The 288,358-nt window shown below is 43.8% G+C and overlaps 1 protein-coding gene and 2 pseudogenes across 1 annotated transcript; 1 reads left to right on the top strand and 2 right to left on the bottom strand.

The window, feature by feature from the left end:
• Positions 1-88,376: 88,376 nt before the first annotated feature.
• Positions 88,377-206,587, bottom strand: LOC126252616 (testis-specific serine/threonine-protein kinase 1-like). Its single transcript, XM_049953518.1, has 5 exons — positions 206,285-206,587; positions 157,784-158,035; positions 145,529-145,831; positions 88,533-88,679; positions 88,377-88,484 (listed from the first exon to the last, which is right to left on the bottom strand). Exons 1-5 carry the CDS (start codon positions 206,585-206,587, stop codon positions 88,377-88,379), a joined length of 1,113 nt encoding a protein of 370 aa, XP_049809475.1.
• LOC126253921 (5S ribosomal RNA) lies at positions 128,521-128,638 on the bottom strand (annotated as a pseudogene).
• On the top strand, positions 133,923-134,040 carry LOC126254301 (5S ribosomal RNA; annotated as a pseudogene).
• Positions 206,588-288,358: the final 81,771 nt, after the last annotated feature.

Raw genomic sequence — 288,358 nt, forward strand, 5'->3', positions numbered from 1 at the left:
TTGTGCACCAAGTACATTGCAACCCCGTTCACATACGCACCTTCCATCCGAGAACAAGTAATGGAGTCCCTGCAACGTTCCGTGTCATCCCACACCGTTGGTCAGAGACCAGCCGCAGTTGGACTAGGGAATTACTGTGGCATGCGTAGGCTGCCATTAGCATCAGAACAAACATGTCAGCATCTAGAGTGATGAATGGCGCCGCATTTTCAGCGATGAACTGCAGCCTGCAAGCCGGGCGGTGTGGCCGTGCGGTTCTAGGCGCTTCAGTCTGGAACCGCGTGACCGCTACGGTCGCAGGTTCGAATCCTGCCTCGGGCATGGATGTATGTGGTGTCCTTAGGTTAGTTAGGTTTAAGTAGTTCTAAGTTCTAGGGGACTGATGACCACAGACGTTAAGTCCCATAGTGCTCAGAGCTATTTGAACCATTTTTTTTGCATCCTGCACTGCCCCAGACGACCATCCTCGCCGAGTATGGTGGCGACCTGGGGAGAGGGCCTGTTCTTCCAATGTTTTGCTGAGGCACAGCTGTGTTACTCCTGACATCGTGGTGTGGGTAGCCATTGGTTATGACTTCAGGTCACAGCTGGTGGTGACTGAAAGAATTCTGTCTGGGTAGCAGTATGTCACGGGCATCCTGCGTCCCTGTATGTTACTTCTGGTGCGACAGTATCATAGTGCCAATTTTCAGCAGATTGATACTCATCCACAGATTTCACGTGTCTCTGTGAACTGTCTGCGTTGAGATACTCCCATAACCAACAAGATCCCCAGACCTGTCTCCGATAGGACACGTGTGGGACCAGCTCAGATGTCACCAGTTGTGGACCAGCTTGCCTCAGGAGAAGATACATTGCCTTTATGACTCCCTTCCCAAACGAATCAGTGCATGCTGTAGCTGGGGGAATGCATCAGCCTCATAAGCGTCAACACCTTTGTAAATTTGATTCGATTTTGCAACCACTGAAATGACACCAACTCTCAACCCGTGCAGTTTCGTTTCCTCCACCCCTTCTGGGTGCTCAACTTTTTTTGTCAGTCAGTATACACTCATCAGCCAGAACATTATGACCGCCGACCTACCATCAATATGAACCAGTCCAGGCACCAGCAGCGTCACCAGGCGAGGAATGACTGCTAGTCAGACACTTGCACGGTGTGTGTAGTATCAGCGAGCGCTCTGTGCGTGTGTAGAATGGCGAAGGTGCGCTTTCTATCTGAGTTTGACCGAGGGCAGATTGTAATGACCCGGAGGCTTGGAAAGAGTATTTCGGTAATTTCACGACTTGTTGGGTGTTTGAGTATCTTCAACACATGGTGAGATCAACACATCCAGACGTCATGGGATTGGGCGGCGACCCCTTATTACGGATGTCAGACGTTGTAGGCTAGACAGATATATAACACAAGACAGACGGCGACCTGCGACGGAACTAAAACCAGACTTTATTGCGTACAGGGTTCAAGTGTGCCTGAACACACAATGCACCGAACACTTCTAACGATCAGCCTCCACAGCCGACGACCGATGCATGTGCCAATGTTAACACCACGACATCGGCAACTACGACCATCAGTACTAGACGTTGGGGCAGTGGCAGACTGTTGCATGGTCTGCTTAATCCCGATACCTTCTTCACCATGCCGATGCGAGGGCGCGAATCCGTCGTCTTCCAGGGGAACAGTTCCTTGACACCTGTACTGCAGGACGGAGAAAAGATGGGGTCGGCTCCATTATGCTCTGGGGAACATCCATGCGTCCAGTGCAGCTCGTGCAAGGCAGCATCTACAACTACATCTACATGGATACTCTACAAATGACATTCAAGTGCCTGGCAGAGGGTTCATCGAGCCACCTTCACAATTCTCTATTATTCCAATCTCGTATAGCGCGCGGAAAGAATGAACACCTATATCTTTCCGTTCGACCCCTGGTTTCCCTTATTTTGTAGTGGTGATCGTTCCTCCCTATGTAGGTCGGTGTCAACAAAATATTTCCTCATTCGGAGGAGAAAGTTGGTGATTGGAATTTCGTGAGAAGATTCCGTCGCAACGAAAAATGTCTTTCTTTTAATGATTTCCAGCCGAAATTCTGTATCATTTCTGTGACACTCTCTCCCACATTTCGCGTTAATACAAAACATACTGCCTTTCTTTGAACGTTTTCGATGTACTCCGTCAGTCCTACCTGGTAAGGATCCCACACCGTGCAGCAGTATTCTAAAAGAAGACGGACAAGCGTAATGTAGGCATTCTCCTTAGTAGGTGTGTTACATTTTCTAAGGGTCCTGCCAATAAAACGCAGTCTTTGGTTAGCCTTCCCCACAACATTTGCTATGTGTTCCTTCAAATTTAAGTTGTTCGTAATTGTAATACCTAGGTATTTAGTTGAATTTACGGCTTTTAGATTAGACTGATTTATAGTGTAACCGAAGTTTAACGAGTTCCTTTTAGCACTCATGTGGATGCCCTCACACTTTTCGTTATTTAGGGTCAACTGCCACTTTTCGCACTATTCAGATATCTTTTCCAAATCGATTTGCAATTCATTTTGGTCTTCTGATGACTTTATTAGTCGATAAACGACAGCGTCATCAGCAAACAACCGAAGACGCCTGCTCAGATTGTCTCCAACATCGTTTATATAGATAAGGAACAGCAAAGGGCCTATAACTCCCTTGGGGAACGCCAGAAATCACTTCTGCTTTACTCGAGGACTTTCCGTCAATCAATTCCTCTGGCAGGAAATCACAAATCCCGTCACATAACTGAGACGATATTCCATAAGCATGCAATTTCACTACGAGCCGCTTGTGTGGTACAGTGTCGAAAGCCTTCCGGAAATGCAGAAATACGGAATCGATCTGAAATCCCTTGTCAATAGCACTCAACACTTCATGTGAATAAAGAGCTACTTGTGTTTCACAGGAACGATGTTTTCTAGACCCATGTTGACTGTGTGACAATAGACCGTTTTCTTCGAGATAATTCATAATGTTCGAACACAATATGTGTTCTAAAATCCTGCTGCATATCGCCGTTAACCATGACAGGTAAAGAGTACCGTACACTGGTTGCAGACCATGTGCACCCGTTCATGAGTATCATGTTTCTCGACGGCAGTGACATTTTTCAACAAGATAATGTGCCACGTCACAGGGTCATGAGTGTGATGGAGTGGGCCGGCCGGTGTAGCCGTGCGGTTCTAGGCGCTACAGTCTGGAGCCGAGCGACCGCTACGGTGGCAGTTTCGAATCCTGCCTCGGGCATGGGTGTGTGTGATGTCCTTAGGTTAGTTATGTTTAATTAGTTCTAAGTTCTAGGTGACTGATGACCTCAGAAGTTAAGTCGCATTGTGCTCAGAGCCATTTGAACTGCGATGGAGTGGTTCGAGGAACACAATGTTGAGTTCCAATTGTTGTGCTCGGCACCCAACTCGCCAGATCTGAACCCGATCGAACACATCTCGGGTGTGATTGAATGTGGCGTAAGAGCTCATCGGCCCCCTCTGCAGAATTTACAGGAATTAGGTGACTTCCGTGCGTAGGCATGGTAGCAACTCCCTCCAGCGATCTACCAAGGCTTCCATGCCACGACACGTCGCCGCTGTTATCCGTGCCAAAAGTGGACATACCGGCTATTGCGTAGGTGGTCTTAATGTTCTGGCTGAGCAGTGTGTATTACTATACCGCTTTTACAAGTATGTTTAGCCTTTATCGGAGACAATACTCTGAGGATATTGTGTTCAGGAGAAGATCATTAATTTTAAAATTTGAATATTAGTTGATCTTGCTTTATTAATACCGTCGCCAGTTTAATTTTTTTTTAAATGTTGGTAACAGTGCACAGTGCACAGGCCTTTGGGTGGTCTGAGCTTGCTTGGTGCCATTTAGGAGTCTAATATAGCTTTTGTCGTAACTACTTCCATTCATGTTCTCTTATTGAATACGGGGCGTGTTCAATAAGATTTGATAAAAGTACCCCTTTTACTCTAGAGAATGTATCCATAATCAATAAAACCAGTGGCAGATGCTACAGTGTATCTTCTGCTTTTTTCTGTTAGTCTTGCGCAGTGGATATGCAGTCTGACCACTATCTGCCCCTGTGGAAGTCATGTTCAGAGTTTTTTCAGCCTCTGCTATCGCGTGAACTGGTCGTTGCATAGCTCTGGAATATACGCTGCATGCTGTTCACGCAGTATGCTTGTGGCCTTGTGGTTAGCAGTTTCCATTTTTTCACCCCCTTTAGATATCAGACACCCTGTTATATTCATCACAGGTGTAAGAAACTCTGAAACTGACTTCGAAATTTTTCAAAAGCATACTTAGGCAGCTTAGAATTTATATAATAACAGCCTTGCGTTCATCTCTTTCTTAATATCGACATAGCTGCATGTAACTCCTCACCTGTCGTTGGACCTACATAAATATGTATGTCTGTTGTTTTATCTATTTCCGTTACGTCTCCTTTATTATGAGTCCAAACGTATGTGAAACACCTGTAGCTACTAACTTTTCGGAATGGGTTTAAGGACGATATTTAACGTCTGTTGTAACCGAAATGTACACTACTGGCCATTAAAATTGCTACACCAAGAAGAAATGCAGATGATAAACAGGTATTAATTGGACGAATATATTATACTAGAACTGACATGTGATTAAATTTTCATGCAGTTTGGGTACATAGATCCTGAGAAATCAGTACCCAGAACAACCACCTCTGGCCGTAATAACGGCCTTGATACGCTTGGGCATTGAGTCAAACAGAGCTTGGATGGCGTGTACAGGTACAGCTGCCCATGCAGCTGCAACACGATACCTCAGTTCATCAAGGGTATTGACTGGCGAATTGTGACGAGCCAGTTGCTCGGCCACCATTGACCAGACATTTTCAATTGGTGAGAGATCTGGAGAATGTGCTGGCCAGGGCAGCAGTAGAACATTTTCTGTATCCAGAAAGGCCCGTACAGGACCTGCAAAATGCGGTCGTGCATCATCCTGCTGAAATGTAAGGTTTTGCAGGGATTGAACGAAGGGTAGAGCCACGGGTCGTAACACATCTGAAATGTAACGTCCACTGTTCAAAGTGCCGTGAATGCGACCAAGTGGTGACCGAGACGTGTAACCAATGGCACCACATACCATCATTCCATCACACTGGGTGATACGCCAGCATGGCGATGACGAATACACGCTTGCAATGTGCGTTCACCGCGATGTTGCCAAACACGGCTGTGACCATCATGATGCTGTAAACAGAACCTGGATTCATCCGAAAAAATGACGTTTTGCCATTCCTGGACCCAGGTTCGTCGTTGAGTACTCCATCGCAGGCGCTCCTGTCTGTGATGCAGCGTCAAGGGTAACCGCAGCCATGGTCTCCGAACTGATGGTCCATGATATTGCAAACGTCGTCTAACTGTTCGTGCAGATGGTTATTGTCTTCCAAACGTCCACATCTGTTGACTCAGGGATCGAGACGTGGCTGCACGATCCGTTACAGCCATTCGGATAAGATGCCTGTCATCTCGACTGCTAGTCATACGAGGCCGTTGGGATCCAGCACGGCGTTCCGTATTACCCTCCTGAACCCACAGATTCCATATTCTGCTAACACTCATTGGATCTCGACGAACGCGAGCAACAATGTCGCGATACGATAAACCGCAATGGCGATAGGCTACAATCGGACCTTTATCAAAGTCGGAAACGTGATGGTACGTATTTCTCCTCCTTACAAGAGGCATCACAACAACGTTTCACCAGGCAACGCCGGTCAGATGCTGTTTGTGTATGAGATTGGAAACTTTCCTCATGTCAGCACGTTGTAGGTGTCCCCACCGGCGCCAACCTTGTGTGAATGCTCTGAAAAGCTAATCATTTGCATATTACAGCATGTTCTTCCTGTCGTTTAAATTTCGCGTCTGTAGCGCCTCATCTTCGTGGTGTAGCAATTTTAATGGCCAGTAGTGTATAGTAAATGTAAGTGTGGTTTGTTCGCGCGTATCCCTGTAGCCCTGCAACCATATGAGGGTTGCATGGCATGAGTTGCGCTCCGTCCCTCATCCACGAGCAAGGTTTGAATTCGAATATATGGGTGTCAAAAGAAGGCCTTCCACCAAGTGAGGTTGCTAAGACAGGCCACCCCAAATATATCCGCAATGAATTAATATATCGAGATGTGATTTTCACCAGGTAATAGCGGACAATACGGCGAATTTCCTGACGTTCGCGAGAAATGTTCATCGTTTATATTCCAGAACTCGAAACCAGAACAGCTGTTAGCATGAGTGACATAATTGTAGATATCTTAGGTGTTGCGAAACAACTCAAATCACTTGACAATGGCAAGTTTTCCGATCCAGATGGTATACCAGTCAGGTTCCTTTCAGAGTATGCAGTCCGCAGCTCGTGGTCTCGGGGTTGCGTTCTCGCTTCTCGAGCACGGGGTCCCGGGTTCGATTCCTGGCGGGGTCAGGGATTTTCACCTGCCTCGACATGACTGGGTGCTTGTGATGTCCTGATCATTTCATCATCATTGAGGAAAGTGGTGGAATTGGGCTGAGCAAAAGCTGGGAAAGTGTACGGGCGGTGATATCCGCGCAGTTGAGCGCCCCACAAAGCAAACATCCTCATCATCGTCATCACCATCAGAGTATGCAGACACAACTGCGCCTTTCTTAGCAATCGTATACAACCGCTCACTTGACGAAAGATCTGTTTCTAAAGACTAAAAAGTAGCACAGGTCACACCAATATTCAAGAAGGGAAATAGGAGTAACCCATTGAACTACAGACCCATATCACTGACCTGAATTTGCAGTAGGATTTTGGAGCATATACTGTACTCGACCATTATGAATCACCTTGAAGAAAATGACTTATTGATACATAACGAACACGGATTCAGAAAATATCGTTCTTGTGCAACACAGCTAGCTCTTTATTCCCATGATGTAATGAGTGCTGTCGAAAAGGGAACTCAGATCGATTCCATATTCCTAGAATTCCAGAAGGCTTTTGATACCGTTCCTCACAAGCGACTATTAATCAAATTTCGTGTATGTGTAGTATCGTCTCAGTTGTGTGACAGGATTCGTGATTTCCTCTCAGACAGGTCATAGTTCGTAGTGATCGACGGTAAATCATCGAGTAGAACAGAAGTGATATCTGGCGTTCCGCAAGGTAGTGTTATAGGCCCTGTGCTGTTCCTGATTTACATAAATGATCTAGGTGATAATCTGAGCAGCCCCTTTAGATTGTTTGCAGATGACGCTGTAATTTACCGTCTAGTAAAATCATCAGATGATCAGTTCCAATTACAAAATGATCTAGAGAGAATTTCTGTATGGCGCGAAAAGTGGCAATTAGCACTAAACAAAGAAAAGTGCGAGGTCTTTCACATCGGTACTAAAAGAAATCCGATAAATTTTGGGTGTACGATAAATCGCCCAAGTCTAAGGGCTGTCAATTCGACTAAATACCTAGGAATTACAATTACGAGCAACTTAAATTGGAAAGACCACATAGATAATATTGTGGGGAAGGCGAAACAAAGAATGCGCTTTATTGGCAGAACACTTAGAAGATGCGACAAACCCACTAAAGAGCTAGCCTACATTACACTTGTCCGTCCTCTGCTGGAATATTGCTGCGCGGTATGGGATCCTTACCAGGTAGGATTGACGGAGGACAACGAAAAAGTGCAAAGAAGGGCAGCTCGTTTCGTGTTATCGCGCAATAGGAGTGAGACAGTCACTGATATGATACGCGAGATGAGGTGTCAGTCACTGAAACAAAGGCGGTTTTCTTTGTGGCGAGATCTATTTACGAAATTTCAATCACCAACTTTCTCTTCCGAATGCGTAAATATTTTGTTGACACCCACCTACGTACGGAGAAATGATCATCATAATAAAATAAGAGAAGTCATAGCTCGAACGGAAAGATTTAGGTGTTCCTTTTTCTCACGTGCCATTCGAGAGTGGAATGGTAGAGAAGTAGTATGAAAATGGTTCGATGAACCCTCTGCCAGGCACGTAAGTGTGAATTGCAGAGTAACCATGTAGATGTAGATGTAGATGTATAGTCGCCGAATGATGACGTCGACTTTTTTTTTTTTGGTGGGCTTATATACTTTTTTCTGTGGCATTTGACAGGAGTTTCTAAGAGAACTCCAACGACATAACATGTATGGGACTTGATCTAATAGTATTAAGATAACAACGCCGCATACCACTGTCCCGCCATCAGGAGAAGAGGTTCTACAAACGTCTGCCGTCTGCTCTGTTGTACCAAATATAAGCAAACACGTAACTCAGGTACGGTTCATGTGTTTGTTATTATGTTGTCATAATAAGCGCTCAAAATGTTGACCTTGAGTATCGTTACACGCTGTGCAATCATTCTGGGGAAACAGTACTGCACGTTGGATTTCGTCTGTAATCAACAGCATGACAGGTCCGTGTTATTATGTATTTCATGCCTTCGTAAGTTGTCAGTTTTTCCTAATAGAAGTCTCTTGTTTTAATTTTCGTCGCAGATAAAAGTATAGAAGTTTCGAGTTTTGTGAGAGTGCAGACCATTTTATGTTTCCGGAATGACCGTTCCAATGAAAAATGTTCAAATGTGTGTGAAATCTTATGGGACTTAACTGCTAAAGTCATCGGTCCTAAGCTTACGCACTACTTAACCTAAATTATCCTAAGGACAAATACACACACCCATCCCCGAGGGAGGACTCGAACCTCCACCGGGACCAGCAGCACAGTCCATGACTGCAGCGCCTTAGACCGTTTTTTTTTTTTTTGCACTTTGTTCGTTGTTAATAATGAATAATGAGCGTATGTCATTAGTGGCCGGGAGATCCCTGGCGGGGCGGTTCTGCCGCCGCTCCACAAGTTCTTTAACGCCACTACGGCGACTTGCGAGTGAATGAGGATGAAATGATGATGAAAGACACACAACACCCAGTCATCTCGCGGCAAAGAAAATCCCTGACCCCGCCGGGAATCGAACCCGGGACCCCGTGCGCAGGCAGCCAGAACGCTCCCGCACGACCACGAGCCGCGGACTGGTCGTCGTTGATCGCTGTGTTTGGTCGTTGCGGACGTCACATAACATCCGTTCAAGTTCGTTGTTGATCCTTTCACTCAGTTTTTTTTTATTACAGAGGTCAACCAGCTCTCCGACCGAACACGCTGAGCTACCGTGCCGGCGTTCGGTTAATCCCGCGTGGCACCGTTCCAATACTCTCTAAATGCTCTCTTAATAGGGTCTGTCAGTACATGTGCGGAATGGGGAGGGGGGGGTGGAGCATCCTTCAAGCTGGTACCACACTGATTCCCTTATGTCATGTGCGATATCACCTAGTAACTGCGGCAGCAGCTTATCTAAGGAACTCGAGATACTTGAGTGTATTTAGATTCGCGTCAATAAAACAGGGCCCAATGATGCGGATGTTATCCACCTCTTTTAAGTCAGCTTGGATTTTCAACTGAAGATTAGTACATATTGTGAAGATTGACTTTTCCGTGGTTTGCAAGCAATGTTCGTTTGGTTGATCTCTCTCGTACTTCCAGGATTCATCTTAGTAACATCTGTATTGTGTGTTACTTTGATAAAATGTTAGTTTCATTTATTTCATAGGTTGCTATTCTTTTTTCTTGGTGTATTTCATTCTCTACGCTTCGGGTTCTGAAACGTTTTTTTATAATGTTTGCAAAGATAGACGATGAGTGCTTCTCACAATCTGAATGCTCTTCAGTATTCGGGCGCACAGGTGCCTAATTGTTTGGCCACATTCACCACAAACGATTCACTTTTTCGACTGTCGTATACGCTGTGCATGTCTCAATAGCTTTACGAGCAAATTATCTGATTGTTGCAACAGCAGAACACTGAATGGCGGACTTCTGCTATACAGGTAAACACAAGCATCGGACCTGAGTTGTGTGTTGGCTTAGTTTTGGCATAATGGGGCAGACATTTGTGGAACCTCTTCTCCTGACGGCGGGTCAGTCAGTGGTTTGCGGCGCTGTTATCTTGATACTATTTGATCAAGTCCCATGCATGTTGCGTCGTTGAAGTTCTCTTGGAAGCGTATTTTAAAAAGTATACAGGTCCATTAGAAAAAAAAGTCGTCGTAATTCGGCGACTATAAATTATAAAAATTACTTGTGAACCTGTTATACTTTTGTTTCATACTGCCTCCTTCCAAAATATGGAAAGCAAAAAGCTTGCGGCAGAGAAAGTGTGTTCACAATGTCGAAGACAAACTAGTGTTCCTAGCTCTTAACGTGTGCATTTTAGAGCCAATGTTTACTAAACGTTTTTTTCTAGTTTTGGTCCATATTAACACCTCTGAAAGTTTGTCGCTGGAGTTCTGATTCACCCTGTATACAGGGTGTCCCAGCTATCTTGTCCACCCAAAATATCTCTGGAAAAATAACAGCTATTGGAAAACGACTTTCACCAGTATCAATGTAGGGCTGGGGCCCATGAATGTAAATATTTGGAAACATTCTAAAACGAAAGCATATGTGTTTTTAAACACAAACTTATGTTTTTTTAAATGGACCTCCTATATTTTTTCTTCAGCAATCCATAGCATGACAAAGCACATACACAATGGCGTTGATTGCATCGCAATATTCCCATTACATCCCGAGATATTGAGACGCGAAGTTGACGCTTGAAACACCCGACATGCGCTGCTAGCGCACGTCCTGAGGCTCAGGCGTGAACCCCAAGCTGCCCGTAATCGCGATGTGATTGACATGTGTAATCACACCTTCATACTTATCAAGAGGATGGCAGCAGACCGTATTATTCGTTTCGGACCATCGCGATTACGGGCAGCATGGGGTTCACGCCTGAGCCTCAGGACGTGCGCTAGCAGCGCATGTCGGGTGTTTCAAGCGTCAACTTCGCGTCTCAATATCTCGGGATGTAATGGGAATATTGCGATGCAATCAACGCCATTGTGTATGTGCTTTGTCATGCTATGGATTGCTGAAGAAAAAATATAGGAGGTCCATTTAAAAAAACATAAGTTTGTGTTAAAAAACACATATGCTTTCGTTTTAGAATGTTTCCAAATATTTACATTCATGGGCCCCATCCCTACATTGATACCGGTGAAAGTCGTTTTCCAATAGCTGTTATTGTTCCAGAGATATTTTGGGTGGACAAGATAGCTGGGACACCCTGTATAGTGTGAACCCGAATTCCACACCGAGCGAGGTGGCGCAGTGGTTAGCACACTGGACTCGCATTCGGGAGGACGACGGTTCAATCCCGTCTCCAGCCATCCTGATTTAGGTTTTCCGTGATTTCCCTAAATCGTTTCAGGCAAATGCCGGGATGGTTCCTTTGAAAAGGGCACGGCCGATTTCCTTCCCCATCTTTCCCTCACCCGAGCTTGCGCTCCGTCTCTAATGACCTCGTTGTCAACGGGACGTTAAAAAACACTAACCACCACCACCGAATTTCACCGAAATCGTTTCAGACGTTGTATTGTGGTCTTCTTTTGAAAACCAATTTATCTGCTAAGATCGCTACGCTAACACTGTTACTGGATTACCTCTTTTGGCAATATGTGTTTCCATCCTCAGACGTTCTTCAGGGATACGTTCTGAGTACTTTGGTATAGGTTATCCATCGTCTCGGGGGTTTCGTTAGACAGATTTCGCATGTTTCTTGCTCCATTTAGCTTGGATTCTGTATTGCCCTGAAAATAGTGCGCAACAGTATAAACGGCGTCTGCCTCCATAGTTCAGTGAGTGGGGTGGCGGGTAATAATCAAATGGTCATTACTTCGTTATGAAAACACTCTCAAATTGTTTGTGCGTGTTTTCCACGTACCTTCGCGCTGTACAAGCGCCTGAAAAATATTTTTGCGGTTAGCTAGGAAGCGATGGAAGACATATTTACCATAATTTGCAGTCTGGAAGTTCGCATTACTCATTTGCCGGCTGAATGTTCCTACTTTTTATTAATTCCCAGCGGGATCAGGAACTATGACTATAAATAAAAGTATTTAGTTTTAACTGGTTGACACATTATACAAAAATTCACACACACAAAATAATGTTCCTAGTATTGTAACTAATGTCTCTATCGGACACAGTATTATTAAGGGTTCAGTGGCGAACTCTACGGGGAAGTTTAAAATGGTTTATCGCCCTCACTTGCAACCACCAAGAGTTAATTGCTCCCCTCAAAAGTGGAAAATAATCTCGCCACTTGCCACGCGATTTTGTCACCGAGATGGGCTGCACACAAAAATTTACTTCCGTGAAATCTAAGCGGTCCGCGACGGTGAGCAGCCCTTGCTATTTCACTTCCTAATTTTAGCGAAAACACATTCAAGTCTCCCCAGCTCTGACGTCATCCGAAGCACAATCCACGCGGGCATTTGACTGACGCGGACAGTTTCATATCTCGGTGCGAAGTGTGTGCTGCCATTTCCTCTCTGGCTGTGCTTATACAGCGCGCTGCAACATCTAAAGGGAGCTCTTTCTCGGACACATATTAATTAATAGCTCTGTCGTTTAACAATATGCAATATTCTTAATTTTTATGTAAATAGAGTGAAGTTTGCTTTAGTCACTGAAAACGTTTAGCCTCGACTGCATTTAAACGTTGCCGGCTAGAATTTTTAGAACGAAACTGACAATAGAACATGACCTTTGAACTGCCTCTTTAAGATTCCTCTAGTTCATAGTTATCTACAGTACATTCTTGAAACTTGGTACAGAGGTATTATTTTATGAAAGTAATCGAGTGCTGTAAATAGAAATTTTATTGCAAATATGATACGTAATCTACCATGAAGAAGGACGTTTTCGTTCCAAATTGGGTTTTTAGTAAATAACTTGAAAACTAATAGATGTAGCTCAGTTGTGCCACATATTTAACGTTTTTGCATGAAACTGAGGCTACATAAGAATTTTCAGTTTTCTGACTCTAATATTTGGCTGCTTCAGTTTTTCGTAGAAACGCTAATTTTAACCAAAATATTGCTCCCATCAAGTGAGACTTGTAACATTTGACTGCAACATACATTTGCACTTTCTGAACACTTTTTAGCTTTCTAGATTCATTATTTAGCACCACTAATTTTTTCTTAAAATAGTGTATTTAGTGAAACTTATTCGTTGATCTTCCTGAAACCTTACACTGTGAACATTAATATACTGAAGCGTACGCCGACGAAGTTTGGAAAAGTTATTTTAATTTTTAATATCACTCTTAAATTATGGTGCAGGCCTTTCTACAGAATGACAGTTACTGAACAGTATGAAAAATACGTAAATTAGTTAAAGACTAGGGCGTGCACACATTTTATTCAACATGTAAACGTCACTACAGATATTCGGATTTAGGTTATGACATGTGCGATATGCCTGCCATCATAGGCGATGATGTGACGCAGACGAATAGCAAAATTCTGCATGACCTGTTGAAGTGTCGGGATATTGATGCTGTCGATGACATACTAAATGGCTGTTTTCAGCTCAGCAACGGTTCTGGGATTACTGCTGTACATCTTGTCTTTAATATATCTCTACAAAAAGGAGTCGCATGTGTTCAGATCCGGAGAATATGGCGGCCAATCGAGGCCCATGCCAGTGGCCTCTGGGTACCCCAGAGCCAGGATGCTATCCCCAAAGTGCTCCTCCAGGATATCAAATACTCTCCTGCATCGATGGGACCGAGCTCCGTCTTGCATGAAGCACATCTTGTCGAAATCAGGGTCACTTTGGATACTGGGGATGAAATCATCTTCCAAAAGCTTCAGGTGCCGTCAAGGAATATTGCACCGATTATTCCGTGACTCGACAATGCATACCACGCAGTCACCTGTTGACTTCTCGATAGCGAAATGCGGATTCTCAGTCCTCCAAATGCGACAATTTTACTTATTGACGAAGCCATCCAAACGAGCGTGGGCTTCGTCGCTAAACCAGATCATACTAATTCCCATCATGCCCTCCGGTCGACCGAGCAGTTTGAACGTAATAACGCAAACCGTTCAAAAGTTATGACGATTTCATTGCATATAGTGCAATAATTGTCACCTTGTATATTAAGCACAGGCGCGTTTTTATGACGTGGCGCTCGTAATAATGAACTGGGGTAATCTCTGGCACACTCACTCGTCTGTGTACTCTCGCAATGAGTCAATGCTTGTTTTACCTCAAGTGCGGAGGGCTGGGGTTCGTTTCCTGGTACTGCCAGGCAGTGTTCCTTGCTGAGAGGACTGGAGTGGAGTGCATTCACATGGGGTACCTTTTACCACGAACGCTCCAAACCGCACGAAACCATGCTTAGAATAACACTAGATCATAAAAAGCGTGGTCTCTCTCATGCCATGCAAAATTCAAATGGCTCTAAGCACTAAGGGACTTAATATCTCAGATCATCAGTCCCCTAAGCACTAAGGGACTTAATATCTCAGATCATCAGTCCCCTAGACTTAGAATTACTTAAACCTAACTAACCTAAGGACATCACACACACCCATGCCCGAGGCAGGATTCGAACCTGTGACAGTAGCATCAGCGCTGTTCCAGACTGAAGCGCCTAGAACCTCTCGGCCACACGGCCGACATTTCCATGCAAATCACTCTATTCTACCGCAAGTGAGATATGAATAGAGAGAAACAAAGTAATAATGTATTAGTACTATAGGAGGGAAATTATACGTAATTCGAGGAAATCAGTGTATTACCACATCTTCAGTCGACTGTACCAAAAATCCTCTGCTTAAAGTAATTACAGTTGTGCAAAGCACACAAATCCTTCGCACCTGATAGTGTTTATATTAGTCCTCATAGTGCAGATGCGGGATTTCGATGAAGTGTTTAAGACAAACTGGAAGAGAACAATGTGCACAGCTTACTAAAGGCACGCTTTCAAAATCACTTTCGCATTCAAGCGGTCCTGTACCAAAAGCCACACTAATTACATTTTCAAATGATGATATGGGTATGTCAATGGCATAACCTGCCTTTCGCCAAGCATACTGCAACATAGGCCTATACTTGGGTGCAGGAAGTTTATTGTAAATCACAGAGTGAAGTTTGAAGGTGAAATAAAGAACATGTATCTTCACTTGTAGTTTGGCACATTGTAGTCCTACTCAATGAGCAGTCCTTCGGTGATATAGAGCTCATATTGCCGAAAGAAGTAAACATTAAGGGGCTGGCAATATTTTGTTGTTTTCGAGGCAATATTTTCAGCATAAAATCTTTGTTTGGAAAACATGCATCTACAAGGGTAAGTTCTGTATAGCCTATAAAATCAGCAGTCCCTCTGATACAGAGCTTATATTTCCGAAAGAAGTAAACGTCAAGGAGTTGGCAATATTTTGTTGTTTTAGATGGCAATATTTTGAGCATAACACCTAGAAAGGAACGATCTGTATGACTTAACCAGGAATCACACAACAACAGGCTCTTTTCACGTGTTGCGTGATTGCCAACGACTGACGTTTCATGTTATCTTTAGTCATTTTTCCACTTCTGCTTGGCTCCATATGAATGTTTCGTGGATGGGTAGTTTCAAGTTTCTTTGAAACATTTGGGCCAAAGTGCCCTGTGCCTCTTGAAAACAGATGTAAAACTTATTTGTTAGTCTGCCTGTCACTGATAAAGTCACATCACTTGTGTAGCTGTGGGTAGATGTATGTTCAGAGTGTAGTACACTAGCTGTAGTTTTATCTCATGTGTGAGACAGTGTTGATGATGAAGACATTTCATACTGGAGCTGACTCTGGTCACTGTTCCAAACACTTCCTTTCTCCAGATCCTGCTCTATCGGAAAGTTGTTGACTTCCTCTACAAACTGTTGTGCCTTCTGACGTATCTTGTATGTCCTCACGTGTGAGAAATGTAGTAATATACCTGGATGGAATGCCGTATTCAGCCTTAAGATTGTCGATAAAAGAAATCTAAGCTTTGAAATTGTCTAATCCAACCACTTTAGATGCTTCTAGTGCCCACATTTTCAGATGCCAATAGCTGAACTGTAAATCCATAGGACCTGCTGTATCAAATTGCGATATTACATGTTCTTTTATAGTTAATAATTGAGACGGTCTGTTTCCTTTGGAATGAGCTCCTGCCTGCCTTTTACTGGACACATAATTTGGAATTAACCTGCAATTTGATTTACTTTTAATGCACTTGCAGCGCCACATTAGTTTGCTATAGGAACTGAAGCAAAGATTGTAATAGTCTTCATAAACATACTTTAGTACATCTTCATCAATACGTTCTAACACACTGGTCCTCGGCATGCATCTCGTGGTCGTGCGGTAGCGTTCTCGCTTCCCACGCCCGGGTTCGATTCCCGGCGGGGTCAGGGATTTTCTCTGCCTCGTGATGGCTGGGTGTTGTGTGCTGTCCTTAGGTTAGTTAGGTTTAAGTAGTTCTAAGTTCTAGGGGACTGATGACCATAGATGTTAAGTCCCATAGTGCTCAGAGCCATTTTTTGAACACTGGTCCTCGCCTGTTTGGGTGTAAATAGTTCGTGTACTCACTTTGACTGAACTGTTCCTGTTGCTCTGGAGATGAACATCGTGTTACCACTTGAACAGTCACCTTTAGGTTCAGGTTCTTCCTGTCCGTCAAAATAAGTGCATCTACGTAGCATAACGTTGTGTATTTCTGTGTCATCCCATTGTATTTCAGAATTATTATGTAATATAATATATCTGTTAACTCTCTATCCTCGACCCAAATTCATTTCCATATTCAGCAAGTCCCAACTTTGTTCCTAATATGTGAACCACGTTCGTAGGATCAATTCTCTTCATGATATCACTGTACACAGTTTGCACAGAAACCCTCATTCGAACTATCCAAGAGACATATACGTACTGCAACTATTCCGTTCATGCAACTCGAGCACTTGCTACAACATGCCACTGTCTGATGGCGCTAGCGGAGAAGTACGGAGTTTTGCATTGAAATGACACGGACCACTGTTGTTTTTATGCTCAAGGTCAAAAGTGTCACTTGTCAGCCTGGTGATGCCATTTGAGAAGCTGTGGGTTCATTGATGCAGTAGATGAGTGGCAAAACACTATGCTGAGCTGTTCACACACCAATGGCAACCTCATCACAATACTTCTGCGGATGTTTTTTTTGCATTAGTCTGTGTTTTGTGTTGCACGTTTCTGTTATTCTGTATCACACGCTCCTTCTCTGTTATGAATGTATATTCACAACGATGTTTGAACCGGTTGCTATCACATTGCGGTGGTCACCAGGACGTCATCTGTCTCTTTCGCATCAGTATACATTTCCAGAAAATAATTCGTTATTTATCTATAATTTTCTAGAGTTTTTCTGAATATTCTTAAATCCTAACGAATGTTTTTGAATTATGTGAAAGATTCTCGAATATTCTAAAATACTCCATAGTGTTCTAGATTATTCCGGAGTGTGTAAGATACACCTTATTTGCGGACAACAGCGCAGTTTATTTTATTTCCAGTTTTGCTATTTCACACAGATGACGTGAATGAATCAGCGCTCCTGTACCTAAGGTGGGAGCAGTAGGTTCCCACGCTGGCTAGCAGAGGCAGTTGACCACCTGGCGCACTCAGAACCAGTGGAATGGGGTGACGCTGCAGAAATCGCTCATGACGATAGAAAAGAGATACGTAGGGAAGGTGCATTTATTCTGCCGCGAATCAATTAATCGTTATTAATAAATATTTGCCAACAAAAGTTACCTTTTGCCACTCAGACTTTAGGAGGATCCTACAGGTCATAAATATTATGTTTCAGTAATTTTACAATGCCAGGAATCGTTGATATTTTTAAAGATACGATTAACGTTGGCATTACCGAAGTTGTACGATCTTAAACGAACTATACCAGTTGTATGTCGTCGGCAGTCGTCGATAGAATGCCCTTCGATCTAGTCATGCGGTAGACCCTGCTCTCGTACCGTTAATAGTTAGCTTGTAACCAGTTTGTTCAAGTTCATTTTACGGTGTTTCTTAAATAAGCGCACCATAATGGCGTCCCGTGTAAAAATCATTTGCACGAAAAAACTTCTTCCCGGCACATTACGTAGAACATAGACAGTAGTACTGCACTTTCAGAATCCGATGGCGCTGCTACGGCTCTGCAATGGGACATAAAAGTACGAGGACATCTTCACATAACAGGTAGGAAGAATTTCTACGCGGCGGCTCACTAAATCAGTTGAAGGACAAACTGACTTAATTATCGCAGAACTCGGGCGGAAAAGCGTGGCAAGTTATACTATACGCCCTTTACACCACCATCTACGGACTCACCGGCTAAACTGAGACATTTCTGGAGGTTTAGCACGAGTGGGGGATTGTTGCAAGTGCCGTTGAATGTTCTAGAGAGTTCTTAAAGTTTTAGAATATTGTTAAATGTTTAAGAAAGTTACAGAGTTTCGTTTACCGTCCTCAAATATTTACGAATGTTTTGGAATTATCTCGAATGTGTTGGAATGTTCTCGGTTTCTATAAACAAATTAATACATGATTGAGGGAGTACTTTATTTTAAATTAGGGTATTACTGAATACTTAATAGAATTATAGGGAGTACTTGAGAGTATTTTTGAGCATTAGAGCTAATTTTTGAACGTGGTATCGTAGCATTTTTATAATTTTTTGAATTTTTTTACGATGTTTTCGAACGTTCGCGAGTAATATAGAATATTATGAGAAGACAAATAAAAATAAATATCAAGTGAAGTGGGTCTTTTGAGCTAATAGATAATAAAAATTGAGCCTAGTTGCTAATTGGCTCACACTCGTAAATGCTGACCAGTCTGCTGCCACTGAAAACATGTTTGCTCACACACCAGTTTCATTGCGTTCACAGCAATTACCTTACATTCGTGAGTAAGGACTTATAATGGAAGGAACGGAAGACATCAGAAGAGAACGAACGTGGAAGTACGCGGCGATTACGGACGCTGTATTACTGTTTCCTGATATCAGAATCATCGGTACGTTAGTTTCAATCCAGGTAACGTAATTTGTAGTCGCTACGCATAATATTGTGATATTTAGATAGGTCTAAAAGAAAAAATGTTGCGGATATCTGAATTTTTAAGGAAGCATCGTGCACATCGTGATGGTACACGTATCACTGAGTTGGCCGTTCCAGCCTTTCTTAACCTTGTTCTAAAACTTACACGAATGTCGGTAACAGACGACTTTCGCTGACTGCGCACTGCTAGTCGGGGGAAAACTGTGAAGCAGTACTCAACAACTACGATCAATATCAGCTGACGAAAGGCTACCACTTAAGCCCAAGTCACGCAGACTAACATATTACCCTGTAAGTTAACTTGTTCTACGAGAACGCAGGCTTTTTTGGTGAATTATCGGCCGAGTCGTGACAGCGTTTCGGCCAATTTTCTATGCGTTCTCTGCAGGCGAACTTATCTGGGCTCGCGTGACGGTTCCAGGGCAAGCGCCGTTCATTACTGTATGTTTTCGCGTGACATGTGACACGCTAGCTTGCACCTCGTTGCGTGTGTACTAAGGCCCACGAGATCGATGTGTCATCATGGGAAATTCTACCACGTCACGGGTGAGCGACGGGGCTCACGTCCACATACGACGTCACAGGCATGCGTGAAGGCTGACGCCTCATATCAAACCTGTTTGATCTTCGATACCATATTGCAATGTCTGAATTGTTCAGAAATATGATGGATGTTCTTTCAGAGTGCTGCGAATACAGTGGTGGTGAAATATGTGAGCTGCATTCGCAATTGTGATTCGGGACAATCATCAACTATATAATGGAGTGACGACAATGAAAACTTGTGGCTGATCGGGACTAGAGCCCGGATTTCCTGCTTACCGTGAGTGGGCGCCTGATCGTTAAGCTATCCGAACACGTCTCAGGACCAAACACGTCAAAGGAACATTTCAACGTACTTGTGGACGACACACACAAGGCAATATGGTATTTATTCGCCGAGACCGGGCAAGCGACTTTGTATTAATATCTCCCATGTACGGGAATATACATAACGGGTGTACGAATACAGATTGTAGACACATGGCTGACGACATATGGAACTTTATGTCTGGCCGGGAGGCATACTCGAATAGCCTAATGGGAACGTGGCCGCTCGCAATAATTGGTAAATCTGGATTCGAGTTCCGGTCCCACACAAATAACCCTATCTGAATAATCCAGTCTGAGTATCATAGTTTTTAAATGTCGTCATTCCAGTATACAGTTGATTGATGTCAAGATTCGCAGCTGCGAATACATTTCATGTGTTTGATCTTCAGTCACGAGTGTGCTTCCGCCATGTCGACAGCGGGATCGGGTGTCAAAATTACAAGATAATGAAACGTAGCAGTTTCTGGAATTGTATACAGCTAGCATGAAACATTACTGGGAGAAATTCGAGAATGGCAGCGCCAGGAATTTGCAACGGCCCTTGTTCTTTCATTAAAATCAATATCACGCGGAAAAGTTAGTCAAACTATCTTTGTTGTTAGAACTGTGCAAAAATTTTAACTAATTAAATATTTTTTTGTGTTCATTTAGTCGGCTGGTAACGTTTCTCTTAGGTACGAAACGTGGTACCTGTAATCTATCCCTGCTTTTCCACAGTATCGACCCACCTACTCAGTGCAACGGTTACAGCGTGTCTGAACTGCGACGTAAGTTGACATTAACGCAATCAATACCCGAAGACAAAATGACACACTGAAGTATTGCCGTTAATTCATTGGATCACTTCCTACCTGCCTAATTCATTGTATCTCTTCCTACCTGTCTAGTCTGCTAGTCTGCTTCAACATCAACGCCGTTTCTGGCAGTGCACTATACACAGCCTGAGACAGACGCAAGTACTTCCTATTAGACACTCCACCTGACAGTTTTATAAATTTGAAAGAACTATGGTAATTCTGGATTAGAAAGCAAAACCTGGTTGAAGGTATAGGTTGACTATTACGTAAAAGATGACAGCAGCCGTTCACTTTTTACAGTGTTATATATTTATTTAAATAGCGCCGTTACCGGTTTCGAACATTACAGTTCATTTTCAGACGTCTAATTCACGTCAAGAGACATTTTACATTAGCCTTCACTTTTTGTTTTCGCAAATGATGAAATTTCCTTGGGGTGCTGATGCCCTACAACCAAAAACAGGTATGAGACGATGTCCTTTTAACTGTAATTGTGCCTCAAAACGATTTTAAATGATGTTTTAGATTATGTGTATCCATATACATCAAAAAGTAAATCATACAGTCTTCGCTGCTGCATGATCACAAGCAGTCAGCACTAGAACCTAATGGCGCAGATTTTTCAACGTAGGTAACCAAAACCTCTCCACTTTAATAGGTTGCTTACATCAGTCCTATATTTTGTACAGCGCCACGGGATCAGAATGTCAGTTTTCGACAAAATAGCACTGACTGAACGGAATTGTTATGTTTTGCATCAAACTTGAGAAAGCAGAAACACTTCATTTACTTGATAAGTTAAAGTTGTTTGAGCCTAAATTACATAAAAGGACTCGGATGGCAAGGAAGTATATAGCGTGTGAGACACATCGTACTTTTAACTTTGTGTATTTGGAATTAAACTGATCTTCACCCCGTTACAAAACTTGGAAAATGGAAATTTGTGGTAAGGTCTTATGGGACCAACCGCTAAAGTCATCGGTGTCTAAGCTTACGCACTACTTAATCTACCTTAAACTAACTTACGTTTTGACAACACACACCCATGCCCGAAGGAGGACTCGAACCTCCGACCGGGGCAGCCGCGCGGACCGTGACATGACGCCCTGCCCTAGACCGCGCGACTACCCCGCTACCCCGCGCGGCACGAAATTTGCTTGTGGTGGTCGACAACAGTGATTAATTCTCTCAGTTCGAGAGTGGTCGGACATGTTGCTTCATACCGTACAGATCAAAGACCATTTGAACGTCCTTCTGTCCATCAGCCTTTTTAAGTGCAGTTATTATTCCAACAGCTGTACGCATTGCAGAACACCTATCCGAGGCTAATCACCATAATCTCGAGCAGAAACTATCCACATTTTAACTGCCAGGAAATTTACTATCGCATCAAGCAAAATACAACACCGCTACGTTTTTACCAGAGGCTAACCAAGTTGAGACTATACTCTTTTTAACAATTATATCTTCCTTGAAATCCTTGGCACAAAATGCTACTACGAGGAATACCATTTTAAGTACAAAAGCTACAAAAAAAGTAGCGTTACAATAATCATAAATAAATTGAAGCAGAGTTAGAAAAATAAGAAGACATTTGATAGAACAAATAAATATCTGTATTAGCTGTAAATCTGTTGGCGGTATAGTTACGTTGCAAATTTCGCAGGTATCATGCATGAATTTGCTAACTGCATTTTTTTGGGAACTGAAATAAAACTTCCACATATTCGAAAGACAAACCTGTGAATAAATAGCGTAAAATCACTTGAAGTTCGGATTTTCCATTACTGCCCGTCTGATACTGTAACATTTAAAAATCAGTAGCGAAAGGAATTCCAGAGGATACTCAAGCTGGCCTTCAGACACTCGTAATAATTTCTTGAAATCATCTGGGTACGTTTTACTGACAACGTTAACTTCAAATGGTTCAAATGGCTCTGAGCACTATGGGACTTAACGTCTATGGTCATCAGTCTCCTAGAACTTAGAACTACTTAAACCTAAGTAACCTAAGGACAGCACACAACACCCAGCCATCACGAGGCAGAGAAAATCCCTGACCCCGCCGGGAATCGAACCCGGGAACCCGGGCGTGGGAAGCGAGAACGCTACCGCACGACCACGCACAACGTTAACTACATTATATTGTCCTGTATCCCATAAACGAGCGGAAAGCACTTCCTAAATGTCGTTTCTTCCGTTTTGTTTTTGGTTCAACAATCTGGTTTATTTTCTGCGCCAAAGTGACGTATGGTACGGGTCGTGATTGAACCCAGCTTTAGCCTTTTCGACTGCGGGAGTTTTACCGGTGCTCTTATTTTTGTAAGTGTCCTTGAGCGCTGTGTATGACGGCCAATCAAAAGTCCTGTCCCTGTCTGGGGTCATAACCTGAGACCGAAACCATGGTAGAAAGACGCTTGGATGGAACATAACTTCGCAGTGCCCTTTCATTACCACGAGTGGCTCCACAGTGGAGAGAAGAAAGCATTGTCCACTTAATTGATGCAGACAGGGAAGAGACGTGCCTATATTCTTCAACAATTCCTGTTTTCTACGCCAAACACTTGCAAGCAGAAAACTCTGGCAACAGTTTCGAGTTTTATGTAAATTGTGAGGTTAAAGACGTCGCCAAATAGGTCTTCTATAGTAATAACGCCGCGTTATTTGTTGCAGTCATTGTTAATATTCTTAGCAAATCACATTATAATGAAAAGTGGTACTGATAAAAACGACGCTTTAAATGAAGTAATAAGTTTCATTCGAATGCTAATCTCTGATTAAATGAAGCTTTCAATACCGCTTATCCAGTCCTCAACGAAACTGTCATCTTTCAATCTAAGCTATCACCACAGCTAGGATCTTGTATTGACATTTGTCGACTTCATCGAATCACAACTTCAGAACCAAACTGCCATCTTTGAAATTAACCTAGTCCTCGGGCTACGTTACAGATCCCTCTTGTCACCACAACTTAAACTCCAAAATATAATAAACACTCATTGATCTGTTCTTCTACTGTTTGCACATGTAATACTTCTGTTCACTTCCTGTTTGCACATGTAATACTTCAAATACAACAGCATCATTTCGTCATGGGACAAAGCCGACATCTGGTATCGGTCAGTTCAGTTGATCCCTAATCTTAATTCTCCACTAAGCATAGAGCGTTTCTGCTCTTTATCCTTGCTCTTGACCATGCTTTATACTCTGCAAGCCGCTTACGGTGAGTGGCACGTGATGTTTCTGATACAACTATCCTCTCCCCCTTCGCTCATCCTTCGCAAATAGCGCATGTGAAGAATAACAGTCGATAAATCTCCCTATTAGCTTTCGTTCTTTTTTTTTTTTTTTTCGCGATACGTCTGAGGGAGGAAGCAATAAGCTGCCAAATCTCTTGTGTTATCGAACGTGGTAAGGGACTCAAAAATGAACAATACTCTCTAATCGCTCCAACAAGTGAACAAGTGTTTGTTTTTTAACTTGGCTTTGGCTTCGCTTTAATCTTAGACGAATGTTTCTTTGCTTTCGTCGCAACTTTCTTTGACGGTAGGCTGTATGACCGACGACCAGCAGAGCAGGAGCGAGCAGATGCGGATGCGAAGCAAGCCAGCCGAATGTTTCCATCCCGTACTTATTGGCAATTGGAACCAGCATATACATGTATAGAAAGAGAGAGCAGCAATTTTCTAAGTTTTATCAACCAGAAGGTGATTTAGTGTACTGCTCAGACATTCCCAGTCTGATGAATGAGTCTGGTATTGAATACAAAAAGAAAGACTGGAGGCTGTTTATTGATTCATCCAAATTAGTTTAAAGGCTTTTTTATTACACAATGGTAACGTGTATGCATCTATACCTGTTGGACATTCTGTACATATGAAAGAAAGCTATGAAAACCTAAAAATAGTGCTAAATAAAACAGGCTATTCTGCTCATGGTTGGATGATATGCGGCGATCTAAAAGTAACATTCATGCTCCTTGGTCAGCAAGGTGGCTTTACCAAATTTCCATGTTTCTTGTGCGAATGGGACAGTAGGGCTAGGGATCAAGACTGGTGCAGAGAGAACTGGCTGTGAGGGAGTCTTTAAAACCTGGTGAGAAGAACATTCTATGCAAAAACCTTGTAGATTCAAAAAGCCTACTCCTACCACCTCTACATACAAAGTTAGGCCTAATGAAACAGGTTGTAAAGGCTTTGCCTAAAGATGGACCATGCTTTAAGTATCTCTCCCAAACGTATCCACAACTTTCAAAAGCTAAACTAAAAGAAGGCGTCTTTGTCGGACCTGACATTAGAAAATTGATATTTGATGTTAACTTTGAATCCAAAATGACCTTAAATGAGAAAGAAGCAAAGGTATCATTCAAGCAAGTCGTTACAAAGTTCTTAAGACATGAAAAAGACTCAGAATATGTTTTTGCTATAGCTACAATGTTAAGGAAGTTTATAACTTAAGGATGATTCATGAGCCTGAAAGTTCACTTTTTGAACAGTCAACATGATTACTTCCTGGACAATATGGGAGATGTTAGTGACGAGCAGGAGAGCGTTTTCACCAGGACATTAAAGTGATGGAAAAACGCTACCAAGGCCGCTGGAACACCAACATGATGGGGGACTACTGTTAGTCACTTCACCGAGAAGTTCAGCAAGCGACTCATCGTAGAAAAAGCTACCCAAGAAGCTTGAAAGAAAAACGAGAAAGAAAATACAAACCAATTCCAGCTGACAAGTGAAACCTCTGTTAACACATATAATTGTTTTAAGTAGCTTACTGTAAATACAAACCATGCTTATGTTGTAACAAAGCGTTTCATCTATTTCCCTGTTAACTCTATAGCATAGGATTTTTATGCTATATAATAAAAAGTATATTGCTCGAAAACTATGGGCGATACAAAAAAACTAAGGCTAGATTTGGATTCAGCTCATAAAAATCTATAAAAATCAGCTATCAAAGTAAAAAAGTTCTCAAAAAATTTTTTCGTTGGCCTGTGTTATCGGTCAATCTATGTGCGTGTAACACAGCATAAAACGTATCCGTATGATCGTGCCTGACTGGACTGGTCACAACTTCACTTCCGCTCCACGTGAAACGAAATCCTGCGACTCTAGCAAACGCGGAAGAATACATGGTGCAATGTTTATATCAGGTTTGTTCTTATGATGAAACAGTATAGACGACAGCTACGGTATTTGTTTCGCGAGCACGGGCGTCAACAGAGAAGCTAACTCTTTCAGCCTAATTGCTGAAACGTTCTCCAGAAGTGTCGGCTGATCGCTTCTCTGCCTCACACGATGAACAGCTTATCGAGTGGTGTGCGAACAGAGTATTTTGCTGAACATGGCTGACGCCTAGTGGAAAGGCAAAATAAAAAAGGAACTACTCTGGGCAGAAATAGGAAGAAAAATGAATAAAACGAGTAAGCAGAAATGTACTTTATTATGTCCAATGTAATACGTTTGCAAATGTATTTGTACTGATTCTTTAGCCATAGTTATAACGAGCTGGATGTTGTTGCTATTGTGGTCAGTACTGTAAAAGACGATTAAAATTCGGGACATTGAAATAATGACTGAATCCAATTCCAACACTGAATCCTTCAGTTTTGACATAACCGCCGATACCTACCGAAGCTACCCCCATGTCGTCCTTGCTCAGTTCATTAATTACTGATAAGTCTGCGTTATAAGGCAATGGGCAATGAGATTCCTCCACATCGTCGAGCAGATGTTTTCTTACTAAAATGTTATACGTTCCTCCTACATAACGTAAGAACATTTGTGTGACTGCTTTGCGCTTCCTGAGCACCCTTACTAGAAGAGGAGTGCTGAAATTAACAGCTTGTTAGACAGAGCACTGCGCTGTATTTTCGACCTTCGCCGTCTCCGCTACTGCATTCGAGCACCTAACAAAGTGTCCCTTACAGCGCGCTGGAAGTCGCGTCGCGCCGCTGAACCACACAGTACCGTTCTCGTCTAGGGGAAACTGTAGCACCCACCGACTTCTAACAAACTGCAAAAAATAAATTCTGCCCATACCTAAACATTTTCTCGCTTTCACCCCCCCACGCAAAAAGGGAAGGGAAAAAGTTTGTCGCTCAGTACAATTCGGATGCTGATTTTGTAAATGTTCCGCGTCACACGCTAAATTTTAGGTTATTACTTCACTGTTGCTGACTCTATTGGCCAGAAAGCTTCCACACGTTATCGACATATACTACTGAAGGCCACTGCAAAATTATGTTGTACGACACAAAGTTTAGGAGATATGGCGTAAAAAAAAAATCGTTTCTTACAAGCTTAAATATTTCTCGATTTCAATAGTACAAAGTTTTCATTGAATTAAAAAAAGGGTCAAAAGGTAAATCTTGTATCACTCTACCATCTAGAGTTGCCAAATTGTAAAACACACCACTACCATTTTTTACGCTCTGGCGCGCATCGCCCCTCTCCTAGGAAAATGTTTCACGCAGCATCCTGCGGCATCGGACAGCGGAAGACGCAAGCGTGTTTCGTAGCAGGCGTCGATAAATTTCCGCACCTACGAAAACAGCTGTACACCTACAACTGCACTGCGCAGTCGTCCTGATTGTGTGTGGTGGCAGGTATTTCATCTGCTGTGGTCAGTCCTGCTACTCTTGCACTCACTTTCTATGCAGCGAGCGAATGGTGCGCGGGAAGAATGATACTCGTAAGGCTACGTATCAGCAGGAATGTCTCTAATGTTAATCTCTACGGCCTCTTCCAAAGAACTTTGTAGGAGAAAGCAATTTGTGCGTTGGAATTCCATTGCATCTACTTCTATAGGATGTCTCACAATTCTTATTACAGGCTCCTTGGGGTTGTAGAGAGGACTTGGTAAGGTTGTGATGAAGATACTGATGTATTCTATGCCTTCACCTGCAACCGCAGCTACCAGCAATACAGGAATGGTTTGCAGGTTGCTCGCGCTCCATATCTGCAGGAGACACTCCCTCGGTAAACACAGACGGCAGCAGCACGGCAGCTACGGCGTATCGACCACAAAAAAAAGGTCAACTTGGGTTGGGAGCAAAACGTGCCTGTCTGTTTTTAAGTGGAACTAAAGCCGATCTGACAGTTACACAAACTGGAAAGGCGGCTTCGACGTTGGCTTCTGGAATGGCGTATGGCGACGTGGGAGGATATCTACATCTACATTTATACTCCGCAAGCCACCGAACGGTGTGTGGCGGAGGGCACTTTACGTGCCACTGTCATTACCTCTCTTTTCTGTTCCAGTCGCGTATGGTTCGCGGGAAGAACGACTGTCTGGAAGCCTCCGTGCGCGCTCGAATCTCTAATTTTACATTCGTGATCTCCTCGGGAGGTATAAGTAGGGGGAAGCAATATATTCGATACCTCATACAGAAACGCACCCTCTCGATACCTGGACAGCAAGCTACACCGCGATGCAGAGCGCCTCTCTTGCAGAGTCTGCGACTTGAGTTTGCTAAACATCTCCGTAACGCTATCACGGTTACCAAATAACCCTGTGACGAAAGGCGCCGCTCTTCTTTGGATCTTCTCTATCTCCTCCGTCAACCCGATCTGGTACGTATCCCACTCTAATGAGCAATACTCAAGTATAGGCCGAACGAGTGTTTTGTAAGCCACCTCCCTTGTTGATGGATTACATTTTCTAAGCACTCTCCCAATGAATCTCAACCTGGTACCCGCCTTACCAACAATTAATTTTATATGATCATTCCACTTCAAATCGTTCCTCACGCATACTCCCAGATATTTTACAGAAGAAACTGCTACCAGTGTTTGTTCCGCTATCATATAATCATACAATAAAGGATCCTTCTTTCTATGTATTCGCAATACATTACATTTGTCTATGTTAAGGGTCAGTTGCCATTCCCTGCACCAAGTGCCTATCCGCTGCAGATCTTCCCGCATTTCGCTGCAATTTTCTTATGCTGCAACTTCTCTGTACACTACAGCATCATCCGCGAAAAGCTGCATGGAACTTCCGACACTATCTACTAGGTCATTTATATATATTGTGAAAAGAAATGGTGCCATAACACTCCCCTGTGGCACGCCAGAATTTACCTTAACGTCTGTAGACGTCTCTCCATTGATAAGGACAAGATGTCTTCCTTCGTCCTTCAGACCAAAAAACAGTGGGAGTTGATCAAGAATTTATGGGCCGAACTCAGTCCTAAGTGACTGCTCCAGAACCACCAAGTGCTTACAGACGACCCTGTCACTATGGCGGAAACGTTTGGTACAGCCTTTGAACAACAGACGATGCTCTTGCAGGACCCGTTGGCTGTTGCACAGAGGGAGTGTGAACCTATGTCTTCCAGCTCGTCTACAGCGTCATCAGGGCGGGCGATCGTCTGCAACCGCGTTTAACGACGCCCAGCGAAGTGAGGACGATTGTCAGAAAACTGAATGGCAAAGAGGCACCCGGTGTGGAAAAGGTTAGGGTAGTCCCGATGCCCAGCCATGGAAGAATTTGACGCTTGCTGCTGACTATCGACTTCTCAGGCTCCTTAGCGGCTTAGGCAAAACGTTTGAGAGGGTCATACTCGCCCGCATTTTGCTGCAAAATGCACGATTACAGTGGAGTGGTATGGGTTCAACGTAAGCTGTCTGCAGCGTTACAACTTACACGCTTTGCGGAAATAGTGATACGGAACTTGAATCCGACTAAACCCACTCCTGCAGACTTTTTGAATATCGATAATGCCTACGACGCCGGCCGGAGTGGCCGTGCGGTTCTAGGCGCTACAGTCTGGAACCGAGCAACCGCTACGGTCGCAGGTTCGAATCCTGCCTCGGGCATGGATGTGTGTGATGTCCTTAGGTTAGTTAGGTTTAATTAGTTCTAAGTTCTAGACGACTGATGACCTCAGAAGTTAAGTCGCGTAGTGCTCAGAGCCATGCCTACGACAAAATTTGGAGGGTGCAACGGATCCACATACTACATGGGAATATGTTAATTGCTGACTGTTACGTAAAGCTTATTGCTAGTTTGTTATGGACAGGAAGATAGTTGCCACTGTAGAAGCTGCCTGAGGGTTCTGCGTTGTCCTCAATCCTATTTAACGTCTACGTGAGTGACATGCCGACTGTTGAAGTAGTCCAGATAGCTCAATTTGCTGATGACGCAGCTCTTGTCTCCAGCGGACAACATGTACAGGCCAATATCAGACGCTCAACTGGACGCCACTGCTAATAAGGTGCAACTTAATCCGGCAAAGACGGCGGCTATCTACGAGTGTAATCCCAAAAGTAAGATTTCCTATTTTTTTATAAGTACATAGACCTGTTTAATTCTACAGTGGTTTACATCAGTTTACAGCTTGAACATTTAGCTATTTTTCGACATAATCACCATTTCTGTCGATGCATTTTTGTAGACGCTGTGGCAGTTTTTGTATGCCCATGTCATACCAGCTCGCCGCCATGCTGTTCAGAAAGTTACGATCCTCTTCTTTCACCTCGTCGTCGGAGCTGAATCGCTTTCCGGCCAAATGTTCTTTTAACTTAGGGAACAGGTGATAGTCCCTGGGCGCCAAGTCAGGACTATAGGGTGGGTTGGGTGATTATGTTTCACTGAAACTGTTGCAGGAGAGCAACAGTTTGCCGAGCGATGTGTGGGCGAGCGTTGTCATGGAGAATGTGGACGCCCTTGCTCAACATTCCTCTTCTCCGGTTCTGAATTGCCCGTTTCAGATTTTTCAGAGTCTCACAGTAACCGTTAGCGTTAATTGTGGTCCCAGCGATTCAGCTCCGACGACGAGGTGAAAGAAGAGGTTCATAACTTTCTAAACAGCATGGCGGCGAGCTGGTATGACATGGACATACAAAAACTGCCACAGCGTCTACAAAAAGGCATCGACAGAAATGGTGATTATGTCGAAAAATAGCTAAATGTTCAAGTTGTATACTGATGTAAACCATTGCAGAAATAAACAGGCCTATTTACTTATAAAAAATAGGAGACCTTACTTTTGGGATTACCCTCGTATTTTAGTGACAAACGGCCTTCACTTCCAGCCAATTTGATGTTACGTGTGCAAATTATCTCCTGGAATCCGACGGTGAAGTATCTGGGGATCATTTTGGGTAAACAGTTCGCTATAGCAGGCAGAAATCTACTAATAGCAGTATTGCTGGCTCCTGTTTTGATCAGAACTGAGGTATAATCTTCCTACACGTCGGTCGAGGGCCTGAAGATGGCGCAGTAAATCGCCGAAACTGGAAGCCAAAGAAAATGAGTTTGGAAACTTGACGGCTGAAAGGTTTTCATTTGACGTCCTGTAATGAACAGCCGAGCCCCGCAACCATATCTGAGAAGATGGACGTACAGAAACAGCTTTCTCTCCGTGAACACACAGAAGTACTTCGGAATAAGGCGTATGGCTTGATCAAACAACTCGTCCCATTTTTTTACGAATGCTGAATTAAGCACCACAGTGAAACTACGGCTGTAGAAAGCAACCGCACTCTCCACGGCCCCATGGTTTCGGGGGTTGGGCAGCGCAAGTCAATTGGGCCACCTGCATCTTCTGCACGAGAACGCCGTTCGGTGGATACTGAGCGCCAGTTGGTACACTCGCACTGTCAGCCTATGTGCAGAAATCGGTATAGATACGATTATGGAAGCAGTACGTAAACGGACGACGAAATCGCGTCATAAGATTGATGTCCTGCGAGACTCCATACGTAACATATAAATTCTAGGCCGGACTGTTCTTCTTCCATGCCACGTTCCTTGGTACAATAGCAATTTGACGTCATTCCAGCGCTCGAAGATATTTTGCGGCCCGACGTATCGACAGTAGTAAGTTGACCCTCCAAGTGTATTAAAAAGTGATTCCCTGCATCTCCTCATCTTACTCTTTGAAGTCGGAGTAGCCATCGACGTGGCACTTACGGCTCGCGCTTACAGGACAACACCGTCCGAGTGGGAAGCACTACTTTGCCTCCTCGAGTTACATGCCACCCAAACGTCGAGCAGATACCACTCTGCCGGGCGCATATTTAGCACGGTGCCCAGTCGCTCTCCGAGTGTTCACTGCGAGGAGCCGCTGCAGGCAGTTCTGTAGCAGAGCAGTCACCGGGATGTGCACTTCGTGGTTCCAGCACCAGCTCACTTTGGAGGCTGCCACACCGCACCCACTAATACCAGCCAAACATCGTCCACGAAACTTCGTTACAACACCTTTTTCCCCAAAACTGGCCTGTAACTAATATAAAATGAGACATAAGAAGACTAGTCATATCAGAACAATCAATCACCACTGACTAATGAGATACATGGTGAGGTGACAAAAGTTTTGGGACAGCGATATGCACATACAGGGTGAGTCACCTAACGTTACCGCTGGATATATTTCGTAAACCACATCAAATACTGACGAACCGATTCCACAGACCGAACGTGAGGAGAGGGGCTAGTGTAATTGGTTAATACAAACCATAAAAAATGCACGGAAGTATGTTTTTTAACACAAACCAACGTTTTTTTTTAAATGGAACCCCGTTAGTTTTGTTAGAACATCTGGACATATAAAAAAATACGTAATCAGTGCCGTTTGTTGCATTGTAAAATGTTAATTACATCCGGAGGTATTGTAACCTAAAGTTGACGCTTGAGTACCACTCCTCCGCTGTTCGATCGTGTGTATCGGAGAGCACCGAATTACGTAGGGATCCAAAGGGAACGGTGATGGACCTTAGGTACAGAAGAGACTGGAACAGCACATTACGTCCGCATGCTAACACCTTTTTATTGGTCTTTTTCACTGACGCACATGTACATTACCATGATGGGTGAGGTACACGTACACACGTGGTTTCCGTTTTCAATTAGGGAGTGGAATAGAGTGTGTCCCGACATGTCAGGTCAATAGATGTTCAATGTGGTGGCCATCATTTGCTGCACACAATTGCAATCTCTGGCGTAATGAATGTCGTACACGCCGCAGTACATCTGGTGTAATGTCGCCGCAGGCTGCCACAATACGTTGTTTCATATCCTCTGGGGTTGTAGGCACATCACGGTACACATTCTCCTTTAACGTACCCCACAGAAAGAAGTCCAGAAGGTGTAAGATCAGGAGAACGGGCTGGCCAATTTATGCGTCCTCCACGTCCTATGAAACGCCCGTCGAACGTGTACCTCACTCCTCATGGTAATGTACATGTGCGTCAGTGAAAAAGACCAATAAAAAGGTGTTAGCATGTGGACGTAATGTGCTGTTCCAGTCTCTTCTGTACCTAAGGTCCATCACCGTTCCCTTTGGATACCTACGTAATTCGGTGCTCTCCGATACACACGATCGAACAGCGGAGGAGTGGTACTCAAGCGTCAACTTTAGGTTACAATATCTCCGGATGTAATTTACATTTTACAATGCAACAAACGGCACTGATTACGTATTTGTTTATATGTTTAGATGCGCTAACAAAACTAACGGGGTTCAATTTAAAAAAACGTAGGTTTGTGTTAAAAAACATACTTCCATGCATTTTTTTTATGGTCTGTATTAACCAATTAACCTAGCCCCTCTCCTCACGTTCGGTCTGTGGAATCGATTCGTCAGTATTTGGTGTGGTTTATGAAATATATCCAGCGGTAATGTTAGGTGACTCACCCTGTATACAGATGACAGTACTGTCACGTACACAGGGTATAAAGGGGCAGTGCATTGACGTCGCTGTCACTCCAACTTTTAAACAACATATTAACAGTCAATAAATAAAATTATATAGTCTGGTTATACATTCAATGAATAGGTAGGACATAATCAGTTACAGGATTAGTGCGATTAATGTATGGAAGTAAGGCAAATTCCCACTGTTCTCGACATAAAGCATCAAGTAAGGCTAGGTACAAATACGCGAGGCATTATTTGGTTATCGTAGTATGTTATCAAACAAATCAAAGTAGGCTTCATGATTTTTCGCTTTGTAAATCTCCAACTCCTCCATCAAGTCAAGAGCGCGACCCTGCTCTGCCCAGTGTAGAATACTCATACAACTCTCGATATTGCCAGACTATATAATTTTATTTATTGACTATTAATATGTTGTTTAAAAGTTTCCTTTGGGAGATATATCACGTTGTATGTAAAGCCCTCTAGTGGTTAAGTTCTTAAGATCGGTGCACGCCTAAATAACATCCTGGCGGCAGACCCAACAGAGGGCGCTGATCATTGATCTGTCCTTTTTTTCAGCTGTCATATAGACATTTTATCATTCATAGGCAATTTATAGGTTGCTACAGTCAGTGTAATACGTATATTAATTGTTGACCGTAAATTCACCATAAAAAGGATCGGCCCTATTTTATTCATATATTTCCTTTTAATAATATTATATGGGTAACTGTATTCGTTTTTTAATGTATCACAATTTAGTTTCTATGATAGTTATCAATTTTAAAATTACATAATGTGTTTTTATCAGATTATGTTTTTTGCGTAAATGATGACTACATCGAAGCCGACAGTAGCGACATCTAGGGATGATGTAGGCAAACAGATTTCTGGTAGCTACTGTACTTCAGTAGCCAGTTGCAATAAGGACTGTGTGGACGATGCGGCCTATTCTACACCTTATTTTAGATCTATATGACGATGATATGCTGATTATATTTATATGTTTTGACGATGCCATTATGGCCTTATCACTTTAGGACATGGTGTAAAAAAGGGTACGTTTTACCGTATTTTCTGTACATCTCCCTGGTTGTATGATAGTATACTGTGATACGTATTGCTATATTATGTTGAAAGACACACTTCTCACTAGGTGTATATATTTGTATATTATACACTCCTGGAAATTGAAATAAGAACACCGTGAATTCATTGTCCCAGGAAGGGGAAACTTTATTGACACATTCCTGGGGTCAGATACATCACATGATCACACTGACAGAACCACAGGCACATAGACACAGGCAACAGAGCATGCACAATGTCGGCACTAGTACAGTGTATATCCACCTTTCACAGCAATGCAGGCTGCTATTCTCCCATGGAGACGATCGTAGAGATGCTGGATGTAGTCCTGTGGAACGGCTTGCCATGCCATTTCCACCTGGCGCCTCAGTTGGACCAGCGTTCGTGCTGGACGTGCAGACCGCGTGAGACGACGCTTCATCCAGTCCCAAACATGCTCAATGGGGGACAGATCCGGAGATCTTGCTGGCCAGGGTAGTTGACTTACACCTTCTAGAGCACGTTGGGTGGCACGGGATACATGCGGACGTGCATTGTCCTGTTGGAACAGCGAGTTCCCTTGCCGGTCTAGGAATGGTAGAACGATGGGTTCGATGACGGTTTGGATGTACCGTGCACTATTCAGTGTCCCCTCGACGATCACCAGTGGTGTACGGCCAGTGTAGGAGATCGCTCCCCACACCATGATGCCGGGTGTTGGCCCTGTGTGCCTCGGTCGTATGCAGTCCTGATTGTGGCGCTCACCTGCACGGCGCCAAACACGCATACGACCATCATTGGCACCAAGGCAGAAGCGACTCTCATCGCTGAAGACGACACGTCTCCATTCGTCCCTCCATTCACGCCTGTCGCGACACCACTGGAGGCGGGCTGCACGATGTTGGGGCGTGAGCGGAAGACGGCCTAACGGTGTGCGGGACCGTAGCCCAGCTTCATGGAGACGGTTGCGAATGGTCCTCGCCGATACCCCAGGAGCAACAGTGTCCCTAATTTGCTGGGAAGTGGCGGTGCGGTCCCCTACGGCACTGCGTAGGATCCTACGGTCGTGGCGTGCATCCGTGCGTCGCTGCGGTCCGGTCCCAGGTCGACGGGCACGTGCACCTTCCGCCGACCACTGGCGACAACATCGATGTACTGTGGAGACCTCACGCCCCACGTGTTGAGCAATTCGGCGGTACGTCCACCCGGCCTCCCGCATGCCCACTATACGCCCTCGCTCAAAGTCCGTCAACTGCACATACGGTTCACGTCCACGCTGTCGCGGCATGCTACCAGTGTTAAAGACTGCGATGGAGCTCCGTATGCCACGGCAAACTGGCTGACACTGACGGCGGCGGTGCACAAATGCTGCGCAGCTAGCGCCATTCGACGGCCAACACCGCGGTTCCTGGTGTGTCCGCTGTGCCGTGCGTGTGATCATTGCTTGTACAGCCCTCTCGCAGTGTCCGGAGCAAGTATGGTGGGTCTGACACACCGGTGTCAATGTGTTCTTTTTTCCATTTCCAGGAGTGTAGATCTGAGGATGGTCATTACGGACTGAAACCGGTCATCGTCCAAAGAAATCATATTGTGTTCAAAGACTGGAATAAAAAACATTATTCATGGACTTTATGTTCCCAAACAACGATGCACCATGCTCCGGGCCACAGTTGTTTGCGATTAGTTTGAAGAACATTCTGGACAGTTCGAGTGAATAATATAGCCACCCAGATCGCCCAACATGAATCCCATCGAATATTTATGGGACGTAACTGAGACGTCAGTTCGTGCACAAAATCCTGCACCGGCAAAATGTTTGCAATTATAGGTAGCTATACAGGCAGCATGGCTCAATATTTTTGCAGGAGACTTCCAATGACTTGCTGAGTTCTTGCCACATCGAGTTGCTGCACTACGCTGGCCAAAAAGAGGTCCGACACATTATTACGAGGTATCCCATGACTTTTGTCACCTCAGTGTGTATCAGTGCTTCCGTCTGCCAGTAACTAATCAATTTAATTTTCATTCTTATACTTCTTTGCATGGTTCAGTCTACGTAAGAGGCCACTAGGTATCTAGGCCGACAGGAGAGACCCACCCCGGACGAGTTCCTGAAAGGACCACCATGAGCCAAGCAGGTCTGTGTCACTTGGCCAACCAGCTTTCCTCTGAGGACATGCCGCAGGGCACCAGTCACAGATGCAACAGTAACGTCTGCAAATGACACACCCACAGATACTGTTTTACGACTCGTCAGTGAAAAAGAGGAGAAATGCTGGTTTTAACAAAGCCTGGAGCAAACCTTACAAAACAGGGCTTTCTTCAAAATGCTCCCCCGTAGGAGATAAAGATCGAAATGTGGAGTGAGAACCCATAGTCAAGTCTCTTTTGTGAGTGTGAGATGCCGGCGAACTGTGGCACTGCAAAAAACGAACGTTTAAAACAATGTATGAGGGATCAGGACTGACTAACGTAAATGGCTCTGAGCATTATGGGACTCAACTTCTGAGGTCATTAAGCCCTAGAACTTAGAACTAGTTAAACCTAACTAACCTAAGGACATCACACACATCCATGCCCGAGGCAGGATTCGAACCTGCGACCGTAGCGGTCTCGCGGTTCCAGACTGCAGCGCCTAGAACCGCACGGCCACTTCGGCCGGCGACTAACGTAAATAAACTAGGAGCCAGAAAGAGCTGTGCTGTCGATGATCCACCTCATTTCCATAGAAAAAAACAAAGAGAGCGGAACGCAGTTTTTGAGCTACAGATGTTAGGAATGTTTCACTGGTTAACCGTCTGAAATCGGAGACAGAGATCTTTTTACTGGTCGACGGTTAGAATATTCGTAGCGTAGCCAATCAAAAACGACGAAATGAACGAAAAAGCGAAAAACGGAATCTTCCTTTTTGAAAGCAGACAGAACGAAACCACTTGTCTCAACCTTTCACTGCTAGATGTCTTCACCAGCGTTCACAGCCGGTTAGTAGCCTCTCCGAGGCAACCACGTGCCTCTCCGAGCAGGTAAGCTGGGGGATTTGGAAATGTTTAGGGCTGAGTTGCGCTTAACCGCAGATGCAGCTTATTGGTCTGACCACTGCCTGATTCTTTAGCCACTTCATCCTCCACATGCAGGTAAACATGGTCAAATCTAGCCTAGGCAGCGAGAGGAACGTAGGAACTGTCAGTTCATTACTACTGCGTTAGGCTAATTTTCAAGCTTCACTCTGAAGAGTTGCTTGGAGATCTTTACGATCAATATACTTTCAATTCCGGCCACAGGTACAAACGAATACCCCTCTGCAGCGCTACATGTCTTTCAATACTTGCATTTTAGCAATCATGGTACGACTTCGAAAATATTATTTTATACTGAGACCCAGTTATTAGAATCAGGTCCCCAATCACAAACCCAAAATTTCCAAGTTAATAGTTGGAAACTACCAAAGTTTGTCAGATTACCTAATGCTTACTTTGATATAAGAAACTGAATTAATTGCGATTCTTGTTCAATTACTTAGCTAGAGATTTTCTCATGCATTATTTTGGAGGGGCTACGATTTATTGATGCCAGATTAAAAGGGTCACTTTTTCGCAACTTTAAGTCAAAGAACCACACGTCATCTAGCAACTTCACCTCCTCGAACTTGTTTTCCAGTCGAATTGTGCTCCAAGACTGGTATTCTTGCGTGGAACTTAGACTATCAACTGTGCTTGGTATTTGCCGTCACTATACTACGGAAATGACTTTGATTTTGACACACTTCCTGAATAGGAGCCAGTAGTAACTGAACGTAAGACATATTATTCCTATCGTAAAGTAGCTGATTGACTGCTATCATCATGATTCCTTCTGTGAAACTTATACACTTATCAGCCAAAACACTGTGACCACCGATCTACTGTCGATATAAACCCGTCCAGGCGATAGCAGCGTCACCTGGAGAGTACACAGCTACACTGTACAGCTACACTGTTGATGACAAACAGCTGGAGACAGCGTCTGCCGAAAATATCTAGGCGTAACTATCCAGAGCGACCTTAAGTGGAATGACCATGTAAAACAGATAGTGGGAAAGCAGACACAAGACTCAGATTCACTGGAAGAATCTTAAGGAAACTTAGAGTCAACATGGAAAAAGGAGGAGTTGCCACTTATATAAAAACTGGATACACAGTCAAAAATATTGAAACAAATAGTTTTTGTCTAGATCAGATCCTTGAAGCATGTGCTTTTCAGTTGCTACTGCAATATACTTCTATAGTAATTGTAACAATCTACAGATCCCCTCAAGGTAACTTTCATCTATTCATGAAAAATCTAGAGACATTATTGGGCTACCTGTCAGACAAAAAGAAGCAGTTAGTTGTTTGTGGTGATTTTAATGTAGATTTCTTACAAGATACGGATAGGAAAAATGAGCTAGACTCTTTGTTTGGTTGTTTCAATCTAGTATCTGTTGTAAATTTTCCAACTCGTGTGCAGCCGGATAGTAGGTCACTTATCGATAATATTTTCATAGACAGTGCTCAGGCAGAAACAATGTGTACCCAGTTGTTAATAGGCTATCTGATCATGATGCAGAGTTAATGGAAATAACACATTTAGCACCTTATAGGCTTCAGGCAGGTTCATACAAGGCAGGAAGGCTTATTGATGCGAACAGGGTACAGAATTTTAAGAGCAGTGAAGAAGAGGTAGAATGGGATGAAGTATACACAGAAAATGATGCTGATGCCAAATTCTATTTATTCCACCGTAGATTTGTCTCAATATTTGAGAGTTGGTTTCCTGAAATGTTACCTAAAAAAGCCATTACGAAGTCAAGTAAGCCATGGATTACTAAGGGAATTAAGATTCCTGTAAGAGGAAGAGGGGAATATGAGGACAGGCCAGAATAAGTCAGGATCCGACGTTACTTGCTTACTACAAAAGATACTGTAATATTTTAAGGAAAGTCGTTAAGAAGTCGAGAAGTTTATTTGTTCTGACAGAAATAAATAATGCGGATAATAAGATTAAAACTGTATGGAATATTGTCAAATGGGAGATGGGGCAGCCTGACAGTGCACAGCATACCATAGCAATAAAGCTAAATGATGTAGTTGTGAGTGATAATTCACAAGTTGCAAGTATTTTTAACAATCACTTTCTGAATGTAGCAGCAAAAATAGAGTTAAAGGGTTGAGTTGAAGCAAAAAATATGTTAAAAATGTCATTCTCCAGGACTTTAGGCGTATAGAAATAGCAGCAACATTCCCCACTGAAATCAAGGGAATTATAAATATACTGAAAAACAAGAGCTCATGTGGTGTTAATGGAGTCTCTAACAGAATTTTAAAGTGTTGTTCTAATTTAATAAGTGGAGTCTTTAGTGATATATGTAACGCATTGCTGGCTCAGGGAATTTTTCTAGACAGATTGAAATACGCAATTGTCAAACCCCTTCATAAGAAAGGGGACAAGAGTGACTTAAATAATTATAGATCAATCTCATTTCTGACTTCAGTTTCTAAAATATTTGAAAAAGTTATGTATTCAAGAGTAGTCTCACATTTAAGTGAAAATAATTTACTCAGCATGTCAGTGTTTGGATTCCGGAAGGGTAACTCGACTGAGAATGCTATTTACACATTTACCCACCAAATAGTAGAAGCCCTAAATAACAAATTATCGCCAGTTGGTATGTTTTGTGATCTTTCCAAGGCATTTGACTGTGTGGAATATGTCACACTCTGAGAAAAACTTAGGTTTTATGGAATTGAAGGCTATACATACAGCTTGTTTGAATCATACTTAACGAACAGAAAGCAAAAAGTTGTGCTGAATAACACAAATAGTGTTGGGAGGGTAGTAAATTCTAGTGAATGGGGAGTTATCACAAAGGGAGTCCCACAGGGTTCAATTTTGGGTCCTCTGCTGTTCCTTATTCATGTGAATGACTTCTCACTTTACGTTCAGCAAGCAGAACTAGTACTTTTTGCAGATGACACAAGTGTTACAATAAACCCCATTCCAGAAAAAGTAGCTGAAGATATTCTTAAGGATGCCTTTCAAAGAATTATTAAGTGGTTCTCAGAAAATGAACTCTCCCATAATTTTGAAAAAAACTCACTACATCCAGTTCTGTACACCAAATAGAGTCATACCAACAATTGATGTAACATATGAACAGGGCTCAGTTAACTGGGTAGATTTCTCCAAATTATTGGGTGTTCACGTTGATGACAACTTGAACTGGAAGAAACATATTATTGAGCTTCTTAAACAATTAAGTTCAGCTTCTTTCTCTCTTCGTATTATCGCTAGTCTTGGTAATAAACAGATCAGCCTCCTAACGTACATTGCATATTTCCACTCAATAATGTCTTACGGAATAGTTTTCTGGGGTAACTCACCACTTAGACATAAAGTATTGATGGCACAAAAGAGAGCAGTGAGACTAATTAGTGGTGTTCACGCAAGAACGTCATGTAGGCTCCTATTCAAGGTTTTAGGTATTTTAACTGCACCATCAGAGTACATATATCCGCTAATGAAATTCGTTATAAATAATCCATCTCAATTAGCGAAGAACAGTGATGTTCATACGTACAACACTAGAGGGGAACATGACCTTTCCTATCCGTTATTGAAGCTGTCAGTTGCTCAAAAAAAAGTACATTACTCAGCAACATAAAGTGTTTGGCAGGTAGCAGATCAAGTTTTAAATCTAGCTTAAAATCATTTCTTTTGGACCAACTCCTTCTATTCCATGGACGAGTTTCTGTTTCAGAACTGGTAAAAAAATTTCTTACCTCTAAATGTAGTTACATGTGTAGAACTAAAAATTTCAGTAACATTAATATTAGCACTACTCATGTGTGTATATATATCTTGTAATCTGGAATTTTTCCACATCATATCGATAAAATAATCGTGAAAATGATCTAGGGAACATGACATATCTAAACCAAACTAAACTAAATTAAACTAACTCATCCACGAAAGAAGTGGCTTATAAAGCGCTTGTTCGCCCGATTCTTGAGTATTGTTCATCTATCTGGGATCCCTACCAGGTAGGGCTGATTGAGGAGATAGAGAAGATTCAAAGAAGAGCGGCGCGTTTCGTCACTGGATAGTTTAGCTGGCGAGAGAGCGTTACGGAGATGCTAAACAACTCCACTGGCAGACGTTACAAGAGAGACGTTGTGCATCACGGAGAGATTTACTATTGAAATTTCGGGACAGCACTTTTCAGGAGGAGTCAATAATATATATCTTTCCCCACATACATCTAGCGTATTGACCACGAAGAGAAAATTCGAGGAATTAGAGCCAATACAGAGGCTTACGGACAATCATTCTTCCCACGCACTATTCGCGCGTAGAACAGGGTTGGAGGGATCAGATAGTAGTAGCGAAAGTACCCTCCGCCACACAACATTAGGTGGCTTGCGGAGTATGATGTAGATGTGGATGTAATAAGTGGTAGTCAGACACACATACGGTCCATTTACTATCAGTACTCCCTGGGCTGGGCAGACTGCTAAACAGGAGAGACGGCGAACTGTGGCCGAACTAACGTCAGACTTATATTCTGGGCAGAGTAGAAGTGTGTCTGGGCACACAGTGCACCGAACACTCGAAGCGATGGGCCTCCGCAGCCGATCACCCGTGCATGTGTCTATTAAACACTGCGACATCGGCAACTACGACTGAAACGCAGAGCGATGCATGGTCTGATGGACACCGATACCTTCATCACCATACCGACGAGAGGGTACGAATTCGTCGTCTTCCATGAGAACGGCTCCTTGACACCCTTTCTGCGGGATGGCGACAAACTGGTGGCGACTCCATTATGCTCTTGCTAACATTCACGTGGGCAGCCATGGGTCCAGTGGAGCTCGTGCAAAGCACCATGACGGCCAAGGAGTATCGTACACTGTTTGCAGACCACGTACACCCCCTCATGATGGTCATGCTTCCTGACAGCAGTGACATTATTCAACAAGGTAATGCGCCACATCACAAGGACGGGAGAGCGATGGAATGGTTCGAGGAACACAGTGGTGAGTTCCAGTTATCTGCTGCGCCCCTAGCTCTCCAGATCTGCAGCCGATCGAAAACATCTGGGATGTAACTGAACGTGGCGCCAGAGCTTTATCGCTCCTCACCCCGGAATTTATGGGAATTACTGGCTTGTGTAAGCAGATGTGGTGCCAGTTCCCTCCAGCGACATACCAAGTCCTCATTGCTTCCATTGCACGCAACAGCAATAGAGAGTTTCTTAAACCTTGTCAATGAACAAGAGTGGCAGGATGTTTATGGTGCCAATAACGTAAATGACAAATATAATGCTTTCCTTAACACATTTCTCGTGCTCTTTGAGAGTTGCTTTCTATTAGAACGGGGTACTAGCAGTAAAAGGCAGCCAGGGTGGCTGTCTAGTGGGAATAAGGATATGATGTAGAGTAAAATGGTAGTAGTAGTTGTCTTCAGTCCTGAGACTGGTTTGATGAAGCTCTCCATGCTACCCTATCCTGTGCAAGCTTATTCATCTCCCAGTACTTATTGCAACCTACATCCTTCTGAATCTGCTTAGTGTATTCATCTCTTGGTCTCTCTCTACGATTTTTACCCTCCACGCTGCCCTCCAATGCTAAATTTGTGATCCCTTGATGCCTTAGAACATGTCCTACCAACCGGTCCCTTCTTCTTGTCAAGTTATGCCACAAACTCCTCTTCTCCCCAATTCTATTCAATACCTCCTCATTAGTTATGTGATCTACCCATCTAATCTTCAGCATTCTTCTGTAGCACCACATTTCGAAAGCTTCTATTCTCTTCTTGTCCGAACTACACTCCTGGAAATGGAAAAAAGAACACATTGACACCGGTGTGTCAGACCCACCATACTTGCTCCGGACACTGCGAGAGGGCTGTACAAGCAATGATCACACGCACGGCACAGCGGACACACCAGGAACCGCGGTGTTGGCCGTCGAATGGCGCTAGCTGCGCAGCATTTGTGCACCGCCGCCGTCAGTGTCAGCCAGTTTGCCGTGGCATACGGAGCTCCATCGCAGTCTTTAACACTGGTAGCATGCCGCGACAGCATGGACGTGAACCGTATGTGCAGTTGACGGACTTTGAGCGAGGGCGTATAGTGGGCATGCGGGAGGCCGGGTGGACGTACCGCCGAATTGCTCAACACGTGGGGCGTGAGGTCTCCACAGTACATCGATGTTGTCGCCAGTGGTCGGCAGAAGGTGGATGTGCCCGTCGACCTGGGACCGGACCGCAGCGACGCACGGATGCACGCCAAGACCGTAGGATCCTACGCAGTGCCGTAGGGGACCGCACCGCCACTTCCCAGCAAATTAGGGACACTGTTGCTCCTGGGGTATCGGCGAGGACCATTCGCAACCGTCTCCATGAAGCTGGGCTACGGTCCCGCACACCGTTAGGCCGTCTTCCGCTCACGCCCCAACATCGTGCAGCCCGCCTCCAGTGGTGTCGCGACAGGCGTGAATGGAGGGACGAATGGAGACGTGTCGTCTTCAGCGATGAGAGTCGCTTCTGCCTTGGTGCCAATGATGGTCGTATGCGTGTTTGGCGCCGTGCAGGTGAGCGCCACAATCAGGACTGCATACGACCGAGGCACACAGGGCCAACACCCGGCATCATGGTGTGGGGAGCGATCTCCTACACTGGCCGTACACCACTGGTGATCGTCGAGGGGACACTGAATAGTGCACGGTACATCCAAACCGTCATCGAACCCATCGTTCTACCATTCCTAGACCGGCAAGGGAACTTGCTGTTCCAACAGGACAATGCACGTCCGCATGTATCCCGTGCCACCCAACGTGCTCTAGAAGGTGTAAGTCAACTACCCTGGCCAGCAAGATCTCCGGATCTGTCCCCCATTGAGCATGTTTGGGACTGGATGAAGCGTCGTCTCACGCGGTCTGCACGTCCAGCACGAACGCTGGTCCAACTGAGGCGCCAGGTGGAAATGGCATGGCAAGCCGTTCCACAGGACTACATCCAGCATCTCTACGATCGTCTCCATGGGAGAATAGCAGCCTGCATTGCTGCGAAAGGTGGATATACACTGTACTAGTGCCGACATTGTGCATGCTCTGTTGCCTGTGTCTATGTGCCAGTGGTTCTGTCAGTGTGATCATGTGATGTATCTGACCCCAGGAATGTGTCAATAAAATTTCCTCTTCCTGGGACAATGAATTCACGGTGTTCTTATTTCAATTTCCAGGAGTGTATTTATCGTCCATGTTTCACTTCCATACAAGGCTACACTGCATACAAATACTTTCAGAAACGACTTCCTGACACTTAAATCTATACTCGATGTTAACAAATTTGTCTTCTTCAGGAACGCTTTCCTTGCCATTGCCAGTCTCCATTTTATATCCTCTCTACTTCGACCGTCATCAGTTATTTTGCTCCCCAAATAGCAAAACTCCTTTACTACTTTAAGTGTCTCATTTCTTAATCTAATTCTCTCAGCATCACCCGACTTAATTCGACTTCTAGTATGATAAAAAAATTATTACTATTAAATATATCTCAATTCTTTCAATTTAAATCTGTATTTCATACTAGAATGCCGTGTTCCCAGTTTGGCACAGCTTTGCCACAGGACACACGAAAGCGGTCGAAGACGTCCGTCTTCTGGTCGGCTCCTGATCGTTGTCAGAAGGAGGCTAGTTTTTGATTACGCAAAGACTTCTATTATTTGGAAAAGAACAACCCGGATTTCTTTAAGTAATCAGTATGAATTTTATAATTACCTAAGAGACCTTTAACAATGAATAGTAAAAAAAAATGCATTTGCAAATGAAATCATTAATAAATGGGGCAGCTATGAGTTGTATAGAAGACAAGGAGCGGCCTTCTGTCTACGACCAGGATGCCGCAGTATTCTCTGCTGTAGTAAAGGCTGTTTGACATTTCTAAAAATAATATGGCATGGAGGTTAAAAAAGTTTAAAGGAAAAGAATAGACTAAGAAATCTGGTAAACACTAAATATATTCTAATAATTCTCACAAGCAATTAGAGCTACTTTATAAACAGCATAACTTACATAAGTAATTTTCTAACTCTGTCGTGCGATCAGATTTCAGCCTGTCCTGTACTAGCTCCTATGTTCACGTATTTTGTCACAAATTACAGTCATTATTTTCCTCCTTCGTTAAAGACAATTTTTGCACTTTTCAACACCTCCGATAACAATAACTTGCCGATTTACAGTTTCGAACATAAATTACTTGAATGTTATTAATTAATAGTGTTGTCTGCACGCTGGAAAGACCGCTCACTTTTTTAGCTTAAAGTCGACCTTCTTCTACGTTTTCACATTACAAGCAGAAGTACATTAAAATCTGAAGATCTACAAAAGTTTTTTTTTTTACTGTCATCTTTTATTTAGATCGAAGCGGAACGACAGTTCAGCTTCTGTTAAAATGTTTCTTTGACTGCGCAATCGATGTATTAGCGTCCGCGCTAGATGCGCAACTTTGCAGTTACGTTAATTATATAAAACAAATGTCTTTCAAAGAATAGGTCTCATCTCATAAGTTGATCATTCAAAATAAAGATAGGTGAATGCCTTTCCAAGGGTACTCAAAGCTTTCATAGGACGGAAATACCAATAATATTACAGACTGCATTCCATTATCCTCGTTTTGCTTTTGTTGATGTTCATCTTATATCCTCCTTTCAAGACACTGTCCATTCCGTTCAGCTGCTCTTCCAAGTCCTTTGCTGTCTCTCACAGAATTACAATGTCGTCGGCGAACCTCAACATTTTTATTTCTTCTCAGCCGGCCGAAGTGGCCGTGCGGTTAAAGGCGCTGCAGTCTGGAACCGCCAGACCGCTACGGTCGCAGGTTCGAATCCTGCCTCGGGCATGGATGTTTGTGATGTCCTTAGGTTAGTTCGGTTTAACTAGTTCTAAGTTCTAGGGGACTAATGACCTCAGCAGTTGAGTCCCATAGTGCTCAGAGCCATTTCTTCTCCATTGACTTTAATACCTACTCCGAATTTTTCTTTTGTTTCCTTTACTGCTTGCTCAATATACAGACTGAATAACATCGGGGACAGGCTACAACCCTGTCTCACTCCCTACTCAACCGCTGCTTCTCTTTCATGGCCCTCGACTCTTATAACTGCCATCTGGTTTCTGTACAAATTGTAAATAGCCTTTCGCTCCCTGTATTTTACCCCTGCCACCTTTAGAATTTGAAAGAGAGTATTCCAGTCAACATTGTCAAAAGCTTTCTCTAAGTCTACAAATGCTAGAAACGTAGGTTTGCCCTTCCTTAATCTATTTTCTAAGATAAGTCGTAGAGTCAGTATTGCCTCACGTGTTCCAACATTTCTGTGTAATCCAAACTGATCTTCCCCGAGGTCGGCTTCTACCAGTTTTTCCATTCGTCTGTAAAGAATTCGCGTTAGTGTTTTGCAGCTGTGACTTATTAAACTGATAGTTCGGTAATTTTCACATCTGTCAACACCTGCTTTCTTTTGGATTGGAATTATTACATTCTTCTTGAAGTCTGAGGGTATTTCGCCTGTCTCATAGATCTTGCTCACCAGATGGTAGAGTTTTGTCAGGACTGGCTCTTCCAAGGCCGTCAGTAGTTCCAATGGAATGTTTTCTACTCCCGGGGCCTTGTTTCGACTCAGGTCTTTCAGTGCTCTGTCAAACTCTTCACGCAGTATCGTATCTCCCATTTCATCTTCATCTACATCCTCTTTCATTTCCATAATATTGTCCTCACGTACATTGCCCTTGTATAGACCCTCTATATACACCTTTCATCTTTCTGCTTTCCCTTCTTTGCTTAGAACTGGGTTTCCATCTGAGCTCTTGATATTCATACAAGTGGCTCTCTTTTCTCCAATGGTCTCTTTAATTTTCCTGTAGGCAGTATGTATCTTACCCCTAGTGAGATAAGCCTCTACATCCTTACATTTGTCCTCTAGCCATCCCTGCTTAGCCATTTTGCATTTCCTGTCGATCTCATTTTTGAGACGTTTGTATTCCCTTTTGCCTGCTTCATTTACTGCGTTTTTATATTTTCTCCTTTCTTCAATTAAATTCAATATTTCTTCTGTTACCCAAGGATTTCTACTAGCCCTCGTCTTTTTACCTACTTGATCCTCTGCTGCCTTCACTACTTCATCCCTCAGAGCTACCCATTCTTCTTCTACTGTATTTCTTTCCCCCATTCCTGTCAATTGTTCCCTTATGCTCTCCCTGAAACTCTGTACAACCTCTGGTTTAGTCAGTTTATCCAGGTCCCATCTCCTTAAATTCCCACCTTTTTGCAGTTTCTATAGTTTTAATCTACAGTTCATAACCAATAGATTGTGGTCAGAGTCCACATCTGCCCCTGGAAATGTCTTACAATTTAACACCTGGTTCCTAAATCTCTGTCTTGCCATTATATAACCTATCTGATACCTTCTAGTATCTCCAGGATTCTTCCATGTATACAACCTTCTTTTATGATTTTTGAACCAAGTATTAGCTATGATTAAGTTATGCTCTGTGCAAAATTCTACCAGACGGCTTCCTCTTTCATATCTCTCCCCCAATCCATATTCACCCACTATGTTTCATTCTCTCCCTTTTCCTACTCTCGAATTCCAGTCACCCATGACTATTAAATTTTCGTCTCCTTTCACTACCTGAATAATTTCTTTTATCTCATCATACATTTCATCAATTTCTTCATCATCTGCAGAGCTAGTTGGCATATAAACTTGTACTACTGTAGTAGGCATGGGCTTCGTGTCTATCTTGGCCACAATAATGCGTTCACTATGCTGTTTGTAGTAGCTTACCCGCACTCCTATTTTTTTATTCATTATTAAACCGACTTCTGCATTACCCTTATTTGATTTTGTATTTATAATCCTGTATTCGCCTGACCAAAAGTCTTGTTCCTCCTGCCACTGAACTTCACTAATTCCCACTATATCTAACTTTAACCTATCCATTTCCCTTTTTAAATTTTCTAACCTACCTGCCCGATTAAGGGATCTGAAATTCCACGCTCCGATCCGTAGAACGCCAGTTTTCTTTCTCCTGATAACGACGTCCTCTTGAGTAGTCCCCGCCCGGAGATCCGAATGGGGGACTGTTTTACCTCCGGAATATTTTACCCAAGAGGACTCCATCATCATTTAACCATACAGTAAAGCTGCATGCCCTCGGGAAAAATTACGGCTGTAGTTTCCCCTTGCTTTCAGCCGTTCGCAGTACCAGCACAGCAAGGCCGTTTTGGTGAGTGTTACAAGGCCAGATCCGTCAATCATCCAGACTGTTGCCCCTGAAACTACTGAAAAGGCTGCTGCCCCTCTACAGGAACCACACGTTTGTCTGGGCTCTCAACAGATACCCCTCCGTTGTGGTTGCACCTACGGTACAGCCATCTGTATCGCTGAGGCGCGCAAGCCTCCCCACCAACGGCAAGGTCCATGGTTCATGGGGGTAGTTATAGCAAAACGTTAGAAGTAGTCAGAATCAAGTTAAAGTAGCCCATTGCAAACAGTACTGTAAGGTGCTTAAAAATGTTATTAGGAAGGCAAACAGTGTGTGGTATGCAAATAGAATAGCTAATTGACTGGATAAAATTAAAACCATATGCTCACTTGTGATGGAAGTGTGTGGTCAGCAGCACAAGGTCGACGATATAAAGTCAGTTCGTAGGAAAAATATTTCTGTTACTGATAAATCAGATATATGTAGAGTATTTAACAATCATTTTCTGAGCATTGTTGGTGAATTAAATAAAAAATTAGTTTCTACAATGAATCATATAACTCTCTTGGCAAATGTCTTTCCGAGACCTATGTCTGAAATGTTCCTCTGTGATACAGACAATGGGGAGATTGAGTCAATAATTAAATCACTGAAGACTAGGAACTTTCATAGACATGATGGAGTGCCTAGCAGAATATTAAAGTAATGTGCTGCACATGTTAGCCCTGTATTTAGCCATATTTGTAATTTTTCCTTTAGGAACGGTCAGTTTCCTCAACGATTAAAGTGCTCAGTAGTAAAGCCGCTGTATAAAAGGGATAATGTAGACAATTTTAGACCTATTTCTGTGCCATCAGTGTGTGCTAAAGTTATTGAAAAGGCTGTGTATGTAATGATAATTGATCATTTTATATCACACGATTTGCTATCAAATGTACAGTTCGGCTTTAGAAGTGGTTTAACAACTGAAAATGCTATATTCTCTTTTCTCTGTGAAGTACTGGATGGGTTAAACAAAGGGTTTCGGACGCTACGCATACTTTTTGATTTAATTAAGGCGTTTGATTGTGTTGATCACAAAATATTTCCCCAGAAGTTGAACCATTACGGAATACAGGAAGTAGCTCACAATTGGTTCACCTCTTACTTTAGCAACATCCACGGGGTTGGGAATGGTCGTGATGTGGGGTTTGAATGGAGTACAGTTAAGTGGGGGGTGCCCCAGGGATCACTGATGGGCCACTCCTGTTCCTTATTTATATATATGTTATGCCCTATAGTATTACGGGTAATACAAAAATATTTCTGTTTGCTGATGACACTAGCTTGGTAGTAAAGAATGTTGTGTGCAATATTGCCTCGATTTCAAATAGTGCAGTTCATGATATAAGTTCATGGCTTGTAGAAAATAAACTAACACTAAATCACAGTAAGACTCAGTTTTTACAGTTTCAAACACACAGTTCAACAAAACCTGACGTTTTAATTTCACAGGTGTTCAGATAGTAAACTGTCGTGGAAAGCCCACGCTCAGGATCTTGTCCGAAGACTTAATGCTGCCATTATTAGACGAAAATTAGTCTGCTTTGCTTATATTTATTCGCTTATGTCGTATAGTATTATATTTTCGGGTAACTCTTCCCATTATAAAAGGATATTTATGGCTCAGAAACGGGCGGTTTGGCAATAAGTGGTGTAAGTTCACAAACCTCTTGTCGATCCCTGTTCAGGAGTCTGGGTATTTTGTCATTGGCCTCTCAATATATGTATTCCTTACTGTCATTTCGTGTTAACAATATTAGCTTATTACCAAAAAAATAGGTTAAATTGGCTCTGAGCACTATGGGTTCAAATGGTTCAAATGGCTCTGAGCACTATGGGACTAAACATCTATGGTCATCAGTCCCCTAGAACTTAGAACTACTTAAACCTAACTAACCTAAGGACATCACACAACACCCAGCCATCACGAGGCAGAGAAAATCCCTGAACCCGCCGGGAATCGAACCCGGGAACCGGAGCGTAGAGGCGAGAACGCTACCGCACGACCACGAGATGTGGGCAGCACTATGGGACTTAACATCTGAGGTCATCAGTCCCCTTGAACTTAGAACTACTTAAAGCTAACTAACCTAAGGACATGACACACATCCATGCCCGAGGCAGGATTAGAACCAGCGACTGTAGCGGTCGCGCGGTTCCAGACTGAAGCACCTAGAACCGCTCGGCCACAACTGCCGCCTTTTAGGTTGTAATTTCATTTACTGACACGTTCTATGACCTTGGAGATTTGCTCCTCAATTTGGTCCTACGGAACTTGACGTGTAAATAAAATAAATAATAAAAAAATAATACGCCGGCGCTGTTTTCTGTGCCAAACGTGGACATACCGGCTGTTAGGTAGGTGGCCATAAGTTTCTGACTGATAAGTGTAGTTTTTCAAGCACTTTCATCATATTTATTATTTATCAGCCATTAGTCCAGTCGGTACACTAAGTCAACGCTGAACATGTTTCCTTGCTTTTTAACATTTGTTCATGGAGTGAAAGTGAATACTAATTGACTACAACCTGGGAGAATCAGTTACTGAGTGTGTACTGCCACGTAGAACACATTAGAAACAATGACTAAAAGTGCACTGTATGGTCATAAAATTAGGTTTTAGGGCTGGATCACTTTCAGATCTCCCACTTCACAGCGGAGGAAATGAGCTCTGACCTCTGTGCTCTATAGTAGCCCATGGCATGGGCAATGTTTTGGGTACTCGTGGCCTGGTTCTCTTCTGCGTGACGAAGGACCTACTCTTCAAACCAGAGAGTGTGGCACGACCGTTTAGTACCACAGTCTGCCCTTCTGCGATTGTTGTGAACGTACCACTTTCTCTCAGCTGTTGATGTTATTGACGAAAATGGTGGGTGACGTCGTAAGCAAACACAACAGGGACTGACGACAGCGCTCTGTTCACCGGCGCCAACGAGATATAAGGTTTCTGCAACTAACTTGTGACGCCACTCTATTAGTCTCAAGTCCTACGAGAGAGGCAGGCAGCAGCATGTAATCACAAAGGTAGGCCTGTGCTCACTCGCTCGCTCAGCTCAGCAGACAAAATGCATTTCTAAACCTACTAACTCGCAGCTGGGCGTGTATGTATTAACGAGAAATCTATCTTCTACTGGAACCTGCTATTATGAAGTCTTACTGATTAACAGTACTACAACAAAATTTAATTTAAGATCAATACTCGATATAAATGGTATAATGGCTTGTTTATAGCATTTAGTCCCTTCTGCTTAGCAGTCCTCATTTCGTACATGAAGTGGGGCCTTACGCAACTGATAACCATTTTGGCATGGTTTTAATTTTATTGTACCTCAGTAGAAATTATAACTAGGCCTATGGACTTCCGAACATTGTGAGACTAATAACAGTAAGACTCCATAATAGCGGATTCCAGTAAAAGTTCCACTTCTCGTTTGTACGTTCACACCTACTTACGAGTTAACAGATGTAGAAATGTAGTTTGTCTGCTGAGTTGAGCAGCATGTCTATCTCGTGGGCCTCAAGTGGGCTTGTCCACCACACTTCAGGAACGTTCGTGCAGGCCCCACGGGAAATCAGTATTTAATTGGAAGGTACCCACTAAATATCTAAATTTTGTTGTGTACTTTCGAGTACTCACATGCATGTAAATGTGTCATTAAGAACACTATTAAACTCCTCTGAAATAGTTACTCGCTCCCCACCGGAGATGGCTGCTGGCACTCGTAAGATCTGCAGTGTCATCTGCTGTGACATGCGCACCAGGCCTGTCTTTCTAGTGGGTCTCATCTGTTCAGTTTGTGAGCGTACCTTGAAGTGGGAGATTTGAAAGTAATCCGGTTTTCAAAATTATTTTACATCGAAACGGTGCATTTTCAGACTTAGATTCTTTATCAAAACTTTATTTGTTAAGTCCCTTCTACGGCCTACAGAGACCTGTAATAAGAATTGTGAAATGTCCTGCATGATAGTAGTGGGACAAGGGGGCACCACCCCAAAGTAGGTCACCCCAAGGGCCGCTGTCACTCCAAGGGCCGGCGTCAATCCAATCCAATCCAATATGGCGGCCGTGACCTCAGATGATGATGCGAATGACGTCATTCAAGATGGTGGGAAGATAGATCAGTTGGGCTACCTCCAATAAACTAAGTCACCCATCCAGCGAACTTGTGACAAGTTTGAAATTTGGCGGGAAGATAGGTCAATTGAGCTACCTAAGAAAATGGTGGGAAAGAAAAGGCAGTTGGACTACCTCCACTAACCTAAGTCACATCGTCCTAGGAACTAAGAAAATGACGCAAAGAAACGGTACTCAGGCTACCTCCACTAACCAAAGTCACCTCTTCCTTGGAACTGGACATAAGTCCTTATTTAAACAATTACAAGCAGTACCACCATCAATTTTGTTAGCCATCCTCTTGGAATATTTTGTTTAGCAGAACTGGTATGGTGTCGCCCCCACTAGAGGCTGCTCATTTAATTCGAATACACTTTCTATAAATTTGTTTAAATTTCTTTTAATTTTCTAAAGGTTTATATATTTGTTTAAATTTATTATATACCTACAGAATTAGCGTTGTGTTACCACCACAAGAGGTTGAGATATCGATAGCCGTATTACATGCACTGGACATAAGTCTTTATTTAAACAATTACAAATGGTTCAAATGGCTCTGAGCACTAAGGGACTTAACTACTGTGGTCATCAGTCCCCTAGAACTTAGAACTACTTAAACCTAACTAACCTAAGGACATCACACAACACATCCATGCCCGAGGCAGGATTCGAACCTGCGACCGTAGCAATTACAAACAGTACCGCCATCAAGTGTGTTCGCCATCCTCCTCGAATTTCGAATTTTTTGCTCTAATAGCTTACATTCAATTCGAATATAATTTTACAAATTTCTTTAAATTTGTTTAAATTTCTTTAAATGTCTGTAAATTTGTTTAAATTTATCTACCTACAGCATTAGTTTCGTGTTTGGTTAGTGGAGGTAGCCTGAGTACCGTTTCTTTGCCCCCGTTTTCTTAGTTCCTAGGACGATTTGACTTAGGTTAGTGGAGGTAGTCCAACTGCCCTTTCTTTCTCACCATTTTCTTAGATAGCTCAATTGACCCCCCGGATATAACGCACGCGGGTCCACACTCGAACACTAACTCTGCTCTACTGTGGGTCCTGGGGGCCATCTGCGACGCATATATAGACATACAGAAAACAGAGCAAACGTTCTCCAAATGTCTGGGTAACTGGATACAGTCGACTACTGTGCTATACTACGGCTCCAGATCAGTGCATTTAGGCTAGCTGTTGGCAGCTATACTAAATTTAAAACCAATTCTAGAAGACAGAACGAGGGATTATTACACGATCGCATGGATAGAACTCCAATAAAATAGATAGAATTGCGAAAAGTGATAGGGAATAGGTATAAACTGACCGATTATAAATGCCGCGAAATTGAGCGAGTACTTGCATATCTTCTGGTTGGTGCAGAGCAATTTGTACGTGGAATCAATTATGCTGCAGCAAGAGGAATGCGACAAAACGTCGACATGGAATCGAAGTGAAGCAGTCAATTTTGCCCGTTGAGGCAGCATTCTACTGTATGTCTATTGAGGTCTCAGTGATACACGCGAGTTGACTACTGTATTTGACGCTTTTCAGGAAGATAGAGAACCATTCGTCTATAAACTTTAAATGGATCTGCGGTCGCATGACACAGCATGTATTCGACTCGCATACAGCCACGTGTTATGTATATGATTTAAAGCACTGTCTACTTGCGATCGTTAACTACAAACCTCTCCTGCATCAGATGACTTCCATCTCGTGTGTGATGAAACGTGACACATTCCTCTAAACGAACTATGATTTATGTGATGTACTCCCCCTCCCCCCCCCCCCCCGTCGCCCCCCCCCCCCCCCTGTCGCATTTTGGCTGTAAGATCGAGACTTCAGCTTCATAACTAAGTTAGCGATAGGTGCTTGTGAGGTAGTGAAACCCCCTGTGTATACATTTCCCTGACAGATGTGGTGTTTACAGAATTAGTGGTAGAATAACTTGTAATTTTCGCACGTCGGGCGCTGCTGCTATGTGTTTCTCTGTTTCCTTGTAAGAGGCTTTCCCCGTTAGTAACGGTCATTTTATATGTAGGGTTGATGCACGCATAGTGTAATTTCTGAACCGTGGTCAGATGTGAACAGTGATCGCTAACATCACTGGAAAGCTATATTGTGCTCGAATCACACAGAGCAAACGTTTTAAGAAAATAGTTTTATCGTTTTACGGTTTGATAACGTAGTTTACCCTAGAGAAACTGGGAACAAGGATGTATGTCATGCGCTTGAAATATATTCCTTACATTGGAATATTAACAGGGCTACGTTCCATACGAGTGATAAGTTGGAAACTTAAGCGATCTAACATTATAGACTGTTTTAAGCGAGGAACGTTGTAGCCTTAGGATTGCGTGTGTTTATTTTCTCTCTCTTAACAATACCTTCCAGCTACTGATCCTAGACTCTGGAATAATAGTTTAAAATTGTTGACTTGGTTGATTTACGTAAAAATATCTCGAACTCCATCCGTCTGAAGCTCCATCGTGCATAAAAAAGCACCCTTTTCTAGTTCTTCTTTTTAACGGTCTGCTATTAGATGACAACACTTTCAAATCTATTACTATACATCGATAAGGACTGCTAACCTCCTCGACATGGACAAATCCCGAGAAATCTTGTACACTTGGATGGGCTAGGACTCAGCGAGCTCCATCCATTCACGAGACGTGAAATGTAGTGGACTACTTCTGGTCGGTTGCAGATTAAATAGGTACCGGTGCCGCAGGGCGTGTTGGTTGATGAAGTTTGAGGGAGGTCTTTCAGTCTCTAATTTTAGCATAAGACTGTGCGAATGCTCTGTGACTCCCATCAGCATAGACAAAGATCGTTAGGTGTTAGAAATATTTAGAGCACTGTCTAATATACTTCGATGATGTATGTGTGGTGTCACCGCCAGACACCACACTTGCTAGGTGGTAGCCTTTAAATCGGCCGCGGTCCATTAGTATACGCCGGACCCGCGTGTCGCCACTGTCAGTAATTGCAGACCGAGCGCCACCACACGGCAGGTCTAGAGAGACGTCCTGGCACTCGCCCCAGTTGTACAGACGACTTTGCCAGAAGGGGATCACTGACAAATACGCTCTCATTTGCCGAGACGATAGTTAGCATAGCCTTCAGCTACATTTGCTACGACCTAGCAAGGCGCCGTATTCAATTGATATTGAGATTCTATTACTGTATCATCAAGAGCGATGTTCTACAAATGTGGATTAAAGTTAAGTATTCCAGAAGCTACGTACTTTTCTTTATAGCATTCATTACGTATCCTGTTTCAGACCTCACGCCAGCCTGCGTGAGTTTAAGCGCGTGCCTTTCGGCTTCCTCTATTTGTGTCTAGGCTGTCTTGTCTAGACACAATAGTATGTGTTCGAGAAGTAACAATGAATGGATGGACTGCACAGTCATCTATCCAGATTAGAAAAGTGGAGAAGGGGTGGTTTAGCTATGATACTGAAATTGGGAAACATGCTCTCACATCACTGGTTGGAGTTGAAATTAATTTAGAATTGGTAAAATTGTTCATATAATCAATTGTAATGCTTATTATTTCAGTAGATCGGTGGTGTCTTTCCCGTTCACTTGCACGTTGTTGATTACCACATAATGATTGACTGACAACACTTGTTCGAGTTGGGGAAACAGTTTTGTTGAGGGGCGACACCTGCCAGGGGATTTTAGCACCGAAACAGTGATCGCGTACGAGACTGCGATACGAAGAATCAGTCGAAACGTAACGCATAGCAATCAGATTCGGACTGTAGTTTGGAAACCCATGCGAACATGATAAAGCTATTCTAATTTCGTTATTTTGTAAGTGAATTTTATTTAAAATTCATCGAGTGTGTGTTATAGTAACAGCAGTGAAAAATTTATTTACACCGTCTGAAGTCTAGAGGTGTCCCAATTTACCTATCTCCCCTCCAAAATTCAAACTTCCCGCAAATGGAGGGTTGGCAGGGAGGCGCAGCGCTCTCCCGTGGTCTTGGGTTGTGGTACTCACGTCATCAGCTGACGTCAATTGTGTCACTGCATGAGGTCTAGTTTTCTGTGAGAGGCTGTGTTAATGTCAATTTAGAACTTGACACAGACCTCGAAGTCATGGTGGGGAAAAATAAAATGTTTGACAGTGTACAAAGCGTGTTAGAGCAGAAAAATTAATCTTTCAAACAACGACACAGAGTCACAGGGTGCGTCTCTTGCTACTTATTGCGTAGTCATCAGGATACGATGATTGTCCTATGGTACTGAGTTGTGCAGTTGATCAAAACATGTATATTTAATAGGATCGTCGTATGTGCTCGATGACTGCACGCATGCAGTATTTAGTTTTCGATATATGATAGGAGAGGGATGCGGTGAAAATCTTATCGAGTTGTGTATTGGATGAAGTTAGTGGAGATTTTATAGTTGGTGATATTTCTCTGTTGGATGCTACAGAATAAAGAATATAGATGTGAATGGACGTGGATCTGTAGTACTTGTATGTAGTTTGGGAGGGCACACCGCAGTACAATAGAAAAAATCATTGTTCTTCTGGCAGTTCCGGTTTCCATCGAATGGTTAAAACACTGTCCTGTCTGAGTAACGCAGCTTAGCCTGTTTCTACATGGGTTGCAGAATGTGGTAGATATATTTTCCCCCGACTCCTACTCAGTTACGATTTAAATTGGAACGATCAGATTCGTAAAGCTGGAGAAATGGCTGCAGTTGCATGGGGGCTAACTAAAATGAGGTTGGGATTTTACTGTAGCAGATCGACTCGAGAAAGGTGAGTCTTTTCGAGATATGAGAGTGCTAGAAATATGATTCATTAGTGGCTGTAATAAAGGATCCTATTCAGGTATGTCCTTGAATGGGAGGACTTGATTCAAAATCGGGTACTGCATTTCTAGCGGATAGCGTATCACTAGAGATCTGAAAAGCTAGTGTACATTTCTTACGACATCATCCAGTGTTTGCTATCCTTCTCAATCAATCATCGCCTGTAGCCCAGTCGTTATATCACGGAACCTCTGGCATGGAATACAGAGAGAGAATGCTTTACAAATACTGGATAAATATATAGCCGCAGTGGTTTGAGGGGTTGAAAATACCGGTTCCCTTAGCAGAATAATTTTCTAAATTGGGAGCATCTGATTTGTAAAGTATGTGCTTGTGTTCTGAGATGTGTGTAAAGGATATGACTATGTCCAGTGGTAAGGAAGGCTTGGATTTGATGTGGAATACTGTGATAGCAAAGGGGAGAGTATGTCAAGTGATAAGAATGGTAAAGATATTTCTATTTCCAGAGCCGTAAGCAGTGTGTATTTCGGATACTTAGCTCATTGACGAATGTCATTCAATTGTAAGTATAGCGATCAAATATATATGTGCTCGACTTGGTTGGATGATTCTGTCCATGTGGGATCTGTGGTGGGGATGATTCAAGTTTCCCGCTGACAGTGGGAGGCCATCCAATCGGAGAGGGCTGTTGCAATGCGCACATGTATTTGACTTAACTGTGTAGTCGTCTAAACGACTGTATAGGAAACTAATACTTAATATGTATTAGACAGCTTTCGTGATGAAGTGGGAATTTGACAAGGTTGAATATGGATGCGTGTTTGCGCTGGGTCATTATTCTGTCATCTTGTTAATTGTTTAATCGAGTGCTTCTTCGCATTTGACTTCTCTGTTTAGTTGACAGGGGGTCGATTGTGGAGTGTGCATCTAGCATGTGGGCTTTCGCGGCGAGGCGTTTCCGGGAGGCAGGTGCCGTGAGACTGTTAGCGTAGTAGCTCGATCGCGTAGTTTGTGATTGCATGTGGATGAGAAGGCAGTCTTTTCGGACGAGGATCTCCCACTGGCTGCGGTTAGGGTGATTTTTTAGTAGGCGTCAAACAGGGATAGATGGTACATGCTTGGAGCTAATAGACTTTTTTGAACTCATCTGAGTCGAACAGCAGGATCTAATAATGTTTTTCTCCTAGCTTGTAGGTGTAGTGTAGAGTTTGAGAGTTTCTGTCGCTGTTTTGAGTGGTATAATTTTTTCCCCAAACAGGGTAAAACGATTTGTCAGTTTTTTGCGTAGTATTGCGGTTCTTGTGCTGTGCTATGCATATAGTTAGTTGTGTAGTTAAAGCATGATAAGGTGAGTTGTATAATTAGTTTTTGCGACTTTAAGTCGTCCTTATGCAGCGCTATGCATATAGTTGTATAATTAGGACCGATTTTTGTGATGAATTATGTAATTAGGATGGATATTTAGGTCAGTTTCGGCATCTGGAGAGTTTCCAGGTGTTAGGCTTTCCAGCCAGTAGAATCAGGGTACGAGTGGTTTTACTTGCACTGAATGTTCGTGCATTGAATTATTTTCAGGTGTTTAAACGTTGTGAGCATCTTCAGAATGCGAGTCTAGTGTGCTAGCCATTGCGCGACCTCGTAATGTAAGAGTTGTTTGCGTCTCTGCACAGCAGCGTAATGCATTATTTAGGAGTACTTACGAGATCTGTAAACTGTATATTGTGACTCCAAGCATGTTAGGGTGAGTGTTTTGCATCAGCGTAGTAAATAAATTAGATGAAACTCGTAGCTAATTAAATTGTCCAAAAAATAAAGTAAGTACACTCCATCCTCTCTCCAGCAGCCCAGAACATGCTGATTCGTTTTTCACACCCATCTTCCCTCCCTCCATACCGCCGGCAGGGTGAGTGCTTTGAATCAGCGTAATAAACTGGGTGACATACGTCTCTCGATGTATGTAGGAAATGTGGTTGGATGAACTTGAAAAGTCGTGAAACTAGGTAGTTGAAAGCGTAGCGAACCCCTTTTCTTCCCTATGTAAAGCTTTGTGAGAATGTTTGTGTGTCCACCATACCTCAGTGGGTGCCGGACGCAGGTGGGCGATAGAAAGTGAAAATGTTTGTGCCCGGCTGCCACCAACGGGTGTGAGAGTAGGCTAGTAGAGTGTTGTTCGTAGTACCAGCGCGTGACAACATGACATATCGCGAAGCACAGCCTCTTGTGATGGTAATACGAAACTATTGATGCAGATAATAAATTATATTGGAATTGAATGTAAACTCTTAGAGCAAAAAATTCGAAATTCGAGGAGGATGGCGAGCGCACTTGATGGTGGTACTGTTTGTAATAGTTTAAATAAAGACTTATGTCCAGTTCCTAGGAGGAGGTGGGTTAGGTTAGTGGAGGTATCCCAACTGCCTTTTCTTTCATGCCATTTTTCCTAGATAGCCCAAGTCATGCCATTTTTCCTAGGTAGCCCAATTGACCTAAAAAAATGGTTTAAATGGCTTTGAGCACTAGAACTTAGAACTACTTAAACCTAACTGAGGACATCACACCCATCCATGCCCGAGGCAGGATTCGAACCTGCGACCGTAGCAGTCGCGCGGTTCCGGATTGAAGCGCCTAGAACCGCTGCCGGCCCAATTGACCTATCCCCCCCCCTCCCCCACCAAAATTCAAACGTCCGGCCAGTTCCTAGGACTATGTGACTTAGGTTAGTGGAGGTAGTCCAACTGCCCTTTCTTTCCCTCCATTTTCTTAGGTAACTCAATTGACCTATCTTCCCTCCAAAAATTCAAACTTCTCACGACTTCGTAGGACGAGGTGACTTAGGTTACTGGAGGTTGCCCAATTGACCTATCTTCCCGCCAAAAGTCGCAATTTTGGACAACGGCCACACTTGAAGGTGGTAGTGGTTCTAATTGCTTAAATAAAGACTTGTGTCCAGAGCTGAATGAGTGCACGTAATACAGCTATCGATATCTCAGCCTCTTCTGGTTGTAACATGAAACTAATATTGCAGGTAGATAATAAATTTAAACAAACTTATAGACATTTAAAGAAATTTAAACAAATTTAAAGAAATTTATAAAGAAATTATATTCGAATTTAATGTAAGCTATTACAACAAAAAATTCGACATTCGAGGAGGATGGCGAACACACTTACGACGTGTTCCGGAGGTTACAATGGTGATCACTGACACTTCACCCACATTTGTCCTGCAGCCTGCAGCCATTCTCTGCAGACCACTACTTAGTGAACTGCAGTGAGGACAAGCTGTTTTGACCCTTGTTAGGGTTACTTCCCATTCCATTTGTGTGTGGACCACAGGAAAAAAAGAATTGTTTAAATGCCTCTGTGGGTGCTGTAATTAGTGTAAACTTGTCTTCCCGGTTGCTATGGCAGCCATACGTAGCGGGCTGAAGTGCATTCCTATGCTCCGCTCATGATAATGGTCATCGAAACTTATGTGTGTTGTGACATCGATGTCAGGCTAGCTACAAGAGAAAGTCACGTGATATGCAGGTTATTAGTTAGTTCCATACTACACGGATAATTTGCACGATGAAGTGCAATGACGTGGAACGAGTGATTTTGTATACACATCACCAGTTATTTTGCAAATAGGGCTTGATCCTGATCATTTACAAGTTTCCTTGAAAAAAAAAAATGGTCTCAATTCTTCGCAGTCTTATGCTCCCTGTTGCGGGAATACAAGTAATGTTGCGATGATTAGGTGATGAATATAGCAGAGTAAGACGTGAGGATGTAGACAGTGTGACACACGGCAGTTTAGGTCTGTCTGGGGAGCGTGCACAAATAGCCAAAGTGCCTCAGGTGACCGCCTACGATAAGCGGGAAAAATGAGTTTGGCCAGCCGCTGTGGCCGAACGGTTCTAGGCACTACAGTCTGGAACTGCGCGACCGCTACGGTCGCAGGTTCGAATCCTGCCTCGGGCATGGATGTGTGTATGTCCTTCGGTTAGTTAGGTTTAAGTAGTTCTAAGTTCTAGGGGACTGATGACCTTAAAAGTTAAGTCCCATGGTGTTCAGAGCCATTTGAACCAAATGGGTTTGTGTCCTGGTCTCGCACAAATTTTCGTACTTCGCTAATGTGTAGTACATTTGTATTGATACAGCCTATGGGATGAAATTCGCAATCAGAGAATATACTTCGAAGTACTTCGTACAGTTGTGGACCGTCAACAATGTATATTCTGAGAAATGCAAGTAAGAAATACAGATGTGAGTTAATAATTTCCATCCAGCTTCTTTTACGCATTACAATGATGTAAATGCTTTTACGAACCAGAAGGAGTTGTCAAGGAAAAACTTTTTCAGTTTGTTTTCGAATTTTACTTTGCTGTCTGTCACTCATTTTGTGTCACAAGGTAAGTAATTAAAAATTTTGGTTGCAGCATCGAGCACACCTTTTTGTGCTAAAGGCAAACTTAATGTGCCATAGTGAATGCCTTTTTTTATTCTGGTAATTGTATACATTATTGTTCCTTTTGAACGGCAAACTTAATGAGGGAATCAATATACTTTGAAGCAGCGGTCAGAATGCCTAACTCCTTAAGGGGAGACGGAAGCCAAGTGGGCTTCAAAAATTCGATTTTTAGATTCCAGCATATTTGAAATGCCTGGTCTTTCCTGCGTGAAACAGTTTTTGTTTTATATAAATACGACAGATTTTTCGTGAAATATGATGGTTTTCCTGACGCTCTGTGCAATCTGGCATTTAAACGCCACGCTTTCCTTTTTGCGCCATGCAGAGGTAATGCACAGCATTTAATTAAAGGATATGAAATTGAACCCATATTTAGAGACCTTTGTAAAGACACCTTGTTGACGAAATGACTTTAAGGGAAAACCCAAAATTTAAATGAATGTGTCAATTCTGTCATTTGGAACCGGTTACCAAAAACTGTATTTGTTCGGCTCACAACACTCAAATTTGGTGTTTATGATGCTAGTTTATGCTTCAATGTTGGTGTAATTAGAAAACTGGATGTTTTGGACTTATTGGGCATAAAATCTAGTGGAAATACTGCAAAATCCTTGGTGATAATAGGTAAAGAGAGAATCCGCAAAGCAGATATTGCTAATTTAAAATGCATAATAGAAACCAGACAGAAAAGAAGAGAGACCAAGAGAAGAAAAGATCAGTATGATTCAGATGATGCTCAGCATGGTGCAGGAAAATATTAGTGCAAAGTAATTCTCATCAATAACTATACTAGAACTGCAATATTAAACTTTAAATTAATTTTTCTCAAAACTACATTTTTTTTACTTTCAGGTACCATTATTTAATAAACTAATGATGTTAGAAACATGAAATTTGGTGCAGATGGTAATACGTTATTACAAGTAAATGGAGAACCACCAAACAATCAGAAACTGTTTTATAATAATTAATGTATAGAAAAAGTTAAACTTTACTACTGAAAGAATGAAATTATTTTTTCTTCAAAACCGTAAGAGGTGTTATATTCATTTTACTTGTAATGGATCAAATGGCTCTGAGCACTATGGGACTTAACATCTATGGTCATCAGTCCCCTAGAACGTAGAACTACTTAAACCTAACTAACATAAGGACATCACACAACACCCAGTCATCACGAGGCAGAGAAATCCCTGACCCCGCCAGGAATCGAACCCGGGAACCAGGGCGCGGGAAGCGAGAACGCTACCGCACGACCACGAGCTGCGGACCATTTTACTTGCAAATTGAAGCATATATGTTATTTACATGCAGTAAAAATGTCACTGTTTTATCACTTATAGTTCTTTTGAAAAGTGTGCCTATTCAAAGGGTAAACTAGCATTGGCAGAAAAGGGATAAAAATTGCCTTCTGCCTCCCCTTAAGCAGATATCTACATGATGATAGATGGTGAGCACCACATATTATTCATACAGTACGATTCCGAGCAATCAATACTTTCATTCTTAAAGATGAGCGCCCCCCCCCCCTCCAAACATTATTCCAAATTACATTATTGAATGGAAATACGTAAAATATGTCTACTTACTGATTTGTCGTGCCCTAAAACTTGCAATGATTCTAAGTGCTAATGTGGCTGAACTAAGATGTTTTAGAAATTTCAAAATGTGCTTCTTCCATTTTAAATTCTCATCAATATGGACATACAAAATGTTTGAACTTTCCACCTTATTTATTATTTCTTCACTATGTGTTACACTTGTCATTGGTGTAGTACCTCTGTATGTGCGGAACTAAATATGTTGTGCGTTTTTGAAATTGAGGATGAGACGATTCACATAAACCAGTCAATGAACATTTAATGAAACTGTTTACCATTTCTTCTGTCGCTGTATGTGTGATTGGATTGATTACTATACTAGGATCACTTGAAAAATGACCCATTCTGCTTGTTATATATTAAGTGTAAGATCGTTTACATATATGACAATAGTGGACCTAATATTCAACCCTGCATAAGCCCATACGAGATTACTCCCCAGTCACAACAATGTCCGCTGACTCCGTTTGTTGAATTATTGACTTCAGCTTTTTACATGTTTTAGGTTAGATATGACATCCATTGGATGGCTATAGCATCATTCCATAACACCTCACTTTAACTAGGAGAGTTTTGTGATTCACACGGTCAAATGCCTTAGATAGGTCGCAGAAAATATCATCAGCGCTATTTTGTTATTTAATGCTTACAAAATTTGACGAGTGAACGTGTAAAAGGCATTCTCAGTAGAGCAACACTTTTGAACTCGAAACAGTCATATACTGAGCACAATGTTGTTGCTCAGGTGAGGTACTTGTAGAATACAACTACTTAAACCTAACTAACCTAAGGACATTACACAGATCCATGCCCGAGGTAGGATTCGAACCTGCGACCGTAGTGGTCGCGCGGTTCCAGACTGAAGCACCTACAACCGCTCGGCCACCGCGGCCGGCAACGCAGACTCGACACGATGGGGAAATCCCCATTATATAAAAAACATTTTGAGACCTTAATGCTCTATCTCTCTCCCTCGTCTTGCGGCGGACTGCATAAGTGTGTGGAAATAAGCGAGGGCATTGAGAGCTTTGTTTTCTGCGAAGTGAGGACGATACGCTTCATGTACTGTGGCGACAGATAGCAAAGCAGTAGTTATTCCTGTGGGAATTTTTGTTGGCAAAGAAATTGTGCACATCGCTCCAACCCATAGCGAGTGTGCAATAGCCATTATTTTGACTAGGGAAAGATTAATATTCTACGGAATGCAGGAAAGTTGCAACTGAGTGAATTCAGTTAAGGCCAGAGTAGGGAATTAGCATTTCAGATCGAGCGCGAAGACAACGCCATTGCAGGTTCAAAAATGTTTCAAATGGCTCTGAGCACTATGGGATTCAACTTCTGAGGTCATCAATCCCCTAGAACTTAGAACTACTTAAACCTAACTAACCTAAGGACATGACACCCATCCATGCCCGAGGCAGGATTCGAACCTGCGACCGTAGCGCATTTGCATGTGTAGAGGTAACGATGTTAATAATCGTCATTTCAATATGTACAGGAGTTAAATATTTTGTTATTGAGTGTTGATAGTAATTGAACATGATTGTTGTTTATCACTTGACCCCTGAAAGCAACAGTTGATAGATTATATGTAGAATAAAAAGGGAGTAGGTGTTTTGTCTTGCTAGCATAGACCCCAAACTTTCACTTTTATTAGTTCATGCATTCTAGGTACGTGACAGCAGCTCTTCTTATGATGTTTGTTACAATCCGTACCTGATATTACCTGCCTTACTGTTTGACACCCTGGGCTCGAGAAGACAGTTCAGATATTTTGTCCATATTGAGCGCCAAGTGGTAAGCTAAACTTGCACACATTAGTATACTCACTGTGCAGATAGAAAGGTCGGACGTATGACAACACAGTGCGGCAATAAACGCTCACATCCCTCTGCAAGAGAGACGACATACACTGAGGAGACAAAAGTCATGGGCTAATGATACGCGCGCACTCGCGCTCGCGCGCGCGCGCGCGCACACACACACACACACATACAGGTGGCGGTAGTATAGCGTTCACAACGTATAAAAGTGAAGTGCATTGGCGGAGCAGTCATTTCTACTCAGGGGATTCATGTGAAACATTTTGGCTGTGATTACGGCCTCTAGAGGCATGGGACGTTTCATTTCGGAAATCGTTAGGGAATTCAATATTCTGAGATCCACAGTGTCAAGAGTGTGCCGAGAATACCAAATTCCAGGCACTACCTCTCACCACGGACAACGAAGTGGCCGACGGCCTTCACTTAACGACCGAGAGCAGCTACTTGTAGACCATTTGCAGCCATTCATGAACTTCATGTTTCCAAACAGCAACGGAATTTTTATGGGTGGCAATGCGCCCTGTCACCAGGCCACAAATGTTGTGATTGGTTTGCAGAACATTCTGGACAATACGAGGGAATGATTTGGCCACCCAATCGCCCACCATGCATCCAATCGAAAATTTATGGGACATAATCGATAGGTCAGTTCGTGCACAAAATCTTGCACCGGCAGCACTTAAGGAATTATGGACGACTGTAGATGCGGCAGGGATCAATATTTCTGCAAGGGACTTCCAACGACTTGAGTCCATGCCATGTCGGTTTGCTGCACCATGCCGGGAAAAAGGAATTCCGACACCTTATTAGGAGGAATGCCATGAGTTTTATCACCTCAGTGTGCTAAGCAGCCGGCCGCGGTGGTCTCGCGGTTCTAGGCGCGCAGTCCGGAACTGTGCGACTGCTACGGTCGCAGGTTCGAATCCTGCCTCGGGCATGGATGTGTGTGATGTCCTTAGGTTAGTTAGGTTTAAGTAGTTCTAAGTTCTAGGGGACTGATGACCACAGCAGTTGCATCCCATAGTGCTCAGAGCCATGTCCTAAGCACATAATACATCCCCCATAACGTAACACCACCTCGTGCAGACTTCACTGTCAGCATCACACATGACGACAGGTAAACCCCAGCACGCATTCGTCAAACGCAAACCCTTACGTCGAATTACCGAAAGGTACAACGCGATTCATCACTCCAAACCATTCGTTTTCCAGTCATCCACTGCTCAATGGCCTCGCTCTTTACACCACCTCAAGAATCGCTTAGCATTCACTCAGAAACGTCTGGCTTATGAGGAAACAGCTCGACCGTTGCACTCCGTTCTTTTTAAAACGCTACTCACAGTCATCTTGGGAAACACTCGTTTCCAATACTTTCTGCAAAACGTGACGTAATTTTGGCGTCACACGCAATATCGACAACCGCAGGAATTGCTATCGGCTTTGAGAGCAGGAAGAATATGAATGTACACTACTCGCCATTAAAATTGCTACACCAAGAAGAAATGCAGACGATAAACGGGTATTCATGGGACAAATGTATTATACTAGAATTGACACGCGATTACATTTTCACGCCATTTGGGTGCATAGATCCTGTAAAATCACTACTCAGAACAACCAACTCTGGCCGTAATAACGGCCTTGATACGCCTGGGCACTGAGTCAACCAGAGCTTGAATGGCGTGTACAGGTACAGCTGCCCATACAGCTTCAACACGATACCACAGTTCATGAAGAGTAGTAACTGCCGTATTGTGACGAGCCATTTGCTCGGCCACCACTGACCAGACGTTTTCAATTGGTGAGAGATCTGGAGAATGTGCAGGCCAGGGCAGCAGTCGAACATTTTCTGTATCCAGAAAGGCCCGTACAAGACCTGCAACATGCGGTCGTGCATTATCCTGCTGAAATATAGGGTTTCGCAGGGTCGTAACACATCTGAAATGTAACGTCCACTGTTCAAAGTGCCGTCAATGCGAACAAGAGGTGACCGAGACGTGTAACATATGGCACCCCATACCATCACGCCGGGTGATACGCCAGTATGGCGATGACGAATACACGCTTCCAATGTGCGTTCACCGCGATGTCGCCAAACACGGATGGGACCATCATAATTCTGTAAACAGAACCTGGATTCATCCGAAAAAATGACATTTTGCCATTCGTGCACCCAGGTTGGTCGTTGAGTACACCATCGCAGGCGCTCCTCTCTGTGATGCAGCGTCAAGGGTAACCGCAGCCATGGTCTCCGAACTGATAGTCCATGCTGCTGCAAACGCCGTCGAACTGTTCGTGCAGATGGTTGTTGTCTTGCAAACGTCCCCATCTGTTGACTCAGGGATCGAGACGTGGCTGCACGATCCGTTACAGCCATACGGATAAGATGCCTGTCACCTCGACTGCTAGTGATACGAGGCCGTTGGGATCCAGCACGGTGTTCCGTATTACCCTCCTGAACCCACCGATTCCATATTCTGCTAACAGTCATTGGATCTCGAGGAACGCGAACAGCAATGTCGCGATACGATCAACCGCAATCGCGACAGGCTACAATGGGAACTTTTACAAAGTCGGAAAGGTGATGGTACGCATTTCTCCTCCTTAAACTAGGCATCACAACAACGTTTGACCAGGCAGCGCCGGTCAACTGCTATTTGTGAATGAGAAATCGGTTGGAAACTTTCCTCATGTCAGCACGTTGTAGGTGTCGCCACCGGCGTCAACCTTGTGTGGATGCTCTGAAAAGCTAATCATTTGAATATCACAGCATATTCTTCCTGTCGGTTAAATTTCGCGTCCGTAGCACATCATCTTCATGGTGGTCCAATTTTAATGGCCAGTAGTGTAATTGCTCCTTGTATCATTTGCAGTACATTAAGCTGTCCTCTTAGTTTCCTGCCTAACCACACATTTGGAAATCGCCACGTATTCGGAAATAAAGAGCCAGTTATTTGTGAAACCGAGGAATAGGAATTCTGTTACTTCTCGTTTGATTCTTAGCAATTTAAGCTGCCCAAACATAGATTGGTAAATCGCCAAATATTTACTTCATCCTTCGTTGTCTAATCAGGTGCAATTGTAATTAACATCGAATATTGGAGAACATACAGGGTGTTTCAAAAATGACCGGTATATTTGAAACGGCAATACAAACTAAACGAGCAGCGATAGAAATACACCGTTTGTTGCAATATGCTTGGGACAACAGTACATTTTCAGGCAGACAAACTTTCAAAATTACAGTAGTTACAATTTTCAACAACAGATGGCGCTGCGGTTTGGGAAACTCTATAGTACGATATTTTCCACATATCCACCATGCGTAGCAATAATATGGCGTATTCTCTGAATGAAATTACCCGAAGCCTTTGACAACGTGTCTGGCGGAATGGCTTCACATGCAGATGAGATGTACTGCTTCAGCTGTTCAATTGTTTCTGGATTCTGGCGGTACACCTGGTCTTTCAAGTGTCCCCACAGAAAGAAGTCACAGGGGTTCATGTCTGGCGAATAGGGAGGCCAATCCACGCCGCCTCCTGTATGTTTCGGATAGCCCAAAGCAATCACACGATCATCGAAATATTCATTCAGGAAATTAAAGACGTCGGCCGTGCGATGTGGCCGGGCACCATCTTGCATAAACCACGAGGTGTTCGCAGTGTCGTCTAAGGCAGTTTGTACCGCCACAAATTCACGAAGAATGTCCAGATAGCGTGATGCAGTAATCGTTTCGGATCTGAAAAATGGGCCAATGATTCCTTTGGAAGAAATGGCGGCCCAGACCAGTACTTTTTGAGGATGCAGGGACGATGGGACTGCAACATGGGGCTTTTCGGTTCCCCATATGCGCCAGTTCTGTTTATTGACGAAGTCGTCCAGGTAAAAATAAGCTTCGTCAGTAAACCAAATGCTGCCCACATGCATATCGCCGTCATCAATCCTGTGCACTATATCGTTAGCGAATGTCTCTCGTGCAGCAATGGTAGCGGCGCTGAGGGGTTGCCGCGTTTGAATTTTGTATGGATAGAGGTGTAAACTCTGGCGCATGAGACGATACGTGGACGTTGGCGTCATTTGGACCGCAGCTGCAACACGGCGAACGGAAACCCGAGGCCGCTGTTGGATCACCTGCTGCACTAGCTGCGCGTTGCCCTCTGTGGTTGCCGTACGCGGTGGCCCTACCTTTCCAGCACGTTCATCCGTCACGTTCCCAGTCCGTTGAAATTTTTCAAACAGATCCTTTATTGTATCGCTTTTCGGTCCTTTGGTTACATTAAACCTCCGTTGAAAACGTCGTCTTGTTGAAATTTTTCAAACAGATCCTTTATTGTATCGCTTTTCGGACATTTGGTTACATTAAACCTCCGTTGAAAACGTCGTCTTGTTGCAACAACACTGTGTTCTAGGCGGTGGAATTCCAACACCAGAAAAATCCTCTGTTCTAAGGAATAAACCATGTTGTCCACAGCACACTTGCACGTTGTGAACAGCACACGCTTACAGCAGAAAGACGACGTACAGAATGGCGTACCCGCAGACTGCGTTGTCGTCTATATCTTTCACATCACTTGCAGCGCCATCTGTTGTTGAAAATTGTAACTACTGTAATTTCGAAAGTTTGTCCGCCTGAAAATGTACTGTTGTCCCAAGCATATTGCAACAAACGGTGTATTTCTATCGCTGCTCGTTTAGTTTGTATTGCCGTTTCAAATGTACCGGTCATTTTTGAAACACCCTGTACTTATGTTATATTCATAAGAAATTCCCAGAATATGTTGACAAGGCTAAGATGAACAACAAAGTACTTCCATGTGGTAGATGGAAAGCTGCATCTTCTGACTCCATAAATCACGTCGTTATTCACTGCACTAGCAATGTAACATGTGATTATACTCACCTGTCACGTCGCGTCCGTATGCAGGTAGTTTTCGGCCTGGCATTGATAGATAGAGATGTTGGATGCCCTCCGGAGGAATATCTTGAAATGTTTTATAGTTATGCGTTATTAACTGGTATTTAATGATAATGATGACGTGTTTCTGATAAATTTTCAATGCGCCGTTGGCTTTTGAAATGGCGTACTGCAAGTTATAATACAAGAGGTTTCAAGTTTGCTTTGTAAATTATTGGCGATAGCAATTCACTCTGGAGAGAGAGCACTCTTATGTGAATGCATTAACCGACTATAAATCATTTTTGACGTTTAATTATAGCAATAATTGTAATAAACCGTACCAAGAACGACTAATTTGTAACTCCCCGAAATGTGTGCAAGAAGTCTTGTGAGAGGTCCGTATTGACCGATAACGTAACTCCATAGCATTTCCTGCTGTCGTCGATATTCTGTGTGGCGTCAAAATTCTGTCACGTTTGCAGAAAGTCTTTAGAAATGAGTGTCACCCGTCATTGTGGTAGCTGGCCAGCTGGTAGCTCTTTGGAATTCGCGAGTGGTTCCTTGTGCTGATTTCGAGCCATTTTTTTACAACCACTCTCTGCAGTGCTCGACGGTCCCCGTTCGTCAGTACATGAGCACTGTCTGGTATTTGTTCATCTGTGGCTGTTCCTTTACGTGTCCACTTCACGAGCATGCCGCTGACAGTCGACTGCAGCAGCTTTAGAAGGGTCGAAATGTCCCTGATGTATTTGTTGCTCAGGTCACACCAACTAGTCCACAGTCCAAGATACTGAGCTGTTCTTTGACTGACCCATTGTTCTGATACTGGTTCTCTACTAATAACGCAATACTCCCCTCCTCCTTTTATACCATGGCGATTCAGACGAAAATGTTAAAAGCTCCATAAAATTTCGAAAAGTAGTGCAATGGAGTTGGTAGGTGGCAGTAGTGTTCCTTGAGGTTCGGAAAGTGGACGGCAGGTGGCAGAGTGATGGTATAACGCACGAGAAAGCTTCAGTGTTCAAAACAAGATGGCCGCCTCGCTGTCAACATACACCACGACTGAGCAGCGATCAGTGATACTTTTTTGTGTAATAAAGGTGTCAGACGAGTCGAAAGATCATCACAGAATGATCCCGCAGTACGGTGACCCGTGTCTGTCGTTGCAGCAAGTGTACGAGTGGTGCAATAAGTTTGGAAGCGGTGTAACTTGTGTGGAGGGTGGCCCAAGACCAGGGCAGGCTGACACTGCAGTGACAGACGACGGCATTGCGTTAGTGGAGGAGCTTGTAAACGAGAACAGATGCATAATTCAGGACGAAATAGCCACAAATTTGAAGATTAGTATTAGTTCAGCGGAAAAAAATTGTCCACAAAGTACTGCACTTCAATAAGAGGTCTACAAGATGGGTGCTGTTGTGCACATAGTTCCACGTACTCAGCGCGTACACAACTCTCCCACTAGAGCGCGCCCCGCTAAGCACAACAGCGCAGACGCAGCGCTCGTCCGTCTCCGCACTACGAGATGGCGCTGCCTTTGAGACGGACCAAATTCTGCTTCCGCCAATCCGCGTATTAATATGTAACGCAGCCAATTAGATTGCTGCTAACATAGAACCTTTTCTCCTCGCAGATCACACTCACGCAGCGATACATTAATGCGCGAGGTATTATAATGAGTGTACAGACCTCTGGTTAGTCAGTCTGCATTTGTCTGCACCAGTCTGTAGCAGTCTACATTAGTCTGTAGCAGTCTACATTAGTCTGTACCAGTCTATAGTCAAGTTTCAGTCTGCACCTAAGAAGATTATCATATTCCTGTACATAGCCATGAAGAGAAATGTATAGACACTGTGTCAAGTATGAGAGATATGTGAGAATAAGATTAACGTACCAAGATCCAAGGAACTTCAGATTGTCAATTGTAAATAGCATCCACAATCAAGTTACGTAAGGTTTATGCTTATTATTATTTTAATAAATGAGTGTGAAAATTAATCAAGTTCTGTTTAAAGTTGGTCACCGTCAATCTGCTACTCTAAGTGTGCAAGTGGCATTTCTATCGTCTGACCTAATGGCAGAAGATAAACACGCCACGATAAGACCACGAGACATATTGCTGACACTTGCCTACTTTGTTAGAGCGACAAGTCAAATAATCTGACGGTGTGTGTACCGAAGGTCTTACAGTATGCACACCACATGTGCCATGTCAGTTGACTGCCAGATTGGAATACCATCGTGTCGATGCCTGTGAAGAACTTTTACATCTTCCCCACGTCGATGATGATGCATTTCTGGGAAAAAAATGTTACAGGCGATGAGACTTTGGTCGACTATCACCAACCAGGAATGAAAAGGTCAAGCAAGGAATGGCGCCACAACTTACTGCCGAAACCAAAAAAATTCCGCAGTCAACTGTTTGTTGGAAAAGCCATGCTCATTCTCTTCTGGGATGAAAATGGAGTAATTTTGGAGCATTAAAGGGATAGGGGAATGATGGTAACCAGAACTTCTTATGCACAAGCGCTGAAAAATGAACTTCGCCCTGCAATCAGAGTAGCTGACGAGGACTTTTGACTTCAGGAGTACTGCTACAGAATGACAACACCTGACTGTATACAGAATGTAAGACAGTTGATACTATTCAGGAAATTAAATCTGAAAATCTGGTACATCTTCCATATTCACCATACCACGCTCCTAGTGATTTCCATCTGGTCGGTGCACTCAGAGAGGCAGTGGCAGGCAGGCATCTCAGAAGGGATGCAGAAGTGAAAATCGTGATGCACAGTTGGAAAAAGACTCTTGCATCATGGTGGCTACATACACTGATAGGCCAAAGCATTATGACCACCTGCTTAAAAGCAAGTTGGTCCACCTCTGGAAGGCAATTCAGCAGTGATTCCGCGTGCCATGGATTCGACAAGTACTTGATAGGTTTCCAGCGGTTTGTGGCACCAGATGCCTAGGCACAGGTCCCACACTTACCGTATTTTACGGGAGGTCGGTTTGTGGGCTCGGAGCTGGCGCCCGATGGCGTCTCAGTTGAGTTTCATCGGATTCAGATAAGCCGAATTTGATGGCCAAGACATCAACGTGAGTTCACTATCATGCTCCTCAAACCAATCTAACACGATTCTAGCCTGACATGAACAGTTATCATACTGGAAGATGTCATTGCTGTTGGGGAAGACATGAAGCATAAAGGGTTTGTTCATGTAGTCCACAGCCGTCAGGATGTCTTCGATTACTACCGCCGACCACGTGGAAGCCCAGGTAAATATCCCCCTGACATAATACTGCTCTCGTCGGCCGGCGTCCGTAGTGTGGCGCGTGTTTCATGCAGCCATTCGCCTGAATGACAGCGTATCTGAACACGATCATCGATCTAACTTAGAAGAAAACGTGAGTCATCCAACCAGGCGACATAATTCCATTGGTCCACTGTCCAATCTTGATGATCCCGTGCCCCCTGTAAACATAACTGACTATGTTGTTGGGTCAACATGGGAACACATAGGAGTCGTCTGTAGGGGAACATCGTGTTCAGCACTGCGTGCTCCATGGTGTGCTCCAAAACACTCGTGCCTGCTCCAGCACTGTACTCTGTCATCAGATCGGCCACAGATCGCCGCCTGTTCTGCTGTAGAGAGCGGATAGGCCTCCTATCACTATGCTCTGTGATGAGGTGCGGACGTCCAACTTCTTGTCGCCTACTCGTGGTTTCAGCATTCTTCAACCACTTTCCACAGACACCCATGACAGTAGCACGTGAACAGCCGAACAGCTTAGCCACTTCCGGCACGGGCAGACACCGGACCAAACAATCTGGCTTTCGTCAGTGTCGCTTTCTGCATTTTCGCCACTTGCCGTCTCCAGAATCTACATCTCCATTTACATCTACATCTACATAGATACTCTGCAAGCCACTGTACGGTACGTGCCGGATGGTACTCTGTGCTACTACTAGTCGTTTCCATTCCTGCTACACTCGCAAATAGATCGAGGGAGAATCGACTATCAACATGACTTCGTATGAGACCTAATCTCTCGTATCTTACTTATCCTCGTGGTCCTTATCGCAACGTACACTACTGTCCATTAAAATTGCTACACCACGAAGAAATGCGGATGATAAACGGGTGTTCATTGAACAAATATATCATAGTAGAACTGACATGTGATTACATTTTCACGCCATTTGGGTGCATAGATCCTGAGAAATCAGTACCCAGAACAACGACCTCTGGCCGTAATAACGGCCTTGATACGCCTGGGCATTGAGTCAAACAGAGCTCTGATGGCGTGTACAGGTACAGCTGCCCATGCAGCTTCAACACGATACCACAGTTCATCAAGAGTAGTGACTGGCGTGTTGTGACGAGCCAGTTGCTCGGCCACCATTGACCAGACGTTTTCAATTGGTGAGAGAAATGGAGAAGGTGATGGCCAGGGCAGCAGTCGAACATTTTCTGTATCCAGAAAGGCCCGTACAGGACCTGCAACATGCGGTCGTGCATTATCCTGCTGAAAAGTAGGGTTTTGCAGGGATCGAATCAAGGGTAGAGCCACGAGTCGTAACACATCTGAAATGTAACGTCCACTGTTCAAAGTGCCGTCAATGCGAACAAGAGGTGACCGAGACGTGTAACCCTTGGCACCCCACACCATCACGCCGGGTGATACGCCAGTATGGCGATGACGAATACACGCTTCCAATGTGCGTCCACCGCGATGTCGCCAAACACGGATGCGAGCGTCGTGATGCTGTCAACAGAACCTGGATTCATCCGAAAAAGTGACGTTTTGCCATTCGTACACCCAGGTTCGTCGTTTAGTACACCATCGCAGTCACTCCTGTCTGTGATGCAGCGTCAAGGTGTAAGGGGTCCGCAGGCCCTTACTACTAAATTTGCGCTCACACAGGTCGACAGGGCAACTATCGAGTAGTGTGTGTGCAGGTCGCGAGAGCTAGAGGGGGTTCACCGGAGTGCCGAGTGCTGCTTGGGTAGATTCCCGCGAGGCGGGAAGAACTGGGCGGAGAGCAGTGTGTGGAGAGTGCGGAGTCAGGGTGTGGTAGGTTCCCGCGAGGCGGGCAGAGCTGTGCAGAAGCCAGCAGTTGAGTTAATGTAAATTACCGGCAAAAGGGAGTGGCCATCGCCGTGGTTTAACCCTTTGTGTTAGTATTATACGGGAAAGTGAGAAAGTTTAATTACAGAGTGATTTCAGTGATATTAAGTGTCGTTATTGAACTTCCGCGTCTACCGTGCCGGCATTACTTGGATTACAGTGATTGGATGTTGCGTGTGACGATTAAGAATAACTAAAGAAACCTGTGCTGAGATTAGCCGTCATTAACAGTGTATTGACAAAGGCAGTGGCTGTCTCCTTATTTTGTGCTTTTGCTAAGAATATAGATCTTGTTTGTGAAACTGTGTTGTGTCCTTCTTACCACCAAACAGTACTTATTACAGTATTTGCGAAGGACAATACGGAATGTAACATCCCCTGAGCAGTCCAATCCGATTGCCAGCCCATTAGGTACACGGTCACATTAATTAATTATCTAATTTTGGGCTGCTATTCAGATCCCGAACGAGCGGATAAAAAAAGGGCATGTTACACCCTTGGCGACCGTGACAGGACAAGTGCAATCTTCGGACGAGTCGTAATGAACAATAGGTAATTTACTGTGCTTAAAGCAAGAAAATATTTTGCAACGTTAAAATCGCGATAAGGAACAGTGCATTTTTTGAACAATACGAAGTAATAATATCGCACGATTGTGACAAAACTGTTTTTCTTGCAATATTAAATAGAACAATAGCGTCAATAAACTGTATTGTAAAGTGCAAATGCGAAAATCCGCGCGAAAAACTGGGAAAAGTGATCACTAAAGAAAGACACGTGTGAACAGTAAAATAGTGAGACGAGCCAAGATTTCGTCACAAAAGTTGTTAGAAAGGTGTTTAATGATAACATGTTGACGGAAATTGCTTTTTGAACGGTGAAAATCGGACAGTTTCGTGTGGACCCATAAACTGGTATGCTGACGATAATGTATTGTGGCGACGCAATTAGTGAGTGACGTCACGCAGACTCGTGTAGCAGTTGCACCAAAGAGCTTCGATCCGCGAGGTGATTTCACACGACACCACGGCGAGCGACGCAACTTCGAGACAACGAGCGCAGTTCCGGCATCTAGCGGCCGAACTACGAACTACGCCTGCCTGCAGCGACACGGAGCGGCCGACGGGGAACTACGTCGCCTTGCAGCTGATCTTCAACTTCACGCGAGCTCCAGCGGCGGCACAGCCACACCCACCTCAAACGTCAAAACATCGCGACTCGCGGTAACGTCGGTTGGTGAGTGAAGACGACGAGTTAACATAACAGTAAATTGCAGTGTGCAGTATTCGCGATAAATAAACAGTTTTTAACTGGTATTGACATTAGGAAAAGTGCTCGATTGCAGTAATTTCCGAAAAGTTGCGAAACATACTCCAAAGTCTAGCATGCTTACTTATGCACACTGCACTGTATAAATGGTAATTGTTTTTGATAAATTTGCATTTATAGATTTTGTGAGTGTTATGATTATCTTGTTTAAAACATTTTACATAAACTGTGTATGTGGAAATTGTTACTGGAAATTTAGGTTTTAGAGGGCTGTTATATTCAGTACTAATGCATGTTGTATCATTTTGGGAATTAACTGAAAGGATTGCAGGGACTGTTTGATTAGTTTCATGGTAATTAGGAGTGTTTTGGGTTATTGGAGGTTATTTTGTATTACTTGCCTGGGCATTAAATATAAACCAAACATGGCTACGGAAGATAAGCAGGTTTGTAAGGCAGTAGTTGAAAGGAAAGGGATAGGACAGGAAGACAGAGATGATTCAGGAATTAGTGATTGTGGATTGTCATTAGGAAGCCCATCAGCACATTCAACTAATTATCCCGAGACACCGGGACCAACGACGAGAAATAAGTCAGTTTCAGAGAGTGCCGATATGTGGTCGGTGTTGGCAGACTTACTAAAGGAGGTTAAGGAGACTAGAGAAGAGGGAAGAAAATTCCGAGAATCAGTAGAAAAGGGTTTACAAGAATTTAGAGAAAACTTGGAGTCAGGTAAGGAAACTATAGTACATGAGATCAAAACATCGTACACAAAGATGGAATGCAGTCTGAAGAAGGAAATGCAGGAGTTACCAGAACGATTGAAGATGAACGTCGACGAGAAAGTAAGTAAGCTACAGAAGAATATAGACCAGGTCCAGGGAAACATGGAGAAGATGGAAGGAGAATTAACAAAGAAGGTAGAAGACGATGTTGAAGAAACTAAAACCGAATTGGGAGGAAAGATCACTGAGGTGACGCATATGCAGAAACAATGCAACGATGTGGTTGAGGGGATAGGAGAGAAGCAAAACCAATTGGCAGTCAATCCGAGAAATGCTATAGCCGTGCAGCGAGAAGAAGATGACCAGTGGGTTGCAATCGAAGGTGAGGCCTTCACTTGTGGAATCAAGAGGAAGAAAGGGACTACTAATTATGATCAGTTTGGAGGAGGATTATTGAAGAAATGCTGGCCCAAAAGTCGTCAGTGTGCAGCACTTGAGGACCCACTACGATGCAGACCACTTAGTAATTGGAAAGGAACGTCGGAAGAATTTGCCAAACATTTGTGGAAAAGGAACGAGATTTTGGAACAACCCCTGAATGATAACATAATGGTATCTGTGATAAAAAGAAGATTGAATCAGAAAAGGCAAGGAACCGTATCCAGGAGCCTAATTAAAGGTAGAGAGACCTTAATGAAGATATTGGACCAATTGGAGTCTATTAGATCACAGAAATACAAGCAAGTTAATGATCGAAACAGAGAAGGGAGTAATGACCCAAGGATTCATATTAATCATTCGTCTGATTTCCGAGGAAGAGGCGGAGGAATCGAAAAACCGAAGGACACTCCAGGTGAGGTCCGGTCAAAAGTGAGGGTTATAAGGACCCGAATAAACCTGCTAAGACATGATTAGGACAATTAGCTGTAAAATGGACATTTGAAAGAGGGAAGGGTTTATTTACATTGTGTTTTGTGATGTATTACAATTAGAGTTGCATATTTCGTGTCAAAGACTATCTAAGGATGGATATAAAACCTGTAATAACTAATTTTGTAATAATAATTCATATGTTCTGTGTTTAGGTAATAATTTTTGACTGTATATGTTGTGTGGTTTCATTAGATATTGGACCAGAGAGGACTATTGTTGGTTGAGAGAAAAAATTGTAATTTTGGACAATGCCATTTATGTGATGTAATAACCTTTTGTAGAAATTGTTGTGGAGGCAGCCCACTACCGGAGTCCAGGATTATTTTGAAAAATTGTAAATTCATTAATTATTTGTATTGCATGTTTTGTTCAATGTAACTATGTTTTTAAATCCCTTGCCGATTCTTTTTCACCTGCGGTTCAAAAGAAGTTTTTGAGGGCGGGGATGTAAGGGGTCCGCAGGCCCTTACTACTAAATTTGCGCTCACACAGGTCGACAGGGCAACTATCGAGTAGTGTGTGTGCAGGTCGCGAGAGCTAGAGGGGGTTCACCGGAGTGCCGAGTGCTGCTTGGGTAGATTCCCGCGAGGCGGGAAGAACTGGGCGGAGAGCAGTGTGTGGAGAGTGCGGAGTCAGGGTGTGGTAGGTCCCCGCGAGGCGGGCAGAGCTGTGCAGAAGCCAGCAGTTGAGTTAATGTAAATTACCGGCAAAAGGGAGTGGCCACCGTCGTGGTTTAACCCTTTGTGTTAGTATTATACGGGAAAGTGAGAAAGTTTAATTACAGAGTGATTTCAGTAATATTAAGTGTCGTTATTGAACTTCCGCGTCTACCGCGCCGGCATTACTTGGATTACAGTGATTGGATGTTGCGTGTGACGATTAAGAATAACTAAAGAAACCTGTGCTGAGATTAGCCGTCATTAACAGTGTATTGACGAAGGCAGTGGCTGTCTCCTTATTTTGTGCTTTTGCTAAGAATATAGATCTTGTTTGTGAAACTGTGTTGTGTCCTTCTTACCACCAAACAGTACTTATTACAGTATTTGCGAAGGACAATACGGAATGTAACATCCCCTGAGCAGTCCAATCCGATTGCCAGCCCATTAGGTACACGGTCACATTAATTAATTATCTAATTTTGGGCTGCTATTCAGATCCCGAACGAGCGGATAAAAAAAGGGCATGTTACAAAGGGTAACCGCAGTCATGGTCTCCGAACTGATAGTCCATGCTGCTGCAAACGTCGTCGAACTGTTTGTGCAGATGGTTGTTGTCTTGCAAACGTCCCCATCTGTTGACTCAGGGATCGAAACGTGGCTGCACGATCCGTTACAGCCATACGGATAAGATGCGTGTCATCTCGACTGCTAGTGATGCGAGGCCGTTGGGATCCAGCACGGCGTTCCGTATTACCCTCCTGAACCCACCGATTCCATATTCCGCTAACAGTCATTGGATCTCCACCAACGCGAGCAGCAATGTCACGATACGATAAACAGCAATCGCGATACGCTACAATCGGACCTTTTACAAAGTCGGAAACGTGATGGTACGCATTTCTCCTCCTTACACGAGGCATCACAACAATGTTTCACCAGGCAACGCCGGTCAACTGCTATTTGTGTATGAGAAATCGGTTGGAAACTTTCCTCATGTCAGCACGTTGTAGGTGTCGCCACCGGCGCCAAGCTTGTGTGAATGCTCTGAAAAGCTAATCATTTGCATATCACAGCATCTTCTTCCTGTCGGTTAAATTTCGCGTCTGTAGCACGTCATCTTCGTGGTGTAGCAATTTTAATGGCCGGTAGTGTATGTTGGCGGCAGAATAATCGTTCGGCAGGCAGCTTCAGATGCCGGTTCTCTGTATTTTCTCAATAGTGTTTCTCGAAAAGACCGTCTCCTTCCCTCCAGCGATCCCCATTTGAATTCTCGAAACATCTCTGTCTTGTTGCACTTACCTGTAAAAAATCTATTATCCAACCTCTGAATTGCTTCGATGTCTTCCTTCAATCCAACCTATTACAGATCCCAAACACTCGAGCAGTAGTCAAGAACAGATCGCACAAGCGTCCTACATGCGGTCTCCTTTGCAGGTGAACCACTTTTCCCTAAATTTCTCCTAGTAAACCATAGTCGATCATTCGCCTTCTCTACATGCTCGTTCCATCTCATATCGTTTTGCAACGTTATGACCAGATATTTAAACGAATTAAACTGTCCCGCAGGATACTAGTGATACTGCATCCGAACATTACAGGTTTGTTTTTACTGCTCACCCGTATTAACTTACATTTTTCCACATTCAGAGCTTGCTGCCATTCATCACATTAACTGGAAAGTTTGTCTAAGCCCTCTTGTATCTTCCTATAGTCACTCAACTTCGACACCTTACCGTAAACCAGAGCATCATCGGCAAACAACAGCAGATTGCTGCCCACCCTGGCAAAACATTTTTGTATACACAGAACAACAGCGGTCCTATCACACTTCCCTGGTGCACTCCTGACGATACCCTTGTGTCTGATGAACACTCTCCCTCGAGGACAACACACTGGGTTCTATTATTTAAGAAGCCTTCGAGCCACTGATATATCTGTGACCTTATTCCATATGTTCGTATCTTCGTCAACAGCCTGCAGTGGGGCACCGTGTCAAATGCTTTCCGAAAGATCTAGAAATGCGGAATTTGCCTGTTGCCCTTCATACATGGTTCTCAGTATATGTGAGAAAGGAGCAAGCTCAGTTTCGCACGAGCGATGCTTTCTAAAACAGTGCTGATTCGTGGACGTAACCTTCTAAGTGTGAAGAAAATTTATTATATTCGAACTAAGAATATGCTCAAGGATTCTGCAACAAAAAGGGGTTAGGTATAATGGTCTGTAATTTTGCGGGTCCGTTCTTTTACACCCTTACTGCTGATGTCACCTGCGCTTTTTTCCAGTCGCTCGGGGATGATTTCACATTCTTCTCTATTCTTCTGATGTATCTCTCTTATCGCGTCACATGTCCTAAGAGCAACCAGGCAGCCAGTGAATCTCGCGGCGGACAGTGAACATAATCTTCTGGCTCATCAGTGTACTTCTGAAGCGGTGGAATACGTTCATTCAACAGGGAGACTACGTCTCTTCAAAAAGTTCCGGAACTTTGTGCACAAAATTTTTCTGCGCTTACCTTTTATTTATTGTGCATTGTCTCCTACGAAATACTCTCCACCATAATCCATACACTGCTCCCAACGCTGTTTCCACTTCCGGAAGCCGTCTTGGTACACCTCTTGCTAGATCCTGCGAAGCGCCGTCTGCGAATTTCCTTTATCTCGTCTATCGGTGCAAATCTTCACCCCTTCAACGGGGGTCTAAACTTTGGAAATAAAAAAATATCCACAGGGCCAGGTCTGCAGAGTATGGAGGACGAAGTAGCACGTTTCATGTGCGCGATCCAAAAGTTCATGACAGATTGCGAGCCGGAAGGTCTTTCTGGTCTTGACTAATGAGCCATGGGACGAACTTGGCTTGGCTGTGTCAGGATTGCATGTCATGATCCAACTAAAATCTTACATTCTACTGCAATCTCTCAGACAGTCAGTCTTCGTTTGGCAAGCACAATTTCGTTGACATTCATGACACGATTGTTGTCGGTAGACGTCGAAAGCCGTCCCGAATGAGGTTCATCTTCAATTTCTGTCCGACCATTTCAAACCGTGTGAACCATTCGTAACACCTAGTACAGCTTGAACATTCATCACCGCAGGCTTACTGCATTATTTGGAATGTGTCTGTAAAGGTTAATTGAGTTTCACGCGAAATTTAACGCAGACGCGTAGCTCCTCTAACTGTCCATCTCGAAATTCGAAAACCGTGCGACACAACGCTCTACTCGATACAGCACTGTACAATAAATAACAGACATACAACAATGAAACTTTCGGCAGTTACACACTAAACACGGGCGTGTGCAGGGATGCATTTCGCTTCAACACACCATTGTCGCGAAATCCCGAATGTTCTGGAATTTTTTGAACAGACCTCTTACGTTTTTTTGGTCATTGTTACGATTAAAAATACAGGGTGTACCAAATAGAATCATCCGATTTTAAAAAATCATAACGATTATGTTATTTGAGATACCTCTGTGAACAACTTACTGTTGGAAAGAGCAAGTTCAAGAATTTTACATGTTTCCCACTAGGTAGCAGCAGTGTGCGCCCACTTCAGTTCTATTAAAAATGGTGTCAGCACAACAGGAAGAGTTTTGCGATCTATGTTTTACGCAGTGCGGGTCAGTAATAGCTGTTCAGCGTGACTTTCGTACTGGTTATGGTGTCCTCTCTGTAAAGACAAATCGCCGGGCGGCTCCGTGTGTCTGACATAGGCGTCGCACGCATCCGCCGTGGTTTCACAAAGTCTCCGTAGAAATCCGTTAGCCGGCCGTTGTGGCCGAGCGGTTCTAGGCGCTTGGGTCTCGAACCGCGCGACCGCTACGGTCGCAGGTTCAAATCCTGCCCAGGGCGTGGATGTGTGTGGTGTCCTTAGGTTAGTTAGGTTTAAGTAGTTCTAAGTTCTAGGGGACTGATGACCTCAGATGTTAAGTCCCATAGTGCTCATAGCCACTTGAACCATTTTTTGAACAAATCAGTTCGCCATGCAGCTCGATAGCTCAACATGCCCCCGATGTCCGTCTGGTTTGCGTTGCGTCGACGTTTACTCATGAAACCATACACAATTCAGCTACTGCAAGCTCTTCGTGAGGGTGACAAACAGGAACGTGTGGAGTTCTGTAATTTCGTTCTTGCCGAGATGGAGGATGTTTTCTTCCATCCTTGGCGTATAGTGACGAGACAACATTCCATTTAAATGGAAAGATGACCCGTCGTAAGGTGAGAATGTGGGGTAGGAAACAACCACAGGAAGTTGTGCAACATGAGAGGCACTCTCCAAAATTAAATGTGTTTTGTCCACTTTCTTTGCCGAGAACACTGTTACAGGAAGCACATGTCTCGATATGCTTGAGAACTTACTTTTGCCACAGTTGGAGACTGATTCGAACGACTTCATTTATCAACAGGATGGTGCGCCGCCACTTTGGCATCTGGAAGTGCTGCAATTTTTAATTCAAAGGATTCCTGAGCGATGGATCGGTCGCACTGGACCAAATGATTCAGCCTTACATTACTGGCCTCCAAGGTCACTGGACCTGATTGTATGTGATTATTTCATGTGGGGGTCTATATAAGATTCTGCTTATGTGCCTCCGTTACCAAAAAGAGTCAATGAACAGAGACATCGCATAACACCAGCTGTAGAAGCTGTAATTCAAGACGCGTGTGAGAACGATCTGAATACCACATTGACATATTATATTGTAACAAATAAGCCCTCGGTCATAAATATTAAGTCAAAATTGACCTGGTTTCGACGCTACTATGAGCGTCGTCTTCAGAATTAGACTAACTGTACTAAAACATTAGGTATATAGTACATTAATAAAATTAAAGTTTGTACTGACTCGAAACGATGCAGTACTTACAAGTCACATATTAAACAAGATCTCGGCCGGAAAGGCGAACAAGACTTGTTGCAACCCCTGTCCACAGTACGAGCAGCCCTTAGCGGCTCGCCATCTGACAAGTGTTCATGACTTCGCCTTTCCGGCCGAGATCTTTTTTAATATGTGACTTGTAAGTACTGCACCGTTTCGAGTCAGTACAAACTTTAATTTTATTAATGTACTATATACCTAATGTTTTAGTACAGTTAGTCTAATTCTGAAGACGGCGCTCATAGTAGCGTCGAAACCTGGTCAATTTTGGCTTAATATTTGTGACCGAGGGCTTATTTGTTACAATATAATTCTGACACGGTCACTGAACCTTTGCAGCTATGTTCAAAGTTTTACATTGACATATGGCGTGCATCGCAAGGGGGACGTACTGAACACCTATGAAAATGTATGAAAAAAAAACCATTTTGAGTTTCCCGTTCATCGAAAAACAAAATTCTTTGTATATGTTTATTAGTTTCAGAAATATTGACGTGCCAAATCTGATGATTCTTTTTGGTACCCCGTGTATTATACACTGAAGCGCCAAAGAAACTGGTACAGGCATGCGTATTAAATACAGGGATATGTAAACAGGCAGAATACGGCGCTGCGGTCGGCAACAGTTAAATATGAGAACAAGGTTCTGGTGCAGTTATTAGATCGGTTACTGCTGCTACAATGGCATGTTATCAAGATTTAAGTGAGGTTGAACGCGGTGTTATAGACGACGCACGAACGAACGACGGGACACAGAATCTCCGAGATAGCGATGAAGTGGGGATTTTCGCGTAGACCATCTCATGAGTGTACCGTGAATTTCAGGAATCGGGTAAAACATTAAATCTCCGGCATCGCCGCGGCCGGAAATTGCTTGGTAGGACACATTCGTCTGGCCAGGGCAAGGAGAGAAGCAAGCGGAGCAATGTTCCTGGACATAGAAAAAATATTTGACTGCTTCTGTCACGATAACCTAATCTACAAACTAGATCAGATTGGGTCATAGACTCCTTCCTTACATGACCCAGTTCTTCGTTAGGAACGGAAGTCCAGACTTGACGGATTGCGGCGGGAGTATCGCAAGGTTCGGTTTTAGGTCATGCGAATGACATCCATAGACAGATTGGCGGAGAGATTGCTCTCTATGCGGATGACACCGCCATATACAGAAGCAGTCGCAGCCTCCTCCTGATACACAGCCACCTCCACCAACTTCTCGATAAGATAACGTAGTGGTGCAACAGCTGGAAAATAAAGATCAATCCTACCAAGTGCCAGGCGATCTACACTCATGCTCGTAAACTAAGGATAATTGCAGAATGTGGTGCCACACAACGTGGCACTACACAAAACTGGCACTAATAGCATAGGAACATAGGGAACACACACGACAAAGATCTGTAAATCCACGGTATTGATGATAAGGTGAGAAAACCGTCTCGAAACCTATGTGCTACAAAATGCCACTGTTTCCTGCGCATGTACCCCGACAGATCACTATGCACACGTACACAGGCCGCACAACGGGTTGGCATACTCTGGATCAGGTGGTAGAGCAGCTGCTGCGGTATAGCCTCCCATTCTTGCACCAGTGCCTGTCGGAGCTCCTGAAGTGTCCTAGGGGTTTGAAGACGCGCAGCGATACGTCGACCGAGAGTATCCCAGACGTGCTCCATTGGGTTTAGGTCTGGAGAACAGGCAGGCCACTCCCTTCGCCTGATATCTTCTGTTTCAAGATACTCCTCCACAATGGCAGCTCGGTGGGGCCGTGCGTTATCATCCATAAGGAGGAAGGTGGGACCCATTGCACCCCTGAAAAGGCGGACATACTGGTGCAAAATGACGTCCCGATACACCAGTCCTCCTACAGTTCCTCCATCAAAGACATGCATGGGTGTACGTGCACCAATCATACTCCCATCCCACACCATCAAACCACGACATCCATATACATCCCTTTCAAGGACATTGGATTGGTGTCTGGTTCCTGGTTCACGCCAGATGAAAACCCAGCGAAAATCACTGTTCAGACTATACCTGGACTCGTCTGTGAACATAACCTGGGACCACTGTTCCAATGACCATGTACTGTGCTTCTTGACACCAGGCTCTACAGGCTCTCCTGTGACCAGGGGTCAGTGGAATGCACCTTTCAGGTCTCTGGGCGAATAAACAATGTCTGTTCAGTCGTCTGTAGACTGTGTGTCTGAAGACAATCGTTACAGTGGCTGCGGTAAGATCCCGAGCAAGACTACCTGTAGTAATCCGTGGTCGTCTGCGGACACTGATGGTGAGCTATCAGTCTTCTTGTGGTATTCTACACTGTGAACGCCCTGTGCTGTAGCGCCTGGACACGTTTCCTGTCTGCTGGAATCGTTGCCATAATCTTGAGCTCACACTTTATGGCACACAGACGGCCCGTGCTACGACCTGCTGTGTTTGACAAGCCTCCAGTCGCCCTAGTATTCTACCTCTCACAACCTCATCAATATGTGTTCTTTGAGCCATTTTCAACACACAGTCACCATTAGCACGTCTGAAAATGTCAGCACACTTACTCGCTGCACCGTACTCTGACATGCTCCAACACACCCCTGCGTATGTGGACTGCTGCCAGCGCCACTGTGCGACGACCGCAGGTCAAATGCACTGCATGGTCATATCACGAGGTGATTGAAACCCGCAAACCGTCCACCAGAGCATTGTTTCACCATGAATCAGCGTTATCCTTAATTTATGAGCATGAGTGTATTTCACTCCTAAAATCAAGCTCACTGATCGCCAGCTCACCACTGACGGCAGAGAGATAACTTGGAGAAATTCAGTTATTTACCTGGGCCTCGAAATAGATCGACGCGTAACATGCAACAGGGACCTCACCACAGCAGCAAACAAAGGCTGCGCCATCTTCTGTAAGTTATATCCCCTGCTAAAAGGCGACGGAATAACCATCCAGTGCAAACTCCTCCCCTCGCGGCAGCTCATACTTCCAGTCATCCTGTACGGCTCGGAGGTATGGTCTATGGCGTCAGACACACGCTAACCCGACTGAAAAAGTCTCCAGGACAAAGTTTTCCGTGTCATCTCAGTCGCTGGTAGATAAGTCCCCAACACACTTCCTAGGCCGAACAACCATTTACACACTTAATCAAGACAAATCCACCAAATCTTATGAAACAATACAAACTTCACCCAACTTTCTCATACAAAATTTAGCAAACGAACCACCAGAAGCTTCTCACAAACGCCCAGAATTAATCCTTACACGCCTCTTTAGGGACCAATAACACACGCATAAAACACCAAACACAAACGTACACACAGAAAACACGCACAGAACCCCAAACCCTCAACTACACGTAAACCTCTGGCGCTTTCTTAAGGCAGACACACACAGTGGAGTGGTACTTCATATGCAACCAAAACAACCATAACCTCGCCGCGGTCGGGAAAAGATACTGCAAGAACGGGACCTACGACGACTGAAGATAATCGTTCAACGTGACAGAAGTACAACCCTTCCGCAAACTGCTGCAGATTTCAACGCTGGGCCACCAAGTGTCAGCTTGCGAACAATCCAACGAAACATCATCAATATGGGCTTTCGGAGCTGAAGGCCCTCTCGCGTACCCTTGATGACTGCATGACACAAAGCTTTACGCCTCGTCTGGGTCCGTCAACACCGACATTGGACTGTTGATTACTGGAAATATGTTGTCTGGTCGGACGAGTCTCGTTTCAATTGTATCGAGCGGATGAACGTGTACGGGTATGAAGACAACCTCACGAATCCATGGACCCTGCACGTCAGCAGTGGACTGTTCAAGCTGGTGGAGGCTTTGTAATGATGTGGGGCGTGTGGAGTTGAAGTAATATGGTGCCGCTGATACGTCTAGATACGACGACAGGTGACACGTACGAAAGCATCCTGTCAGATCACCTGTATCCATTCGTGTCCATTGTGCATTCTCACGGACTTGGGAAATTGCAGCAGGACAATCAGACACATCCAGAATAACTACAGAGCTTCTGCAGGATTACTCTCTGAGTTTAAACAGGATCTCGGGGACACTACGCGATATTAGGAAGGTGTACCAGTTTCTTTGGCTCTTCAGTGTAGCACCACTGAAGGTTTTTGTCCGAATCACCCTCGTAGTGGCAGGTCCGTCTCTCGTGACAGCCAGCGGTCAGCCGGGCGTTGCGTAGCGGGATTACGGATGCTTTTGTTAGCACAATGTACGCGGTCATCGGCTCGCGTTCACGTCGGAGTGCGTGGGGCGTGACGGGAATGAAGAGGACGTGGCGAGCGTTGCGGTTTGGGCATAGTGTTTATTTGACGTTGCGCGAGACGGAGGAGGTCTCGGACTGTTCGGGGGTGCGCAGGTTGGGCGCCATGACGGAGTGCTTGGCGAAGTTGGGCGAGGAGCCGGCGGGCGCCTGCAGCATGTGCACCTCGGGCAGCCCCGCCTCCGCAGCACGCGCCGCCTCCTTGGCCGCCGCCACCGCCGCGATGTCCATCGAACCGCCGGGTTTGCGGCGCCGCGTCGCGCGCGCCTCCATCAGCGCGTTCTTCTCGTCCGGCGTCAGCTGCATCAGGCGCGGCTCCATCGCGAAGAAGTCCGCGCTCAGCACCTGCGCACACCGAAGTACCACACTACTGTACCCGCATCCAACACTGGGACTGTTGACATTTCTAAAAACATCAGGTACCCGATATATCGATATTTAAGCTCCATCGAAAAGAAGTCCGCATTCAGCACCTACGCACACCGAAGTACCACACTACTATACCCGCAGCCAACACTACGACTGTTGACATTTCTAAAAACGTCAGGTGCCCGATATATCGATATTTAAGCACCATCGCGAAGAAGTCCATGTTCGGCACCTGCACATACCGAAGTACAACACTACTATACCCGCAGCCAACACTACGACTGTTGACATTTCTAAAAACGTCAGGTGCCCGATATATCGATATTTAAGCTCCATCGAGAAGAAGTCCGCATTCAGCACCTGCGCACACCGAAGTACCACACTACTATACCCGCAGCCAACACTACGACTGTTGACATTTCTAAAAACGTCAGGTGCCCGATATATCGATATTTAAGCACCATCGCGAAGAAGTATGCATTCAGCACCTGCGCACACCGAAGTACCAACACTACTCTACCCGCACCCAACACTGGGACTATTGACATTTGTAAAAACTTCGGGTACCAGATATATCGATATTTAAGCTCCATCGCGAAGAAGTCCGTGTTCGGCACCTGCACATACCGAAGTACCACACAACTCTACCCGCACCCAACACTGGGACTGTTGACATTTCTAAAAACGTTAGGTGCCCGATATATCGATATTTAAGCACCATCGCGAAGAAGTCAGTGTTCGGCACCTGCACATACCGAAGTACCACACTACTGTGCCCGCACCCAACACTGGGACTGTTGACAATTCTAAAAACGGCGGGTACCCGATATACCGATATTTAAGCTCCATCGTGAAGAAGTCCGTGTTCGGCACCTGCACATACCGAAGTACCACACAACTCTACCCGCACCCATCACTGGGACTGTTGACATTTCTAACAACGTCAGGTGCCCGATATATCGATATTTAAGCTCCATCGCGAAGAAGTCCGTGTTCGGCACCTGCACATACCGAAGTACCACACAACTCTACCCGCACCCAACACTGGGACTGTTGACATTTGTAAAAATTTCGGGTACCCGATTTATCGATATTTAAGCTCCATTGCGAAGAAGTCCGAGTTCAGCACCTGCACATACCGATGTACCACACTACTGTACCCGCACCCAACACTGGGACTGTTGACATTTCTAAAAACATCGCATACCCGATATATCGATATTTAAGCTCAATCGCGAAGAAGTCGTCGTCCAGCACCTGTGCACCACGGAGTACCACACTACTGTACCCACACCCAACACTGGGACTGTTGACATTTGTAAAAACGTCGGCTACCCGATATATCGATATTTAAGCTCCATCGTGAAGAAGTCCGCATTCAGCACCTGCGCACACCGAAGTTCCACGCTACTGTACCCGCACCCAACTCTGGGACTGCTGACATTTCTAAACACGTAGGGTACCCGATATATCGATATTTAAGCTCCATCGCGAAGAAGTCCGCATTCAGCACCTGCGCTCACTGAAGTACCACACGACTCTACCCGCACCCAGCACTGGGACTGTTGACACTTCTAAAAACATCGGGCACCCGATATATCGATATTTAAGCTCCATCGCGATGACGTCCCCGTTCAGCAGCTGTGTGCAACGGAGTACCACACTACTGTACCCGCACCCAACACTGGCACTGTTGACATTACTAAAAAGATCGGGTACCCGATATATCGATATTTAAGCTCCATCACGATGACGTCCACGTTCAGCACCTGTGTGCAACGGAGTACCACACTACTGTACCCACACCCAACACTGGCACTGTTGACATTACTAAAAAGATCGGGTACCCGATATATCGATATTTAAGCTCCATCGCGAAGAAGTCCGCTTTCAGTACCTTCGCACACCGAAGTACCACACTATTGTACCCGCACCCAACACTGGGAATGTTCACATTTCTAAAAACATCGGGTACCAGATATATCGATTTTAAGCTCCACCGCGAAGAAGTCTGCGTTCATCACTTGCGCACACCGGAGTACCACACTACTGTGCCATGCACCCAACACTGGGACTGTTGACATTTCTAGTAACATCGGGTACTCAATATATCGATATTTAAGAAACATCGTCAGCCCATGACATATCGAGAAAAATTATCGATATATTGACATATTGTTGCAAGAAATATGAGCATATCAGTGTTCAACCAAATAAAAAAAAAATAAAAAAAGAATCAGCTGCACATTGCAAATACAGGGTGTATATGTAAGAATCACGTCTATATTACCATATTTCTATATTTCTGAAGCTAATAAACATATACAATGAATTTAGTTTTCTGATGAACAGGAAACTCTAAAAGGTTTTTTTTTTTGTACCTTTTCATACATATTGACGCAGTGGTTGGGAAGGGATTGAGGCAGGGTTGTAACCTCTCCCCGATGTTATTCAATGTGTATATTGAGCAAGCAGAAAAGGAAACAAAATAAAAATTGGGAGTAGGTATTAAAATCCATGGAGAAGAAATAAAAACTTTAAGGTTTGTCGATGATATTGTAATTCTGTCAGAGTCAGCAAAGGACTTGGAAGGGCAGTTGAACGGAATGGAGAGTGTCTTGAAAATAGGATATAAGATGAATATCAGCATAAGCAAAACGAGGATACCGGAATGTAGTCGAATTATGTCAAGTGATGCTGAGGGAATTAGATTAGCAAATGAGACACTTAAAGTAGTAAAGGAGTTTTGCTATTTGGGGAGCAAAATAACTGATGATGGTCGAAGTAGAGAGGATATAAAATGTAGACTGGCAATGGCAAGGAAAGCGTTTCTGTAGAAGAGAAGTTTGTTAACATCGAGTATAGACTTAAGTGTCAGGAAGTCGTTTCTGAAAGTATTTGTATGGAGTGTAGCCATGTATGGAAGTGAAACGTGGACGATAAATAGTTTGGACAAGAAGAGAATAGAAGCTTTCGAAATGTGGTGCTACAGAAGAATGCTGAAGATTAGATGGGTAGATCACATAACTAATGAAGAGGTATTGAATAGGATTGGGGAGAAGAGGAGTTTGTGGCACAACTTGACTAGAAGAAGGGATCGGTTGGTAGGACATGTTCTGAGGCATGAAGGGCTCACCAATTTAGTATTGGAGGGGAGCGTGGAGGGTAAAAATTGTAGAGGGAGACCAAGAGATGAATACACTAAGCAGATTCGGAAGGATGTAGGCTGCAGCACGTACTGGGAGATGAAGAAGCTTGCACAGGATAGAGTAGCATGGAGAGCTGCATCAAACCAGTCTCAGGACTTAAGACCACAACAACATCATACATATTAAATATGCCCCCACTGAGATGCACGGCATATGTAAATGCGATATTCAAACTATTCCCACATTGCGGCGACCGTGTCTTGAGCTACAGCTTCCACAGCTGGTGTTATGCGATGTCTTAGTTAGTTCATTGTTGATGGTAGCGTAGCACATAAACAGCGTCTTATATAGACCCCCACATGAAATAATCACATACAATCAGGTCCAGTGATCTTAGAGGCCAGTAATGTAAGGCTGAATCATTTGGTCCAGTGCGACCGATCCATCGTTCATGAATCCTTTGTTTTAAAAATTCCCGCATTTCCAGATGCCAATGTGGCGGCGCACCATTCTGTTGATAAAAGAAGTTGTTCGAATCAGTCTCCTACTGTGGCAAAAGTAAGTTCTCAAGCATATCGAGATATGTGCTTCCTGTAACAGTGTTCTCGGCAAAGAAAAATGGACCATAAACCTTTTCCCTTGAAAGAGGACAAAACAAATTTAATTTTGGAGAGTGCCTCTCATGTTGCACAACTTCTTATGGTTGTTCCGTACCGCATATTCACACATTATAACTTTTCACCCTTCCATTTAAATGCAATATAGCCTCACTGAACACTAAGCGTGGAAAAAACAGCGATCCTCCATCTTGCCAAGTATGAAATTACAGAACTCCACACGTTGTTGTTTGTCGCCTTCACGAAGAGCTTCCAGTAGTTGAATTTTGTACCGTTTCATGTGTAAACGTCGATTGAACACACACCAGACGGACATCGATGTCATGTTGAGCTGTCGAGCTGCATAGCGAACGGATTTCTGCGGACTCCTTGTGGATCTATGGTGGACACGTCCGACGTCTGTGGCAGACACTCGGGGACGGCTCGGCGATTTCCCTGTGCGCAAAAAACCTGTTTCTCGGAATTGTTCTTGACATCGTCTAAACTTTGTGCTGTAGGGGGATCCACGCCATACCTAGTACGAAAGTCACGCCGAACAGTTACTAATGATCCGCACTGTGGAAAAGATATAACACAAAACGCTTTTTGTTGTCCTGACACCATTTTCACTGGAACTGAAGTCGGCAGACACTGCTGCTACATAGCGAGAATCACGTAAAACTCATGAGTTTTCTCCACGCATATATCTCAAATAACATAACACTTATAATTTTTTAAAACTTGTCTGATTCTTTCTGATATACCTTGTATATTCCCAGTTTTAGGATTGTATATTTAGTTATTGATTTATCATTAGATACCCTGAACATCAATAAGCTGGCAGCCTGGTTATCCCCCTCAGAGCAAGGATTGAAAGGAAAACGATGCACGTTCACCCTTGGCGATAACCACTTCGCTGATAATGGTAACTGCAAGTAAGTGGCACAATAAAAGGTATACGTCAGGTCCGTCGTTCGGTTTCGTCGCATATCGCATTTGTCCGCAGCATTTCATGTCGACTTCCTTGTCTTTTTTCATTTCTACAAACGCTAGTGACCTAGCCGTGCCGGCCGTTGTGGCCGAGCGGTTCTAGGCGCTTCAGTCTGGAACCGCGCGAACGCTACGATCGCAGGTTCGATTCCTGCCTCGGGCATGGATGTGCGTGATGTCCTTAGGTTAGTTACGTTTAAGAAGTTCTAAGTTCTAGGGGACTGATGACCTCAGAAGTTAAGTCCCATAATGCTCAGAGCCATTTGAACCCCTTTTTTTAAGAATATGGCAGATCAGTTCATTCAACATCTCAGTGACACTCTCCCGGAGTGTCAAAGAAACCTGTCAGCATTCGCGCGCCCTTCTCTGTACACGTTCGATATTCCCTCGTAGTCCCATCTGGTACAGAACCGATATTCCAGGATAAGTCGCACGAGAGATTTGTAAGCAATCTCCTTTGTAGACTGACTTCATTTCCCTAGTATTCTTCCAGTAAACCAAAGTCTGCAACCTGCTTTACCCACGACTGAACCTATGTGATCGCTCCAATTCATGTCCTTTGTAAGTGTTACACCCAAGTATTTGTATGAGTTTTCAGAATCCAGCTATCACCCACTAATATTGTATTGATAGGATACTATGTTTCTCGTTTTGTTAAGTGTACAATTTCATTTTTTTAGACATTTAAAGAAATCTGCCAATCATAGCGCCATTTTGAAATCTTATCTAGGTCTGACTGAATATTTCTACAGCTTCGTTCAGATTCTACTTCGATGTACATAACTGCGCCATCTGCAAGAACGCTGAGGTTACTATAAATATTGTCGGCAAGGAAATTAATACGGAACATGAACAACAAGGGTCCGAACACACTTCCATGGGGCACACCTGAAATTACTTCTACATCTGCCGTGCCTCTCCATCCAAGATAACATGCTGCGTTCTCACTACTATGAATCCCCCAATCCAGTCACTTATTTCGTCTGAGACTCCATATGATCGTACTTTTCTTAGTAAGCGGAGGTGTGGTACGATTCAAATGCATTTCGGAAATCGAAAAATATTGTATCTACCTGACTGTCTTGATCCATGGCTTCCAGTACGTCGTATGAGGAAAGTGCGAGTTGGTTTTTACATTATCTATCTTCTCGAAATCCATGCAGGATGGCATGGAGGAGCTCGTTCTGTTCGAGATACCTCACTATGTTTGAGCTCATAACATGTTCTAATATTCTACAAGTAATGGATGATAAGAATATTAAACTGCAGTTTTCTGCGTCACTTCTGCTACCCTTCATGAAGACCTGTGTGACCTGTCCTTTCTTCCAACATCTGGCCAGAGTTTATTTGTTAGAGGGATCTACGATAGATTATAGTTAACAGAGGGTTTAACTCAGCCGTGACCTGGGTAAAGATTGTGATAGGGATTCCATAGGACCTGGGGTTTTGTTCCTTTTCGTGATTTCAGCATTCAAGGGAGTATAGCTGTGTACGAAAGCCACTTTTAGTTTTCGGTTTAGAATATTACGGCGCCACTTTTGTTTTTCTTTCCAAACAGAACAGCTTATGATGACTTTCTAAGAAGTCGTAACCGGTTATGATATCATTTATGAGACCCGAGAATGGGAACATATGGGGTGAGCACACTGTAAGGAGTGATCAAAAAGTTTGCGTTCGATGGCCGTACAGTCCAGAATCGGTATGTCAGTCAGGAAAAATCGCCGTGAGCACTGAGGCAATAATCCCACCGACGCACTAGGTTCACGGTACTCTTTCGGTGAAGCACTGTGTCCTGCAGCGTGAATAAATCCGTAACTATCTGCTGCACTTCCTCCTCCGACAGGAGTCGCCGATCCTTAAAGGCCTTTCTTAAGAGACTGAAGACGCGACAACCGCATAGGGAGAGATCAGGACGCTAGGGCGGCTGCTCGAAACACTGCCACTTGCGTTGGCATAATTTCTGCGTTACGACATCTGCGATACGGGGATGGGCGTTATCGTGCAGTAGCGGCACACCTAGTCGCGCACCATTCCAGAACGGTGGTTTTCGATAGATATGCCGCCCCATATACATTCTTCTATGGATTTCTACCGGTGTTTGTCCTTCAGCAGCCAAGAAAAGAACAACAGCACGTTGGTCCTGTTTGGAAACTTCAACAGACAGCTTAGCGGCATATCTACCAGGGTGCCCTCTGTGTCTATCCTTTTAATAACGAACGCTCGCAGCCAGAAGACGCAGTGTGGTGCAAACATGTTAAGCAATCAGGCAACCATGCCACGGGGACGCACTCGTGCTTCCTATAGCCAACTGAGCGAGTTTGAAAGGGCTCAAACTGTGGCCTTCCGAGTGGCAGGACGGTCCTTTCACAGAGTTGCCACACAAGGTGGACGTGCTGCGTCAGCTGCGCAACGATGCTGGTATCAGTGGCCACTTGAATATTTGGTAATAACGTCGCCGTATTTCACGTTTCCGCATTTACCAGCCGCACGTTGGAACGAAACGAATGCCACATTGTTCCCTTACCTGGATGTCAGTGCTTATACACTCGCATCTGGGTCGCGCTACGTTGCTTATACGCAGTAGCAACGCCATCAAACGGAAACTTTTTGATCGCCTTTTATAAAACTTGCACTATGGTATCTGTGAAAATGAACTCGTGCCCAGGTAAATGTATTTGCTTGAAAAAGAAGCTCGTTCATACAGAACAACAGCGAAAGAATATCTTCATGTCTTTCTGACAACACCAGAACATAATCAACATATGGCTGGAAAATAGTAAGAGTATGGTGCTGTTGGTCTAAACTGACAACATTCGTCTTCAGTAAGTTGGCTATGAATAGAACAAGGAGCAACTGACCACGGATGCAGACCGCGAGATTTAAAAGTTACGTAGGACGCACCTCATTGAGCTCTTACACGATCGTATATGCAACCCATCTATATCATTACTCAAAACCCATACCCAAACTTCGCCGGCCGCTGTGGCCGAGTGGTTCTAGGCGCTTCAGTCCGGAACCGCACTGCTGCTACGGTCTCAGGTTCGAATTCTGCCTCGGGCATGTATGTGTGTGATGTCCTTAGGTTAGTTAGGTTTAAGTAGTTCTAAGTCTAGGGGACTGATGACCTCAGATGTTAAGTCCCATAGTGCTTAGAGCCATTTGAACCATTTGTAATTGTTTAAATAAAGACTTATGTCCAGTGCATGTAATACGGCTATCGATATCTCAACCTCTTGTGGTGGTAACACAACGCTAATTCTGTAGGTATATAATAAATTTAAACAAATATATTTGAACCATTTTTTTTGCAGTGCATTATGTGAAACGAAACAATACTCTAGGAAGCGTTGCGTTTAGCTATTTTTGATTAGCTTAAGAAGATCGAGAAGGGGAATTAGATTCCACTACAGCTGGGAGACGCCTCGTAACCAACTTGAGAGTACTTCGAAGAAGGCAATAAATGAATCACAAAAGTGAGGCCTCTTCTTTCCGCCTTCGTTTGATCCGCTGTAGTGCAGCGTTCTCAGAGAACGACTCACGAACGAATGAAGCCCCGCCTAAGCGGATGTCTGGTGTTGCAGTTTCCAAAGAGAAGATGATAGTTGTTGTAGTACTGACTCACTGTGATCAGCCACATAATGCTACAACTGGCTTACCGAGAGGTTTACGGACTCACAAGAAATGACTTCTGGAAGTGTATGAGAATTCTGTAACGTATAGAGACTCTCTATTCCAGATACCAGAGTGGGTGGTAGGGGGCGCGGGGGAGGGGGCTGTGTTTAGGGCCCCTTTGCCCCCCTACCGCCCCCCCCCCCCCCCCCCCCAAGGCAGTCCTGCGCTCGCTCTCTCGCTCAATTCAGAAGACGAACTACACCTGTTAACTCGTAACTAGGCGTGTCCGTACAAACTAAAACTGAATCTTCTACTGAAATCCGCTATTATGGAATCTTACTGTTATTAGTCCTATAATGATGGGAAGTCCATGGGCCTACTTATAATTTGTTACATCTGTACTGGCATACAATAAAACAAAATCACGCTAAAATGGATATCAGTTGCATAAGGCACCACTTCCAGCATGTAAAGAGTACTGTTAAGCAGAAGAGACTAAATGCTGTAAACAAGCCGTTATACCATTTATGTCGAGTATTGATCTTAAATTAAATTTTGATGTAGTATTTTTAATCAGTAAGACTTCATAATAGCAGATTCCAGTGGAAGATGCAATTCTCGTTAGTACTTACACGCCCAGCTGCGAGTTAACATGTTTAGAAACACATTTTGTCTGCTGAGCTGAGCGAGCGAGCGAGTTCAGGACTACCTTCGTGACGTACGCGCCGCGGCCTGTCTTTCTCGTGGACCTCGCTCTCTAGCAGTTACGTCACGAGGAGCGTCTTGTGTTTCTTGTGGTGTCCATTACCATATTTTTTAAGTGATTGTATGTAAATTTTGTTTATTAATTGCCGTATGCTGTGCCCGAGCGGTTCTAGGCTCTTCAGTCTGGAACTGCGCGACTGCTACGGTCGCAGGCTCGAATCCTGCCTCTGGCATGGATGTGTATGCTGTCCTTAGGTTGGTTAGGTTTAAGTAGTTCTAAGTTCTAGGGGACTGATGACCTTAGATTTTAAGTCTCTTAGTGCTCAAAGCCATTTTTGACCTAGCCGTTGTAGTGTCAGATTTGCGTAGTGGTAGCTAAACGTTGTAGTTTGTGTTGGTAGTGCCGAGCGCCGATTACGTCAGCGTTTCTTCCCACACATCTCCGCCAACCGCAAAGACCAGTCTTGTCAGTTAGATTTTTATTCATAATTTTCAGCAACTGCGATTGAAGAATGCCGATGTGAAGTAATAGCACACCAGTGCCGGCCGCTGGTGGCCGAGCGGTTCTGGCGCTACAGTCTGGAACCGCGCGACCGCTACGGTCGCAGGTTCGAATCCTGCCTCGGGCATGGATGTGTGTGTTGTCCTTAGGTTAGTTAGGTTTAAGTAGTTCTAAGTTCTAGGGGACTTATGACCTCAGCAGTTGAGTCCCATAGTGCTCAGAGCCATTTGAACCTTTTTTAGCACACCAGTCGCGTTAAAAACCATTTTAACGCAACTGATGTCATATTTCCTCAGTGGGATTCTTGTTATTCCATTCACACCGCCACCCCGTAGTGCAATCACACTTCTTCTTTTTTGCCATCTATACTTGCTACACACAGTGAAAGAGAAAGACTGGACGTGATGAAAGCTCAAAAAGTAGTAAGACTCCTTCACACAGTGAAAGTAAAACTATGTTCTACTACAATAAAAAAAATGCTTCAAATATTTAGCGAAAATTGCAAAAAAAAAATGAAATAAAAATTTCGGCACCAGATATTTGTCTTTCCCTCTCGATATATCAGTGAAGAAGCTATCGTCGATACATATCGACATCTGTTGGAAGAAAATATTGTTATATGGAGGTATCAAAATATGAAGATAGTAACTGTTCTCGAAAGAACAGATATCATTGATGACCGTGCAGCTCCTCTAGAATAAATAAATAACCCTCAGCTGCAGACAGGTGTTGTTGATATACGTCAGTGGGGACAGCTGAGAATGTATGCCCCGACCGGGACCCGCACCCGGGATCTCCTGCTTACATGGCAGACGCTCTATCCATCTGAGCCACCGAGGACACAGATGAATAGCGCGACTGCAGGAACTTATCCCTTGCACGCTTCCCGTGAGACCCACATTCCCAACTGTCCACAATCTACATTCGTAATGTTCCTAATAGATATTTGCCCATCCACTCATTACTGGCGCCAACTAAGGTGACGATTCCCGTAAGAGTTCGTGCAATCTGTGCGCATTCGCTCAGACGAAGGTCAATGGCTGGGTAGCCTTTAACTATATATATGAAGATAGTAACTGTTCTCGAAAGAACAGATACCATTGATGACCGTGCAGCTTCTCTAGAATAAATGATAATTAATCGAAATGCGCACATGTTACCCGAACTCTTACGGGAATCGTCACCTTAGTTGGCGCCAGTAATGAGTGGATGGGCAAATATCTATTAGGAACATTACGAATGTAGATTGTGGACAGTTGGGAATGTGGGTCTCACGGGAAGCGTGCAAGGGATAAATCCCTGCAGTCGCGGTATTCGTCTGTGTCCTCGGTGTCTCAGATGGATTGCCGGCACGGTAGCTCAGCGTGTTCGGTCAGAGGGTTAATTACTCTTTGTAATAAAAAAACTGAGTGAACGGATCAACGAACAACCTGAACGGGTGTCATGAGACGTCCGCCCCGAATATATACAACGAACAAAATAGAACATAATGAGATCAACAAAGAAAATAAAAAAAAGGATGGCTAGAGCGTCTGCCATGTAAGCAGGAGATCCCGGGTTCGAGTCCCGGTCGGGGCACGCATTTTCAGCTATCCCCATTGAGGTATACCAACAACACCTGTCTGCAGCTGAGGGTTTCGATTAATTGTCATGATGTATCAACATTTTATCAACAGTCCCTACCTAACACCATCGGCCATCTGCTGAAATTTTTCCTGAGGGGCGGGGGCAGGGCTGTAAAATTCCAGTTCTTATTACATCCCACACAACGGAGTTATCCACCCAATCTTTAGCTTTTGTAGTTCTTTCGTTCTCCGTTCCGGGTAACACACCCTAAGACAGACGAAAGGGCGCACCAAGAACTAATTATCCAGATGTGACGGAAACTGTTAGATGTAATGTACGTCTACAGACAAACAAATGATTACAATTTCAGAAAAATGGGATGATTTACTCAACAGAAAGAGCTTCACAGACTGAGGAGGTCAGTGATGCGTAGCACCTAATCCAGTCCATGGAGGTGTGACAGAGCAACTGAAACTACTCTATCGACAGTTTGTTCTTTGCATTTCTGGAATTTGTGCATACTTGGGATGTCTCAAATGCTAAGCGACAATTTTGAAGCCCCTATTGTTCGCGGGCAGTCTTTGGTGGGAGTAGCTGTGTCGCTGGAAGATGTGCTTTGTTTTGTCATCGCTGTTTGGCAGCGAGGATCGCGGGAGTTTAATCGTTAGACGCGTAGTGAGACAGACGCCGAGCAGAGGACTTTTAGCAATGTAGACGTAAAGTTAAATGCATCTGTGATTAAATAAAAAGATTTGTGTCTGAATATTGCGAAACGTGAGCCAATACTGACCTTACGACTTATCTTAGAAGGAAGATTAAGGAAAGGTTCAAATGGCTCTGAGCACTATGGGACTCAACTTCTGAGGTCATCAGGCCCCTAGAACTTAGAACTACTTAAACCTAACTAACCTAAGGACATCACACACATCCATGCCCGAGCAGGATTCGAACATGTGACCGTAGCAGTCTCGCGGTTCCAGACTGTAGCGCCTAGAATCGCACGACCACTCCGGCCGGCTTAAGGAAAGGCAAACCTACGTTTCTAGCATTTGTAGACTTAGAAAAAGCTTTTGACAATGTTGACTGGAATACTCTCTTTGAAATTGTAAAGGTGGCAGGTGTAAAATACAGGGAGCGAAAGGCTATTTACAATTTGTACAGAAACCACATGGCAGTTATAAGAGTCGAGGGGCACGAAAGGGAAGCAATGGTTGGGAAGGGAGTGAGACAGGGTTGTAGCCTATGACATTGTATAGGTTATAAACAATTCTGACACTTTTTGCTTTTGTGCGGTGTAACAATAATTTAAAATACTATTTACAGACTTCATGTGTGGTGATCTACACGACTGTGCTTTTTCCCTTGTTACAGCTGTTTCATCCCATACATTCGTTTTAACTTCTAGTTTTAACTTTCATTTTGGCTGAATCTGACTGCCATTTGTCGTACAGGAAATGTCGTATCCGAAGTCAATTTGTTGCCACACTTTATTCAGCACGTCCTGTGAAATCCACCATTTTAATTTTCAGTCTTCTGAAGTTCCTAGTGGTGGAATTCTGTACTACAACGATACGTGAATGAAACTTTTACTATAAGATGGCACCTTGCCGTCTTGGCTCAGAGAACACTTAGCTTTGTCTGACTCTAAATTATCAAGTACATACGTCACAGCATACTAAATTTTTTGAGAGTTAGTTCGATTTAAAAAAAAAGACACTGGAAACCACTCAGAGCACATCCAGATGACAGGTACGTATTAAAAATTGCTGAGTGTATCTAATCAGTGTCGTGATTCGAGAAAATCCGTAAAACACAACTTATAATATTGGTAGCTACCTATATAGTCTTCATCGCACGAAACCAAACCGAGAATATAGGAAGATGTGTGTCGGAAGTGAATGTTTTTACAAAAGAGAAAGGCCTATTGGAGAACTCTCGATGTAGTGTAAAGCTGATAACGCTGCCTTCTTCCCGTGCTGGAGGTACAAACTGATGTGACAGTCATGGGAGAGCATTGTGCACGTGTAGAGATAGCGGTAGTGTCGCGTGCACAAGGTATAGAAGAGCAGGGCGACGGTAGAACTGATATTTACACTCAGATGATTCGTATGAAAAGGTTTCCGACGTGATTACCGCCGCACGGCGCGAATTAACAGACTCTGAACGCATGGGACATCCATTTCGGTTATCGTTAGGAAATTCAATATTACGAAATCCACCGTGTCAAGAGCGTGCCGAGAATAACACATTTCAGGCATCAGCTCTCACCACGGACAACGCAGTGGCCGACGGCCTTCACTTAACGACCGAGAGCATCTGAGTTGTCAGTGCTAACACACAAGCAATAATAACGGCAAAAATCGACATGTGACATACCGCGAACGTATCCATTAGGACAGCGCGGCGAAACGTGGTGTTAATGGGCTGTGACAGCAGACGACGACCGAAGCGAGTGCCTCTGCGAACAGCACGACATCGCCTGCGATGCCTCTGCTGCGCTCGTGACCATTTCAGTTGGACCCTAGACGACTGGAAGTCTGTGGCTTGGTCAGATGAGTCCTGACTTCAGTTGGTATGAGTTGACGGTGCGGTTCGAGTGTGCCCCAAACCCCATGGAACCGAGTTGTCAATAAGGCATCGTGTAAGCTGGTGGTGGCTCCATAATGGTGTGGGCTGTGTTTACGTGGAATGGGCTGTGATCTGTGGTCCACTGAACCGATCACTGCCTGGAAATGGTTACATTCGGCTACCTGAAAACCATTTACAGCCATCAGCGATGGAGTTGTTATAGATGACAGTGTGCCATGTCACCGGGCCACAAGTGTACGCGATTGGTTTGGAAAGCATTCTGCACAGTTCGAGCGAATAATTTGCCTACCTATGTAACATTCACGGGACGTAATCGAGTACGTGCACAAAGTCCTGCGCCGGCAGCACTTTCGCAATTATGGACGGCTACAGAAGCAAGACGTCTCAATATTTCTGCAGGTGACTTTCAGCGACTTACTGAATCCGTGCCACGTCGACTTACTGCACTATGCCGGGCAAAAGAACTCCCGACAAAATATTAGGTTCAAAAATGGTTAAAATGGCTCTGAGCACTATGGGACTTAACTGCTGAGATCATCAGTCCCCTAGACTTAGAACTACTTAATCCTAACTAACCTAAGGACATCACACACACCCACGCTCGAGGCAGGATTCGAACCTGCGACGGTAGCGGTCGCGCGGTTCCAGACTGTAGGGCCTAGAACCGCTCGGCCACTCTGGCCGGCAAAATATTAGGAGGTGTCGTATGAATGTTGTCACCTCAGTGTACATCCTTCTCCCACAAATCCTGAATCACTCAGAAACAGGCTCAGCTGACGACTTGTGACAAAACGTTAACCTTCAAAAAGTTCAGTCACTGACACCCGCCGAACCATGCGAGACCTGAAAAGTGTGAATGATCATTGTTCCCAGCTTGAGCATACTAACGTCCATGGGATTAGCCTCATTTCGAGTCTAAACATTTGGTCCTCGCGGAAGCGTTCACTTGCCGTTAAATGGACACAGTACTCTAAAATAATATATAAGAAACTATCAGCCTCGATTGCGGTAATGAAACCAACCTTTACCTAGATTTCAGCCCAAATAACTGAGCCTTCTTCAGAAGATATACCTGAATCTATAATTTGTCTAGAAATGGAACTAAAACAGCCTGAATAGGCGTTGTCACATTTTAAAAATGCGGTACATGAGTACTGAGTCAACACGAAGACTTAAGCTCTGGCGTGCGCCTCGTCTCCATGGATGCCGTGCGGTGGGCCTCGGGAACACACGTGAAACTAAGTAGGACTAGATAATGCGCTGCAAATTAACATGGCGGGGAACATTGCGCATGTCTAACTAACACCATGACTGTCAAAGATGAAAGACCGACGCAGTTGTATCTTGAAACAAACAACATATAGAAAGGTTAAAAATCTTAAATATAAAGCCTCTGCACCAGGTTATGACTAAAATGTAACAAACTAAGCATGGATTTATATAAGTTCGAGCACACTACCCCGACTTATACTATTAGAATATATCGGCCCTTTCACAACGAATGCTGCATAACGCACCCATCGTTATTGATGAAAGATGACACAGGACATACAATAGCGAAACTGTAATACCGGGTGATCAAAAAGTCAGTATAAATTTGAAAACTGAATAAATCACGGAATAATGTAGATAGAGAGGTACAAATTGACACACATGCTTGAAATGACATGGGGTTTTATTAGAACCAAAAAATACAAAAGTTCAAAAAATGTCCGACAGATGGCGCTTCATCTGATCAGAATAGCAATAATAAGCATAACAAAGTAAGACAAAGCAAAGATGATGTTCTTTACAGGAAATGCTCAATATGTCCACCATCATTCCTCAACAATAGCTGTAGTCGAGGAATAATGTTGTGAACAGCACTGTAAAGCATGTCCGGAGTTATGGTGAGGCATTGGCGTCGGATTTTGTCTTTCAGCATCCGTAGAGATGTCGGTCGATCACGATACACTTGCGACTTCAGGTAACCCCAAAGCCAATAATCGCACGGGCTGAGATCTGGGGACCTAGGAGGCCAAGCATGACGAAAGTGGCGGCTGAGCACACGATCATCACCAAACGACGCGCGCAAGAGATCTTTCACGCGTCTAGCAATATGATTGGTTCTAATAAAACCCCATGTCATTCCAAGCATGTGTGTCAATTTTTACTTCTCTATCTACATTATTCCGTGGTTTATTAAGTTTTCAAATTTATACTGACTTTTTGATCACCCAGTATATAAACGCCATAACGCAATAATTTCGGTTAACCTATACACACATGGTCGAGTAGGTGTTTTTATCAGCTGATTTAGAAATACTTCTTATTGCTCACACGCACTGAATGAAGAATATTATCAAGATTAATTTTTTATTTTATTGCTAAAAATAACGCGTGAGCGAACGAACAACGCCACTTCATCGTCATGTAATAGCAAATGACCAGCATAGGTCAAATTACGTTTTACGTGTAAAAATATGGTAATTGCGTGAACGGACGTGCAACGCCCTATCGTCGCTCTTATACTCTATCGACCAACAGCGGTCAATTTCACTACGCGCTACAAAAGAGTGTTATCGCCTCTTATATTAAAGGCTATTGTTAAATAGATACGATATGATAAAACGTGCTTGACCCGAAAATACACATAGGAATTACCATAGTTTCTTATATATTAGACTATCACGACTGCTGACTGTGCTGCAATGTTGAAAGTACAAAAACTCTAAAATAACTCACTGAGCTCCCTTACAGGTGCTACCCTACCTCCCAGCACTATGAAATGGCGTAACGTACTCTTGGTCGTTTTCTCATGATGAAGATAACAAAGCTGCCGTGAAAGCGATTGTTTAGGTATAGAACAGTGCATTATGTGAAACGAAACAATGCTCCAGGAAGCTCTGAGTTTAGCTATTTTTGATTAGCTTAAGAAGATCGAGAAGGGGAATTAGATTCCGCTACAGCTGGGAGACGCCTCGTAACCAACTTGAGAGTACTTCGAAGAAGGCAATAAATGAATCACAAAAGTGAGGCCTCTTCTTTCCGCCTTCGTTTGATCCGCTGTAGTGCAGCGTTCTCAGAGAACGACTCACGAACGAATGAAGCCCCGCCTAAGCGGATGTCTGGTGTTGCAGTTTCCAAAGAGAAGATGATAGTTGTTGTAGTAAAGACTCACTGTGATCAGCCACATAATGCTACAACTGGCTTACCGAGAGGTTTACGGACTCACGAGAAATGACTTCTAGAAGTGTATGAGAATTCTGTAACGAATAGAGACTCTGTATTCCAGATACCAGAATGGGGAGGGGGGGACAGGGCCCCTTTGCCCCCTTCTCGCCGCCGCACTCCATGCGGACGCCTATGCTAAAACCATATCAGTACCTCAATAATAGCGGAACGTAAGTATCGGTATAGTACTGTACGTAAACTGCACACGAATCACCTCAGTCCAGGCTCTCTCTACCGAGGCCTAAGAGAATGACAGGCCGCGGCGCGTACGTCACGGAGGTAGTCCTACGCTCGCTCTCTCGCTCAATTCAGCAGACGAACTACACCTGTTAACTCGTAACTAGGCGTGTCCGTGCAAACTAAAACTGAATCTTCTACTGGAATCCGCTATTATGGAATCTTACGGTTATTAGTCCTATAATGATGGGAAGTCCATGGGCCTACTTATAATTTGTTATAGCTGTACTGGCGCACAATAAAACAAAATGATGCTAAAATGAATATCAGTTCCATAAGGCGCCACTTCCAGCATGTAAAGAGTACTGTTAAGCAGAAGAGACTAAACGCTATAAGCAAGCCGATATACCATTTATATCGAGTGTTGATCGTAAATTAAATTTTGCTGTAGTACTGTTAATCAGTAAGACTTCATAATAGCGGATTCCAGTGGGAGATGCAATTCTCATTAGTACTTACACTCCCAGCTGCGAGTTAGTAGGCGCAAATGGCTCTGAGCACTATGGGACTTAACTTCTGAGGTCATTAGTCCCCTAGAAGTTAGAACTACTTAAACCTAACGAACCTAAGGACATCACACACATCCATGCCCGCGGCAGGATTCGAACCTGCGACCTTAGCGGTCGCGCGGTTCCAGACTGTAGCGCCTAGAACCGATCGGCCACCCCAGCCGGCTTAGTAGGTTTACAAACGCATTTTGTCTGCTGAGCTGAGCGAGCGAGCGAGCGAGTTCAGGACTACCTTCGTGACGTACGCGCCGCGGCCTGTCTTTCTCGTGGACCTCGCTCTCTAGCAGTTACGTCACGAGGAGCGTCTTGTGTTTCTTGTGGTGTCCATTACCATATTTTTTAAGTGATTGTATGTAAATTTTGTTTATTAATTGCCGTACGCTGTGCCCGAGCGGTTCTAGGCTCTTCAGTCTGGAACTGCGCGACTGCTACGGTCGCAGGCTCGAATCCTGCCTCTGGCATGGATGTGTATGCTGTCCTTAGGTTGGTTAGGTTTAAGTAGTTCTAGGTTCTAGGGGACTGATGACCTCAGCAGTTAAGTCCCATAGTGCTCAGAGCCATTTGAACCATTTTTTTTTTTTTTGCTTATTAATTACTCACAGAGGATCCAACGGTATGCAGATACTAATCATCCACCGACAAAAAAAAAAAAAAAATTGTGAAACTCTCCCTCAAATCGGGAATTACGGAAGTGAGACGAAACAGCAGCTAAATATCCACTGCCGGTAGATGCTCTGGAAATATCTGCAGAATAAAATACGCCGAGCTGAAGTCCTTCCAGTGTTCCTAGCTGACAATCACGGCTTTTATCACAATATTCCAGCAACATATGTCGACTTTTGCAGCAAAGTAAATGGCTTTGGCTAGCTTTCATCTACACCGTACCTGGCATCAAAGTGGGCAGCATATTCATATATGCAGGTAGTACTAAAACAAAACACCGAGAACGCTTAGTATATTGTGCGGGAAGGTATACTGGTTGGTTTTCGAGATGGTACCCATATCCGGAAGCGCACAGCTTGGGCGCCGGATACCGTCGAAGTCTGAGAACGAATGGCTGTGACATTTTGTTCCGATTAGTTTTGGTGTCTTAATACGGAAGGCATGCTACCAACTGTTCAAATGTGTGTGAATTGTGTGTGAAATGCAGGAGGATCTGCAACGAATTGACGCATGGTGCAGGGAATGGGAATTGAATCTCAAGTAGACAAGCGTAATGTGTTGCGAATACACAGAAAGAAAGATCCTTTATCATTTAGCTGCAATATAGCAGGTCAGCAACTGGAAGCATATAATTCCATAAATTATCTGGGAGTAGGCATTAGGAGTGATTTAAAATGGAATGATCATATAAAGTTGATCGTCGGTAAAGCAGATGGCAGACTGAGATTCATTGGAAGAATCCTAAGGAAATGCAATCCGAAAACAAAGGAAGTAGGTTACAGTACACTTGTTCGCCCACTGCTTGAATATTGCTCACTAGTGTGGGATCCGTACCAGATAGGGTTGATAGAAGAGATGGAGAAGATCCAACGGAGAGCAGCGCGCTTCGTTACAGGATCATTTAGTAACCGCGAAAGCGTTACGGAGTTGATAGATAAACTCCAGTGGAAGACTCTGCAGGAGAGACGCTCAGTAGCTCGGTACGGGCTTTTGTTGAAGTTTCGAGAACATACCTTCACCGAGGAGTCAAGTATATTGCTCCCTCCTACGTATATCTCGCGAAGAGACCATGAGGATAAAATCAGAGAGATTAGAGCCCACACACAAGCATACCGACAATCTTTCTTTCCACGAACAATACGAGACTGGAATAGAAGGGAGAACCGATACAGGTACTCAAAGTACCCTCCGCCACACACCGTCAGGTGGCTTGCGGAGTATGGATGTAGATGTAGATGTAGATGTAGAATTCCTAAGGGACCAAACTGCCGAGGTCATCGGTCCCTAGACTTAAACATTACTTAAACTAACTTGTGCTAACAACACACACACCCATGCCTGAGAGAGGACTCGAACCTCCGGCGCGAGGGGCCGCGCAGTCCGTGACATGGTGCTTCAGACCGCACGGCCACTCCGCGCGCCGTCATGCTATCGTGTAGCCGTCTGTGCACTGCGGATGGACGACCTGAGCCCTATAACAACCCTGCGCATGCGCTACATTACTCCACACAGCCTCTGTGCTCAGCCTACTGCGGCTCTTTTGTGGTCTGCCAATGCAGTAATGTTGTTGACAGCAGCGCGACGTGTACCACTACACAGCTTCGGAAATCATCGACATGGGGCTCGCAGACGGTAAAGCGGATGGCAGTCGGAGAGCTGCTGCAAGATTGTATGTGGAACGTTGTCCAAACAGACGTACACCACATTATGAGACATTCACGGTCATCAGGTGACGCCTCAGCAAAGCTGCAAAGTTGCTCGTAGGCACTTTGCTTTAGGTGTGTCCTTTGTAAAGTAGTAGCACCACTTCGAGTTTGGTATTTGCGAGTACTATCCCCAGTCTACTGTCTATCATCTGGTAGGTGCCGCAACGTGATGGTCGTCCACGCTCTGCTCGAACACTACAGTTGGAGGAGACGTGCTGACAATGTCCGAAGAGGACCCAGCTGCCAGCATTCGGCAGATGGCACACCGTTGCAGACGAGTTAAAGTGACGTGTGGCGTATTGTTGATGAACGCCAGTCCAACGATACCATCTGCAGATAATCCAAACGTTATGGAAGGAGGACTACCCACAACGGGTACAGTTTGCGCATTGGTATTTATAACAATGCATACCCCACCGACAATTGCCGAGTCTGTTGTTATTCACGGATGAATGCGCTTTTTCCAGAGACAACATATTAAACTTGAACTACATGTATGTTTGGGCGAACAAGAATCAGAACGCGCAGGAGATTCAAAATCACCAACTCAGTGTCGCTATGAACATTTGGGCCGGAGTAATTGGTGACCGTATCAGTGGCTGAGATCTATAATGCCAAAAAGCCCGATCTACCTCACACTAATTAGAAATGTTTTGTCTACCCTATTGAATGTAGCACCAGCAGATGTTGGGATGGACATGTGGCTGCAACACGACGGAGCTCCAGCACTCTTTGATGTCGATGTCCAGTATCTCTCAGCACCGTATATGGACAGTAGCATGGCGGCTGCAGTGTAATACGTGTTAAGTTCGGCTCGCGAAATTTAGTTGAATTCGAAGGTGTTCTCGCAGGTGGTGTTGTCTAGTACCAGTGGAAATTGTGTAAACAACAGTGTTCTGTGCAGTAGTGCTATTTTTTTCTGTGCTCCGCCAATATCTTCGAGAAAATGGTAAACAGAAGAGTCAACAGCAGCGGGGAAGCAGCAGGTGCGGCGGGCTCGCTCTTGGCGGAAGGTGCGGCCGCGGCTCCCAGTAGAGCGGAGCTGGTCCGCTCTGAGGTAAACGCTGCGCTTCGCGATAAAAACAATCTCGATCTGATAGCAGGCACTATATCAGATACTGTAACGGCAGCAGCATTGGCCAAAATGCGTGAAACTGTTGAGGTCAATACTGCCGAAATTACAGCATTAAAAAAGTCTGTGTCTGAATACGAGAAAAAGGCACGAGAGTTGGAAGTGAAACTATCTGCCGCAACAGACGAGCTAGAACAGTACCAAAGGCGAAATAGTCTACGACTGTTTGGAGTAGCAGAAAATAAGGAAGAAGACACCGACAGCCTGCTTATACAACAGGTTGCGCGTGAAAAATTAGGCGTCGAAGTGACCAAGGCAGACATTGACAGGAGTCATCGGGTGGGACGAAAACTACCAGGTGCTACCAAACCTCGTCCAATAATAATTAAATTTGTCTCGTACCGAAAAAGGGCAGAGATCTTTACCCAGAAGAAGAAGTTAGCAAGAACAGGGCTTACAATAAGGGAAGATCTGACACACGAACGGCTAAAGATTTTAAACAGTGCCATATCCCATTTCGGTCTTCAGAATGTGTGGACTCAGGATGGCAGAGTAATCATTAAGACAGCAGCTGGAAAGAAGACAGTCACAAACATGACAGAACTGAATAGTATTAAAAAGTGCAAACTTAACACCATTTGCAAATTGTAACAGCCCTATACTCAGATATAGTCTTGTAATAGTATTAACTTTTAAATTATACCCATATTTGTACCTTCAACTAATTATTTTTGTAACTGTATTAACTTTTTACTATTTTTTTTTGTATCTGTAGCTCTAACCATTACTTAATTTTAGTTACTGCTAATACTTTTTTCATTTTCATTTTCTCTTCCATTCTGTAATAGTTCTATTGCATTTATTAGTCTCTCCTTTAGTTCATTAATCACCCATCCCTTCGGTTTAAATTGTTCATAACAAAAATCACTATCAGTATCACTTTAGCAAAATTCAATCTAATTGTAGCGTCCTACAATAATCACTACCAGTATCACTTTAGTAAATCTCAATTTAATTCTAGCTTCCTACGATAATCTATTATTAAGCTTACCTCTCTCTGCTGGCAGCATCGGCCTCTTAAATCACTCCCCTTTCCCTTATTTCCACCCTAAGCTGTTTCAAATACGCTAATTACATTTCTCCTCTTACGACATAGGATACACAGTGACACACAGTGACACACTATTTTGGTCATATTCTCCTTGCACCGAATACCACTAATCCATTTTCTATTCTCCCGCAACCTCAGGAAATCTCTTGCAGTCGCCTTTCTTTCGGCACTCGCGGAGTCACAAACAGGGCGCGCAAAATCACGGACACCCCTGTGTTATGTCACTTGGCGCAAGCAGCGGCCAGTGCCCCTCGCGGCAGGTAGTGCCTAACAAAGGGACAAACCAGTCTGCCACCCTACTCCAGGCTGCTCAGCGGAACGCGTCAGAGCTGTTAGCAGCTCACTGCAACATCCAGTCTTTACCTGCACATTACGAAGAACTTAGCCTCCTCTTCAACCAACTAAACTACCACGTAATCCTCTTATCCGAAACGTGGTTGAAACCACACATATCCTCTGCATCTATTCATCTCCCAGGGTACACATTTCTTAGGGCAGACAGATCAAAAAAGCGAGGTGGCGGGGTCGGCGCGTATATACGAACAGACCTCAAAGCGAAAGTCTTATGTACGTCAAACCCTGCTGAAGAAAAAGAGGCTGAATTCATGTTCATTGAAATAAATATACAAAGTCGGAAGTTCTTGACTGGCGTCGTGTACAAGCCGCCAAAAATAAGCTCAATGAGTTCCTTCCAGTCGGAATTACATTCACTTCAGTGTCAATACGAACATGTCATCGTAATGGGTGACTTGAACATAGACCTGCTAAGAGACACTCCCTCCACAATAAACCTAAGAAGACTGTTTAGTTGCAATAGCATGAACATTCTTCCATTACAACCTACACACCATACGGCGCACAGTCATACTCTTATAGACGTAATCGCAACGAAACAGACTGACAAAGTAAGAGATGTTGGTCAAACATCGGCCCCTGGCCTCTCAGCACATGATGTAATATTCCTGACCTACTCTGTGCAGCTCCCAAGGATCAAATCGCGTTACATAACTTGTAGGAACATGAAACGTATTGACCTTGACGCTCTAACAGCCGATTGCTCAGAAATCTCATGGCATCAAATAATCAGAGAACCTACAATCGACGGCAAAATTAATGAACTTGGTGATAAACTCACTGCCCTCTATGACAAACATGCACCTGTGCGCAAAATCCGTGTAAGAAAATCTCCTGCTCCATGGCTGACAGCTGAATTACGTCAAATGATGACTAATAGGGATGCTGCCCACAGGCGTTTCAAGGCAGATCCGAAACCCGAGCGTTTCGAAGAATATAGAAAGCTACGGAACAGAATGAAACAATGCATTCGCAATGCTAAAATCAGGCACGCTCGCTCCCTTGTATTCAGCGATCTGACGTCCACGGCTCTATGGAAGAATCTCCGTAGCTTGGGGGTCGGAAAGGCAAAATCGGAAACTACTTTTCATGTGTCAGCTAACGAATTAAATGAATTCTTCTCTGCACCTCTGAATACCCGCACGGCTGATAATTACCGTCCACAAGAATCCCCAAACAGGATAACTAACAACGATACCTTCCATCTAAAACATGTAACAACAAATACGGCAAGAAAAGCAATAATGAGAATCTCTTCTGATGCAATAGGCAACGTCAGTATCGGTATAACCATGATTAAGAATGTTGCCGATATCTTAGTACCTGTCTTAACTGACATATTTAATTTTTCCCTCGTGAACGGAATATACCCCACTGCATGGAAAAGAAGCATAATTCGACCCATCCCTAAGATCGAAAACCCGCAACTGCCCAGTGATTACCGACCAATTAGCATACTGCCTGCTGTTTCCAAAGCACTTGAATATATTGTTCATGATCAAATCACTGAACACTTGAATGAATTCAGTCTATATGACAAATTTCAATCCGGTTTCTGTAAACATCACAGCACAAACACTGCTCTAATTAAAGTAACTGATGACCTGAAATATGCCATCGACAATCGAAAGGCAACAATATTGACGTTACTGGACTTCAGCAAAGCTTTTGACACTGTTAATTTTGACATATTGCTCAGAAAAATGTAACAGCTTAATTTCTCTGATAGTGCAATGGGATGGTTTGAAAGCTACTTAAAAGACAGACAGCAATGTGTTGTCTGCGTAAATGAAAAATCTTCCTGGAAACATGTTTCCTCGGGAGTGCCACAAGGATCAGTCTTAGAACCACTTTTGTTTTCTTTATATGTCAACGATATTTCGTCGGTTCTGTCCTCCTGTAAATATCATTTCTATGCCGACGACCTCCAGCTCTACCTAAGCGTCAGACCTGAAGATGTTAACACTGCAATCGCTCAGATGAATGATGATCTGTCTTCAGTAGTGACATGGGCGAAAAACCTGGGGCTTGAACTAAATGCAAAAAAGACGCAAGTAATCTTAATAGCCCATCAGAAATTAATAAGTTCAGATTTCCGCGAACGGCTACCTCCTATTCTGCTCGACGGTACTCCCAATACCATATCAGAAAACAGTTAAGAACTTGGGTGTAACTTTGGATGAGCATCTCAACTGGGCGGAGAATACAGTCGCAGTGTGCCGAAAGACGTCTGCTTGTCTCTATGCTCTCAAAAAGTTTCGAAACATATTTCCACAGGACTTGAAACGCCAGCTCGTGCAAGCACTCGTTCTACCGAACCTCCACTATTGTGATGTGATTCAACAAGGCACGAGTAGTGAAAACAAAAGACGGCTAGAACTAACCATGAATGCCTGTGTGCGTTACACCTGCAATATTCGCCGATATGATAATGTTAGTGCTTCATACTCCGAGCTAGGGTGGCTGCGGCCGGACAAATTGCGTGACTACCACACTCTATGTCTACTTCACCGACTCCTCGTCGCGCAAGCACCCCAGTACCTTGCTTCAGAGATTAAAAACCTGTCATGCCATCATAATCGAAACACGAGGTCACTTTTATTTGGTATCCTAACTGTGCCCACTCACAAAACAAAAACTTTTGCAAACTCCTTCTCAGTTGCCGCTGTCCGCCTCTGGAACAAACTGCCCCTTACCTTGCGCAAAATCCAATCTCCTGCTGCTTTTAAGAAGAAGTTGAAGCATTTCCTACTATCATCCTCATAACGTTCTCCACAAAATTAATGTACAAGGACAATCCTCTCATCTGTCAAATAGCAAAGCTAGCGTATCCCATCTTGCTCCTGAGATGCCTTCGTCTTCATCTATCTCTATTAGCCAAGCAATCTTCTTTTCCTTTATATTTCCTTAATTATGTTTCATCATGTCTCTCTATTCTTCTCCTCCCTTCACCATGAGTCTCCCTCATACTCCCTGCTGCTAGCACTCCCTATCTAAAATCTGTCTCTTCAATAATGTCTAATTATAACAGTACTTATGATCTACGAATATAAACTCTATATGTATGTATTTTTCCAGGTGTACCTTCCTAATTGTTTAATTCACTTTTTGTACTAGATGTAGTTTAACATGTCTACTAAAACATATGAATGTAAAATAAGTAGAATGCCTGGTTAGATGTAAGAGAGGGCCTGATGGCCCTAATCTTGCCAGGTTAAATAAATAAATAAATAAATATACCCCAGTCGATGGATTGGGGAGGTGGACCAGTTCCCTGGTCAGCACGGTCGCCACCCCTGGCATTTCTCGACCATTTGCTGTGGGATAATGTGAAGAGTATGGTGTATGGCACACCTGTAACGTCAGCGGAGCACTTTATTGCTCGGACTCACATAGCGACTGAAATACTTAAGAGGCTCAGCACCGCTGATATCCGTTATGCATTGATGTAGAAGGTACGCTGTTCTAAGCCCGTTTCTTATGTAGACAACGCGATGTGCTACTTATGTTAAGTTTACTGACATAATGTGGAACGCACATCTATCTCAAATTTCGACGCGCTCCAGCGCCCGAGCTCTGTGCTTTCCTGCTTCATCATTCAGTATATCTTCCCGTACAACATTCTAAGCGTTGTCAGTGTTTTTCTGGGACACCCTGCAAACCCCTTTCAGATCCTTTGGCTGCAACTACGTACGTTAACTTCTACTGTGTCTTCGTCCCAACAGAAGTATTTTTTCCCAGTGGAAACCTAAGGTATACATTTTTGAATGTTCGCTCTCTTCACCATGCTGCCAACCGTTGGGCATCGCTATGAAAATACACTCCTGGAAATTGAAATAAGAACACCGTGAATTCATTGTCCCAGGAAGGGGAAACTTTATTGACACATTCCTGGGGTCAGATACATCACATGATCACACTGACAGAACCACAGGCACATAGACACAGGCAACAGAGCATGCACAATGTCGGCACTAGTACAGTGTATATCCACCTTTCGCAGCAATGCAGGCTGCTATTCTCCCATGGAGACGATCGTAGAGATGCTGGATGTAGTCCTGTGGAACGGCTTGCCATGCCATTTCCACCTGGCGCCTCAGTTGCACCAGCGTTCGTGCTGGACGTGCAGACCGCGTGAGACGACGCTTCATCCAGTCCCAAACATGCTCAATGGGGGACAGATCCGGAGATGTTGCTGGCCAGGGTAGTTGACTTACACCTTCTAGAGCACGTTGGGTGGCACGGGATACATGCGGACGTGCATTGTCGTGTTGGAACAGCAAGTTCCCTTGCCGGTCTAGGAATGGTAGAACGATGGGTTCGATGACGGTTTGGATGTACCGTGCACTATTCAGTGTCCCCTCGACGATCACCAGTGGTGTACGGCCAGTGTAGGAGATCGCTCCCCACACCATGATGCCGGGTGTTGGCCCTGTGTGCCTCGGTCGTATGCAGTCCTGATTGTGGCGCTCACCTGCACGGCGCCAAACACGCATACGACCATCATTGGCACCAAGGCAGAAGCGACTCTCATCGCTGAAGACGACACGTCTCCATTCGTCCCTCCATTCACGCCTGTCGCGACACCACTGGAGGCGGGCTGCACGATGTTGGGGCGTGAGCGGAAGACGGCCTAACGGTGTGCGGGACCGTAGCCCAGCTTCATGGAGACGGTTGCGAATGGTCCTCGCCGATACCCCAGGAGCAACAGTGTCCCTAATTTGCTGGGAAGTGGCGGTGCGGTTCCCTACGGCACTGCGTAGGATCCTACGGTTTTGGCGTGCATCCGTGCATCGCTGAGGTCCGGTCCCAGGTCGACGGGCACGTGCACCTTCCGCCGACCACTGGCGACAACATCGATGTACTGTGGAGACCTCACGCCCCACGTGTTGAGCAATTCGGCGGTACGTCCACCCGGCCTCCCGCATGCCCACTATACGCCCTCGCTCAAAGTCCGTCAACTGCACATACGGTTCACGTCCACGCTGTCGCGGCATGCTACCAGTGTTAAAGACCGCGATGGAGCTCCGTATGCCACGGCAAACTGGCTGACACTGACGGCGGCGGTGCACAAATGCTGCGCAGCTAGCGCCATTCGACGGCCAACACCGCGGTTCCTGGTGTGTCCGCTGTGCCGTGCTTGTGATCATTGCTTGTACAGCCCTCTCGCAGTGTCCGGAGCAAGTATGGTGGGTCTGACACACCGGTGTCAATGTGTTCTTTTTTCCATTTCCAGGAGTGTATTAGCAAGTCAATGCAGTAGTACGCCGAGCGGGATTAGCCGAGCGGTCTTGGGCGCTGCAGTCACGGACTGTGCGGCTGGTCCCGGCGGAGGTTCGAGTCCTCCCTCGGGCATGGGTGTGTGTGTGTGTCTGTCCTTAGGATAATTTAGGTTAAGTATGTGTAAGCTTAGGGACTGACGACCTCAGCAGTTAAGTCCCATAAGATTTCACACACATTTGAACATTTTTTGAATGCAGTAGTGCGCACTAACTCATGACCACCAGAAAGCACGGATGTGGTAGGTTCTTTATATTGTACTGTGTAATTGACTATTGTTATTCTTATATTGCATGATAATTATTGAATGGTCATGTTGCTATTTATTACAATACAGAATTTTTCGTAAATAGTTACTTTAGTGCGTAAAACGAAACTAAGTGTACGAAATATGTTCTGAAAGCGATTACAAATATTTTAAAAAGCCTTGCATCTAAAATCATTAAAAATTGTCTAAGAACATTACCACACAAAGAAAAATTTTCGTTCCTCTACAAAAAATATTCGAGTCTGAAAGGGTTAAATGGTGATTCCGTGATGATGTTACACACTTTCGGGGATGCTGGAAAGGGGTAAGTGTATCAGTTTGAGGTAAGGGACGCTGGTCGGAAAACGACGAAGTCGGAAGTTATCACCGAAAATCGTTCTGATACCTCTGATAATGGCCCTCTTCCACTGCGACCTTTTGCTTTGCGTTTTTGGAAGGAGTTAGTATGGGAGAAGAGATGTATTTCACAGTAGAAAAGATCAGTAAGTGCTTATAGCCCTTAAGGTATGCGCTTTAGAGCCCATGTTTACTCGATTTTTTTTCTTGTTTCGGTCCATACTACCTCCTCCCCATCTATGGAAAGTAAAAATCTTGCACGCTGTCAGTTATAAAAACGATTTTCACTTATAGCTTTCGATCTGTCGTTTCCTTTTCCTCAAATTGATCCATTTACCCTTCTCCATCACACCTGAAAGTATCTAGCATCATCACGGAATCAACCTGTATAGATGGCTCAAAAATGGATAAGGAAAATCTTACAGGATGTGCATTTTATGCCCACAAACTGCGGAAGACAGGAAGTTTCAATTGCTAAACGAAGCTTCCTTATTTCAAGCTGAACAAGATCCCTCAAAACTCCCACGGCAGTAATAATTACCGACTCACAAAAAGCGATCTGAAATCAATTAGTTACAGGAATTGCAACTAAAGAACTAGTAAATACACCTCGACCTGGTAGATCACTATTACCATCACGCAAATATTATAGAATCTGTGTGGCTTACAAATCATTCCGCATTAAATACAATGACAAAGCGCATCGACTGTCTGGAGATGGAATTAGGAGTGGAACACACATGGACATAGAACTCACATGCACAAGTTACCTCCTGCAAATAATACAACAAACGATTCTTTCGTGGCAGGAAGCATGAAACCAAAGTCAAAAAACGACAGGTAAAAGCCATTCAAGCATATAGCCGTTTATATCAAGACAGCCATTGTTTATAAATTCCAGACATTCAAAGAAAATAATATTGTCCGTTTTGAAAATGCGTCTCAGTCATGAATCATATCCAGCCCACTTACATAGAATATACGTATTTGACACACACTACTGTCACTGAACAAGGTGGCGCCATGGTTAGCACACTGAACTCGCATTCAGGAAGACAATGGCTCAAATCGACGTCCGGCCATCCTGAGTTACATTTTTCATGTTTTCCCTAAACACTCCAGGCAAATTTTGTGATGATTCCTTTGAAAGAGAATGGCCGACTTCCTTCCCCATCCTTCCCTAATCCGATGGCACCAAAGAGCTCGCTCGTTGGTCCTTTCCCCAGAAATCAACCAACCAACATCCTACTGTCAATGTAATAAAGCAACTATAGTTGTTAATAACATCCTATTTCAGTGTGAGAGCTATGAGAAAGGTAGAAACAAATTATTAAAGAAGCTCTCGAGACTTGGCCACTGCCATCCATTTTGCACTCTCCCAGTTCTTGGAGATGCAATCAGCAGTGCATACGACGCCATAGCCAAGTTTATAGAACAAGACGACATCGAATTGTATATACTGCCTACAGGAAAATTAAAGAGACCTTTGGAGAAAAGAGAATCACCTGTATGAATATCAAGAGCTTAGATGGAAAACTAGTCCTAAGCAAAGAAGGGAAAGAAGAAAGGTGGTAGGAGTATATAGAGTGGCTATACAAGGGAGATGTAGCTTCGGGCAACGTTATGGGAACTGAAGAGGACATAAATGAAGATGAGCTTGTAGATACGATACAGCGTGAAGAATTTGACAAAGCACTGAAAGACTTAAGTCGAAACAAGGCCCCGGGAGTAGACAACATACCGTTAGCGCTACTGATAGCCTTGGGAGAGCCAGAAATGATAAAACTCCTTCATCTGGTGAGAAAGACGTATGAGACAGGCGAAATACCCTCCAACTTCAGAATATAATAATTCCATTTCCAAAGAAAGCAGGTGTTCACTGGTGTGAAAATTATCGAACTATCAGTTTAATAAGACACGGGGAAGGAAGCCGACCGTGCTCTTTCAGAGGAACCATCCCGGCATTTTCATGGAGCGATTTAAGGAAATCACGGAAAACCTAAATCAGGATGGCCGGACGCGGGATTGAACCGTCGTCCTCCGAATATGGAACGTGATGGACAGGGTCTTGAAAGGAGGACATAAGATGAACATCAACAATAGTAAAACTATATGTACTCGAATTAATTCAGATGATGATGATGATGATGATGAAGATGATGAAGGAATTAGATTAGGAAATGAGGCAGTTAAAGTAATAGACGAGTTTTGCTGTTTGGGAAGCAAAATACATAACTGATTTTGTTCGAAGTAGGGAGGATATAAAATGTAGACTGGCGATGGGAAGGAAAGCGTTTCTGAAGAAGAGAAATTTGTTAACATCGAGTATAGATTTAAGTGTGAGGATGTCTTTTCTGAAAGTATTTGTATAGAGTGTAGACATGTATGTAAGTGAAACATGGAGGATAAATAGGGTAGACAAGAAGAGAATAGAAGCTTTCTAAATGTGTTACTACAGAAGAATACTGAAGATTAGATGGGTAGATCACGTAACTAATGAGGAGGTACTGAATAGAATTGGGGAGAAGAGGAATTTGTGGTACAGCTTGACTAGAACAAGGGGTCGGTTGGTATGACACGTTCTGAGGCATCACGAGATCACCAACTTAGTACTGGAGGGAAGCGTGGAGGGAAAAAATGTAAAGGTAGACCAAGAGATGAATACACTAAGCAGATCCAGAAGGATGTAGGGTACAGAAGTTACTTGGAGATGAAGAAGCTTGCACAGGCTAGAGTAGCATGGAGAGCTGCATCAAACCAGTCTCAGGACTGAAGACCACAACAACAACAACAACAACAACAACAACAATAGCAGCAGTGAAAGTTTTATACATACTAATGTTATAATTGCGAAAGTAACGCTGTCTGTTAGATATTAGAGACCAACCCGCAGAACCGATTTCGACGAAATTTGTTATGGAGGTAGCTTGAACGCTGAGGAAGAAAATAGGCGACTTTAGAAAGTGTGTAGTACAGGATATTTAGTGCTCTGAAGAATATGCGAATTAGGGAAAAGTATGTAATCTTTGATGAAGCTGTTTACTCTTTGACTTTTTATCTTTTTCATATTTGTGAAAATGCTTTTATTGGTTGATATTCATTGGACAAATACATTATACTAGAACTGACATGTGATTACATTTTCACGCAATTTGGGTGCATAGGTCCTGAGAAATCAGTACCCAGAAAAATCACCTCTGGCCGTAATAACGGCCTTGATACGCCTGGGCGTTGATCAAACAGAGTTTGGATGGCGTGTACAGGTACAGCTGCCCATGCAGCTTCAACACGATACCACAGTTCATCAAGAGTAGTGACTGGCGTATTGTGACGAGCCAGTTGCTCGGCCACCATTGACCAGACGTTTTCAATTGGTGAGAGATTGGAGAATGTGCTGGTCAGGGCAGCAGTCGAACATTTTCTGTATCCAGAAAGGCCCGTACAGTACCTGCAACATGCGGTCGTGCATTATCCTGCTGAAATGTAGGGTTTCACAGGTATCGAATAAAGGGTAGAGCCACGGATCGTAACACATCTGAAATGTAACGTCCACTGTTCAAATTGCCGTCAATGCTAACAAGAGGTGACCGAGACGTGTAACCAATGGCACCCCATACCATCACGCAGGGTGATACGCCAGTATGGCGATGACGAATACACGCTTCCAATGTGCGTTCACCGCGATGTCGCCAAACACGGATGCGACCATCAAGATGCTGTAAACAGAACCTCGATTCATCTGAAAAAATGACGTTTTGCCATTCGTGCACCCAGGTTCGTCGTTGAGTACACCGTCGCAGGCGCTCCAGTCTGTGATGCAGCGTCAAGGGTAACCGCAGCCATGGTCTCCGAGATCATAGTCCATGCTGCTGAAAACGACGTCGAACTGTTCGTGCAGATGGTTGTTGTCTTGCAAACGTCCCCATCTGTTGACTCAGGGATCGAGATGTGGCTGCACGATCCGTTACAGCCATGCGGATAAGATGCGTGTCATCTCGACTGTTAGTGATACGAGGCCGTTGGGATCCAGCACGGCTTTCCGTATTACCCTCCTGAACCCACCGATTCCAGATTCTGATAACAGTCATTGGATCTGGACCAACGCTAGCAGCAATGTAGAGATACGATAAGCCGCAATAGCGATAGGCTACAATCGGACCTTTTACAAAGTCGGAAACGTGATGGTAAGCATTTCTCCTCCTTGCCGGCCGTTGTGGCCGAGCGGTTCTATGCGCTTCAGTCTGGAACCGCGCGACCGCTACGGTCGCAGGTTCGAATCCTGCCTCGGGCATGGACGTGTGTGATGTCCTTAAATTAGTTAGGTTTAAGTAATTCTAAGTTATAGGGGACTGATGGCCTTAGATGTTAAGGCCCATAGTGCTCAGAGCCATTTGAACGATTTTTTTCTCCTCCTTACACGAGGCATCATAACAACGTTTCACCAGGCAACGCCGGTCAACTGCTGTTTGTGTATGAGAAATCGGTTGGAAACTTTCCTCATGTCAGCACGTTGCAGGTGTCACCACAGGCGCCAACCTTGTGTGAATGCTCTGGAAAGCTAATCATTTGCATATCACACCATCTTCTTCCTGTCGTTTAAATTTCGCGTCTGTATCACGTCATATTCGTGGTGTAGCAATTTTAATGGCTACTGTACAAAAGACTTAATTGGCGACTCTTTTGAAACTCGGTCTTCTTCTCCACTGGAACACAGAAGTGCGAAATTTGGGACAAAGGTACCTACAACCTTTTTCCTTAATGATGCGAAGGCGTGGCGCCCTGCGACGTTTCAAACTGCAAGGCGTCGACATTTGCGAAGAGAAGGCCAGGGAGCAGAAGTTCATGTGAGGTGTGAGGTGGGTAATGAGGCCACGTTGGCACCAAATTTCACCACAATTCTGCACAATGCAACCGTGGGCATGTCGCACGGTAGGAAGGCCGTCACACACACGCTCTTAAGCGCTTTTCGCTCCTTCCTTTGACGGCTCTGCGATGGAGGTCGGAACTGCGACGCCCAATGTTGAAACCACGCGGTTTTCATGTGGGCGGCACAATAAATCATTTTAGACACGCTGCCGCTCACGTTCGCCGCGAAAATGCTTCAGGAGCTGCCATAAAGGCCTGCCGGTGTGGCCGAGCGATTCTGGCCGCATCAGTCTGGAACCGCGCGACCGCTACGGTCGCAGGTTCGAATCCTGCCTCAGGCATGGATGTGTGTGATGTCCTTAGGTTTAAGTAGTTCTAAGTTCTAGGAGACTGATGACGTCAGATGTTAAGTCCCGTAGTGCTCAGAGCCCTTTGAACCATTAGCTGCCATAAAGAGTGTCAATGAAACCACCCCTTCACTTGGGGCTTTCATTTAGAGACATTTCGCTGTCGAAAGCGATAGTCTGATTGCGATGAGCAACAGACAGACGTTCTTGACAATCTTTTGATGTTGTTGACACCCACTGGAGAATTCAGCCATTCTCTAGGGACATCGTGGGGCTCCATATCCAATTGAACGTTGTCTACGTTATCTGTCCCCTGTGGAATGTGGTGCGACTGCAATTTTTGTCCTGGTATACAAGGGGGAACCATAGAGACGAATCAAAACATTCGAGAAGATTTGAAAGTCATCCATAACAGCAAAGAGTGTTTATACTTTTTCAGCCCACCTGATATGTGCACACGTGGGGGGTGGGGGTGGGGGATACGAAATTACGAAATTGAGACATTCATGAATAAAATGGCAAAGGGTCTCTCTACGACCCACCCGAATCCCCAGTTCGGCAACAGGTTGAGTGCCATATGTGCGCCTTTGTAGAGCACTTCAAGGATGTACCTGTACAGAGACAACCTTCGACTGATCTCTGGTAGCCTGTCGGTAGGCAACCTGTTCAAAACCCTACAGGTAGTTGACGCTATACTGTTGCTCTAGCGCTTGCTTGTAGATGTCCAGAGTCTAAAGGGTGTCGAACGGGTTGCCCTGACTCCAGGTACCTACGTATCGGTCAAAGGTTGTCTCTGGGCGGCTCTGGTACATGTTTAAAGTGTTCAACAAAGTTATGCGGGTTGCACCGAGAATGTTGCTGAACGAAGGGGTGGGGCGGGGAGGGGGGGGGGAGGTTTAGAGGAATTTTTCCGTTTTTTTCACACATGTGTCAATGTTGCACCCCCTTGATTACATCACAGGAGGACGCCAAACAAAAGGGTTGAACAAGGATAAACACTCTTTCCTGCTTCAGATAAAGTTCAGATTTCGTCGTATGGTCTTGGGTGGTCCCTAGTGATTCCACTCTGTCTACCAGAGCAGAAGCTGCAGGCACGCTACACTTCAAAGGGGTCAGACCATGTTCAATGGGTTACAAAACCATGACGTCCTTAGGGAAGTGGTGAACCATCTAGGAGGTGTGAGCAATGTGCAGTGTTGTGAAAAGGGTCGTTCCGCAGCACCTCGTACAAAAATGGTTCAAATGGCTCTGAGCACTATGGGACTCAACATCTTAGGTCATAAGTCCCCTATAACTTAGAACTACTTAAACCTAACTAACCTAAGGACATCACACACACCCATGCCCGAGGCAGGATTCGAACCTGCGACCGTAGCAGTCCCGCGGTTCCGGACTGCAGCGCCAGAACCGCTAGACCACCGCGGCACCTCGTACAGCAGACTGTTTTTTTCGATCGCGAAATGTGTGTAAATCAAACCCTAAGGGAAGATGTGGTTCTACTGATGTCTCTTGCACCAACTCGTGATAATTTTTCGTGTCGATCCTTATTGGCAGTGTGTTCGATACATTTTTCTCAGCTACCGATAAAAAAACCTAATGATTTCAACATTGAGGATTGCAGTAATGACTTCGAGCACAGAGGCGTCAAGAAGAGGTCGACATGTGGGAAGGCGGAGGGAGGGAGAGGGGCGGGGGTGACAACCTCCCCATCGCGTCACACGTCTGCGGTGGCACTGGGCAGAACTATGGTAAAATTTGGTCCCCATGTGACATCATTAACCCACCATAACACGTCCCATGAATTTCTGAGAGCTGACCTTTTTTCGCATGAACGTTACTGTTCGAAGCGTCGCCTAGCCTGAGAGCGCCACGCTTTTGCTCTATTACAGAGGACGGTTGTACGTACCTTTGAGCCACATTTCAAACTTCTGCATCGCAAAGGGGGGGGGGGGGGGGAGGGAGGCGGGGGGGATGATGGGCTTTCAAAAAAGTGACTCTTTAATTCTTTTTCACAAAGTTATTAATCAATATACTTTATTTTTATACTTGTTTATATTTGTCGTGGGGGCTGATATACCCTACATGCCGTTTGAAAATGTTAGATGACGCTTCTGCAAGTTGCCTTTCAATTCAGTAGCAACACGCTGCTCCGCTACGTCCGAAGATGGTTTATTTTGTAGTGTATGTAGAAACACTATACAGAACAGGGAAATTACACTACTGGCCATTAAAATTGCTACACCAAGAAGAAATGCAGACGATAAACGGGTATTCATTGGACAAATACATTATACTAGAACTGGCATGTGATTACATTTTCACGCAATTTGGGTGCATAGGTCCTGAGAAATCAGTACCCAGAAAAATCACCTCTGGCCGTAATAACGGCCTTGATACGCCTGGGCGTTGATCAAACAGAGTTTGGATGGCGTGTACAGGTATAGCTGCCCATGGAGCTTCAACACGATACCACAGTTCATCAAGAGTAGTGACTGGCGTATTGTGACGAGCCAGTTGCTCGGCCCCCATTGACCAGACGTTTTCAATTGGTGAGAGATCTGGAGAATGTGCTGGCCAGGGCAGCAACCGAACATTTTCTGTATCCAGAAAGGCACGTACAGGACCTGCAACATGCAGTCGTGCATTATCCTGCTGAAATGTAGGGTTTCGAAGGGATCGAATGAAGGGTAGATCCACGGGTCGTAACAGATCTGAAATGTAACGTCCACTGTTCAAAGTGCCGTCAATGGGAACAAGAGGTGACCGAGACGTGTAACCAATGGCACCCCACACCATCACGCCGGGTGATACGCCAGCATGGCGATGACGAATACATGCTTCCAAAGTGCGTTCACCGCGATGACGCCAAACACGGATGCGACCATCATGATGCTGTAAACAGAACCTGGATTCATCCGAAAAAATGACGTTTTGCCATTCGTGCACCCAGGTTCGTCGTTGAGTACACCATCGCAGGCGCTCCAGCCTGTGATGCAGCGTCAAGGGTAACTGCAGCCATGCTCTCCGAGCTGATAGTCCATGCTGCTGCAAACGTCATCGAACTGTTCGTGCAGATGGTAGTTGTCTTGCAAACGTCCCCATCTGTTGACTCAGGGATCGAAACGTGGCTGCACGATCCGTTACAGCCATGCGGATAAGATGCCTGTCATCTCGACTGCTTGTGATACGAGGCCGTTGGAATCCAGCAAGGCGTTCCGTATTAACCTCCTGAACTCACCGATTCCATATTCTGCTAACAGTCATTGGATATCGACCAACGCGAGCAACAATGTCGCGATAAGATAAACGGCAATCACGATAGGCTACAATACGACCTTTATCAAAGTCGGAAACGTGATGGTACGCATTTCTCCTCCTTACACGAGACCTCACAAAACGTTTCAGCAGGCAACGCCGGTCAACTGCTGTTTGTGTATGAGAAATCGGTTGGAAACTTTCCTCATGTCAGCACGTTGTAGGTGTCGCCACCGGCACCAAGCTTGTGTGAATGCTCTGAAAAGTTAATCATTTGTATATCACAGCATCTTGTTCCTGTCGGTTAAATTTCGCGTCTGTAGCCGTCATCTTCGTGGTGTAGCAATTTTTATGGCCAGTAGTGTAATAACTAATATGACTAACACAAGAAACGCACACGAACGAAGTTATCGTAACTCATCGCACTACGCACTAAACTATCGGACAGTAAAAAGATTCTTAGCGTACCTGTACAAAAACTACTGCGCTCTTCCGAAAAATTCCAGTTCCTCCATCACGCGCGCTGCTCGCTCTCCAGTTTACAGACAGTACATCAACATCTACATACATACATCAGAAGCCACCCTACGGTGCGTGGTGGACGGTTCGCTGTACCACAATCAGTTGTTTCCTTTCCTGTTCCACTCGCAGATGGAGCGAGGGAAGAACGACTGTGTATCTGCCTTCGTATGCGCGCTAATTTCTCGTATCTTATCTTCGTGGTCCCCACGCGAAATGTATGTTGGAGGCAGTAGGCTCGTTCTGCAGTCAGCTTCAAATGCCGTTTCTCTGAACTTTCTTAGTAGTGTTCGTCGAAATGAATATCATCTTCCCTTTAGCTCCCGAAGCATATCCGTAACACTTGCTTGCTGATCGGACCTACGGGTAACAAATCTAGTGTGTTGCCTCTGAATCGCTTCTATGTCTTCTTTCAATCCGACCTGGTGCGGATCTTAAACAGTCGAGCGGCACTCAAGAATGGGTCGCACTAGCGTCGTATACGCGGTCTCGTCTACAGATGACTCACACTTCCCTATAGCAACAGTATCTCATGCTATACCAACAGTATCTCAAGGTACTGACTGCTTGCGTATTTTTAAACTTTTATTGAATAGAAAACGATGTACTTGAAATACAAGTCGACGTTTGAAAATTCTTATGTGTTTGATGGAAACAAAAAAATGGTTAAAATGGCTCTGAGCACTATGGATCTTAACTTTTGAGGTCATCAGTCAACTAGAACTTAGAACTACTTAAACCTAACTAACCTATGTACATCACACACATCCATGCCCGAGGCAGGATTCGAATCTGCGACCGTAGCGGTCGTGCTGTTCCAGCCTGTGGCGCCTAGAACCGCTTGGCCACTTCGGCCGGCTTGAAGGAAACAACTTGAGTATAAAATCAAATCCTGAAAAAGAAGAGCTAAACTTCGCGACTGAAGACTACTCGATGTCGAGATGTTGACTGACCGCCGTCTCATTCCCTGCCAAGTGGCGCCATGCTGATGAGTTATGGGGGGTCGCTGGGTCAGCGCACGACTCTAGCGGCTGTTGTCGACGTTCACACTTTGGAGCCGCCCCTTCTCATTCGAGTCCTCTCTCAGTTGGCATCACGACGCTGAGAGCATCACGTTACAGTTTCCCCGCTAAGGAAAAGTCCCTGACAGTACCGAGAATCAAACCCGGATCCTCTACATGGAAGCAGTGAGTCCTTGGTAGGTCGCTGGAGGGAGCTGACGCCACATCTAACATCTGCACAAGCAAGTGATCTAACTACCGTAAATTCCAGGGAGGCAAGCGATGAGCTCTGACGCCATGTTCAGTCACATCCCAGATGTTTCCGATCGGTTTCATATGTGACAGGTTGAAGGGCCAGCACTTCAATTGAAACTCGCCACTGTGTTCCATGAAGCACTCCATCACACTCCTCGCATTGTGAAAAGGTACAGTATCTTATTGAGAAATGCCACTGCCGGCGGGAACGCTGGTCGTCCTAAAGGGGTGTACGTGGTCTGCAATCACTGTACAGTACCCCGTGGCCGACATGCTGCGTTGCATGAGCTGTACGTGAATGTGCCCCAGACTGTAACGGAGCCGCCGCCAACTTGTCTCCGTCTCGCAGTACAGATGACAAGGATCTGTTCTACTGAAAGACGACAGATTTGCGCCCTCCAATCGGCAGGAAGAAGAAGGTATCTGGATTCATCAGATCACGCAACGCTCTGCCACTGCACCAATGTCCAGTGCCGATGGTCGCGTGCCCATTTCAGCCGTGGTTGCCGATGTCGTGCTGTTAACACTCGCACAGGTAGGGGTGGTGGGATGCGGAGGCCCATCGTTAGGAGTGTTCAGTGCACTGTGTGTTCAGACACACTTGTGCTCTCCATAGCATTAAAATCTGATGTTAGTTCCGGCGCAGTTTGCCGCCTGTCATGGTTCAAATGGCTCTGAGCACTATGGGACTTAACTTCTGAGGTCATCAGTCGCATAGAACTTAGAACTAATTAAACCTAACTAACCTAAGGACATCACACACATCCCTACCCGAGGCAGGATTCGAACCTGCGACCGTTGCGGTCGCTCGGTTCCAGACTGTAGCGCCTAGAACCGCACGGCCACTCCGGCCGGCCTGTCCTGTTTTACCAGTCTGCCCAGCCTACGCCTTCCTCTTCCACCTACCACACCAAGCACTCCGTCTTCAGGCCACAAGTTGCCCATCGGGACCATCCGACCGCCGTGTCATCCTCAGCTGAGGACATGGATAGGAGGGGCGTGTGGTCAGCACACTGCTCTCCCAGTCGTTATGATGATTTTCTTTGACCAGAGCCTCTACTGTTCGGTCGAGTAGCTCTTCAACTGGCATCACGAGGCTGAGTGCACCCCGAAAAATGGCAACAGTGCGTCGCGGCCCAGATGGTCACCCATCCAAGTGCCGACCACGCCCGACAGTGCTTAACTTCGGTGATCTGACGGGAACCGGTGTATCCACTGCGGCATGGCCGTTGTCAAACCCGCCACAGCAAGTTCATCCATATTTCCGAATTTCATTAACATCTTCTTGAAACCATTTGATGACATCGAGCCTCTCCTTAGACCTTTCAGTCAGCGGTACTCCCTCAATAGTGCTGTAATTGCTGCTGTTCACATAAAACAGTTTCACTAACAGAGCACAGTCTCCCGTCTCGATAGCTAAACTGTTCACTCATGTTATGGCTTGTCAAATGACGATGTGGATGTCATTTCATCATACAGACAGTGTACAGTGCCAGATTTGCATCTGGCGGCCAACATTAGAACTAATTTTTTCCAGTGTAAATCAGTTCTGCATTAACGCATTAGCATATCTAGCAAGTTTCGCTGCCATACAATAATTACACACAACACTATGAGTAGCTACACTTTAATTATAAGCACTTGGTATTTGGTGGTGTAAGTAGGAGTCACAAGAGATGCCGTGTTAAATTACTCACAAAACACAGATGTGGACAGCTGAAAAACCGCGACCAATCATGGAGGTGAAGCATCAGGACCGCTTCCGTTTCAAGTTATAGGGAGGAATTGTCGGTGACAGAGTCATAGAGCCATACATTTTACGTAGTAGATCAAGACGTGATGTGTTTCAAAGACTTCTGTTCGATGGAGAATGTTGCCATTGCAGAGCAATAATGACTGTGATTTATGCGTGACGGGGAACAATGTTGTTTTCTATGGATTATGTGGCAGTATCTTACCGCAACGTTTAATGGGCGATAAATTGGTCGGTAGCATGGGAGATCCATTTGATTTCTGGTTATGGGAACATTTAAAGGCACTGATGTATGGCCAACCAATTGATACTGCGCAGTCATTGCAGGAACGTGTGACCAATGTGTGTGATGCATCGCGATGCAACCGGGTGTATGCGAAAGAGTGCGTGATTCGCTGCAATGCAAGGCTGAAGGATGCGTCAAGTTGTGTGACAATCACATGCCTTATACTGTATAATTGTACTTGACAGACAGATGGGAACGAGACATGTGTCACGACTTGTCATATCTGAATATTGGCGATCGATTCTAGTCATAGGCGGCGTATGGTTTGAGCGTGCTGTGGTGCATGAACCAGGCGATCGAACATCTGATACGTGGCTGGCAGGCATGGCCAAGTGTGCCCTTGTTCCTGTCACCAGATGACATCAGATCTGCCTGGTAGCGAGCACAAAGGTAGAACGCTGATGAGCCAAAACGTTATGACCAGCTGCTTGATAGCTTGTTTGTCAGTCTTTGGAGTGAAATACATCACTGATTCTGCGTATCAGGGATCCGACACTTTGTTGGTAGGTTTGTGCAGGTATGTGGCATTAGATGTCTACCCACAGGGCAAGTAATTCGCATAAGTAACTGGCCGCCGATTTGCGTAGGCGGTGATGGCGTCCGATAACGGAACACGTGAGTTCCATAGGATTTACACGAGGCGAATCTGGTGAGCGATTTCACTATAATGCTCCTCAGACCACTGTAACACGGTTCTGGCTCCGGGACACGGACAGTTATCAGGTGTAGAAGTATGAAACCGGAATTTCCCTATAGATGGCGCTAGCCGTCATTGTAGGGCCCGTGAGACAGCGTCTGCAGCGCCATCTGCTGCCTGTAACGGCCGACGACGAATGTCAACACACAGTAACCCAAGTTCCATACATCGGTATCTGCTTAAAACCCGTAAACATGTCGAGTTCTGTTCCTACCAACCACGATTTGCAGACAGTACTGGTTTCCTGTTATTATTTGAAGAAAACTGCTGCAGATTCGCATCGAATGCTTGTCGAAGCTTTCGGCGAGTATGCTCTTTGGCAAAACACAGTGTTTCGAGTGGGTCAAAATATTCAAAAATAGTGATTTTGACGTGAGAAACGACGAGCACGGGAAACCAGCGAAAAAGTTCGAAGACAACGAATTGCAGGCTTTATTGGATGAAGACGATACTCAAACTCAACAAAAACTCGCGGAGCTACTGAATGTGACGCAGAAAGCCGTTTCTCTTCGGTTGAAAGCTATGGGGAAGGTGCAGAAAGTGTGAAAGTAGGTTCCGCATGAACTGAATGAGAGACAGCAAGCAAATCGGAAGACAACTTGTGAAATGCTGATCGCCAGATACAAAAGGAAGTTGTTTCTCCATCGAATAGTGACAGGGGGTGAAAAATGGATATATTCTGAGAATCCTAAGCATCGTAAATCATGGAAGACTCCAGGCAAACCATCGACATCCGTTGCAAGATCAGATCGCTTTGGAAAGAACACAACACTCTGTGTTTGTTGAGATCAGAAGGGTTTCATCTATTATGAGCTGCTAAAACCTGGTGAAACCGATAACACTGATCGCTACCAATAGCAAATGATCGATTTGAATCGAGCATTACGTGTAAAACGACTGGAATATGGAAAAAGACAACACAGAATCATATTGCTCCATGATAACGTCTCGTCACACACAGCAAAACCGATCAGGGAAACGATCGACGCGTTCAGTTGGAAAATACTAGGGCATGCGGTTTATTCTCCAGACTTGGCTCCGTCCAATTATCATCTATTTGCATCACTGGGACACGCTCTCGCTGAACAATTCTTCAGTTCGTATGAAAATGTACGAAAATGGCTCTCTGACTGGTTGCTTCAAAAGGAGGACTGCTTCTTTGGCGTGGCATTCATAGGCTGTCGGAGAGGTAGGAGAAATGTATAAATAGCAATGTAGATTATTTTGAATAAAATATTGTTTATCAGTTTCAAATAACAGACGTGTAATCATTGCAACCAAATTCCGGTTTCATATTTCCACACCTGAATGATGATACGCTGTCGGGGAAGACATCAAGCATGAAGGGTTGCAAGTGGTTCGCAGCTGTCAGCGTGTCTTCGATTACTACCACAGGTACCACACAAGCACAGAAGAATGTCTCCCGTAGCATAATACTGGTCCCAACAACCTGTGCGCAGCATGTTTCGAGCCGCCGTTCACCTCGATGACGCCGTTAGTAGAGACGACCGTCGATATACTGTAACAAAAACTTGATTCACCCGAAGTGCCGACACGTTTCCATTGATCGATGGTCGAATGCCGATGGTCTCGTGCCCACTGCAGTCGCAATTGTCGATGTCTTTGGGTTAACATGTGAACGCGTAGGAAAGATCTGCTGCGGAGCTACATGTTCAAAACTGTACGATGAACGATGTGCTCCGAAATACTTGTGCGTGCACTAACACAGTGATCTTTCGACAGAGGTGCCATAGATCACCATCTATCATACTCTACAGAACAGACAAGCCTCTGAACCCCACGTTCTGTGAAGACTCATGAAACCCGCGTTCTGTGAAGAGTCGTGAACGTCCAACCATTCAGCGCGTCTGGTAGTTTCACTGTCCTTCTACCTCTTTCCTCTTTCTGTAGATGGTGACGACAGTAGCACTTTAACTTTCGATCAGCTTGCTTTTTTTTCGAGATTTTTCGCTCACAAACTCTGCGTAATGATAAGCTGCCCTTTTTCAAAGTCGCTTATCGCAATGGATTTCCCCACTTGCAGCCCATATCTTCTCTCGGGTGCTCCTCATCCGTGGCTAATCCGCTTACACACACTGAAGAGCCAAAGAAACTGGTACACCTGCCTAATATCGTGCAGGGCCCTCGCGAGCATGCAGAAGTGCAGCAACATGACGCGGCATGGAATCGACTAATGTCTGAAGTAGTGCTGGAGGGAACTGACACTATGAATCCTGCAGGGCTGTCCATAAATCCGTAAGAGCACGAGGGTGTGAAGATCTCTTCTGAACAGCACGTTGCAAGGCATCCCAGATATGCTCAATAATATTCATATCTGGGGAGTTTGGTGGCCAGCGGAAGTGTTTAAACTCAGAAGAGCTTTCCTGGATCCTCTCTGTAGCAATTCTGGACGTGTTGGTTGTCCCATTGTCCTGCTGGAATTGTCCAAGTCCTTGAGAATGCACAATGGACGTGAATGGATACAGGTGATCAGATAGGATGCTTACGTACGTGTCATCTGTCAGAGTCGTATATAGAAGTATCAGGGGTCCTATATCACTCCAGCTGCATACTCCACACACCATTACAGAGCCTCCATCTGCATGAACAGTTCCCCGCTGATATGGACTGTCGTTGGATTCATGAGGTTGCCTCCACATCCTTACACGTCCATCCTATCCATACAATTTGAAACGAGACTCGTCCGACCAGGCAACATGTAACCAGTCATCAGCAGTACAATGTCGGTGTTTATGGGCCGAGGCGAGGCGTAAAATTTTGTATCGTGCAGTGATCAAGGGTACACGAGTGGGCCTTCGGCTCCGAAAGCCCATATCGATGATTTTTCGTTGAATGGTTCGCACGCTGACACTTGTTGATGGCCCAGCATTGAAATATGCAGCGATTTGCAGAAGTGTTGCACTTCTGTCACGTTGAAGGATTCTCTTCAGTCGTCGTTGGTCCCGATCTTGCAGGATCTTTTCCCGGCCGGAGCGATATTGGAAATTTGATGTTTTATCAGTTTCCTAATATTCACAGTACACACGTGAAATGGTCGTACAAGAAAATCCCCACATCATCATTGCCTCGAAGATGCTGTGCCCCATCGCTCGTGCGCCGACTATAACGCCACGTTCAGATTCACTTAAATCTTGATAACCTGCCATTGTGGCTCTGAGCACTATGGGACTCAACTGCTGTGGTCATAAGTCCCCTAGAACTTAGAACTACTTAAACCTAACTAACCTAAGGACAGCACACAACACCCAGCCATCACGAGGCAGAGAAAATCCCTGACCCCGCCGGGAATCGAACCCGGGAACCCGGGCTAACCTGCCATTGTAGCAGCAGTAACCGATCTAACAACTGCGTCAGATACTTATTGTCTGATATAGGCGTTGCCGACCGCAGCGGCTTCGTGTGCCTGTTTACATATTTCTGTATTTGAATGCGCATGCCTATATCAGTTTCTTTGGCGCTTCACTGCACTTTTCTCACGTGTCACGTGTCCGAAACGCTACCAGGCACCATCCAACGTCGCTTTGGGCATTGGCCATAATGTTTCGGTTTATCAGTGTATATTGTTCAGGCTTGCATAGTTGCAGCGCAAACTATTACAGACACAGATGAGCGCGATATGTGACGTTAAAGAGAAAGTAAAGACGATTCTGTGGTATGTAGATATCCTCTGTGGGTAATGTGAGTGGGAAGGTACAGCGTCAAACACGTTTGTTTATCTGAAATCCAGTAAATGATTAATATCTTTTCCAACTTTTCAAACAGGCAACGGCCTTGCCGCAGTGGATACACCGGTTCCTGTGAGATCACCGAAGTTAAGCGCTGTCGGGCGTGGTCGGCACTTGGATGGGTGACCACCCAGGCCGCCATGTGCAGTTGCCATTTTTCGGGGTTCATTCAGCCTCTTGCTGCCAATTGAGGAGCTACCCGACCGAACAGTAGCAGCTTCGGTCAAGAATACCATCATAACGACCGGGAGAGCGGTGTGCTGACCCCACGCCCCTCCTATCCGCATCCTCCACCGAGGATGACACGGCGGTCGGATGGTCCCGGTAGGCCACTCGTGGCCTGAAGACGGAGTGCTGAGTGCAACTTTTACCAAACAAAAGAAATTAAGCTTACAATTTGTACTGATCATGGATGCGAAACGTCATTGATCAACCTATAAGAGACTTTTTAATTGAATTTCTCATTAAATCGGCTTTTCATTTTATCCAAGACAGCTACGTTGATAGCTAGGCAGTACGTGATGCACGACTTTATTACACACCACCTAAAACATTTAGTTTCTACGATTTATATTTATAATTATCATTTTTAATTAATTATGTATACATTTTCATATATTTTCCCTTAGTTCGAAACAAATGAGAGCTATGTAGATTGGGATTGCATCTGTGGAAAGAGTAGGAAAATTTCTGTAAGATAGTGGTTCCACTCCTGTCTATATTGCAGTTAGAGAAAGCATAGAGATCAAGAACTACACTCCTGGAAATGGAAAAAAGAACACATTGACACCGGTGTGTCAGACCCACCATACTTGCTCCGGACACTGCGAGAGGGCTGTACAAGCAATGATCACACGCACGGCACAGCGGACACACCAGGAACCGCGGTGTTGGCCGTCGAATGGCGCTAGCTGCGCAGCATTTGTGCACCGCCGCCGTCAGTGTCAGCCAGTTTGCCGTGGCATACGGAGCTCCATCGCAGTCTTTAACACTGGTAGCATGCCGCGACAGCGTGGACGTGAACCGTATGTGCAGTTGACGGACTTTGAGCGAGGGCGTATAGTGGGCATGCGGGAGGCCGGGTGGACGTACCGCCGAATTGCTCAACACGTGGGGCGTGAGGTCTCCACAGTACATCGATGTTGTCGCCAGTGGTCGGCGGAAGGTGCACGTGCCCGTCGACCTGGGACCGGACCGCAGCGACGCACGGATGCACGCCAAGACCGTAGGATCCTACGCAGTGCCGTAGGGGACCGCACCGCCACTTCCCAGCAAATTAGGGACACTGTTGCTCCTGGGGTATCGGCGAGGACCATTCGCAACCGTCTCCATGAAGCTGGGCTACGGTCCCGCACACCGTTAGGCCGTCTTCCTCTCACGCCCCAACATCGTGCAGCCCGCCTCCAGTGGTGTCGCGACAGGCGTGAATGGAGGGACGAATGGAGACGTGTCGTCTTCAGCGATGAGAGTCGCTTCTGCCTTGGTGCCAATGATGGTCGTATGCGTGTTTGGCGCCGTGCAGGTGAGCGCCACAATCAGGACTGCATACGACCGAGGCACACAGGGCCAACACCCGGCATCATGGTGTGGGGAGCGATCTCCTACACTGGCCGTACACCACTGGTGATCGTCGAGGGGACACTGAATAGTGCACGGTACATCCAAACCGTCATCGAACCCATCGTTCTACCATTCCTAGACCGGCAAGGGAACTTGCTGTTCCAACAGGACAATGCACGTCCGCATGTATCCCGTGCCACCCAACGTGCTCTAGAAAGTGTAAGTCAACTACCCTGGCCAGCAAGATCTCCGGATCTGTCCCCCATTGAGCAGGTTTGGGACTGGATGAAGCGTCGTCTCACGCGGTCTGCACGTCCAGCACGAACGCTGGTCCAACTGAGGCGCCAGGTGGAAATGGCATGTCAAGCCGTTCCACAGGACTACATCCAGCATCTCTACGATCGTCTCCATGGGAGAATAGCAGCCTGCATTGCTGCGAAAGGTGGATATACACTGTACTAGTGCCGACATTGTGCATGCTCTGTTGCCTGTGTCTATGTGCCTGTGGTTCTGTCAGTGTGATCATGTGATGTATCTGACCCCAGGAATGTGTCAATAAAGTTTCCCCTTCCTGGGACAATGAATTCACGGTGTTCTTATTTCAATTTCCAGGAGTGTACTTTGATTACTGCTCCAAAAATTTGCAATCGTTTGAAATTAGTCTGTGGGAAAACCACTGCATGTAGAATTAAATATAACGTGCCAATTTTGTTTAGATGTTTAGTGCACATCTGATGGCACATTGCCGGCCGGAGTGGCCGAGCGGTTCTAGGCGCTTCAGTCTGGAACCGCAAGACCGCTACGGTCACAGGTTCGAATCCTGCCTCGGGCATGGATGTGTGTGATGGGGACTGATGACCATAGATGTTAAGTCCCATAGTGCTCAGAGCCATTTGAACCATTTTTATGTAATTATAGGAACTTTTCTTCTAGTTTTGACAGACACAACCTCCTACAGGAACACACATTTTTAAACAATGTGTATTATGTGAAAAAGAACAAAAATATGTATTGTGTGAAAAGTTATGAAAATACATATTATTCTGGTACGGACTCTGGGAGAGTGGTGTGGGTTATAATCTCTAATCCGGGTGTTTACATTATGCAGTTGTTAGTAGATACTGATACATTGCTTTATGGGGAACAAATATAAGTGGGTTGTTCACCAACCAGAACTGTTGACTCCTTTGTGAGTCAAATTGTGCTAGATTCTGATATAAATGTATTAAACGTGACACTGTGACATTACTGTCACTACGTTGTTAATTTTATTTAGAGTGCACTGGTCACATTTGCTGGGAGGAAAGCTTTGTGTTTTTCTCACTAGGAAGGTGTTCCCCTGGAGTGGCCACTGGGTCGTCTTCGTCGGCAGGAGGCAGTCGGCGAATCTCATTAGGAAGGGTGAAGGTCACCTGGGAGCTGGGCGGTTTTCGCAGAAATTAGGCTGCAGTCTGCTTCGAGATTTTTCAGCAGAGCCGGCTCCTCTTCTGGCCCTGAGTAGAAGGCACCGTGCCGCCACTGCCGTTCAAAGAGAATAACTGAGCACAGCTTTTTTGCCTAGTCTGTATAGACATCAAAAGGAGGACACACCAAGACGCTGCAAAATCAGCATAAAATTTGGTGTACCCAGTATAACAGAGTCGCCTCACCATTGTGCTTGGCATGAAGAATTCAACCAACCTCTGGGAGGCTGCCCCATCCTTGTACCAGACTCTTTTTTGTTAAGGTGGGTTCTGTACACCAAGAGTTGACAGTTTCTGCAGGATTCTCCCGTTTTTTCGTGAAATAAACGATATTCTTATCTGCCATATTGGCGACATACTCTCTTTCAAATTCTAAAGGTGGCAGGGGTAAAATACAGGGAGCGAAAGGCTATTTACAATTTGTACAGAAACCAGATGGCAGTTATAAGAGTCGTGGGACATGAAAGGGAAGCAGTGGTTGGGAAGGGAGTAAGACAGGGTTGTAGCCTCTCCCCGATGTTATTCAATCTGTATATTGAGCAAGCAGTAAAGGAAACAAAAGAAAAATTCGGAGTAGGTATTAAAATCCATGGAGAAGAAATAAAAACTTTGAGGTTCGCCGATGACATTGTAATTCTGTCAGAGACAGCAAAGGACTTGGAAGAGCAGCTAAACGGAATGGATGGTGTCTTGAAGGGAGGATATAAGATGAACATCAACAAAAGCAAAACGAGGATAATGGAATGTAGTCGAATTAAGTCGGGTGATGCTGAGGGTATTAGATTAGGAAATGAGACACTTAAAGTAGTAAAAGAGTTTTGCTATTTGGGGAGCAAAATAACTGATGATGGTCGAAGTAGAGAGGATATAAAATGTAGACTGGCAATGGCAAGGAAATCGTTTCTGAAGAAGAGAAATTTGTTAACATCGAGTATAGATTTAAGTGTCAGGAAGTCTTTTCTGAAAGTTTTTGTATGGAGTGTAGCCATGTATGGAAGTGAAACATGGACGATTAATAGTTTGGACAAGAAGAGAATAGAAGCTTTCGAAATGTGGTGCTACAGAAGAATGCTGAAGATTAGATGGGTAGATCACATAACTAATGAGGAGGTACTGAATAGGATTGGGGAGAAGAGGAGTTTGTGGCACAACTTGACCAGAAGAAGGGATCGGTTGGTAGGACATGTTCTGAGGCATCAAGGGATCACCAATTTAGTATTGGAGGCCAGCGTGGAGGGTAGAAATCGTAGGGGGAGACCAAGAGATGCGTTCACTAAGCAGATTCAGAAGGATGTAGGTTGCAGTAGGTACTGGGAGATGAAGATGCTTGCACAGGATAGAGTAGCATGGAGAGCTGCATCAAACCAGTCTCAGGACTGAAGACCACAACAACAACAACATATTGGCGACAGCATTTAGTCATGCCCACCCTATAGAGGTTTTTCGAAAGTAGAGTGTTGTGGAGTGTTGTTACCCACCGTAAGGGTCACTTACCTCCTGGCTGCCTTTTGGTGCTGATGGGCGCATGCTTTTGATGAATTTAGGGAAATATTAAGTGTCGGCAGCGCGATCTTTATTCTTAGCAACACTTTACTTGCTTACTTTCGCACAAAATTTGTGTCGGTTAACTTGGTTATACACTCCTGGAAATGGAAAAAAGAACACATTGACACCGGTGTGTCAGACCCACCATACTTGCTCCGGACACTGCGAGAGGGCTGTACAAGCAATGATCACACGCACGGCACAGCGGACACACCAGGAACCGCGGTGTTGGCCGTCGAATGGCGCTAGCTGCGCAGCATTTGTGCACCGCCGCCGTCAGTGTCAGCCAGTTTGCCGTGGCATACGGAGCTCCATCGCAGTCTTTAACACTGGTAGCATGCCGCGACAGCGTGGACGTGAACCGTATGTGCAGTTGACGGACTTTGAGCGAGGGCGTATAGTGGGCATGCGGGAGGCCGGGTGGACGTACCGCCGAATTGCTCAACACGTGGGGCGTGAGGTCTCCACAGTACATCGATGTTGTCGCCAGTGGTCGGCGGAAGGTGCACGTGCCCGTCGACCTGGGACCGGACCGCAGCGACGCACGGATGTACGCCAAGACCGTAGGATCCTACGCAGTGCCGTAGGGGACCGCACCGCCACTTCCCAGCAAATTAGGGACACTGTTGCTCCTGGGGTATCGGCGAGGACCATTCGCAACCGTCTCCATGAAGCTGGGCTACGGTCCCGCACACCGTTAGGCCGTCTTCCGCTCACGCCCCAACATCGTGCAGCCCGCCTCCAGTGGTGTCGCGACAGGCGTGAATGGAGGGACGAATGGAGACGTTTCGTCTTCAGCGATGAGAGTCGCTTCTGCCTTGGTGCCAATGATGGTCGTATGCGTGTTTGGCGCCGTGCAGGTGAGCGCCACAATCAGGACTGCATACGACCGAGGCACACAGGGCCTACACCCGGCATCATGGTGTGGGGAGCGATCTCCTACACTGGCCGTACACCACTGGTGATCGTCGAGGGGACACTGAATAGTGCACGGTACATCCAAACCGTCATCGAACCCATCGTTCTACCATTCCTAGACCGGCAAAGTTAATTGCTGTTCCAACAGGACAATGCACGTCCGCATGTATCCCGTGCCACCCAACGTGCTCTAGAAGGTGTAAGTCAACTACCCTGGCCAGCAAGATCTCCGGATATGTCCCCCATTGAGCATGTTTGGGACTGGATGAAGCGTCGTCTCACGCAGTCTGCACGTCCAGCACGAACGCTGGTCCAACTGAGGCGCCAGGTGGAAATGGCATGGCAAGCCGTTCCACAGGACTACATCCAGCATCTCTACGATCGTCTCCATGGGAGAATAGCAGCCTGCATTGCTGCGAAAGGTGGATATACACTGTACTAGTGCCGACATTGTGCACGCTCTGTTGCCTGTGTCTATGTGCCTGTGGTTCTGTCAGTGTGATCATGTGATGTATCTGACCCCAGGAATGTGTCAATAAAGTTTCCCCTTCTTGGGACAATGAATTCACGGTGTTCTTATTTCAATTTCCAGGAGTGTAATTTGTGACATCTTGTTGTGTTATCAACTTTGATTCTGTAGACGAGCAGATGGTATTGCGCTTTCTGCATACAGTCTTCCACACTTTCTGGTAGCTCTCCACAGTGTTAGCATCATTTTTTAATCTGATTTCAGGTTTAGAGGACTTTGTTCTCAGTTAATTTTTGTTATAAGTTTTGCAGGCACTAGACATAACAAGTATCTGTTAGTCTCAATCTTGACTTAGGTTCTAAGCTCCTTTATATTGTACTACAACCTTTCCGTGGTGAGGCGACGCACTAATACTAAATATAGCCTGGTGCACACTTACACTTGTTCTCGCTGCGACGGCCTTATCGATGTGCACAGTGGCCAAACAACACGCATAGTTACGTTAAGAATTCAGAGGAACGAGTGGGGAATGCACTCGCTGATCGTGTATGATTGAAGATTTATTTTATAACGAACATTGCACTTACGTTCATCGACTCTGATCCTGAACGCAGACGCAACTGTCAATAGAAAGACTAACTTACTGCTAAATCGCAATATTAACTGGAGACCTGAGGCCCCTGATTGCGCCTGATAAGCACACCAACTGGTCATGTTCACCAGACCCCGACGTTTGGAAGCACTCAGACCTAAACTGAGATTGCTATGAGCACACTGGCAAACTCTTCGAACACTGGCAGGATAGGTAGCATTGTTACGTTCTCGGAGGCCCCTTTGCCTTACTTAAGTTCCTGTGACGTCAGTATTCCGGCCAATGTGAAAAAAGAATATGGAAATTAGTGAACTGCAGCAACTCCGGCAATGGCTTCATATCACAGAGCACGCCCAGTCACATGAAGTTTAGCTGAACAGACAATAACATGGACTTCTTAAACCTAAATGCTTGTATTACTTTTTATGTAGAGACAATAAATTGAAGAATGTTAGGAATAGAAGAGAGTTTAGTTGAGTTGGAAGAGGATTGAAATAAGATCAACCGAGATACAAGAGGGTTATCAGAAGTGCAAAACCGAAGTCAAAATGCTATTAGCCTCAGGACATGTGCTTCACTACAGAGGAACAGAACAGGGAGGAAATTCAATAGTGGGCTTTATGGTATACAAGAAGAATAAAAACAATCTAACAATAATAATTATAATAAATTCAGACAGATTATCAAGACTTGTTTCAAAAATAAATAAAATATGTTTCATGAATATTAGTTTAGTTTATGCACCAGCGTACTGATATCCTGCTGAACAAACTGAAGAGCTTTATGGATATTTGCAGGTGATAATAAAATCTTGCTACGAGTTGATAATGGTGAACTTTAACGCTAATAATCGGAAAAGCTAATGAGCGATCTCCATTGCAAGACTTTGGATTTAACAACAGAAATGTCGGGGTACAAGAATTCGAAGAAAGCAACAATTTTGTTTTTAACGCCTTCTTCCAAAAGAAAATAAATACGGTATGGGATTGGCTAAAATCGAATGGAACTAAAACTGAAAGAATCTATTCTTTTTTATCATGTAGTAAAGGAATTGTACAGGATGTGTGGGTCGGTCCTAAACCACTTTCGAATTGTGAACAATCATTAACTGCTATTTCAAAACGAAAGTAGTGAATCCAGGTTTGGCTCTAATGTCCTGACACTGGTGGGATCGATAGAGAATGAACACTGGTTCAGCTAGAGAAGGATGATCAAAGGAACAGACCGCAGAAAATCAAAAGAGATTCTGATCGTATGTGAAGTATGCTAGCGGCAAAATACAATCAATGCCTTCTCCACGCGATAGCAGAGTTATTAAACACAGCCTTCCGAAATGCCTTCACAAAAGAAAAAGAAGTAAATATTCCACAATTCGAATCACGAACACCTATCAACATGAGTAATGTAGAAGTAGATATCCTCGGACTAGTGAAGCCACTTAAATCACTTAACAAAAGCAAGTCTTCTGGTCCAGACTGTATCCCAGCTAGGTTCCTTTCAGAGTATGCTGATGCAATAACTTCATACTTAACAACCATGTACATCCGTTTGCTCGATGAAAGATCCGTACCAAAAGACTGGAAAGTTGCACAGGTCACACCAATATTCAAAAAAGGTAGTAAGAGTAATCCGCTAAATTATGGACCCATATCATTAACGTCGATATGCAACAGAATTTTAGAACATATATTGTGTTCGAACATTATGAATTATCTCGAAGGAAACGGTCTATTGACACACTGTCGACACGGATTTAGGAAAGATCGTTCTTGAGAAACACAACTAGCTTTTTACTCGCACGAAGTATTGAATGCTATTGACAAGGGATTTCAAATGGATTCCGTATTTTTGGATTTCCGGTGGGCTTTTGACACTGTACCACACATGCGGTTTGTAATGAAATTGCGTGCTTATGGAATGTAGTCTGATTTATGTGACTGAATTCGTGATTTTCTGTGGGTGAGGTCACAGTTTGTAGTAACTGACGGAAAGTCATCGAGTAAAACAGAAGTGATTTCTGGCGTTCCCCATGGTAGTGTTATAGACCCTTTGCTGTTCCTTATCTATATGAACGATTGGGGAGACAATCTGAGCAGTCGTCTTAAGTTGTTTGCAAAGACGCTCTCGTTTACCAACTAGTAAAGTCATCAGAAGATCAAAACAAATTGCAAAACGATTTAGAAATGATATATGAATGACGCGAAAATTGACAATTGACCCTAAAGAACAAAAAGTGTGAGGTCATCCACATGAGTGCCAAAAGGAATCCGTTAATCTTCGGTTACACTATAAATCAGTCAAATTTAAAGGCCGTAAATTCAAGTAAATACCTAGGAATTACAATTACGATCAACTTAAATTGGAAGGAACACATAGAAAATGTTGTGGGGAAGGTTAACCAAAGACTGCGTTTTATTGGTAGGGCACTTAGAAAATGTAACAGATCTACTAAGGAGACTGCCTACACTAGACTTGTCCCACCTCTTTTAGAACACTGCTGTGCAGTGTGGGATCGTTACCAGATAGAATTGACGGAGTACATCGGAAAAGTGCAAAGAAGGGCAGCACGTTTTGTATTATCGCGTAATAGGGGAAAGAGTGTCACTGAAATGGTACAGGATTTGGGATGGTCATCATTAACAGAAAGGCGTTTTTCGTTGCGGCAGAATCTTCTCACGAAATTACAATCACAAACTTTCTCCTCCGAATGCGAAAATATTTTGTTGACGCTGACCTACATAGGGAGAAACGACCAGCGTGATAAAATAAGGGAAATCAGAGCTCGCACGGAAGGAGATAGGTGTTTGTTCTTTCCGCGCGCTATAGAGATTCGAATAATAGAGAATTGTGTTAAGGCTGGTTGGATGAACCCTCTGCTACGCCCTTAAATGGGATTTGCAGAGTATCCATGTAGATGTAGATGTAGACGTAGATGTCGATCTAATGCACCAATTGGACGCAATTTTTGTACGGTATCCCTCAGCAGGTCATTCGTCAACTCTATCGGTCAATGACAAGCCGAGTAACTGCTTGAGCAAGGGCTAGAGTTGGATCAACGTGTATTGACTTGCCCAATTCGTGAAGATATTTCTCTCGAACAAATCATTCAATTTTTCTGAAATTGTAATGAATCGTTTGCCTATACACGTACATCACATCTCCATCACATTCGCATAATTTCTTCGTATTGCGTCGTTCTTTCATTTATTTATTATTTTCATTTTCTATTTTATTTTATTTATTTATTTTCTTCTTGTTAGAGTACACCTGATGCAGAGAATTTCGTCAGTGTATACTGCAGGGTAAACGTACATTGCTTACCTGTACTGTGCTAGATGTCCGTGAGACAATCAAGTGCAAATTTGGCAAAGTACTCAGGGTAAAAGTGGAAGCAAGATTTGGCCTCAACGAACCATTAATGGCAAAGCCATTAAAGAGAGAGAGAGAGAGAGAGAGAGAGAGAGAGAGAGAGAGAGGGAGGACAAGTTGGCGAAGGATGTGGAAGAAAATAGGCTTTGTCTTTTCTCTAAGAACCATCTCGGTGTTTGCCTTCAGTCACCTAGTAGAATCAGACAGACCTTGTGACTGGAGGTCTGCGGGACTACGGCCTTTCACCGTTGTATCAAAATGAAACACCTACAGCAGTTCTTATAAAGTCATTTATTGTATGGCTATCAGTTTCGGTGCTTCAGTGCACCACCTTCAGGCCTTAGCTGATGGTGAAGTGGTTAATATCATCTGCGCACACGATGAATCAGTGGCCAACGTAACTGGTTTACGCAGACTACATGTAACTGTGATGGTGTCTCTCCAACCATCAACTGTCAACTTAGTTGTCGTGAAATGCAGTCTCCTTAAAATGTAGTCTAGTGTCTTAACGAGGTCTCCCCCACGTTCGCAAAGCGCGATATCAGAGCATTCGACACAGCCAGATTGTTGCTGTCGAATGCGTCGAACACTCTATTTCCGAGATCGAGCCGATTCTGGGCTTTTCATGTGCAGTATTGTAAAGGGTGTTCCGTGAATGTCTAGATTGTGGGGAACTGCTACCGACTGTTTCAGCTGACTTGACCAAACGCGTATAGATGACAAAGGTCATGATCGACGATTAAGAATTGTATCAGTGCCACACACTGTGGCAAATCGCTAACCAACTAACTGTTGGTGATCTCAAGCGCCGTCTACTTACTATAGCATACAGGAAAGAACTGGCCCACACAAGTACATCCGCTCACCAGTCGTCACAAGGCGAAGTTCTTATCATAATTCCAGGAACACCGCCAGTGGACTTCCAAAGCATGGAAAAAGGTCACACGGAGTGATAGGCAGTAGTACCTGTTGGTAGACGCACTGTTCAACTGCATCGAGGATCATATCAGCTGATGCATTGTTCTTGGCAATAAGAGACCTTACAGACTGGTGGTGGTGATATTCTTGTGTAGAATATGTCCAAGTGTGGTAGAAAGGGGCCTCTGGAACACCTGCCATCATCTCTCACAGACGAACAGAACAGGCACCTACTGTACGATCACGGATATCCTTTCGTTTGTTTGCAGCATCCCAGAGCCGTTCAGTACATTCAGTAAGACACTGTACCACGGCATCACTCCCTGATTGTGTCACAATTGTTGGAGGAAAACTCTACTGATATGAGGGAGCTTGCATGAGGGTATCCGGCGATACTGACACACTTCCAGAACAATGCTCACGACTTCAATCCGTCTGTGACCAATTTCAGTGAGTTCTGGACTGCAAATTAGTGCTCAGAATGGATACTGAGGATAGCCTAATAATGATTTTGGTGTCTCGTGGAGTCGGTGCCATGTTAGCCGTCACAGTCATCAAGGCAAAAGTGTGTGCAACAAGGTGCCCAATTCAGCTGTTAATGACTGTGTAGGGAACCCTCAGTAAATATGAATCAGAATGCGTGTATGAGGATGTGAACCCCATTCCATCAACTACAAAACTTTATCTCTCAGGTGCAACTGCTAGTCAGCCGGTCCAGGAAATAATTTTGTAGTTCCGTCAAAATGTGCCTCGAGGATTCCGTACGGATTGCCAGTATGCTGATGTCATTTCGGCGCTGGCAACTCACCTGCTGGATGTTGACCCTCCTGTTGGTCTCGGGCTCCAGCATGGAGGTCGTGAGCCGCTTGACCTGGTCGCTGAGGATGTTGACCACCTTGGAGCGAAACTTCCACCGGCGCGCCATCTGCTGCTCCTGCAGCCGCTTCACGTTCGTGTCGTCAAAGGGCATCGCCTTGTTGAGCATGACGAACAGGATGACTCCAAGTGACCAAATGTCGGCTACCTTGGGGTGGTACGGAGTCCCCTTGAGGATCTCTGGCGGAGCATACGCCAGTGAGCCACAGTACGTGGTGCTTAGAATCGCCTTACCCTGCAAATTGACAGAAACGCCAATGGCAGCCGCCACGTATAACATGTGGGATCAACTGCTCAAAAGAGGGCAATCCCCTGCACAATTAGGCAAATGACAATGAAGACAGAATAAAATCTACTCAGTTTATGAGACGTGTAATTTCGAATTAAACAGTCGAGATTTCGACAGCGTCTCCGCCATCTTCATCAGGACGTCAACTGGTGCAAGGGACTGGCACCACGACTGAAACTGTCTTTTCCGTTTTCCTACAAGCACCAAGCGTCCGTCTTTACTTTCGCTGAATATCCATTGCCCATCCCTTGCTCTACTAAGTGTGTACCACTGATCTCCGTTAAAACTGTCGCCGTGTCTTCCAATTTCAGCTGCCTACTTTATAATGGACACCCAGTGTAACGATGCACGACTCTCGCGTTTTCAAATTGTATTTTGTGTCCGTTTTCCTGGCGATATTTAGATATAGCCGACATCTCGAGCTCCCTTTGTTTAGTACACTACTGGCCATTAAAATTGCTACACCATGAAGATGACGTGCTACAGACGCGAAATTTAACCGTCAGGAAGAAGATGCTGTGATATGCAAATGATTAGCTTTTCTGAGCATTCACACAAGGTTGTCGCCGGTAGCGACACCTACAACGTGCTGACATGAGGAAAGTTTCCAAAAGATTTCTCATATATAAACAGCAGTTTAGCGGCGTTGTCTGGCGAAACTTTGTTGTGATGCCTCGTGCAAGGAGGAGAAATGCGTACCATCACGTTTCCGACTTTGATAAAGGTCGGATGGATTGTAGCCTATCGAGATTGTGGTTTATCGTATCGCGACATTGCTGCTCGCGTTGGTCGAGATACAATGACTGTTAGCAGAATATGGAATCGGTGGGTTCAGGAGGGTAATACGGAACGCCGTGCTGGATCCCAACGGCCTCGTATCACTAACAGTCGAGATGACACGCATCTTATTCGCGTGACTGTAACGGATCGTGCAGCCACGTCTCGATCCCTGAGTCAACAGATGGGGGCGTTTGCAAGACAACAACCATCTGCACGAACAGCTCGATGACGTTTGCAGCATCATGGACTATCAGCTCGGAGACTATGGTTGCGGTTACCCTTTACGCTGCATCACAGACAGGAGCGCCTGCGATAGTGTACTCAACGACGAACCTGGGTGCACGAATGGCAAAACGTCATTTTTTCGGATGAATCCATATTCTGTTTACAGCAGCATGATGGTCGCATCCGTGTTTGGCGACATCGCGGTGAACGCACATGGGAAACATGTTTCATCATCGCCATACTGGCATACCACCCGGCGTGATGGTATGGGGTGCCACTGTTTACACGTCTCGGTCACCTCTTGTTCGCCTTGACGGCACTTTGAACAGTGGACGTTACATTTGAGATGTGTTACGACCCGTCGCTCTACCCTTCATTCGATCCCTGCGTCCGGCCGGAGTGGCCGGGCGGTTCTAGGCGCCACAGTCTGGTACTGCGTGACCGCTACGGTCGCAGGTTCGAATCCCGTCTCGGGCATGGATGTGTGTGATGTCCTTAGGTTAGTTAGGTTTAAGTAGTTCTAAGTTCTAGGGGACTGATGACCTCAGAAGTTAAGTCCCACAGTGCTCCGAGCCATTTGAAATATTTCGGACCCTGCGAAACCCTACATTTCAGCAGGATAATGCACGACCGCATGTTTCAGGTCCTGTACGGGCCTTTCTGGATACAGAAAATGTTCGACTGCTTCCCCGGCCAGCACATTCTCCAGATCTCTCACCAATTGAAAACGTCTCGTCAATGGTGGCCAAGCAACTGGCTCGTCACTATACGCCATTCTTTACTCTTGATGAACTGTGGTATCGTGTTGAAGCTGCATGGGCAGCTGTACTTGTACACGCCATCCAAGCTCTGTTTGACTCAATGCCCAGGCGTATCAAGGCCGTTATTACGGCCAGAGGTGGTTGTTCTGGGTACTGATTTCTCAGGGTCTATGTAATCATATGTCAGTTCTAGTACAACATATTTGTCCAATGAATACCTGTTTATCATCTGCATTTCTTCTTGGTGTAGCAGTTTTAATGGCCAGTAGTGTACGTTAAGTGTGCTCAACACCGCACTCTATTTTCTCCAGACGATTGTAAGTAGGATGTTTAGGTTTTTATGTTGGTGATGCCACGTAGCGCTTTGTATTAAAATCGCAGGCTGTGCTGTGTGCAGTCTGTGGCTGGGTGGCATTGTTGGTATAGTCGCCATTGTAGTGTTGTGCAGTTGGCTGTTAACAGCGCGTAGCGTTGCGCAGTTGGAGGTGAGCCGCCAGCAGTGGTGGATGTGGGGAAAGAGATGGCGGAGTTTTGGGAGTGGATGATCTGGACGTGTGTCCATCAGAGACAGTGACTTTGTAAGACTGGATGTCATGAACTGATCTACATATTATGACTTTTGAACACTATTAAGGTAAATACATTGTTTGTTCTCTATCAAAATCTTTCATTTGCTAACTATGCCTATCAGTAGTTAGTGCCTTCAGTAGTTAGAATCTTTTATTCAGCTGGCAGTATTGGCGCACGCTGTATTGCAGTAGTTTGAGTAACGAAGAGTTTTGTGAGGTAAGAGATTCATGAAAGGTATAGGTTATTGTTAGTCAGGGCCATTCTTTTGTAGGGAGTTTTGAAAGTCAGATTGTGTTGCACTAAAAATATTATGTGTCAGTTTAGTGTTGATCAGAATACGTAAAGAGAGTAATGTCTCAGTACATTCAGTTTTGCTCAGCTGTTTGAAAAGCAAATAATGTAAGAGGTTTACTAATGTAAATAGTTTGATAATATTTTTTTTTTGAAAAATGTTAAGAGGAGGAATTTTGTATAAAAGATATTAATTCTGAAGAAAAAAGGAAATTTTGTAAATTAATTTTGCTAGTCGTTATCAAGTCCAAGCCTTTGAACTTTGATGTCACATTGTGAAAAAAGCTGTAATGTAATTTTTGATATTTTGTTCCCTTGAAAAATTTATTTTTTGTAATTAGGAACAACTTTAATTAGAAGACCCATAGTTAAATGTGTCGGTGTAGAGTTCACTAATAACAACATTGCCATTCTAAGAATCTCAAATGCACTCAAGAGTAATTTTAGGTTCTTAAGGGGTGTGTAACGTAGTAAGTTATTACGAAATAACATTCGATGCAGTAAGACACGAAGCCATGTAGCACGGTGGCTTCAGGATGGCTACGTTTTCTTTCTTCGCTCTGACTCACAGCGCAGCTGACGCTACCGGCCGTGAGAAAGGTCTCAAGTAACATTCAGTCGGTACGCAGATTCATACCCCCTACAAATCGAAATAAACTATTGTAATTATCATCTGATTTTGTTCAAACTTGGTACGCAATCTTTTGTTATTAAGGAAGGAATCCTATCAAAATTTCAGATTTTTATCTATTATAGTTATGGACATTAAGAAAACTGCTTAAATGTTCTAAAACTGTCACTTATGTTTCAAAACTCAGTTTGGAACAATAACCAAATGTCTTTTAGTGTTATATGAAGACATAACAAAGTTCGCGGTATGTAAAACCACTTATTTGGAATTTTCTTTTCGAAACTTTAAATACTCTACGTTATGTAGTATAAAAATCATTCAAAATTACTATTTACTTATTATTTTGTTGTGTAAATACATGGGAATGAATGAAAGAGTGTATATGGGACGTACATTACAACTTGATGTCATTAAACTGTGGGAAAATTGTGTTGTAACAATATGTATGTCGATGTGTGATTGCTTTTGTAAGAGAGCAGCCAGAGTAAAAGTCTGAAGCGGAATAAGTTTCTATATTATTAAGGAATATTTTGCATTTTGTTGTGTACATAGTTCCGCGTAGTCAGCGCGTACACAACTTTCCCACTAGAGCGCGCCCCGCTAAGCATAACAGCGCAGGCGCAGCGCTCGTCCGTCTCTGCACTACGAGATGGCACTGCCTTAGAGACGGACCAAATTCTGCTTCCGCCGATCCATGTATTAATATGTAACGCAGCCAATTAGATTGCTGCTAACGTAGAACCTTTTTTCCTCACGCATCACACTCGCGCAGTGATACATGAACGCGCGAGGTATTATAACGAATGTACAGACCTCCGATTAGTCAGTCTGCATTAGTCTGCACTAGTCTGTACCAGTCTGCATTTGTCTGTACCAGTCTATAGCCATTTTTCAGTCTGCGCCTAATAAGATTATCATATTCCTGTACATAGCCATGAAGAGAAATGTATAGACACTTTGTCAAGTATCAGAGATATGTGAGAATAAGATTAACGTACCAAGACCCAAGGCACTTCAGATTGTCAATTGTAAATAGCATCCAGAGTCAAGTTAAGTAATGTTTATGCTTGTTATTATTTTAATAAATGTGTGTGAAAATTAATCAAGTTCTGTTTAAAGTTGGTCACCGTCAATCTGCTACTCTAAGCGTGCAAGTGGCATTTCTATCGTCTGACCTAACGTCAGAAGATAAACACGCCACAATAAGACCACGAGACATATTGCTGACACTCGCTACTTCATTAGAGCGACAAGTCAAATAATCTGATGGTGTGTGTACCGAAGGTCTTACAGTACGCACACCACACATTTCGTTCTATTTTATTAAACAATATATAAGAAATTGAAATTGTAATGACGTAAATGACTATCTGATTAGTGGTTGGCTACGGCAAGTTTTTGTGCGAGAATGAGCTGGAAGGATCATTCTGATTGGTCATTCAGATCAATAGCCAATCAGAACCAAGCGGTTCCCGCGTGCAGATAGTTAGATAGGCAGAGAGGAGAGGAGCATCGAGAGGGTCGCTCGCTAACCTGCTTCCGAGGTAACACCATGGCAGATGTCTCCGCGAAAATAATATGTAAAATGAAGAGCTAGTGCGATCACTTCAGTTTGAACGTGTCGTGACTAAAGCAGTTTAACTTACGAACATTTTGAGGAAAGTGTGATGTTTCGGAATTAATTAGTTGAAGTTTTAGATGCGTATGATCTTCTGGTTGTAGAGACAATTCCGCGTGGCATATTCCGTGTTCTTTATGGAATATTTTGGCTAACACTTCTAACATAGAAGACCACTGAAACAATCGAATGTTCAACTTGCTAATAGTGGTGGGTCAGTGACTGTTATATCGCAAAATTAACCAGATCGGATTTGCAGGAATTCTGACTGCTTTTTCGTGTGAAATATATTGTGTAGACGGTGAACTTGGAATGACAGAGCATTTGTTTTATTAAATATAGACTTGATAGCCATTTCATGTGCTTCATCATGAATAAAATGCTTACTGCAATTAAAATGCATTCTCCTACCGCCCGAAATTTGTGAAAATCAACTTACAGGAACTGATTTGCAACTTAAGTTACGTGGCCTCTGTGTGCTAGTTATTAGGTAATGGTTTCATCAACGCTGTTTTACACTGCCTAGCGTGTATCTACTCCTGCAGAATGAAGGGAAGTCGGAAGGAAGAAATATAGAGGTAGGTGAACTGTTCGATGAAAGTGACCGGGAGAGAGTAAGGAGACGAAAGAACGACCGACCGACCCCGCCCTGCCGCAAACAGATGAATAGCTGAAACTTCCTGGCAGATTAAAACTGTGTGCCCGACCGAGACTCGAACTCGGGACCTTTGCCTTTCGCGGGAAAGTGCTCTACCAACTGAGCTACCGAAGCACGACTCACGCCCGGTACTCACAGCTTTACTTCTGCCAGTTGGTAGAGCACTTGCCCGCGAAAGGCAAAGGTCCCGAGTTCGAGTCTCGGTCGGGCACACAGTTTTAATCTGCCAGGAAGTTTCATATCAGCGCACACTCCGCTGCAGAGTGAAAATCTCATTCTAGATGAATAGCTGGAACTTGATGCCGATTACATCTGTCTGCCAGACCAGGTATCGAACCCCTTCCCTTAGGTTTCAAAGACAAGGTTTTTGCCGAATGAACTATAAGTCCAGGCCTCACCAGTTCAGTACGAAAGCGTGTCTTTCTTTTTTATTCCTTGCTGACATAATGTCGCTCGCAGAAAGGATATAGTGGGAACTCGCTTAGTTTCAGCCCGCGAGTTATTTCTTGAACGATACTTTCTCCCTAAGACTCTACTACTGTAAGAGGAGGTATGTGGGTATCGAAATGTAAAAGGAGAGGAAGAGTGCTCAAGGTTTAACGTCCAGTCGATGTTGAGATTGTTATTAGCGAAACACAAGCTCGTATTTGGAAGATAGGGAAGAAAGTTGGCCGTGCTCGTTCATAGGAACCACAGCGGAATTCGCCTTAATGAATTTACCGAAATCACAGAAAACCTGAAACCGGATGGCCATGCGGGAATTCCAACCACTGTCTTCTCGAATACGAGTCCAGTGTATTAAACATAGTGCCATCTCTTTCGATGATAGTACGATAGAAGAATTATTAGTGACAGGCTGAGAGGTGTTCCCGGATAGTTCTGCTGGTAAGTTCATTTTCTACAAAAGCCAAGGGTCAGTGTTGGGTTCTTAGTTCGCCAGGTAGCTGTAATCTGTCACAAAATTTCGTAGCATCGGTTACTGCTGCACAGAAAAATGTTTCGTTAGGCATCGCAATAGGTGATCATGAAATATTGTCTATCCTTCCTTCCCTTGTGTGTAATAGGCCTTCACCACGCACCTCTTACTCTACCTTTTACAGAAGGGGTGTCATCGAATCCTGGACTTGCACATTTATGCTGCTCGCTGATTATCATTATACAGCTGATATACAAAGTATCTAATTCCGAGAATAGTAATGTTTCCTCCGAAATCGTTGCACTTTATAGTGTTTCCAACGTATGACAACTGCTGAATATTCTAGATTCTGAAAGAGGCCAAGTTTTTTGTCGTACTTGACACTGGGTAGTAATTAATCACAGTGGGGACTGGCCGGCAGTTGGTTTTTGCCCAAGACGTATCATCATTGTAATCGGGGGCTGTGCTTCATATGATATTGTTCATGCGTATAAGAGTCAATGGGTGTAGCGCTTTCTGGATCCGTTTAATACAATAGGGGTTCATTACACACAGGCGACAGCTAAAACCAGAGATAAGTTCAGCTGAAACTCTTACCACGGACCTTACGTTGTTCAGAGTTGCTTTTGGAAGAAGTTTACGTTTCATTGAAACTGAAGTAGGTAAGTACTGTCAGTTAGTATGTATAGACGCTATACTCGACAACCGGAATAAGTTAACAGTTAATCCAATTTACCGACACCTCGACTCAGATGTTATAGTTACTGAAGGGTTCAAGGAATAGTTGAGTCCCATTTCGAATAGATACCCGACTCATACAGTTATAGCTGCAGGCGATTTCAATCTACGAGTACGCTTAACATTTGGCTAAAATACACGTTAAAAGTTGGTGGTAGGCTTAAAAAACAATGTCGGAAATATTACTGGATGTTTTCTCCGAAAATTATTTTGAGCAATTAGTTCATGCGCCCACTGGAACTGCAAATGATTATGAAAACATAGGTAACCTCTTGGAAACAAATAATCCCGAGCAAATGGGCTGCATCATGTCAGATACAAGGATTTGTTACCACAAGGTCGTTGTAGCGAGCCTGAATACTGTAACATTCAAATCCACAAAAAATAAAAGCAAAATACAGGATGATTATAATTCAAGTTAAACTTTCAAAACGCTGTAGAAATAACACCACTAGTCAGAATGACTATAAGAAGCAACGCAATATTATCGGAGAAGGAGGAAAACATACGGCAGAAGAAAAAAAACTGTGTGAAAGTTGATTAATAGATGATATGTCAGAATACGTAAATGAAAACACCTGTCATGCGCACGACCCATTGAAGTTGGTATATACACGCCGGGTACACGGCTTTTCCTCCTCTCGCGTCTGCGACGTTCGCCATGACTGTCTCAATACTGGATCGTGCTCTGCTTTAAAGTTGTAATACAAGAATGATGGCTGTGCACACGTCCCTCTGGAGAAGTTCCGGGCACTGAAGGGTTTGAAAAAAGGCATTGGTCGGATGACTACCATGGCTCTGAAGAAAATGATTCGGAAATTCGAAAAATATAGGTTCTTTTGGTGTGAAACTAGGTAGAGACAGGAAACGAATTGATTCGACGTCAGTGGAAGCAGTGGCCACAGCAATGCAGGAGGCGCGTGGTCGTGTGCAAACGTGTAGTCCACAGAGAATTGCCCTAACATTGGACATACCCGTGAGCACGGTGCGTAAAATCCTATGAAACATCCTTCTTTGCTGTCCATTCAAAATTACCCATGTGCACGAGTTGCTTCCTGTTGACCTGCCAGCAAGATACACTTTTGCTTCAGAATTTCTTGATTGCATGGAAGTGGACAGTGATTGGCCGTGGAAGATTTTGTGGACAGACGAAGCACACTTTCATCTGACAGGATATGTCAATACACGGATTTGTCGAATATGACCAACGGAAAATCCACTAGCAAATCAAACAGTACCACTTCATCCTGAAAAGGTCACCGTGTGGTGCAGATCGGCATCATTTATCATAGCGCCATATTTTTTTCTAAGAGACAGGTGCTTCCGGCCCTGTTTCCTGTACCGTCACTGGTAAGCGCAATGAGTGTCTTTTGCGCAACCAAGTCATTCGAGCTCTCCAACATCGTGGATGTGTGGATGGGATCATTTTCATGCAAGATGGCGTACCTCCGCACATTGCAAATCCAGTTAAGCAGCTGCTGAAGCTCCGTTTCGTAAATGCTAGAATTAACTGGCGCCATGCCTTCATTTTTTAAAGGAATTCCTGATAGTTTGTAATCTTTTCTTTGAAATACCATGCAGTGATATAAAGGCCTTTTGACAAACAGACAATTGTCCCAGTATTGTCTCTCATTATTCTGACCTTATAATGAAATGTATAATTACGCAGGGTAGCTGCTGTTCGAGTTCTTCAGGAAACTGAAATTAAATATTAATGTAAACTTCTCTGTATCAGTTAGCAAATCAGTACAATTCTTCTTACAGTTACAATGCTCTCCTATTTCGTGCGACATTGTTCAAATGGCTCTGAGCACTATGCGACTTAACTTCTGAGGTCATCAGTCACCTAGAACTTAGAACTAATTAAACCTAACTAACCTAAGAACACCACACACATCCATGCCCGAGGCAGGATTCGAACCTGCGACCGTAGCGGTCGCTCGGTTCCAGACTGTAGCGCCTAGAACCGCAAGGTCACACCGGCCGGCCGTGTGACATTGTTCTTAGCTTTTAAGATACTTCAGATTGTCTACCATAGGTCTGTCTTTTTCTAGTCTTACCATTGCAGCTTGACTCTGGATATTCCATCACCAGTAGAAACACTGACCTCAGTCGGATTTTACATGAAATTCAATTCTATCTATCACACCACAATGCGCTGGAGGGATTGTCAAGGCTGCTGTGTGTTAGCACAAATCACGGCACGAAATTCAGTTCCACCACAGCAAATCTGCTCCGTGTTGGATTCGACAATAGATAAGAAAGATCAACAATGATTTAACAATGTCAACAATGAGACTTCCATAAAATCAGAGAAAAAAAATCAATACAGCTCAGAAATACGCACCTTTCTGTCCGTATATTGGACGGACTTGAGCCGTTTTCTAGGTGTATATCATATTTTAATCTGGCTACAACTCCGTGACTAAACCCATCAAATTCATTTACGTTCACCCAACTGAAAGTACTGAACTTCATAATGATACCACTAACTCATTTTCGTGAGATTTGGACTTAACGCCTTCTTTCCGTATAGTCTTTATTTGAGAGGTAATACATGGAAAAAACCACGTGCATTTTCATGAAGTTGTTGTGAATTTCATATGTTATTTTGCTAGTTACTATTTGTAATTACATTTTCAAATACACGTGGCTTTCTTTTTTACTATATTACTTCTCAAATCTCATATAAATTAAATAATATGACCAATGACGAAAAAAATAGAGTAGTAAATAAGTATGAGCCGTAGTCGAGGCGTCGCCTCATAAACGTTCGTCTTACGAAGCTCGAACGCAGATCACTTGACCACCATGAACTCTCTACGTACAGCCGCGAAAAACTTCTCTTGGCATTTTCCCTTAATTGCCACAGTAGTGCACCTTACTACCACAGTCTAACATTACAGTCGTGACACTTCGCCTCGATTTTGTTGCCTACTGCGCCAGGCAGCGCCCCAAGCTGCCAGTAACTTAAACGGTGAGTTCGGCGCGACCGTGAAACCGAAGAGTGGCTGTTTATTTTGATTTCTACAATGGTTTATACAAGCGGGAGAGTTTTTAGCGCACTAAATTGCAGCAACAACAGGAAGAAGACACCACAGCTGTCTGTTTTTAGGTTTCCTAAGAATCCTGAGAGGTATATACCATCATGTTACTAAACTGTATCGTCAGGATTCACTTGCAAACTACATGTGTATTAATGATTAATGTTTCATTTTAGTAGCAGAAAACGGCTATTTAATAGCAGACGAGGAGACCTTATGAATAAAGACCTAGTTTACCTGTATAATAATATTAGGTTTTTTTCGCTACATTTCGAACAAAACCAGTTCATGAACGCAGACAATAATAAACTCGTGTGGAATGCAGTAGACACACTGTTTGACATCCCAAATAAGCCAGCTCAACAGACGATGGAGAGGAAACTGCCACAAAGATTCGACAATCCATCTAAAGCTGTAAAACAGTCCTATGACACAGAAGCAGCCAGTTCAACTCTCCATGTGTCAGTGCCAGATTCGTGTGAATCGTCAACACAGACCTGCTTTGACGATGAAGTGGTTAGATTAAGTACAGTTATTTGTGTCTTACAAAAGCGTAATGTTTGGTATGTATTTCATTAACTTCTGTTGTTAGTCACTTAATTTTCCTTGCTTCCTTCGTGTGATGACATTATTTTGTTAGTACCTTGTTCACTGATAGATTGTTTGAAAATTATTCAAATGTTTGGTTTTGTGTGAAATGTAATGTAATCATCTCATTATAATGTTTTCAACATATTTCTCCCACTATTTGGCAGTTGCTTGACCCACTTAGAATAATATAAAGATGAAGGTCGTACTTGTGGCAACAGGCGACGACAATGACAAACGCAGTAGGCCTACAGAACGATAAATGAGCTGTCGATCGCTTTTGCATGTAGAGGTACATGTTTGTACTTCTTACGTGGGAATCTGTGTGTTTATATTCTTTTGATATCAACGTGGTTAGCTGCAGTTCTATCCAACATCACAAGTGTTCCTTCACGAATGTGTTGTAGCTTGCCACTCGATTCACGGTTTTTGTCCATACTTGCGGTTATTTTAGAATCATTTTTAGAAACATATATGTCTTCTGATACTACACAAACCCTTGGAGGCAAGAAAATAACTCAAATATTTCGTAAATTACGTAGGAAATGGATGCAAAACGAACATTATGCTTACGACGCGTCTGACGTTCACCTTACTCGCCGCTTGGAGCGCGAGTGTCGCTCCATCTTTGAAACGGTAACAGCTTTTACAGCAGTGAGTGTCGCGACTATTATGTTAGACTGTGTTACTACTTTCACCAAGTGTTATTTTAATGGCCTACTAAAGGGTGTACAAAGTTTGAAGTAAATCCGTGATCCCAACGTCGTGCTCTCCCCTGAGACAGGCAACCCGTCATACTCCATCCACCTCCAAGTGCAGATGATGTACGTTGGGCTGCCTATCTTAAGGTAACTGAAATACTTTCCGGGCGAGTTTTATTTTGCCCACTGTCTATATGTGGTTTGCGATGAGTTTCTCTGTCCCTTACATTAAAGTGGTAGAGATGGGGCAGAAGGGATCGTTGGGATTTGTGGACGGTGGTGTCCTACAGTTTTAGTCCTGAACGTCTGGACAGGCAGTAGACGCAGGTGCTCAGAAGGTCGCACGGCAGTTGTTGCCCCCGCCCCCGTCGGCCTACCTCCGTGTCGACGATGCGGCGGGCGAAGCCGAAGTCGGCGAGCTTGCAGTTGTAGTTGGAGCTGATGAGGACGTTCTCGCACTTGAGGTCGCGGTGCGCCACGTCCATCTCGTGCAGGTACTGCAGGGCGAGCGCCATCTGCCGCAGCCAGATACGCGACTGCTCCTCCGACACGGCGCCGTTCTTCAGCACGAAGTCCAGCAGGTCGCCGCGCTCCGCAAACCGCATGAAGATGAAGTACTTGGCGCGCCGCTGAAACGCACCCAGGCCCGTAGACATCTCCCCAGAGACTACTCGGCAGCTAAAGGGTAGAGCTACAGAGGTGAATCAAGAAATAGATGTGGTTACCGCTTCTTCTAAAAACCTCTTCTTTAAAATTATACGTAGAAAAGCAGTCTGAATCGCACAAATCATATTTATTGGTGACCGCTTTCAGTCCAAAGACACATCTTCAAACCGTACTCCAAAGTTAATGTGAGGAGACGGATCCACAGAGCAAGAACTGCAGAAATCTCCAGAGCTAAACTGAGCCGCCAGAGCAACTGGTATAGGCATGCGTATTCAAATACAGATATGTGTAAACAGGCACAATACGGCGTTGCGATCGGCAACGCCTATATAACACAACGAGTGGCTGCAATGGCAGGTTATCAAGATTTAAGCGAGTTCGAACGTGGCGTTATAGTCGGCACACGAGCGATGGGACACAGCATCTCCGAGGTAGCGATGAAGTGGGGATTTTCCTGTACGACCATTTCCCGAGTGTAGCGTAAATATCACGAATCCAGTAAAACATCAAATCTCCGACATCACTGCAGCCGGAATAAGATCCTGCATAAACGGGACCAACGACGACTGAAGAGAATAATTCAACGTGAAAGAAGTTCAGATTTCAATGCTGGGTCATCAACAAGTGTCAGTGTGCGAACCATTCAACGAAACGTCATCGATATAGGCTTTCGGAGCCGAAGGCACACTCGTGTACCTTTGATGACTTCACGACACAGAGCTTTACACCTCGCTTGGGCCCGTCAACACCGACACATAACTGTTGACGACTGGAAACATGTTGCGTGTTCGGACGAGTCTCGTTTCAAATTGCATCGAGCGGATGGACATGTACCGGTGTGGAGACAACGTCATGAATCCATGGACCCTGCATGTCAGCAGGAGACAGTTCAAGCTGGTGGAAGCTCTGTAATGGTGTGGGGCGTGTGCTGTTGGAGTGATATGGGACCCCTGCTACGCCTAGATACGAGTAGCAGGTGACACGTACGTAAGCATCCTGTCTGATCACCTGCATCCATTCATGTCCATTGTGTTTAGTGGTAGTGACAGACTGTCATTGAAGAGGTTTGTGAGAAATAAATAAGAGGACGACCACTGCAAAACTCACTGCAGAACTGAATATGACACTCGCCAACCATGTCAGCACCAAAACAACACGAATGGAGCTCCACAACCAGGGAATTGCAGGGCGAGCTCGAATGCTAGCATCACTCATGACCGATGCAAATACCCTTAGTGGAAAAACGTGGTTCCGAAGTCATTAAACCTGGACTATGGAGTAATGGAAGAAAGTAAGTATGCCGGATCAGTCTTGTAGCACACTGTTGCCAAGCTTTGGTCGATTTTACGTCACGGGAGTGTAACATGGCGTGGGTTAAACGATGGTTTTTGGCAGCCATGTAATGCTATTCCATGGTTCACACGGGGTCGCATTATTGCGGAGGACTGTGTGACCATTTTGATTGATCAGGTCCATGTTTGTTCCCCTGCGGTGATATTGTGTTCCAAGAAGCTGGGGCCCCTGTTCACACACCTCGTATCGTCCACGACTGGTTTTATGAGCACGGGTGTGAATTGTCGCATCTCCCAGACCCCCACAGTCACCAGTTATCAATATTACTGAGCCTTTGTGGTCTGCTATGGAGAGAAGGATGCCTGATCGATATCTACCTCCACAATCGTTACCACAACTTGCCACTATTTTGCAGGAAGAGTGGTATAAGATGCCCTTGAAAACCATAGAGGACCTGTATTTATCCATTCTGAGACGACTCGAAACTGTTCTGAATTCCAACGGTTTTACTACACCATATTAGGCATGGTAATGTGTTGTATTTTTGAGTTTCCACATTTTTGTTCACTTCCTGTACAAGGAAACACCAGCGCAAATGGTCTCAGAAGTGATTACGTGAAAATTGAAAATTCACACACAAAGGGAAAATAATCTTGCTCTACCATCTGAGCTACCGAAGCATGACTCACGCCCGGTACCCACAGCTTCACTTCTCGGTCGGGCACACAGTTTTAATCTGCCAGGAAGTTTCATATCAGCGCACACTTCGCTGCAGAGTGAAAATCTCATTCTGGAAACATCCCCCAGGCTGTGGCTAAGCCATGTCTCCGCAATATCCTTTCTTTCAGGAGTGCTAGTTCTGCAAGGTTCGCAGGAGAGCTTCTGTAAAGTTTGGAAGGTAGGAGACGAGATACTGGCAGAAGTGAAGCTGTGGGTACCAGGCATGATTCGTGCTTCGGTAGCTCAGATGATAGAGCACTTGCCCGCGAAAGGCAAGGGTCCCGAGTTCGAGTCTCGGTCGGGCACACAGTTTTAATCTGCCAGGAAGTTTCATATCAGCGCACACTCCGCTGCAGAGTGAAAATATCATTCTGGAAACATCCCCCAGGCTGTGGCTAAGCCATGTCTCCGCAATATCCTTTCTTTCAGGAGTGCTAGTTCTGCAAGGTTCGCAGGAGAGCTTCTGTAAAGTTTGGAAGGTAGGAGACGAGATACTGGCAGAAGTGAAGCTGTGGGTACCGGGCGTGAGTCGTACTTCGGTAGCTCAGATGGTAGAGCACTTGTCCGCGAAAGGCAAAGGTCCCGAGTTCGAGTCTCTGTCGGGCACACAGTTTTAATCTGCCAGGAAGTTTCATATCAGCACACACTCCGCTGCAGAGTGAAAATCTCATTCTGGGAATTATTTGTTCACCCATTATTGGATGAAATGTATTTGGACAAATGGATCAGTAGAGACCCTTCAACATCATGGGCGCCACGTTTAAAAGACATAACCTCTCCTGATTGTTTTGTGGGGTTACTTTAAGGATATGATGTACAGTTCTCCAGTTCCTTGTGCCTAAACTCTTATGGCACGAATGCGAGATGCTGGAGAGGCAGTGAAGGAGGAGAAGTTGACAAAGACATGGAGAGATATTGACTATCGGCTAGAGGTTCTACGGGCAGCAGACAGAGCACATGTGGAAGTACACCCATTAAACACTTACGAATTAAGCTACCATTTGCAACAAACGGCACAGGTGTATCTAGCGCAGTTATTTAGAAGTAAATTTTGTAATCAAGAAAAGGTTTAGATTCACTCTTCATACTGTGTGTGTGTGAAATCTTATAGGACTTAATTGCTAAGGTCATCAGTCCCTAAGCTACACACTACTTAGCCTAAATTATCCTAAGGACAAACACACACACCCATTCCCGAGGGAGGACTCCAACCTCCGCCGGGACCAGCCGCACAGTCCATGACTGCAGCGCCTTAGACCACTCGGCTACTCTCTGTATACTGAACCTACTAAATGGCCGAACATGGACATCGCACTCCTACACCACACCTAAAAAGCCTATGTCTGCGTCGCCTAAAGTTTTGCTTCACCAAAATTATGCTAGTCCCTCCAAATTCTCGAAAACCGTGCACCCTGCCTCGTTTTCAGTATCGGTTTACCACCCTACACCACAGTCCTGTATGTTATTTTAATTCCTGCTTTTCTTCTCTCACACTGAACATCTTTAAATACCACACACTCTCCGTAAACTTGACACCGACCACCCTTTCCTGTCATTCCTAATTCTTCACCCGAGTATTCAGCCATACCTGCACATCCCACTAAATCTACACCTAATCACTTCCTACATCAGGTCCCACCAAAACTTTAATCACCCCCCACTACCTGTTGATGAAATTCGTTCTTAAATGTAGCGATCCTTCCAGCTTTAATAAAACACTCCTCTCCTTTTCCATATAAGAGACGCTCTGAACTGCCCTTTTCCCTGCTCTTCCCAGCCTTCTCTTCCCTTCTTTTCCCTTTCCAAGCACTCAGTTTGGGGTCTTCCTCCCTCCAAATCCTTTTCAAGACTTTTTCTCCATGTTCTTTTCAAGACACTCATTCTCCAACAACCCTCTACACCCTCTTTACCTTCAGTAAAGTAAAGTGCTACGCCCTTGTTTCTATGTAGAAAAGTAAAGCACCTAGACGACATGGTTGTATGTCAATGTAACTTCGTACACATATACACCAGCGCTGTGTAAATGAATGACAAGAGTTCCTATTAGGACATATAATGGACGTGAATAACGTCTGACTTTGAGTGATTTCGTTGAAGGACACGTACATGCCGCACATACGTGTTAGCGTTATCAGCATACCGCGTTTGAAAGGGGCTTCATTGTGGATCTCCAAATCGCCATCTGACAGATTACTGCAATATCCAGATTTGTACGCCATTCGAATGTGACAGTGGTCCGATGTTGAACCCCGCCTAAACATGAAGGCAGACATACTCGCATCAAATTTACGATCGACCAAATGTGACCAATACAAACAAGGAAGGACTGGCATCCTGTGACCAACTACATCGTAACCTTTCCACATACACGCCTCCCGTCAAAATGGTTCAAATGGCTCTGAGCACTATGGGACTTAATAATCTGAGGTCATCAATCCCCTAGACCTTGTTGTTGTTGTTGTTGTGGTCTTCAGTCCTGAGACTGGTTTGATGCAGCTCTCCATGCTACTCTATCCTGTGCAAGCTTCTTCATCTCCCAGTACCTACTGCAACCTACATCCTTCTGAATCTGCTTAGTGTATTCATCTCTTGGTCTCCCTCTACGATTTTTACCCTCCACGCTGCCCTCCAATGCTAAATTTGTGATCCCTTGATGCCTCAGAACATGTCCTACCAACCGATCCCTTCTTCTAGTCAAGTTGTGCCACAAACTTCTCTTCTCCCCAATCCTATTCAATACCTCCTCATTAGTTACGTGTTCTACCCACCTTATCTTCAGCATTCTTCTGTAGCACCACATTTCGAAAGCTTCTATTCTCTTCTTGTCCACACTAGTTATCGGCCATGTTTCACTTCCATACATGGCTACACTCCATACAAATAGTTTCAGAAACGACTTCCTGACACTTAAATCTATACTCGATGTTAAATTTCTCTTTTTCAGAAACGATTTCCTTGCCATTGCCAGTCTACATTTTATATCCTCTCTACTTCGACCATCATCAGTTATTTTGCTCCCTAAATAGCAAAACTCCTTTACTACTTTAAGTGTCTCATTTCCTAATCTAATTCCCTCAGCATCACCCGATTTAATTTGACTATATTCCATTATCCTCGCTTTGCTTTTGTTCATCTTATATCCTCCTTTCAAGACACTGTCCATTCCGTTCAACTGCTCTTCCAAGTCCTTTGCTGTCTCTGACAGAATTACAATGTCATCGGCGAACCTCAAAGTTTTTACTTCTTCTCCATCAATTTTAATGCCTACTCCGAATTTTTGTTTTGTTTCCTTTACTGCTTGCTCAATATACAGATTGAATAACATCGGGGAAAGGCTACAACCCTGTCTCACTCCTTTCCCAACCACTGCTTCCCTTTCATGTCCCTCGACTCCTATAACTGCCATCTGCTTTCTGTACAAATTGTAAATAGCCTTTCGCTCCCTGTATTTTACCCTTGCCACCTTCAGAATTTGAAAGAGAGTATTCCAGTCAACATTGTCAAAAGCTTTCTCTAAGTCTACAAATGCTAGAAACGTATGTTTGCCTTTACTTAAACTTTCTTCTAAGATAAGTCGTAGGGTCAGTATTGCCACATGTGTTCCAGTATTTCTACGGAGTCCAAACTGATCTTCCCCGAGGTCCGCTTCTACCAGTTTTTCCATTCGTCTGTAAAGAATTCGCGTTAGTATTTTGCAGCTGTGACTTATTAAACTGATAGTTCGGTAATTTTCACATCTGTCAACACCTGCTTTCTTTGGGATTGGAATTATTATAGACCTTAGAACTACTTAAACCTAACTAACCTAAGGACATCACACATATCCATGCCTGTGGCAGGATTCGGACCTGCGACCGTAGCGGTCGTGCGGTTCCAGACTGTAGCGCCTAGAACCGCTCGGCCACTCCGGCCTGCCTGCCATCCCAGAACAAGTAATGGCCTCCCAGAAACATTCTGTACCAGCACGTACTTTAGTCAGAGACTAGCAGCAACTGGACTAGGGAATTAACGCCCCTTGTGTAGACTGCCGTTAACACCACAACATAAACGTCTGCGTTTTCAGTGGTGTCGTAACTGGGAAGCACAGACATCTTGCATTTTCATGTGTTACCTCTGATGCGGCAGTATTGTGGTGACATTCTTCAACAGGACAATGCTCGTCCATACATGGCAAATCGGTCAATGAACTGTCTGCATGATGCTAACGTACTCCCGTGACCACAAGGATGCTCAAATATTTCTCCAAAAGGATGATTTTGGGAGCAGCTCGGATGTCAATTCCGAACCACTGCCAATATTCAGGATTTCAAGGACCAGTTACAACATGCTGGGTCCGCTTGCTCCAGGAGAGGAAACAGCACCATTATGACAACCTCCAAAGCAAATCAATGCATACATACAGGCCAAAGGGGGGCAATGTCTTACTGATGAAATGGCTCATACTGCCAAGTTCTTTGTAAATTTGACTCAATTTTTTAATTGCTGAATTACATACCGGCTCAACCCGTGAAATTTCATTTCATTTCCTCCTTCCCCTCAGAGTGCTTCACTTCTTTCGCCTGGCAGTCTATGTTAAACAAAACTAACTTGAAATATTTAACCAAAAATAAAATGGAAACTGTACGCGATAAAACGATGAAAATTCGCGTAGATGCAAACGTTCCCAAAACAACTCATCACACAACGAAGCATGTAGGCGAAAGAAACAACTGATTAGAACTTGTAACTCTGACCATGAACAAACTTTAAATGTAGAGAAGAATCACACAAAGAGCATTAAAAAAAGGTTGCGTTCGTAGTAGCCATTTATCCTCAGCCTAACCGCCGAAATTACTTTCCTTAGACAGGAAACGAATGGCTGCTCGTCCGGAGCTCGTGGTCGTGTGGTAGCGTTCTCGCTTCCCGCACCCGGGTTCGATTCCCGGCGGGGTCAGGGATTTTCTCTGCCTCGTGATGACTGGGTGTTGTGTGATGTCCTTAGGTTAGTTAGGTTTAAGTAGTTCTAAGTTCTAGGGGACTCATGACCATAGATGTTAAGTCCCATAGTGCTCAGAGCCATTTTTAGCTGCTCGCCTGAACGTTAGTCAACCCGAATTGCTGTTATGCGTCCGGAATAAATTAATTTCAAGGCTGTAACGTTGCGAGTTAATGCGCGATAACATTCACTGCTATACAGCCTGCAGTTTTAGAGCCGGAGGCTGTAAAGGAAACCGCAAGTTGTGTCCTGTCAATGAGTCATGTACGCCTGCTGCTATTGCAGCGTGAGAACGGCTCCGGTGTCACTTCGAGCGACTGTATATTCATGCCACCTATGAACCTAAATAAATGATATTAAATATTATTGCATCATTGTCCGCCTTCGGTACCTGAGTGGTTAGCGCGACGGACTGTCAATCCTAAGGGCCCGGGCAAGGTTCCCGGCTGGGTCGGAGATTTTCTCCGCTCAAGGACTGGGTGTTGTGTTGTCCTAATCATCATCATTTCATCCCCATCGACGCGCAAGTCGCCGAAGTGGCGTCAAATTTAAAGACTTGCACCAGGGGAGCGATATACCCGACGGGAGGCCCTCGTCACACTCCATCATCATCATTGAATCATTTTCAAAATCGGTACACTATCTTTTGTTATTCAGGAGCAGATTGTGTAAAAATTTCACCATTATAACTATCATAATTTCAGAGCTAGAAAAAATTACTAAAAAGTCAAAACCCGACACTTAGGGAACTAAATTCAGTTAGGAAATATAATAGTTTATCTTTTGGTGTCATTTAAAAAACATAATAAGAACTCTCAGTGTGCAGAATTAATTAATTGAGATTCTCATATTAAAACTTTAATTCTTTTTCGTTTTCGTAGTATAAAAATCAGACAAAATTGTTATTTGTGCCTAATATTGTTGTGAGAATAAATGTGAGTAAATGAGAATGTGTACGTGGGAACTCGTCAGATTTAAATGCTGCATTATATACTGTTTTAAGTAACTGGCAAGAGTTACACAAGCCTGTTGTGGTAAAATGATCCAAGGGAATTTACCCCACTTTGCTGCTGACATATGTCTAGGTGTGATTGCTATTGTATCAGATCAGCCAGAAAGTCAGCTGGAATGAAGTCTCTATCTAAAGAATATTTTCAGAATTGTTGTCTTTCCGTTTTCGTTTATTACACATTACTTTAATATTTGCATGTCAGATTGACACAAATGTGTCTTTGTATAAGGATTGGTGCAATCTAGTTTTGGCGCGAGGATGATCATGAACGAGCATTCTGGTTGGCAGCGAGTGTGTGATCAGCCAATCAGAATTGAGACGGTTGCCGCTCGTTACCTGATAGTTACACTGGGAGCGAGGCTGCAAGAAGGGAGTCGCTCGCCAGCTTGGGTCGCGGAAGGACATGTTAAATGTGATGTTTCTCATTATGTGTAAAATGAAGGAAAATTAAATTCCTCGCATTTGATACGTGTCATTACTAACGCTGATGTAGTTACGGACAGTTTTGTGAAGTTTGCAAGTTTTGAAATTGTTTATTTGGAAAGATATTCACGAGTGAAAATTTGCCCTTCATGGTATCCGCGTGGCATGTTTCAGTATTCAACCACTGAGCATTTTTGGTGAGCAGTTTCTGTTTGAGAAATCCACAAGAAGGACCGAATGTAATAACTCAAATTAGTGGTGAAATTAATGACTATGAAAACGTTGTTTAATTCTGGTCGTGTTTGTACAGATTTCTGGCTGCTGTGCGAGTGAAATGTGAGTATGAATTTTGAACTAAACTAAAACTAAACTCTTCCCGAATAGGCCATAAAGGAACCCCGGTACCGACCGGGCGCCGTGTCATCCTCAGCCCACAGGCGTCATTGGATGCGGATATGGAGGGGCATGTGGTCAGCACACCCTCTCCCGGCCGTATATCAATTTCCGAGATCGGAGCCGCTACTTCTCAATCAAGTAGATCCTCAGTTTGCCTCACAAGGGCTGAATGCATCCCGCTTGCCAAAGCGCTCGGCAGACCGGATGGTCACCCATCCAAGTGCTAGCCCAGCCCGACAGCGCTTAACTTCGGTGATCTGATAGGAACCGGTGTTACCACTGAGACAAGGCCGTTGGCGTATGATTTGTGAACTGTAAAAACAAAATTGCCAATGGTTTAAATGTGGATTGAATAGTACCATTTCTGTGGCTATCAAGGACAAAATAAACATTATTGTGTGTAAATTTCGGACATTACTTTCCAGAAGCAAATCCATCTTCTTACTGCCCGATAAAATTGAATAACAGATTTTCTACAGACCTTTATTTCATAACTAGAGTTGCGCACCTCAGTAGCTTTACATACAGGGTGTTTCAAAAATGACCGGTATATTTGAAACGGCAATAAAAACTAAACGAGCAGCGATAGAAATACACCGTTTGTTGCAATATGCTTGGGACAACAGTACATTTTCAGGCGGACAAACTTTCGAAATTACAGTAGTTACAATTTTCAACAACAGGTGGCGCTGCAAGTGATGTGAAAGATATAGAAGACAACGCAGTCTGTGGGTGCGCCATTCTGTACGTCGTCTTTCTGCTGTAAGCGTGTGCTGTTCACAACGTGCAAGTGTGCTGTAGACAACATGGTTTATTCCTTAGAACAGAGGATTTTTCTGGTGTTGGAATTCCACCGCCTATAACACAGTGTTGTTGCAACAAGACGAAGTTTTCAACGGAGGTTTAATGTAACCAAAGGACCGAAAAGCGATACAATAAAGGATCTGTTTGAAAAATTTCAACGGACTGGGAACGTGACGGATGAACGTGCTGGAAAGGTAGGGCGACCGCGTACGGCAACCACAGAGGGCAACGCGCAGCTAGTGCAGCAGGTGATCCAACAGCGGCCTCGGGTTTCCGTTCGCCGTGTTGCAGCTGCGGTCCAAATGACGCCAACGTCCACGTATCGTCTCATGCGCCAGAGTTTACACCTCTATCCATACAAAATTCAAACGCGGCAACCCCTCAGCGCCGCTACCATTGCTGCACGAGAGACATTCGCTAACGATATAGTGCACAGGATTGATGACGGCGATATGCATGTGGGCAGCATTTGGTTTACTGACGAAGCTTATTTTTACCTCGACGGCTTCGTCAGTAAACAGAACTGGCGCATATGGGGAACCGAAAAGCCCCATGTTGCAGTCCCATCGTCCCTGCATCCTCAAAAAGTACTGGTCTGGGCCGCCATTTCTTCCAAAGGAATCATTGGCCCATTTTTCAGATCCGAAACGATTACTGCATCACGCTATCTGGACATTCTTCGTGAATTTGTGGCGGTACAAACTGCCTTAGACGACACTGCGAACACCTCGTGGTTTATGCAAGATGGTGCCCGGCCACATCGCACGGCCGACGTCTTTAATTTCCTGAATGAATATTTCGATGATCGTGTGATTGCTTTGGGCTATCCGAAACATACAGGAGGCGGCGTGGATTGGCCTCCCTATTCGCCAGACATGAACCCCTGTGACTTCTTTCTGTGGGGACACTTGAAAGACCAGGCGTACCGCCAGAATCCAGAAACAATTGAACAGCTGAAGCAGTACATCTCATCTGCATGTGAAGCCATTCCGCCAGACACGTTGTCAAAGGTTTCGGGTAATTTCATTCAGAGACTACGCCATATTATTGCTACGCATGGTGGATATGTGGAAAATATCGTACTATAGAGTTTCCCAGACCGCAGCGCCATCTGTTGTTGAAAATTGTAACTACTGTAATTTCGAAAGTTTGTCTGCCTGAAAATGTACTGTTGTCCCAAGCATATTGCAATAAACGGTGTATTTCTATCGCTGCTCGTTTAGTTTTTATTGCCGTTTCAAATATACCGGTTATTTTTGAAACACCCTGTATTAGGTGGTGTTTTTTTATCACCGCTGCTTTTACACCATCTCGTAACTATCTACGTTGCCGAGTGAAGGGACATCGAGCAGACGCCGTTCCGAGGCAGGTGAATTTCAATTTGCAGCCTGCACAGACAAATCCCGCCCCGCCGCGCAAGCGGCGTGAGGCGATCAGTGAGCTGGAGGCAGCCTAACTCAAGTATAAGGACTTCAGTAGTTAATCAGTTGTTACGTCATTGTAGCGTGGAGTGGATGAAAAATAAAGCTAATGAGGTAAGCATTATTTGTGTTTTAATTGCATTACTTTGAACACGAAACGATTACAGAATTACAAGATGTGTTTCAAGTGTGACATACACATCAGTGATATGGAGATAATTCATTACACACCAGTTCAAATTACACCACATGTACCACATGTCAACATGCTACAAATCCTTGGTTACTAAGTTCTAACAATTTCAGGGTGAAAATTTCTCTTTAAAAAACAAACGATATAGCCTGTAATGTCGTCCTCCGTGGTAACGTGTCTTGCGAACATTTGTCTTTACGGCAATGATCGTTGTTTTACGACAAGAGGTTTCTAATTTATCGTCGCAAATCATATTAAGAATCAGCACCTTTCGAGGCACCTAGATACCTCAGAAATCACTTTAGACCTTGTCGTGTACGTGTATGTTTCCATACATGTTTGTGTAAAGGAATTCAATCACAACGGTTGTCATATGACATGGTTTGTAAGACACCAATCCAACCGCATTTATCCATGAAAATGCTGGTTGTGCTGCGCGGCTGTGAATCAGACTGCTTGAAGAAATACAGAAATAAGGCACTTCGTATATAACTTGATTTATACCAATACACGTTTCGCACTACCATCCATCTGCAGTTGGCTTAACACTACCTTTTTGTTCACTTCTTTTCGACCGCTGCTGCTGCCTTATGCAAAACAACGATTCCTATAGCTAGCAAGATCTCCGACTTGTATATTTACGTTTAATTAATAGTTAGGAGAACTTAGTTTTGTTCTGTAATTTGTAGTCGCTTGTTTCGCGTTTGTAAACGTAGCACTCAGACTTCTAGTTCAATTATGCACTGATGCCGCACCGTTTTCGCCATGTGGACGACTTATGTGTCTGTTTAAATTGAAAAATACACTTTAGTTCAAATTACAAGTTTATTATACATTAAGAAGCCACATGTAGGGTCAGTTACGTGCATAGGGCCAGTTATGTGCTATATGCTTCTGTATAATTGAAAAAAATGAATAAGATAATGCATGAAAAAAATTTAAGCATGCAGAAGGGAATCAGGAACCGAAATCAATGTTCGTGCAATTAGACGGCATGTGATAGTATTGTACTGATCACAAAATAAAGTCAAATTTACAAATAACTTGACAGTACACTGATCAGCTAGAAGATTATGACCACGTATCTAACAACCGGTATGTCCGTCTTTGACACGGATAATAGCGACGACGCATCATGGCATGGAAGCAATAAGGCTTTGGTAGGTCGCTGGAGGGGATTGGCACCACATCTACACACACAAGTCACCTAAGTCCCGTAAATTCCGGGGAGGGGGGCGATAGGCTCTTACGCCACGCTCAGTCACATCCCAGATGTGTTCGATGGGGCTCACATCTGGCGAGTTGAGGGGCCAACACAACTGGAACTCGCCAGTGTGTTCCTCGAGCCTCTTCATCACACTCCTGCCCTTGTGACATGTCGCATTATCTTGTTGAAAACTATCACTGTCATCGGGAAACATGATCGTCATGAATGGGTGTACGTATCCGCAACCACTGTACGACACTCTTTAGCCGTCATAGAGCCTTTGTCCAGGTTCACTGGAGTCATCGATGCCCACGTGAATTTTCTCCAGACCATAACAGAGCCGCCACCAGCTTATCTTCGTCCCGCAGTGCAGGTGTCAAGGAGCTGTTCCACTGGAAAACGACGGATTCGCCCCCTCCCATCGGCATGATGAAGAAGATATCCGGATTCGTTACACCATGAAACGCTCTGTCACTGCGCCAACGTCCTGTACCGATGGTCACGTGCCCATTTCAGTTGTAGTTGCTGACGTCGTGGTGTTAAGATTGACACACGCATGGGTCGTCGGTTGTGGAGGCTCATCGTTAGGGATGTTCGGTGTACCGTGTGTTCAGACACACTTTTACTCTGCCCAGCATTAAAGTCTGATGTTAGTTCCGCCACACTTCGCCGCCTGCCCTGTTCTACCAGTCTGCCCACCCTACAGCGTCCGACATCTGTGGTGAGGGGTGGACGCCCGGCACCACGTCGTCTGGGCGTGGTTTCACCTTGGTTTCGCCACGTGCTGAACTCGTCGAACGCCCGACGTGTCACGCAGTTTTCGAAATGCTCGTGCCAAGCCTCCAGATCATCAGAATCTGCCTTCGGTGAAACTCAGACAGACCACGCGCCTTCTCCACTGCATACACAGACAGCAGGCTCGCCGATACTAAATGTACCGTGCGCGTGTCTGACTAGCAGTAATTCCTCGCCAGGTGATGGTGCTATCGCCTGAACAGGTTTACATCGATAATAGGTCGGTGTTCATAATGCTCTGGCTGATCATTGTATGAGCCCATTTATCAGTATGATTTTTGAGCCTCTCTGGCCTGGATGCAGACACTGATTCGGTTGGGAAGGGTTTTGTAAGCCCGTTGTATCCTCTTTCGAGGCAAGCTGGCCCACCGCTGTTGTAACTGGTCGTTGATATCCTGGGTTCTTGTGGCGCCAGTGTGTTCCTCGAGCCTCTTCATCACACTCCTGCCCTTGTGACATGTCGCATTATCTTGTTGAAAACTATCACTGTCATCGGGAAACATGATCGTCATGAATGGGTGTACGTATCCGCAACCACTGTACGACACTCTTTAGCCGTCATAGAGCCTTTGTCCAGGTTCACTGGAGTCATCGATGCCCACGTGAATTTTCTCCAGACCATAACAGAGCCGCCACCAGCTTATCTTCGTCCCGCAGTGCAGGTGTCAAGGAGTTGTTCCACTGGAAAACGACGGAGCCAGGTGGTGGGGGTCCTGCCACAACGGAATATCCGAACCGAGATTCTATAAAACCACCAACATCCCGTCATTTTCTCTCAATTTTCGTACAGTTTACGGCAGTCCTCAGCTGATTCATGTCTGCATCCACGATCGTCCATGGCCCGTCTTCGCCGCCGGTGAGCCGACATGTGAAAACCTTCCTTGTGGTGCGCTGCCCCGTCATTACACTACTCCCTTGCGGTATAGTACACTGCCGTACAGTTGCTAAGGAACAGCTGACACTTGCCAACGAACAACTGTCAATTCCTACGGAACACTGGACCAATGACAGTAAAAGGAAATGTAGAGGTCGGGACGTGTTAACTTGTGCCAAGTCTGTGCACGAACGCTCTCTGTGTATTCGACAGGTCATGCAGTGCGGAGTTTGAAGAAGGTTGGTCTGGAACCAATTAGTGCGGCATTCTGTGAGCTACGGCAACATGTCTGCAAGACATAATCTGAGTGCTTAGGATTGTGGACGAGCTGTTCTTACGGCTCGATGTCGATCAAAATGTTACTGCTGTGGCCACAGTAATGGGTGTGTCCAAAAGTGTCATATCGCCTTTAAAAAAGCCGCTGATGGTGGAAATGCTATATGAAAAGACGCTGGTGGTCGTTGACGGACCACCACACCGCAAGAGGTGCGATACGTGGCCCTAGTGGCGAAAAGAAACGGACATTTCACTCCTAGGAAGATCGCTACAGACCGTGAAACCGCTACCGGTACATGTGTCTCTGCGAGAACCAGTTTGCGGCGGCTATAATAGACTGTACAATTTTGGTAAACATTTTTGGATACAGTGATCAATAGATTATTATATTTTAACTAAAGTGCAGTCTTTATCACAACACTTATGTCTCAATAACGTAGGTCACGTATGTTATTGAGACATAAGTGTTGTGATCAAGACTGAACTTTAGTTAAAATATTATAATAGATTGGTTTGTATTCTCGCAAGCCTGTTAAATTATTCCACTCGCATCATGCCATTGTCGAGAAAGAGTTGGTTAGTCCATGGAGCATGTTAGTTGGAGTCACCAACAGTAGTCCGAAGTGATGTTCTCTGACGAATACCGCTTCACTGCCGCATGTGATTCTGCTCACGAGTTAGAGTGGAGCGAGAGAGGGGAACACGTTACACACCACAGAATGTTCATGAACGTCATTGGTATGGCCTAGGAATTATCATGTAGGAAGGCATTTATGCACAACTGCCGAACACCTTTGCATATCTTTACCCGAGGTACCGTTACAGCACAGCGGTACTGTAGGGAGTTTATTCTGGGTGGTGTTCATCTGTTAAGGGGTGCGGTAGGACCCAACATTCTGTTTATGGACGACAATGCCTTCCCACACAGTACCTATGAGGTGTTGGATACACTGGGGAGTGAAGATACTGAACCTATGGAACGGTCAGTGTACCATGGACCTAAACCCTATAGAACAAGTGTGAGACGCTGTTGCCTTACGTGTGTCTCAATGAACACCCCCTTCCCTAACCGTGCAAGAACTGAAAACCACCTTGAGAGAGAAGGGATACAATATCCCCCAAGAAATTCTTAATTGTTTGGTAGCCAGCATGAATAACAGTTGGAAAACGTGCAATAGTGTCCGAATGAGGCCTATTCCTCACTGAGAGTCCGATATCGACCTTTATGATGGGAATCTGACCTGTGTCAAACGTGAACGTTATTTACGTCTGTTACCCTGTTTTCCCGTCTGGTGAAATCTGTATCATTTTTCGTTAAAAATATGCCACTTCACTCTCTACTACGTATGTTAGGCGTTTCATGTCGTCCATCATTGCCTGTGATTATTCCTGTCGAATATGTTCTTTAGTAATTGTCAAGTAGTGTCCATTGCTTTCACCGGGGTTAGGGCCTTCTTAAAGTGATCCGAAGGCTACTAACTGTAGTAGAGCAACGTGATGTACTTACGTTTCCTCAATAATGAATGAATGTGTGTGTGTGTGTGTTTGTGCGCGCCTTTCTTTCTTTCGTATTGTTTCAGTCAAATTCAGAGCACCCTTTACCCACACTATTGAATATGCTAAACTCTGTAATAAACTTCGGGTACTTGTTCTCTAATGACAAATTTGTGTTGAGGAACGGCGTTAGGGAGGAATTACATTATTCCATGAGGAATACAGTCCCTAACAGTAAAATTACAGCATATGAACCTCTCCTGCAAGTAGGAAGCAGGAAAAGAAATACGCGTTGCCTGCGCAAGGGATAAATTACAGTTACCTGTGAATTAATTTCACTTGCACGACATCATCTTCACCTGTTAACACCCAGCTAAATCTGTACTACCCTCCTCCACCCCAGACATACTACAAAGGACAGAGTATAGACTGTGGACTCTATTTTGGCAATGTTATGTAAATCTTCACATCCATCTGCAGGATAGAGTAGAAACCATCGGTGCGCCAAGGAAAAGGCAAGATTTCCCAAGATCAACGTGGCAACCAAACAAATCCAAATTTTGTAGTGATAACTGAAGCCACAATATTTCCATTCACCCTCGACAGATCCACAGCTTAGCACAATAGCAAATAATCGTATCTAGAAATGTGGGCGAATTCCATAATGAAAAAAAAAAAAAAAGAACTCTCTACCCTACATTCCAGGATGGGACAAGTACACACTCCCCATGCGGTCCTGTCCCCGCTCCCCCCTCATCTCTGACTACCAACCCCCCCCCCCCCCCCCACCTATGGTCGGAACTATAAATCTGCAAGTACATTTACAAGGGTTATGAAAATTGCATATTGTCGACAACGAACCACGGCAATGTTGCCAGCTAACATTTCCGGCCGCATGAACTGCAGCGATATTTTTGGCATTATTACACCAGTTGTCGGGCGATATTACCGGCAAAACATTCAAAGCCAGGATATGTTTACGAGGGCAGCTAAATAGACGAAAGCGATCTACTGGAAGTGAATCAGGCTCGCCTACATTTGCGTTCCAAAAGGAAAAACTTTGCGTGGAAAATAGAAATCGAGCGTAGTGAATGCTTTCTTTTTTAAGACAATTGTTTCCGGAACTTTAATTCGTGAACTGATGCTGGACAGATATCACTCCCAGAATGTTGAAACACGAGTTTGAATGTATCGTTCGAAATCAGTGCGTAAGATCGATACCGGACTCTACACCATTTACAAGCAAACTGGCAATCGCCGTTAGCTTTGCCCACTGGCGATTGACACAAAAGTTTGATGTATCTCTTTAAACTGTTGGCTTGATTCTCATCGATATGTCTTCATATTAGGTGTTCGCGACACTCTTGTGGAAGGAGTCGTCGAAGGCGTAAAATATGCCCGTTTTTCTCTTAATTAGACACACTGAACGGCCAAAGAAACTGGTATAGGCATGCTTATTCAAATACAAACATATGTAAACAGGCCAAATACGGCGCTGCGGTCGGCAACGCCTGTATAAGACAACAAGTGTCTGACGCAGTTGTTAAATCGGTTGCTACTGCTACAATGGCAGGTTATCAAGATTTAAGTGAGTTTGAACGTGATGTTACAGTCGGCGCACGAGCGATGGGACACAGCATTTCCGAGGTAGCTATGAAGTGAGGATTTTCGCGGGCGACCATTTCACAAGTGTACCGTGAATATCAGGAATCCGGTAAAACATCAGATCTACGACATCGCGGCTGCCGGAAAGAGATCCTGCGAGAACGGGACCATCGACGACTGAAGAGAATCGTTCAACGTGACACAAATACAACCCTCCCGCAAACTGCTGCAGATTTCAATGCTCGGTGATCAACAAGTGTTAGCGTGCGAACCATTCAACGAAACATCATCGAAATGGCCATTCGGAACCGAAGGCCAACTCGTGTACCCTTGATCACTGCACGACACCAAGTTTTACGCCTCGCCTGGGACCGTAAGCACCGACACTGGACTGTTGATGACTGGAAACATGTTGTCTGGTCGGAAGAGTCTCGTTTCAAATTGAATCGATCGGATGGACATGTACGGGTATGGAGACAACCTCATGAATTCATGGACCTTGCATGTGAGCAGAGACTCTTCAAGCTGAAGACTATGTAACGGTGTGAGGCGTGTGCAGTTGTAGTGATATGGGAACCCCTGATACTTCTACATACGACTCTGACAGGTGACACGTACGTTAGCTTCCTGACTGACCACCTGCACCCATTCATGTCCATTGTGCACTCCGAATGATTTGGGCAAATCCAGTAGGACAATGTGACACCAACACGCCCAAAATATCTACAGTGTGGCTCCAGAAACACTCTTCCGAGTTTAAACACTTCCGTTGCCCACCAAACTCCACAGGCATGAGTAACTTTGAATATATCTGGGATGCCTTGCAACGTGCTGTTTAGAAAAGATGTCCACCTCCTCGTACTCTTACGTATTTATGGACGGCCCTGTAGGATTCTTGCTGTCAGTTCCCTCCAGCACTACTTTAGACATTAGTCGAGTCCATGCCACGTCGTGTTGCGGCACTTCTGCGTGTTCGCGGGGGCTCTACACGATATTAGGCAGGTGTACCAATTTCCTTGGCTCTTCGGTGTATAACACTAATTCTCAACTATAGTGTTTTTCCAAGTACTGGACACACATTTCATCATATCTAATGGACTTCGTGGAGCTAGTGTGTTTCAAATCAAGAGAAGGCAGTCCCTCTCTTTTCGTAAACTCCACCCAGCGCAATGTCATGTTAAGTCGGTAAGAGAATATAATGAGATTTGATTCCAGGATTTATGTAAAACGCGCAACAGGAACTGACTTAACGACTTCAGTATGACTGATCAGGGAAGAAATTACACTGATAATTTTAAAAGACGTTTTTCAAGCAGGACAGCTATTCTCACTAATCACAAGAGATAGGAGGGAGCGGTGGGATGCTCGTAGGCGAAAATGCTAGAGAGCAAACTCCATGAAAAAAGAAGATTTATTTACGCGAGGTACACTCTCCTTGACTTTCAGCAATCAGTTAGTATTATGGTTCCTTATGAAAGTTGATTTCTTAGCAAATTCTATGGAGATTATTATGTCACCAAATGATCGTGCCATTAGAAAGGTAGGATACAGTTGCTCTTGTGAACGCATCAAAAACGCTAGCTCTCGCTACAGCCGTGGAAGAACGACACTAAAAGACAAATTCACCAGTAATTCCTACGAACTGCGTACGGTTGCTGCCAAACCTGGCTTGTGGCCATTCATTCTGCTCAAGGAAAAACAATGGAAAAATCCTACCGAAAATGGCGAATGTGAAAGAAGTCACTCTTCCAAAAACGAAGTTAAAAACCGACAAAATTGACGCACGCGAAATTTAGCTACATAACTCACTTGATAACTGTATTCGAGCACAGCAAGGATCATCTACATATCGAAGCTAAACGAATAACCGGATTCCAACCTAAATGTTTTTTTTCTAAACGCGCTCAACAGCAGCACTTGTTACCTACCACACCGTCAAACAACGACTTACTATTACGAAAAAGTTTCTAAAACGCGCCAGACGCTGTACCCTGGTGCACCCACCCTGAGTATGGGTGGCTGCCAGCCAAACGTCACGAATAATGACCCCGCAGCGCCAAACGCTTTCCCCAGTTGGATGGATGCCGAAAATTCCAGCGCCCATTAATCAGCCTCCCACCATTTTGCCGAACAAAAATTCGAACAAAAGGCCGTGGAAAATTCTACAGTTCGCATGCAGGTCTGACTGACCAATAAAAGGACGATTTTTAAGAAACAGCTGGACCAACGGTAATCTCCGGTCCGGGCAAGCCACAAGCCAAATTTCAAATCTAAAAACTTTACAGAGGTTCCCGGACGCTTTTGCAACGAGAACCAAGAAAGCTATACTCATTCTATGATCGCACATACACTCTCAAATAACCACTTTTTATAAATCTCAGAGCAAACCGTGGTTAGTTTTGGATAGAAGTAACATAGGATGCTGATACGATATAAAAATCGTTCTCTGGAATTATTAGATTGTAAGCAAATAGCAGAAAATCAATCTGCTGGGCCAAGGGAAGCAAAGTTCACCATTGCAAATAATGTTTTCTTGAAAGGTAGCTTATACGGACACCTTTCATTCATTTAGTTTGCTTGAAATAGAAATCAGATTTTTGTCCTCACCAGTGCTGTGATAGAATTATGAATTTCATGGATTACACCTACGAACAGACTTATGGGAAATGAAAAATAGTGTGTAAACAGACAGCAAAAAACTGAAACGCTTAAAAAGTTACTGCTCACGAACACGGGAATACATGCAATGCAGCATCAGAAACGTTTAGAAGTCTTAGGAATCTATGTACAACAAAGTTATACCGCACTACTGCTGATCTACTAGTATAGTAGGAAGAACGTTCTGTTTCAGATTTCAATCTTTGTACACATACTGAGGTCACAGAAGTTATGAGATACTTTCTCGTATCGTGTCGGGGCTCCTTTTGCCTGGCGTAGTGCAGCAACCCAATGTACATGGACTCAACAATATCGTTGGGTATCCCCAGTAGAAATAGTGAGCTATGCTGACTTTATAGCCGTCCACAATTGCAGAAGTGTTGCCGGTACAGGATTTTGTGCACGAAGTGACCTCTCGATTGTGTCCATTGTCGTGTCGTATGGGTGGCCAAATCACTCGGTCGAATTGTCCACAATGTTCTTCAAGCCGGCCGCTGTGGCCGAGCGGTTCTAGGCGATTCAGTCCGGAACCGCGCGACTGCTACGGTCGCAGGTTTGAATCCAGCCTCGGGCATGGATGCGTGTGATGTCCTTAGCTTAGTTAGGTTTAAGTATTTCTAAGTTCTAGGGGACTGATGACCTCAGATGTTAAGTCCCATAGTGCTCAGAGCCATTTGAACCATTTGTTCAAAACAATCGCGAACAATTGGCTCTCACAAGGGAACCTCCCCATCGTACCCCCCTCAGATTTTGTTATAAGTTGGCACAGTGGATAGACCTTGAAAAACTGAAAACAGATCAATTGAGAAAACAGGAAGAAGTTGTGTGGAACTGTGAAAAAATAAGCAAAATATACAAACTGAGTAGTTCATGGGAAGATATGCAATGTGATGGAGACTGAGAACGCAGGAGCGCCGTGGTCTCGTGGTAACGTGAGCAGCTGAGGAACGAAAGGTCCTTGGTTCAAGTCGACCGCCGAGTGAAAATTAATTTTTTATTTTCAGTTTATGTGACAAACTCTTATGTTTTCATCACTTTTTTGGGAGTGATTATCGCATCCACAAGAAAACCAAAATCGGGCAAGGTAGAAGAATCTTTTTACTCCTTGGCCAAGTGTACAAGTTAGGTGAGTCGACAACATATTCCTGTCATGTGACGCATATGCCGTCACCAGTGTCGTATAGAATTTATCAGATGTGTTTTCCTGTGGAGGAATCGGTTGACCTATGACCTTGCGATCAAATGTTTTCGGTTCCCATTGGAGAGGCACGTCCTTTCGTCTACTAATCGCACGGTTTTGCGATGCGGTCGCAAAACACAGACACTAAACTTATTACAGTGAACAAAGACGTCAATGAACAAACGGTCAGATAATAACTATGCAAAAATAAAGAAAATAAAGTTTTCACTCGAGGTAAGACTTGAACCAAGGACCTCTCGTTCAGCAGCTGCTCACGCTACCACGGGACCACGACGCTCCTGAGCTCATTTTGTCCATGATGTTGCCTATGCGACCCGTGGACTACTCAGTTTGTATATTTTGCTTATTTTTTCACAGTTCCACACAACTTCTTCCTGTTTTCTCAATTGATCTGTGTTCAGTTTATCAAGGCCTATCCACTGTGCCAACTTATAACTAAATCTGAGGGGGGTGCGATGGGGAGGTTCCCTTGTCAGTAACATGGCGCATTGGCATCCATAAAAATTCCATCGTTGTTTGGGAACATAAAGTCCATGAATAGCTGCAAATGGTCTCCTAATGGCCGAATATAACCATTTACAGAGAATGATCAGCTCAGTTGGACAAGACGACCCATCTCATTCCATGTAAACAGAGCCCACACCATTATGGAACTACTACCAGCTTGCTCAGTGCTTTGTCGATAACTTGGTTCCGTGGCTTTGTGGCGTCTGCGCCTCGATCGAACCCTACAACAACTCTTACCGTTTGGAAACGGGACTCATCTGACCAGGAAATGGTTTTCCTGTCGTCTAGGGCCCAACCGAAATGGTCACGAGCCCAGGAGAGGCACTGCAGGCGATGTCGTGCTGTTTGTAGAAGTCACACTCGTCGGTCGTCTGCTGCCACAGCCTATTAACGCCAGATTTCACTGCACTGCCCTAACGGATACGTTTGTAGTACGAAACACATTGATTTCTGCGGTTATTTCACGCAGTGTTGCTTGTCTGTTAGCACCGACAACTGTACGCAAACGCCGATGCTGTCGGTCGTTAAGTGAAGGCCGTCGGCTAGTGCGTTGTCCGTGGTGAGAGGTAATGGCTGGAATTTGGTATTCTCGGCCCTCTGTTGACACTGCCATTCCGTATTCAAAGTCTTTTAATTCCGGTCGTGCGGCAATAATCTCGTCGGAAACCTTTTCACATGAATCACTTGAGTGCTAATGACGGCTCTTGTGTCACTTCCGTGTGTTACTTTCTGCGTTCCACAGGTCTGGTCGTAGACGTACGCATCCCATTTACGGAATTAATGATTGTCTCGTATGCGCACTTCTACAGTTTTGAAAACACAAACAAACTGAGTGCCTCTAGGTATGCGGCCCATCATTAGAAATGAAGCGAAGTACAACTGTTTCATTACTCACATTTCTCGACTTGGTACAGCAGCGCTGTGGACGTGACAACGAAGAAGGAGGGCTGAGAGTGAGAGCGAGACGCTCACATATAAGGTCAGAAGTAGGTATTACCCGGCAGTGCGAAACATTCTCCACCCTTGGTGGATAGACGCCGACAAGACCTCGGGCAGCTACCCGCAACAGGCTGATCCGTGAGCAATATTTTCTGTCGATACCGCAATACGGCTGTGTATCGCAACCACATTGCGCTAATATTCTGGCCACACATTGCCGTTGAATGTAGCTCGCGTGATCACACCACGATACATCAATCACAATACACAAGGTAACGCAAGCGTTTCACAAAAATAAATAAATAAATAAATAAATAAATAAAATAAAATAAAATAAAAATAAAAAACCCGCAACAGTTCACCGGGTTGCGACCTATCGAAAACTCAAAGAATGCGGCCTGTTCTTTATAGTCACCCATGCAACATTTATAATACTCTCCTCTCCACAGGTTACTATCGCGAAAAGTGGAAAACCACAAAAATCCTACGTTTTCTCAAGCCACAGAAACCCCCTACCGTTATCTCCTCTTACCCTCCCATTAGCCTCAGCTCGTTGTTCAGCAAGGTCTTCGAATCTATCCTTTTCCGACGCATCCATCAGCACCTGGACCAACATCACCTCCTTCCTGTCAGCCAGTGTGGTTTCCGTTCCAACTTATCTCCTGATGTCGAGCTCGTGTACCTAGCTCATCTCCTATCTCACCACCTCAACAATCACAAACGTGCTAATTTTATACTCCCCGACCTAGGGAAAGCGTACGACCAAGTACAGCAAGAAATCTGGTCTCCTATTCAAACTCTAAATATACGCACTTTCAGTTAAACATGTCCACCTTATTTCATATTTCCTATCTACTATGGAAAATGGAAATGAGCGTTTGGCGTCATTGGCCGGGAGGCCCCTTACAGGGAAGAACCAGCCGCCTTGGTGCAGGTCTTACTACATTCGACGCCACATTGGGCGACCTGCTCGCCGGAAGGGGACGAAATGGTAATAAAGACAATACAACAATCAGTTCCTGAGCGGAGAAAATACCTGACCCAGCCGGGAATCGAACCCGGGGCCGTAAGACGACAATCCGTCACGCTGACCACGCAGCTTTTTTTTTACTGTTTTTAATACATTCTTAATGTGGTTTTACTTTATACCACAACAAAAATAAATGTATCTAGCACCGCATCGTGCTCTGAGAAAAAGAAAACAATATCTCGGCACGTTCATATACCGAGGTAATGTATATGGGGATAACGAAAAAAAAGTGCTTCATACAGGATGCAGAAGGGTGTGTCGCTACTCTCCCTTACGCTTCATCATCCAGGTACGTCTTCACGTATATCATGTTATTCCACCGAGAATCGAACTTAGTCTTGTCAGCTCACTCAATGGGTGTCTTCTCCTACCTGTTGATGATCCAGCTGCGTGGAGGGTCGCGTAGGGCACTCCCTAAGTAATTATAAAAATACTGTCTGTATTTTGGGTTCCGTACGATCTTGCAATGACGTTCTTGTAGGTGGTTCCAAAAGTCGAATACATCTTTAGGTCCATCGTGAAATAAGTAGTGTACCGCATACGCACGGATCCGCGTGACAGCGTTGGTCTTCACTATCGGGGGAGACACCTATCTACTCTTAACATTGACAAGTACCGTATCATCTATGCCACCACCTGTGTGCCCGAAGGCTATGCCCCTCTCCTCTCCTTTATCTCCTCTACACTGCCGATATTCATTATCCTCAACATCTACAAAATCTTGATCCGACCAGTCCTCTGCTACGCTTATGTTGCACCAAAATTCTGTAAGGCCCTCCAAATCACTGAACATCACACAGTCCGCCTCACTTTTTCCAGCCATATCGTACCGCTAACAGTCCCCTCCCCTCCCACATCATAATAAAGGAAAAAAAGCAACTTTAGGAGTATTTCATAAATATTAGGATCGTACAAAAGTTCGTAGCGTTTTTCCATAAGTTTATTAAATGCAACAGATGCACAAAACAGAGACTTTAGTCATCAGTAATATACACTACTGGCCATTAAAACTGCTACACCAAGAAGAAAAGCAGATGATAAACGGGTATTCATTAGACAAATATATTATACTAGAACAGACATGTGATTACATTTTCACGCAATTTGGGTGCATAGATCCTGAGAAATGAGTACCCAGAACAACCACCTCTGGCCATATGCATGGTCATTGAGTCAAACAGAGCTTGGATGGCGTTGTACAGGCACAGCTGCCCATGCAGCTTCAACACGATACCACAGTTTATCAGGAGTATTGACTGGCGTATTGTGACGAGCCAGTTGCTCGGCCACCATTGACCACAAGTTTTCAATTGGTAAGAGATCTGGAGAATGTGCTGGCCAGGGCAGCAGTCGAACATTTTCTGTATCCAGAAAGGTCCGTACAGGACATGCGGTCGTGCATTATCCAGATGAAATGTAGGGTTTCGCAGGGATCGAATGAAGGGTAGAGCGACGGGTCGTAACACATCTGAAATGTAACGTCCACTGTTCAAAGTGCCGTCAATGCAAACAAGAGGTGACCGAGACATGTAACCAATGGCACCCCATACCATCACGCCGGGTGATACGCCGATGGCGATGACGAATACACACTTCCAATGTGCGTTCACCGCGATGTCACCAAACACGGATGCGACCATCATGATGCTGTAAACGGAACCTGGATTCATCCGAAAATATGATACTTTGTCATTCGTGCACCCAGATTCGTCGTTGAGTACACCATCGCAAGCGCTCCTGTCTGTGATGCAGCCTCAAGGGTAACCGCAGCCATGGTCTCCGAGCTGATAGTCCATGCTGCTGCAATCGTCGTCGAACTGTTCGTGCAAATGGTTGTTGTCTTGGCAACGTCCCCATCTGTTGACTCGGGGATGGAGACGTGGCTGCACGATCCGTTACAGCCATGCGGATAAGATGGCTGTCATCTCGACTGCTAGTGATACGAAACCGTTGGGATCCAGCACAGCGTTCTGTTTTACCCTCCTGAACCCACCGATTCCATATTCTGCTGAGTGTCATTGGATCTCGACCAACGCGAGCAGCAATGTCGCGATACGATAAATCGCAATCGCGATAGGCTACAATCCGACCTTTATCAAAGTCGGAAACTTGATGGTACGCATTTCTCCTGCTTACACGAGGCATCACAACAACGTTTCACCAAGCAACGCCGGTCAACTGCTGTTTGTGTATGAGAAATTGGTTGGAAACTTTCCTCGTGTCAGTACATTGTAGGTGTCGCCACCGGTGTCAACCTTGTGTGAATGCTCAGAAAAGCTAATCATTTGCATATCACAGCATCATCTTCCTGTCTGTTAAATTTCGCGATGGAGCACGTCATCTTCGTGGTGTAATAATTTTAATGGCCAGTAGTGTATTATCCTTGACTATTTACGACACTCTGCCAACGCTGTGGTAACTTTTAGATTTCGCGACTGCAGAAATCACTTGATTTTGAGGCCAAGAACTCGTCGAGCAATTTTCGGAGCGCATTTTCATCCGGAAAGGTAGTTCCTAGAAGGTTGTTCGATAGAGAGCGGAAAAGGTGAAAATCTGAGGGCGCAAGATCACAGCACAGACTCCTGTACAGTGCTTTTTTGTCAGTCTAGCAGAATGTGGGCGGGTGATATCGTGGAGTAGCATCACTTCACTCAGTCTTCCTGGTCGTTGATCTTGGACTGCGTCTGCAAGGCGCCTCAGTTATTGACAATGAATGTGACCAGTAATGGGTACACTTCGGGGAAGCAATTCGTAGTACAACACACCGTCACTGTTCCACCAGATGCATAACATTATTTTTTGTGGATGCAAGCAGCTCTTTGTACGGGGAGTTGCTGCTTTGTTTGGGCTCAATCATTCCTTTCGTTTCCTTACGTTAGCATAAAGATACCATTTATTGTTACCAGAATAGGGATGGTCGGTGTTTTTCACGAACCATCTGATGAGGGGCAAGCAAGGATGCACATATGGCCACGTGCTGGTTTTGGCGTAAGAGCATGCGGTACCCATATACCCGATTTTTGCACCTTCCTCATGGCATGCATATGTCACACGACGGTGGAACGATCACAATTCATCACATTTGCCGTTATCGACTACACTGACATGGATCACTGTAGATTAATGCGTTTAAACGATCTTCATCCAAACCGTGAAGCTCCTCCTGAACGTAGAAAGTGACTAATGTCAAAACGATTCTCCTCAAAACGAGGAAACGATTTTCTTGCCGTGCTCTGTTCAATGGCATTATCTCCATTCGTGGCGCAAATGTCTCTGGCTGCCTCCCCTGCTGTCACCCTTCTACTGAACTCAAACAGAAAAGTATGTCGGAAATACACTCTGTGACCAAAATGGTACTGAAACAGAGGGTGACAGACTAAAGGCCGAAATACTAAATGTCTTTTTCCAAAGGTGTTTCACAGAGGAAGACTGCACTGTAGTTCCTTCTCTACATTGTCGCACAGACGACAAAAATGGTAGATATCGAAATATATGACAGAGGGACAGAAAAACAATAAAAATTGCTCAAAAGAGGAAAGGCTGCTGGACCTGACGGGATACCAGTTTGATTTTACACAGAGTACGCGAAGGAACTTGGCCCCCTTCTTGCAGCGGTGTACCGTAGGTCTCTAGAAGAGCGTAGCGTTCCAAAGGATTGGAAAAGGGCACAGGTCATCCCAGTTTTCAAGAAGGGACGTCGAACAGGTGTGCAGAACTATAGACCTATATCTCTATCGTCGATCAGTTGTGGAATTTTGGAACACGTATTGTGTTCGAGTATAATGATTTTTCTGCAGACTAGAAATCTACTCTGTAGGTATCAGCATGGGTTTAGAAAAAGACGATCGTGTAAAAACCAGCTCGCGCTATTCGTCCACGAGAGTCAGAGGGCCATAGACACGGGTTCCCATGTAGATGCCGTGTTTCTTGACTTCCGCAAGGCGTTCGATACAGTTCCCCACACTCGTCTAATGAACAAAATACTAGCATATGGACTATCAGACTAATTGTGTGATTGGTCTGAAGAGTTCCTAATTAACAGAACGCAGCATGTCATTCTGAATGGAGAGAAGTCTTCCGAAGTAAGAGTGATTTCAGGTGTGCCGCAGGGGAGTCTTGTAGGACCGTTGATATTCAGAATATACATAAATGACCTTGTGAATAACATCGGAAATTCACTGAGGCTTTTTGCGGATGATGCTGTAGTATATCGAGAGGTTGTAACAGTGGAAAATTGTACTGAATTGCAGGAGGATCTGCAACGAATTGACGCATGGTGTAGGGAATGGCAATTGAATCTCAATGTAGACAAGTGTAATGTGCTGCGAATACATTGAAAGAAGGATTCTTTTTCATTTAGTTACAATATAGCAGGTCAGCAACTGGAAGCAGTTAATTCTATGAGATTGATTGGAAGAATCCTAAGGAAACGCAATCCGAAAACAAAGGAAGTAGGTTACAGTACACTGCTTGAATACTGCTCACCGGTGTGGGATTCGTACCATATAGGGTTGATAGAAGAGACGGAGAAGATCCAACGGAGAGCAGCGCGCTTCGTTACAGGATTATTTAGTAATCGCGAAAGCGTTACGGAGATGATAGATAAACTCCAGTGGAAGACTCTGCAAGAGAGACGCTCAGTAGCTCGGTACGGGCTTTTGTTGAAGTTTCGAGAACATACCTTCATCGAGGAGTCAAGCAGTATAGTGCTCCCTCCTACGTATATCTCGCGAAGAGTCCATGGGGATAAAATCAGAGAGATTAGAGTCCACATAGAGGCATACCGACAATCTTTCTTTCGACGAACAATACGAGACTGGAATGGAAGGGAGAACCGATAGAGGTACTCAAAGTACCCTCCGCCACACACTGTCATGTGGCTTGCGGGGTTTGAATGTAGATGTAGATATAAATATTTAAATTTCTCCACTTGTTACTCCATTTTCTAGTGTGCACAGCTCCATTCACTATTTCCAAATGACAAAATAACAATGTGTAAACTCAAATAACAACAGTGAACTACAAATAAAAAAATGACACTCGATAAATAGACCTATAGCAACTGGAATACCAGCATAAAAATGCTAATAACTTATCCACCAATGTAATAATTCATAATGTTCAAAGCCAATTTTTTCCATTACTGTGGCGCAAATCGGATTCAATGCCGCGTGTCTAAAGTTGAGCAGATTTTCTGTGTTGTTGTTTGGTGTGAACTGTACCGCTTTCCAGTCTTTAGGTAGGTGCCTTTCGTGAAGTGAGTGGTTGTTGTATTTGCAACAATACTAATCAATACTTCTTTTCTGATATTACGGAAGTATCGATATTTTTTTAGGTCTAGGTATACTACTGCGTTATGCTGCTTTTCGCACACCTGGGTGGAGAGAGTTAGCAGTCGCCTGCTCGCTTTTCAGTTGGCAGACAGATGATACCAATACTTTTGTTCCGATATTATCTATATCTGCATACGGTATTAGGTGCAGCACAGCCTAATACATACAATCACCGACAGTCTCTGTTGTGAAAGTTGTTAGCGTTTGACAGCTGGAGCTACACTAGCACCCCTAGCGGTCAGAAAGCAGACAGTCACATGCGTCGTAAGGGTAATGTTTGTTTTTAATTATTTTCTACTTACTTAACGAAATAGTTGTTATATTTTTGCGTTCCGCGCGTCGGTAAATTACTGAGAGACATGAATTATCGTGATATACAGTTAAAAACAGCTGAATCTAGCTGAACAAGCTACAACATGTTCGTGAAGAAATACTTTCGAACATGTGTGTATTTGTAGCTTGTTCCCATGAAAACAAGAGAATATAAACTCGTATTTCATGCATGAGAAGCGTGTACTTATGTTGTCGTCTGGTGTTATTATCATAGAGACTTTCGTTGACACTTAAAATTTTTTATAGAGTCTAATGATTTGCCTACCCTTACAATCCCCTCCCCTATCTAATATACTAACATTTTTGTAAATGTAATTACTTTTGCTTCAAAAGTTAATGTGTTGAAGATTCTTGCCGTTTGTGTCTCAGATTTAGCAACAATTGTGTAACTGGTTTCTCCTGTGCTATTAAACAGTTTTATTGATTTTGACGATTTATTATCATGTCTGTGTGATTCTTCGTTCGCCTACAGTTGTGGTGGATTATTTAGTACGTTAAATAATGTAGTTCTTACATTCCATATAGGTTTCCTAAACTCTTCGTGAAGTGATTTGACTGAAATGAAGCGAACAAAATTCTACTTTGTTGGGTACATATACGACGTCTTCCTGCAAAAGGTCGTGTCTTCTGCTATTTAAGGACAATCTTTTGTTATTAAAGGAAAACGCCATTATTCAGAAAATGCCTGTACATTACAAGAGAATCATAAATTAACTTTCCTTTAATGTATGGTTCCGTACCTCCCAGGCTCGTTAGGAAACTAAACAATGACAAAATGGTTCAAATGGCTCTGAGCACTGTGAGACTTAACGTCTGAGGTCATCAGTCCCCTAGAACTTAGATCTACTTAAACGGAACTAACCTAAGGACATCACACACATCTATGTCCGAGGCAGGATTCGAACCAGCGACCGTAGCGGTCGCGCGGTTGCAGAATGAAGCGCCTAGAACCGCTCGGCCACAATGGCCGGCCTAAACAATGACAAATGTGGTGTAATCTTTTAGTTAATGTCGATTGGTTACATCTCGAGAAATGTGGTGCACTTGGAGAGGTTAGGACTAGGAAAGCTCTATTCAGTCAAGAGAGGTGAAGTGTAGCTATATTCGTCTGCTCGGTTGAGGATTAATTGGGTAGCGATGTTGCGGGGTAGGCTGGTCAACGCCAAGGTGAGGATGGTCTTTTAACGTAAGAGGACGAGATTGCTCTGTGACCGCCATACGCAAAGAGATTGATCGTGTACTATGCACGAGGTCTTAGAAATATGTATATCGTTGTCTGGTATACTTTGATCGTTTTTATGTGTTCGAGAAATAAGTGTGAATGGACGTACTGAGCAGTCAGCTATGAATGCTCGCAATGATACTTGCAAAGCAGAGGAGGTATCGTTTAGCTATGATACTGAAATTAGGAGAACATGTTGTCACATGATTGGCCAGTGTTGGACTTACTGTAAAATTTTTCGCGATTTCAGCCGTGATGGATAATATTACAGTAGATCGGTGGTGTCTTATGCAGCCCATCCGTGCATTGGGTACCACATAATGATTGATTGACAATGCTTGTTTGAGTTGGGGAACAAATTTTTGTTGATGGACCGCAACTTCTGGGGTTGCTAGCACTGAAAACGGTGATCCCGTACTTGTATGCAAAATGAACAATCACTAGAAATGGAACGCAGAGTTATCAACTATTGGGTCATTGCGACATCTGAGTTTAAATGTAGAGGCTGTCAATCACTTTCGGGGCGTAGTTTTGAAAGTCGCCACAACGCCACCAGGCTCTTCTAGTTTCCTTGTGTTGTAGTTGTCCTTTATTTAAAATGATTCAATGTTATCGTATCGACTGTACGAATATGATTTACAAGGTGCAAGGTATAGTTTCCTATGAGAGGCTGTGCATCAGTCCGTGTTAATGTCTGTGCATGGCAAGAATTCTAGTTAGTCAGAGGTCTATGGCACACTAAAGTACTAGACTGTGCTTAATATCGACGAGTACGAGGTGAATGTTATAATATTACATTAAAAATATTTTTTGGTCTTCTAATACGTGAGTCAGGAGATGTCTGTAGAAAAGGGAGCAGGCTCTGATCAGAAAGACTGACGCGTTTCTGCCAATGGGAAAAGGCTCTCGAATTAGCTGAACTGTTCTGAGACCGACTCGGGTCGACTGAGGGTGCTCTGATGTAAAATGGGGATTGTGTACCGTATAGGAAAATGAATTGTATCTTTATTACAAGGCCAAGGTGCGCGTCGGAATGTTGTTATCATTGGTCTGTGTTTAAGTATATAATATTAAATGCCTTATTCTCAGTGAGAGTGGTCTGTATGTCGGTAAAAGTATTTGCTTGTTTGACTACATGTATGCATAATTTAGTACATTTAATTGTTCACCGAATATGACTATCTGTGGAAAAAGGAATTATTATGTTCTATTGAGCTGGGTTGTATGTGGGGGAGTAAATGGTTGTACAAAATTATTATAAGAGGGTGGGTGGCATACAAGTAGAAAAAGTTCTGTGAAAGTGTGTGTTGAAGGAATGAGCGAGTGGATGACACGACTCATCTACTACTGTATCATTAGTACATCTAAATAAATGTTGGATAACCTAAATTGAGGTCATTTTTTTCTTTTTAATCATATGTATGACTTCTGCTTGGAATTATGTTTGTCTATTTGTTCTAAATGCATACTAATCTATGCTTAGAAATGGAAAATGCTTTTTTATTATTAAGTGAGTTTTGGCAGAAGTGAATAGGCATTTATATACGCGAGTGTTTAAGATTTGTGAGTGGAAATTGTCAGCGCAGCGTGAATGACGTCGGGTTCGCTGGCTGGAGGAGAGACACTGTTCACATGTCAAGATGGAGATGCAAGGGGGGGGGGGTGGATAGAGATCTGCGCTATTCAGGAATCCATTTATGCAGTGTATGTCGTTAGACAATAGCTGGAGAGCAGTTATAGAGAGAGCCCACTTCGGCTTGCTGGTCCTGTGGCTGAGTGGATGGCTGTTTAGATGGATGGATATGTGGCTTTGACATGCTGCTGGCGGCGCTCGCATTTCTGGCGAATGGTCAAGACAAGGTCCTGTTACAGTAACTGAGGTCGTTCTGTTTCTAGACAGGCTGCAGAAGGTAATGGATATGGCTTTCCCCGACTTAAATTGCAGACATCAGATGTGCAAAGATCTGGAAATGGGATCAGCTGAACGATGTGTAGGGTGTGACTCAAGCCAAGTTGGAATTTTACTGTAGCATGCAGGTTCGGGAAAGGTGACAAGTTTCGCACTGGTTGCAGCCATCTTGAATAATGGTAATTGCGAGATCAACTTACGTGATGACAGAGCGCTCTGGTGGTTGTGATAGGAGCTAAACACAGTTGAACTTGGAGCCATTTTTGTTAGGTAGACGCATTGTATGATCTTCCACCAAAATTCAAACTCCCTACCAAAATCGGACATCTCGAATAAGGCCCTCTGCTGGTGGCAATGTGTACTAACCCAGTTGGACTCCGGACCTCGTGGCGAACACACGCATATGATATAAATAATAATAAATAATAAATGATAATAAATAATAATAAATTATCATAAATGATAGTAAATAATAATAAATAACTGGAGCAGCTGTCTGAATGCAGAGATCTGTTGGAGTGTATCAATCTGTAAGAGTTAACTCAGATGTCCTCTAGACGACAGAATAGTGAAGTAACAGTATGTGTTGGGCGGCTTTGGTGATCAAGTGAGAATTTGAGAAGATGATTGATTTGGGTTGGAGTGTTATTCGATGGGATGTAGATTGTTCAGTTGACTACTTCTGCACATTTGCTTCCTTTATTTAGTTGAGTGAAGATCGATTGTGGTGTGTTGGATACACGCTTGTCTGTTCTCTAGACCTGGGACAGACCTTAGTTGATGTATAAATTACAGCCAAGATATCGAATATGTTACATGACTGAGACCGGTATTCGAGAGTGGAAATATCATTTTGCGTATGTTTGTTTCTAGTAAGTCAGTGGTTTACAGCATTTTGCACATAGATAAAGTTCGGCTTTTGTAGACAATTTGAAGTGTATATCTTGGGAATTATGATGAACTAATGATCGGTAGGGTGTAGCCTAGTGCATGATATTGAGAAGCACAGCTAAAATGGCGTAATATTATCGAGAAAGTACATGTGTTCTTGCAGTCTATGAATCTGAGGATGTTTGTAGAAAAGCGAACAGACAAGGAAGGAGAGACAGTAAGGCGTTTGTGCTGAGGGGAATGATACCGAATTTGTAAAAGAGTTCTGAGGGTGACTTAGGTCTGCTGATGTAAGAGGGAAGATTAGCTCTGAGTGTCGGGTCTGTAGAGAGAAAGAGCAGGTTGACAGTGCTTTCCTAGGATTGGAGAGCATTGCGTTATATAGACGCTGTAGGAATAGGATGTTTTTCTTCGCATGTTGTACAGATATACTGGATAAGTGCACTGTTTTGTGTCAAATGTGTATATACTGTACTGTAAAGTTAATTGGATGTACATTGTGTAGCGTTTGTATATATTGCATTGTAAAGTTAATATTGTTTATGCTATGTGATGAGTAGAGAGGAAGTCGTGAGGACGGTATAGATATTTCCAGAGTAACAGGGGTCAAGAGAGAGTATTTCCGATACTTAGCGCATTGTCAAATGCCAATCAATTGAGACCGCGATCGCAACATTTAACTGTAAGTATAATGACATCAACGACTTCGGTATTCGTGAGTGCGAATATCATTTTTTTGGTCTGTTTGTTTCTAGTTACTCGCCGGCCTGTGTGGCCGTGCGGTTCTAGGCGCTTCAGTCTGGAACCGCGTGACCGCTACGGTCGCAGTTTCGAATCATGCCTCGTGCATGGATGTGTGTAATGTCCTTAGGTTAGTTAGGTTTAAGTAGTTCTAAGTTCTAGAGGACTGATGACCACAGATGTTAAGTCCCATAGTGCTCAGAGCCATTTTCTAGTTACTCAGTGGTTTACAGGATGCTGTACTTCGAAAAATTTTGGTGTGTTCTTGTAGTCTATTAGTCTGGAGATGTTTGTAGAAAAAAAGCGAGCAGGCAAGGAGGAAGAGAGAGTAACGCATTTGTGTTGAGGGGAAGCGATCTCCGAATTTGTGGAACAGTTCTGAGAGGGACTTCCGTCGTTGATGTAGAAGGGCTGATTACCGCTGAGTGTCACGTGTGCAGTAAGAAAGAGCAGGTTCACAGTGCTTCCTTAGGTATGGAGAGCATTGGGGCATGTAGTCGGTATTGTCAAAGTTACTGTGGCTTACGTTGTGTAGGCTTTGTATATATTGGATTGTAAAGTTACTATTGCTTATGTTATGGGATGAGCAGAGAGGATGACCATGTGTATGTATGTGTGTGTGTGTGTAACACGCCTTGCATTCAACAGCAGAGACGAGCGGCACCTGGAGACGCCTCGAATATGAGTCTGGTGTGAGCGCTGCTTGGAATGCAACTTTCACCGGTGTTCGGTGGCGGCGGCTGGCGGGTGCGTGCTGTGGCTGCCTCACTTTGCAGGGGTTGTGGCACGTGTGGTGAAGCATCAGTCAATCGTCACTTATGGGCCGTTAGAATTGCAAAGGGGGGAAAGCAGGTTCTGCTATTGTGGAATGGAATTCTGAAGCGTCTTCGCTGGATCGCAGTTAGAGTGAGGAAGGCCGAACGCACGCGGCTCTGCTTGGAGTGCGCGTTGTGTGTGTAAATAAACGCTCGGTTATTAAGGGCGCCTATATACAACTTTGGCCTGCGTTCGGCTGAAGCTCGGGGTTGCAGTCCCACCCGAGCACATCAGCACGTGTGTGTAGGTGAGCACGTGTTTGGATAGGAATTTCACAGGTGCTACGTATGAGGGAGGTGCCGCCACTTCATGTTTGCGGAAGCCGAGCACGGGGTGTGCGCGTTTCGGCATCTGAGGTATACGTCACTTATTGCTCCCTCCTGTGTACTCAATGTACTGTGCTTGCGCGCGTTGATTGCATTATTTCGGAATTGGGTCGGTAGGCCTTCATATGCGCTATTTGAATAGTTTACGAGTACTTAGCGTGTCTACACATCATACTGCTGTATTATTTAGGAGCAGTTTGCATGTCTGCACTGAAATTATTTGCGAAAATTAGGAGTTGTTTGGATGTTTGGACGTAAACGTTTTGCATTATTTACGAGCAGTTCGCATGTCTATAAGCTGTGCTATGCCTTATTTTTAACTGTTTAGAATTAGGAAGCGTGTGTCTAGAGCTTTATAAATGAGTTATGTGCTAGTGGTTTGCACGTCTGTATGGTGTGCGGCATGTCAGAGCGTGTGTTTTGTGATGCATATACTCCATTCCTAAATAAATTGCCCCCAAATAAATAAAGTACACTCCTTCGTCCTTCCATCAGCCTAGTGCGGGTTGAGTCCTTTTACCAGCTGCCCCCTAGGAAGTGGTGGGGTTGGTACACTTCGTTTTCAGCAATTTTCTTACGTTGGTAGCGAAGACGCAAGTGAGCTTTGTTTACTGGCAGATTTCACACTTGGTGCCTGATCCTAGGAGTAAGTGCTGGTCGGGTGGTTGAGATTAGTACAAGTGCCCTTTCTTTACGCACAATTTTCTTAGGTTTGTAGAGAAAGTGCAAGTGACGTTTCTTTACTGACAGAATTCAAACTCGGTGAGGGTTCCTAGGAAGAGGTTGCGGTCTCGTCCTTTAAAAGTATTTGAAAGTAGGTAGCTGAACACCTTTGCATATGTATATCATATTGTAAATTGAATTATTTAATATGATTAAAACTGAAGTGCAATTAAGTACTTAGGTAATTGATAGGTTAGGTAAGCGATGTGGGTGTTAGCATATTTACAGAAGACTATGTCCGTCGCGTGTATGGAGGGGGCGATCGAGGGTGTGTGACGTAAGCGGTCAGACGTTCGCGGGGCTCGTGTCCGACTATAACGCAAGCGCGAGAGATTCAACTAACTTAGCGAGGGGTATCGTGGCGCAAACGTGCTCTTGTACACTCATGGCGGATTTAGCTGTTTAGCAAACTTTGGCGCCAAAAGTGTAGCACGGCGTTCTCGGTCACATAATAATAATAATAATAATAATAATAAACACCGTGGAGGCCTGGGAAAAGAATAGGCCTCCGTTATGTTCTACCAGTCGTAAAAGGCGACAAAAAGAACAAACCACTAATAGGGCTAACCCCCCTTTTAGTGTGATTAGTTGGTTCAGGACAGAACTAATGAAGCCTCGGACAAGCGCTGTCATGGTCGGGGACGACGCTTGAACCCTATGCACGTCCACAATGGTAACGACACTGCTAGCCGCACGGAAAATGATTTAAATCCAAATAGAGGTGTTTTGCAGGATATGCTTCTGCAACCACTCTAGAAGGAAAACCAAGATAGAGGATGAGATAGTCAGATGAAGTTAACCGACCCCTCATGTTCTGTTATTACCAAGCAACAAACTTAGGAACCAACACAACCGGATACAGATCACAAGTATACACAACATTTATTACCAGATACCCAGAACTAAAATTTTTAACAGAACAACGACTAGTTGATGAGATCCGTGTAATAATCAAAAATAACAGGATACCCCAGTCAGAATTAGAAAACATCAAACAACAAGTACAACAAATACTGGAACAAAATAATGTGCAATCAGAAGAAGAAGAAAATACAGTAATGGACTCAAACATCGTAGAGCAAACAAACAAAGAACAACACGCATCAATTAAACAATCAGAGGAAAACGAAATCTTAAGACAGCCACCAGAACAAGCACAAAAAGAACACGAAGTGACACACATGTTAGATATAGAAGAAAAAGTCAACTGACATATATAGAATACAAAGACACAAATACAGACATTAGACCATTCCTGCATAGACCACCAAATAACCAAGTCGAAACACAATCATACACAACAACATAAATGAAAATACAACTATGGAAGAGTTACAACTACTGGTTTATATAGGAGCACTCACTACACTAAATATACACACTAGGCAGAGATCAGAACCAACCAACACACAGAAGAAACCCACAAAACCAGCATGGCAACACAGGCTACAGATGAGAATAGAAAAGCTGAGAAAAGACATCGGACAGCTAACAAATTGGCCAAACGACTTAGAAGACACAAAAAGGTGAAAATAGAAGGAAACAAAACCAAACATTCAACACAAACCAAAACAAATTTTACGAGACAATAGATAACACACACATTAAAACAGACAATCCACCAAACATAACAGACATGGAACACTACTGGAGCAACATATGGTCAAACCCGGTACAACATAGCTGACATGCACGGTGGATACAAGCAGAAACAGACACATACAAGATGATACCACTAATGCCTGAAGTGATAATTTTGTAACATGAAGTCACCCGAGCAATTAATTCTACGCACAATTGTAAAGCCCCTGGAAAAGATAAAATAGCAAATTTCTGGCTAAAGAAGTTCACCTCAACACATTCACATCTAACTAAATTATTTAACAGTTACGTTGCAGACCCATACAGAGTCCCCGATACACTTACACAAGGAATAGCTTATCTGAAACCTAAAGATCAAGGAGACACAGCAAAATATAGACCCATAACATGCCTACCAACAATATACAATATATTAACTTGAGTCAATACACAGAAATTAGTGACACATACAACACAGAACAAAATTATAAATGAAGAACGAAAAGGCTGCTGCAAAGGAGCATGAGGATGTAAAGAGTAACTGATAACAGATGCAGAGGTGACATATCAAGCTAAAACTAAACAAAGGTTGTTACACTATGCATACATTGATCACCAAAAAGCTTTAGATAGTGTACCCCTCTCATGGATACTACAAATTTGGAAATATACAAAGTAGATCCTAAATTGATACAGTTGCTAAACATAGTAATGAAAAATTGGAAAATCACACTTAATATCCAAGCAAATTCAAATAATATCACATCACAGCCAATACAGATTAAGTGTGGAATATACCAAGGAGACTCATTAAGTTCTTTCTGGTTCTGCCTTGCTCTGAACCCACTATCCAACATGATAAATAATACAAATTATGGATATAATATTAGTGGAACATACGAACAAAAACGTCACAGATTTGCTATACAGGGATGATCTAAAACTACTGGCAGCAACAAATCAACAACTCAACCAATTACTAAAGATAACAGAAGTATTTAGCAATAATATAAATATGGCTTTTGAAACAGACAAATGTAAGAAAAATAGCATAGTCAAGGGAAAACATACTAAACAAGAAGATTACATATTGGATTACCACAGCGACTGCATAGAAGCGATGGAAAAACAGATGCCTATAAAAATCTAGGATACAAACAAAAAATAGGAATAGATAAAACAAATATTAAAGAAGAACTAATAGAAAAATATAGACAAAGACTAACAAAAATGCTGAAAACAGAATTGATAACAAGAAACAAGACAAAAGCTATAAATACTTATGCTATACTTATATTGACCTAATCATTTGGAGTAGTGAAATGGAGTAACACAGAACTAGAAGCACTCAATACACTTACACGATCACATTGCCACAAATATAGAATACATCACATAGATTCAGCAACAGAAAGATTCACATTAAGCAGAAAGGAAGGAGGAAGGGGATTTATCGACATAAAAAAACCTACATTATGGACAGGTAGAAAATTTAAGAAAATTCCTTATAGGAAGAGCAGAGAATAGCAAAATACACAAGCTGACCGTTGTGACGTCAACCGCGGCAATTTCCAGCGTGTCCAGCGAAAACATGTTTACTTAATGTGAGTGGTTTGGGGGACTCTGCGACGCCGGTAGCCGGGGGCTAGTGTGGGCTGGCCCCAGTGCGCCGCCTCACGTCACTGTCATAGGCAACAGCCCGCGCACTCTCTGGCGGGGCCAGGGGGTGGTGACGATATGAAGTAATTCAGCTGGAGCGCGTACGTCATGGCGACTGCATTGGTTGTTGCTGCGATCTCGAAGATGTGTACTGATTATGCTGGAGAGCAAGTGATGACCGTACTGCTTTAAATAAAGACTTCAGTCCCTTTCCCCCTGCAAAATCAAAGGATGTGACTTAGGTTAATATAAGTGCACTTTATTATTTAACCGGATTATGATAGGTTACCAGTGAAAAAAGATTAGTGACCGTGAAAATTCGTACGTGTGATCGAGTATGATGTTGGTATTTGAACCTGTGATAGATTTTTGTTATGCATGTAATGCAAATGGCTTTGTGGTCGAGAAAATCGGGCATCTTGAATAAATAATAATAATAAATGATAATAAATAATAAAAAATAGAAGTACAGTTTTCGAGACATTATTTTGTTGGAATTTGAATTTGGCGCAATTTTCTAGTGGACGAAGGCCAATAATAATAATAAATAATAGTAAATGATGAATGATATGTTGTTGTTGTTATGGTCTTCAGTCCTGAGACTGGTTGGATGCAGCTCTCGATGATACAATATACTCTGCAATTCTTCATCTCCCAGTACCTACTGCAACCTACATCCTTCTGAATCTGCTTAGTGTATTCATCTCTTGGTCTCTCTCTACAATTTCTACCCTCCACGCTGCCCTCCAATGCTAAATTTTTGATCCCTTGATGCCTCAGAACATGTCCTACCAACTGGTCCCTTCTTCTCGTCAAGTTGTGCCACAAACTCCTCTTCTCCCCAATTCTATTCAATACCTCCTCATTAGTTATGTGATCTACCTATCTAATCTTCAGCATTCTTCTGTAGCACCACATTTCCATAGCTTCTATTCTCTTCCTGTCCAAACTATTTATCGTCCGTGTTTCACTTCCATACATGGCTATACTCCATATGAATACTTTCAGAAACGACTTCCTGACACTTAAATCTATACTCGATGTTAACAAATTTCTCTTCTTCAGAAACGCTTTCCTTGCCATTGCCAGTCTACATTTTATATCTTCTCTACTTCTAACATAATCAGTTGTTTTGCTTCCCAGATATCAAAACTCCTTTACTACTTTAAGTGTCTCATTTTCTAATCTAATTCCCTCAGCATCACCCGACTTAATTCGACTACATTCCATTATCCTCGTTTTGCTTTTGTTGATGTTCATCTTATATCCTCCTTTTAAGACACTGTCCATTCCGTTCAACTGCTTTGCAAGTCCTTTGCTGTCTCCGACAGAATTGCAATGTCATCGGCGAACCTCAACGTTTTTATTTCTTCTCATGGATTTTAATACCTACTCCGAATTTTTCTTTTTTTTCCTTTACTGATTGCTCAATATACAGATTGAATAACATTGGGGAGAGGCTACAACCCTATCTCACTCCCTTCCTAACCACTACTTCCCTTTCATGCCCCTCTACTCTTATAATTGCCATCTGGGTTCTGTACAAATTGTAAATAGCCTTTCGCTCCCTGTATTTTACCCCTGCCACCTTCAGAATTTGAAAGAGAGTATTCCAGTCAACGTTGTCAAAAGCTTTCTCTAAGTCTACAAATGCTAGAAACGTACGTTTGCCTTTCCTTAATCTTTCTTCTAAGATAAGTCGTAAGGTCAGTATTGCCACACGTGTTCCAGTATTTCTACGGAGTCCAAACTGATCTTTCCCGAGGTCAGCTTCTACCAGTTTTTCCATTCGTCTGTAAAGAATTTGTGTTAGTATTTTGCAGCTGTGACTTTTAAACTGATAGTTCGGTAAATTTCACATCTGTCAACACCTTCTTTCTTTGGGATTGGAATTATTATATTCTTCTTGAAGTCTGAGGGTATTTCGCCTGTATCATACATCTTGCTCACCAGATGTTAGAGTTTTGTCAGGACTGGCTCTCCCAAGGCCGTCATAAGTTCTAATGGTATGTTGTCTACTCCCAGGGCCTTGTTTCGACTTAGGTCTTTCAGCGCTCTGTCAAACTCTTCACACAGTATCATATCTCCCATTTCATCTTCATCTACATTCTCTTCCATTTGCGTAATATTGTCCTCAAGTACATCGCCCTTGTATAGACCCTCTATATACTCCTTCCACCTTGCTGCTTTCCCTTCTTTGGTTAGAACTGGGTTTCCGTCTGAGCTCTTGATATTCATATAAGTGGTTCTCTTTTCTCTAAAGGTCTCTTTAATTTTCCTGTAGGCAGTATCTATCGTACCCCTCATGAGATAAGCCTCTACATCCTTACATTTGTTCTCTAGCCATCCCTGCTTAGCCATTTTGCACTTCGATCTCATTTTTGAGACGTTTGTATTCCATTTTGCCTGCTTCATTTACTGCATTTTTATATCTTCTTCTTTAATCAATTAAATTCAATATTTCTTCTGTTACCCAAGGGTTTCTATTAGCCCTCGTCTTTTTACCTACTTGATCCTCTGCTGCCTTCACTACTTCATCCCTCAGAGCTACCCATTCTTCTTCTACTGTACTTCTTTCCCCCATTGCTGTCAATTGTTCCCTTATGCTCTCCCTGAAACTCTGTACAACCTCTGGTTCTTTCAGTTTATCCAGGTTCCATCTCCTTAAATGCCCACCTTTTTGCAAAATTCTACCAGGCAGCTTCCTCTTTCATTTCTTAGCCCCATTCTATATTCACCTACTATGTTTCTTTCTCTCCCTTTTGCTACTCTCGAATTCCAGTCACCCATGACTATTACATTATCGTCCCCCTTCACTACCTGAATAATTTCTTTTATCTCATCATACATTTCATCAATTTCTTCATCATCTGCAGAAGTAGTTGGCATATAAACTTGCACTACTGTAGTAGGCGTGGGCTTCGTGTCTATCTTGGCCACAATAATGCGTTCACTATGCTGTTTGTAGTAGCTTACCTGCACTCCTATTTTTTTATTCATTATTAAACCTACTCCTGCATTACCCCTATTTGATTTTGTATTTATAACCCTGTATTCACCTGACCAAAAGTCTTGTTTCTCCTGCCACTGAACTTCACTAATTCCCACTATATCTAACTTTAACCTATCCATTTCCCTTTTTAAATTTTCTAACCTACCTGCTCGATTAAGGGATCTGACATTCCATGCTCCGATCCGTAGAACGCCAGTTTTTTTTTCCTGGTAACGACATCCTCTTGAGTAGTCCCCACCCGGAGATCCGAACAGGGGACTTTTGTACCTCTAGAATATTTTACCCAAGAGGACGCCATCATCATTTAACCATACAGTAAAGCTGCATGCCATCAGGAAAAATTACGGCTCTAGTTTCCCCTTGCTTTCAGCCGTTCGCAGTACCAGCACAGCAAGGCCGTTTTGGTTAGTGTTACAAGGCCAGATCAGTCAATCATGCAGACTGTTGCCCCTGCAACTACTGAAAAGGCTGCTGCCCCTCTTCAGGAACCACACGTTTGTCTGGCCTCTCAACAGATATCCCTCCGTTGTGGTTGCACCTACGGTACGGCCATCTGTATCACTGAGGCACGCAAGCCTCCCCACCAACGGCAAGGTCCATGGTTCATGGGGGGGGGGGGGGGTGAATGATAATTATTATTGATGAATAACAATGAATAATAATAACAAAGAGAAGTATGGTTTTGCAGCCATTATTTTGCTGGAATTTGAATTTGGCGCGAATTTTCTAGTCGAGGAACGCCAATAATAATAAAATAATAGCAACAGTAATAATAATAATAATAATAATAACCCCGTGGAGACCCAGGAAAAGAATAGGCCCCCGTTATGTTCTGCCAGTCGTAAAAGGCGACGAAAAGAACAAACCACTAATAGGGCTAACACCCCTTTTAGTGTGATTAGTTGGTGCAGGACAGATCTAATCAAGCCTCGGACAAGCGCTGTCATGGTCTGGGACAACGCTTGAACTATATGCCCATCCACAATGGTAACGACACTGCTAGCCACATGGAAAATGATTTAAATCCAAATAGAGGTATTTTGCAGGATATGCTTCCTGCAACTACTCTAGAAGGAAAACAAAGACAGAGGATGAGATGGTCAGAGGAAGTTAACCGACACCTCATGTTCTGTTATTACCAAGCAACAAACTTAGGAACCAACACAACTGGATACAGATCACAAGTATACACAACATTTATTACCAGATACCCAGAACAGCCACCAGAACAAGCATAAATAGAACACAAAGTGACACACATGTTAGATATAGAAGAAAAATTTCAGCTGACATATATAGAATCCAAAGACACAAATATAGACATAGACCATTCTTGCGTAGACCACCAAATAACAACTATCAACACAATCATACACAACAAAATAAATGAAAATACAACTATGGAAGAGTTACAACTACAGGTTTATATAGGAACACTCACTACACTAATTATACACACTAGGCAGAGATCAGAACCAACCAAAACACAGAAGAAACCTGCAAAACCAGCATGGCAACACAGGCTACAGATGAGAATAGAAAAACTGAGAAAAGACATCGGACAGCTAACACAATTTATAAGAAATGAAATATCAGACAAAAAACGAAAAAGGTTAGGTAAAATTTCACAACAAGAAGCGATAGAGCAATTAGATGAAAAGAAGCAGAAGATACAAAAAAGTGAAAATAGAAGGAAACAAAACCAAACATTCAACACAAACCAAAACAAATTTTACCAGACAATAGATAATACACACATTAAAATAGACAATCCACCAAACATAACAGACATGGAACACTTCTGGAGCAACATATGGTCAAACCCGTTACATCATTAACAGACATGCATGGTGGATACAAGCAGATACAGACACATACAAGATGATACCACAAATGCCTGAAGTGATAATTTTGCAACATATAGTCACCTAAGCAATTAATTCTACACTCAATTGAAAAGCCCCTGGAAAAGATAAAATAGCAAATTTCTGGCTAAAGAAGTTCACCTCAACACATTCACATCTAACTAAATTATTTAACAGTTACACTGCAGACCCATACACATTCCCTGATACACTTACACAAGGAATAACTTATCTGAAACCTAAACATCAAGCAGACACAGCAAACCCAGCAGAATATAGCCGCATAACATGCCTACCAACAATATACAATATATTAACTTCAGTCATTACAAAGAAATTAATGACACATACAACACAGAACAAAATTATAAATGAAGAACGAAAAGGCTGCTGCAAAGGAGCATGAGGATGTAAAGAGCAACTGATAATAGATGCAGAGGTGACATTTCAAGCTGAAACTAAACAAAGGTCGCTACACTACGCATACATTGATTACCAAAAAGCTTTTGATAGTGTACCCCTCTCATGGATACTACAAATATTGGAAATATACAAAGTAGATCCTAAATTGATACAGTTCCTAAACATAGTAATGAAACATTGGAAAACCACACTTAATATCCAAACAAATTCAAATAATATCACATCACATCCCATACAGATTAAGTGTGGAATATACCAAGGAGACTCATTAAGTCCTTTCTGGTTCTGCCTTGCTCTGAACCCACTATCCAACATGCTAAACAATACAAATTATGGATACAATATTACTGGAACATATCAACACAAAATCACACATTTGCTATACAGGGATGATCTAAAACTACTGGCAGCAACAAATCAACAACTCAACCAATTACGAAAGATGACAGAAGTATTCAGTAATGATATAAATATGGCTTTTGGAACAGACAAATATAAGAAAAATGGCATAGTCAAGGGAAAACACACTAAACAAGTTTACATATTGGATGACCACAGTGACTGCATAGGAGCGATGGAAAAAAACAGATGCCTATAAATAGGAATAGATAATACAAATATTAAAGAAGAACTAAAAGAAAAATATAGACAAAGACGAACAAAAATACTGAAAACAGAATTGACAGCAAGAAACAAGACAAAAGCTATAAATACTTATACTATACCAATATTGACCTACTCATTTGGAGTAGTGAAATGGAGTAACACAGACCTAGAAGCACTCAATACACTTACACGATCACATTGCCACAAATATAGAATACATCACATAGATTCAGCAACAGAAAGATTCTCATTAAGCAGAAAGGAAAGAGGAAGGGAATTTATCGACATAAAAAACCTACATTATGGACAGGTAGACAATTTAAGTAAATTCTTTACAGAACGAGCAGAAACTAGCAAAATACACAAAGCAATCACTCATATAAATACATCGGCTACACCATTGCAATTTCATAACCACTTGTACAACCCTTTAGATCACATAACAACAGATAGGAAGAAAGGAAATTGGAAAAAGAAAACACTACATGGCAAGCACCCGTATCATCTAACACAGCCACACAGCGATCAAGATGCATCCAACACATGCCTATGTAAAGGCAATATACTTGAATACAGTGAGATGGAAGGATTCATTATTGCAATACAGGATCAAACAATAAACACCAGATATTACAGCAAGCATATTATTAAAGATCCCAATACCACAACAGATAAATGCAGACTTTCCAAACAACAAATAGAAACTGTAGATCACATCACAGGCGGATGTACAATACTAGCAAATACAGAATACCCCAGAAGAAATGACAATGTAGAAAAAATAATACATCAACAACTTGCCATACGACATAACTAATAAAACAACACATTCCCACATACAGGTATGCACCACAAAATGTACTGGAGAATGATGAATACAAATTATACTGGAACAGAACCTTATAACAGATAAAACAACACCACATAACAAACCTGACATCATACTCACCAATAAAAAGAAGAAATTAACGGAACTAATCGAAATATCCATACCCAATATGACAAATATACAGAATAAAACAGGGGAAAAAATTGAAAAAAAAATCAAACTGGATGAGGAAGTCAAGGATTTGTGGCATCAGGATAAAGTTGACATTATACCAATTATACTATCAACTACAGGAGTCATACCACACAATATCCACCAGTACATCAACGCAATACAGCTACATCCAAACGTATATATACAACTACAGAAATCTGTAATTATTGATACATGTTCAATTATCCGAAAGTTCCTAAATGCAATGTAACATATACCGTACAGTTAAAAGGAAGTCACACTTGATCAAGGTCCGCGTCACTTTCCATTTTTAAGCAGACATAACGTCTGAGAAAGGAAAGAAATAATAATAATAATAAATAATAGTAAATGATAACAAATAATAATAAATGGTAATGAATGTTAATAATGAATAATAACAAAGACAAGTAGGGTTTTGCACGCATTATCTTGTTGGAATTTGAATTAGGTGTCAAATTTTTCTGGAGGGTTAGTGGACGTAGCCCAATTGATCTATTTTCCCGCCAAAATTCAAAATTCCCGCAATTTTTTCTGGGGGTTAGATTAGTGGACATAGCCCAATTGACCTATTTTCCTGCCGAAAGCCGCCATCTTCGATGACGTCATGCACTGTTGCCAAGTCTACATGCTGCCATCTTGGATGACGTCATCGCCGCCATCTTGAATAAATTTGGCAACAATGGAGAGTGGGGCCGTATGAATGTTGCCCCACTACTCCTGACCACGTTCGAAGTCCGTGAGTTCGACGGAGTGCCCCATTCTGCTCTGTCACGATGTCTAATGACTACTGCAGTCGCTGATATGGCGTACCTGGCAGTAGGTGGGAGCACAATACACCTAATGTGAAAAACTTATGTTTCTGGGAGTCTCCGGAAAACTTTTGATCACATAGTGTAGCTTCAGGGATTACACTGGAAGGCCTCGCTCCTTGATCCAAATTCTCAGTGCCATGCCAGTCCGCTTGAAATTCCCCCTTTAAACATGAACAGAATTCCCAAGCCTCTCCAAGTTCTGGAATAGCACCTCAGCGTCGAATGTAAATGGGGGACCCAGCTTAAAATGCAGGTGCAGGTACCTATGGAAATGAAATGACACAATTTCTGAGACTTTACTGGTCTCATACAAATATGATCTAATTTGTATAGAATGAAGCAGGTGGCACAGTGGTTAGACACTGCCCCCCTTTCAGGAGGATCCTGATTTAGGTTTCCTGTGATGTCTCTAAATCACCTCAGGCAAATGCCAGAATGGTTCCTTCAGAATGGCGGAGCTGACTTCCTACCGCATCCTTCCATAATCCGCTCGGACCAATGACCTCCGTGCCTCACTGTTTGGTCCACTATCCCACCCCCACTAAAAAAAAAAAAAAAAAAAAAAAAAAAAAAAAAAAAAAAAAAAAAAAAACAGCCAACTAACCAACTGAAGTAGCGGGTGCCAGGGTAATCCATGCAGTTGTGTGAACCACTGTGCGAGGGTGGCTTACTGGCTAACGCACCTGCCCTGTAAGCAGAAGATCCGGGTTCGATTCCCGAACGTGGTACAAATTTTCGCTTGCCACTTCAGTTTATACACATGTAATCATGTCTGTATGAGACCAGTAATGTCTTCAAAATTGCATAATTTCATTTGTATAAACGTTAATATTCGCTCTGAGCCAATATCGTACTCATAAATGTCGCTTGATGGCCACTTGGGGCGCTGCGAGACAAAGTGTTGCAACAGATATGTTAGACTGTGCGTGTAGGTCCCGTATTAAAGTGCGTGTGCAAGTGCTCCTTGCCTCCACCCCGTCGCCTCACCTATGTTCAGGACTAGAAATCGTAGGTGCAGTGCAGAAACAGCTCAGCGAGAAGCGTGTGGGCATAGTTACTACTGTAGGCAATGCCAGTGAGTGCGGCGACCGACAAGTGGAGTGCTGGCTGACCTGCCAGATGCTATGCATGTGCACGATGTGCGGGTGGTGGAGGCGCGCGATGATATCGAGCTCGCGCGGCAGGAACTTGCGGACGAAGTCCTTGGGCGCGTCGGCTGTGTTGATGATCTTGCAGGCGAGTTTCTCCACCATCTGCGCGGTGTCGGCACTGCCGGTGCGCCGGTACTCGGCCACGTAGACCTTAGCGTAGGAGCCCTCGCCCAGCTTCTTGCCCAGCTGGTAGCCGCGCTCCGCCAGCACCGCCATCTCGCTGGGCGACTGCCCCAGCCCCGCCGACTGCGCCATTTTGTCCATGGCGCCTCCAGTCCCTGTCGGACAAGCGCGTGTGCTTCGTCACTGTCCCGGGCTGACTCACTGTCAACAGCAAGCATACCGAGCAAGACACCTGTAGCTCCCAGGAAACCGAAACCCTGCACGACAGACTGTAGCCCCAATTAGACGCCTGTTAGGATAATTCAAAAGGAAACGAGCGAAAAGATGTAAAATGAAAACGCCTCAAGGGATCATGATACTACTGCACGAAGTAATGGCCGCTATCGACAGGGGATCTCAAGTTCATTTGGTATTTCTAGATTTCCGGAAAGCTTTTGACACCGTTCCTCACAAGCGACTTCTAGTCAAGCTGCGGGCCTATGGCTATCGTCTCAGTTGTGCGACTAGATTCGTGATTTCCTGTCAGGAAGGTCGCAGTTCGTAGTAATAGACGGAAAATCTTCGAGTAAAACTGAAGTGATATCGGGTGTTCCCCAGGGAAGCGTCCTGGGACCTCTGCTGCTCCTGATCTATATAAATGACCTGGGTGACAATCTGAGCAGTTCTCTTGGGTTGTTCGCAGATGATGCTGTAATTTACCGTCTAGTAAGGTCATCCGAAGACCAGTATCAGTTGCAAAGCGATTTGGAAATGATTGCTGTATGGTGTGGCAGGTGGCAGTTGACGCTAAGTAACGAAAAGTGTGAGGTGATCCACATGAGTTCCAAAAGAAATCCGTTGGAATTCGATTACTCGATAAATAGTACAATTCTCAAGGCTGTCAATTCAACTAAGTACCTGGGTTTTAAAATTACGAACAACTTCAGTTGGAAAGACCACATAGATAATATTGTGGGAAAGGCGAGCCAAAGGTTGCGTTTCATTGTCAGGACACTTAGAAGATGCAACAAATCAACTAAAGAGACAGCTTGCACTACACTCATTCGTTCTCTGTTAGAATATTGCTGCGCGGTGTGGGATCCTTACCAGGTGGGATTGACGGAAGACATCGAAAGGGTGCATAAAAGGGCAGCTCGTTTTGTATTATCACGTAATAGGGGAGAGAGTGTGGCAGATATGATACGCGAGTTGGGATGGAAGTTATTAAAGCAAAGACGTTTTTCGTCGCGGCGAGATCTATTTACGAAATTTCATTCACCAACTTTCTCTTCCGAATGCGAAAATATTTTGTTGAGCCCAACGTACATAGGTAGGAATGATCATCAACATAAAATAAGAGAAATCAGAGCTCGAACAGAAAGGTTTAGGTGTTCGTTTTTCCCGCGCGCTGTTCGGGAGTGGAATGGTAGAGAGATAGTATGATTGTGGTTCGATGAACCCTCTGCCAAGCACTTAAATGTGAATTGCAGAGTAATCATGTAAATGTAGTTGTAGATGCCTACGGAGCAAGTAGCTGTACATGTAACAGGATTGAGGCTGAAACTCGCCGCTACATGAACACAGTCGCACATCTATCTGATGACAGACCGAGCATGTCCACATTTTGTAATAAGGCAGGATCTTACGGAATTTCACTTAGTTACGGAAATCTATGATACCACTTAGCTTTTAACCGTATCTACACCTACACTACTGGCCATTAAAATTGCTACACCACGAAGATGACATGTTACAGACGCGAAATTTAACCGACAGGAAGAAGATGATGTTATATGCAAATGATTAGCTTTTCAGAGCATTCACACAAGGTTGACGCCGGTGGCGACACCTACAATGTACTGACACGAGGAAAGTTTCCAACCGTTTTCTCATACACAAACAGCAGTTGACCGGCGTTGCTTGGTGAAACGTTGTTGTGATGCCTCGTGTAAGCAGGAGAAATGCGTACCATCAAGTTTCCGACTTTGATAAAGGTCGGATTGTAGCCTATCGCGATTGCGATTTATCGTATCGCGACATTGCTGCTCGCGTTGGTCGAGATCCAATGACACTCAGCAGAATATGGAATGGATGGGTTCAGGAGGGTAATACGGAACGCCGTGCTGGATCCCAACGGCCTCGTATCACTAGCAGTCGAGATGACAGGCATCTTATCCGCATAGCTGTAACGGATCATGCAGCCACGTCTCGATTCCTGAGTCAACAGATGGGGACGTTTGCAAGACAACAACCATCTGCACGAACAGTTCGACGACCTTTGCAACAGCATGGACTGTCAGCTCGGAGACCATGGCTGCGGTTACCCTTGACGCTGCATCACAGATAGGAGCGCCTGCATTGGTGTATTCACCGACGAACCTGGGTCTACGAATGGCAAAACATCATTTTTTCGGATTAATCCAGGTTCTGTTTACAGCATCTTGATGGTCGCATCCGTGTTTGGGGACATCGCGGTGCACGCACATGGGAAGCGTGTATTCGTCATCGCCATACTGGCGTATCACCCGGCGTGATGGTAAGGGGGGCCATTGGTTGCACGTCTCGGTCACCTCTTGTTCGTATTGACGGCACTTTGAACGGTGGACGTAACATTTCAGATGTGTTACGACCCGTGGCTCTACCGTTGATTCGATCCCTGCGAAACCCTACATTTCAGCAGGATAATGCACGGCCGCATGTTGCAGGTCCTGTACGGTCCTTTCTGGATACAGAAAATGTTCGACTGCTGCCCTGGCCCGCACATTCTCCAGATCTCTCACCAATTGAAAAATTGAAAACGTCTGGTCAATGGTGGCCGAGCAACTGGCTCGTCACAATACGCCAGTCACTACTCTTGATGAACTGTGGTATCGTGTTGAAGCTGCATGGGCAGCTGTACATGTACACGCCATCCAAGCTCTGTTTGACTCAATGCCCAGGCGTATCAAGGCCGTTATTACGGCCAGAGGTGGTTGTTCTGGGTACTGATTTCTCAGGATCTATGCACCCAAATTGCATGAAAATGCAATCACACGTCAGTTCTAGTATAATATATTTGTCCAATGAATACCCTTTTATCATCTGCATTTCTTCTTGGTGTAGCAATTTTAACGGCCAGTAGTGTAGGTGGAGAAGTGGACGACGCGCACGTAACCCATGCAATAATAAACGGTGATGGACTGTGAACTGTCAACCCTGACGGTGTACTGTTCCGTGTTGTACCAGCGCCGAGGAGGACGCAGACCTGCCCTGCAATGCCATTCGGATCACGTGTCAATCTTCTCAGGAGGGGGGGGGGGGGGGGGTGAAATGGCTCTGAGGACTATGGGACTCAACATCTGAGGTCATCAGTCCCCTAGAACTTAGAACTAGTTAAACCTAACTAACCTAAGGACATCACACACATCCATGCCCGAGGCATGATTCGAACCTGCGACAGTAGCATTCTCGCGGTTCCAGACTGTAGCGCTTAGAACCGCTCGGCCACAGCGGCTGGCGGCCGGCGAGAAGGGGGGAGGGTTGAGCTTGGGTGGTGCGATATGACCCATCTCGTCGTGTTCTACGACCTTTCATGAACCATTCTGCACACACCCGTTGCACTGCCAAAACACTTCGTCACACACGAGCAGCAATTTCCCAGATGGATGCATCACAGTTTCTCATGCCAGTAATGCGCCCTCTTTCAAACTCGCTGATTTGACGGTACGACTCTCGCATACATCTGCGAGACATCCTGCACGTCTGCTCAAGCACACTGATTCGTTACATTCGCTTCATAGCGACGACGAGAGCCCCAGGCACATTTTACCGGCAGGTCTTGTTGCGTCACAGTATGGATGTTGGCATCGAACCCGCTGGCCGACATAGTTCAAATGCTAATCGATTCTGCAGCACATAGTAATGTACATGTCCTGTGAATATGAACGTTCTATCTCTAGTCGTTTACGGTGTTCTGCTTTTTCCGAACATGAGTGTAAATAAATGTAACTTTTTGCATACAAACAAATAGGGCTACAGACAGAAAGATGCTGAATGAAACGCGTTGGGCAGTCAAGAGAACAATGGGTGTAACATTCAGCGACTACCGTACCAGAATACTGACGAAAAATCTTTCACGAAATCCAAAGAAATTCTGGTCGTACAGAAAGGTTGTTAATGGTACCAAAGGTAGTGTTGAGTCACCCATAGACAAAACAGGAACTGAAATTGGAAGTAGCATAGCAAAATCAGAAATCTTTAACTGTGTTTTCAAGTGTTCCTTTACAAACGAAAACTCAGGAGTGCATCAATGTAATCATATTAGTGTCAGTGTCGTTGAGAAAGAGATTAAATAATTAAAATCGAATGAAATCTCAACCGGATGTAATCCCTGTAAGATTCAATAACCAATATACGGATGAGTTAGCCCCACTGTTAACTATAATTACCGTACGTCTCTCAAAAAAAAAAAAAAAAAAAAAAAAAAAAACGTGCCCACTAGCTGGAAGAAAGCACATGTCACACTTTTCTTCAAGAAGGGAGAGAGAAGTGATCCACAAAACAACTCTCCAATATCGTTGAGATTCACTTGTAGAGTCTTATAACATATTCCGAGCTCAAATATAAAGAAGTATCTGGAACAGAACAACCTCCTCTACGCCAGCTTGCGTGTACTTCGTAAAAGCAGCAGGTACTTTCCTCACAGGACGGCCTGAAAATTTTGGATCAAGGCAGTCAGGTATATAAAGTACATCTCGATTTCCGAAAAGCATTCGACTCAGTACCATACCTACGCTTATTATAAAAAGTATGATCGTGTGCGGTATCAAGTGAAATTTGTGACTGGATTGAGTATTTCTTGATAGGGAGGACGCAGCAACTTACCTTGCATGGATAGTCGTCGACAGATGTAGAAGTTATTTCAGGTGTGTCCCAGAGAAGTGTGTTGCGTCCCTTTCTGATCATACTGTACATTAGTGATCTTGCTGACAATGTAATAGTAACCTCAGACTTTTCGCAGATGATAAAAGTTGTGTTCTTTTCATTCAGCAATAACTCGTAGAGTTATCTGAGCAAGATCTGAGCAAGATGTATGAGACAGGCGAAATACCCACAGACTTCAAGAAGAATATAATAATTCCAATCCCAAAGAAAGCAGGTGTTGACAGATGTGAAAATTACCGAACTATCAGTTTAATAAGTCACAGCTGCAAAATACTAACACGAATTCTTTACAGACGAATGGAAAAACTGGTAGAAGCCGACCTCGGGGAAGGTCAGTTTGGATTTCGTAGAAATGTTGGAACACGTGAGGCAATACTGACCCTACGACTTATCTTAGGAAATAGATTAAGGAAAGGCAAACCTACGTTTCTAGCATTTGTAGACTTAGAGAAAGCTTTTGACAACGTTAACTGGAATACCCTCTTTCAAATTCTGAAGGTGGCAGGGATAAAATACAAGGAGCGAAAGGCTATTTACAATTTGTACAGAAACCAGACGGCAGTTATAAGAGTCGAGGGGCATGAAAGGGAAGCAGTGGTTGGGAAAGGAGTGGGACAGGGTTGTAGCCTCTCCCCGATGTTATTCAATCTGTATATTGAGCAAGCAGTAAAGGAAACAAAAGAAAAATTCGGAGTAGGTATTAAAATTCATGGAGAAGAAGTAAAAACTTTGAGGTTCGCCGATGACATTGTAATTCTGTCAGAGACAGCAAAGGACTTGGAAGAGTAATTGAATGGAATGGACAGTGTCTTGAAAGGAGGATATAAGATGAACATCAACAAAAGCAAAACGAGGATAATGGAATGTAGTCAAATTAAATCGGGTGATGCTGAGGGGATTAGATTAGGAAATGAGACACTTAAAGTAGTAAAGGAGTTTTGCTATTTAGGGAGTAAAATAACTGATGATGGTCGAAGTAGAGAGGATATAAAATGTAGACTGACAATGGCAAGGAAATCGTTTCTGAAGAAGAGAAATTTGTTAACATCTAGTATAGATTTAAGTGTCAGGAAGTCGTTTCTGAAAGTATTTGTATGGAGTGTAGCCATGTATGGAAGTGAAACATGGACGATATCCAGTTTGGACAAGAAGAGAATAGACGCTTTCGAAATGTGGTGCTACAGAAGAATGCTGAAGATAAGGTGGGTAGATCACGTAACTAATGAGGAGGTATTGAATAGGATTGGGGAGAAGAGAAGTTTGTGGCACAACTTGACTAGAAGAAGGGTTCGGTTGGTAGGACGTTTTGAGGCATCAAGGGATCACAAATTTAGCATTGGAGGGCAGCGGGGAGGGTATAAGTCGTAGAGGGAGACCAAGAGATCAATACACTAAGCAGATTCAGAAGGATGTAGGTTGCAGTAGGTACTGGGAGATGAAGAAGCTTGCACAGGATAGAGTAGCATGGAGAGCTGCATCAAACCAGTCTCAGGACCGAAGACCACAACAACAACAACAATAACTCGTGCTTTAACAACGCCACTTTCCCCATGTGATTTTCAGAAAGAAGTTAATTTGATTAAGACTACTGCTTGCAATAATGCTTATAGAGAAGACGTAGTCGACCAGATACTTAGTAACAAAAGGACAAATAAAAAATTTCCAACACTAGGTGACAAGAAACGGAATAGGAATGAAGAGGTAAATGGCGAATTCATTTCGATACCATTTTTAGGTAATAGGTCCTACAGGATTGGCCGTCTTCTGACTAGAAAATACGGTTGTAAAGTTACCTCCTCTACTAACAACAGTTCAAAGAAAAATTTAGTACATACATTAAAAACTGAACCTTTCACAGATTCAGGCGTCTATAAAATCGTCTGTTAAGATTGCTCTAGCTGTTATGTAGGGCATAATGGTAGAGCTATTAAAGCCAGATATAAGGAGCACCTGTTGTCTAAGAAAGTGGGAAAAGTTCATAATTCCTCTCTTGCTGAACATTTACTTATTTATGACCATGCTTAGAAGAAAAATAGAAGAAACCGTAATTTTACGAAAAGAAATAAAAGGCTGGAAACCGAATTTATTAGAAGAACTTGAAATTTATGGACATCTTGCTAAAAGAGATGGTAATATTTTGAACGATCAGTTGCAACTCGCGAGTAAGCACTTCCTTGACAGCTTTTAACTACTGCGCACGGTCACATAATCCATGTTTACCAATCTCTTCTAACATCGGCGAATGTGCCGTTCTCCTCGAAGTACTTCCTCTATACTGCTGAGCTTCGTGGCTGTTTAGCACATGTTCCTACAGTTGTATTCCAAAAAATGGTATTTCGTAATATGGTTTATATTTTCTCTGGTAAGCCTCCGTACAGTTAGGCAGAAGCTTCTCACTTTTATGTTTAGATGCAACTTTATCAATTTCTTTCTTTCCTTCACGTTATTGTAACAAAACAATTTTTTTGTAATAGAATTTTTATCTTCTACACGCCCAATTTACGTAGAGTACCACTCTGCCGCATAAATGCTTCACAGATACTTTTAAATTTGATGTATACCTCCATAACTGTTGCATTTATTACTGAACTTCTATAAGGTTCAAAATGGCTCTGAGCACTATGCGACTTAACTTCTGAGGTCATCAGTCGCCTAGAACTTAGAACTAATTAAACGTGACTAACCTAAGGACATCACACACATCCATGCCCGAGGCAGGATTCGAACCTGATACCGTAGCGGTCGCTCGGCTCCAGACTGTAGCGCCTAGAACCGAACGGCCACTCCGGCCGGCCCTTCTATAAGAGATTGTCATTTTGCTTTAATGTAAAATTACGTTACTTATCACCGGCAAGATGTAGTGCTTACGCGCATGCACACTGAAGAGCCAAAGAAAATTGTACACCTGCATAATATCATGTAGAGCCCCCGCAAGCACGCATATATGTCGCAAAACGACGTGGCGTGGCCTCGACGTATGTCTGAATTAGTGTTAGAGGGAACTGACAACATGAATCCTGCAGAGCTGTCCGTAAATCTGTAAGATTACGAGGGGGTGGAGGTCCCTTCTGAACAGCACGTTACGAGGCATCCTAGATGTGCTCAATAATGTTCATGTCTGGAGAGTTTTTTGACCAGCGGAAGTGTTTAAACTCAGAAGAGTGTTCCTACAGCAACTCTGTATCAATTCTGGACGTGTGGGGTATCGCATTGTCCTGTTCAAATTTCCCAAGTCCTTAGCAATGGCCGGCCGCGGTGGTCTAGCGGTTCTGGCGTTGCAGTCCGGAACCGCGGGACTGCTACGGTCGCAGGTTCGAATCCTGCCTCGGGCATGGGTGTGTGTGATGTCCTTAGGTTAGTTAGGTTTAAGTAGTTCTAAGTTCTAGGGGACTTATGACCTAAGATGTTGAGTCCCATAGTGCTCAGAGCCATTTGAACCATTTGAACCTTAGCAATGCAAAATGGACAAAAGTGGATGCTGGTGATCAAACAGGATGCTTACGTACGTTCATCTGTCAGAGTCGTATCTAAATGTATCAGGAGTCCCTTATCACTCCAACTGCGCATTCCCAACACGATTACAGAGCCTCGACCAGCTTGGATAGTTCCCTTGTGAAATGTAGGTTCCATGGATTCATGATGTTCTCTCCATAGCCGTACACGACCATCCGCTCGATACAATTTGAAACGAGACTCGTTCGACCTGGCAACATGTTTCCAGTCATCAACAGTTCAGTGTCGGTGCTGACGGGTTCAGGCGAGGCGTAAAGCTTTGTGTCGTGCAGTCATCGAGGATACACGAGTGAGGCTTCGGCTCCAAAAGCCCATATCGACAATGCATCGTTGAATGGTTCGCACGCTGACACTTGTTGATGGCCCAGTACTGAAATCTGCAGCTATTTGCTGAAGGACTTCAGTTCCGTCACGTTGAACGATTCTCTTCAGCCGTCGTTCATCCCGTTCTTGCAGGATATTATTCCGGCTGCAGTGATGTCGGAGATTTGATGTTTTTCCAGATTCCTGATATTCACGCTACACTCGTGAAATGGTCGTACGGGAAAATCCCCACTTCATCGCTAACCCAGAGATTCTGTGTCCCATCGCTCGTGCGCCGACTGTAACACCACGTTCAAACTCATATAAATCTTGATAATCTGCCATTGTAGCAGCAGTAACCAATCTAAAAACAGCGCCGTATTCTGCCTGTTTGCGTATCTCTGTATTTGAATACGCATACCTATACCAGTTTCTTTGGTGCTTCAATGTATATAGGGCCCAATGGATTCCAATTTTTCCTTACCGCTTAAGCTTCCGTAGTATTAAGCGGAAGTTTCTTTTTTACTGACGCTGTTTTAGCTCATATTTGCTCTTCCTTTCCAACGTATTTATAACAGTGGTCCTTTGTAATTCTATATTCTGCACGCTGAATTATACGTACATTATTACTTTGTCAGCAAATGTATTAGCCATTTTATACGAACTGTATATCTGTAAACATATTGCATTATTAGTAGCCTTGAAGAAGAAATTTTCGTTCTTACTATAATGTAAAATTCTGTTACTTAACATAAGCAAGGCGTAATTCTTATGCGCTTGTCTTTAGCGCCCTCTACACCCTAATTTTTTCTTACCACTTGAGGCTCTACCTTCGAACACTTAGTCTTTGTCTCCGGCATGGTGAATACGTAAGTTATGCAAATATTTTATTCTTTGGACTCCTGTTATAATTTTATGTAGACAAGATCCTTTACTAGTGGGCTAATACATTTGTGTATTTATTCTGAATTACGTTGAGTATAATCTGGGCACTGTCTTAAACCGTGGCATGTGATGTTTCTGGTTTTAGCATCAGTTTTATACATGACAAAAGTCGCTCGGCTTCAGCTAGTGTAATGTACCACCATGTAATGTAACACATGAGTTTTATTTATTTATTTATTCGTATGGCTAGGGCCCCCCGTTGGGCAGACCGTTCGCCGGGTGCCGGTCTTTCAATTTGACGCCACTTCAGCGACCTGCAGTCGATGAGGATGATAGAATGATGATGAGGACAGCACAACACCCAGTCCCTGGGTGGAGAAAATTCCCCGACCCAGCCAGGAATCGTACCCGGGCCGAGAGGATTGACAATCCATCACGCTGACCATTCAGCTACCGGGGGCAGACAACAAGTGAGTATGCTTACCTCACAAATCTTTTTTCTTATTAATATTTTGTTTATGTGTAAAAATAGTTTGTAACCGTATATACATTTTAGGGCCCACTCTTTTCGAAGAAAATGTTTTTATTAATATCGAAACCTAGGTGAAGGACTAAAAAAATCTTTGGTTTGCAACTTGTTGGCTTATTTTTTCAACCTCTTCACATTATACAGTTGCTGATTCGCAGCCATGTTTAATATTTTCCATCCTAGAATATTGCTCAAGTGTGCGGGATTCGTACCCGATATGATTAGCAAGGGATATTGAATGTATACAGAGGAGGGCAGCACGAATGGTCACAGGTTTGTTTGACCAGTGGGAGAGTGTCACTGAGGTGTTGAAAGAATTGAACAGGAAGACTCTTGAAGATGGATGGAAACTATCTCGGTAAAGTCTACTAACAAAATCTTAAGAACCGGCTTTACAGAATGACTCTAGGAATATACTAAAACCCCATACATATCGCTCCCATAGGGATCGTGGGGACAACATTACATTAGTTACAGCACGCATAGAGACATTTGGATAACCATTCTTCCTGCATTGCGTGAATGGAACTGGAAGAAACACTAATAATTGATGCAATGGGACGTACCCTCTGCCATGCACTTAAAGCGATTCGCAGGGCGCAGATGTAAATGTAGATGTAGACCATTATCAGATATGTGGTATGAAACTGTAACATAAGACTAAGTATAGATAATTATAATGATTTACTTTTGAATGCATTACGGGAACAGCAACGATTAATGTCTTATAAATATTTACTATTAAAAACAGTCTTGATCACGATTTATTTATCAAGGTGCCCGGTTTCGACCACTACTGTGGTCATCTTCAGACCATTGAGTAGGAACCTCTTTCTGTTGGAGAATCACTCCAACAGAAAGGGGTTCCTACTCAATGGTCTGAAGATGACCACAGTAGTGGTCGAAATCGGTCACCTTGATAAATAAATCGTGATCCTGACTGTTTTTAATAGTAAATAATTATAATGATGTAGTGAAGCTGAGTTACATTCACTGATCAGCCAGAACATTATGAACACAGACCTACTATCGATATAATGCCGTCCAGGCGACAGCAGCGTCACTTAGCGAGGAACAAATGTAGTAGCAGTGAGCGAACTGTCCGTGCGTACAATGGGGAAGGCTCGCGATCTATCTGAGTTTGGCCGAGGGCATATTGTGATGGCCCAGAGGCTCGGCACGGGCTTTTCGGAAACTGCACGACTTCTCGGTTATTCGACGAGTGCCTTTGGTGAGTGTCTTCAACAAATGGCAAAACCAAGGTGAAGCCACGTCCAGACGCGTTGGGGTTGAGGGGGGCACCCCTCATTACAGATGGACGTCGTAGGCTGGTCAGACTGGTAAAACTGGACAGGCGGCGAACTGTGGCGGAACTAGCATCAGACTTTAATGCTGGGCAGAGTATAAGTGTGTCTGAACAAACAATGGACCGAACATCCATTATGATGAGCCTCCGCAGCCGACGACCCATGCATGTGGCAATGTTAGCACCACAACATCAGCAACTGCAACTGAAATGGGCCTGACCATCGGAACTGGACGTTGACGCAGTGGCAGAGTGTTGCATGATCTGATGAATCCCGATAGCTTCTGCACCATGGCGATGAGAGGGCGCGCATCTTTCTTCTTGCAGGGAACACCTCCTTGACACATGTATTTTGGGACGGAGACAAGCTGTCAGCGGCTCCGTTATATTCAGTAGGAAAATGCACATGGGCATCCATCGGCCCAGTGGAGCTCGTCCAAGGCACAATGACGGCGAAGGAGTATCGTACGCTGGTTGCAGGCCTCGTACACCCCTTTCGTGACGACCCTATTTCTCGAGGGCAATTGCATTTTTCAGCAGGATAATGCGCCATGTCAAGCCCAGAAGTGTGATGGCGTGGTTCGACGAACACAGTGGCGAGTTACAGTAGTCGTGCTGGTCCTCCATCTCGCCAGATTTGAATCCGATCGGACACATCTTGGATGTGATTGAACGTGGCGTCAGAGCTCATCGCCTTCTTCCCGGGGATTTACGCGAGTCAGGTGACTTATGTGTCAACAGATGTGGTGGCAACTCCCTCCAGCGGTCGACCAAGGCGCCATGGCTTCTGTGCCACGACGCATTGACTCTGCTATTCGGTGGACAGACAGGTTCAAATGGCTCTGAGCACTATGGGACTTAACTTCTGAGGTCATCAGTCCCCTAGAACTTAGAACTACTTAAACCTAATTAACCTAAGAACATCACACACATCCATGCCCAAGGCAGGATTCGAACCTGCGACCGTAGCGGTCACGCGGTTCCAGACTGTAGTGCCTAGAACCGCTCGGCCACACCGTCCGGACTATCAGGCAGGTTGTCATAATATTCTGACTGATCAGTATACCTTACTTTCATAAATAGTAGCGTGTCATTTTATAAACATTTCTTCATGAAGTTAGTGCGTAAATTATTTCATGCAGAAGGCATGTTACAAGGTAAACAGATTTACCAATAAGTGGCGTTAAGGACGTTTTGATTTTCAATGACAAAAGAAGATATATACGTTTTATGTTACTCTCTCAGTTCAGTCATATGTAGTTTGAACACTATCTATGCAACGTACGTCAATGCATTAAAAAAATTTCGTAGTATGTGATATATCATTGCATTTACATTAAAATTTTACAATCTACAACCAGCCTCATATCAGGTAATACGTATACGATTCTGTACGGATTTATGCAAACAAATATGAAAGCTAAAGTTGAAAATGATACAAACAGTATTTTAAATGTGTGTGAATTCATAAGGGACCAAATTGGTGAGGTCATCGGTCCCAAACAGTATTTTAACAAGTCATGTAAGTACATCATGAGTGATAGCGAATAACAAAACTTATCTCTCAAGTACGTATACAGCTCTGTAGAGGTACGTCTAAGCAAGATAAAACCTAATGTTCAAAACAATACAAGGAATGTTTTAACAAGCGATCGAAGTTCAACGTGAGTGGCAGTGAATGACAAAACGTAGCAGTACGAAATGTGGGAAGAAGGGACCAAAAGCAATAATTTTATCATGATAACTCAGTGACATACCGCTCCTCTATGATGGAGTGCGGCATGAGTATGAAAACATAAGCAGCCACAGAACACACGACGAGTTATAGTCATCATGATGCAGATCTTATCTACATCTCTAAATATTCAAAACAATTAATTTAGGCTCATTGAAATATAAAAACGGTACGCACAGTGCTATCACAAGACATCAAGTTACAGTCAATAATAAGAAATAATTTTAAAAAATAGGAAGGAGGAACGAAGAGCTTTTAATACTACAACATACTTGATTGCCCTGTTGCATTTGGAAAAGGGCGTGACGCATCTAAAACACTACCAGGATTGAAATAAACTCTATCACGGAGCATAAAATTAAAAGTAATAGAAAGCAGGAAGCACCTTGTTGTCATAAGACATAAAGTTACAGTCAGAAACAAGAAACTAATTTTAAAAAGAAACAAAGTATTAGGAACGTTTTTTACGACAATGTAACTGCATGCCGGTATATGATTGGAGTAAAAGGTCTAATGAGTATAAATCACTGCTAGGCTTAGAAATACTTCATCACGTAGTGTAAAATTAATAATGCAACTGTTGTTATATCCACCAACAAGCAAAATGCATTCCTGATAGATGTCATGATGGTCATCGATGTGCGCTACCAAATTATTGAGAAATAGACGCAGCTCACTACGTTTTTATTTTCGGTAAAATTGTAATGTAAACGCAATGACGCTTAACATACTGCAAAACTTTTTCGGTCGCAATACGCTATTCTAATGGACGTAACATGTATACATTATTTTAAGTTTACGTACAGTTGAATCAAGCGAGTAACGTATTATAGCTATCTTCTTTTGTAGTCAGCACTGAGAAAGTCACTAGCGCCACGTAGTGGCAAAGACGTTTACCTTGTAACGTGCCATACGGCTTGAGCTAGTTTGCGCACTGACTTCATGAAGGCTTGTTAATAAAATGATGCGGTACTATGGAAGTGAGGTATATAACTCAGCTTCACTACGTCGCTGTAATATTTTCTCAACTTTGTCATATGCTACAGTTTGAGACCACAAATCTGATGATGGTGATACCGTTATGAGAACTGAAAAATCAAGAAAATATATTTTTTGGCGTCCAAGCCATGCGTCACCTCCTCCCCCTTACCCAGTGTGGCTTCCGACCCTCCTTCTCTGCTGAAGACCAACTCCTCAACCTCGTTCACCTTCTGTCCCTCCAGCTCAACTCCCGTCGCTCCGCCATTTTTGTTTCCCTTGACCTCCAAAATGCCTATGACCGTGTATGGCATCCCGGTCTCCTCTTGAAACTCCAAACCTACGCCCCGCCTATCAATTTTGTCCGTCTGGTCGCTTCCTTCCTCTCGCACCGTCCTTCCTATGTCACCCTCCACAACACCAACTCCCGTATCTTTTACCCCACGGCTGGCGTCCCCCAGGGTTCTGTCCTCTCCCCTCTCCTTTATCTCTTGTATACAGCTGATATGCCCAAGCCACCCCCACCAGTCCACCTCCTCCAGTATGCTGATGACACCACCTTCCTGTCTCTCTATCCTACCCTTCAACAGTCTCAACGTACCCTCCAAACCCACCTTAACCAGTTCACCACTTGGTGTAACCAGTGGTTTCTCCGTCTCAACCCCTCCAAAACCCAGGCAATCATCATAGGCCGCACCACTCGCTCCTTTCGCCTCCATGATTTCTACCTCACCCTTTATGGTCGTCCTATCCAGCTCACCCCCACCCTGAAATGGCCTCACCCTCGACCGACACCTCACCTGGACCCCTCATCTCCAGACCATCCAGCAGAAAGCCCATTCCTGCCTCCGCCTTCTGAAACTCCTGTCTGGCAGGACATGGGGATTGCATCCTTCTACCATCCTCCACACCTACAAATCCCTCATCCGTCCTATCCTCTGTTATGCCAGCGTTGCCTGGATCTCCGCCCCCACCCGCTTTTACAAGGCCCTCCAAATCCTTGAACGCCATGCGCTCCGCCTTGCCTTCTGTATCCGCCTTCCTTCCCCCACACGGCTCCTGTATGAACTGATCCCCTTTCCCCGCCTCCTCCTGTTCCTCCAACATCTCCAACATTGTTCGCAGGCTTGATCCCCCCCACCCTCTGGTTTCCTCCTTCCTCTCCACCCCCCGCCCGTTGCCGCGCTTCTATCGCTGTATCCCTCCCTCTCTCCACCTCCACACCCTCCATCTCCTTCATCAGGGCAATTTCCAACACCTCCCCCTCCCGGATGACGAACTTCGCCATGATTTCTACCCTTCCTTCCAACTGTAACCTGGCCTTGTTCCTCCCCCCCCCCCCAGGGCCCCCTTTTTCCTCTTCCCTCCTTCTCCCAGAGCGGATTTTCCTCCATCCCCCCCTCCCCTGAGACCCTGCACCCTATACTTGCCTCTTTCCTTCCCACATCCCTCCCTACCTGGCCCTCTTAACCCCCCCTCCGCTCCTCTCCCCCATCTCTTCCCCTCCCACCCTTCTTCAGGTCTCCCTCATCTCCTTGCGCCTGGCAGATCCTCTGTATTGATCGTCATCAGTGTGCCACATCAGTGTTGTGTTTAGTGCTGTTTCTCCTGTGCGTCAAGAGGTATGATTTTAATTGTGTACTGCCTTGAGGTTCGCCATCAGTGTTACGTTATGTGCTACGCCATCCGTCGATACCTTTATGCTCCAGTCCTACTGTGCCTTGTGTTCTTTTAATCGACGCAGTGTGTGGCTTTTTGTATGTGCTACTTTAAAACAGTTTCTTTTATCTCCATTTTACAAATGGCTCTGAGCACTATGGGACTCAACTGCTGAGGTCATTAGTCCCCTAGAACTTAGAACTAGTTAAACCTAACTAACCTAAGGACATCACACACATCCATGCCCGAGGCAGGATTCGAACCTGCGACCGTAGCGGTCTCGCGGTTCCAGACTGCAGCGCCAGAACCGCGTGGCCACTTCGGCCGGCTCTCCATTTTACAGTCGCCCCGTTTTTTTGTCTATTGCCTTCCATGATGTTCCCCCTTTTTTTATATCTATGTTCACCTTATTCTCTCCTTTGCTGTTTTTAAATGTCTTCTATTGTTTTGTTCTATGTCTTTCGGCTGAAGAGCAGCGCAATTGCTGCTGCCAGCCCGCCCCGATGGGGAATTGAAATACAATAAAGAAAAAAAAGCCATAAAGCCATGCGTAATCATTAGTGTCAAACAAGGTTCCAGACACAGTGAAAAATGTATTGTCAGACTAATGAAATAGTAATAAACTTAAGGTATCTAGACGTACCTAGGAGCAACCTGAAGCAGAATGGTCAAATGAAACAAAGAGTAAGGAAAGGAGAGGCCAGGCTGAGATCTTTTAGATGAACATTAAAGAAATGTAGTTAATCCAGAAAATGGCGTTTTACCAGGTTTGATTAATAGTAGAGACCGATGGCGCGCGGTGGGGGAGGGGGGGAGGGGTGGGGGTGGGGGGGAGATACAACGACGAAACGAAAGGCACGTTTCGTAATGGTATCGTTTTATAAACGCAAGAGAGTTTCAGAGAAACTCAACAAACTCCAGTGGCAAATGCTGCAAGAGAGGCGTTGTGCGTCACAGTGAGATTTACTGTAGGACTTGTTAGAGCGTGCTTTCAAAGATGAATTGGGCACCATATTACTTCCTTTTTATATATGCCTCGCGAACTGACCGCCACGAGAAATTCGGATGAATTTGATTCCGTAATGAGGTTTATCGCCATTAGTCCGTCACACGCCCCATACGCGAATGAAACAGGGTAGGTGGTTTGCGGGTTATAGATGCAGAATTCTCATTTGTTACTGGAGGCTTTGCGAGTGCAACATTGCAAAACGTATTAATACCTGCGGAATAGGTCTTCGAATGTGACGGAAATGTGGCAGTTCTACTGGTGAGGATGTTGAAGAAATGGCTCAGAGCACTATGGGACTTAACTGCTGTGGTCATCAGTCCCCTAGAACTTAGAACTACTTCAACATAACTAACCTAAGGACATCACACACATCCATGCCCGAGGCAGGATTCGAACCTGCGACCGTAGCGCCTACAACCGCTCGGCCACTCCGGCCGGAGGAAGTTGAAGATCCGCTCAAAGAGTACACCTACAATGTGAGAATAATGGGATGAGAATTTTATGGTGTGTTGAAATGTAGTGTGTCTGCAACGAATACCAAACGTCTGTTTGTTATCAGCAGCATATTTCGTCATCGATATGCAGTGGGCTTGTATACTCAAGAAACCTACGGATATAGGGAGGCTCCGAACGTCCTTTGTATCGGCAGTCAACTACTGAGAATTTGGGTTATTTGTATGTACCATGCCACTTGTATTTCTGTAGTAATACTAAACCGCTGACTGATTCGAAAGAATTGTGTATTTAACGGTGTCGTGAAATATCTACCTTGGTGATAATAAATGAAATATCATCTCAGTTATTTGGAAGACACAGTGAACGGCAATTTACGGCACCTAAACTTCTGATACAAAATTGTCTTAATGATACAAAGAAGAATATGAGAAACAATATATAATGATGCAGTAATTAAATATCAAATCGTGAACATATTTTTAGTGCAGAGATAGATATAACTCCCAAACATGTTTTAAAAGTTTTCGCCAAGATTCTCGTAATGGAAAGCTTTTCATACTTTAATGCTGGAGTGAGCTATGGTATAGAAATTCGACGACATTCAAATGTTACAAATAAAGTATTGATACCGCAAAAGAAGCAAAATTAATAAAAGTTTGGATACACGCCATTCGACAAGAAACTGCGTGAAGCCAGGAGTATCTCAGAGTAAAGTAATTCGGCCAAAAAGTAGCGTCAATTGTATAACAATAAAAGTATACAAGTGTTTGTTTACTTTTACATATATGAAGTTTGGGAAACATTCTCAAACGGAAGTTAAAATGATTCATCTTAGAAGGTCCTTTTTCTTCAGTCAATGACTTTTTCTCACGGGAAACAAACCTATTGATAATAGACGTAATAGTTCCATGGTATGTGTAGTGTAGCAGACTTAAAAATGTGTACCAGTTTATGTTATTTTTTTTAAAAACGCATATTTATGTGCTAACACGTAACTATAATAAAAATCAGATCTATAAGCATGTGAAATACATGCAGGAAAGACTGACGAAACAAATGTATACTAGTACTTCATTCACAGAAATTTATCTAAAGATGCTAAATAAGTAGTCAGGAATGTGAAACAAGAACTTGCCAGCGAATGGCATATGCATCCTGAGAGTGACAGAAGCGAGCAGCTGCCATTTGTTTTAACTTTTTTGGCGTATTTTGTGTCTTCAAAGGAGCAGCGAGAGACCAAGACGTTTACGTAACCGTTTTGGGACACAAGAATTACTTCTTATGAAAATGAACGTAACTAAGTATACAGAGTGAAAATGAACGTAACTAAGTATACAGAGAAGATCATTTCGTAAGAACTCACCCACTGAGAATTCCGATACTGGCAGACATCAGTTTCAGTCACTTAAGAATTTATAAATGGCGACATTCTCATCGATTTTTAATTTTCGTTCAGCGAGAAATAACGTTGCTAGGCAACTGCGTCGCTTCTCAAGAAATGTCTCGGGTGTACAAAAAAAGTGACTGTCGTCAAATACACTGTAATATACATCGCGTATTTCTATTTCCAGGTAGACTGTAGAGAGTAGAGGAAGTCGACTTCAGGAGCGTAATAGAAACGTTACGTTTCACCCACAGTAATAGAGGGACAGCATCTAGTTAAAATCCTAATCTTAGAGCTGAAGTATAAATCGACGAAAATCATTCTCCAAAAAGTACCTAAACAACGACTGCTGAGGGAATGTTTCATACCGACGTTTTCGACGCTACGGTGTTCCCGTAGAGCGAGATCTTGAGGAATGAAGATGCTTTCCCGGATGCTAAACGGAAACTCCGTGTACAAGTGTTCCTTTACAAAAGGATAATCTAGGAATACTGACCTGATGATCATCACAATAAAATAAGAGAAATTTGCACTCGCACAGAAAAATTTATGTCCTCGTTTTTCCCGCGCGCCGTTCGAGAGTGGAGTGTTAGAGAGACAGCTTGAAGGTGGTTCATTGAACCCTCTGCCATGCACTTTATTGTGAATAGCAGTGTAACCATGTAGATGTACACTCTGCAAAGGTGAGTGATTGGGATCTTAAGGTCAGCGGCAGTGAGTAATCGATGACATTACTAAAATCGATAAAAAGCTGAGAGGCACGATGGAATTCCTGTCAGATTCGATACAGAATCGAAGACTAAGCTACCTCCTGCATTAATTCTCGAATAAAAAAACTGTTAACGACAGTAGAACGAAAGAACAAGTCACACTCGTTTACAAGAAGGATTGCAGAAGAGATCCACATAATTAGCGTGCAAGAGATTTGACATTAATCTATTGTAGACGCTTAGAACATATTCTGAGGTTAAACATAACGAGGTACCTCGGAAAGAATGATCTCCTCGATGTCAACCAGCATGAATTCGTCGTGTGGAAACCAATTCGCGCTTTGATGCTGAAACTCATGGATGAAGCCAGTCAGTAGTTGCATTATTTCTCGATTCCCGAAAAGCATGTGACTGTATCATACCAACGCTTATTAACAAAAGTACGATCATATGGGGTACCAAGCGAAATTTATGACTGGACTGAGGATTTGTTGATAGGGCGGACACAGTACGTAATCTTACGTGGAAAGTCATCGAGAGGTATTGAAGTAACGCGATCTTCTTGCAGGCGTGGTACACTGATGTCCAAAATTAAAGCAACAACTGCTATTTACTCGTCTTGTATCCAATTCACGATATAATCATACAAACTGTCAACAGATACCGTTACGATCGTGTTCTGCACGGAATATGGCATTTTGATGAACGGACAACCACACCAGCAATGAGGTCAGGGCACATATCAAGCGGAATAGTGTTTGCATGACAGTACCACATCCTCAATCGCTGTGTACACATTCATAGACGGTGCACCATGGCACAGAGAATACGTCTATAGGCTATCTGCCGTTGAGGGCCATAGGAAAAATGGAAGTCGCAAGCTAATGTGGCCCGACTGCTTAATGACAATCATTCTGTTGTTTCTCAGATGACGCGACAGTTTATACAGACCAAAACAGTATCGCGAGACCAGGACAGGGCGGACCACGTGTGACATCAGAAAGAGTGGACCGTTATTTGGCAGTAAGGGTATCTGACCTCGCAGCATCCCCTGGACGAGTTGTATCGAGGCAAAGGGTGTACACAAGGCTTCAGCAGAGTGGCTTTTATTGTTGGTGGCCTGCTGTCTGTTTATCTCTGGCGTGTCTTCACAGAAGCGATCGTCTAGAGTGGAACCGTCAACATGCCACCTCGACGGTCGAACGGTGGGCCACTGTTGTTTTCACAGATGAGTCCCGATTTGGTCTGGAGAGTGATTCTCGACGGATTCGATCTGGAGGGACGTGGAACACGATTTCGGGACCAGAAATCGTGGAAAGAGGCCGATATCGAGGAGGATCCCTAATGGTGTGGGCAGGGATTATGTTGACCACGCGAAAACCTCTTCACGAAATTGTATGGGTGAATCAGCAAGATTTAACTGCTGTCAGGTACCGTAAGGAGATCTTGGGATCTCATGCGCGGTTGTTGCGAGGTGCTGTAAACCCAGACTTCGTATTATTGATGGGCGATAATGCTCGATCTCATAGAGCATGGGTGGGTGATGCTTTTTTTTGGAAACGGAAGATATTGCAAGCATGGCGTGGCCTGCTCGCTCTCCGGATTTGAATCCCATAGAACATGTTTGGAATGCACTAGAAAAACGCGTTGCATCACGTCAGCATCCAACAACAACTCTCCAGGACTTGTGAGCATCTCTGCAGGAAGAATTGCCGTTATTGCCTCAACATGAGACTGATGGCATCATTTACAGCATGTCCCGTCGTTGTATTGTAGCTAGAGGTGGTCACACCCCATACTGACCACATTAACCCAGTGTGTGCAAATCCGTTAAGTTGGAAAGGAACGAAGAACATTTTTGTCTCCAGAATGATATTTTCACTCTGCAGCGGAGTGTGCGCTGATATGAAACTTCCTGGCAGATTAAAACTGTGTGCCCGACCGAGACTCGAACTCGGGACCTTTGCCTTTCGCGGGCAAGTGCTCTACCATCTGAGCTATCGAAGCACGACTCACGCCCGGTACTCACAGCTTTACTTTTGCCAGTACCTCGTCTCCTACCTTCCAAACTTTACAGAAGCTCTCCTGCGAAACTTGCAGAACTAGCACTCCCGAGTTCGAGTCTCGGTCGGGCACACAGTTTTAATCTGCCAGGAAGTTTCATATCAGCGCACACTCCGCTGCAGAGTGAAAATATCATTCTGGAAACATCCCCCAGGCTGTGGCTAAGCCATGTCTCCGCAATATCCTTTCTTTCAGGAGTGCTAGTTCTGCAAGTTTCGCAGGAGAGCTTCTGTAAAGTTTGGAAGGTAGGAGACGAGGTACTGGCAGAAGTAAAGCTGTGAGTACCGGGCGTGAGTCGTGCTTCGATAGCTCAGATGGTAGAGCACTTGCCCGCGAAAGGCAAAGGTCCCGAGTTCGAGTCTCGGTCGGGCACACAGTTTTAATCTGCCAGGAAGTTTCATTTTTGTCTACCGTTATGCACGTTGCAGTTGATTACGGTCTGTATTCTTTACATTGTTTCTACTTTACTATCATCTTTTTATACTGTTTTGTGGCAAAATAAAGCCAACCTTGCAAAATTTCCCTCTGTTGCTTTAATTTTGGCCACAGGTGTAGTTACCTACAATGAAGTACTGTCTGAAGAAAGTTACACGAATATTCAGTCAGATCTCGATAAGATCTCAAAGTCCCGGAAACTTTGGCACCTTTTTATAAATGTTCAGAAATGTAAAATTAAGCACTTTAAGAAATGAGAAATATGTAGCATCTTATGACTACAATTCCAATGAACGTAGGTGAAATCAGTCAATTCATAAAAATATCTGGTTGCAAATATTTGTATGAATATAAAATGGAATTATAGTATAGCCTCAGTGTTGAGTAGGTGAGATGGCAGGCATCGGTTTCTTGGTAGAATACTGGGGAAATGCAGTCGGTCTACAAAGTAGGTTGCTCACAAAACACTCGTGATACCCATCCTAGCATATTGCCCAAGCTGTTAATAGTGTACAGCAACCAGCCACAAATTGGTATTGGGTTACTTTATTTAAAAAGTACCGTTACCGGTTTCTAATTTTTCACAATTAATCATCAGACGGTTTTTTTTCATTCTTCCATCAAAACAAGTTATACATTGGTTTCCTGTGAGTTGCCATGCCAAACTGCAAAAACAAATGCGCCAGATGGACATTTCATGGCAACTCACAGGAAAATCAGTGTGTAATTTGTTTTGATGGAAGTATGAAAAAACCGTCTGATGATGGATTGTGAAAAATTCGAAACCGCTAACGGTACTTTTTAAATGAAGTAACCAAAAACCAATTCGTGGCTGTTTGCTGTACGCCATCGACAGTTTCTTTCACATAACAGCCACGGTCCTAACCATGTCTTTCTCTGACAAAATGCCATTCTGCAAGTTTGTGGGACACATACCAACAGGACTGACAGGGCGTACTGAAGATATACAAAGAAGAGGAGGATGTACGGTGGCAAATATTTTTTTTTACCGATGGGAGTGTGTTACAGAGATGCTGACAAAACTGAACTTGCAGACGCTGGAGACAGATGGCAATTATCCCACGAAAGCCCGCTCACAATGTTTCAAAAAAGCGCTTTTGCACTTTTTTTATGGTATCTGGTGTTCGTGCCGGAGCACGATGGCACTGGAACGATGGCAAATGGGCATTGGATAAAAGTAAGAGCAAGAGGGAAGTCTTCTACTAGCGCATAACGAGTTCCTTCTACGTGTCCATCTGCACTATCTGTTCGAAGTAATGATGTGGAATTGTCCCGCAGGTATAAAAGGAAACGGAGGGTACTGTGTTGTCAGCAGATATGTTTATCGTAATTTAGAGCTGACATCAGTGCCAGATGCTTGTAACAGTTTCCACAACGAAACTTTGTCTCGAAACCTGGCAGAAAATCTAGAGAGATTCTCGTCGTATGTTAAGTATGCTAGTTGCAAGACACAATCAATGCCTTCTCTGCCCGATAGCAATGGAAATACTGTGGAAGACAGTGCTGCTACAACAGAGTTACTAAACACAGTCTTTCGAAATTCTTTAACTATAGAAGACGAAGTAAATATTCCAGAATTCGAATCAAGAACAGCTGCTCACATGAGTAACTTACTGTTAGAAGTAGCTAATCTCAGAGTAGTGCAGCAACTTAAATCACTCAACATATGGAAGTCTTCCGGTCCAGATTGTATACCAGTTAGGCTCCTTTCACAGTACGCTGATACATTAGCTCCATACTAATGAATCATATATAACCGCTCGCTCGACGAAGGAGCCATACCCAATGACTGGAAAGTTGCACAGGTCACACCAATATTCAAGATAGGTAACATGATTAATCCGCTAAATTATGGGCCCATATCATTAACGTCGATATGCAGCAGGATTTTGGAACATATATTGTTTTCGAACATTATGAATGATCTCGAAGAAAAAGTCTATTGACACACAGTCAACACGGATTTAGGAAACATCGTTCTTGAGAAACACAACTAGCTTTTTAGTCGCACGAAGTGTTGAGTGCTATCGACAAGGGATGTGAAATTAATTCTGTACTTCCGGAACGCTTTTTACACTCTACCACACAAGGGGCTTGTAGTGAAATTGTGTACTTATGGAATATCGTCTCAGTTGTGTGACTGGATTCGTCATTTACTGTCAGATAGGTCACAGTTCGTAGTAATTGACGGAAAGTCATCGAGTAAACCAGAAGTGATTTATGGCGTTCCCGAAGGTAGTGTTATAGACCCTTTGCTGTTCCTTATCTATATAAACGATTGGGGAGACAATCTGAGCAGTCGACTTAAGTTGTTTTCAGATGACGCTGTCGTTTACCACCAAGTAAAGTCATCAGGAGATCAAAACAAAATGTAAAACGATTTAGGAAAGATATATGAATGGCGTGAAAATTGACCCTAAATAACGAAAATTGTGAGGTCGTCCACATGAGTGCTAAAAGGAATCCGTTAACTTGGGTTACATGAGAAATCAGTGTAATTTAAAGGCCGTAATTTCACCTAAATACCTAGAAATCACAATTACGAACAATTTAAATTGGAAATAACACATAGAAAATGTTGTGGAGAGGGCAAACCAAAGGCTGCGTTTTATTGGGAGAACAGAAAATGTAACAGATCTACTAAAGAGACTGTCTTCACTATGTTTGTTCGTCCTCTTTTGTGGTAACGCTGCGCGGTCGAGGGTCTTTATCAGATAGGACTCAAAGAACAGCAGCACGTTTTGTATTATCGCGAAATAGGGCAGACAGTGTCACTGACATTATATAGGATCTGGAGTGGGCACCATTAAAGCAAAGGCGTCTTTCGTTGCTGCGGAATCTTCTTACGAAATTTCTATCACCAACTTTCTCCTCCGAAAGTCAAGATATTTTTTTGACGCCCACCTACATAGGGAGAGAGGATCTTCATAATAAAATAACGGAAACCAGAGCTCGCACGGTAAGCTGAAAGTGTTCGTTTATTCAGCGCGCTGTTTGAGAGTGGAATAATAGAGAATTATTGTGAAGGTGGTTCGATGAACCCTCTGCCAGGCACTTACTAGGGTCACTCCAAAAGAAATGCACACTATTTTTGTAAAAATACAGTTTCCATCCTGGATGTGGGAAAGTTTTACAGTGTGTAGATACATCTTTCCCGCTTGTTTCCAAACTTAGTTCAACCTGTTCCCGTGAGTGGGGCCGGCACAGCATGTCTTCAAGATGGCTGCTACACTTGACGTTCGTCAGAAGCAACGTGCTGTCATAGAATTTCTGTGCTGTGAAAACGAGACAGTGGGTAACATCCACAAGAGGTTGAAAAAGGTGTATGGAGATGCTGCTGTCGATCGCAGTAAAGTTAGTCGGTGGGCAAGCAGGTTACATGATGAAAGCGGGCACGGCAATATTGAGGATTGTCCTCGCATCGGCAGGCCTCGTACTGCACACACTCCAATGTGCAGAGAGTTAACGAATTGGTGACTGCCGACAGACGCATCACTGTGAACGAATTGTCACTCTACGTTGGGACAGGGGAAGGAAGTGTTCGCATAATACTGAAAGTGTTGACGTTAAAAAACATTTGTGCCAGGTGGGTTCCCAGGATGTCAGGATGTTGACAGTGGCTCACAAAGAAACAAGAAAAACGGTATGCAGCGAAATTTTGGAACAGTACAAGAATGGTGGAGATGAATTTCTTGGAAGAATTGTGACAGGTGATGAAACATGGCTCCATCATTTTCACCAGACACGAAGAGGCAATCAGTGGAGTGGCATCATGCAAACTCACCCAAGAAAAAAAAATTCAAGACCACACCTTCTGCCGGAAAAGTTATGGCTATGGTGTTTTTCGATTCCAAAGGACTCTTGCTTGTGGATATCATGCCAAGTGGAAGCACCATACATTCTGATGCATATGTGACGACACTGAAAAAATTTCAAGCTCGACCACATCGGCAAAAGCAGGATGTTTTGCAGTTGCACGACAATGCATGGCCACATGTCAGTCAAAACACCATGGAAGCTATCACAAAACTCCGATGGACAACACTGAAACATCCGCCTTACAGTCCTGACTAGGCTCCATGTGACTATCATCTCTTTGGGAGACTGAAAGACTCTCTTCGTGGAACAAGGTTTGAAGATGATGACTCTCTTGTGCACACTGCCAAACAGTGGCTCCAACAGGATGGTCCAGAATTTTACCGTGCGGGTATACAGGCTCTGATTCCAAAATGGTGTAAGTCAGTTGATAGGGATGGAAATTAAGTGGAGAAATGAAAGTATTGTTCCTAAAGGATGTATCTATACACTGTAAAACTTTCAAACATCTAGAATAAAATATGGATTTAAAAAAATAGTGTGCATTTCTTTTGGAGTGACCCTTGTAAATGTGATTTGCAGAGTATCCACGCAGATGTAGATAGATGAAGCAGTGACGGCAGAATGAGTCGATGAGGACAGCTTTGCAACTTCGAACGCTGATTAATCATTGGATCTAGCCTGAATACCGAGTCTGTCGGGGACATTTCAAGTCTTCTAAATGTGCCCATGTAGATAGTTGGTGGTGTGACTATGAAGTGGAAACGCGATGGAAGAACCACAACTAAACCATGACCAGGCAGGCCACATGCACAGACGGACGAGGACCGCACAAGATTGCGGAAGGTGGTTCTAAGAAACATATGAAATTGGCGGTAGGAATTACTCTCCAGTTCAAATATATTACCAAAAGTCCAAGTAACACAATGGTTGTGCACGGGGAGTTAGAAGAAGAAATGGCAGAGTAGCTCCGCGTAAGCCACAACGTTTTTGTAGTCAGTGCTAAGAGGCGACTGAGGTGGTGTAAAGAGCCAACGGACAATATACAGGGTGGTCCATTGATAGTGACCGGGCCAAATATCTCACGAAATAAGCATCAAGCAAAAAAACTACAACTACAAAGAACGAAACTCGTCTAGCTTGAAGGGGGAAACCAGATGGCGCTATGGTTGGCCCGCTAGATGGCGCTTCCATAAGTCAAACGGATATCAGCTACGTTTTTTTAAAATAGGAACCCCCATTTTTTATTACATATTCGTGTAGTACGTAAAGAATTATGAATGCTTTAGGTGGACCACTTTTTTCGCATTGTGATAGATGGCGCTGTAATAGTCACAAACGTGTAAGTACGTGGTATCACGTAACATTCCGCCAGAGCGGACGGTATTTGCTTCGTGACACATTACCCGTGTAAAAATGGACCGTTTACCAACTGCGGAAAAGGTCGATATCGTGTTAATGTATGGCCATTGCGTTCAAAATGCCCAACGAGCGTGTGCTATGTATGCTGCTCAGTATCCTGGACGACATCATCCAAGTGTCCGGACCGTTCGCCGGATAGTCACGTTATTTAAGGAAACACGAAGTGTTCAGCCACATGTGAAACGTCAACCACGACCTGCAACAAATGATGATGCCCAAGTAGGTGTTTTAGCTGCTGTCGTGGCTAATCCTCAAATCAATAGCAGACAAATTGCTCGAGAATCCGGAATGTCAAATGGTTCAAATGGCTCTGAGCACTATGGGACGCAACTGCGGAGGTCATAAGTCCCCTAGAACTTAGAACTACTTAAACCTAACTAACCTAAGGACAACACACACATCCATGCCCGAGGCAGGATTCGAACCTGCGACCGTAGCGGTCGCGCGGTTCCAGACTGTAGCGCCAGAACCGCTCGGCCACCAGCGGCCGGCTCGGGAATGTCAAAAACGTCGCTGTTGAGAATGCTACATCAATATCGATTTAACCCGTACCATATTTCTATGCACCAGGAATTGCATGGCGACGACTTTGAACGTCGTGTACAGTTCTGTCACTGGGCACAAGAGAAATTACGGGACGATGGCAGATTTTTTGCACGCGTTCTATTTAGCGGCGAAGCGTCATTTACCAACATCGGTAACGTAAACCGGCATAATATGCACTATTGGGCAACGGAAAATCCACGATGGCTGCGACAAGTGGAACATCAGCGACCTTGGCGGGTTAATGTATGGTGCGGCATTATGGGAGGAAGGATAACTGGTCCCCATTTTATCGACGGCAATCTAAATGGTGCAATGTATGCTGATTTCCTACGTAATGTTCTACCGATGTTACTACAAGACGTTTCACTGCATGACAGAATGGCGATGTACTTCCAACACGATGGATGTCCGGCACATAGCTCGCGTGCAGTTGAAGCGGTATTGAATACCATATTTCATGATCAGGTGCGTTGGTCGTAGAAGGACCATACCATGGCCCACACGTTCACCGGATCTGACGTCCCCGGATTTCTTTCTGTGGGGAAAGTTGAAGGATATTTGCTATCGTGATCAACCGATAACTCCTGACAATATGCGTCAGCGCATTGTCAATGCATGTGCGAACATTACGGAAGGCGAACTACTCGCTGTTGAGAGGAATGTCGTTACACGTATTGCCAAATGCATTGAGGTTGACGGACATCATTTTGAGCATTTATTGCATTATGTGGTATTTAAAGGTAATCACGCTGTAACAGCATGCGTTTTCAGAAATGATAAGTTCACCAAGGTACATGTATCACATTGGAACAACCGAAATAAAATGTTCAAACGAACCTACGTTCTGTATTTTAATTTAAAAAACCTAACTTTTACCAACTGTTTGTCTAAAATTGTGAGCCATATGTTTGTGACTATTACAGCACAATGTATCACAAAGCGAAAAAAGTGGTCCAGCTAAAACATTCGTATTTCTTTACGTTCTAGAATGGCATGTAATAAAAAATGGGGTTTCCTATTTTAAAAAAACGCAGTTGATATCCGGTTTGACCTATGGCAGCGCCATCTAGTGGGCTAACCAAAGCGCCATCTGGTTTGCTCCTTCAAGCTCGACAAGTTTCGTTCTTTGTAGTTTTTTCGTTTGACGCTTATTTCGAGAAATATTAGGCCCGGTCACAATCAATGGACCACTCTGTATAATTGGAAACGAGTGATTTGACTTGACGAATCACGCTATAGCCTGCGGTAATCCGATAAAAGTGCTTGAGTTTGGCGAATGCTTGGGGAACGTTACTCCCCTTGATGTGCAGTACAAATAGACACAGTAAATGGTGATACACCCATCTCCGGCGGTCATTCGGTTGAATACCGCCCTTCGATTTGTGCTGTTCTGGTACCAATCGAAGTGATAGGTGTTGCAGGTTCCAGCCAGCCAGCCAGCCAGCCAGCCCGTCGGCGTGCAGCAGTCCAGCCAGCAGCCAGCAGCCAGCAGCCAGCGGCGGTCCTCGCCAGCGGCTGTCCTCGCCAGCGGCGGTCCTCGCCAGCAGCCAGCAGCCGTCTCCGCCAGCAGCGTCCCCGCCAGCAGCACGCAGCGGTCCTCGCCTGCGCCGGCCCCAGCCAGCAGCCAGCAGCCACCAGCCAGCGTCCAGCATCCAGCGGCCATCAGCAGTCCTCGCCACCAGCGGTCGCAGCCAGCTGTGGTCCTCGCTGCCCCCACCATCCTCCGCCAGCAGCAGCAGCAGCAGCAGCAGCAGCAGAGGCGTCCCCTCCAGCCAGCCAGCCGGGTCGCCCCCCCCCCCCCCCAGCGGCAGCAGAGTGGGGCTTCGGCACCGGTCTCCTTCGTCATTGTCTGTCCCTTTCTCCTCTGTGTCTCTCGTCGCCCTGCCCGTCTCTCGTTTGCTCCTTTATCTAGTACTGTGTTTTTTTCCCCCTTATCATAATGTCCACCCCCACCACCTCTTCTACAGCCACCACCACTGCCATTATATACACCTCCCCCTCCGCTGCTGCCACCACTATCACGTGGTGTGCCGCTTCACTTCCCCCTCAGTCCATCCCCCCACTCCTCACTCTCTCATCTCCCTCCCTATTTGTCGCCCCGTCCCCAGCTCCTCCCTCCCGCACCTCCTCTGATCCCTTCCCTCCGCTCCCTCCCCCTGCTCCTTCCGTTTCTGCGGCCCGCGCCAGGTTGGTCGCCCGGCGGGCTACGGCCCACGCTCCACTCTCCCCTTCACCTTCATCGTCATCGTCATCGTCTTCACCATCGCCTTCGCCATCGCCCTCAGCATCTCCGGCGCCGACTCCAGCCCCGGGACCTGCCACTCCCCGCCACATTCCAGTTGTTCCCATCCCCCACACCTCCTCCAGCGCCGTCAAGCGCCCCAGTGGCACCCCTGCCTCCTCTGCTCCCAAAAAGGCTCCGCCACGTCCCCCTTCCACCACCCCTGATGCCATGGATGTCGCCCCACCCGTCCCTGCCCCCTCCTCCTCCTCCTCTACCCCCTCCTCCTACCGCTACCTCCTCTCCCGTCCTGATCCCTCCCTCCTTGAAGCCCGGAACCTCACCCTCTTCCTTCGCCAGAATTGTCCTGGTGCCCCCATCTCCCTCCTCACTCCTCGCCGTGATTCGCTACTCATCTCCTCCCCCAGCCCTACCCTCCACACAGACCTCCTTTCCCGCATCCCCGTCACCCGCTTTGGCCCTCATGCCTCCCTCACCCCTGCTCCTTCCCCACCTACCTCCCGCTAACCCCAACCCCCGCGTAGCCCACCAACCCTCACCGCCGTGATCACTCGGCTCAGTCCGGTGATCACGGAGGAGGAGGTGTTGGCGGAGCTTCAGGCCCATCCCCATCTGGAGGTGCGTGCGGTTCGCCGCATCCACAACGCTGCTGGCCCCACCCGCCTTATGCGGATTTTTTCTGAGCACGCCCCCTCCATAGACCGTCTCCTGAAGGAGGGTGCCCTCCTTTTTAACCAGCGTTATAAGGTTGACCCCTCCCATTCTCCTCCTCAATCCCTCCGCTGCCAAAGGTGCTTGCGGTATAATGCGCACCCAACATCAGAGTGCCGCGAGGCCCCCACCTGCCCGCACTGTAGGCAAGCCCACTTTTTACGGCAGTGCCCCAATCTCCAGTCCCCCCCTCCTGTAATACCTGTAGCCTCCCTCATCCCACCTACTCCCAGAAGTGTAAGGCCCGACCCCCTCCTACAACTCCTGAACTCACCGTTCCTGTCCGCCCTCTGGACGCCCGCACCCCTCCCAGCAACTACCTTCGCCCACCCCCTACCGCTGAGGACATCATCAGATTCCTCACCATTGTCCTTCAGAATGTTCATCCTTTTCAGCGCCCACACACCCTACAACAGATCTCCCTCGCCGCCCGTTCCGTTTTCCACCTCAAAATGTACGCCACCTACTCGAACAACCAGGCCCATTTCACCTTCTCCCGTCTTGACACCCTCGTTTAAATCCCTGTCATGGCGCGGCAGCACCATATCCTTTTCAACAACATCCGCTCCCTTCCCGCCAACAAGAACCTCTTCCTGCACACCCTTGCCACCCACCACGTGGATGCCTTCCTCCTTAATGAAACCTTCCTCCAACCCCACCACACCGTCCACACTTCGCCCTACCTCCTCCACCGCTCCGATAATCCCCTCCCGATTGCGCGTGGCGGAGTTGCCATTGGGCACCACCGCCAGATCCCCGTTCGGCTCCAACCTCTCCTTCTCGACCCCACCGAACACCTGATCCTTAGTCTCTTCTTCCCCGGCCTTACCGTTACCTGCGCCACCATCTATGTCCGCCCCAACGCCCCTATTCCCTTCGACTTCCTCTCCCACGTCGACCATACCTTCTCCTCCTATGTGATCGCCGCCAACCTCAACATCCATAGTCGTTCTGCTGCCCCGTTACGGCGGTGGCATCGGTTCCTCTCCTCCCTTCAAGGCGACCTCATTCCCATCCCCCAGCACACCCGTCCCGAATCCAACTCCACTCCCGATGTTATCCTCTCCTCCCCCAACCTCCTTGGCCGCATAACGGTGGATGTCCTGGAGCCTATTGGTAGTGACCATCTCCCTGTCCTCCCGCCCCGAGCCTCGTAATGACCCTCCCCCTAAGTACATCCATGACTATTCCCGTGCCAACTGGAATGCCTACCGGGATACCCTCTCCACCCAGGTCGATAGCCACCCTTTCACCTACCACCACCCCGATGATGTCACCCACACCACCTCCTTTCTCCAGCAGACCTTGTCTGAGGTCTTGGAGGCCCACGTCCCTACTGTCGCCATCCACCCCCACCGTCCTACCTTACCCCCACAGGCCGTTCTCCTCCTCTGTGAATCCCACCGTCTCTACCGTGCCTTCCTCCGCACGTGTGACCCGGACACACTACGACGCCACCGGCAACTCCAGCGACACATTTGTGATTTGCTCGCGGCTAAGAAACGCCGGGACTGGCGAAAGACATGCACCCGTTTAACTGATACCCTACCTATCAACTCGTCCAAGTTCTGGTCACCCTCCGTTGCCTTACTGGAACTAAACCCTCCCCCGACTATCCTCTTCTCCATGATGATCTCCCTTTCCCTGACACCCTTAGTAAGGCCAATCACTTTGCCTCCTACCTCTCCGATGTATTTTCCATCCCCAATGATCCCCAGTTCGATTACTCCCTCTTCCCGGATATCCGTGATCGAACTGACACCTCTGTCCCTCCCCTCGCTCCTGGTTTTCAGTACTTGGACAACATTGCACACACGGAACTCAATGCTCCTATCACTACACAGGATCTCATTGCTACACTCCGCACAAAACGCAACACCGCTCCTGGTCACGATCGTGTCACCTACTGTCACCTTCGTGAAGCTCCTGTCTCTTTCCTCTCCACCCTGGCCAGGCTCTACAATGTAGTCCTGTCCACCGGTTACTACCCCGACCTGTGGAAAACCTCCTGTATCCTCATGTTCCTTAAACCCGGCAAACCGCCATCCGCCGTCTCCTCCTACCGCCCCATCAGCCTTACCTCGGTCTTCAGCAAGGTCCTGGAATCTATCCTCACCCGCCGCATCCACCAGCATCTCCGCCAGCACCGCCTCCTTCCCGTTACCCAGTGTGGCTTTCGGCCGTCCTTCTCTTCCGACGACCTTCTCCTTCACCTCACTCATCTCCTTTCCGAACAGCTTAATTTCCGTCGCTCCGCAATCTTCCTCTCCCTGGACCTCGAACGTGCCTATGACCGCGTATGGCATTCCGGTCTCCCCTTCAAGCTCCAAACCTTCGCCCTTCCCATTAACTACGTTCGTCTGATCGGCTCCTTTCTCTCCCGCCGTCCTTCCTATGTCACCATCCATAACACAGATTCCTACACCTTTTTCCCCTCCGCCGGTGTGCCCCAAGGCTCCGTCCTCTCCCCCCTTCTGTACCTTTTGTACACGGCGGACATGCCGCCGCCGTCACCCCCCGTCCACCTTCTCCAGTTTGCCGATGACACCGCCTTCCTTGCCCTTGCCCCCACCCTGCAGCGCTCCCAACACCTTCTCCAATCCCATCTTGACCAGTTCACCGCTTGGTGCAACCAGTGGTTGCTCAAGGTCAATCCCTCCAAAACCCAGGCGATCATTGTAGGCAAAACCACCCCTTCCTTCCGCCTCCCTGATTTCTATCTCACCATCTATGGCCGTCCTATCGCCCTCACTCCCACCCTTAAGTACCTTGGCGTCACCCTCGACCGTCGCCTCTCCTGGACTCCCCACCTCCGGACAATCCAAGCCAAGGTACGATCCCGACTCAATCTCCTCAAGCTCCTCTCCGGCCATACGTGGGGTCTGGACCCCTCCACCATCCTCCACACCTATAAATCCCTCATTCGCCCTATCCTTTGTTATGCCCATCCGGCTTGGATCTCCGCCCCCCCTACCTTTTATAAATCCCTCCAAATCCTTGAACGCCATGCTCTCCACCTCGCCTATCGCATCTGTCTCCCTTGCCCCACGCGGATCCTGTATGATCTCATCCCCTTCCCCCACCTCCTCCTTTTCCTTGAAAGGATACGGATCCTGTACACCTCACGTAAACTTGATCCTCCTCACCCGCTCGTCTCCCCGATCCTCTCCCACCCCCACCCGCTGCCGCGCCTGTATTCCCACGTCCCACCCGGTCTCCATCTCTCCACCCTCCTTACCCTCTCCCGAGGTGGCTTCCACCAGCTCCCCCTCCCTGATGATGTCCTCCTCCCCTCCATCTACCCCTCCTATCAACTTTGACCCTGCACCACCCCACCACCCCCCACTTCCTGTGTCCTTTCCTTTAGGTACCCTCCCTCCCTTCTCTTCCCTTCCCTTCTTTTTCCTTTTCCCCCGTCCCCTCCCTCCACCCCTCTTCCCCTGGGCTTCCCCTCCCCCTTCCTCCCTCCCCCTATCTCCCCTGCCCGTGGCATCTCTGCTCTCCCTTCTCGCTCTCCCACTCCCCTTCCTCCTCCTCCTCTCTTGGCAGGTCCCCGGACTCGCACACGCATAGTGAACATTCGCGCGCCGGAGATCGTCGCCATCAGTGCTCGTGTGTGTGCTTCGTTTTGTGTGTCGCGTTCTTTCGCAGTTACCACTCCACTGTTCACATGTGCCGTCGCCGTCCTCCGTGTTTTGTGCGCCGTGTCAACAAGTGTTAGTGTTTTTATCGTCCAGCGTGAACGGCTTCATGTTTATTGTTTTTTGTATCTCCATTTTTTGCCCGCCGTTTTTTGTATTGTCTGTATCACCTCTATGTCATGTTATTGTTCCACTTAAGGCTGAAGAGCAGCGTAATATGCTGCTGACAGCCCGCCTGTATAGGTGATTAAAATTACAATAAAAAAAAGGTGATACAGTATGGGGGTATTTCTCGTGTTTAGGGTGTGGCTCTGTTACCGCGCTTAAGATACCCCTAAATGCGGAAGAATATTTTACAATGTTGTGTAGTGCGTGCGCTAGACAAACATTGTGGAGAGAGTGATTGTTTCAGCATGACATTGCACCCTGTAATAAATCAGCATCTGCTATGCAATATTTTGTGGAAAATAACGTTCCCGAAATGGACTAGTATGCCCAGAGCCCGACGTGAGCCCAACCAAACACCTATGGGATCAGCTATAAGGTTGACTTCACCCCAGACTCCAAAGTCGCAACATCACTGATTTCTATCTTTTTTTTCGGCTCCTGATGAAGAGTCGCTGCCATTCCTCTTCAGACTCTCGGACACCTCAATGAAATCGTCCTTTAGCACGACAGCGTATTGCAAAGGGGCGAGAGACTTTATTCAACCACAAATACGCGACCGCGGACGCTCAGGTGGCAGCTGAGATCGGGTCATATTCGTGTTCACAGCTGAAATCAGCTTGACAGGAGAACGTGGAGGGCCAGTTTCACTCTGTGCTCCACAGATGGGGTTGCCTCTGGACTTCCAACGGCTGCTAAACGAGACCGCATGACAGGGAAGACACGCCCGACGAGCAGCACAGTGGCTGCTCGGTTCTCATACCCGCTTTCGCGTCCAGTGCAAAATTAATAAATATTGAACGGAATGTGTCACTGAGGAGCTAGTAGGCTCATTTAAAGCGGAAAAGATGGACGAGTACGTGTGTGGAGATGAGCTTTCGTTATCTGCATTAGTTTATGTTATTATTACAAATAATTCCTTAATTGTAAACGTGAATATGTCGGCAACGCATCATGTGATTGCAACAAACGAGGTGTCTACAGATACATCTCATAAAACTGTATCGCACTGTGATAGTAGATTTACTGAAATTATTCACGTATTAAATAAGAGGCCGAAAAGTGGGCTTTGCGTAATTGAAAACAGCTTGTCTTGCGAAATAAATAAAGAAAAATTAAAAGTAGCGGCAGTACAGCAAACTTCAGATATACAGGAAATTATTTAATGTATAATTGAAATTGTTTGTTAACATTTACGCTTATAAATCAGAAAACGGAAGAAACCCATAGAAATTATTGTTTGTAAATAGACTACGGCAAATAATAGAAAACTGAAAACAGCATAATATTTCTCGCAAAGTTTCCGTGTGATTTGATGTGTCATATACAATGAAGCGCGAAACAAACTGGTATAGACATGCGTATTTAAATACAGAGGTATGTAAACAGGCAGAATACGGCGCTGTGGTCGGCAACGCGTATATAATACAACAAGTGTCTGGCGCAGTTGTTAGATCGGTTACTGCTGCTGCAATGGCAGGTTATCAAGATTTAAGCGAGTTTGAATGTGGAGTTATAGTCGGTGCACGAGCGATGGGACACAGCATCTCCGAGGTAGCGATGAAGTGGCGATTTTGCCGTACGACCAATTCACGAGTGTACCGGGAATATCAGGAATCGGGTAAAACATCAAATCGCCGACATCGCTGCGGACGAATAAAGATCCTGCAACAACGTGACCAACGATGACTGAAGAGAATCGTTCAACGTGACAGAAGTGCCACCCTTCCGCAAATTGCTGCAGATTTCAGTGCTGGGCCATCAACCTGTGTCAGCGTGCGAACATTTCAACGAAACATCATCGATATGGGCTTTCGGAGCCGAAGGCCCACTCGTGCACCCTTGATGAGTGCACGACACAAAGCTTTACGCCTCGCCTGAACCGGTCAACACTGACATTAGACTGTTGATGACTGGAAACATGTTGCCTGGTCGGACGAGTCTCGTTTCAAATTGTATCGAGCAGATGGGCGTATAGGAGTATGGAGACAACCTCATGAATCCATGAACCGAGCATGTCATCAGGAGATTGTTCAAGCTGGTGGAGGCTCCGTAATGGCGTGTGCAATTGGAGCGATATGGGACCCCTGGTACTTCATAAGTCTAGACACGATTCTGACAGATGACGTGTACGTAAGCATCCTGTCTGATCACCTGCATCCATTCATGCCCATTGTGCATTCCGGTGGACTTTGGCTATACCAGCAGGACAGTGCAACACCCCACGCGTCCAGAATTACTACAGAGTGGATCCTGGAACACTCTTCCGAGTTTTAAACACTTCAGCTGGCCACCAAACTCAGCAGACATGAAGATTATTGATGATATCTGGGAAGCCTTGCAACGTGCTGTTCAGAAGTGATCTTCAGTGCCTCGTAGTCTTACGGACTTATGGACGGCCCTGCGGGATTCTTGGTTTCAATTCCCTCCAGAACTACTTCAGACATTAATCGAGTCAATGCCACGTTGTGTTCCTGCAGTTCTGCGTATTCACGGGGACCCTACACGATATTATGTGGTGGTGGTGGTGGGTTTGTGTGGCGCTCAACTGCATGGTCATCAGGGCCCGACGATATTAGGCAGATGTACCAATTTCTTTGGTTCTTCAGTGTATGTATAAAAGGTTAAAATTACGAATTTCAACAATTTTCATGTTCAGTGGTTTAACTGACTTCAGTGCTGCTTGCCGGCCGAAGTGGCCGTGCGGTTAAAGGCGCTGCAGTCTGGAACCGCAAGACCGCTACGGTCGCAGGTTCGAATCCTGCCTTGGGCATGGATGTTTGTGATGTCCTTAGGTTAGTTAGGTTTAACTAGTTCTAAGTTCTAGGGGACTAATAACCTCAGCAGTTGAGTCCCATAGTGCTCAGAGCCATCAGTGCTGCTTGACCGAAATTTTCTTGGTGAACAGCGACGTTTTGGTGAGGAGTGTACTCGTATGTTTGGATGTAGTTGCAGGCGGTGAGCTTTTGCTAGTCTGTGTTTCGAGAAAGTATTATCTTATGAGGAGTGTAATAGCCGGAAGTTCCTACTTTCGGACACAGAAATTCTTCGGCTTCTGATGGACGTGTTATTGCGTGTCATACAAGCCACACTTAGAAGGTTTCATTGTGTAGCCATTCTGGAATTTATAGCTTGAGATACTATGAAACTTCAGCGGTTTTCTAAAGATAACTCACGCAGTTAATCGCAGTTTATTCAACCGTCTCCAAGATTAAGAAACTCGGTCAGGCTCAGAAATTAATTTTATTGTGAACTGTGACTTTCGATTTTTCTATGTTCGTACTGGAAATAAACTCGAATTCGTGAAACTTTAAAAAAATACGTGAGCATTCACGTGATTTATGCATTGCGGGCGCGCTTAGTGTCTGCACGGTTGGGGGCACCATGTCACGGATTGCGCGGCCCCTCCCTCCGGAGGTTCGAGTCCTCCGTCGGTCATGGGTGTGTGTGTTGTTTTTAGCATAAGTTAATTTAAGTTAGTTTAAGTAGTGTGTAAGTCTAAGAACCCATGACCTCAACAGTTTGGTCCCTTAGGAATTCACCCACATTTGAACATTTATGCATAGCAAACCCTGCCTGCATTTATATTACATACTTTTGTGAAACATAGAGTACATTGCGACGAATGGGATTTGGCGTTCGATAGATGAAACAGCCAAACTTATAAATCCAACTACATTTACGGGGAACATTGAGGTGTTTGTTCTGTGTAAAGTGTGGGTAAATCTTTTCGTGTAGCAGCACGTGGGGTCTCCTACCTGATGAATAACTTGTGAACGGTTTACAATCTTGATTTTTGGCGAGTTGATGAGAGAAAATGGCTCTGAGCACTATGGGACTTAACATCTGAGGTCATCAGTCCCCTAGACTTAGAACTACTTGAACCTAACTAACCTAAGGACATCACACACATCCATGCCCGAGGCTGGATTCGAACCTGCGACCGTATCAGCAGCGCGTTCCGGACTGAAGCGCCTAGAACCGCTCGGCCACAACGGCCGACTTTTATGAGAGAGACTGTATTTTATTTCGTCATGTACATTCCCATACAACCCGTACGGTCACAGTCCCCAGCCGAGTTCAGGACTTCGTAAATGCGTCCACTAATAGGTGTCCGGATATTTTTGATCACATACTGTACATCTACACTCCGAAGGCTATCTTAGTGTATGTAGCGGAGGTAATTTCGTGTTCTACCATCGGTGATGGTCCATCACTTACTCGTTTTCACGTCCTAGACGCAAATGGTGGGAGGGAAAAACTTAGTCTATCGTCGAGCAGTGTGTCCGCGAGCACTACGACGCCGAGTCTTACTTCGTTTGCACGACCATCGTGGAGTTAGTCGCACGAAAACGTTGGATCACCGCCATGTTTATTGGCCACTCACTGACTCATATTTCGTATAATTGGTTCACTTATGTGCTACCTGCGCCTTGCATCGATACAATGACGTAATTAACACTGACTGGATATACGAGAAGGTATTCAAAAGTATCCTGAGTCTGAATTTTTTAGCCGGCCGTGGTGGCCGAGCGGTTCTAGGCGCTTCGGTCTGGAACCGCGTGACCGCTACGGTCGCAGGTTCGAATCCTGCCTCGGGCGTGGATGTGTGTGATGTCCTTAGGTTAGTTACGTTTAAGCAGTTCTAAGTTCTAGGGGACTGATGACCTCAGATGTTAAGTCCCATAGTGCTCAGAGCCATTTGAACCATTTTTTAATACTAGAGCCCCTTCACGCCCTCCCCTGAATGATGGCCAACACAGTAGATCTAGTGCTATCTGTGCATAGTAGTAAGTTTTCACTAAGTGAGGTCTTCGCAGGTCGTGGGTACTGCAATGTCTGCGTACATCTGGTTATGATTACTCACTAATGCGCGCTCATCCGGAGATAGATTGGGTCGAAAGTTGAACGAAGGATAGCAGTTTGAAGGGCAGAGAAAAAAGTGCTAAGGCAAGAGCCAAGTATAAAAACCTCTGGTTATGATTACTCACTAATGCGCGCTCATCCGGAGATAGATTGGGTCGAAAGTTGAACGAAGGATAGCAGTTTGAAGGGCAGAGCAAAAAGTGCTAAGGCAAGAGCCAAGTATAAAAACCTCTGCGATAGTCGCGTCGGGTAGTAAAAGCAGTAGCGGATTGCGTGTCATGCAGGCAGACACCTTCGACGTTGTCAGGCACTGTTACTCGGCGGCTGCAGCTGGGTGCCGGTGTTGGCTTCTCGGTCAGCATCAGCACACCTTTCACAATTCGGTTCATCATCGGTTAGTGTCCGATAGGTCATATACCGGATGCACAGTGTAGTGTAGTCTTCGCGGTTTGTCTGTGCGTTACTGTGCGAGCTTGTTGGCTTCCCTGCTGTTGCCAGTTGGTCAGCTGTGAAAACAGCTGGCGTATCCAGTCTGTATTGCTGATGTGCAGAGGCTCGGCAATGTTGTCGCTTGTGTGTGTGCGTGTGTTCTTTTGCCAATGTGGTTAGGCCCTAGCTATCAGTGTTTTTGGCCGCTTATGCTCCCACCTGTGGTTGTGATCATAATTCCCCAGAGTAAGGATGAAAGGACTGTTGGCGTGTCTCGAGTTCCTGTACGATCTATGGCGAGTTTTTTGAATACTTCCTTCAGGGTTTCAAGGCGTTATTCATTGTGAAGATCCGCGGTGTGAGTATAGCGTGGAGCGTTGCTAATGATGCTTAGCATTTTGTTCTGTATGATCTGCAGGCGTGTAGGAGCTGCGTATCCCCAGACGGGAGATGCGTACATCATCAGAGGTCTGACAGTGTCACGCGTATGGACCTCGATACCCTCCTATTTAGTGTACTTTCCCTGTTGAGCATTGGGTAGAGTCGTTTGAGACTCGCGTGCGCACTGTTGACAACGTGTTGTATGTGGTCCACCCATGTAAGTTCCCAGTCCAGCCAGACGCCGAGGTACCTGACTTTCTCTCGGAAACGTATTGAGCGTGTATAGAGTGTCACCTGCCTACAGTGTTGATGTTTGCGCAGTAGTTCCGGTCTGCGTGTGAACAGAACTGCTTCGCACTTGAAGTTTACTTTAATACGCCATCGTTCGAACCAAGGCTCGGCAGTTTTGAGCGCTGTCTGTATTCGTGAAATTATGTTCAACGGTTCCCAATCTTGCTTAAGGCTGGCTGTGTCATTCGTGTAAATGGCTAACGTCGTATTTTGTGTTGCTGTTTAAGTCTTCACTGAAACAACATCCTTCTTGGGTAGGTGCCGCGCAAGTGGCCACGAGCTGACTGGTTTCGTTGCTTGTTGGTGAGCACATTTCCAGCGTTCTGTTTTCGTGAAATTGTAATTTTCCGACGGCTGAGCTGAAAGAAGCCTGATCAAAGTTTTGTTTTAGACTTGGGAAAACCGTTGCAGAATCGCGCCAAACGTTGAATCAAGCTTTTGGAGATGAATGCTATAAGCGTTTCAAAAAGTGGCAGGCATCGACTGATTATGGCGACGATTCCGGTCGGCCGTCAACTGGGATCACACCAGAAAATGTTCAGAAAGTGACCGATCTGATTCTGTAATATTGTAGACAGGCCATCCGAGACCTCTTCAAGACCCTGAGAAAAAATTGTGCTATGCCTACGTCATAGTCCGCAAGCCACCTAATAGTGTGTGGGGGAGGGTTGTTGGGTTGTTTTCGGGGGAGGATCCCAGACAGCGAGGTCATCGTTCTCATCGGATTAGGGAAGGAAGAGGAAGGAAGTCAGCCCTGCCCTTTCAAAGGAACCATCCCGGCATTTGCCTGGAGCGATTTAGGGAAATCACGGAAAACCTAAATCAGGATGGCCGGACGCGGGATTGAACCGTCGTCCTCCCGAACGCGACTCCAGTGTGCTAACCACTGCGCCACCTCGCTCGGTGGTGGAGGGTACTTTTTGTACCACTAACTGAGCCCTCCAACCTTATTCCATTCGCGAATAACGTTCTGGAAGAAAAATTGTCGGTAAGCCTCTATATTGGCTCTAATTTCCCGAATTTTTTCCTCATGGTCATTATGCGAGACATAACTGGGGGGAAGTAATGTTGCCGACACTTCCCGGAAAGTGCTCCCTCGAAATTTCAGTAGTAAACCTCTTCGTGATGCACAGCGCCTCTCTTGTAACGTCTGCCAATGCAGACTAAACGATCCCATCACGAAACGTTCCGCTCTTCGTTGGATCTCCTGTATCTCTTCTATGAGTCTATCTGGTACGGAACCCAGATAGATCAACAATAGTCAAGAATCGGTCGAACAAGCGCCTTATAAGACACTTCCTTCGTGGATGAGCTACATTTCCTTAACATGCCTGAAGTTTTCTGCCTAGACTGCACCAAGACGATCAGAAACATAATCGCGCATGAGTCCTAGGCAGCTTGAACAACTACAAGACGATCACTGGTGACGGAAGTTGGGTTTTTGGCTGTGAGTACGCAAGCAAGCAACAATAATTGTAACTTGACGACTCCTTCTCATCCCAACCAAAGAATGCTCGGTAGGTCATAAATTAAGCACTCAGAGGGGAAGAGAAAATGAAATGAAACTTAACGGATTGAAAGAGTATGTGATGTTACTTCAGTGATTACAAAATTGGGTCAAATTTACAAAGAACATGACAGTATGAGCCTACCCGTCAGTAAGGCCTTCAACCCCTTGTATCGCCAGTAAGACCACACACCCCTTGTGCCATGTAAGCATTTACTGATTCGGTTGGGAAGGGGGTCGTAAGGCCGTTGCATCCGCTGCACAGCCAAGCTGGCTCGCCAGCTGTCTTCACTGGTCCTAGAAACCCTGAGTACTGACACTGGGACACAACTGACGTCCAAGCTGGTCACAAGCATGTTCTGTCGGTGGCAGATTCCAGTGTCTTGCTGACCAGAGGACTATTGGCACCACGATACTCTCGTATAAAAGATCTCGTATGTTACGGACTATAAGACGAAGCCGCACCTTAATTTTAAAGCATTTTTTTTAAATAACATTTCTACCATTTTTATTATATGACTCCAAAGGTGGCCTAAAAAAACAGTTTTTAGTTTATGAAACTGAACTGACATTTAAAATCCCAGAAAAACTTCATCTGGACTTTCTTCTTCTTCTTCTTCTCCTTCTTCTTCGTCGTCGTCGCCCTTGTCCTTTTCTTATATAAGATGGTCTTCACTGCAATCGAGAGCGTTACTTATGCCGCATTCCTTGAAAGATTCAACAATAATGTCTTCTCTCACTCTAGACCAATACCTTTTTATTCACTCGTTTGATTGGAGGTCGATTTAAAGCTCCCTTCGGCGTGAATTCAGGTTGTGTTTCAGCCATCATCCACTTGTTCCATTCCTCTCTCATATACCCTTTAAATAGTTGATTAATTGAGACATCATGAGGTTCGAATTGTGAAGTAAGTCCTCCCGGAATACCAGCAAGCTCTGTATTTCCGTGCCTCAATTTCTCTTTCACAGAATTTTTCAAATGACTACTAAACTGATCTAGCACAAGAAGAGAACTCTTCTTCAATAAAGAACCTCTCCTTCTCTTCCACACCCTGTTACTTCATAATTTCATACCAGCCTCGTCCATCCAACCCCTCGTTAAGTACGTGAAAAACAACAGCCCGCTGTATTTCATAAGGTTTTAGCATTGTTTTGAGCCTGAAAATTATCTGTGGATTAAGTTTAGTACCGTCAGCGTAACACGAAACGACAACAATGTAGCGCATTTTTTCAATTCCACTTGCTTTTATAGTAGCACTTTTAGCACCTTTCATGGCAACAGTTCTGTTACTCGACACATCAAATGTTAGAGGAGTTTCGTCCATATTCGCTATTTCGCTTAGTTCCACACTGATGTTCTTTCAATGCTGAATAATGAAGCGATGGAGAGATAATATTTTATCTAGACACACTTGTGGAATTTTCGGAGATATTTTGGTTTTGGTTCGGATGCTAAGTCCATGATGCTTCATAAACCTCAGGTGCCAAACAACTCCACCCTTAAACTTTGTTAAAATCCAGTGTAGCGCTAGCCTACGAGCGTATATTTAAATCATTTCTGTATTAATTCCAATGCCATTTTGCATGGGGGCTTAATAATAATATTAATGCAAATAATTTTAATTTTTTTTTTTTTTTGCTTTAGTAGCTGTCTGTCCGATTACGAAGTCTCGTAACGGTTGGCCCTGACTGTTATTGTTACGCAATCTGACTGCTTAGAACAATAACAAAGAATGAAATGGAAATTTTCATTAACACAGTTAATTAATTAAGCCCCCAGCAACTACAAAACCAACGCAACAACAAGCACAAGAGTAACTGTTCTGTGTGTGGGAGTGTGACTCAACGTACGCATCTGGCACGGTTCTTCTTCAACAACACAACAATTTTTAAATAACATTATACTGAATTAATTAAAGAAAATACAAATACCATAATTACTCAAGAGAACCACAATTACACTCTAATCCAAGAACCCAAGCCAGATGCTTTGTTGACTGAACCTGTAATGACACATTATTTAAAACATGGAAATAATGAAAAATAAATCAAGTTTCGTTACCTTCATATATTGACCAAAATCACTCTCATAATTACAATATATCTCCACACCGCCTCGCTATTACCACATCTGAACAAGAACCTTTCAGTATCACATCTCAGCAAGCACTCCCTACTAGCACATCTGAACACCAACTGACTACTACGAGCTCTCCCCAAGCAGTGACCTCTAGCACATCTCAATAATGACAGCCCGTGGAGGCGGCGGAACAATGCTCTCTAGCGATCTCTGGCGCTGTGGCTCAGTGTAGCCACCTTTCATATGCCCTTCCTCCACGGCTAGAATTTGATGGTATTTTTGCCAGCATTGGTGGTGAAAATACTACCAAATTCGTCAAAAAAATACAGACAAAAATAAAAGATAATATTAATACGTAAATATCATATAACTAGATAAAATTTTGGCTTTGCACTGACCTTTCAATAACCTATTATATAGAATACAGTAAGCAATACAAATTCTTTCATACATGTGACTTTACATAACAGTTTATACAAGTATTATGTGGTTAAACAGTTCAATCAATAGCGTCAGCAATGACGAATATGTGCAGGTAAGAGTCTCATAACTTTCCACAAACAGTAATACACAATAAATCAGTTTATACAAATATTCACATAAACGCTTTCCATAGCCCAAGAATAAGCAGTTGACAGTTCCAGCAGTAGCACCCAGCAATGGTCAACAGGTGCAAATACCACAAGTAACATTTTTTCAATAGAAACAGTCCATCAGTGGCACCCAGTACTGTTGAATAGGTGCAGACACCAACAAGTAACACCATTTCAGTAGAAGCAGTCCATCAGTGGCACCCAGCAATGTTGAGCAGGTGCAGACACCAACAAGTAACACCATTTCAGTAGAAGCAGTCCATTAGTGGCACCCAGCAATGTTGATCAGGTGCACACAGCAACAGGTGACTTCATTTCAGTAGAAGCAATCCATCAGTGGCACCCAGCAATGTTGAGCAGGTGCAGACATCAACAGGTGACATCTTTTCAGTAGAAGCAGTCCATCAGTGGCACCCAGCAATGTTGAGCAGGTGCAGACACCAACAAGTAACACCATTTCAGTAGAAGCAGTCCATTAGTGGCACCCAGCAATGTTGATCAGGTGCACACAGCAACAGGTGACTTCATTTCAGTAGAAGCAATCCATCAGTGACACCCAGCAATGTTGAGCAGGTGCAGACATCAACAGGTGACATCTTTTCATTAGAAGCAGTCCATCAGTGGCACCCAGCAATGTTGAGTAGGTGCAGACACCAACAAGTAACACCATTTCAGTAGAAGCAGTCCATTAGTGGCACCAGCAATGTTGATCAGGTGCACACAGCAACAGGTGACTTCATTTCAGTAGAAGCAATCCATCAGTGGCACCCGCAATGTTGAGTAGGTGCAGACACCAACAAGTAACACCATTTCAGTAGAAGCAGTCCATGAGTGGCACCAGCAAAGCTGAGCAGGTACACACAGCAACAAGTCACATTTCTCAGCAGAAGCAGTTCAATAAAATACACTGTCACTGATCACACTGTTCATCAGAGTTTATAAGCAGAAATTAAACATGTCCTAGTGGCACCAATATTGTAGAAAAGGTACAAGTAACAGTCCATAATTTTTTTTTTACAATCACTGATCACACAGTTCATCAGCAGAAATTAAACATGTCCTTGTGGCACCAATCATGTAGAAAAAGTGCAAGTAACAGTCCATACTATTCACCATAACTACTGAGACAGTTCAGTCATGAACAATAGTTTGAATGCACATACAATTTCTTTAACAAAATATAATCAATGCTCTTACACTAAACATACAAATCATAATAAACACACAAATGATATCAGTTAATTGTCACATTAACTATTACAGTACACAATAACAGTTAACCTATAATATTTATGGGTGTCAGTGCAAGCCACTACCAACAAATAAAATAATATTTAGGAGATAGGTGGGTAGGATTAGGAAAGGAAAACACACAAAACACATCCACTCATCTTTCATCCTCATTAAGTGCTACTGTGTAATTGAATAGTGTTAACTGTGTAAATGTAACTCTGTCCAAGATTTGATGTTCATCATGTGTACCAAGTAGTAGTGGCATCAATGTATAACAGTCAATAATAGTTAGTCAACGTCATAGTCATCATGTCAAGACCAATGTTTGCCAAGCCAGATCAAATTGTACTGTTGCTGAACAACTGTCAGTGAGCCAAGATATGCAAATACTTCCTCTCTTCAAAAAAAAAATGTATACTGCTTATTGATTTAACAAAGTGTGTGTGTAGGCAATCTTCTTTCTACTTGAGTGTTCTAGTCTGCCATCTTCATCCTCCTTGTTCCATATGGACCAACAAAAAAAAAAAAAAAATATGCTCCTCACTTACTTTACCTCTTATCCACCAAACTCCAATAATCATCACTTAATCTTAATACTTCAATAATACGTCGATACATATAAACCTCAGCACCAATATCATTTCACTTCCATAACAACTCTTTCCTCTAGTCAGTCTCCTCGAACAAGTACAGATAAAATCCTAGTGCAACTTCAATTCAGCATCCCATACAATCCGAAGACACATTGTCCACACACAACCTCTGTGTATTCCATCTGACCCAAATTTTCTACTCATTATAAATTATAAGATACATTTTGGTTCCTTGTCCATCATTAAATAAAAGAAATGCATACATGACCTCTAACAGACTTAGTTCGAATAACTCTCAGTAATTAAGTACGATTACGGAGTGTGAATAATCATAATATTTCACAGTGTGTACACCACTTCAAGAATCATGGCAGAAGCAATCATGTGGAGTATTCCTTGTGTCAAGTGTCACTTCCTATTTCAATTGCTCACGAAAAATGTAGTGTAATACTGTCAATGGTCTAAACCTAGTTTTGGTCTGTCATGTCGTTAGCTTCCTTCCTATTAGCATAAATTTATACAGCTTCCATAAAACCTCAGCTCATGTGACTTCTATGACTTTCTTTTACTAATGTCGTTCGTCGAATTATAGCAGTTCATTTTCTTATCTTAAAAATATAAGGCACTGAGCGTCTAAACCTAGTTTTGGTCTGTCATGTCGTTAGCTTCCTTCCTATTAGCATAAATTTATACAGCTTCCATAAAACCTCAGCTCATGTGACTTCTATGACTTTCTTTTACTAATGTCGTTCGTCGAATTATAGCAGTTCATTTTCTTATCTTAAAAATATAAGGCACTGAGCGTAAGCAAAACATGCAATAGCGAGTAAATATACCAGTAGAGAACAGAATGTCAACAAGTGGATGCAGCACAATCCCTACAACGAGGCTCTGCCAAGTGAACAATCTATAATTAATACCACAGTGTAACCTAAACTCTATATTTGTACACAGTATATCAGCATTTCTATATACTAAATTGAAGAGTAGTTATGACAACAAAACAGAAATGTGTAAATATGCAATCCATAAGCAAGGCAGCAAATATGTTATCTATCATAATAAACAGGTCATTAGCATCATATCAGCATAAGCAAATAAATGTTTATATGTAATCTTAATAAGTAAACATGAAGGCGCAAGCAGATAAATCACAAAGTATAACTTACATATCTAACCACATCAGCACAATTAATCAGGTGACAATTATAATTTAAATAAATAAGCACAGCAGGCACATAATAGAAAAATATGACATCAGTGAAAAAGCATAGCAGCCAAGCGATGCATAATATACGCAAGTAATAACACTGTTCATTAATCAATAATTGTCAAAATCAGTAAATGTACACAAGCACGTCGCTTCACAAGTAATTTCATAGAACATAAAATTTAGCAATGTGACCGAGAAATTTCACCTGAGAACGACCAAATTCAGATTTTTCCAAGTTCACTGTCATGCCAACTCGTGCAAAAATACGTAATAATGAATCCAAAATTTTGTTATGCTCACTCCAAGAACGTTTAGCAATAAGAATGTCGTCAACATAAGAAGTAATATTGTCACGAAGATAAACAGGTAAAATTTCATTTAAGCTACGAATGAATGCTGCTGAAGATACAGTAAGTCCAAACGGTAATTTCCGAAACTGGTAACAGTTACCAAAGGCTAAAAAAGCAGTATATTTTCTACAATCAGGGTGGAGTTCTATTTGCCAAAAACTTGCGCGCATATCAATCGTGGATAAAACTTTAATTCCATGGAAATGTTGAAGAAGTTCATCTAAATTTTGTGGACGGTCAGTTTCAGGAATAATAATATTATTTATCTGTCTGGAATCCAGAACCAAACGAATTGACCCATCCTTTTTAAGAACAACGTGTAATGGGCTGGTATAAGGACTGACTGCTGGCTCAACAATGCCCTGATCTAACATGTATTGAAGTTCATTCTTAACCTTGTCTCTGTAAGCCAAAGGAATAGCGTACGTTTTTCCGCGAAATGGTGTGTGTTCTTTTACTTTAAATAAATATTGTAAGCCTTGTATAGTTCCTGTGTGATGACTAAACACTGTAGCATGTGAAGTCAAAATATGGTGCAGCTCTTCTCTTGCAACGTCATCTGGCACTTCAGCTTTCTTAACCTTTTCATTAATTAATTCTTCGCTATTAATTACATCATCCATCGCGTCCCTGTATCTATTGTCATTGTCATGAATAAACACACTGTCGTCATAATGCTCAACAAAAGCATCAGAAGTAAGAAACCTTAAACATTTTGTATCTGATTCAGATCTTGCTAAACACTCGAAAAATTTCAAACATTTCAGCATTCCGGCAACAGTCAAATTCACACTTCCTTCTTTAAAGTTCAAAATTGCCTTATGTGCGTTAAGAAACTCCATACCTAAAATAATCTGTGTACTGAGTAATGGAACAATAATAAAATTAGCAGAAAATTCGTATCCTTGACAAATGAAATTTAGGTTGGTCTGTTGTTTAACTTCCACACCTTTTCCAGAAATCGCTCCTCGAATTGTAGTTTTAGAAATAGGTAACACGGGACAGGCAATAGTTCTTTCACATATACGAAAAACTGATTCACTAATGACGTTCAATGGGCTCCCAGAATCTAAAACTGCAGTGAACTTATTCTTACCCACACATACTTCAATAACAGGATGTAAAAATGCGTCTACATTAGTTTCCTTTTCGTCTAACAAAATGTCTCTCATGTCTTCCAGTCGTACGTAGTGTAAAGTCGAAGTGTCATTACTTTCTGAACCGTCTATATTGCTGCCAGAAGCCGAAGCTGCTAGTCATTGTCGATTGTTTGCGTCACGTCTTTGATTATTCGCGTCATTTCGCGGATCAATTTCTACTAATTGCACTTGTCTCTCTGAAGTTCTGTCACGTGGAGGATGCCAATTAGGTCCTTCCTGTCTGTTAGATGCAAATTCTTGGTTGTGTCTGTTATTAAAATTTCTGTTTTCCTGTCTGTCTGCATAACTACTTCTTGTGTAATTTCGACTGTCACTTCTGAAATTATTGTTGTATCTACTACCCTGGTTATTTCTGTAGTAAGAATTTCTGTTACTGTATGAATAATTTCTATCTTGATGATACCGATTACTGTTTCCGTATGGTTGATCATTCCGGTAGGAATTACCGTTATTATAATTGTCTGTGTAATTTCTGTTAGAACGTCTGTTATTGTCATAAGGCTGGTATCTATTGTCCTGTCTGTTACGTCTGTCATTCTCAAAGTTACCCAAATAACGTCCGTTCCGATCACTATCCCTTTTCTCTGAAAATGTATTGTAATTACTGCTACTGAAAAAATTACAAGAAGTCCCGTCGTCGTTGTCATACTCAAGTTCTTGTAGCAAAGTCTTAAAAGTCTCAATGTCGTCTTTACATCTTCCGGCTAAAGCAATTTGTCTTATGGATTGTGGCAGCTTAGTTAAACAAATGCGAATTAATTCAGTCGGACTGTAAGGGTTGGAAAGGAACTGATTCTTTCGAATCATGTCTTCAAAATATTCTGCTGGCGTGCGGAATTCAGACTGTTTGAAATTACGCTGCATAATAAGACTGTGTTTGACTCTGTCTTGCGTGTTTTCGGACCAATATGCCGATAGAAATGCATGATAAAAATCATTCAGATTATTACAATCTCTAATGAGTGCACGCATCCGCGTCGCCGGTTCGTTTTCTAAATATCCACACATAAATTCCAGTTTGTGACTTAGTGGCCAATTTGGTGGGAGTGCATACATAAATTGATCTAACCATGCACATGGATGTATGTCATTTTTAGAATTGCGGAAGATCTTAAATTTCCGAACAGTCAAAAAGTGTTTATAGTCAAAGTTTTCGCCTCGTGGCGACAAAGACCTACCGCGTCTGTCCCAGTTTGAATGTCGATTATTGTCAAGTTCGCGCGCCTGGCGCTCTCTTGTTGTGTCCCGTAAATGAAATAAATTACTTTCTTCAAACCCCTCTGCTATCTGTGATTCTAAATTTCTTCTGCTGTCTTTTCCTACGATTTCGCCTTCAATTTGTTTGACTTGCTTTCGTAATGCCTCAACTTCCCTTTTAACGCATTCATTAAATTTTCCCTGATTTTCAACATGCTTATTTATGTTCTGGTACTCTTCGGTTTCTGCAAATGGTAATGGAGCTGTATCATCTGAATCTCTATCCCCATTTAAACTAAGACTTGTCAATTTATCTGAAATCTCCTCAACTCTTTCCGATAAATCACCTATTTGTTCTTTCTGTCTATTTACGTCTTCCGTAAGTGTCGCGACTCGGGTTTCAGTATTAACACATTTGGTAGTTAACTGTTCATATTGTTGTGTTAGTTTATTTATTCTGTCATTTGGTACGGATTCCTCGATTCTCTCAAATATTTCTTCCTTATCGTGTGCACGTTGTAAATTTAACTCTGAAAATTTCTGTACTATCACGCGATCTCTCTCCTCCTGTTCTCTATCCTGTTCCCTTTGTCTAAACTCTACTGCAATTAATCTATTATTGTGAGCATTCAAAATCGGTTGTACTTCTTCTCTGATTTCTTTCTTTAATTCATCTTTCATATTTTTGAAACATGTCCCTATTCGTGAATCTAACCGTGTTTCCATTGTTTCCATCTCTGTTTTAATTGTGCCTATTTGTGATCCCAACTGTGATCCCAGTGAGTCTAACCGTGTTTCCATTGTTCCCATCTGTGTTTTAATTGTTCCTATTTGTGATCCCAAATTTAATATTGCACCCATCAACTGCTCCATATTAGCTTGTTCGCAATTCCTTTCGCCCCTAACATTTCCCGCAAAACCAGTTTCATTCGTCATAGCTGTAAAGCTATCTGTGTTTGATGCTATTCCAGAATTTTCTATCGTTAATCTCGTATTCTGTGAATTTTCTGATTGAGAAAAATTTTGAAATGGTTCCGGACTACTTTCCCGACTTATTAAATTGATTTCCACTTCATTATTCAACATACTGTTCTCCTGTGTTGGCGAGTTCGCCATGTCAACAATTTCGTCATTCTCACTATTCATCATTTTTGCCTTTTTCATTGATCGCGTAATCATTTACAAAATATACAAAACTCGTCACTATATGAAAATTACACACAATGACTCTTTATCTCCAACAATACCCTTCACACGAAATGCTTCCCTCAAACACGATTAACGAACAATTGAAATAATTGCATTAAATTGTCAAACGCGTATACAAGGCAATAAAAATTAAATTTTGAAAAATACCATTAGAAGAATGCTAATTACCAAATCTACACATGCAATATAGACTACAATTACTAACTACAAATTACTACAACAATCCTACTGTCTACTATTTCTACAATCAGAAGAATTCCAAGGGACGATCCGAAGCAGTGGACGCCACGTGCATGGGGGCTTAATAAAAATATTATTAATGCAAATAATTTTAATTTTTTTTTTTTTTTTTTTTTGCTTTAGTAGCTGTCTGTCCGATTACGAAGTCTCGTAACGGTTGGCCCTGACTGTTATTGTTACGCAATCTGACTGCTTAGAACAATAACAAAGAATGAAATGGAAATTTTCATTAACACAGTTAATTAATTAAGCCCCCAGCAACTATAAAACCAACGCAACAACAAGCACAAGAGTAACTGTTCTGTGTGTGGGAGTGTGACTCAACGTACGCATCTGGCACGGTTCTTCTTCAACAACACAACAATTTTTAAATAACATTATACTGAATTAAAGAAAATACAAATACCATAATTACTCAAGAGAACCACAATTACACTCTAATCCAAGAACCCAAGCCAGATGCTTTGTTGACTGAACCTGTAATGACACATTATTTAAAACATGGAAATAATGAAAAATAAATCAAGTTTCGTTACCTTCATATATTGACCAAAATCACTCTCATAATTACAATATATCTCCACACCGCCTCGCTATTACCACATCTGAACAAGAACCTTTCAGTATCACATCTCAGCAAGCACTCCCTACTAGCACATCTGAACACCAACTGACTACTACGAGCTCTCCCCAAGCAGTGACCTCTAGCACATCTCAATAATGACAGCCCGTGGAGGCGGCGGAACAATGCTCTCTAGCGATCTCTGGCGCTGTGGCTCAGTGTAGCCACCTTTCAATTTTTATGATGCCCTTGAATGCATTTCAATACGTCAGCTTCTAGTTTTGGCCATTTTGCATTCAGTCCTTCATTTAGTCCTCCCCATTTTTTCAGTTTTTCTTTATGAACCCGCCAATCGCGAATTTTTTTTTTTTCTGTTCGTGGAGGGCCGAAATGCCGTTTTCATGTCCTCCTGCATATGCTATTAATTTCAATCCATAGCCCGCATCATATGAATACCATTTATTTTTTTCCATTGCGAAACTACATCTACATCTATAGGGATACTCTGCAAATCACATTTAAGTGCCTGGCAGAGGGTTCATCGAGCCACGCTACCATAATCCTCTATTATTCCACTGTCTAACAGCGCGTGGAAAAAACTAAAATCTATATTTATCCGTGCGAGCTCTGAATTCCCTTATTTTATTATGATGATTGTTTCTCCCTACGTAGGTCGGGGTCAACAAAATATTTTCGCATTCGGAGGAGAAAGTTGGTGATTGAAATTTAGTGAGAAGATTCATCCACAATGAGAAATGCGTTTGTTTTAATGATGTCCAACCCAAATCCTGTATCATGTCCGTGACACTCTCTACCCTGATTCTCGTTAGCATAGAAAGTTCTGCTCTTCGAGTACATAGGGCATAAAAAGGTAGTGCGTTGGCGGAGCTGTAATTTGTACTCCGGTGGTTCATGTGAAAAGGTTTCGGACGTGATTATGGCCGCACGACGGGCGTTAATAAACTTCGAAGACGCAGTGGTACTTGGAGCTAAATGCATGGGACTTTCCATTTCGGAAATCGTTAGGGAATTCAATATTCCGAGATCCACAGTGTCAAGAGTGTGCCGAGAATACAAGATTTCAGGCATTACCTTTCACCAAGGACGACACAGTGGCCGACGGCCTTCACTCAAACACTGCGTGAAATAACCGCAGAAATCAATGCGGGTCGTACGACGAAACGTATCCATTAGGACAGTGAGAGGTAATTCGGTGCTAAAGGGCTATGACATCAGACAACTGACGCGAGTACCTTTGTTAACAGCACGACATCGCCTGCAGCGCTTCTCCTGGGCTAGAAACCATATCGGTTGCACCCCACACTACTGGAAAACCGTGGCCTGCTCAGATGAGTCCCGATTTCAGTTGGTAAGAGTTGATAGTACGATTCGAGTGTGGCGCAGACCCCTCGAAATGATGTACCCAAGTTATCAACAAGGCACTGTGGAAGCTGGTGATGGCTCATTAATGATGTGGGCTGTGTTTACATGGATCGTTCACTCGAAGTGGTTATATTCAGGTACTTGGAGACCATTTGCAGCCATTATGGACTCCATATTCCCAACAACGATAGCATTTTTATGGATGAGAATGTGCTACGTCACCTGGCCACAATTGCTCCCGACTGATTTGAGGAGCATTCTGGACTGTCGGACCGGATCATCTGGCCATGCAGATTGCCCAACATGAAGCCCACAGAACATTTATAGATCAGAAAAAGCAGTTTTGGTAGCACAAGCTAGGTTTATTTGATTTTCACATGTGACAAGCTTCGCGTATTCTAAGCATATCAGACAATCTGGGGAAATTACAAAATGGTGTAAGTATAAATTGCTATTAAAGGCTATAATAAATGAATAAATTAAAAATAACTGGAGGAAGACATTCACCGGTTGGACTGTGGAATACAGAGCCACATTTGTTTCAGGGGATGGTGAGCGGTATAAACATCAACTCATAAATTATTGCACCATAAATCAGGTTACCGATAAACATTCTTGCTAATCGTAACTGAAACGTCGAACGTAATTAAGAGTCTCATAGAACTGTAAGGTAACAGTCAGATAGACAGTCTCTATGATTCAGTACGTCACCTAGAAGCAACACGAAAAAAAGGTAATGACAGTAGAGAAACGAAAGATACTAAAGCATGCAAAGTGTACCTACCTTGACGAATAGGCGTATTCAGTGAGAAAAAAAAGACTCACAAGTGCAAAATATACCCATATAATGGCTAGGCTGACACACATTTGATAAATGACTGCGCAGTCTCAAGAATAAAGAAATACCTAAAAATTTTTAGTAAAAATGTGAAGCAACGAAACGAGAAGCAATGATAAAAGGGAAACTAACTGTAACGATGATATCTTACCCATGAAGAAACCGCTTCATGAACACAAATGTGATCTGTTTAGAGTACTGTGAGCACGTTCTGACATGCCGGCAACTAGACTAGCAACCAAGTATCAAGGCCCCCTGGAACATGTCTTCTTCAAATTTCCTAATCTAATAAATGAACAAGTCTTTTCGAAACATCAAACATGTACGTATCTTTCAACGATTGATTGATTGACGAAAGTTTATTTTGTTTAAACCTTAACCATCAGTTAGTTATGTTGTGACTTGGCAAGACAGCCAAGCCACTAGGAGATAGCCGAAAGGCACGCGTTTAAGCTCACGCAGGCTGGCGTGAGGTCTGGAACAGTTAAAGGAGTTGAGTCTAGTAAATAAAGTACGGAGCTTCTGGAATACTTAACTTTAATCCATAATTGGTGAACATCGGTCTGACGGTACATGCATCACAAGATAAATATCAAATGATAATGGCGCCTTGCTAGGTCGTAGCTAATGACGTAGCTGAAGGCTATGCTAACTATCGTCTCGGCAAATAAGAGCGTAATTTGTCAGTGAACCATCGCTAGCAGAGTCGGCTGTACAACTGGGGCGAGTGCTAGGAAGACTCTCTAGACCTGCCGTGTGGCGGCGCTCGGTCTGCAATCACTGATAGTGGCGACACGCGGGTCCGACGTATACTAACGGACCGCGGCCGATTTAAAGGCTACCACCTAGCAAGTGTGGTGTCTGGCGGTGACACCACAAGTTAAATCTTAGCGCGCCCACCTTGTGAGCCTGCCCTCACTTTCGTTCGACGGGGCCTTGACACTTGGTTACCAGTCTAGTTTCCGGCATGACAGAACGTGCTCACAGTACTGTAAACAGATCACATTTGTGTTCATGGGGTAGTTTCTTCATGGGTAAGATATCATCATTAGTTACTTCTCCTGTTTATCGTTGCGTCTGGCTTCGTTGCTTCATGTTTTCACTAAAAAATTTTAGTCGTTTCTTTATTCTTATTAGAGCCCAGTAATTTGCCGAAAGTGTATTAGCCTAGTCATTGTATGGGTGAATTTTGCAGTCGTGAGTTTTTTCTGTTCACTGAATGTGCCTATTCGCCTAAGTTAGGCACGCCTTGCATGTTTTATTAGCTTTAGTTTCTCTACTGTCATTACCTTTCCTAGGTGATGTAATGAAGAATTGATACTGTCTATCTGGCTGTTACCTTCCAGTTCTATGGGACTCTTAATTACGTTCGACGTTTCAGTCACGATTAGCAAGAATGTTTATCGGTAAGCTGAGTTATGGTCCAATATTTTGTGAGTTGATATTTATACAGCTCATCATCCCCTGAAACACGAATGTGGCTCTGTGTTCCATAGACCAATCGGTGAATGTCTTCCTCCAGTTATTTTTAATTTATTCATTTATAGTAATTATTCATTTATAGTAATTTATACTGACACCAGATTGTAATTTCCCCAGAGTGTCTGATGATGTCTAGAACAGGCGAAACACGTCACGTACAACCAAGACCGTTCTTTCTGTTCTAAAGATTTATGACGGTTGCTGCACCAATGCCTCTACGGCAGTCAATGAGTGGGGTGATTATAATCGAAAATTTATGGGACATAATCGATAGGTCAGTTCGTGCACTAAATTCTTGTCTGGCAACACTTTCGCAGTTATGGACGTCCGTAAAGACAGCACAGCTCAGTATTTCCGCAAGGCACTTCCAGCGACTTGTTGAGTCAGCCGGCCGAAGTGGCCGTGCGGTTAAAGGCGCTGCAGTCTGGAACCGCGTGACCGCTACGGTCGCAGGTTCGAATCCTGCCTCGGGCATGGATGTTTGTGATGTCCTTAGGTTAGTTAGGTTTAGCTAGTTCTAAGTTCTAGGGGACTGATGACCTCAGAAGTTGAGTCCCATAGTGCTCAGAGCCATTTGAACCATTTGTTGAGTCCACGCCACGTCAAGATGCTGCACTACGCCGGCCAAAATGAGATCCGACACTATATTAGGGGGAATCCCATGACTGTTGTCATCTCAGTGTTATGACCCCTTGCATGCCAGCCAGTATGGATTCCGAAAACATTGATCATGCCAAACCCAAATCTCACTTTTCTCACGTGAGATCGTTCAGTTGTAAATAAAGCAGGTGGCAGACTTCAGTTAATTTGTAGAATACTAAGAAAATACGATCAGTCTGCAAAGTAGATAGCTTACAAAATACTTGAGCGACCCATCCGAGAACATCGTACAAGTGCGTGGGACGTTTAAAAGATACGATTAACAGGAGAATTAGAGTGTATACAACGTGAGGTGGTGCCACGAATGATCACAGGTTTGTCTGACGCATAACAGACGGAGATATATCGGAATGGTGAGAAAAGTGGCAGTTGACTCTAAATAACGAAAAGTGTGAGGTCATCCACATGAGTGCTAAAAGGAACTCGTTAAACTTCGGTTACACGATAAATCAGTCTAATCTAAAAACCGTAAATTAAACTAAATACCTAGGTATTACGATAACGAACAACTTAAATTGGAAGGAACACATAGAAAATGTTGTGGAGAAGGCTAACCAAAGACGGCGTTTTATTGCCAGGACACTTAGAAAATGTAACAGACCTACTAAGGAGACTGCCTACACTACGCTTGGCCGTCCTCTTTTAGAATACTGCTGCGCGGTGTGGAATCCTTAACAGATAGGACTGACGGAGTACTTTGAAGAAGTTCAAAGAAAGGCAGCATGTTTTGTATTATCGCGAAATATGGGAGGGAGTGTCACAGAAATGATACAGGAATTGGGCTGGAAATCATTAAATGAAAGGCATTTTTCGTTGCGACGGAATCTTCGCACGAAATTCCAGTCACCAGCTTTCTCCTCCGAATGCGACACCGACCTACATAGGGAGGAACTATCACCACGATAAAATAAGGGAAATCAGAGCCCGTATGGAAAGATATTCTTTCCGCGGGCTATACGAGATTGGAATAATAGAGAATTGTGAAGGTGGTTCGATGAACCCTCTGCCAGGCACTTAAATGTAATTTGCAGAATATCCATGTAGATGTAGATGTAGATGTAGAGATGATAAAGAAACTGAACTGGCAGGTGCTTGTAGATAGACTTAAACTACCCTCAGAAGGGCTACCTATGACTTTTCGAGGGCCAGCTTTAATTTGCGGGTGTGGTCGCAGATGTAGTTATAAAATATCCAGGCTACAAGAAGGAAGGGAGTTGCGACTTCCTCTGTTCTTGGTTGTAGAAGTCTGCATTTTGGCTCTTTAGGGAGCATTCTACTTCGAAATTCACCTAATTGTTAATGTGGAAATGCCAGATACGAATACGAGTGGTGAGGCAAATTTTGATAGCACAAAGAAGCGGCTTGTGTGTCTGTGTCATAAACGGAATGGACTGCGACTTTGTCGTTGTACCAACGACATTTGATTTGACAGCTTCCTGCGGTAGTTGGAGTTGACAGCCCCCGTAACCTCGTCAGCAGATTTCGGTGGTATGCTCCTGTAACGGTTTGCCTCTCGCGATCATAGTCCGTTACAACCATTCCATGACAGACCCGAACAACAGTCAACAGCCCCTTGTCGGTGAATCCACAGGTTATGATTGCTTGCCCCGCTCCTTTGTCTAGGAATCATAGTGATGTACACAGCACTCGTTCGCGGTTACCAGGTGGCTAATTAACTCGTTTGGGCTGGCCTAATACAGTAGCAACATTTTCACTGCTGGCACGGCTCCACGTACTTTTTGAAAGGCTGTCGGTAGTTGCGGAACCCAGCGAATGGTGGCCATTGTCATATTCAACATGTCGTGCAAAATGTTTGCAATTGACCCATGACTGAATTTCATTTTTTCCATCGTCGCATCGATAGTGACACGCCGGCCTTCCAACACGAGGTCCTCCACTTCTCTTGCGGTTCCCTATTCTTCACAGAGAGAGATGGTCTGCCGCTTCGTTCTTCACCATTCAGACTTACTTTGACCACACTGGAAGAGTCTGCGGCCCCCTAAGCACTGTGCCATATTATGCTGCACTGTTGTCGTTCCGTTCCACCAACTCGGCATGGATCGTAGCAGTGTTGATTCCCTTCGATTGCAGAAAATGAATTACTACAAGATAAGCATTTTCAGCTTCTCGCGGCGTAATGAATAGTCCATTAAATTTCGGGCATGCAGCCGCGCAAATAACATTTCCTCCACTGATAGAAGAAGACGGCTGCCTCCTATTTTTGGATGTTGTCGTTTGCCGTAAAGGTGATGGCACATTAGGACGTGCCGTATATCGGAAACCAACACACACAAATCTATATCTTCATGCCAGTAGCTGCCGTCACCCATTCACAGACCATAGGTGTCCTTAAGATCTTAGTGCATCGGACGCACTGTATATCCGATAAAGACAATTTGCAAAAAGAGCTCACACACCTAAAGAGCATTTTTTAAATCGAATGGATTTTCTCCGCAACAAATTCGTAGAGAATTCGATGCAAAACCTAAAATGCAGGTATGTGATGGGAAAGAAGATAGTAATTCCTTCAGATATAGTGCGTTTTTGCTCTATGTGGGTGCTCTTTAGTTGAAGATAGGCCGTATTCTTGAGAAACACTTGATCTTCCGCCCCCCCCCCCCCCTCCCCCACGAAGCACGAAGACTACAGCTTTACTCGGCTCTGTGAAGGACGATTTACAGCTTCGTAAAGCTGGTGAGTATCAGATTCCTTGCGGAAATTTTGAGAAGTCGTACATAGGTCAAACAACGCGCACCGTTCATGAGAGGTGTGTGGAGCATCGAAGATACACACACTTATTATAGCCAGACAAGTCAGCTGTGGCCGTACGTTGTATTGATACAGGGCATTCATTCCATGAATTACAGTGATGTGAAGATTCTAACATCCACCTCTTCTTTTTGGGAATCTGTCTTCAAGGAAGCGTTGAGATTAGATTAGCTGATAATTTAATAAATAGACATAATGGTTTTAATTTGGACAAAGCATGGAATCCGGCTCTTGGGGTAATTAAACTGCAGAGAAGTGGTCATGGTCTCACCGCCGCCGATCATACATCGATAACCGAATCGAATGTCTGTACGCCTTTGCCACAGGCGGCGTATGTGTAAACGTATTTCTCCGCCGCCGACCAGTATCTGTGACCCGCATGCGCAGTACCGCCGCGGTGGAGCATATAAGGCCGTGTTTGGCATCTTGTCAGTCTTGTGACTCACTCTGAGGATGGCCGGACGATACGCGGCCGAAATATCAGTGGAGGAAATTTTGTTTGCGCGGCTGCATTCCCGAAATTTAATGGACTACCACAAGATACTTCGTTTTATCAGTGAGCTGCACCATTTTTTTTTACTCCTTTAGCCGCGTGCTACGGAACAATGGCAATGAAATTTCGATGTGTACCAGGGTTTGCAGACATGTACCTGCAGGTAAAGAAGTAATAAAAAATGGCCAGGCGCGAAATGGACTAGTGGGCTGAGGGTTCCGTGCAAACTTTATTATGTACACTACTGTATGGAAAAAATGAAACACCGTGACCGAGAGATGTGATAGTACTTAAATTTATTCTACCGGTTAGGGACATGACACTACTCAAATGATTAGCATTACATATCTGTACATGCACGGTGACTGTGGAAATTCAGTTCAGAGTAGCGCCATCATTTGTTGCAATCAGAGTGGCTATAGTCCGTGAGACGAGTGATTGGTACTGACAGTTCCGGCGGGCAGACGGCGCTGTTGCCGAACGCGGCTCACAGCACGCGGCGCCCTGTCTGCTACACGCATTCTCTAGCAGCAGAAATAAAAGCGAGACAAAATACAAGTCGTATTGGTACGCGTGAATTTATTTAAAGTTGATGCTTGAAATATATTAACTCGAAAACTGATAAGAGCTATTTAGTACAAGTATCTAAGATGCTGAAACATAATAAAGTTATTTGTTAAACTTCACAACTGAAATGAAAACTATTTTCGCAAGTTGTTGAACATTAGCAGTTTTGGTTTCCATTGTTAAGTATTAGCATTATTAATTTGTTCTACTACAAGCTACAGAATAATTGGTCAGTGTATTAAGAGTTATAATCTGAAGAAAGTACTCACAATATGATGATCTGGTTGTAGATCGATAGCAAACTCCCTCCTTACATTCCTGAATACGTTGTAGTTACTGTAATGGAAAAACACCACTCACATCACTGTCAGAATCTGATTTGACATTGTCTTCCTCAGCACTACTCGAAATATCACTGCTCTCTCCCAGATGTATAATTAAATTTTCGATGCCTTCTTCCACAACCCCTTCGGTTTTGGCCGCCTCTCTGATGGCACTTGCAGTGCTGTTTACAATTTTAGCCCACGTCTCGCTTGTCACTTTATTGATAGCTGCTGGAAGGAGAGTTTCCACTTCAGAGATCGTGAATTTTTTATTGTTTGCAGCAATGTAATTTTTTATCTGCGCCCACACTCCTTCAATTGCATTGAAGTGACAGTGGTATGGAGGAAGCCGAACGATTTCATGCCCGTGCCTTTTAGCAACCTCGTCAATTACATATGTTGGAAATTGGGGTTTCTTTTGTGCCACAATTTCGAGCAGTTCCGCCATCCTTAAATCTTCTCTGAAATCTACTTTTCGCCGTTTCAACCACTGAATGATATCGTCTTTTTTTGTTGCCAAGGTTGGTGCCTTATCGTGAACAACGGAATGATAAGGCGCATTGTCCATAACAATCACTGATGGACTTGTCAGATTCGTCATAAACAATGTCTCGAACCATTCTTGAAATACTACACTGTTCATTTCTTCATGGTAATCTCCCGTCTTTTTTGACCGAAACATTTTGAAGCAGTTTGGCACAAAACCTTTCGATGTTCCTGCATGTAAGACAATAATACTCCCTCCTTTGCCAACAGGCACTGCCATTGTCCCCTCGGGCGTTCCATCATTCCAGCCTCTACGTAAAGAATGGCTGGCATTGACCCAAGTTTCATCTAACCACACTATACTTTCGAATTCCACACCCATGATCCTGCGCAGAAATCTGCACCGCCATGCAACTACATCTGTCCTTTCCATTAATATTTTGCGTCCGTTAAACAGTGAATAGCTGAAGCCTATCTATGTCTTTCAACACTGTACGCAATGAAAATTTGCTCTCTTTAGAAAGATCATCTTTCTGAAGCGACACCAGTAATTTAGATAGAGTGGGATCTTCCCTTCTCTTATAATAGCTGTATATATGACGACGAATAGCGTCTTTCTGAAAATCGTCCAAAGCTGTCACCTGCTTATTTCTCGGTCGCTTCTTGCCTGGTGTGTGCAGCTTTGTTGTGCCACTCTCGTCACAATCTACACTGTACTGTTCTTTCCCTATCTTTACAACAGTGTTCTTACTTATTTTCAATGCTGCTGCAGTTCTCTTCACAACCTGAACAACAGGAACTAAGGGTCCACCTTTGTCCTTTTCTTTCTCAAAGTAATCCCTCGCAGAGCACACGAATTCACGGGCCTGGGTGTGCAGCACACTTTTCTTCCTCCGTTTCACTTCTTGTGTTGGGCTGGTACTACCCGCCGCACTAGACATTGTTTACAACGAAACATAAACAAAGAAACACTAAAAACAACAAAAACGAAATAAACTGCGAATTCAACTTCAGACAAACGACGAACGACCGCACCGCCTGGACGCGAGACACTGGTAAGTTTCATAAGCGCGCGCGACCGGGTTTCAGAGCGGCAACGTGGCCCTTGCTACCCGCTCAAAGTCAGGCCGTCATTGGCTGCCTGCCTGCGGTCGCTAGGCAACGGAAAGACGCTACCGAGCTGTCAATACCAAAGACTCGTCTCCCAGACTATAGACGTCGTTGCATGGAATAAGAGAGCACCTGAATCTGCTGCTGGGGAATACTCTGCCATGCGGTTTGTAGGCGCGTCTACAAAGCATCAACTGTGGCTGCAGGAGGGCCTCAACGAACAAGCTGCCGACTGATCGTATCCCAGACATGTTCGATAGGCGATATGTCCGTCGAACGTGCAGGCCATAGAAGCTGTGGTAAATGTGGTTTTTCAAAAAAGGCTTCCGCATTTCTTGTCATACACGGCCGGGCGTTGTCCTGAAATATGGAATGTGGAAAGCCATCAGCGGCCGGCCGAAGTGGCCGTGCGGTTCTAGGCGCTACAAACTGGAACCGAGCGACCGCTACGGTCGTAGGTTCGAATCCTGCCTCGGGCATGGATGTGTGTGATGATGTCCTTAGGTTAGTTAGGTTTAATTAGTTCTAAGTTGTAGGCGACTGATGACCTCAGAAGTTAAGTCGCATAGTGCTCAGAGCCATTTGAACCAAAGCCATCAGCAGGAGCAGTGCCTCGTACTGTGAAAGTTGCATGATGACGCTCTTCTCAACCAGTGGTCACACTGCCTCTTCCGGCACCATGTTATCGTCGTGCGTGGTCTCCTTCTCTCCTTTCGTTACACGTAAGCCTCACTGTTCTTGCAACGTGCCCTGTACGGAAGGATAGACCCTGAAACGTCCCCTTAGAAAAATTAGTGAACTACTGTGCTGGTAAATCTCTTACATTATTTGATTTTCAAACAGCTGAGCAAAACTGAACGTACTCAGACATTTCACTCTTTACCTATTCTGATCAACACTAAACTGACACACTGTAACATTACGAGTCAAGACAGCTGTAACGGAACTTGAATAGCGTAAAGTTATCTTTAAAAACGCACGCCGCGCGATTTGTTACGATTTGGTCGGTCATAATAGTAGTAACATGCTTTTGAATACAATTAAAATATAAAGGCGATATCTGTTTAGCGTTATTGGAAATAGTATGTAATAAATTCATGGGTAAGGTAGCCGATCCTATAAGAAGAGGTAAAATTGGGCATATTAAGGTGTTTTGCTTTATATCGACTAAGCCGATGATACGGCGTCTTTTTTTTCCGTTTACTCTTAGAAGAAGAAAAAAAAGAAAACAAGTAACGAAGTGCTAATTGTGCGTTGTGAAAAATATAGGGGCGAATTTTAAATAGCTACAGTGTATAATCAGACTAAAAAATGGACATTCAGTTACGTAAAATAGCGGACAGTGAAGTGTGGTCACTAAATTAAGTACACCTACAGGGCGGTAAATTCCGGGATAAGTATATTCGCATCTCACGAGGGACGCGGTATTGAGACCGGTTTTTTTTATTACATCCCGGAGAGCGGGCTTCAATTTATAAAAAGGAGAAAAGCTGTATCATTATCATTGACTGTTGGTGTCAAGCAACCAAAACTGTTCATCAAAGGGTTTCGGTGAATGAGTGGTGAATGCGAAATGAAACTGTGAACGAAGTTATGTTAAATAAAGCAGAAGAGACAAGACAGTTTGGTCGTATCTATTATTATTCCATAGACTGTAACATTTCTTCTCGTTGTACAAAGCCTTTATAGACGATCGTCATGACAATTTGCTTTGAAGGGATCTCGTTACGAGTTAAGTTTTGGGGACCTGGTCAAGAGGGGATAGTTCGTAGATCTTAACTACTGCAGCTATTCTGGAATCAGGTGCTACCGTGACCGTTGTGTGTTGTCAATGGCTTAAGGTCATCATATCTCATGCTCAAAGATCGACGCGCCTTTCCTCTTGGTATAACGGTGTCTCACGGTAACAACGACAACGCCGACGGCAAAGGAAGATACGGTAGAAGTGGCGCCACAACGTGCGGCTCGATCGAGGAGGATTGCTGCATCGAGTCGAGTGTTATCCGGATTCACGAACCCTAGAGTTGGAAAATATTTTAGCAGCCAGTGAGTCTGTCCAATGAAAGAGGTATACTTCAATAATCGCTAAAAGTGAGCGATACTACCAGGTATGATTAAAATAACTGTATAATTATAAAAAAAAGGAAGTTGAGACTTGTGATTTCGGTAGATAAATATATATAAATACATAGTGAAAATAAGTGTATGTCTTGGTAGTGAATAATCATGTCAAAACGAACGAAAAGAATACATGATAATGTGCAGTTGAGTAGAGTAATGAGTAGAGAGAGAGAGGAAAGTGAAGAGGATAGGGATGATGCATCCCATGAGCTCAATGTGGGACAGGATACATGTACAGATAATAATACAGTTATTGATTTAGAGCCGTTAGGAGATTCAAATACAATGATAAGTAAGGTAAGCAGCGTGGGAGAACATAAAGATCTTGAGGTTTCGGAAGTAGATCAGCAAGTTGATCCTCAAAATGGAAATATTAATCAAAAAATATTTGATATGCTGGTATCAATAAATACTCAAATGGGTGTAATGAATGGAAGATTTGGTTCACTAGAAAAAGATAATAAGCAATTAAAAGAGGACAATCAAAAGTTAAATGAAAAATTTGAGGCCAAATTTGGTTCATTAGAAGTTAAAATGGATTCTTTGGAAAGCAAGCTGAACACCTTTGATTGTAAACTAGAAAATACTAAGAAAGAATTAAAGACGGACTGGGAGACTCAATTAAATGCGAAATTTGGAGAACTAGATGTAGAGTTTTCTAACACCTTAGAAAGGCAATATAATAATTTAATGGGAAAACTTCATGACGTAGAAAAGAAATATGAGGTAGTTTCGAAGAGTTATGATGGCCTGTCCAATAGGATGGTTAAGTGTGAAAGCAGCTGTTTCAATGCTAGCGCACAGATAGAAGAGCTTTCTAAACAAATAGTCGAGTTTGAGTCCGATGCTCGTAAGGGGATTGACAAGTATTTAGTAGATCAAACTAAAAGACTTGACGAAGATCTATCTGAATGGATAGAAATAAAAGGAAATGAAATTGTAGACAAGGTTAAGACTACTATTGGATCCCAGCCAAATGAAAATATCAATGATCACCTAAGTAGAAATGATGAATTAATTAAGCTCTTCACTAGCGAATTTCAGAAAATAAAAGACAAAATAGTTGATGAGTTACCTAAATGGCAAAAGGAAACCAATCATAAATTGGCGGAGTTAGAACGAAAGTCATCACAAAATTTGTTGACAGAGGACGAACGTTCGGAGAATAGGTCGAAAAACAACCGAACATGTGATAATACGAAGTACAATTGTGGTGCAAATTTGCATTGGGAAGTTGATGATTCGGTTGGTAAAGATGATGATTCTTTTGGTCAGCGAGGATATTTGTCTTCTTTAAAGGTGGAGAACTGCATTTTTAAAAGTAGACAATTCCCAACATTCTCCACTGAAAAGAACAACCTGCATCCGAAAATCTTTATCAATAATTTCAAAAGAATATTTCCACGTAGCTGGTCAGAACACGACCGACTTCAATTTATAGTATCCAAAATTACCGGAGAAGCCGCATTATGGGCCGCCGAAGTAAGTGAAAGTTGCCATACTTGCGCTGAGTTTGAACAACATTTTTTGGCTAAATACTGGTCGGCGAGTAAACAAGAGAAATTAAGAAAAGAGGTTTACCAACCTGAGTATTTTAACAGTAAAAGGAGTACTTTAAGGCAATATTTTGAAAAGTACATAAATAAGACACGTTATTGGAGTGATCCAATTTCTCACAAGGAAGTGATCAGAATTTTGAAGGGAAGGTTGCCCATAAATATACGTGAAAAGTTAATAAATGTTCCTGACCACGATGTAGAACAGTTCTTGTCGGTGATTGACTCTATAGATATGATTATGGAAGACGCAAGACAAATGAGTAGTAATCAAATGTCGACTCACACTCATAGTAATACGAATAATTATAATAATAATTTAACGTATGATAATAATAATACCGAAAACCAGGTCAAACCCGCATCACAGGAGCGTGGACAATCTTCATCCTATGGTTGCAATAAAAACAATGATTATAATAAATATAGAAGAGATACTTACTGTGCTAGAGGTAAACCTCGATATGGTGACGCGAATGTGCATAGTAGTGATATTAATAAGAGTAACAGGTACCCAAGTGATGAACCCAATTGCATTCGACCTTGGGAAGATAATCCGAAGCATAATGTTCATCGGCAGGATGGAACAAATGCCTCGAGTCCTCATCCAGCACAAGGAGTTATACCAATGGGCGAAGGAGCCTCCAATGTGCAACGGGGTGAATACCATAACTCGGATCATACTGTACGGATTGTGGAAGTTCATGAACCCCCACCGATGACTCAACGAGATAGATTAAACTAATACCAGTCACCAAATGCCTTCCTAGGATGACTGGAAAGGAGAAGGAAGGCAGGCATCAATTTGAAGTGAGAGTATTAAGGTACAATAATAATCAGGATATAAGGAATGAGTTAATTGAAGAAAAACCTGAAGTTTCTAATAAATGTGGACAAATTTTACAGGCAATAATTCCAACAAGTATAAATAATGTTGATGTTGAAATATTAATTGATACTGGAGCAACTATTAGTGTCATGACGATGGACTGTTTAAAACAGATAAGCCGAGGGGTAAAAATGCCCACTTTTCCTATCACAGGATGTACCGTGTCTGGCGCGTTCAGCGCAAAAATGCAAAAAGTTGTGAAACAGGTACGTGTTGACGTTACAATACAGGGGGCTCAAATTGAAAGTACATTCCTGGTTGTTCCTAAAATGACAGTACCATGTATCTGGGGTTTGGATTTTTTATGTGAGACCGGTGCAATCATTAATTTAGAGAAAGGTGAATGTATATTTAATTCCAATGGTAATGTTTTGACAACCACCCTGAGAAAGGGCCGAGTAATTCCAAATCAATTGTGTATGAATCTAATGGTAAAATATGTCAGTATTGATGATGAAAATGTGTATGATATATGCCTTATTGAATGTTCTGAAGAAATGATGGATAAAATATCATTGCAGGAAAAGGTGTTAGAATCAGAATATTTATCTGTTATCCAAAGGGATGAACTGTACTACTTGTTGGAAGCATATCAGTCGATTTTTAGTAAACGTCCGGGTATAATAAAAGACTTTGAATACCATATAAAGACGTATGCACATAAACCCTTTTGTCGTACTTCCTATTCTATCCCATGGACAAAGAAAGAAGCAGTCAGAAAGGAAATCAATAAAATGTTAGAATGGGGTATTATTGAGCCCTCAGATTCTGAATATTGTAACCCTCTTGTGGCGGTAATTAAACCCAATGGTGACATCAGATTGGTGTTGGATGCCAGAGAGATCAATAAGATCATTATACCTGTACAAACGCGACCGGAGAACCTAGAAGAGTTAGTACAAAAGTTTTATGGTGCCCGCTTCTTAACTTCTTTGGATATGCGTAGTTCATATTGGCAAACTAGAATATCGAATGAATCTAGAAAATATACTGCATTCGTTTTTCTGGGCCGAAGTTACCAGTTTACTGTCATGCCATTTGGGTTGGAAATAAGCGGTGGTGTTTTCATATCGGCCTTAGATACCGTACTGGGCAGAGACCTTTTGAATGAAGTTACTTTATATGTGGATGATTTGCTAATTGCTTCTGAAACTTGGGAGGAACATTTGGACTTATTAAGAAGAGTTTTTGCGAAATTTTTGGAATACGGAGTTACTGTAAATTTGAGAAAATCCAAGTTTGCTCATAACCAATTGAAATTTCTTGGACATATAATCACTCCTGAAGGGATAAAACCAAATCCTAAAAAGATGGATGCGATTAACAGATGTGCTTATCCAAAGAATAGAACGGAATTAAAGTCATTTATCGGCTTAGTTTCATTTTTTCGACGATTTTTACCCAATCAGTTAGGAAGCCAAGACTGTTTGTTACGGCTGTTAAGAAAAAATGTCATGTGGGAGTGGAATTCCGAATGCACGCAAGCTTTTGATAACATCCGCAATGCTTCGACTAATGCTCCACTGCTACATCATCCGAGACTTGATCAAGATTTTTATATTGCTGCGGATGCTTCTGAAACAGGATTGGGTGCCACTCTTTTCCAGATGGACAATCCAGAAGATATCAGTACCATCAAAATAATTGGGTTTGCCAGCAGAACACTCTCTAGCTGTGAACGTGCATATTGTACTACTGAATTGGAAGTACTGGCCGTGGTCTGGTCCCTTAGGAAGTTTCGCTATTTTGTATATGGAAAGAAGATCATTGTATTCTGCGACCACAAAGCTTTATCTTTTATTTTAACAGGAAGGATGTTCCATTCACGTTTAACCCGGTGGGCCTTGCTACTGCAAGAATATGATATTACGCTCAAATACATCAGAGGGAAAGACAACATCATAGCTGATGCTCTTTCAAGACTACCGAAAAGAAAGAATAACAACGAGTGTGAAGAACGGACTATTGACTTTAAAGTCATGAATTTATCAAGGCAATATTGTGAGAGGCAGATTTCACAGCTATCTCGAAGTCTTCCACAACTGCAAGAAGATGATAAGTTGTGGAAAGCCATTAGGCATGCTGTTGAAAGCAAAACGCTAAGTCACTCTCAAGAACAGTATCAATTAAAATCCGGAATATTGTATCGGAGGAAGGATGAAGAAGATGTTTGGAAACTTTGTGTTCCAAATAAATATTTAGAATCACTGGTATGGTACACTCACTTGAATTGGGGTCATTTTGGTTCCGCTAAATGTACAGCCAAAATAGCACAATACTGCTATCATCCAAATTTGGGACGTATAGCTACAAATATTATTAAGAAGTGCAAAATATGTCAGAAGGCGAAACCCATAAACTATTGTCGGAAGATAGAATTACATCCTATCATCCCACAACAACCTTTAATGTTGGTGTCATGTGATGTCTGTGGGCCATGTCCCGTGACACGTGGACGGTTCAAATATGTATTGGCTTTCTATGATCTCTTTTCAAAATATGTGAAATTATATCCTTTGAAAAATCTCCACGTTCGACCCATGTTACGCAAATTTATCAACAACTATATAACTGAGCTTGGCAAACCTATAATGATCTTGACAGACAATGCTGCTTATTATACAAGTAAAGTATGGAGAGACACTATGAAAGAACAAGGAATCCAGCACATTTACATCTCAAGATTTTACCCTTGTGGAAATCCGGTTGAAAGAATCTTCCGAGAGTTGAACCGATTTTTACGGACGTATATACCCAAACAACATTATAAATGGATCGATTGGATTTATAAATTTGAGAAAGTGTATAATGACTTACCACACTTATCGACAGGTTATTCACCTAACCAAATAGTATTTGGTGAAAGTATTGTGCCAGAATGGATGAAGAAATTACCTGCGATAGAACAAAAGATTACCAAGAAAGAAGATATGGTGAAGAAGGTCTACGAAAACCTGAAGCATCAAGCACAATTGAGAAAAACACGTTTTGATAAAAATGTGAAGAAAGTAGTCACATATGATGTAGGGGAAGAAATTTTATTGAGAAATCACCCAAAAGCATCAACCAGGAAAAGACTGAATAAGAAATGGCAATATTTATATACAGGTCCATATAAAATAATGAAAATACCTCATGAAGGGAGCTACCTCCTGGCAGATTGTGATACTGATGTAATTAAAGGCTTGTTCCCTCACATAGACCTGAAGAAGTATTATCAATAATGAGCAAAATATAGATTCAAGAAACACTGAATGATACCAAGACTACACTCAGTGGACTAAATAAAAGCACCAGTGGATAAATACGTACTTATACTAACTTACAAAGAAAATTAAAGAATGTACCGACGATTTCCATGAGATACCTTCTTGGTATCAGCAACAATGACGACGCTGAAATATGATTTATCATCTCACCGAACAGCGAGGATGGATGATTTAAAAGTGGAATTAAGAGGAAAAAAAGGACCAAATCCTCTCTGGTTAAACAAGTGGCCTGATAAGGGTTTTGGCCTGGGATGCCAATCGTCGAACCCGGCTGTGATCCCTGCCTTGCACAGTCGGTTGAAGAACTGAGGGCTTCATCCAAGAAAAAAAAAATGTGGTGTGAATATGAAGTGATTAGTGCGAAGTGTTTCTAAGACAACCTATAAACAAATGTGGAATTTAGTTAAGGGCATTTTGTCTAGGCCCATTAACTCAACTTAAATATTGTAGAATGTATGTACTGACTTGTTGAGTGAATCTGAGAGTGAGTGTATTCGTCGAAACAAATACCCTCTCCTGTCACAGTACACACAAAAAAAAGCCTGTTCTGTCTGGAACCCTCTTCAAGACATCACAGTCTGGGGGGCCGTGTAACATTACGAGTCAAGACAGCTGTAACGGAACTTTGAATAGCGTAAAGTTATCGTTAAAAACGCACGCCGCGCGATTTGTTACGATTTGGTCGGTCATAATAGTAGTAACATGCTTTTGAATACAATTAAAATATAACGGCGATATCTGTTTAGCGTTATTGGAAATAGTATGTAATAAATTCATGGGTAAGGTAGCCGATCCTATAAGAAGAGGTAAAATTGGGCATATTAAGGTGTTTTGCTTTATATCGACTAAGCCGATGATACGGCGTCTTTTTTTTCCGTTTACTCTTAGAAGAAGAAAAAAAAGAAAACAAGTAACGAAGTGCTAATTGTGCGTTGTGAAAAATATAGGGGCGAATTTTAAATAGCTACAGTGTATAATCAGACTAAAAAATGGACATTCAGTTACGTAAAATAGCGGACAGTGAAGTGTGGTCACTAAATTAAGTACACCTACAGGGCGGTAAATTCCGGGATAAGTATATTCGCATCTCACGAGGGACGCGGTATTGAGACCGGTTTTTTTATTACATCCCGGAGAGCGGGCTTCAATTTATAAAAAGGAGAAAAGCTGTATCATTATCATTGACTGTTGGTGTCAAGCAACCAAAACTGTTCATCAAAGGGTTTCGGTGAATGAGTGGTGAATGCGAAATGAAACTGTGAACGAAGTTATGTTAAATAAAGCAGAAGAGACAAGACAGTTTGGTCGTATCTATTATTATTCCATAGACTGTAACATTTCTTCTCGTTGTACGAAGCCTTTATAGACGATCGTCATGACAATTTGCTTTGAAGGGATCTCGTTACGAGTTAAGTTTTGGGGACCTGGTCAAGAGGGGATAGTTCGTAGATCTTAACTACTGCAGCTATTCTGGAATCAGGTGCTACCGTGACCGTTGTGTGTTGTCAATGGCTTAAGGTCATCATATCTCATGCTCAAAGATCGACGCGCCTTTCCTCTTGGTATAACGGTGTCTCACGGTAACAACGACAACGCCGACGGCAAAGGAAGATACGGTAGAACACAATATTTTTAGCGCAACGCAATCTGACTTTCAAAAATCCCTACAAAAGAATGGCCCTGACTAACATTAACCTATACCTTTCACAAATCACTTACCTCACAAAAATCTTCGTTACTCGAACTACTGCAATACAGCGAGCGCCACTATTGCCAGCTAAATAAAAGATTCTAACTACTGAAGGCACTAACTACTGATAGGCATAGTTAGCAAATGAAAGATTTTGATAGAGAACAAACAATGTATTTACCTTAAGAGTGTTCAAAAGTCATAATATGTGTAGCAGTTCATGACATCCATTCTTACAAATCTGATGGACACACGTCCAGATCATCCGCTCTCAAAAATCCGCCATCTCACTTCCCCACATCCACCACTGCTGGCGGGTCACCTCCAACTGCGCAACGCTACGCGCTGTTAACAGCCAACAGCCCAACACTACAATAGCGAATATTACAACAATGCCACCCAGCCACAGACTGCACACGGCACAGCCAGTGATTTTCATACAGAGCGCTAGGTGACGGTGGCGTTACCAATATAAGAACCTAAACAGCCTACTTACAACCCGCCCGTCGGGGACCAATCGTTCGCATGCCGATGTTCCACCGTGTGATGTAGGCTAGGCCTATTGCCACTTGGCTACACATTTCCTCTCCGTATGACGGCTCCATGCCCTCTAATCGTTGAGTACCAGTGACCTGTCCGGTCACATAAAAGAGCTTGCTGTTGGGCCTACATGCACGTCACCTCTCTGCCATTTAAATTACTTATTATGGCTTCTCTGTCCTACACGTTCTCTCACCATGGCGTGTTGCAAACTACTGATTTTCAGTGTTCCACTTTTTACAAACAGACGTGTGTACAGACAGTTCATCCGTTCCGAGAATCGAAAATCTCGACAATGACGCAGGTAAGATATAGGCCTCACGGATTCCAAGACTGTTAAGATTGTTTTCAATTTGAAGTTGTCTACCTGTTCCTGAGAAAAACGACTCTTAACAGGAGGACAGACAAACAGACAGACAGTTAGACAGCAAATGAGAATTTTTTTTTCCTGTGACATAATTACAAATTTCATGTTTCGAATTTTTTCCTTTACTTTTCCAGTAAAATCTTACTTCTTGCCAAATTTCATGATTCTACGCCAACAGGAAGTACCCTACAGGTTTTGATGAATGTGTTTGTGAGTATCAAAATATCTGACATAAGTAGCTGTAGTTTTGAGTGCACTGACTGCAGCAGACCTGTGACAATTTTCAGCTTGATATGTCTACCCATTCTCGAGGAAAAGGATTTTAAACAGTCGGACAGACAGGCACACAACCAACAAGTCGTATAAGGGTTCCGTTTTTACCCATAGGGATACGGAACCCTAAAAATAAATTACGAGACTTTACGTTTTCGAGATTATAATTAAAACTAGATAACTGCCCCTCGTATTACTTGACAAGCGAATATGCTGTTTCTCGTGTGAAATTACTGTCGTCCGAACGGATTTTACGGCAAATGTCCTGAACATAAAGCAACTGAATTGCAAATCTCAGAAATTAGTACAGCTAAAACCCCCATTTCAACGATTTTTGCCGTGCGGTTCTAGGCGCTTCAGTCTGGAACCGCGTGACCGCTACGATCGCAGGTTCGAATCCTGCTTCGGGCATGGATGTGTGTGATGTCCTTAGGTTAGTTAGGTTTATAGGTTTAATTAGTTCTAAGTTCTAGGTGACCAATGACCTCAGATGTTAAGTCCCATAGTGCTCAGAGCCATTTGAACCATTTGAAAATGAGTCTACACTTTCGTAGTTCGAAAGGTAACATTTAAAAGCAATTAGTAAAGAACATGTGTACCCAGTAAGCTGCAAGTTATTTGAAATATCATGCATACAGTGTTGCGCAAATAAGAGCACTTGTAAGTCAGGGAGTTGTACGTGGAATTCAACACAGTTCATAATGAATAAATCATTTTATTTTGAAAGAAACTGAATGTGTGACCTGTACCAGTCAAACCAGTGCTCGTCTGAGTTTAATGCGCAGCTCAGTGAACATCCTGGCATAACCTGCACGTCATACAACTGATTTTCAGAAAATGACAAATTACAGCGATTCATCACTCATTTACTAGAAATCCACAACTTTAACAGCGAATTTTATCATATTAAAAACGTACCTTGCCTACTTCTTTGGTCACCGAAAATAGTACTACCGCTCATTAACTTCAATACACCCAATAAATGACATCTAGTTCTCTTTAGATAAGATCTAATACCGTGGGGACGGTTGAGGAAGCAAAGTAATAGTACAACAGCTGTACACATGTCATGATTTTTGTTTGTGGTCATACAGATACAATATTGTGCACATAAACGTTATGTACCTATCCCATATGTTTGTTTACCTATTTCCCGACTGAGACCGCATATGGTGCACCTGTGTTGTTCCCTGTAGTAATGTGATGTCCGCAGTGAACGGCAAGCATTACTACGATACATAACTTTTAGTTCCTGTACGAAAGTTCCTTCGTGACACTGAAATGTGCACGTCGCTAGTATGGCTCCAAGAGTGGAGATATCCATAGGAAAACGTGCTGCAATTTTAGCACCTAGCCAAGCAGGTTTATCTATGCGTCAAATTGCGAAACAGTGTAGTGTGTCTATAGGGGGAGTGCAATAAACCCTTCACCGCCAGAAGGCAACAAGTAGCAATAAGGACACACCAGGACCAGGATTACCTCGTAAAAAAACTAAAAGTGATGATGAATATATCAGAATTACCAGTAAGAGAAATAGATTCAAAACAGTGCTTCAAATTCGTGCAGAATTGGTAGAAATTAATACAACAATATCTGTTGCAATAGTAAAAAGGAGACTGACTGAATCCGGTTTAAAAGGATGTGGCACAGCAAGATAAACCCTTCTAAGTCCCATAAATAAACAGAAGGTACTTGAATGGGCTAGAAAACATCGTAATTAGACATCAAAAGAGCGGACGAAGGTGTTATTCACCGATGAATCGAAGTTCGAGATTTTTGGAACCAGAAGGAGAATATTCGTTCGACGATTTGCAGGGGAAAAGGTAGCCCAGCAGTGTGTTCTACCTACAGTTAAACACCGTGTTTTCTTATGGTTTGGGGATGTTTTGCCGAAGATAGAGCTGGCGACATTGTGAAAATAGAAGGATGTATGGATAAGAAGGAATACCACCGCATACTTCAGTATCATGCAATACGAAATGGATTGCGCTTAATAGGGAATGGGTTCACCTTACAACAGGATAATGACCCAAAACATCGGTCGGCATACTGTGCGAACTACATTGCATCAAAGGAAATACAGAAAGTACTGAATGATATGGTATGGCCGTCCCATAGCCGTTATTGTAATCGCATTGAAATGGTCTGGGATGAAGTGGACAGACGTATCAGGGAAGTTAATACATCCAGCAAGAAACATCTCTGGAATATTATTAAGAATGTGTGGAATCATATAGATTCACGATACCTTCAAAAACTGATTGACACATGCCTCGAGTTTGTGAGGCAGTCATTAAATCCAAAGGAGGATACTTCGATGAAAGTAAAATATGATGATTGTGATTGTATTATATATGTGGAAGTTAATATAATTATATTTTGTGAGAAATAACGTTTGACTTGTGTTGTAAATCTGAAATACCAGAGTGTATTGAAATTAAGAGCGGTAGTTTATGTCAGTCAGCAGAAGCGAACAATTAAACTCTGCTATGTATACTTCCAGGGTGTAGCAAGCATTTATATTTTGAACAATATACAGTTTCAAAACTTCATTATCTATTTAACAGAACAAGGCATTTGTTTAGAAACATTCTCGATCGTGAAATTACACGAATATTTATTATATTTACTTGCTCGTTCGGGAGTGTGGGTGATCAAATGGTTACAAAGACTCAATCTAGAAGCGGAATAAAAACCTGTACCTGGCAGTAAATTAACGGTGAATTGTTTAATATCCAGCAAGAAGCTGATTATCGATGCAGAGTATCAGAATTTTACCAACAGATAATATTTCCTATTAAGTAAATTTCACATATGTCAATGTTGCGTACTTGGATACATTTTTATATATGTGTCATAAAATCAGTTTTATGTTACAGTAAAGGATAGCTATGGGCGGACAAAAGTAAGGAAGAAAAGTACAGTGACACCCCCCCCCCCCCATCCCACGCCTTAGTGGCTTAGTGGGAACTAGGAGAGATGAACCTCTTCAGGGCGACACACAACTGTTAATTACGAAGGTCGATACATTTTAGTTATTGACAACACATCTAGCAATGGACTCAACAAGTTCAGAGTAGATATCAGAAATAGAAACAAAGATGAGGTATGTTAACAGACCAGAGGTGTTCAATGAGGACGAAGATGCCTGTGATGAAGTGTAAACAGCTGCAATAACGCCTATGGTGAGGGAAAGAGTGTCGCGATGTGATATGCAGGTGATACTAACCACGAACAAATGACTTAATTTTATTCAACAAGTAACGTGGAAACACTGTGAGATCAGTGAAATGTTATGTTGTCTATTATATAGCAGTAAACGTAATTGTAAAGTTATTCAATGTAAATACATTAGTAACTAGTAATGGGATAGCATGGTCATCTATAAAGAACTGTGATGACTGTGTTTTACGGAAAGCTCAGTAGTTGGGAAATTTGTTATAATTACGATAGTAAGTTTAGTGCAGTATCAAATTGATTTTGTATGTAAATCCTATGCGGAGTTGTGCTGGCTTACGGGCTCACATACGAACCGGAGGGTTACTCATACAGTAGGATACAAATGATCTACATAGGGATTACATTTCTAGTAAATGCACTGTTGGATGTAAGAGTACACTACTTTTCGACTCATTGCAAACATGACTCTGGGAGATACCGAGGCAAAAGGATTGAAAAGCGACAAAAAGAAATCCATGTAGTCGGAAACGTTAGAAACAACTTAACAAATCATTTTTGTTTCATCCTCTATTTTCGTTTCAAATTCTCCCTCATTAATTAGGACTTTTGTAAAGACGAGAGGCTAGTATACCTAGGAACACATGATGTTTCCTGGTCGGTATGTCAACCTAGTGACAGATTTTAGAATCAAATGAAGGAATCCGCACTCGAGACCGCCATAAGCAGTTTTTGGAATTTTCTACTGTTTCTGTCGTTATGAGACATTAGACTATTTTGTGCAATATACTCTCTAAGACAATAAAAACGACGCAGCACGAAGAAATTATCCGAAGTGGACAGCAACTGATAGACGTGACGTACATGTACAGTCGAACAAATGATTACAATCTCAGAAAAATTGGGTGATTTATCCAAGAGAAAGAGCTTCACAAACTGAGCAACTTGGTAACGTGTTTGTCCACCTCTAGCTCTTATGCAGGTAGTTATTTGGCTTGGCATTGATTAACAGAGTTCCTGGGTGTTTTCCAAATTATGTCCAACTGCCGAGTTAGATCGTCAAAATCCCGAGATGGTTGGAGGGCCCCCGCCCATAATGCTCCAAACTTTCTTCACTTGGGGCGTGGCGAACACGGATACGACCAGCAGAAATTTTCGTCGTATGCGGACGGGCGTTATCTTGCTGGAATGTAAGCCCAGAATGGCTTGCCGTGAGGTGTAGAATATCGTCGACATATCTATGTGCTGTAAGGCTGCCGCAGATGACAAGCAAAGGGATCCGGCTATGAAATGAAGTGGCACCCCATACCATTACTCCTGAGTGTCGGGCCGTGTGCCGGATGGCAGTCACATTGGTGTCCCATCGCTGACAGAGGTGTATCCAGACACGTGTTCACTGGTCGTCAGGGCTCAGTTAAAAGAGGGGCCAATCACTGAAGTCAATGACATTCCAGGCACAATGTGCTCGACACAGCTGCAAATGGGCTTGCACAGGGGTGTCATGAGCTCATCCCGAGTGTTACAAGACGTCCGGAAATTCCCGGACATGCCCTACATTTTAACCGTTTGTCCGGCGTCCGGGGGGAATTTTTGAAAAGTCTCTAATGTCCTATATTTTCAGAAACAAACAGTGATCGTTAGAAATGAACTGGCAGCTGTGAAAATAGAAACGAATAATTGGTTATTAGCCGCAGCTGCAAGTCGCTATGGCAACAAAGCTACAGTGATACAGCATATACATTCCATAGTAACCAAGAAGTGAAAGCAGAATGGTGGAAGGAGTATATAGAGTGTAATGTGCTGCGAATACATAGAAAGAAGGATCTCTTATCATTTAGCTACAATATAGCAGGTCAGCAACTGGAAGCAGTTAATGCCATAAATTATATGAGAGTACGCATTAGGAGTGATTTAAAATGGAATGATCATATAAAGTTGATCGTCGGTAAAGCAGATGCCAGACTGAGATTCATTGGAAGAATCCTAAGGAAATGCAATCCGAAAACAAAGGAAGTAGGTTACAGTACGCTTGTTCGCCCGCTGCTTGAATACTGCTCAGCAGTGTGGGATCCGTACCAGATAGGGTTGATAGAAGGGATAGAGAAGATCCAACGGAGAGCAGCGCGCTTCGTTACAGGATCATTTAGTAATCGCGAAAGCGTTACGGAGATGACAGATAAACTCCAGTGGAAGACTCTGCAGGAGAGACGCTCAGTAGCTCGGTACGGGCTTTTGTTGAAGTTTCGAGAACATACCTTCACCGAAGAGTCAAGCATTATATTGCTCCCTCCTACGTATATCTCGCGAAGAGACCATGAGGATAAAATCAGAGAGATTAGAGACCACACAGAGGCATACTGACAATCCTTCTTTCCACGAACGATACGAGACTGGAATAGAAGGGAGAACCGATAGAGGTACTCAGGATACCCTCCGCCACACACCGTCAGGTGGCTTGCGGAGTGTGGATGTAGATGTAGATGTAGATGTAGAAGGTCTATACAAGGGTGATGTACTTGAGGACAATATTATGGAAATGGAAGAGAATGTAGATGAATATGAAATAGGAGATATGATACTGCGTGAAGAGTTTGACAGGACACTGAAAGAACTAAGTTGAAACAAGGCCCCGGGAGTAGACAACATTCCATTAGAACTACTGATAGCCTTGGAAGAGCCAGCTCTGACAAAACTCTACCATCTGGTGAGTAAGATGTATGAGACCGACGAAATACCCTCAGACTTCAATAAGAATGTAATAAATCCAATCCCAAAGAAAGCAGGTGTTGACAGATGTGAAAATTACCGAACTATCACTTTAATAAGACACGGCAGCAAAATACTAACACGAATTCTTTACAGACGAATGGAAAAACTGGTAGAAGCCGACCTCGGGGAAGGTCAGTTTGGATTTCGTAGAAATGTTGGAACACGTGAGGCAATACTGACCCTACGACTTATCTTAGGAAATAGATTAAGGAAAGGCGAACCTACGTTTCTAGCATTTGTAGACTTAGAGAAAGATTTTGACAGTGTTGACTGGAATACTGTCTTTCACATTCTGAAGGCAGCAGGGGTAAAATACAGCGAGCGGAAGGCTATTTACAATTTGTACAGAAACCAGATGGCAGTTATATTTAGATTAAAGTTCAGTCTTGATCACGTTATGTCTGTTTTAATGAGTAACCGGTTTCGGTTTTTTCTATAAAACCATCTTCAGACCCATTGGCTCCTTTGGGCTGGTAGGTGGAGCTCCCCTTGCTGCTGTGCAGTCAACTGATCAGTTGACTGCACAGCAGCAAGGGGAGCTCCACCTACCAGCCCAAAGGAGCCAATGGGTCTGAAGATGGTTTTATAGAAAAAACCGAAACCGGTTACTCATTAAAACAGACATAACGTGATCAAGACTGAACTTTAATCTAAATATAACAATTAATTGATCACTGTATTCCAGAAATGTTTACCAAAAAAAAAAAAAAAAAAGATGGCAGTTAGATGAGTCGAAGTGCATGAAAGGGAGGCAGTGGTTGGGAAGGGAGAGAAACAGGGTTGTAGCCTCTCCCCGATGTTATTCAATCTGTATATTGAGCAAGCTGTAAAGGAAACAAAAGAGAAATTCGGAGTAGGTATTAAATAAAATCCACGGAGAAGAAATAAAAACTTTGAGGTTTGCCGATGACATTGTAATTCTGTCAGAGACAACAAAGGACTTGGAAGAGCAGTTGAACGGAATGGACAGTGTCTTGAAAGGAGGATATAAGATGAACATCAGCAAAAGCAAAACGAGGATAATGGAATGTAGTCCAATTAAGACGGGTGATGCTGAGGGAATTAGATTAGGAAATGAGACACTTAAAGTGGTACAGGAGTTTTGCTATTTGGGGAGCAAAATAACTGGTGATGGTGGAAGTAGAGAAGATATAAAATGTAGAATGGAACAAGGAAAGCGTTTCTGAAGAAGAGAAATTTGTTAACATCGAGTATAGATTTAAGTGTCAGGAAGTCGTTTCTGAAAGTATTTGTATGGAGTGTAGCCATGTATGGAAGTGAAACGTGGACGATAAATAGTATGGACAACAAGAGAATAGAAGCTTTCGAAATGTGGTACTACAGAAGAATGCTGAAGATCAGATGGGTAGATCACATAACTAATGAGGAGGTACTGAATAGAATTGGGGAGAAGAGCAGTTTGCGGCACAACTAGACTAGAAGAAGGGATCCGTTGGTAGGACATATTCTGAGGCATCAAGGGATCAGAAATTTAGTACTGGAGTGCAGCGTGGAGGATAAAAATCGTTGAGGGAGACCAAGAGATGAATACACTAAACAGATTCAGAAGGATGTAGGTTGCAGTAGGTACTGGGAGATGAAGAAGCTTGCAGCGGATAGAGTAGTATGGAGAGCTGTATCAAACCAGTCTCAGGACTGAAGACCACAACAACAGCAGTAACAAAGAACGATGGATCTAGCTACACAGCATTTGCACTCTGGGTTAAAACGGACTTCGGTGTCGGCAGTGTCTGCGTGTTGTACAGATGTTGGTAACGGTGCGATGACGGGAAATCGAGACAACGAATCATAATACAGATGTGAAGAGCTAATGACTTGATTTGCTCTCTCTTCCATTTGCAGTTTGGTTATCGAAGATTAAGATTGTGGAAAGTCAACAGTTAATTCACAGTGCTTTTTTTACAAGCCGAAACGCCGGAAAGAAAATGCAAATTCAGTGTCGCATTGTCGTTAAAGTATAAGCATTTCAAGGCAGGAAGAAGCGAATGTGAAGCACAATGCCCTATTTGTCCTCCAGGAATATATGTTTCTGTTGCACACAAAGGTAAGGTTATCAAACAGTTTTTTTATCTTTCGTCTGACTTTGATCGGCATAGTGCTATGGCGATTATTTAAAGAGTTTTAATTAATAATTGCCAATTTTAGTATATTATCACTATATTAAGACGGAGACGTTTCTCTTGTAGGTGCACAAGATTTGGAAGTACACTTATCTTCCAAGAAACATAAAACATCTCAAAATTCTGTCAGTACGTCAGATATCAAAGGTTTCTTTGCTCAGCCCACACAGTCAGCACATAGTACTACCGCTGCAGTGGCAACGCTTGCATTTCACGCTGTTAATCACCATGCATCATACAAATCCATGGACAGCACGCCGAAACTAAACGCAAAACTATACGGTGATTCTAAAATTGCGAAGAAAGTTTCGTGCGCAAGAACAAAGACCGAAGCTATTATTAACAAAGTCCTTGCACCACATTCTGTTGACGTGGCGATACAACGTCTAGAAGAGATTTTTTTTTGGGTTGGTACTGACAGCAGTAATTATGGTTCCCACAAAGTATTTCCTATTTTAATACAGTATTTTCACGTTAAAGCTGGCGGTATGCAGACAAAGATAATCGAAATTAAAACTACATCAAATGAACGTGCAGAAACAATATCATCATATGTTCGAGACGCTTTAATAGGGGTAGGAATGTAAAAGAAATGTGTCGCATTTGGTGCTGACGATACGAACACAAATTTTGGTGGTTTAAGTCGACCACAGGGCAAAAATGTATTCACCAAA

The sequence above is a fragment of the Schistocerca nitens genome, chromosome 4, assembly GCF_023898315.1.
Source record: "Schistocerca nitens isolate TAMUIC-IGC-003100 chromosome 4, iqSchNite1.1, whole genome shotgun sequence".
Lineage (NCBI taxonomy): Eukaryota > Metazoa > Arthropoda > Insecta > Orthoptera > Acrididae > Schistocerca > Schistocerca nitens.

Excerpts from the sequence above, each read along its gene's own strand:
- LOC126252616 (XM_049953518.1), bottom strand. The coding sequence starts at position 206,587 with ATGGACAAAATGGCGCAGTCGGCGGGGCTGGGGCAGTCGCCCAGCGAG. Across the intron at positions 158,036-206,284 it reads ACATGCATAGCATCTGGCAG|CGGCGCGCCAAGTACTTCAT; the intron begins GTCAGCCAGCAC and ends GGTGCGTTTCAG. Across the intron at positions 88,680-145,528 it reads GGAGGGTCAACATCCAGCAG|GTGCTGAGCGCGGACTTCTT; the intron begins GTGAGTTGCCAG and ends CGGTGTGCGCAG.